This window comes from Narcine bancroftii, chromosome 8 (assembly GCF_036971445.1).
Source record: "Narcine bancroftii isolate sNarBan1 chromosome 8, sNarBan1.hap1, whole genome shotgun sequence".
In the NCBI taxonomy this organism is placed as follows: Eukaryota; Metazoa; Chordata; class Chondrichthyes; order Torpediniformes; family Narcinidae; genus Narcine; species Narcine bancroftii.
Genome location: NC_091476.1, coordinates 23965016 through 24253373, shown reverse-complemented (window position 1 = coordinate 24253373; position 288358 = coordinate 23965016). Strand labels below are relative to the sequence as shown.

Genomic DNA, 288358 nt, shown 5'->3' with positions numbered 1-288358 from the left:
ATAATTCTTTTGATAGGCTGAAATGGGACTGAATGGGTATTATTCTATGATATCTCATTTCATTCAACTGAATGAACTTTAAATACAAGTTCATAATGTTCTTTCAACTAAGTTGATCAAAAGCAGTTTAGAAAAACTACAAATGATCATTTTCAGTTCTGGTGAAGGATTTTTGAACTGAATCATTAACTCTGTTTCACTTTCTATAGATGTCACCTGGCCTGCTAAATATTTCCAGCATTTTGTTTTTATTTCAGTTTTTATTTTCAGTTAAGAAATGTTTTACAGGCAACCTAAATTCAAACAAGCATGATCCTAAGGAATTTGTTAAGTTTTAAGTATTTTATATGAGGATGACTTGCTTTTAGTATGGGTTCTGAGGTAGCTAAAGCATTCTATGTGGCTGTGAGATTCACAGTCCCTGCCATGGGTATGTTAGGCAGTACTTAATGCAGGTTGATGGATGATTAGCGATGTTGTGCATTCCTTCTACCCTTTTTCTGACAGGCTGCATGCTCCCAATAAAGGGACACAATTTTCTCAATGCATCCCAGATATTCTCATAATTCAATGAGGCGTTCTCTCAAGGGGACTTTGAACAATTCTTTTGATTGTTTTTTCCACCTCTGAGCAAACTGTGACAACGTTTGCTGTGACAACGTCTGTGGCTTTGGGGACCCAGTATTAAAAATGCATGCAATTTAGTTTGCCTACCAGAACAGAAGAAGAATAATTTAAGCCCCGATTCTGGGGACATTGGCCAAAAAAAGAATGTTAGTGTTGACTTGCCTGTCCAATCAGTTGATTTGCAGGGTTTTGTAGAGATGGCACAGTTATACATCTTTAGTGCACTCTGGTGTCAGCTGTAGGTAGTCCAGGTCTATGTAAAACAGGTGTTGTCCCATAAACAATAAGTTTTTGCCAGGTTTGAGATCTTGACCTTTGACCACTTTTTCATCAGATAATCCTTGTGATGCAGAATGTGTTACACATGTTCTGTAGTCTTACTATAGACTTCTGTGGGGATGAAATGAATTAGAGTTATGCAGTTGGATGCAATGGGGAGTGACGTCTGTTTGATGGAAGTTAGGGCCAATCTTCTCACAGCCTTCAGTGAACTCAGACTGCAGATACAAGCTTCATCTGCATGCAGCTGCTCAATAACTAAATTTGGTGTGATCGTTGGTACTGGAGAGGAGGTGATGTTTCCCTTCAGGGCAGCTTTATGCCAGAGCAAAGTTTGTTGGAGGTGAGTGCAAAGGTGCAAAATTTTGGGTCAGGAACAAAAGAAGATTGTTCAGGGAAACTCAGGGTCTGTACTTGTGGACACAATCATTTGTGAAACCCCTTTTCTGTCATTCAATGTATTCAAAGCATAATCAGTTTTATCAAAATCTTTTATTGTAATTACAGTGCATTCTTTTCTTTGGCTTGGCTTCACGGACAAAGATTTATGGAGGGGGTAAAAGTCCACGTCAGCTGCAGGCTCATTTGTGGCTGACAAGTCCGATGCGGGACAGGCAGACACGGTTGCAGCGGCTGCAGGGGAAAATTGGTTGGTTGGGGTTGGGTGTTGGGTTTTTCCTCCTTTGCCTTTTGTCAGTGAGGTGGGCTCTGCGGTCTTCTTCAAAGGAGGTTGCTGCCCGCCAAACTGTGAGGCGCCAAGATGCACAGTTTGAGGCGATATCAGCCCACTGGCGGTGGTCAATGTGGCAGGCACCAAGAGATTTCTTTAGGCAGTCCTTGTACCTTTTCTTTGGTGCACCTCTGTCACGGTGGCCAGTGGAGAGCTCGCCATATAACACGATCTTGGGAAGGCGATGGTCTTCCATTCTGGAGACGTGACCCACCCAGCGCAGCTGGATCTTCAGCAGCGTGGACTCGATGCTGTCGACCTCTGCCATCTCGAGTACTTCAACGTTAGGGATGAAAGCGCTCCAATGGATGTTGAGGATGGAGCGGAGACAACGCTGGTGGAAGCGTTCTAGGAGCCGTAGGTGATGCCGGTAGAGGACCCATGATTCGGAGCCGAACAGGAGTGTGGGTATGACAACTGCTCTGTATACGCTTATCTTTGTGAGGTTTTTCAGTTTGGTTGTTTTTCCAGACTCTTTTGTGTAGTCTTCCAAAGGCGCTATTTGCCTTGGCGAGTTTGTTGTCTATCTCATTGTCAATCCTTGCATCTGATGAAATGGTGCAGCCGAGATAGGTAAACTGGTTGACCGTTTTGAGTTTTGTGTGCCCGATGGAGATGTGGGGGGGCTGGTAGTCATGGTGGGGAGCTGGCTGATGGAGAACCTCAGTTTTCTTCAGGCTGACTTCCAGGCCAAACATTTTGGCAGTTTCCGCAAAGCAGGACGTCAAGCGCTGAAGAGCTGGCTCTGAATGGGCAACTAAAGCGGCATCCCTCGAGTTGTTGTTGGCTAGAACCATACTGTAAGCAACAAGTGGTGTGCGTGTTATTACTAAGGCATGCAACAGCTTCCTCAAAGGCCACGTGCATTGTTTATTATATTGCTGAATTAATTCAATGAGCAGTCACTGACAAATGCCAGGGCTATAGACTGTGTGGTGCCTTGATGGTGACTTATTACATGCAGCTCTTGCCCCATCTGAAATCTATGAAGCAAGGGCTAATAATTGTATGGCATTTTGAAGCCACATGGGCAAACTTTAGGTGAGAAATTTAAAAAAAAACTACAAGAGTTAGAAATAGAGAATGAAAACAAAAAATCCTGGAAACATTTGGTAGGCCAGGCTTCATCTGTGGTGAGAGAGATAGAGCTATTGTTTCAGGTTGATGAGCCTTTCTCATACTGGGAAAATTTATAAGATATGCATGTTTAAATCATTTAATTTAGACATGGAGCACGGTAACAGATCCTTCCAGCCCACCAGCCTGTGTCCCTCCCAAATACCTCAATTAACCTATGACCTTGGTATGTTTTTGAATGATGGTAAGAATCCAGAGCACTCAGAGGAAACCCACACAGACATGGGGAGAACGTAAAACTCCTTACAGAAAGCGCCAGATTCGCAACCGCATCATTGATGTTGTAACAGCACGGAGCTAACTGCCAAGCTAAACGTGCCTCCCATGAGGAGAAGGAGGAAGGATGGAGAGGACCAAATATATGTGATAAGGGAGACCAAGAAATGATAGATGATACACATCAATGTCCACAGGAGACTGATGAATGGTTGTTAGTACGAAGTAAGCTATTGGAAACCTTTTTAAAAATTTAGCCATACAGCATGGTAACAGGCCATTTCAGCCCACGAGTCCGTGCTGCCCAATTAACCTACAAACCCAGTACTTTTTGAAAGGTGGGTAGAAACTGGAGCCCTCAGAGAAAACCTATGCAGACATGGGGAAAACGTACAGTTCCTTACAGTCTGCAGGATTCAAACCTCATTCTCAATCGTTGGCGCTGTAATGGCGTGGCACTAACCGCTATGCTAACAGTGCTCCCCCTCAAAAAATCTTTTGCTATGGCTGGGAGACGAACCTGGGTCAACTGCTTGGAAGGTGGCTATGCTCACAACTATACCACCATCCCGCTAATCTGTTTGATAGTGAACAGTTCGGTGATTCAGTCATTCAAATTACGTTGGTTCCTTAGGTGAAGGAATGATTTAATTTTAATCCTTGACATCTTGGTGATTTCATGGTTGTCAAAACACAAATGGAATCTCAAATTTTCACTGTGTTTTAACTAGAGCGTGATTTTTTTTTGTTCAGTTCTGGTGGTGATTTCCTCCCCCCCTCCCCCCCCACACATTTTAATCAAGTTCATCAAAGTTGGTTAATTCCAGTTATTGAAAATTTCTCTTATTGAAAGATAAGAAAGATGCACTAACTTAAAAAATCTATAAGTGGAACAAATTGAAGTATCACAAAAACAATCAGATTCATATGAAGTTATTAAATTATGTTTAATTTATTGTTTGTGCTTTGGCACCATTGACAAAAAAAGTTTAAACCTTTCTGTGGTTAGAATCAGAAACCTAACTCAACTGCCAATATGCCATCCATGTGGCCCTTACAAAATCCACCAAAATATAAGCAAACCAGGCCTACACCTGTGTATTGAGCTCAGTTACATGCAGCTGCCTACATTAGTAGGCCACAGTATTCACATGTCTGAAACCAAAACTGCAAAACAGACATTCAATTCTTGAGTTCTATCATGGGAAGAGATTAGAACCATAGAACATTACAGAGTCACTTTATTGTCATTTTCATACTCCAGAGCATAAAAACGAAACTGTGTTTCTTCGAACAATGCCCATAAACGTAAGACAAGGCCCAAACCATAAACAATCTGACAAACAAGACTAACCAAGACAGCCCATGCATGCCACTTGGTCAAGCACAGAAGCCGCTGTGAATCTACATGCTGCCATCATGAGCAAGCAAAACTCATGAACACCAGACAAAATATATAACCAAGTCTTAACCACTTTATCCAACCAAGAACCCTCTGTAGATCTACACGCAGCTATCTTGAGCACGCTTACAGTAAGGGCACACTAAACACCCAAAATTCACAAGGGAGCCCAATTAGCAAATAAACCCCCCCCCCTTCGTCGTTACTGCAGAGTGACAAATACAACAATCACTAGGACCAGATGACAGGGTTGATACCGCAACATAGTAATAAGCAAGATCTTAAATGTCCACTACTTCCAGTATAGACCTGCCATCCAGTCAATATCCTCAGATATCTGCAGAGTTCACAGCACAGATACAGGCCCTTTGGCCCTTCTAGCCTGCACCCAGTACTTAGCCCTCCATACCCCTCTCATCATGTACCTGTCCAAATTCTTGAATGTTAAAATTGAGCCCAAGTTCACCATTTCACCTGGCAGCTCATCCCATGCTCCCACCACTCTGTGAAGGAATTCCCTCCAATGTTCCCCCTCAACTTTTCCCCTTTCACCCTGAACCTGTCCTTTGAGTTATATCTCACCTAATCTCAGTGGATTGTAAGGTATATAGAGGAATAATTTCAAGGATGTGCCAAAGGTCTCTTCACATAAAGGCAACATCCTGATTAACTCCATAAATGCTCTAGTGGGGAGGTATTCCAAACTTTAAGGTCATGTATTGCCAGTACACAGATACCCTGGATAGAAAGATGGAGCACCTGACACACTTACCCAACTGTTCATTCCATCAACCATATATAGAAGTCTGTGCTTGGCCTGATCACCCATTGCAGGACACACAAAATTGTAGATGAGGTAACATCCTTGATCCCAGGAGATGGCTTAAGATGGAGGTGGAAGGATTGTAGTACTTTGCTCATAAAATAAAAAGATCCAGTCTCGACTTTGACAATTCAACGTATTGAGTCTGTACTGGGTCTTTGTGGATCAAATCATTCCGCTCTTTCTCAAAAGCACTGAAATTTTTTTTATCTTTAACTATTTATTGAATTTGTTTTTGAAATCTAGACTTTAGGGGAGTGCGTTCCAAATAGTAATTACCATCTGTATAAACATTTATTTTTGTTATGTGAAGATTGGATCTTTTTCCAATCACTTTAAAACTATGCTATCAGGACCTTCGCCCAGCCAGCTGTCCCTAGCCAGTTTCTCTATTTATTTTCTCAGATCACAATGTTCTTCCAGAATCTTGGTTTCGTTGCCACTGGTAAACTGATACCAAAGTAGCTGGTGCTTGTTAAAATGGCAGAGATAATATACTCAGTAGAGGGGTTCAAACAGCCAAATGGTGGTTTCTGATGCCTTACATTAAAAAAAAAACCCTGTAATTAAAGGCAGCATGACTCAGAGAAATTTGAGTTAATTAGTGAGAACTAAACATGGAATTGAATGCAAATTACTGACCTGGTAAGGCGGAAGCAGACAGAGAATCAGGATAATGGGCATGTATGCTATGGTTGGAAGCTGTTTGCCAGAAGGATCAATGGGCATGAACAAGGGATGAAGTGTGACTTAAGTAGCATGACAGAGAGCTATTTACTCAGATATTCCAATGCCATGCAGATTGTTGATACAGATAGATGCATAAAAGTACAAGATTTTGATAAGAGTAAAAGAATGGCCAAAAATTATGGCAGATGTATTTCAGATTTATTGTCAGGGTACATATAGGACATCACATACAACCCTGGGATTCTTTTTCCTGCAGGTGAGGCAGAATTACCATTTATTGGTATGCAAAAAAAACTGTACACAGCATACACATGTAAACAAATAAAGAACTGTAAACGGATAATGAATGTAAACAAACTGACTGTGCAATAGAGAGAATTTTAAAAAATCAATAAAGTGCACAAGTAAGTGTCCTTAAATGAGACTGAGATTGAGTCTGTTGTTGAGGAGTCTGATGGTGGAGGGGTAGCAGCTGTTCCTGAACCTGGTGGTGCAAGTTTTGTGGCACCCATACTTCTTTCCTGATGGCAGCAGCGATAACAGAGTGTGTGCTTGGTGGTGTGGATCCTATATGATTACTTCTGCTCTCCGATGGCAGCGTTCCCTGTAGATGTTCTCGATGGTGGGAGGGTGTTTCAGGGCAGATTTATATAATCTAGAACCCAGCTAAGGAGAGGTGACTTAAATGTTAAAAACCTAGAAAGATTGAACACCAAAAGAGATTTAAATAGATCATTAAAATTTAATAGTTATGTACAACAATATAATCAAAAAGTTGAATTAATATAAGCCTTTAGAAATAAAGAAGTTGTCTATTTGAGAGAGGATGTTTAATTTCAGCAATACAAATTCCTAATTAGTCTATTCCTGTGTGCATTTTTATTACTGAGTGCAGTTTTTGACGCAACACCCTAGCATATTCTATGGGGTGTCTCTTTGGCTTGGCTTCGCGGACGAAGATTTATGGAGGGGGTAAAAGTCCACGTCTGCTGCAGGCTCGTTTGTGGCTGACAAGTCCGATGTGGGACAGGCAGACACGGTTGCAGCGGCTGCAGGGGAAAATTGGTTGGTTGGGGTTGGGTGTTGGGTTTTTCCTCCTTTGCCTTTTGTCAGTGAGGTGGGCTCTGCGGTCTTCTTCAAAGGAGGTTGCTGCCCGCCAAACTGTGAGGCGCCAAGATGCACGGTTTGAGGCGATATCAGCCCATTGGCGGTGGTCAATGGGGCAGGCACCAAGAGATTTCTTTAGGCAGTCCTTGTACCTTTTCTTTGGTGCACCTCTGTCACGGTGGCCAGTGGAGAGCTCGCCATATAACACGATCTTGGGAAGGCGACGGTCCTACATTCTGGAGACGTGACCCACCCAGCGCAGCTGGATCTTCAGCAGCGTGGACTCGATGCTGTCGACCTCTGCCATCTCGAGTACTTCGACGTTAGGGATGAAAGCGCTCCAATGGATGTTGAGGATGGAGCGGAGACAACGCTGGTGGAAGCGTTCTAGGAGCCGTAGGTGATGCCGGTAGAGGACCCACGACTCGGAGCCGAACAGGAGTGTGGGTATGACAACGGCTCTGTATACGCTTATCTTTGTGAGGTTTTTCAGTTGGTTGCTATTACACCACCAGCCACTCTGTTTTGAATCATGCGCTGTCTGTAAGGAGTTTGTACATCCTCCCCTAAGCTGTGTTATGTTACTCCAGGTGTACCAGTTTCCTCCCACCCTTTAAAAAAAAGGTACCTGGGATGTAAGTTAACTGGTGTATTGGGCGGGGGTGGGGTGGTACAGGCTCATAGGTTGGAAGGGCCTGTTACCGTGCTGTACATCTAAATTTAACCCTATTTCATCATTCAATAAATCCAGGAAAATCTGATCTATGGCTTCAACCCTATTTTTCTGCATAGTTCTCATTACTCTTGACACCCTTTGTGTGAAGAAGTGTTTCCTAAGCTCTCTCCTGAATGTTATTACTCAAATCTTAATTGTATGTCTGCCTCCCTATGACTCTCCCATCAGCAAGTTTTCCTCTACCTTTATACTTGATAAGGATAAGAGGAGATTGCATGATGGACAATGAATATTCAGCAAAGGTTAACAGGGTGAGGCAATTAGAAAAAATTGCAAAAAAATAGATGGTATTCCCATCATCTGGAAGGATAAAGCTGAGATTATTGTGGATTTTACAGCTTTTAAAGGAAAGGGTAAGAAAACCGTCTGGTGGGAGAGTCTAGGTAGGATAAGGATATGTATTAAGATATGAGTCATGAAGTAGCATTTCCTAACTTCATAAGTTAGGAAATGCTACTTCATAAAAAGGCTAATAAACTGAAACTCTCTCCCATAAACATCAGTGGAGCTTTAGCTAGTTTTAAATCTGAGATTTATAATTCTTTGCTTTGATACAAACTGTGCATCTCAGACTCAAATATAAGATTTAAGGGTATAACAGGATCTGGAACCAAGCCAGATAGCTGGAGTTTAATCAGTCAAAACGTTGTATAATAATAAACTAAACTCAAAATGTTCAATGTCCTACTCTAGTATCTATGTTCGTTAAGTGAATTATGTGCATAAGTGTTTGCAGAACTGTAAATAATAATGTAAATGCCAACAAACTCCTAGAGCTATTTGAGTTTTATTGGTAAATCTGACCATCCTAAGTGCCTGAGGTCATGCAGCGCCTGAATTCAATGATAAATTGCATTGACTATTACAGATAATATGCATTGAGATAATTCATTCATGTTACCTCTCTATTCTTTTTAAGATAAAAAAAACACATTCAAAAATCCAAAGTAAAATATCTGTTCTAACCAATGCCAGATTGAAAGAAACAAGTTGGCAAATCTAACTAAAAATATTGCAATCACCTGCATAACCACATTGATAGAATCACAGGAACTTCATGCCAGTTTATAGTGAGTGAAAAAATGCAATGCCTATATGCTAAACGGATTCCAATTTAAGCACAAAACATAATCAGAATGATTGCCCAACACGTGAATCAAGAATGACTGAAACAGACCCAAGTTATGCTGAGTTTCTGCTTTCTCTTTGCTGTCAAGTTCATAAAAATGTCAGGTATCTCTGTGGTTTTGTCTGTTTCTGGAAACTGCTCCAAAGTATCTGTGTTCCATGATTTCTGGCCACCTAATTACTTCAGATTTCATTGATTCACCATTTGCAATGATGTCTTCCACTGCCAGAGTCTGGAATTCTCAATCTGATGTTCCTCATCTTTGTTTTGTTAAAGATGTAAGTTTTTTTAAAATTAAAAAAAATAATTCCAAGGAGAAACAAAGAAAGAATTGCTGAAGGAACACAAACAGCAGTAAAACACGAAAGTCTGAAGATACTGTGGTTAAAGTAAAAACTCAATGCTGGATAAACACAGCAGGTCAGTGTACTTTATAGAGCAAAGATAAAGATATATAACCAACATTTTGGGATTAAGCCTTTCATCAAGGTAACTCGGACAGCATCCATGGTAGAAATGGTCAGTCAATATTTCTAGTCTGTACTCTTTATCAAGGCTTTTTATCAAGAGTCTTGATAAAGGATTCAGATCAAAAAGTTGAATGACTGACCTTTTTCTCATCTTTAACAAAACTTTTGGTTGTCTGCCCCGAAGGCTCCAGATCTGGTCAAGCGACAAATTCTGCTTGATAACATTCATGACTTCAAGAGGAAATCATGAACCAGTCCTCATCGAGGGGTTAACAGTGGAGAGGGTCAAGAACTTCAAATTCTTGGGTGTTAACATCTCTGAGGATCTGTCCTTGAGCCTCCATGTTGATGCAATCTCAAAGATTTGCGAGTAGATATACTTTGTGAGGAGTTGGAAGAGATTCGGTATGTCTCCAAAGACTCTCAAAAACTTCTACAGGTGTACTGTCTTGTTGCATCATTGTCTGATCTGGAGGTGCCAATACGCAGGACAGGAAAAATTTCCAGAGGGTTACTAACTCAACCTGCAACATCCAGTCTTCACTCTATTGAGGACATCTACAATGTCTTAACATCTACAACCTCTATCCTCGAGGACCCCCTCCATCCAGGCTATGCCTTCTTCACTCTGTTACCATTGGGAAAATGATATAGGAGCCTGAAGTTGAGCACTCAGCTGCACAAGGACAGCTTTGTCCCCTCTGCCATCAGCTTTCGGAATGAACAATGAACCACAGATACTGTCTTTGTCTTTTTCTTGCACAATATTTAATTATTTTGTGGTTGATGTAGATGTGTACACTGTGAGGCAGTGACAATTTCCTGACATGTTCATGAAGATAAATTCTGATTGAGGGTGTTCGACTAGATCTCAGGTCCCAGTCGAATTGGTGGAACTGTCTCTGCCTCTGGGCCTTCACGGGAGACACCTGAAAGTAATGGAGCGATTTCACCGGGGCTGGCTACAAAATGCTCCAAATTCACTAGTAGGTGAAGTGAATCATTGTTAACTTCCTCTTCCCTGCTTACAATTCCAGTGTGAGGTCCTAATTACACCATAGAAGAGAGACGACCTCCTCCACATGCTCCACGCAACAGGCACTCTATTCCAAACTCTACCATGGGGTGGGACCACTTCACTCCAGAACCAAGGTGACCCCAAACCTCACAGGGGAAGAACCTGATAGGAGTTCATGGAAACGTGTGGTTAAATTGGGATGATCATTGGAGTGGTGTAAAAGGGAGGGTGGGGGATTGTTGGGTCGAAGGGCTTGAATGACTCGACATAGTTGGGTTGGAGGGAGCGGTCGTGAAACCTCGCGTCGGAACTCCCAAACCTGAAACTTGTCGGGGAAGGGGCCTATTGCAATATCTGCAAACGCATCGCGCTGAAGGCAGGAACAGCCTGGGTCTATTGGAATTCTTGGTGTCGACATGCAAAACGATCGGTTTAAATGGGAAGGAAACAAAAGTCGTTTGATAAACCTGACCCCCAAGCTTTCCGTTTGCATGGATTCTTTAAATGGTTGAGACAGCCCCTGGCCAAAAAAAAGGCATCGCCGCTGCAGTGTTCAGGCGAATGGGATTCCCAAGGCGAAGGCGGCGGGTTGAAATGCCTAGCTTGACCATGGGGTTTCATGGCGTAGCGGGCTCCACCTGCACAGCGATCCCCGGGGTGGTTCCGCGATCCATTCACCCGCCGCTCCTTCTCCAAATCCTAAAAGTTAACAGCGAAACCACTGTGAACAAAGGCGTTGCCACCACCATCCCACCTTCCCCCCCCCATGCACCCCCCATCCCACCTCCCCCCCCATGCACCCCCCATCCCACCTCCCCCCCCATGCACCCCCCATCCCACCTCCCCCCCATGCACCCCCCATCCCACCTCCCCCCCCATCCCACCTCCCCCCCCCATGCACCCCCCATCCCGCCTCCCCCCCCATGCACCCCCCATCCCGCCTCCCCCCCCATGCACCCCCATCCCGCCAATCCCATCGGATACCGGTGCACCCTTCGGGCTCGCTGCCCGGAGTTTCGTCGGGGTCCTGGTTTGCATTGCTATCGAGTGACCCCTGCTGGAACGTGTCTGCACAGGGCGCTCGGTGGACGTGCCTCTTCGCGGCTGCTATCCCATTTTAGGAAAAGATTCCATTTTCCTCACCAGATGACCAGTTTGGTTAAATTACTGTTGGTCTCCTGATGCAGGTGGAAGCAGAAGTAAATAAGCAGGAAAACAATGAACCAATGTTCTCAAAATTCAACCCTGACATTGAATATATTACAAATCTTACTTTCCAAAGGAGTTACTAAGACAGCTGCTTCCACTGGAGGAGCGAGCATGTATTCTTGGCGAGCAGTACAATACTGGAAGGAGGGGATGGTGGAAGGTTGAGGGGCCGTCTTTCATCAATGACTGAGACCCTGGCTGTTTTTATAGCTGCATCCGAGAGATTCCATAGCACGACCAATACAAAGAGAAGCAGGGCAGTTCTCCCAGGCCAGGAAGTTCCTCAATGTCTCTTCCACTTTATTGCTTTGACCCTGTTTATTTCTGAGCCGGCGTTAACAGTAAAGTTACAGCAGTGAAAGAGGAACTGCTCTGAGGAAATCTCCCCCCAGGTCATTGCGTCCTAGCCTGTATTTATGTCACAATCATTCTGATTTCATGGTTTATGAGACCTTATAATGTTCAAATAGGCTTTGGACATTTCACTTTGTTACATTATTTTGAAGTATTTTCAGATGTTGCAAAATATGTTGTACACATTCTGTATTTTTTTTCACCCTATATGAGAAGATATTTTTATTTGACTCTTTTAACTGGGCTTGTTTCACATCTGTTAATGTCATCTTGTTCTGGATTTTCACACTAAAAAGGAAAATCCATTGGCTCTTAAGTAAGGGAAGAGGGAGAGGGGTTAATGTTTTACTGCTACTCATTGAATAGTAAAGGCAGTGTTACAAGAACATTTTTAAAAAAATTTTATTGTATCTCTAAGCTCTTCAGCTTGAGAGCCCCAGCAAAGGAACAGGAGGTCAACCCTGGAAATTCATTGCTTAGTTACTTTCTACATTTTAAAAAAAATGACCAGTGTTGGTAGAACCAGACATTTGGCACTGGGTTTATTTTGGTAAAAGAGAATGTCCTTGAGTCAAATTAAAAATGAGACTTAGTTATGTCTCATTGTAATAATGAAAATGGCACAATATTACTTTATCTTTTAATTGGGAATCTGCAGAGTAGATTGTTGTTGGTTTACCTCTGGCCCAGGTTTCCTGTCGCTATGTCTCTCCACTGAAAACTCAATAATGGCTCTGATTTAAGTTTTCTCCGCAAGATTTCACTCTCCCTCTCGATAGTGTACTGTTTTTCTTCCATTCTGCCTTTCCTACAAACAATGATTCACACTGCACTATGATACTGTGGGCATTGCCAGCTGCCAATACCTTACTTAATCCACAACTCTCCATCTGTGCCTGAGACAGGAAGTGCTCGTTAACTCTCGTACCACATAAAATTCAATCCAATTCTGTCCTTGCTATATCTAACAAAAATAGTAAATGCACACAATTGCATGCTACAACTGCTGGTGACCATGGATTAAACAGATTTCTAAAGCACCCAACGTGCCTATCAATTCCTCTTTTGATTTTTTTCTACTTTATCACATCAAGATAACTTACATTATCCATTTGAACTACCAGCATATCTGGTTGTGGAAGTAAATGAGAGCACCCAGCAGAAACCCTCTCCACATCAGCCCGTTGCGATCTGCTTGTCCTTCGTACCATTATAAATGAACAATGAATGATGAAACAGTAGAGTGATTGGAGGAATGAATGTCTAACCATGATCGTGAACCTTTCAAGGGAAAGGATAAACCATTGACAAACTAGTCATTTTATGCCTGCATGTTTGAATGCACAGCTTGTGACTTTTTACATTCAATAAGCAACAAAAATAAAAGTTAGATGTCGGTACCTACCTCTGTGTCCATGGGGCTTTGATCCCTATAGAGAGGAAATCTGGGGATTTCATGGCATCAATTAATTGTGTATAATTGTTTGCCAGCTGCTCACCTCTGTAAACTACTCAGCTACATTTAAGAAATAAGATAATGAAGGGAGCACACCGTTGTGTTTTATATAAGAGAACAGATGGCCAAAGAAATATACAAATGTATAATGTCATTTAGTTCAGGACTACATTCACAATTCTATTGCATCCTTTGCCATCTGTTAAATAACTGAGATTAAAAATCCAAAGAGTTGACACTCAAATGTCAAAAATTATAATGCAAATTATAAACAATCTAAAATAATAAGTGTTCATTTGTACAGTGTTTTTTTTTTGCAGAGATATATTAGGCCAACAGATTTTTATCAATTGATGACAATTCTAATTCTTGTACAAACAAGTTACATTTTGCAGATATATAGACAGGCCTATCCAATCACCCAAGAATAAATGGGATAGAGGGAACAACCCTGACTGAAAATGTTTCAGAAGTTCACACCTGCACAGAGAAATCGGCAAAGGAAAATTTGAGAACATCCAGGTATGGCAGAAGAGAATTAAGCATGGGATTTTTATCAATGAAATAATACCTATGAGAAACATGACTTTATTAATAAATATTCTCCATGTGACAGATCAGGAAACAGTAACTAAAATATATGAAAAATAGGGGTGATACAGTATGTTGTTTTAGAAGTTCCCAACAACATTAATATAGATAAATTAATTGGTTTCACCATAAACGCCTGTAGATGTCTTAAGAATGCATATTCATGTGAACTTGAGATTGGGCAATACCAAGAGAGTTTATGGTTGAGCCTATCATTTTCACCAGTGATCATAGAAACAAAAGAAGACTGAAGCGTTAAGTATTAAATGCTAACTGCTGAGCTTTTGGGATAAGCATAAGGCAAGTGAAAATGTTTACGTGCACCATGGAGGAGAAAAGGAGAAACCGCTTATTGAACAAAATTACACATCTAACGTCCCCAAGAGGCCACACTAACTAATTCTCTCATGATATTGTAATGCCAGCTGTCAGGCAGCAGGCAAAAACCAATTGATATTCCACCGCAGGTGAATATGAGGTATTGCAGACTTATCAGCCACACCAGACTTACACGAAACGTTGAAGTAACCAATGTTTTTGAAACTGGCATACTATAATGAAAGGACTTCAAAATGTTGATAAGGTCAATTTTTGTCATTTATGATTATGAAAAGAATTTCAAATGCCCAAAATTATACACGCAATATGGATAACCAATGGATTCAAAACAAATCAAGCTGTCCGTTTAGAACACAGATGTGTGATATTGAGGGGGTATTAATAAAAGCAGAATGTAGAAGCAAAGTGGGGTCTCCTCTCTTCCATCCAGATACTTCCAGTCAGGGCACTACCCTCCCTTACCTTTGGGCACGTCAAGGCTTCTGCTCACATTTTTGAAAGTGGATTATCCATTTGGCAGATTGCTGGATGCTTGGGGAAAAAAATGCTCCTCATGCCATATCACCTTATCATACTTCAAACATTAAGATTCCTAGCTTTATGCAGAAATTGGAATCTATTAATCAAAATCACAACCCAAGCCTGAGGACACGTAATGAATGTCATCATGTCCTTGTTAAACCATCATCACTTGCCAAGTGTAATTTTAGACTGCAAAGTGTAATATCTAAGTTACATAATCTCAAAGGAAGAGCCATCTCTGTGAGACGGAACCAGAAGATTGAAACCTGCAGCTCAGTGCCCTGTCACAGTAGTCAATGTGTTGCAGCCTCACCTGAACATTTGGGAAACAGGACTGGTAGGCATTTTAGACATTGCTTCCGTAGCATTGATATTCATGAAGACCATCTCCTTTTCCAAACTCAACGAGGCAATGTTATATCTGGTCCAAACAAAACTATCAAGAAAATTGAAGATTCTGGTTGTAGACCTTAAAATTTTAATGCATTTGGAATAATTCAAGAGTAATTTGAACCTGTCCTTATGTTGAACAAAAAAAAGTCGTTGGATACACCGTGTAATTAATGAGCTTCAGTCAGATTTCATAGTTTCATGATGAATTCTACGAAGTTCTATTCCCCAAAATTGTAAGGTTTATTGCACGCTATACAAAAGTCCTCAAGACACACTCATGATAATGATATAAATGACTAAGAATGACGTAGAATTAAATTAAAAGAGACAATAATTACATAAGATAAATAGATAATAAATATTCGTAGTAATCCGCAGTGCAAAGAAAAAGTGACTGGCAATAGTGTAGAGACAGTTCTTCAGTGCTGTCGGACTAGTCCATGATTAATGTATCAACGGGAGGTTCAGCTGTTGAAAATCAACTATTTTTCCACCTGGAGGTGCTGGTTTTCAGGCTTCTGAACCTTCTACAGTGAGGAGAGCTTGTGACCAGGCTGATCAGGTGACTGATACAGTTATACCCAAAATAGCTCTAAGTCCCATCTCACTGGTATTCAAGGCAAAGACACTTATTTAACTAATGTAACAAATTGGAAATCAAGGTCCCACTTGCCAGATGAAGCATCATAGTTCTAGTCAGGCCAAACAGGTCTCATCAAGTGTGCTTCCTGCTAGGATTTAACATTGTCCACCAATACAAACTCCAGCCTCCTGCACTCAGTAATGTTGGGAAGACATTCAATTAACAGAACTGGGTGTACCTATTTTCTCTCCCTGAGAACGGCACTTTATAAGGGATTATAAAATTGGATCATGCCCTTCTGTTCACACTCCATTTTCCTGATATACATTGAAAGCAACACCTCACTGGATTTTGCCTCTGAGCTGAGTTGCATCTTTTTTATAACGGTATTGCCTTTAGATGGAGGATATGGAATTTTAGAAAATATTTCTCATTAATAATGAATACAAGACCATCTCACTGCCAAGGACTTTGAGCTTTTAAAAGCTTAATTACACCATACAGTATATATACGGATCGCATTCAGAAATCTATACCCTTTGCATGGCTAGATGTAGGGTTCATTGTTCTGGGTATAGAAGTAGCCTTTGACTTAATGAAAAAATATAAAGTTTTGCAATCTAATACAGACAATGAAATAAAGTTCCTGTTACTTCTGGGTTGAGGAAATGCTTGAAAATGAGCTTTCCCTGGCTCATCTAACAATATCTTTTTCGGCAGTCCCTCAGAGTCAAGGATGACCTATTCCAATTTTAGTTCTGTGTGTTCTGAGCTGATTAATTATGCCAATGTGGGTGGCGCAATGTCTGCCACAGCTCGGTCAGGTGAAGCTTGATTAGCTGATGGCTTGTGATGTGGTGAACTCTGTCCATTGCTTTGCACAGGGACTGAAGCTCTTGCTGCTGCTTCCACAGGGCCAAAGACATATTCTTGGTGCATGGCTTTGATGTGATAGTCATAGAGTTGTAAAAATACAAAAATCCCCCTCAGTCTATCGAGTCCCTGCCAACCTATTTACATTGATTTTATATTAATTCACGGCTCTGTATACGCTAATCTTTGTGAGGTTTTTCAGTTGGTTGTTTTTCCAGACTCTTTTGTGTAGTCTTCCAAAGGCGCTATTTGCCTAGGCGAGTCTGTTGTCTATCTCGTTGTCGATCTTTGCATCCGATGAAATGGTGCAGCCGAGGTAGGTAAACTGGTTGATCGTTTTGAGTTTTGTGTGCCCGATGGAGATGTGGGGGGGCTGGTGGTCATGGTGGGGAGCTTGCTGATGGAGGACTTCAGTTTTCTTCAGGCTGACTTCCAGGCCAAACATTTTGGCAGTTTCCGCAAAACAGGACATCAAGTGCTGAAGAGCTGGCTCTGAATGGGCAACTAAAGCGGCATCGTCTGCAAAGAGTAGTTCACGGACAAGTTGCTCTTGTGTCTTGGTGTGAGCTTGCAGGCGCCTCAGATTGAAGAGACTGCCATCCGTGCGGTACCGGATGTAAACACCGTCTTCATTGTATACAGAGCCATTATCATACCCACATTCCTGTTCGGCTCCGAATCATGGGTCCTCTACCGGCATCACCTATGGCTCCTAGAACGCTTCCACCAGCATTGTCTCCGCTCCATCCTCAACATTCATTGGAGCTACTTCATCACCAACATCGAAGTACTCGAGATGGCAGAGGCCGACAGCATCGAATCCACGCTGCTGAAGATCCAACTGCGCTGGGTAGGTCATGTCTCCAGAATGGAGGACCATCGCCTTCCCAAGATCGTGTTATATGGTGAGCTCTCCACTGGCCACCGAGACAGAGGTGCACCAAAGAAGAGGTACAAGGACTGTCTAAAGAAATCTCTTGGTGCTTGCCACATTGACCACCGCCAGTGGGCTGATATCACCTCAAACCACGCATCTTGGCGCCTCACAGTTTGGCGAGCAGCAACCTCCTTTGAAGAAGACCGCAGAGCCCACCTCACTGACAAAAGACAAAGGAGGAAAAACCCAACACCCAACCCCAACCCACCAATTTTCCCTTGCAACCGCTGCAACCGTGTCTGCCTGTCCCGCATCGGACTTGTCAGCCACAAACGAGCCTGCAGTTGACGTGGACATTACCCCTCCATAAATCTTCGTCCGCGAAGCCAAGCCAAAGAGAAATATTAATTCAATTTTTATTCTCCCTTTACAAGAGTCAAAAAAGTTTGATATCAGTTGGAGTGAATTGCAACAGGTCTATTTCAGTGCTGCATATGACCAGTCTTGATTTCTGTTGTGATACCTGCTTAAAAATGCACACGTGGGAACATCAAGTTAAGAGTAGGTTGGGCTCACACGTATAAGATACTTACAATTGTTACAAAGCCTATTGTTTAGGTGTGTTTTAAAGTTGGCTGCTTAATTGAGGAAAGCTGCCAGCCTTCATGGAACTGTTTCCCGACTGAAGCCATTTAGTATAGGGAAAAAAAAACCAATGAGATTCAGAAGAATAAAAGAGGAAACTGTCTTCCTGAAAAAAAGAGATGAACAGCAGATTCTATATCTTATGAACTTGTTCAGGTGGTAATATTCATCTCCTTCACTGGAAAAGAGCAACATGTTTATTATTCCAAATACACACATACAGTCAATTAAACATCAACTTAAAAACATACTACCATCCATGGTCACACTGACCAGAAATTTAAAAAAAAATCAATTTAAACGGTAACAGGCCATTTCAGTCCACGAGCCCATGCCACCCAAATAACCCACAATCTACTTTCTGAATGGTGGGAAGAAAGAAAGTCCCCGGGAAAATCTATGCAGACACAGGGAGTATATACCAACTCCTTACTGATAGTGTAGGATTTGAACCCTGGTCCCAGTTGCTGGCACTATGACGGCATTACGCTAACTGCTTTGCCAACCGTACTGCCCCAATCTGATGGGTTGATAAATGTCACCCAGGAGCTGATTGTTGACTTCAGGAAGGATAAACCAAAGGTATATGATCATTGGGGGAGAGGATGAGCAAATCTAGATTCTTGGGAGTCACTATCTTGGAGGATCTTTCCTGGACCCAACACTTTAATGGCAGTGTGAAGAAAACATGTCAGGGCCTCTACTTCCTCAGGAGTTTGCAGAGGTTTGGTATGACATTGGAAACACTAGCAAATTTCTACAGATGTGTGGTGGAAAGAATGCTGCATCATGGTCTGGTATGGGGACACCAATATCCCTGAGCTGAAAGCCCAGCAAAAGATAATGGATGCAGCCCAGGACATTATAGGCAAAACCCTCCTCACCATCGAGAACATCTACAGGGAACACTGCTGTCAGAGAGCAGCAGCAATTATCAAGGATCCACATCACCCAGCACATGTTCCATTCTCACTGCTACCATCTGAAAAGAGGCATAGATGCCACAAGTCTCTCACCACCAGGTTCAGGAACAGCTGCTACCCTCCACTATCAGACTCTTACTTTTGCATTTTATTGCTTTTTTTCCTGTCTGTAATGCACAGTCAGTTTGTTTACTTTTCTTTATTGGTTTGCATGTATATGTTTCTTCTTAGTACAGTTTTTTTTTGCACTACCAATAAGTGGTATTTCTGCCTCATCTTTACTTGTGAGGCTTGGAATGCCATTACTCTTTCTCTTGATCCAACAAAATGATTCCTCGTACGCCAGGCTGCTGGTCATTGACTTCAGCTTGGTGTTTAATACAATCATCCCCTAGAGGCTGGTGGAGAAGCTGTCTTGCTGGGACACAACACCCCTCTCCGTAATTGGATGCTGGACTTCCTAATGGAAAGACCACAGTCTGTCCGGGTCGGTAGCAGTATATCAAGCACCGTCACACTGAAAACTGGCGCACCTCAGGGCTGTGTGCTCAGCCCACTCCTGTTCATGCTACTGACCCACGACTGTATTGCTAGATCCAGCTCCAACTGTGTCATCAGGTTTGCAGATGGCACAGCAGTAGTTGGCCTCATCAGCAACAATGATGAGTCGCACTACAGAGAAAAAGTGGAAAATCTCATGAAATGGTGCGAGAGTAAAAACCTGAATCTAAGCCTGGACAAGATGAAGGAGGTGATTGTGGACTTCAGGAAAACCAGGAATGACCACCTTCCATTACACATAAACAAATCTGTAGTGGAGATGGTGGAGAGCACCAAGTTCCTTACAGGTCATCAGTAAACCAAGAGGGATCACTGTGATTGAGGTCAGTTTCTTTTCTTTCAAATGCTGTTTTTTTAATTGAATTTCTAATTTGCCTTGGTGATATTAGAATCATGATTTTGGATCAATAGTTTGGAACTCAAGTTGCTCAACTAGTAACTTTGGCCCTACAGAAGTGTGTTGTAAATCATTTGGAGCACTGACTTTATCTAATTCCAAATCCCACATTCAAAACTGCTTCAAAGTAAAGAATGGTTTACACTGCCATTCTCTGCATTTTAATGGGGCAGGGGTTCCAGGAAAGGAGAATACAGCCATTTATTCAAGGACAGAAGCCCATCACACGAGAACCACTGTGCACGAACCTCTGTGGAATATAAGCTATTCAATGTTAACTAGGAAGATGGCAAAATGGATATTGTGCTGTGAACCTTCATTGAGCATCCTGACTCTTGAGGTTTGAATTGTCTCAATGCACAGGGTCTGGTGCAAGACTGATGTATGGGGTCCCAATAAATGCAAATGACAATGGAGTTATCAGTTGAACAGCATTGCAGAATTGAAGATCAGAGGTGTGATTCCTCAGGGCACTAGTGATGATTAACATTAGTTGTAATGAATTTTTTGCATCCTATTGATTAACTCCAAGAGAGATCCCTAAGACTCAACAGGACATTGACAGCGAACTTTAGCACACCCACTCAATTGTCCATTGTCATTTTTACTGGCATGTTCAAATTTAATAAGATGAATATTATCCCGTCTACCCCAGTGTGCTTACTTTATTCAAATTAAAATTAATGAATTAATTAATGGTTTGAGTACAATGTACAGATGCAATGAAAGTTTTGCTTGCTTCTGTTACAGAAAACAAAATATTCAGCAATTAAAAAAATGTATTGCTTTAAAAAAAAACTCCACTTTATTGAAAAAAAGAGGTGGGATTGGAATTGTTGTATTTCTTTTGCGTGTTTTTCAATGGTTTTATGTCAGAATTTTTTTTATATGCAAGGAAACTACCAATGTGGAATTATTAATCAAAGGGTGTGTAAATTTGCAACATTTCTTGTAGTATTCATTTAGAATTTTTATGCCATCTTTGATTATTTTTAATGATCATGTACATATTGCATCATGCAGGACTTGATGGCCAGATGCTCTGAGTTCTGCTTGTTGTTGAGAAATTGGTTATAATTGTCAGCTGACCACCTGCCTCTTGTGTTCCTTGTTGCAGGCCAGCACTCTGCTACTTGTTGCATTGAAGTTTTTTTTAGTTTTTTTTGTGTGGGGAGGAGAATCTGAAGATAGTAAAGCATTTGACAGAGTTTCTACACTTAGGTTTTGATTTATATTATTCTTCCTGAAACTTGAAGTACAACTATAAATTGGGCAAATTTACAGAACTCTGACAGGCTGAATTTAAAAAAAAATTAGACATACAGCACTGTAACAGGCCAATTCTGTGCTGCCCAATTTATACCCCATTAACCTACACCCCAGTTCACTTTTGAAGGGTGGGAGGAAACCAGAGCCCCTGGAGAAAACTCACGCAGATACAGGGAAAACATACAAACTCATTATAGACCGTGCAGGATTCGAACACTGGCCTGGTCCCCATCACTGGCACTGTAAATGCATCGCACTAACCACTGTGTCAAACATGCTTTCATTCATTCCACTTGCCAAATTTAGTTCCTCTTCTTGTCTCACCGTACCTTAGTAAATATGAGCTCCCTATTTCTGGGATTCTGGTTACATGGGATCATGTGGGATGAAAGTAGAAAAGAACAGCTATCAATGGATAATTGCGTGTGGCCTTCATGTTTTGCTCGACACTCCTGAATTTAACAGGCACAGAAATGACATGATAAAATACTGTGCAGCAAGGACAGCAATAAAACTACCGGATTCCATATTGCACTCACACAATAAAATGTTGACAAAAAGTATACCCTGCATTATTTAGCTCCTTGTCTTTCTTGTTGCAGGCCCTAGTCCAAGGTCACTTTAGGACAGTGGTTTTCAAACTTTTTTCTCTCTCCACTCACATAACACCTTAAGTAATTTGCTGAAGAGAAAGTCCTTCAGACACTTTCCCAAGTCATTAAGGTGTGCACTGCATTCAGTTAAAACATGATTTTGTGGAGAAAGCTGAATGAAGTAGTGATTGCAATTTTACCTCTATTTTTATTATGGATCAACCTTGAAGATTGGCAAATTCTTGTCAATGATGTAAAAAAAATCAATAAAGGTCTCAGTGGTTTTCAAACTTTTTCTTTCCACTCACAAGCATCCTTAAGTAATCCCTATGCCATGGGTGCTCTGTGATTAGTCAGGAGTTACTTAAGGTGGTATGTGGGTGGAGTAAAGCACTTAATGCAACAACAGGTTTACAAGTTACTGAGGGGCAATGCAAATGCTGAAATTCTGATATATTTTCAATTTCCTCTCTAAAAACATTACTTTAGACACTTTCAAGGAGAATTTTCTAGCATTTTTGAGCCAACTATTCCTGTCAAATCAAAAACAGGATGGCCTGGTACTGTTAGATATAATACGAAAATAAAGTTGAAGGGGACTTTGCTGAAGGGGATATTGGTGAAAATCAAACTCAATACACCATGTTTTATAAAGTACATCTCTGATCATTGACCAGCTGAAATGCAACCACAGTAGGGCAAAATGGTTCATTAATCAAAAGCAGATCATGATCTTGTCACCATGACAACTAGAGGTAATGGCTGGAGTTGCACAAGGAGAAGGTATGTGGATTTAACTCGTTTAAAAAGATTAACTTTGATTGTAGGTATCTTCCAGAAGAATAATGGTAGTTGATAGCATTCAAAATGTATTGATTGAAGTTGCACTCAATAATTAACCTCTCTTCTTTGAATGGTGACCATGCTGTGGTATATTTCAACCACATGAAACTATAAATTATTGGTGTGATCAAATAAACGTTCTTTGAATAGACCTCTGTCTTTTGTTTCAATGGAAGTATTAGAAAACACTGTTCATTAATTAAGTGCTCACTGTGAAGTGCACCAATGATCATTTGCAATTTATAAATTTACTTTGACCATGTCAAACAGTTTTACTGCACAGAAATGGTCCTTTTATGTTCATGCTGAGCAAGTTGTCAACTTGGTCCCATTTGCCGGAGTCTCGCCACTATTCCTTTACCTTTTCGATCCATATACCAAGTGTCTTTTTAATGTGGATGTATCTACCCCTAATTTTTCCTCTGGCAGCTGGTTTCCATCTATCTACCACCTACTGTGTGAAAAAGTGACCCTCAAGTCCCCTTTACATCTTTCTCCTCTCTGTGCCATTAAATCTATGCCACTTACTTTTAGACTCCCCTATACTAGGGGATAAAAGACTATGACCATTCACCTGATCTATGCATTTTATGATTTTATATACTTCTACCAGATTCTCTGTGTATTCTTAGGTGGAGCATACCAGATGTATTGTGTATAGCAATGAATTTCAAACTTTTTCTTTCTACTTACATACCACATTGAGTAATCCTAATGCCCTAGGTGCTCTGTGATTAGTAAGGGATTGCTTAAGGTGGTTTGTGAGTGGAAAGAAAAAGTTTGAAAACCACTGTTTTAATTGTACATTATCATCTCGTTATGTGCATGGTTTCATAACTCCAAAGTAAATGGGCCAATGACAATTTTTATCAAGCAAAATATTTCAGTAACAATTGGGTCTAGAGTAGTGGTTCTCAACCTGTTTTTCCCCCTCTTAGATACCACCTTAAGTAATCCCTTACTAATCACAGAGCACCTATGACATAGGGATTATTTAAGGTGGTATGTGAGTGGAAAGAAAAAGGTTGAAAACCACTGGTGTATAAGGTTGCAATGTCTTATTAAAATTGATTTCCCAATTGATCTGACTGTTGTATTAAAGATGACATGGGTCCCCAATTATTGGTCAGAAATACGAGAAATAAGATAGGAGTTTATTGTCATACTAGCAGGATACCCGGCGTTGCCTGGGAAATAAAACACTCAGTTGTTGATTACAAGATTGAAACAAAATGCCCAAAAACCTTTGTCCTTGGACTATAAATGTTGGCATGAAGCCCCCTTCTGTGATGATGTTGGCTCCAAAAGATATCATCCGAAATACTGAGTTGTAGGCTCTGAGCATCTTTAGGAAATGTTTGGACTCTGCTGTGGTGATGAGCAGCAGCATTTTCAATGGCTGTGAAGGCTCGGCCAGTAGAGGTATGCTAAGTTTTCCATAGGAACAACGTATCGATGGTGTTTCACCTTTCCACTTCTTTGGTCCACAATGTTGGCATACCTCTGACATGGAGCCAATTACAACTGCATAAATGGAAGAAAACTCAATGCCAACTGAGTAATTGAATGCAGCATTTAACAAGTTGGCTGTAGTAAATGGTACTGCCCTTCGGCTGGTGGCTTTTGTTCACATTGCCTGGAGTCTTGCTTGTTCTTCCTCAGCAGACTCTTGTTGTCTACTCATGGAATGCCTGGTGGCATCAGCACTGAGGAACACTTGGTGTTGTTCCTCAGTTTCCTGCTGTCTGATCCTTGTCTGTCTGGAGGCCTGAGCACTGAAGCCTGGTGTTGCGTGTCCCTTGTCTGTTTGGAGGCCTGAGCATTGAGATGGATGTATCACTGCTGTTCTGTTTCCTGCTGCCTGCTCCTTGCATGTCTGGAGGCCTGAGCACTGAAGCCTGGTGTTGCGTGTCCCTTGTCTGTTTGGAGGCCTGAGCATTGAGATGGATGTATCACTGCTGTTCTGTTTCCTGCTGCCTGCTCCTTGCATGTCTGGAGGCCTGAGCACTGAAGCCTGGTGTTGCGTGTCCCTTGTCTGTTTGGAGGCCTGAGCATTGAGATGGATGTATCACTGCTGTTCTGTTTCCTGCTGCCTGCTCCTTGCATGTCTGGAAGCATCAACAGTGAGGGGCAAGACTGGTGTTCCTCTGCTGTCTCTTGCTCTCTCCTTTGTCTAACTCTATGGGGATGTGAAAAGCTTCTGTCAATGTCACTGCTTTTTTGGGCCCATATTGAACTGGGTTTGGCCACTCGCTTTTATTCTGAATGTACATTGATGCATAGAACTGCAACTAATCAAAGTGTCACTGGATACAAGTTCATTTTTTAAAACTTTTGAACTTCATATGGCCTTAAAGGTTAAGTTCAATGTGGTCATGACATACAACATCAAATGTTACCCCTACTGAACCCCCTTGCATATTTCTAGAGTGCTCCATATTGATTTGTATGGAGAGTGGACAAACAGACAAACAAACAGACATACATGCACAAATATATATCAGATACGGTATACAAGGTAAATATGCACCAAAATTCTTGCTGTAGCTGAATCAGTACTTCGTTAAAAAAACAAAAACAACTACAATAGTGTACTTAATTGAATTAAAAAAGGGTCTTGGTGCTACTGAGAGCAAGATTGTTCCTCTAGCACTACCCATGCAGATTCTCAATCTCCATCCTGTATTGACTCATCATTTCCAATTATTTGGCCAACAATGGTGATATTGTCACCAAATTTATAGATTGAGTTGGAGCCAAACTTAGCAATGCAATCATGAGTGTATAGGGAGTAGAGTGGGGGACTAAACAGGCAGACTTGTGGAACCCAAAGGCTGATGGTCACAATGGAGTAGACGATGTTGCCAATTTGCATTGAATGGAGTCTACTGATGAGTCCGCAGATCCAGTTTCAGAGTGATGAATAGTCCCAGATCCTTTAGCTTCGTCATAAGTTTTGCTAGTATGATGGGTTTTGAACATCAAGCTGTAGTCAACACACCTGACATTGGTGTTCTTATGGTCTTCATGATCAAACACAGAGTGGAAGGCCAATGAGATGGAATCTACCGTTGATCTGCTGTGATGAATTGAAGTAGGTTGAGGTCCTTCATGAGATAGGAGTTGATGTGCTCCATAACCAATCTCCCAAAGCACATCATCACTGTGACTTCAATGCCATTGACATGACACCTTGTTCTTCTTGGGCAATGGAATAAAGGAAGTCCCTTTGAAGCTCTGACCATTGTACAATATACAGCTTGAAAACTTGTGCCATATACTCCTGTAACTGCAAATGAAGGATACACATTGGTCGGACTCATGTCACAATGCCACACAGTGGCAAATGCAAAATATGGAAATATCAGTCTCATTTTAAACCCTGCTCTGCTTTCCTTGATATTCCAAATTAGCTCCAGAAATTTTTAAATAGAAACAGTTGTCTTATTAGAATTAAGGCGCTAGCTAAGTAAATTTAAAAAAAAACTGTTTAAAACCATGCTTGAAGAAAGTAAATATTTTACAACATTATCAGGTCATTGTCCAGAAGGTCCACTAACAAGTTTATATTTGCTGTATAAGCTACTTAGAAAGCAAACACTATATGAGCTCAGGAGGCAAATGCACTTTAAATCTTGACTGTGAGCTTAGAATGTCTTTTACACCATGAAATACATATCATTCTTAACTCTCCTGACCCACTTTCTCCTCACCTTCCCCCCCCCCCCCCCCCACCTTCCCCCTCCCCTTCGGCCCTGTTGCTGCGGTATGTGCCCAACTTTCATTTGTAAACTAAAAATACCAGTGTCTACTTTCCCATTTTTCGTCAGGGAATCTTGATGAGCTCTTCTGCTATCCATGTGGACGCCTGTGAACCCCCAGGTTCATGCTGAGAACCTCTTTCCATGGCACTTTCAAACAGTAGACATAGGAAAACAATCAGCAGTGGAAATTTGGCTGATTTTATATTTCCTTAATGTAAAGGTGCTGAAGTTAATTGTAATGGCCTTCTACAGCCACAGTAAGACCAGTTAATCGACCACAGACCTGAGAGCAGAGCTGAGGCTTTCCTGTTCTGTGTGGCCTGCTGGAGAGTGTGTTAACCTACTGATCCATGAGGGTGCACACAAGATAATTACAGTACATTAAAAGGGAACTGTCATTCACATAAAGATGGAATTTTAGTTAACACTATTTTGATTACGATGGAAACACAGCAATCACGTTTGTACCATGGCAATAGTTCAGCAATGAAATAATGTGGATTACATTTTCACATTGTATACAGAATTATTTTCTTAGGTGGAAACAGTCCTAAAATCTTCATATTGTGCTAATATGAGAATTCAGGAAATGTCCATCCTCGCTGATCATTAAACCTTCACTTTGAAATTTCCTCCACTTATTTTGAATCTTTCAGTTTATAAGCAAATAAGTTATTTCTTACTCCTGTTTAAAAGTGGTTGCTCAATAATTTAAATCCTTTCTCCTGGCCATATGCCCAAGTCATGGTAGTTCAGTTGGTGGCCTATTCACCCTCAGGTTAGGAGGATATGGATTGAAGCATCAATCTGGGAAAACAGGATCCCAGGTTATTCTTTAGTCCCATATTGGTGGACAAGTGTCAAAGATGGGATATGAAATTGAGGACTGTCCCAGAAGGACATGAAAGACCCCGAGATACTTTCTTCAAGAAAAAACGTGCAGTTCACCCTGCTTCCTGGCCTTAACCCATATCTCAAATATCCACTGGAGCAAAAAGCCAGAACATTTGAAAATATGAAACCAAAGCAAAATGCTGTAAGTTCTCAGCAGATCAAATAGCTTCAGTGGAGAGAGAAACAGGCTCAAGTCCCTTATCTCGAAATGAGAAGATAAATGTGTTTTAAATTAAGGAAAGGGGGAGTGGTGAAGAGTGCAAAGAGAATGTCTGTGTAAGGGATGAAGATCAATGTTGTCAAGGTTACATTTACTTTAAAAACTGATAGTTGGAGTTAGATGAGAAAAATGAAATGAGCTTAACCAGAAAGATACAGCCACTGAGAACAAAACAAATCTGAATCAAAATAGTTAAGTTCATTATTTGGTCCCTGAGGTGTAAAATACCCAGAAAAAGATGAACTCAAACTTACACTGGGCATCAGAGGAGCACCATAGAAGGTAAACTGAAAGTTGCATGAGAAATAAAATGACAGGCAACCAAACCAAGTGCACATTTGCTCTTACACTTCCTCCCCCACCACCATCCTGTAAGAAGATTCACACACATCTCCTCTAATTTCATCCAAGGTATTCTACACACCCAATGTCGCCTCCTTTACATGGGTGGGAACAAATGCAGACTTGAGGACTGATTTGCAGAGCAACTTTGTTCCATCTGTAATGACTATACTGAGCTCCCAGTTGCATGCCATTTCAATTCCCATTTTCATGCTTTCAGTCTTTCCTGGGCCTATTCCACTGCCAGAGTGTAAAGTGGAGAATTAACATCTCATATTGGGCACCAAATGATATAAATGTAAAACTTTCTAATTTCAGGTAATGAGTCCCTACTCTCTTTTACTATACCAGTTCTGCTCCTCCCCTCCCCCTCCTCTTTTTTGTCCAATTTCCCACCCCCTCCCACCCATTCTCATTCCCCTTCTCTTCTTTCAATACCAGCCTACTGCCATCTCCTCACTGGATTCTTCTGCTCTCCCCCTCCCCAGCCCACCCCACCTTGGTTCCATCTGGTCTCTCTTTAAACCATTGTTGTGTGGCGGACTGAGCGGCCACACAGCTGGACAGGCAGAATCGCTGCCCCGATCAGCCAGCACAGAATGGTGCAGCTCCCCTTCTTTGCCCAGGAGAAGCCCGCATTTGCAAACCCACGTGGGTTTATGGAACGCGTTGCTTCCCTGCTGGCACGTTGCCAGAGAGACAATGACTCTGCAGTGTGCTAACTACACTCCCCTTTGTGAGGCACGCGCTGACATCTCTCCCCTTTGTGAGGCGCGCGATTATTTAAAATAAAAAACAGTTGGTAGTTGGCTCTTCTCTGGTAGCTGTTGTTTCTTGAGCTCTGCAGTTAGTCCCACTAAATTGGTAACCCCGACGGGTGCCCAACGTCTTTTGAAACATAACACTGAAACATAGTGAGAAAGCCTTCAGAATGGATGCCGCTAATATGCTGCATGCAGTGGCTGTGAAACTGCCCACATCCGTGGTTCCAGCAGACTGAGGCCCAGTTCCATATTAGGAACAGAACAAATGAAGCCACCAAATTCTGGCATGTAGTCACCTCATTAGATGAAGATTCTACTGCCAAGGTAGATGATTATATCAACAACCCGCCCGAGGAGGATCAATACCGTACTTTTAAGGCACACCTCCTCATGATTTTCGGCATGTCTGACTTGGAAAGAGGCACATGCTTACTCCATCTCGACGATTTGAAGGACAGAAGGCCATCAGAACTGATGAATGAAATGCTTGCATTAGCATACGGCCATTTCAACTGCTTAATGTTCAAGGCAGCCTTCTTGGAACTGCTCCCTCGTGACATCACCCTGCCGTTCTCTTCTGCTGACTTCTCCAAACCAAGGTAAGTGGCGAGGGAGGCAGGCAGACTTCACAGGGTACTGCAGCCTCCCGTGGCAAAGTTTCAGCAGGTCACCTTGAACAGTCAAATCAATGCAGCTGCCAGTACTACCGCCCTCCACAAGCTACCAAGGAAGAAAAAGCCAATGGAGAACGTTGAGTGGTGTTTCTACCACAGAAAGAGGGGCAGGAATGCATGCCACTGTGTGCCATCGTGCAGTTACATAGTTGACTCCCAGGGAAACGACAACGCCAACTGCTATTGATGGCCTCAGCAGTTGGCGACCAGACTGGCCTGTTATATGCCACTGATCAGTGCACAGGATGTAAACTGCAAGTTGACACCAGGGTTCAGTTCAGTATCTTCTCGTCATCCTCTTACAAGCGGGAATCTCAAGTGCTTCAAGCCAACTTGTGTGCCACCAATTGCACTACAATTAGCAGTTATGGTACCAAGCCAATACAACTGATATTAGGCGACACACCTTAACGCTGGACTTTCATGCTAGCAGCCATAGGACAGCCCACTTTGGGAGCAGACTTCCTGAGGGCACATGACTTGTTTGTAGACATGAAAGGGCGCTGATTGGTCCACACCAACACCACATTCCACACATGCCCACTTTCTTCAGGTCATCGGCTGGCAAAACTGCTACATGTGCAAACACTCATCACCAATAATTTTACGAACTTATTAGCAGAGTTTCCTGAATTACTTAAACCAGATTTCCATTTAGTCTCTGCACATCATGGAGTTCAGCACTACTTAACCACCACCGGCCCTTCCCTACATTCCAAGATACGCAGACATCCTCCTGACCGGCTACTACAGGCCAAAAAAGAGTTAAAAACTGTGGAGGAAAAAACAGTTGGTAGCTGACTCTTCTCTGATAAGCTGTGTTTCTTGAGCTCAGCTGTTAGTACCACTAAAATTGTCACTTTCTCTACTTTTCAGATTCCAGCACTGATGTCCTTTGTCTTCTAATCACCCACCCACCCAGACTGGCTTTTCTTCCTCCACCTGATACCTTTTTTTCCCCCTTGCCTATCTGTCTGGCATCTATCAATTTATTGTATTACCTCTGGCCATCATGTTTCATCTTTACTTGGTACACCAATACCAGTGGGTCCCATGCCACCCCTTCCACTTTGACCTCTGCACACTAGATTCTCTTCTCCATATTGCTAATCTCATTTTTTGCCTGAAACGTTGACCCACTGAGTTCCTCCAGTACATTGTATTCCTCCATTGCTGAGGAGACCATATTGAGAGCACTGAATATAGCACACTAAATGCAATAAAGTGCAAATGAAATGTGCTTCTTCTTGAAGGACTGTTTGGTTTTCTTGGATGATGGATAATGACAGATAACAGAGTCAATGTTGTATCACTTGTGATAGTATGGGGAAGTATCATGAGAAGGAGAATGGACAGCAGAGTTAGCTTAGTGGTTAGCACAACGCTATTTTAGCACCAGTGACCCAGGTTCACTGTGGATGAAATAAAAACACAAGCTGGAGTAACTCAGCAGGTCAAGCAGTGGCCTTTATATAGCAAAGGTAAAAACACATAACCGATGTTTTGGGCTAGAGCCCTTCATCAAGGTATAGAAAAATGCCAGCAGGTGTCTGAACAAAGGAGTGGGAGGGAGGAGTGGTTGCAATGGCAGGAAGTGATAGGTGAAGAAGGGAGGGAGGGGACAGCAGAGATCAAGGGGAGGAGGGATGATGACATGAAGGGAGGGGGAAGAGAGGAAGGAGAAATGGAAAGAGGAAGGGAATGGAGAGGGGAAAGAGGAGAGCAGGTTTGCAGAAACTGGAGAAGTAGATGTTTATGCCTAGACAGAAAATCAGGTGTTGTTGCTCCCATTAGCATGTGGTCTTGGTGGGACAGTACATTAGGCCACACTTAAAGTATTGTGAGTGTGGGTGTGTGACACAGAACTGAAATGTTTAGCTACTGGGAGGTCTCTGTCACTGGTGTAGATGGAGTGAAAGTGCTCAGACCTTATCCATCCCCCTTCCCTTTTTTCTCATTCTTCTATGCTCTAAAGAGAACAGTCCCAGCTCTGCTAACCTTTCCTCATAAGACTTGTTTCCTAATCCAGACAACATCCTGGTAAATCTCCTTTGCACTTTCTCCATAGCTTCCACATCCTTCCTTTAATGAGGTGACCAGAACAGAACACAATACTTTAAGTGTGGTCTCACCAGAGATTTGTAGAGTTGCAACATGACTTCTCTACTCCTGAATTCAATCCCCCTATTATTGAAGCCCAGCATCCCAAAGCCCAGCCTTCTTAACTATCCTATTGACCTGTGCAGTGACCTTGAGGGATGTATGGATTTGAATCCCAAGGTCCCTCTATTCATCCACACTCTTAAGTAACCAACTACTAACCCTGTACTCAGCCTTCTGGTTTATCCTTCCAAAATGCATCACCCCACATTTATCCAGATTGAACTCCATCTGCCACTTATCTGCCCAACTCTGCATCCTGTCTATATCCTCTTGTACCTTTGACAATTTTGTTTTTTAAAGTAATTGTGATCATAATCATTTTGGTCTGTAGCTCATCATAAATATTCCTGCTGACCTCTTAATTCCTGCCCCTTTCCTTCACTTAATACACTCGTCTTCCTATTTTTCCAAGGGTCCGGGACCTAAAACATTGAGTCCTCTCTGATGTTGCTTGACCTACTGAATTCTTGCAGCATTTTCTGTTTTTGTTAAAAAAAAGCAGATAATCTGGTTGTTATCACATGTTTACTTATGGGTCTTGCCCTGTGCTTTACATCAGTCTCTGCACTTCACTTCACCAATTACTATATTGACTGTGAGAAGCTTTGGGTCACTCGTGGCCATGAAGCAAAATTCTCAACTTAAGATCTCTTTCTTTTAGCAACTTAACAGATTATAAGTATAATACACATAGGCATTGAAAATTTAATATTGATTTAGTCACAGCATCATCAAGCTCTATTTCTTAAAAATGTTAAGTGGCCAATGTTCAATCTTAAAGAAAATGAAACCCCATATTTAAAAAGTATTTTTCATCAATCTCCAAAACAGATTATACAATAATTTTTTTTTATCATCTGTAGCTAAAACATGACAGAGACAGATTTAAATGAAAACAAATGCTCCTGGCATCAACTTCATTACAGTTTTCTGGTTCAATAGGAGGGCACCTGCTTTGCATGATTAGTGGATACGTGCCATCACTGAACCATCTTGAGACCCATTTACTACTGAAGTTATTTACCTTGCTGAAAACTCCACCTAAATAACTGGTGTGGAGGTCCACTACTCCTGTTCCACCACTAACATTCCATGGAAACCCATTTCCCCCAGCCACCTCCTGCCAAAGACTTCCTGAATTCCTGATTTTATGGATTTAAAATTCCTGCCTTCATTTTCCTGATCGAGTCAACAACCAACCTTTTTCTAGACTAATCCCTTTCATCTCACACCAGCCTTCAAAGTTAAAGCAAGAATTTTAATGGGCTGAGGTTCTTTCACACAGATGTCCATGCAAGGCATTATCGGTTGCTCTGAAGTAAGAAGAAATGCCAGGTACAAATTCCCAGCATCTTGTCCAGAATAGTATGTTCCTTCCTTTTCCTCAAAGAATTCCATCAGCCCACCACAGAGCAGTGTATAAGACTAGCCAAGGTAATGACACACTGGAAAATGTAATTGACATTTCTTTTTAATGGTTTTCAAATGACTCATTCTATGAACTAACTTTTAAAAAAAATATTGAGTCTAATATTTTGAAGATTAACCAGATAAATCCTGAATGTGATTGCAATTTGCTTACTCTTTTCAATATAATTGATTTTAACAAGAAAGTTCAGAGGCTAATTCTTTTAAATATCATGAACTTAAAGAATTATCACAATTCAATGTACTGCATTTCATTGTGGGTTAGCCGTCCGCCTTTGCATTCACTATGTTTCATTGACTGGTTATGTTGTTGACAGAAGAGATTCTAGTATACTCATACAAGGTGTCATAATTTCTGATAACAGTCATCGATGATGGAATTACAACAGCAAAACATATTTAATCATGGGCTTCGAGTCTAACCTTCTTTATTCCTGCTGAGTGAGTTAAGGATTCGTGTATTTGTGCAAATGGCACTGTTTTTATTTAATTAGCCCCTCCTCTGAGGGCACTCATAGGAATATTGCACTAGTACCCACACTCTGATATCTCGTTTATCTAATTGCAGTAAGGAAGATTTTGTCTTTGCTCGATGTACCAAATCATAAACAAGCCAATAATTTCCTTACTCATTTCAAAGTGGAAATGCAACTATTTATAGCGCAGTTGATATGTGCTATCTCACTAAAGAGTGCAGAAAGGACTGGGATGTGTTAGTCCATGCATGAACCCACTATGAACATTTTATTGACTCACTGAGTTATCAGGTAAATGGATTGTGGGTGGTTGCATTAACCTGACAATTAGTCCATAATTATTTGCTTGTACTTCACATTAAAAAGAAACATCTTGCTGTATACCATCCAATCCAATCAAAGGACAGGACTAAAGACTGAGTAGATCGAAGTGCCTGTAACATTGGACTAGAAGTTATCAGAATTAGTCAAGGACAGAAAAGAGGCATATTTATTTCAAGTTTATGCACACAGAGTTTAATAGCCAAAAATGCTAATACTAAACATTCTTTCTTCTCGAAGCATGTGAGAGACTGCTTTCAAAATTGATTGCATGTTTTTCTTTCAAATGAGGCAGAATTTCATGGATTACAAATTTCATGAGAATATCCTGCAATTGTATTCTCAATGATAACAACTCAGGATGCGCTTAATCATTTCCTTGAGCCCTTTTCCGAATGTTCTTGAATCTGCATCTTATGATTACCAACAACGTGGAATCATTTTTTGCTCAGAGTGGAGAGAGAAGGTGCCAGGAGTCAATGAATGGTGGATGGGGAGGAATGTTCTAGATTTCAACATTTATGGATTTTTTTTGTGAGCCTATATTTAGCTTAACCCCCTGCTCCAGCAAAGACAATTGCAGTTTTTCCAGTTCCTTTTTTTTACAATGTCCTGTACCCTCAAATTAATTCTGCTAAATACCTTCGACCTATCCAAGCCTTGGTAGTTTTCCCAAGATACAGTGCCCACAATTGTACATTGAACTCCAGCATATGCTAAACAGATGATTTTTTTTTGCTTACGCTTTTCTACTTCATCCATATTCAAAGGCAAGATTCTTCATAGTACTGTTAGTAACTTGTCATTTCATGAATTTGTGCACATGTGTCACAAGTTCTCTTTCCCTGCATTACATCTGAAATTGCCCCATTTGTATGGTCTCTCAAAATGGAGCATCATGGTGGAAATGCATTAATGCTTTATTTAGGCAGTTCTGCCATTATTTGTGGAATTGCCTGGGTCTGAAAAATGCACCAGGGACTAACAGTGGAATTCTCTTTATTTATTTATTGTTTTAAAATTAGTTACAAGTCTCCAAAATTAAATAATGAGGTCACTGGTCTGAAACATTAACTATTTCTCTTTCTGTAAATGACAAAGTTGCTGAATATTTTGAATAATTTCATTTCACAATTACACCGTCCAGAGTAATATGTTTTTGAATAGGATTCCTTTATTTGCTGCCTTCTACTATCCTCTGTGCAAAGCACATCATAGGCTTTTAGGTGGGAGCCAAGTAACTTTGAAAGCTTGTGGATGAGTGCTAAAAGAGTGTTTGGTGTGGACAACATCCATAAGAAATGGTCAGATGTGAGATTCCGTATTATTTACTGAGGGAAAATTAAATGGCAGCTCCTAGATAGAAGAGAGTCAGGTCAACTGACTACACAAAATCTAATTCCTCAAACTGTTCAAAATGGAGGCTATAAAACAGCAAGTGAGATCCTGTCCCATCATTGGAGAGTAATTAGTGGGAAGGGACGAGTGCACAAGGGAGTCCTGGAGGACGTAGTCCCAGCGGAGAGGAGAGGGTAGGGGAAGATGTGGCTGGTGGTAGGATCATGTATTAAATGGCAGAAATTGAGGAGGTTATTGTATATTTCAACATATAAGTCGACCAGCAGATAGGTCGACCACCCTTTTTTAGCCTCATTTTAATGGTTTTACGGTATTTCCGGCATATGTCGACCCCCATTTTTTGGGCTGTCCTGGCTTCCCAGGAACAACCCAAAATTTTTTAAAACACCCCAATTGCAAGTAACAAAGCTGTAAATTAAGTAAGTAAAAAATAACCTCATTCTACCAGGCAGGAGCGGCGATGGCCCACAGAGCTGGAGCAGCAACATCATGCTCCCGGCAGGAGCAGGAACCTTGGCCTCCCAGATAGGAGCGGCGATGGTGACGTCAGCATCCCAGGTAGGAGCAGTTATGGCGACGTCCAGCGGTGGGGTGTTGGGGAGCAGCGGCGCCAGTGATGGGGAGGTGCTTCCAACATCAACGTACACCAAATCAGCATCAATCTGGCTTTATCGGGGAAGTTAAGGTCACAAAAGACTATCTGGCATATAAGTCGACCCCCATTTTTTGAGTGATTTTTGAGGGTTTTATGACTTGACATACGTCGAAATATATGTTTGATGCAGAGGCTCGTGAGGTGGTAGGTGAGGACAAAATGAATCCTATCCTTGTGGCGTCTCAGGCTGGAGGGAGCCAGGGCAGATGTGCGAGAAACAGAGGAGATGTAGGTTAGGGGTGAGATGATGGCCGTTGCGGGAAAGCTATGTATTTTGAAGAAGGACATTTTGGAGTTCTGGAATGGAAGACCTTATCTTGGAAGTAGACGTGATGGGGGCAGAAGGTTTAAGAGAAAAGAATAGTATCCTTACAAGGGACAGTGTGTGAAGAGGGTGGGGGACAAGGACTTTGGGCTACCTCTTTCAAGAAGCAACCTATTTCATTCGCTGCTTATCATCCCTAATATTTATCTTGTGGCGGCCCTTCGCAGCTCCCCCACGGGGCCTCACAAAATGAAAGGCGAACATGACAATCCAGCAGGCTGCCCAAGGCCCACAGTGCTGCCCTCCAACTTGCCACAACCAGAAGAGCTTAACTGGCCCATCAGGGAAAGCAGATCACAAACACATCAATCAGTGCTGAGAGGGTTTTGACCACGTCCCTCAGCTCGAGAATAAAAGTAGGGCTGTGAGCCCAATAAAGCTCAGTGTTAACTACACTCAACTGGCATTTCGTATTGTTCTTTCTGGGAACAGCGTGTTCTTTCTGAGCTAACCTGCATGCAGCTATAACCTCTCCTGCACATAGAGCCATAGTTTGTAGCAGCTAGCTACAATCTCATTCATGTTTTTATACAATTCCTTTGTGATGACCATTATATAATCAGCTTCTACCATGTTGTCAGATCATGAATTTATAATCCTAATAACAACAATTGCATGAGGACTTTTTCCCATGTGTTCCCTCTGGTTCTTTTCATTATATCTTATATCTGCTCATTGTATTTTTTGACCTTTCGATCAAGGTTTCTCTTCATAAATCCTTTTTAATTTTAGTCCCCTTTTAAAATCTTCTCTCTGTGCTTCTCAAATCAAACCACTGTAAACGTAACTACTAATCCCTGCAAACATTTTGGCAACTTTGATAAAGTTTCTTAGGCTTCAGAAAGTCTGGTACCCAGAGCAGAACTCCAGTGTTGAATTTGTATTTGAAATAAGCTTTGGCCCCTGGATACATTATTGAAGAGGCCCAACACTTATCTTAGGAAGGTGTCATCATTAAGTAAGAATCACAATCTGAGATGGAGGCTCTAAAATAATACGTGAGATCCTGCCCCATCATTTGGCGAGTTATTCATTTGTTTGATAAAATAATATAAAAAAGTTCTGTCTATCCAATTAATATTTTGCACTATTTGGAAAGTAATTTTGACTTGGTAAAGTCTCTGGAACATTGGCCTTATTCAATGAGTGGTGATAAATTCAGCTGCTAATTTGTTTTGAACTCTGTAATGTTTCTCTCTCGATTGTCACAATTCTAAAAGACATCCAACTTCTTCCTCTGCTGTGAAAGCAAAATGCTTCTGATTCTAAGTGTGTGAAACACAAAAGTCTGTAGACGCTGTGATTGTAGAAAACACACCGAAGTGCTGGAGGAACTCAGTCGGTCTTTTCAGTGTCTGTAGGAGACAAAAATATATTGCTGGCAGTTCGGGCCTGAGCCCTTCTTCAAGGAATAAACAGACTGAACCAGAAGCAGATCTCAGAAAGTTTCAGAATTCAGGCAATGCTGGCTGGGGGAGGAATTCAGACCAACAAGAGGTGTTAATTAGATATGATAAGGGAGGAGGCAAAAATTTATCCTGTTTGTGTGAAAGAAGATGTAAGGAGAGACAGGGCTGAGGAAAGGCGACAGGGAAAAGGTGAGGGCGGGGGGGGGATAGTTTAATGAAAGCCAGAGAAACCAATATTAACACCATCCAGTTTGAGAGTGCCCAGTCAGAAGATGAGGTGTTGTTGCTCCAAATTGCAGATGGTCTCACTCTTGCTGTGCATGAGACCATGGACAAATATGTCAGCAAGAAAATGGAATGGGAAATTGAAATCGGTGGCTACTGGGGGATACACGCTATTGCAGCAGAGATGAGGTGCACAACAAAGGGACCTCCCAGTCTGTGTCCAGTCTCTCTGACGTAGAGGAGACCACAACGGGAGCACCGGATGCAGTATAGATGACCCCTGCTGATTCACACGTGAAATGTTGCTTTAGTTGGAAGGACTGTTTGGGGCCCCGAATGGTGGTGAGGGTGGAAGTGTGGGCACAAGTGTAGCATCTCCTGAGGTCACAGAGTAGGTCCCAATGGGACGATTGATGTGAGGTAGGAGAGGACAAGGGAGTCACAGAAGGAGCGATATCTGCAGAAGGCGACAGGGGGACATGAGGAGAATATCTGTGTAGTAGTGGGATCAGGTAGTAGGAGGTGGAAATGGTGAAGGAGGATGTGCTGGTTGTGGAGGCTGGAGGGATGATAGGTAAGGACAAGAGAAATCTTGTCCTTGTTGAGTGAGGGGCAGAGGGGGCCAGGATAGATGTGCGGCTATAGAGGATATGTGGGTAAGCGATGGTGATGGAGGTAAAACCATGTTGTTTAAAGAAGGAGGACATCTCTGATGATCTGGTATGAAATTCCTCATCCTGGGTGCAGATGTGATAGAGATGGAGAAATTGACAGAGTGGAATGGATTCCTTACAGAGGACAGGGTAGGAAGAGATGTAGTCAAGTAAATACACAAAGCTGGAGAAACTCAGCAGGAAGTTGTCGTCAAGGTAGCTGTGGGAGTTAATAGGTTTGTAGAAGATGTCTATCGAGAGATTGACTCCTGAGATGGAGACAGAGAGATCGAGGAAAGGGAAAGTATTTCTAGAGAAGAACCAAGTGAATTTGAGGTTGGGGTGGAAGTTGGCAGCAAAGTGGATGAAGTCAACGTAGTCATTGATGTAATGGAGGAAGAGTTTTGGGGCCTTGCCTGTGTAGGCTTGTAGCTCCATGTAGCCAAAAAAAAAGGCAAGCAGAGCTGGGGCCCATTCAAGTACCCATGGCTATCCTTTAACCTGGAGAAAGTGGGATGAGTCAAAAGAGAAATTATTGAGGGTGAGGACAAGTTCTGCCAGCCAGAGGGTGGTAGTGGTGGAGGGGAACAAGTTGGGTCCATTGTCGAGAAAGAAACTAAGGGCTTTGAGGCCTTCAATATGGGAGATGGAAGTGTACAGGGTTTGGATGTCCATGGTAAATATGAGGCAATTGAGTTTAGGGACCTGGAAGTTGTTGAAATGATGGAGTGTGTGTGAAATGTCCTGGACATAGGTGGGGAGAGACTGGACCAGGGGGACAAAGCAGAGTTGAAGGAAACAGAGACCAATTCAGTGGGGCACGAGCACATGGACACAATGGGTCTGCTGGGACAATTGGGTTTTGTGGATTTTGGGTAGGAGGTAGAAACGGGTAGTGCAGGGTTGGAAAACAATAAGGTTGGAGTCTGTGCCAAAAAGGTTACCAGAGTTCAGAGATGGTGTGTGATACAGTGATTTGATGAATTTTGGTGGGGTCCTGATGGAGGGGTAAGTAAGAGGAGGTGTCTGAGAGTTGTTGCCTGGCTTCAGCCAGATAGAAGACAGTGCACCAGACCACAACAGCGTCATCCTTGTCTGTGAGTTTGATGGTGAGGTTTGGGGTGGTGCAGAGAGAGTGGAGGGCCAGGTGTTCTGAGGGGGTGAGATTGGTGAGGGGGGGGGGTAGTGAAGTTGATACAGTTGATGTCATGGTGGCAGTTGGAATATAAAAGTCCAGATCAGGCAGAAGACTGGAACGGGGTGTCCGTGAGGAGGAAGAGGGTTTAAAGCAGGAGGTGGGATCTGTAGGTGTGGGGGTGGAAATCATAGTTGTGGAAGTAAGAATGGAGATGAAGCTGATGGAAGAAGAGTTCAGCATTATGGAACTTGTTGAGGTACAGCAAAGAGGGATGAAGATGAGGCCTCTACTGAGGACAAGCATTCATTCTCTGAGAGAAGGTCAGAGGGGATTCGAGAAGTGTGAACTGACAAAAAGAAAAATCTAGAAATATTTGGTGAGGGTACTGTCCAAATAATTTTTTCAATCCAATCTTTAAATATTTCAGAAGGACCTGTTTCTATGCTGACCCTCTCTATGATTCTGATTCTAAATCTTTAAGGAACTCAATTTCTGCCAACTCTTTGTAAAGATCTGGTGAAGTTAGTAATGGGTGGCAATCACAAATAAAACCCTCCCCACCATTGAGAACATCTACGGGGAACTTTGTCATTGGAGAGCAGCACCAATCATCATGAATCCACATCACCCAGCACATGCTCTGTTTTTACGGCTGCCATCAAGAAAGAGGTAGAGGTGGCACAAGACTAACACCACCAGGTTCAGGAACAGCTGCTACCCCTCCACCATCTGACTCCTCAACAACAAACTCAATCAGGGACCCATTTTAGAACTCTTACTTTTGCACTTTATTGTTTGTATTTACATGTGTACATCGAGTAAATTTTATTTTTGCAGTGGTAATTTGGACTCGCTCGAAGGAAAAAAAATCTTAGGATTTTATGTGATGTATGTACTGACCATAAATCGAAATCTGAATAATCTATCATCATTCATTGTCCGATCATAGTACAACATAATGTAACTATCTTGTCAGCTTTAGGTGTCACTTTGAATGTGCCAGCCTATTGAGATATTTTAACTGGAGTGCCGTTTTTTGGTTGCTTCCCTAATCTCTTTTCCATTTGACATTTTAGTTAATACAGAATAGTTAAGGTTTATAATGTATGGGCTTGGGATCAGAAATGGAAGTGCCCTTAAAGGTTCCATTCTACGTGTGAAATAACATTTCCAAGTGAGAATTCACGGCAGCTGCTTGGATATCTAAAAATATCACTCCAGTTCATCTTTAGAATATTTCACCAATCCTTGCCTAGTAATGTCATTCTGTGTGGTTAACTGTTAATTATTTCAGTCATTAATCATTATTAGACATGATGCGTTTACTTGACTTCTCATTGCCCCTTCTATTAAACAAGATCGTTGATGTTCTTAAAACAGTGAAGTCTGTGCAATATGGAATCGAATTCTGTTTTAAAATTTATTTCCCTTCTTGGATCCTCTTTAAATAAATTAATTAATAGTCTGGTGGTTGAACATACAATTTAGAAAACATTTTGGAGATTTTTTTAAGATCCCAATTACATAATTTCCTAAGAGGAAAGATAAGAATTTAATTGATGCAATTTTTAATTTACAACCTTTTTATAACAGTTCAATATCTAACATAAGAGAGGCTCCCTCAGATAAAATTTAAAAAAAGCCTGGCAGCAGGACCGACAGCTTTTAACTTCTGAAGAGTGTTATTCTTATGAAGAAGTTCATAATTGATATCATTGTAATGTGTACCCCAAAGATAATGCATTTTTTTTCCAAGTTGAAGCTGTTTTGAATTAGTTACAACTTACTGTGCTAAAGTCAAAGTTGAAAAGAAGTGAATATGTGACATAGTCTGATTTTTTTTTCTTTTAATATTGTTCAGTATCACCTATTTTATACAGATATAGCTTGTAATACTCTACCAGCTGCTTTAAACCAGAAGTGAAATGAAGATCAACAGAAAGCAGACAGGTGGAAAGAGCGAATCCTTATCCAAGATAAAGACAATGAATAATCACATAGGGTGTCTCAAAATATTCAATGTGTGGTGTCACATCTTGGATGATGATCAAGAGAAGGCATCCCACATGAAAATGAATAGAATTCGACAGAGATACCCAAAAAAGGTGATAGCCATAATTTTTGGTGCATGATTTCACCTGATAACTTTTGGCAGATCTTTCACTTATTTCCAGATAGTTCATTTCTGTGAGCTACAGTTCCAAACACAGCAGCTTTCAGAAACCAGCAATGTGAATTTGCCATCCCTGTGCAACTACACAGTTATTGGTCTTCCAAACAAACGTGGTTCCAAGTTACTAAATACTGATTCTGATACAGATCGTAAGAATTTTTACCTGACAATTTGTGAATGAAGTCTTTCCAGGAATAGCTATGGAAATCACTAAAGCACAGGGAAACTCCTGTTTGAACTGTATCTGTGAATACGTTCTCATAGGTTCACATGAAAATTCTTGCCACTCATTCAGGTATGGATATCAATTAAGTGCTAGCATGTGCAGTCTGTCAGAGTGCAGATCAAGTCCACCAAAGATAAACGAGGAGATAGCCACGCAATCATTACAGAGAGTCCACATTGGTGTTTGGAGGAAAGCCAATGCCAGCTTTTTAGTCCTTTTCAAAACATTGACGTTTGGCATGTTGAAACATGCAGAATCTATGAGCAAGCAACTGGAATTGACTTTTGCAACTTATCTGAAGAATTATTGTCAGACAATTGGCATGAATTCAAATTATATTTGTTTGCATTTTTATGTTGAGGAACGGTTATCATGAAAATATCAGTTGCTCTGGAAAAATCAGACTCTAACAGAGTAACAGAATACAATAGTAGTTAATACTACTTCACAAGTCAAGAGCCCTAGATTAAATCCTGCCCTCATCTGCTATTAGTGGGGAGTTTGCATGTTATCTTTACATCTGTGTGCATTTCTGCTGGATTCCCTGATTTTCTGTCATGTCTCAAAAACATGCAGGTTGGATAATTGGTAGAGTGGGGTGCGAAGTAAATGATCCTTTACTGTGGCTAAGTGGCAAAAGAGCAAAGGGAAGAGGGAAGGGAACATGTGAGAGTGTGAAAAAAAGATCGAACTACAGTAAAATAAGAAGATCCTAATGGCTGATGTCATTACTTGTAGTCAGCATACAAATCTACAGGCAGTGGACCAGTTCACTTACCTTGGCACCATCCTCTCCCAAACATTGACTATTGATACAGAAGTTAACTGCAGAATAGTAAAGGCAAGTTCTGCTTTTGGAAGGCACTGAATAGGGACGTTAAGGAATCAGTTCAGCAACAAAACTGAAGGTCTACAAAGTTGTGGTATCCACCATCCTCCTGTATGCCTGTGAAATGTGGACTGTGTATCGAAGGCATGCAAGACAGCGCAACCATTTTCATATGACTTGTCTTCGCAGAATATTAGGTATCAGATAGCAAGACAAAGTACCAGACACTGAGGTTCTCTCTCAAGCAAGTCGACCATCAGTCCACACACTGCTGATGAGATCACAGACCGGGTGGGCAGGTCACATCATCTGAATGCCAGATGCGCACATACGGAAGCAATTCCCTTTTGGGGAACTCTCTGCTGGTAGACGCTCGCATAGAGGGCAGAAGAAATGTTACAAAGATACACTTAAAGGCGTCCCTGAAGTCAATTGACATAGTCATGACCACCTGGGACCAGTGGCACAAAATTGCCCTTCCTGGCATGGCCTTATCCACACGGGCTGTCAAGCTTACGAAGGAAGGCCCACTGCTGAAGCATAACATAAGAATGAGCTGCACAAGTCCAGAGCCATCAGCACAACAACTGCAGGGCCTACAAACATCTGCCCGACATGTGCCAGGACATTCCATGCCAGAATTGGCTAGATCAGTCATCTTTGGACACACCGCCTCCTGTCTTAAAGTGACTAATAGTGTTGTGTCGACAACGATGGATGAATGAACAGGAAACATGCTAATGCTATCAAAATGTATGCACGTATGCAGGGACAACTTTTCCAAGTTTTTTTGAGTCGAACCTGAATAATTATTCCAGTATATTCCAATTGACTATCAGTCAATGTAATATTTTGCAACAGGATTCACCTCCGTGGACTTGCTTTTATGTCACAAGTTTTCACTTATGCTCACACAGTTAAGCCCAATGTGGAGGAGAGAGGAAGGCTAGCAGATGAAAGGTAAGAAAAATCAAGATTCATGTCAGAGAGTAAAATTTAAATTTATAGACGTACAATGCGGTAACAGGCCATTTCGACCTAAGAGCCAGTGCTGCCCAATTACACCCAATTAACCTACACCCCCTGTACATTTTGAATGGTGGGAGGAAACCAGAGGTCCTGGAGAAAACTTACACAGTCCCACAGGGAGAACAAACAAACTCCTTACAGACAGCACAAAATTCGAACCCCAGCCCCGATTGCTGGCCCTGTAAAAGCATCGCGCTAACCACCACACCAACCACGCCACCCCTCTTTTGGAAGAGGCAAAGTTAGGCTATTCAGAAAAATTGGAGAAATTGAGAGACCATCGCTAACAAGTACTGTATGACTTGAAGAAGTAGGATATGAGTGAGATAACACATGTCTGCACATCAACCAAAAAAATGGCATTGGGAGACAGACCACAACATATCTGAGAAAAATGAAGCAATGAATTTCAGGAAGTCACAATGACTGATATTCTACAGATTAAGAAATACCTGCAGTTCCCAGTATCTAAACAGTTAAGAAGGTCCACATGTCTTAAGAAAATTAATCCATAGACTGAAATTGTTACTGTGCATACATGAAATGTTCTTTCAAAGAGAGAAAGCAGTCTGGTGTAATTATATGCATATATGTAAATAACTCACGTGTGCATGTGGCATGATGCAATAAAAATGTGTGTAATATCAGCATGTTAGTCTTCCATAGTGAGTTACCAATATTCTGAAGTGTCAGGTATCTTCTAGAGAATATTTAATGCTGTAGTAACCATCTGTACAATAGTGGCTAACGGACCACCCCCCAACACTCACAGTGATCACACTGCATGAATCACAGGCTTGTTCTCAGTGCATGTGTTGACCACACAATCAATTGCATTCTTGGCAAGGCTATTAGTGCAATCTGTTGTCTGCCCATCACACAGTGAATAGGAGCTTGTTACTACTACATTGCAGCTACTATAAAACTCATAACTATTAATGGAATTCTTTGATTAATTTTTCATACACCAATCATTACAATCCCTATATTTTTTCCCCATCTGACATTCTTAACTTAATTCCTAGCAGTGCTGACTTAACAATCTGTGCCCATCCTCCAATCTGAATGCAAGTTGACTCAGGAACATGCCAGTTAAACCTTGATACTTCAGAATCAGAATCTAATGTCATGAACAAGTCATGAAATTTGGAGTTTTGCGGCAGCGTAACAGTGTAAACATTCATATTATAACCATCTTACAACACTAATATAAAAATAAATAAAAATAATGGTGCATGAAAAGTAAGAGTGTGCCTTTGCTTCATTGATTATTCAGGAATCTGATGGCAGTGGGGAAGAAGCTGACCTTGAGCCACTGAGTGTTTGTCTTTAGGCTCCTGTAACTTTTTCTTGACGATAGCAAAGTGAAGAGGGCATGGCCTGGGTGGTGAGGGTCCTTGAGGATAGAGGCTGCTTTTCTTGGATGTCCTCGATGGAGTGGAGTCTGGTTCCTGTGATGTCACGGGCCGAGTTAACAACCCTCTGGAGTTTTTCCTTGTCCTGACATTTGATGCCTTCATGTCCGTCAGAATACTCTCCATGGTACACCTGTAGAAGTTTTCAAGAGTCTTTGGTGACATATCAAATCTCCTCAAACACCTCACAAAGTATAGCTGCTGACGAGCTTTCTTCATGATTGCATCAACATGGAGGCTCCAGGACAGATCCTCGGAGATGTTGGATCCAAGGAATTTGAAGTTCTTGGCCCTCTCCCCTACTGAGCCCTCGATAAGGTCTGGGTCCTGTTCCCCGACTCCCTTCTGAAGTCCACAATCATCTCCTTGGTTTTGATAATGTTGAGCACAAGGTTGTTGTGACACCACTCAAAGAGCTGATCTATCTCCCTCCTGGACACTTCCTCATTGTTGTTTGTGATTTTGCCAACAATTATGGTGTCATCGGCAAACTTGTAAATAGCATTGGAATTGTGCCTGGCCCCACAGTTATGGGTGTATAATGAGTGGTACTTTTTCAATAATAGCCACTAGATGCAAATAAGAAAAAAGAATTACAAGGTATTTCCCTCTATCACTAGCATGGTAGAAATCTTATTATCCATAAAATTATAATAGGAAAAATATCAATGAATATGACTAAGCCAATTGATTGCACTGGAAAAATTATTTCCTCCACTGATACCAGCAGAACTTTAGGCAAATGTAGCAAGTCTTCACTTTGTGCCTATGTGCATGCATGAGCGTTGACATTCTGTATTCCAAGCAAATATGCTCTAGTTATGACATTGTCTCCTGTTATTAAATCAATGCATGTTTATGTGAGTTAACTGTCATGAATAGCAAGATTCAAGAGTGTAAATCGACAATTCTAAGATATCCTTTCACCACACTGTATATTCACTAGTCCTCATCACACTTTAGCTTCTGGAAGATTCTTCTTGTGGCCTCCATCGGTCGTGGTCAACCATGTGTACTGCACCTCTGGTAGTCACTGATTTGTTAAGCAGCAGTGCCTGTGGCTATTGATGTCAATCCTAGAACAGCAGGCTCTGCCACAGTTGCTGCATGAAGCGAAGCTGGAGTGGCCTCTCCAGGGCGCAAGCCAGGGCAGAGTAGATATGGAGATCCATCTGTTGCCCATGCAGTGGGACGCCCCTCTCCATGCAAATGACAGGTCCAAAGGAACGACGAAAGTCAATGCAGTTTGGTGCCAGCAGCATCACAGGAGTTGCCGCGCCAGTGCCTGGTACAGCAGTCAGCTGCCTTCGGGACTCCGACTTTGGATTTTTCCTCGGTGTTTACTCCGAAAGCCTTTCCCATGAGTGGGTAAAGCCACAAGCAGCAGAGGTTTGAAATCAAAGTTTTCACTCTCCCAGATGAGTCACCATTGATGGTTAATGAGCCCCATCTGCCAGGAGCAACTGGTTTCAAGGCGCCAGTGACCCACCTTTGCCCTTTCTCCTGTCAGAACAGCTCCGCCGGGCATAAGAACTATGCCACATGTGAAGGCCAGGAGCTGGACTTGGTTGTCAGAAGCTGTTTGAGACACACACCGTGAAGAGCATTTATGTGGCAGTGGAAGTTCATCCCCACTACCATCCTTCGGCTATGACAACCTTTGGAGTCTGCAAGATTGAGGCTACCAGTGGCTGTTGCAAAGAGTTTTGAGACATCTTGAGCTCTTAATATATAAATGCAATTACTTAATTGTGTTTAACTGAATAATTCTTGGATCTAAAAAAAAGTCTATGTCTGTGTCAAATGGCAATTTGATGCACAAACATTCATTTCACAAGCTCAAGATTATGCATTGATAGAAATGTGCAATGCAGGACTCTTGATATCCATGGGACCTGATTTGATCTCTGTTTTGTGGTGCGCATTACATACTGCTCAGGGAAGTGCTATCTTAAGGTTGATGCATTGCCGTCACTTCAGATTGTTATGTGTTGTATCATTCTTTGTACTGGGGTTACAGATCAGTTCAAGAATGACTTCAACAATAAACACATGCTCCGTGTCCAATTGAGTGACTGAGTGACAGCGATAACTCTGCCCAGCAAAACCCAGATTCTACAAGTCTTTAACACTGGATAACGAAGATTTTACCTCCTGAACACTTTTGGGTGTATTTTATGGATTTTGGGCTGCTGATCACAGAAATCACCTTAAATATTTCTTGTCACATACATTTTTTTTAGATATAACCTATGTTTATAATTTCCTTACATATTTTAAGTCTACTTCAAGCATACAAAACCATGATGTGCAACATGTCATTGAAAATTCATTTTCTTCATTCGCACTTAGATTTCTTCCCTGGTGATCTCGGTGCAGTCAGTGACGAATATGATCAAAGGTTTAATCAGGACATTGCGACCATTGAAAAGCAGTATCAGGGCAACTGGGATCCATCACTGCTGGCCAACTATTGTTGGACACTGACACGAGAGGCATCAGATGTGGAGTACGAAAGAAAATTAGCGGCAAAACATTTTTCAGTCAGCAATATGTCAGAATCATTATGTGACTAATCATGCTAAATTCAATAAAAGTTAATGTTTATCCAACTTCCTACACGATTCAGCGAATCTGAACTTATTTTTGTGTCCAGCTTGAAGTTGATCCTCCCGTAATCACCCATTTTTTTTCAGGAAACAAACCTTTTGAAAAACATTTTTGTCCAGTGTAATCAGAGAGAAGTAACACAACAGAGGCTTCTGTTCCAACAAAATCCAGGAGAACCAAGTGGATTCTTGACACTGAATTTGATGGATCACTCTGGCACCAAGCTCCTGATTGTTTTTGTCCCTGACCTCAAGCTAAAATAACCTCTCCCAAAATTCCTGAAGAAGACACTCATCTCCTCTTCGCCCCCTCTCCCCGAACAAGATGCTGACCTCTGGCCACCAAGCCCTTCTTCCTAGGTTTTGATCATCTGATAAATGCATTCCACCTTCTCATCTGACAGGACCTGACAGTTGACAATTCCCCCACCCAATAACTTCAGTCCCAGCACCAGTTTTGCATAGTAGATATTGCTTCAAGTACTTTGCAAGGCATGGAGAAAATACTCTAATACAGTAAAACCCCCATTATCCAGAATTTAACCAATCAGCATCCTCAAGCACCTGGCAAAAAAATTGCAGAAAATAAATAGTTAAAAAATACAAACATTTAAAATTGGTGCTCCCTAGTGATTAGTTCACCAGCCATGCAGCACGCAATCTCAAGCAACTGGCAAATTCAATTATCCGGCATCTACCAATCCCTATAGGCACTGAATTGATTTATCCTCCCCTGTCTTGGGTGTGATTGAAGTTTTCAAAGGTAGAGGGACAACTAACCCCATAGGATGGTTTTTACATCAATTTCTTGGCTCATCTATATGGAAACTGATGGGTACTTTGTCTTGGTATGGTGCACAGATTGGATTTGTGAGCTATTGTGAACAACTCTGAAGTAAAGTCGTTTTTCAATTAATAGCAAGTCCTGTCTCATCCAAGTGTTTCCTTGGTCGATATTTTGGGGATACTGAAGAAATACATGAGCAAGAGAGATGAAATGCCAAGTTAGTTTTGTGATAAGTAGTATTCTAATGCTATTAAGTAAATAGAAATGAGAATTATGCAAAGCTTCAGAAAAATATGACAAATTATGAATGTGATTGGTGTTACTGAACATAAGATATTCAAGCAGAACTAAATTTAAATCTGATAACATTATAAGCAAAGTTCCCAAGATCATATGAAGTTAGAATTTTCCCACATTGCTGCTGAGGTGTTGGTGAGAAGCATAAAATCAACCACATGCTCTCCCACCCCACTGAATATCCCTCAGGGGGAAAATGGGAAAAATTCTTACTTCCTTACTTTGGAATTCTCCTCCGATTTTACTCTTCCCGTGTTTGCAGATTTGATCAATTTGCCGAGTTACTGAATTTGTTATTTTTGTAAATTAGATACAATGATCCTTACAAGGCTAACCACGCCACCTTATGATATGGCCCAGAGGAATGGAAAATTGCAAATGTCACCCCATTATTCAAAAAGGGAGGAAATTATAGACAAGTTAGCCTGACATTAGTGGTTGGGAAGATGTTGGAGTCGATTGGCAAGGATGAGGCTATGAAGTACTTGGAAGCACATTCAAAGATAGGCCAAATCCAGCAAGGTTTCCTTTTGGGCAAATCTTGCTTGACAAACTTAATAGAATTCTTTGAACTGGTTTCCTACCTCTCTCCCAAAAACGAAGGGGTTTGGTAGGTTAATTGGATGTAATTGGGGTAGCACAGGTTTCATGGATCAGAAGGGACTCTACTGTGCTGTATAATTTTCTTAGATTGGACTCAAGCCCAAAACTTTGACTGCCATTTACATTCTATGGATGCTGTGTGACCTGCTGAGTTTCTCCAGCATTAAACCCCAGCAGTTTTTACTTTAAGTGATAGCAAGACAGAACCTTCAGAACTTGATGTCAGATCTTGGAGTAAACACACTTTCTGCTGAAGGTACATTTGAAAAGATGTTCACTTACCATTAAAAAAATTTGTATTTTGCAATAAACTGTATTTGTTTCTGTTGAGACCACTGCCTGGTCTCTCCCACGGTCTGCTGTCCTCTGTCCTGGTGGTCCACTGCCTGGTCTCTCCCGCGGCCCGCAGTCCCACTCTGCCCTGGTCTCTGTGCTTACTCCCAGCTATTACCCTCCACGTAGAAATGACCAAGAGATATTTTCTCAGATTCACATTGGTTAGGACAGACTGAATGACCAATTCATGAATATAGAACCACTCACAACATTCAGTTATTTTTTAAAAGATGTAAAGAATATTTTAAAACACCGATATCCTTTTTTGTGTCTTTAAGCTGCTAGACTAGCATTTTCTATTACAATGCCTGTTCCTGTTCTCTGTGTATTCATTGTATTTTCACAACAACATTTCACCAATTTACTAATAATCAAAACAGATCAATGGGCTTGCGCGACCATTTTTCAACAAAAATACTAAGGACTCTAATGTGTGCCTGTACAACAACTGGGTAATTTAAATTTCTTTGTTCTGGGCCTCTCTTTCTCAATTGCTTGCAGTGAGTGGCCTGCAGTCCCGCTCTGCCCTCGTGGCCGCTGGCTGGTCTCTCCCGCGGCCCGCAGTCCCACTCTGCCCTGGTGGCCGCTGGCTGGTCTCTCCCGCGGCCCGCAGTCCCGCTCTGCCCTGGTGGTACACTGCCTGGTCTCTCCCGCGGCCCACAGTCCCGCTCTGCCCCGGTGGTCCACTGCCTGGTCTCTCCGGTGGCTCACTCTGTCCTGCTCTGCTCCAGCGGTCCACTGCCTGCAACAGAAGTTGCTGTGGGCCACTAAGCCCTACCCGAACCCTACCCTGAAACCCCACACCTAACCCTAACCCTGAACCGCACGCCTAACCCTTAACCTGAACCCAACACCTAACACTATCCCATATCTGGCATCTAACCCTAACCTTAAGGTCACCCACCATGCAGACCTCCCAAAATGCACGAGCACTGGAGAGGAAATAAGGCACGGATCCCATGAAGAGCGAGAAACACCCACAGAATGAGTGTTAGCTTAGAGCAGGGGTGTCAAACTCAAATTCACGGAGGGCCAAAATTAAAAACTTGGACTAAGTCGAGGGCCGAACTAAATATTTATTGAAAATTTTCAACAACATCTGCATGTTTTCTCTTCTTTCAACATATGTAATGTTAAACTTTTTCTTATTAAAATAAATGTTTAATAATAGTTTTGGATAAACTCTTTCCAGAAGCATTAACAAATGAGAAATAAAATATTCAATAAATAATATTTCTCTATAGAGGATTTGTCAAATGTTGCTAGTGTGCTGTCGAATAGTAAAATCTGAGGGCTATTGAGAATGTGGGAGAATAACATGATTCCTGAAACAATCAAATGGGTGACTGATTGTGGGCATGAACTCTAGCAGGGTTATTTGCCATGCCCTTTTTCCATTGGTACAGATATACTTTGATTTACACACTTTTCAAGTTTTATGTCTAATGAGCTTGTATCCAGGTGCAGGACCATTTTTAACCAGGAATATATTTATCACTGTGACATGAAACTATTGGAAGATCGTTTTATCCTGAGATTAAAGTTCATAATCCTTACTCAGGCCTGTGTGCGGGAGGGCGGGGTTTGCGGGCGATCGGGTTGGACAACGACAGTGCGGGGGCATCGGCTCTCGCTGCAGGGCGGCATCTCGGCGGATCAGCGGCCCCTTCACCGTGAGTCGCGGGTCGGCCTGCGGCAGGGAGGGGGAGTGGGCAACGGTCCTGGCGAGGTCAGGCCCAAGGCCTCCGGTTCCGGGCGCTGGGAAGCGGTCTTGGCTTCCCCTGACACCGGCCAGGCCCCAAAACCAGAGTCCACGGTGAGACCCTGCAACGTAAACAGAGGAGGTGGGGGCGATTAGCGGGCTGATGCCAATGCATTCTGGGATTTATAGTATTAGCTGTGCATGCGCTATACTGGCGCGGCGGCCAGCGGGCCACCTCTAATACATTTTTGAAATGATCTTGCGGGCCAAACATAATTATATCGCGGGCCAGAGTTTGACATGTGTGGTCTAGAGTGACACAGAACCTCTGAGAGAGGACACCAGAGAACACAAGGGGGATGATTATCCTGCTGCTGCCCCCAACCCCAGATTGTGAGCAGGCAGGGCTGTCCTCAGCTTGAAGCCCACCGTCCCGCACCCAGTCTCTCCGACGGAGGGGAGAGCAGCGCAGTGCAATGACTGGACTGGGGGCTCGGATGAAGCTGACGAGCCCCGCGGGCTGGCCGAATTGCGCTTGCGCTGGGCTGAAGAGATGGCACCGATAGAGCCTTCGGCCACGGTTCCATAGTGTAGTGGTTATCACGTCTGCTTTACACGCAGAAGGTCCTGGGTTCGAGCCCCAGTGGAACCAGACGCTCTTTTGCGCCATGAAAATGGAACAATACGGTCAGAATAAGGTGAAGCCCGTCGAAGTATTTTAAACTTTGCCGGATTCTTTTCCTGGGCCAAGCAACACCCATTTTTATGCCACCCCCGACACACACAGACACACAATACAGGAATGGGAGATTCTGAATTTCGGGTCTGAAATGTTGCCCTCGGATCTGATCACATTTCCCAGGCTCGCAACTCATCACTCGGTGCGGGTCAACTCCGCATTTTGCTCCGCGCACCAAGATCGCTGAGATCATCGCCTGTTCCCCTGCCCCTCCTCCTCCACCTCCTCCCCTTCCATGCTCCCCACCCCCTCTTCTCCCCCTTTCCCCTGCCCCCTCCACCCCCTTCCACGCTCCTCTCCCCTCCCATCCCCTGCCCCCTCTATTTTCCCCTGCCCCCTCTATTTTCCCCTGCCCCCTCTATTTTCCCCTGCCCCTCTATTTTCCCCTGCCCCTCTATTTTCCCCTGCCCCTCTATTTTCCCCTGCCCCTCTATTTTCCCCTGTCCCCTCTATTTTCCCCTGCCCCCTCTATTTTCCCCTGCCCCCTCTATTTTCCCCTGCCCCTCTATTTTCCCCTGCCCCTCTATTTTCCCCTGTCCCCTCTATTTTCCCCTGCCCCTCTATTTTCCCCTGTCCCCTCTATTTTCCCCTGCCCCTCTATTTTCCCCTGCCCCTCTATTTTCCCCTGCCCCTCTATTTTCCCCTGTCCCCTCTATTTTCCCCTGCCCCTCTATTTTCCCCTGCCCCCTCTATTTTCCCCTGCCCCCTCTATTTTCCCCTGCCCCTCTATTTTCCCCTGCCCCTCTATTTTCCCCTGTCCCCTCTATTTTCCCCTGCCCCTCTATTTTCCCCTGTCCCCTCTATTTTCCCCTGCCCCTCTATTTTCCCCTGCCCCTCTATTTTCCCCTGCCCCTCTATTTTCCCCTGTCCCCTCTATTTTCCCCTGCCCCTCTATTTTCCCCTGCCCCCTCTATTTTCCCCTGTCCCCTCTATTTTCCCCTGCCCCTCTATTTTCCCCTGCCCCTCTATTTTCCCCTGCCCCTCTATTTTCCCCTGTCCCCTCTATTTTCCCCTGCCCCTCTATTTTCCCCTGCCCCTCTATTTTCCCCTGCCCCCTCTATTTTCCCCTCCCCCCTCCTCCCATGCTCCTCTCCCCTTTCCCCTCAGGTCCTGGCGACCCACCAGCTTGACCCCAAATATTTACAGGGCGGGGCTTCTTCCCTTGACCCCCTCCCTCCTCCCTCGCCCGGGGCCGTCCGTGTCGGGAAGGAGATGCAGGGCAGGGCCGGGCCGCCCGCCCTCAGTGACGGGTGGGGGGGGTGTTGTGATACGAGGCGGCCCCTCCCTGTCGAGGGAGCGGCTCCGCAACCTCACTGATACCCCTCAGGGGAGTGGCCTCCAGCCCAGTGCCGAGCCAAATCAACTCCTTCCTCAATATGGAGGGGGGGGGGGGGAAGTGGGTGGGTTTCCACGGAGGTCCAGCGACCCTCTCCGGGAGGGGGTACACAGCCCCCTCCCCCTAACCCCGTGTGCGTCTGGGGTGGTGGAGGCGTCCCACCCCGTGTGTGTGGCTGTGGGGGGTACAGGTCCGTCTCTGCCCCCTGCCTGTCAGCCGGCGCTCCACCGCCTCCCGCTGTTGGCACCGTGTAGTGCAGCCTGGCCCCTCACTGATGGTTTCATCCTCGCAATCTTTTTACTAGTTTATTTACTGCCCTGAAAGTTTTGCACCAAGAATTAACAAGGAAAGCTGACACTGCCCAAATGCCCTCTCTCTGGAACGCAGGAACGAATCCGAAGAAGTTTGAGTAGCACCTGAATCAGTGCAGAATGCTGGCACCTTCCCGTCCCTCGAGGTGTTTTTATTTAAGGTGGCAGTTAAATTTTGCAACTGCATGAATTTATTAGAATGAGAAGTTATTGCTTTAGTCATTGGGAATGGCATTCTGCTCCCTGGAAGTGGTGGCTGTGCAACTAACATGATTGGTGCAGATCCATGTCTTTTTTTCTTTGGCTTGGCTTCGCGGACGAAGATTTATGGAGGGGGTAAAAAGTCCACGTCAGCTGCAGGCTCGTTTGTGGCTGACCAGTCCGATGCGGGACAGGCAGACACGATTGCAGCGGTTGCAAGGGAAAATTGGTTGGTTGGGGTTGGGTGTTGGGTTTTTCCTCCTTTGCCTTTTGTCAGTGAGGTGGGCTCTGCGGTCTTCTTCAAAGGAGGCTGCTGCCCGCCAAACTGTGAGGCGCCAAGATGCACGGTTTGAGGCGTTATCAGCCCACTGGCGGTGGTCAATGTGGCAGGCACCAAGAGATTTCTTTAGGCAGTCCTTGTACCTTTTCTTTGGTGCACCTCTGTCACGGTGGCCAGTGGAGAGCTCGCCATATAATACGATCTTGGGAAGGCGATGGTCCTCCATTCTGGAGACGTGACCCATCCAGCGCAGCTGGATCTTCAGCAGCGTGGACTCGATGCTGTCGACCTCTGCCATCTCGAGTACCTCGACGTTAGGGGTGTGAGCGCTCCAATGGATGTTGAGGATGGAGCGGAGACAACGCTGGTGGAAGCGTTCTAGGAGCCGTAGGTGGTGCCGGTAGAGGACCCATGATTCGGAGCCGAACAGGAGTGTGGGTATGACAACGGCTCTGTATACGCTTATCTTTGTGAGGTTTTTCAGTTGGTTGTTTTTCCAGACTCTTTTGTGTAGTCTTCCAAAGGCGCTATTTGCCTTGGCGAGTCTGTTGTCTATCTCATTGTCGATCCTTGCATCTGATGAAATGGTGCAGCCGAGATAGGTAAACTGGTTGACCGTTTTGAGTTTTGTGTGCCCGATGGAGATGTGGGGGGGCTGGTAGTCATGGTGGGGAGCTGGCTGATGGAGGACCTCAGTTTTCTTCAGGCTGACTTCCAGGCCAAACATTTTGGCAGTTTCCGCAAAGCAGGACGTCAAGCGCTGAAGAGCTGGCTCTGAATGGGCAACTAAAGCGGCATCATCTGCAAAGAGTAGTTCACGGACAAATTTCTCTTGTGTCTTGGTGTGAGCTTGCAGGCGCCTCAGATTGAAGAGACTGCCATCCGTGCGGTACCGGATGTAAACAGCGTCTTCATTGTTGGGGTCCTTCATGGCTTGGTTCAGCATCATGCTGAAGAAGATTGAAAAGAGGGTTGGTGCGAGAACACAGCCTTGCTTCACGCCATTGTTAATGGAGAAGGGTTCAGAGAGCTCATTGCTGTATCTGACCCGACCTTGTTGGTTTTCGTGCAGTTGGATAATCATGTTGAGGAACTTTAGGGGACATCTGATGCGCTCTAGTATTTGCCAAAGCCCTTTCCTGCTCACGGTGTCGAAGGCTTTGTGAGGTCAACAAAGGTGATGTAGAGTCCTTTGTTTTGTTCTCTGCACCGATCCGGGCAGGAAGTGGGAGGCGGCGGCCCCAGTCCAGGCACAGGGAGAGCAGCAGCGGCCCCGGCCCTGGTCCGGGCGAAGGGTAGACGGCGGCGGCCCCGATACGGGCAGGAGCAAGGGGGAGACGGCGGCCCCGGCCTCGGTCGAGTGAGGCAGGCGGAGGCCCCGGTCCGGGCAGGGAGTGGGAGGCGGTGGCCCCAGTCCAGGCACAGGGTGAACTGCGGCGGCCTCGGCCCCGGTCCGGGCAGTATGGACCGACCTAGGAGGGGAGGCAGGCCCCTCCAGCCCGGGTAAGAAACCTGCATAGGAGAAGGCCACTCCGAAATAAAACCTACGACCCAAGGACCTCGCTGCCACGTCCCAGCTTGCTTGGCCACGGCAGATCCATGTAACTCCTCGACAAAGCAACAACTAGACAATCAGTCCAATTTGAATGTCCTCCTCGACGCCAGGGACTGTTACCCATTTGGACGCCCCAGTGGCTTGACTTTATTTTCCCATGAAGCACAATCACCCTCATTTCTTTTCTCTCTCTGCGTATTTATCAAGTTTCGCCTCGGTCTACTTGTCTCAACTATTTTAAAAGCTGAAATTCTAGCCGCTCTGTGGATAAAAACATTTCTTCAGAGTTCTTTTCAAAGTAGCTGAGTTTTCAGGTGCCGGCCCATAACATATACGTTGTACTGTTTTCGAAATGATTCCTCAGTCAAACCAAATCTGGGAAGTGGAGTATTGTCTGTTCAAGTGATCAAGAGTAGATACCTTGTCTTTTTTTTAAAGGGTTGAGAGAAATAACCATGTCAGACTTTGCCCTTAAAAGGAGTTACATAGAAACATAGAAGATAGGAGCAGGAGTAGGTCATTCAGCCCTTCGAGCCTGCTCCGCCATTCAATGAGATCATGGCTGATCTTAAAGTTCAGTACCCCATCCCCGCCTTCTCTCCGTAACCCCTAATTCCCTTATACTGAAGAAATATATGTTGTGTCAGAAAAAAAAAGATAGCTGGTTTCTCAGCATTTTAGGAGTGAATGATTGGCCAATCGCAGCAGTAAATCTGGGATGAATCAAAAACCTTTCTAAACAAGTTTTTCAAGCTTCCCATGGCTAGACCTGATGAAAAAGAGCAACTCATGAGGTGTTGGTGCTGGTGAGCAATTAGAATTCAAAGTAAAACATTGTGTGTTTGTCCCACAGAAGATAAGCTTTAAATCGTGAGAGACTAATAGGGTGAGAATGTGCACAAAAAAGTTTTTGATTGTTTATGCGACCAGAACAAGTGACCATAAACCTAATATAGAGAAAATAAATGGAAAAACAAAATAAATCCATACAAAGAGTGGAACTCAGGACTTGATCAGTACAATTAGCAAAATGCAGAGCTAAAAGGATTTAAAAAATATATAAACAAGTTATAACTAGGGTCAACTGGACACAAACATGAATGAGCCCATATCTCTTTTAAACATCCAATTGATGATCACATGCCAATTGTTAGCTTCAGGATTCAATTTATTGTCCTTGTTATAAAGTTGTCATATTACATGAAATTGCTTTTGCCTCCTGTAAGGCAGTCCGATTCGCCAACAGCAGAAATTGCCTGAAGCACCTTAGTCAGAGAAAGAGAAGCAAACGAGAGACCTCCTAGAGTCACTGACCTCCATAGATACACCTCCAGCATTGCCGCAGTTTCCACAGCCACACAGAGTCCAGTCCAAACCGTTGGCAACCCAAGTTCTAGATCTGAACCTCTGACACAGTCAGGAACCCTTCAGCCCCTTTGGCACCCCCTTGCATCCCGGTTCCAATACCTGGTATCCCTTCAGCCAGTTTCAAGCTAGTTTCCAGCAGTCCACCGTCCAGCACAATTCTCCAGCAGCCCCCACCCTCCGTGGGTTCCTCGCCTCAAGTCACTAACAGCCTACCGTATGCATTGGTCTTTCAGCTGCAGAGTCCCCTCACTGGTCTGCTGCACCAGTTCTCCGTTTCCAAAGATTCTGCACCCCATGTGGCTGCTGCCAATCACTGACACTGCCATCTTGGGCACAGACACCGCGGTTGCGGGATTTTAAATAAAACAACCATCACCTCCTGTAACGGGCCATTCAAAGCCTGTGCTGAGCTGACACCAGCTGACTGGGCGGTTGGACCCTGTGCGAGCACTGTATCTCTCTCCGCTCCTTGTTCCCTGCAGGTCCACCCCAGTGGCAGCGCCGCCATTTTTCCATCGGGTCCAGAATGGACACAACCTCAGTGCCAAACATTACTGCTCTCGCACTTTCCGTTAACAAGCTTTTTTTTGGAGTGTTGCTAATCTGCAGGATAAATTCAGAACTCTTCAACTTACATCACCCCTACTCTAAACAAGATCACCTAACTAGCACTGATCTGCACCACACATGGTGCCTAGGTATGTTCATGTTCAGAGACTGAGCTGCAAAGCATCACTGACTTGCTCATTGAAGTATTTACAAGAATGGGCCCTAATAAATGCAACTCAACTACCAAACTCACCCTTCTTAAAGCCCTAGCCATAAAAAATGCAGAAAAGTGGAGATTTCCCTTAGGTCAGTAGTCAGCTTTGTGCAAACAAAGAAATTGATGAAGAAATTCACAATGGCATTCAGTACTCCAGAGGCAATTCACAGTTGTAAAACAAGACCTCAACCGCAACATAGAGTTCATGGTATAGCCAGCAACTTTTCCTTTTATGTGCTTTGGAGGTATGAACTATGTCAAAATATTGAAGAAACATGATTAGCTCAGTTCCTGCATAACCCTCCAAATCCACTAGTAGATGAACTGAGCCAGTGTCCTCTCTTGGCCCAATAATCAATCCCACCATTCAGTGAATTCTGTTGGGTAACCCATCTCATTTAACAGACTCCTGTAATAGACGTTCTATCCTGAACTCTGTCATGGCAATTACCAGATGCACAGGGTTTGAATGGCCAGATGGAAAGTGGAAAAATGTCAAAGATGTTGTCAATGAATCCTTGAAAAAAATGTAAACCCCTCCTCCCATGAGTGGAAATCTCTGGCCCAAAGCTGTTCTAAATGGAGAAGGATCATTTGGGTGCCAATGAAGATCCTCAAATCTGTCAGGAGCACATTAGAGCCCATAAATTGTGGAAGGTGTGCTGTATTTCCCAAATTACCCACCCATAAAACATTGCTTACCTCTCCTGTGACAGAGTCTATGGGCCCAACATTAGCGTCATCAACATCTCAGAGAACTGGAGTGGACAAAAGTCATCCTCCATCGAAATGGATCACCTGAGAAGAAAGAGTGATGTGCCTTTGTCAGGTTGCCTTTATTGCTGACCATATTGGGCTGTGACATCCTTCATGGTAGAATATGATTTAATTCACACTTAATGAATAACAGCTTGCTGAATGACTGAAAGACTGATGGCATTTATTAAATTACAAGGTATATTAAGAGCAAAAAGATAGTACGTGACAACATTGGTCCTCTTGAAGATCAGAGGTCAGCTACTGGGGAGCCAGAAGAGATGTGGGAGATCTTGTATGTTTTTTTCCTCTGTATTTACTTGGGTAACTAGCACAGAGTCTTGCAAAGCAAGCAAAATAAGCAGTGAGATCATGAAACCAATACATATTAAAGAGAAGGAAGTGCTTGCTGTCTTAAAGTAAGTAAGGTGGAATAATCCCCAGGGGTGGGCGTTATTCCTTCAGACTTTGAGAGATCCTAGTGTAGAAACTGCAGTGGCCCTGGCAGATATGTCCTTAGCCACAGGTGAGACACCGGAGTATCAGTGGGTAAGTCATGTTGTTCCATTGTTTAAAAAAAGGCTCCAAAAATAACCCAGAAAATTATAGGCCGGTGAGCCTAATGTGATCTTAGTGCAGTCCGTGACAAACATTAGGAAAGATTTCACCAGGAAAAGCGGTATCAGGGCAACTAGAATCCATGAATGCTGGCTGACTACTATTGGATACAGACACTAAAGGCATCAGTTGCTGACTACAAACGAAAATCAATGGCAATACATCGTTTGGTCAGTTAAATTATTGCAATGAATCAGAATCATTATGAGATTAAACGTGCTAAATTCAATAAATGTTAATGTTTCTGCAACTTTTAAATTTAAAATTGGTTTAAACCCAGGGAACAGATGCTACACATATACAGGTACATATGCCTTTGCTACGGTGCCTCTGTGTTTCCACAGGATTCCCTCTTCTTGAAACATATAGCGATAGAAATCAGAGCTACTCTCATTCTGGTCTGAGGGATTAGAATTATCTGTTGGGATACCAAGTATTACTTGAAATGCAGCCTGGTTTCCAACCTCCCTAATAATAAAGTCGGGAGGGGGTGGGGTGGGGGCTACTGTAAATACATCTGAGGGAAAATCTGGTGGCTAAAGATACTCCATTATTCTTCAGATTTCTTTCAGAAGTTCAAAAACATTCAGTTTTACAAAGAAATAGCAAGACTGCAAACAGTAATTGTTTTTCATTTATAATCATTAATCCAAGGGGTAAAAGATAATGGGAGTGAAACTCGATCTGAAGTTTCTTTTACCCCAAACAGATTTTCTTTGCTGATCTCTGTCAACTATTGATTGTGGGTTTTGAGATATTTTGGGGCCTGTCATTTCTTAATGTTGCTTTTTTAGTGGTATTACTCAAAACCAATAATTTCCCTATTTCTTATTTGTGTATTTCTCAGAAATTATAGCAAGATGTTGGTCTAACCTTGCAAATAGTTTTTGTTTAAAACTCAGTTTCACGTATAACTCCATCAACAATTAAATTGAGATTTATTGTTAGAAAACTTTGGACGCGATTTGATGTTACCTGGTCAAACTAAATTCGAGATATTAATTGCTGATAAAGGAAAGAAACGGTTTATTTTTGAAATGTATGCCTTATTACAGGAAAAGATAACTAAGGTTCATGTATATAAAATGAAGGACAAATGGGAGAAGGATTTATCTATCACATTATCCTCGGAGGAATGGTCGAATATGTGTGTTGATAGTGTTACAAAATTAATTAATGTGAGATATAGTTTGGCTAATTATAACTTTTTACATTAGTTGTATTTAACTCCTGAGAAGTTGAAAAAATATGGTTTTAGTTCTTCGGATTTGTGCTTTCGATGCGAGGAACAGACGGGAACTTTCTTACATTCAGTATGGGCATGTACAAAAGTTAGACCTTTTTGGTAAAAAAATTAAGTTTTTGAAAATTTATTTAAGATGGATTTGCAACTTGATCCGTTTTTAGGTTTAATGGGTTACACTAATACATTAACGACAGGTTTACGATTGGATAAATCTCAAATTGCATTTATATGTTTAGGGCTGGCAGTAGCTAGAAAATGTATAGCTGTTACGTGGAAGAATGATGTTGAATTGAATATACAAAGATGGTACAATTACAATGTGTCTCTATTCAGAGAAGATTACTTTCAATTTGCGAAATAATTATTTTTTTTGTTAAAATGTAGACTTTATATTTGAAATGTATGGGTTTGGATATAAAGTTAATGGTTTGTTTTAGATGTAAAGGGTTGGCACACAAAGCAGCAACTGTTCAATACCCGACATATGTTTATTTTGCTCTGTCAGGGAGGGGGGGTGAGTTGTAGGGGATGGGGTAGGTGGAGGGTGGGGGGAGGATGGGATGTAGGGATTTGTGTTTTTTTTTGTAGGTTGTTTTGTATGTATTTTGCAAAACCTATAAATAAAATTTAAAAAAATCAATTACAATTAAATTCATGCACACGTCCTAATATTGAGGGCACCACAGTTAGTGTAGTGATTAGCACGACGCTATTACGGCACCAGCGACCTGGGTTTGAATCTGGCGACGTCTGTAAGGAGTTTGAATCTTCACCCACAATGGAATGGGATGTATGGAATCCCAATTCTAGCTTTCCCACTATTGATATCAGAGCCTTCAGTCTCATTCAGGAATCTTCCTCAAACCCTTGAAGAATCTTCTCTGAATTATTTATTTTTTACCCTTTCTTTTAAAAAAGTTTTAGAGTCTTGCTCCCTTATTTATTTTTCAGTTACTATGGGATATTCTCTCTGTTAAAGGGAGTGGATGATGCATTTTGTGATTAATAACAATTAGGATCAGAAACTCCACATTGAATTTCTCTCTTCATTAAAATACTGAGAGAAAATATAATTAAAAAAAACCTTGGCTAAAATGGGAATGGAAGGTAACCGTTGCAATTTAGTATCACAAATCATTAACCTTTGATGTATTCTATCCATCTTGTTAGAAAAAAACTATCATGCTCTTATGTTGTGCAGAACACGTAAACTTTCACAATATTTCTGGAACAGGAAGCTGCATTCCGCGGTCTTGGAGCAGGAAGCTGCATTCCGCGGTCTTGGTGCAGGAAGCTGCATTCCGCGGTCTTGGTGCAGGAAGCTGCATTCCGCGGTCTTGGTGCAGGAAGCTGCATTCCGCGGTCTTGGTGCAGGAAGCTGCATTCCGCGGTCTTGGTGCAGGAAGCTGCATTCCGCGGTCTTGGTGCAGTAAAAGTCCAATTATCTGAAATCTGATGCTTCGAAATCCTTTTATCCTAAATTTTTTCAGAGCCGAACTGACCTCATAGTTTGAAAAAAAATTCACTCAACGTGAAATTAGAATGACGATTGTCCTCGTTTCAGGTAACTCTCTTTCTATTTCTTCTTTACCTTCCCCTATTGACTTTTCTCTCCAACTCTCCCTCTCAAACGGAGTGTCACTGTCTCCCAGCTGCAAGCGGTCAGAAGAATCCCTGGTCCTGGCATCAAGGAGAGCAGCCTCCTGGGCAGGAGTGGGATCTTGGTCTCAGTGGTGTTCCCTCCCCTCCCCCCTTTCTCCCTTCCTCCTCAGCACACTGGAGCTCCTGACACCAACTCTGAACCCTCGCCTTGGCCTACAACCGCACAAGCACACCAGACTCACTGGTGTGTGTGTGTGTGTGGTAGGCCCAGAGGAGGATTCAGGCATCAGGAGCTCCGGTGACTGGGGAGACAGGAGCCTGCCGACTTGCCAGGGACTGTACCACTGGCCCAGGAAGCCTCCCTGGGGATCGTCGGCAGTGGTTGGGAGGTCTTGGTGATCTGCAGTGTTGCAGCCAGCTTTTTTTTGGTGAGAATTAAACGTTATTCCCTTGTTAAACTTCCCTTGTTTGTTGTTTAAACATCAATATAAGTGATTTGCTCTTGCTACTAGGGTGTTTTTTTAAAGAAAAGTCCAGTAATCCAAAAAAAACATTTATCCAACATAGGCCTGGTTCTAACCATTTTGGATAATCGGAGTTGTAACGATGCTTTTCCTGTGACAGACATCTGACCTTGTTTACATACCATCTCTAAGACCAGCAAGCCCGATAACTAGCTGACACTGCCCCCACCTAAGATTTACTTCACCACTGAGGTTCAATAATTGCTTTCTTAATTTCCTCAACCTCTGTCTTTATTGAGGACCTCCTTAAAGTTTATCTTTGTTCATTTGCTCTAAAGTATGTCTATTTGGTGTTTGTAACACTTCTGCCAAGTTCCCAGTTTTGTTCTACCACACAAAGAATTTAAAATACCTTCATTTGTAAACATTATTACTGGAAGATGAGTGAGTAGCAGGGGGTATGGCTTGGTAGTAGCACAACAACCAAGGATGCCAAGATTTATTGTAACATTGGTTACATGACAAATCAATCAACTATAGACCAAGGATTAAATTTGGAATTTACTTAGCATGACCTTAGCAAGGTCAGGACATATAAAATATGCTTGAAACTCCAGTCTAAGCCATAGCCCTAAGATCAAGAGACCAGAATCAGAAAAGAAAGTTCAGGAGTGCTGCCACTCCGAGGAATTAGGTTAATAAACGACATGAATGAATAGTTTCAATAGATGCAGCTGATAAGTCTCTAAATTTCAGTTGAACTTTACAGAATCAAGAAATGTGTACATTTCAGGGCTGTAAATAAATGGAACCTCCTCTTTTTAATCTGACCACAAACTTGTCAATACCCAGAGCTATTCAAATGTCACATTAGAAAAAAAATATTTAAATTGTGCAAGTATGGTGATGATGGGCAGATCTTAGAAAATCTTATGAAAGATCCTCGACCTATACTCAGTTTTCTCTCGACAGATGCTCCTGAACATTCCAAGGATTTTCATTCTTTTTTAATTCATATTTCTAGCAACTTTTGTATCCCATGGTTCCACTAAATATCCCCCCTCCCAGCTTCTGATCTCATTCATCTTTCGGACAGATCAACAGTGATCAACAAACCTTCATGCTGCTTTCAAAGCTGGCCCAACCATCATTTGTATTGCTCAATCTCTCTTGGTCACCCTATCACAAATATTCCCTTTGTTCTCTCCACGTCTATGACTTAAACTGTATTTAATGTTTTAATTTTCCTAGTTGTGTTGGTCAATGAACTTAAATTTTAACTGTTCCTTTCTCCACAGATGCTGCCAGAACAGATCTCTAGCCTTTTCTAGTGTTATTATCACCCTGCAGGGGGAGCTGCTGCCCAAAAGAAAAATGACCAATTCCAAAAAACATTTCCACATCAATTTATTTACAACCTAATGAACTGGAATACAATAAGAATGATTTGCCTTACCCCTCCAACTCTCCTCCTGCAGGGTCCCACTCTTACCAATGTACAGATCCACTGGTACTAAAAATCTTCAATTGCTTTCTCCCAATGTGCATTTCTCTGCATGCAAGCACAAAATATAGGGATTGGCAGATACTTAAAAAGGTTTCTCATTTATTAAAAACATATGTGGCTATTCAGCCCTTCTCTGCTGGTTTTCTGTTTTCATTCCCCATCCCCCACAATTTCTAATTCTCTCACATGCATTTCCACTTCACTGATTTTCCTGCCACCCACATATATTGGGGACAAGTTACAATGCCCAATCAACTTTCTCATGCAACTTGGAATGTGGGAAGAAACTGGAGCACCTGGAGAAATCCCAGTCATGGCGAGGAGGGTGGATCAATGCCTTTATAGTGCCAACGATCAGGCCTTAAATCCCACGCTGTCCGTAAGGAGTTTGTTCATTCTCCCTGTATCTGCATGGGATTTTCCCAGGGGCTCGTTTCTTCCCACCTTTCGAAACATACTGGGGGCGTAGGTTAAATGGGTGTAAATTGGGCAGCATGGACTTGTGGGACAAAATTAAATTTAAATTAAAAAATACCTATGAACTCTCCATAGATCAAACCCAGGTCAGAAGTGGAGCATTAAACGGCAACCTCTTATGCTATCCTGGTTGCAAATTCCCACTGAAGATCAAGGTGGGTGAAAGGATTAGGTTTGATCATAGCTGAAAATCCTGCCGGTGCAAATTCACCAGATTAAGTCTTGAAATTAAGAGGTTATCTTGTGAGCAGAGATCTAATAGTCTGGAGTTTAGAAGGATTGGTGTGTGTGGGGGTGGGGGTAGTTTGACAGAAATGTATGAAACTATGAAAGGAATTTGTAAGATAGAAGCAGATGTAGGATGTTTCCACTGGGAACTGAGATGGGAACGAAGGGACATAGACTCAAGATTCAGGGGAGTACATTTAGACACAGATAAGAAGGAACAGCTTCTCCTAGAATGAAGTGAATCTGTGGAATTCTTTGCCCAGTAGAGGTCACCTCATTGAAGGTATTTAAAACAGACTAATTTTTGAATAGTGTGGGAATTAACTGTCTTAATGTAGTTCTATCCATTTATTTTTGAACTTGTATATGAGATGACTTATGTGTTTTCCTTATAATTATATATGCAAGTTTATATGTTAAACTCAATAAAATTTTAAAAGAGAATAGTTTTGGAATTAAAGGAGATGAGGAACAGGCGTAAGTGAAGCTGAGTCCATGGCCAGATTAACCACGATCTAATTGAATGGATGAGCAGGGCCGAGAGCCTACTCCTGCTCCTATTTATGTTCTTCTCCACATATCAATAAAAATTACAAATGAACTCCATCATCTGTGGAATGATTGGAGTTCTAGGCTTGGCACTGTCTAGTCATCTGAGAACCTGTAAGTAAATCTGTGACAGGGATTACTCTTAGCTAACAAGTCACTGATTATGACCACAAGAAAGACAATTATTTGAGAAAACAGACAAACATCTTTATTTACACACTATAGTGACCACACACTATTACTGCTCCTTTTACAATCCAAGTTCCCAAATCTGTCAGAGAGCAACTAGACTTGTCAGGATCTTCACCTGTAATGATATGAGGGACTAATGTAAATGTGGCGAGAATTTTCTCATGACTTCCATGCATAAACTCAGCAAAATTGAATGATGTGTTGAAATTTTGTCCAACAAAATGTGAAGAGCTAGGCACAGAGCAAATTAGCACTTAATCTCATGGTTAAGAATGACACTCTTGGACAGATTTAATGCGGCAACAAACTGGGACTACAGTATATTTAGTTAGCATGTCAAAAGGACAACCTTAGATAACCAGATCAATGGGTTGCTGGGTATTGAAGAAGTTAATAGTTCTGTGGTGTAAGCAATTATCCTTTTTAACTTCGTCGATGAGATGAGTTCTTATGCCATCGTTTTCTGCTTCTGTGAGGATTTTGTTCCTCATTTGTTTTCAAAGACTTTTTCTTATCCTGAAACACATCCTCTCCAGAGATTGGCTGAATTATTGCACCCAACTTTGTCACAATGTTTGGTAAATGTAATTTTTGTATTGCCTTCTCAGTATTCCACGTTTTCCCGAGGGGAGCACAGATACTCTTCTCAAATTGATTCCGATTGGCAAATGGGAAAGGTAGTTCATTTACCTGAAGCAAAACAAATAAATCAATATTTATTGCCCAAACAATTCATAACAGTTGTAATCAGCTGATATTGTAAATATTTGCGTGTCAATTAGTTAGAAAGGTCTTATGTTCAACCTCCAATAAATGTACTTTGTAATATGATGGAAGGAAGACCCCACTTGAAGTTGAAATTACTTCTCGAGGCTGTTGAAAATTAAAAATACAGCATTTCTGCTTCAACGTCAACGTTGGATAAATTCCTTTGAATGTGAGGATCTCAAACATTCATAGACTCAGGTATTGTATGGAGAATGATCATTTGGGTGAGATACTCAGTAAGATCTGTAATGAACAATCTCAACGACTATTACTTAAATATTATTTACTATTATTTCAGAACAGCAAGTCTTCATGAGAAGCAGAGGGAAGAGAGACTTATGTATAGACATTCAATACATTTAGTTAAAAAAAACTTCAAGGTTAGGGAAAATATAATAGTTGCTTAAACCACTCACAACCTTCGTCACAAACATTGAGACGGTACACAGAGAATCATTGCTGACTTTGAGAACAGTGCAGTAAACAGTCATGACAAGGATTTTATAATGCGACCTCATTTCATTTTATATTAAGAGTAATTTTATTTTCTGTAATACTTTAAAATATCATGGTCTGGTATGTGGATACCAATACCCTTGAGAGAAAAGCCCTACAAAATGTCATGGAAACAGTCCAGGACATCCTAGGTAAAACCCTCCCCATCATCGAGAACAGAGAGGGAACACTGATGTTGGAGAGCAGCAACAATCATCAAGGACCCAAACCACCCAGAACATGGTTTGTTATCACTGCTACCATCAGGGAAGAGGTACAGGTGCCACAAGTCTCACACCACCAGGTTTAGGAACAGCTGTTACCTCTCCACCATCAGACTCCTCAATGACAAACTCAATCAGGGACTCATTCTTGTGCACTTTATTGATTTTTTTTTTCTCTCTCTGTATTGCAGTTTGTTTACATTTCTTTCTTGGTTTACACCTGTTGAAAGTTTTTCTTTTGCACGGTGGTAATTCTGCCCAGCCTGCAGGAAAAATCTCAGGGTTGTAGGTGATGTCATGTATGTACTCTTACAATAAATCTGAATCTTAACTGTCTGGGTAGGAATGGATTCCTAAAAAAAATCTCCAGTAAAGCCACTGAATTAAAATTGTGGCATTTCACACCACTCAGTCCATCACGATGCTATCACATTAAGGACTATCCACTCCTATCTGAACTGCACTTTCCCCTCACACTCATATTTCAATTATTTACTGGGTCCTCTTTTGAACACTTTTACAGATTCAGTTTCTGCTATTGTTTTTGTGAGAGCAGTCCATGATGATGGAACATTCATTGTCTTAAATTTATAGCTTCCTGTTGTGTATGCATCAACCAGTGAAATCATCATCTCAATGTACTGGCAACTTTAAAGACCTTTTAGATACCATCTTAAACCTTTTGTTCATATGTAATTCACCCCACTCTTCTGCTATCCACCTGTTTCAGATCTGGTGTACTGGGTAAACTTTAGAATACAGCAACAAAAATATAAACAATAATGTTTTTATATAATCCATTTAACACTGACCCAACCTTTCCTTCAAGGAGATTTCAGTTGTCAATGTATCCTTTGCAATGGGCTACATTGGAAGGTCCTGCTGTGATTATTTGTATTTTCATGTATTCATTAAAACAAATTGATAAATTTAAATCGTCCTTTTCAAAATCCACTCTCCTAGAATGGATGGGATTTGAAACTTGGAGCTTGATGATGTGGAAAGAGTCTCACCTGATGCGCTGCAATTTCAACGTCTCGTTTCTCATTGATTATAACATTAGGCAAATTCTGATCTTTCCTTGGCAGCGCTGGAGGAGGTTTAATATAGAACCTACGAGGTCAGAAACAAAGAATAATTAAGGGCAACTAAATAATATTAGTTGGAGACATTATAAATAAACTCCAAAATATAAAATCTGTCTGTGGTACTAACTCTCGCAACCAGGATTGTGCAAGTGAACAACTATTATACACAGATTTAGAATTGAACCATGTAGTTGACTGACTATCCCGAATATTGCAGCTGAACTTGAAGATGATAAAACTGCAGCCACCTCACCATTACATCCGATACTCTAAAGCGGTTCAAAATATCCTTGTATTTAACCTAATGCTATTGTTTTACAGACATAGAATCTTATAGTACAGAAATAAGTCCTCAGGCCCAGCATCCTGCTTTCACGCCACTTGCCTACATTAGACCCATACCCCTCCCATCTATTGTATATCGTTACCCAAATGTTCTTTAAAGGAACCCAATATATCTACCTCTACCACTTTGTCTGGAAACTCGTTCCATATGCCCACCATCTTCTGAGTGAAGGATTGTCCCTTCACGTCCTTTCTAACTCCCACCATATAACTATTCATTCATCTTGCATCTCCTATTTTATTCACCTCTATATGCAGCTCATGATCTTATGATCTCAAAAAGATCTCCTCTATGCTCTCAGTCTCTCAATTTACCTAATCCTGGCAACAGCCGTGTAAACCTCTTCTGCGCACTTTATAATATTCTTCCTATAGCTGGGAAACCAAAATTGCACACAATATTCCAAGCGTGGTCTCACCAACATCTTGTATAACTTCACCATGATGTCCCAACCCATCAATGCCCCAAATGATGAGGGCAAGCATCCTGAATGCTCTCCACTACTCTATCTACCTGTGTTGTCATCTTTAAAGAGCTATATACCTGCATCCCTAGGTCCCTCTGTTCCAGAACACTCTTTAGGGCACTGCCATTAACAGAGCAAGTCCAGCTGTGATTCAATTTACCCAAATGTAGCACTTCGCATTTGTCCCAGTTGAATTGCAATTGGCCAGTTCCCCATGTGATCTAGATCCTGGTGGAAACACAGGTAACCACCTTCATTGTCCACTGTAGAACATATTTTTGAGTTATCAGAAAATCACCTTTCCATAAAAATCCTTGCACAAATAGTTTATGCATACCAAACCCTGGCCAGCCACTGGTCAAGGTTCTCCAGTCTGAAAACCAATCTCTGACTCCTACCACTAAGCCAATTTTTTAATCCAGTAGGCTTCCTATCCCGTGTACCCTAACCTTCCATACCAACCTATCATGTGGAACCTTATCAAATGCTTTTCTAAAATCCATACAAATAACATAATCTGCAATCAACCCTATTTATCACCTCTTCAAAAAAAAATTATATCGTTCATGATTTCTCACGCATAAACCCATGCAGACTCTCCTTCATTTTCCGTGGCTATCCAAATGTTAATAGATTCCACTTGTCAGAATCCTCTACAGCAGTTTGCCTACCACAGATGTCAGACTAACATGTTTGTAGTTAAATGGATTGTCCTTACAGCCAATTTTGAACAATGGCTCCACATTTACCACCCTCCAGTCTTCTGCAACTTCTCCTGCTTTAAGTGATTAATTAAAAACATCTGTCAAGGCCCCTATAATTTCCTTTCTGCTTTCACATAATGTTCTGGGATGCACCTAGTGTTCTCCCAAAGAATTACCCACCTTGATACGAGCCAAGGCTGCCAACAGCCCTTCGCTATTGATACAGACATGTCCTAGGCTAATTTTAGTTACCTCCCTCACCTCCATTCCTGCATGGACTCTCTATTTTTGATTGCAATGTGCATCTGTTGAAAATTAATGTTTATTTCTAAGTCTACCATTGCCTATCTAAACTTGTATTTCTTAATAATTCCCCAATCTTCCTTAACCAACTTACCTTTCATTCCTTTATAACTGTGCTACAGGTTAAATTGAGCTCCAGGCCCCACTACTACAGCCATCTAGTGAAGCAGCTCTTTGGTAAATCAAATCTATTTAACTTGTATTACTAATTTATCCACCCCGGAATGATAAGCAATGAATTTGTCCTTGCCATTCTTGCCCATAGATAGTGAAATGATGGTACAATTATAAAATACAAAGTGATAGATGGTAAAACCATCTACCACTTTGCTTCTTAGAATATTCTACAATAGTAGTCCGATATAAACTTGAATGTTACGTTCCAATGTTTGCGCTACTTCCCAACTCTCACATGTTTAACAGACCAACTGCTCTTCAGCAGTACTCAGCCCTTTTTCTTGGAAGCTCTTTTATAAAAATAATTAACAATAATAATCATCTGTCCTAAGAGGGGAGAACAATGGACAGAAAGATTGGGAGATCTATTGTCCTAGTTTAACAGATTGCAGCATTAATGTGTTGGAAACTCAGATCTCAGAGACGTACCTCCTTCTCTTTTTTGCACTTGGGCGCAGACCCTGACCTCCCCATTCACCCCACCCTGGCAACGTCAAGTCAATGCCTTTTGGCTTGCTTTCGTTAATCTGCCTCTTCTTTTCTTTCTTGAAATCGTTAATAACATCATCTGATGCAAAGGCCTCCTTAATGATCATACGCTGATCCTCTTGATCGTCATTCTAAAATGGAAGATTAAATTGAATGTTATTTCAAGAACACAGGTCCATTTAAAATTTTAAATATGGTTTTAAACATATAACAATTTTTTTTGCCATGTGTTTCAATGTCACTTGGAACATGCATTCTAAATAATGATTAAAGGGTTTGTCGGAATACATGGTATTATTCTGTATCAGTGTTACTCAGTGTGATCTTACTCAGGGCCACAATCTCAAATAATAGCTTGTTGAAAAACTGCTCTGAGAAATGATACAATTGTACGACTATAATAGTGCCATGCGAAGGCAATTCCAACGAAGAACAGCTATAACTTCATGCACTTTCTGAATGGAAAAGATAAACCTTACGGAACAAGCGTTTATTACATCATTCTATTAAAAGGTCCGTCAAAGGTGGTAGTATACTATAACAACCTTGATCGAGTATTGCAACTTTTGTTAGCTTTTCTACTAAAAAGCCAAAATATTTTGCATGTCCAGAATGAAGGTCTAAAGGTTGAGAAGCTTGAGAAGAAAGGATGGGGGTAATGAGAAGGTAGCAGTTTTCAGATGCCCAGCAGTAAAATAAGTAGAGGTACAGTAAAACCCCTGGTATCCGACACCTATAGGGATTGGTAGATGCCAGGTAAATGAGATTGCGTGTTGCATGATTGGTGAACTGACTGCTGGGGGCAATTTAAAACTTTTGAATTTTTTATCCATTTATTTTCTGCAAGCCTGTTGCTTGAATTCTGGATAATGGGAATTTTACTGTATTATTGAACAATGGAATCACTGCGGCACAGGAGACAATGGGCTTTCTCACAGAATAATGCAGTTAGTCCCATTCTTCTAGCATAGCCCTGCAATTTTTTAACCTTCAAATACAAATCCAATTCTCTTGTGGAAGCCACAGTTGAATCATTACTGTGTAAAAAAAAAGTTTTTCCTCAAACCACTTTAAAGTATGGGAACAAATTCTGTCAGTTTACCCTACTCTCTGTATATCTCTCAATCTAGTAGAGTCAAAACAAAGCAATTGGTCCTAGCTTCTCTAGTCTATTCTTATAAATTAAACCCATTACTGCAACATTCTAATAAATCTTTTCAGCAGCTTCGTGGATGCTTTACATGGTTCCTAATGTTTAATTGTAAGAATCGGATGTAATATCCCTGTGACAAACTCACCAGGAATTTCCAAAGATTCAACACCATGTTTATTTATGAAGCCTCCAAGCTTCATCACTTTGTCAATCGTCAAAGATTTCTGCATTTACATTTATCCACATTTCTATTCTAGTAGTGGGGTAGGGAAGTCCAGTCATCATTAACTTAAACTATGGTATACCCTAGAATTCATTTGCAATTTTATTAATTTTAACTAAAAATAATGAGAGCTGGAGCATTTAGTAGGATGCAATTAAGTTTGGACTGTTATAATATTGGAACACAATACCAGAGGAGAAAATTGTATATCAGAATTAGATTTTCTTTGGCCAATTTCTTTCATCAACTATAAATTCCCAATCCCCTTTTCTGCACCATACTACTTTCACATCACACTGTGTTCTGGCCTAGGAGCAGCAAGTAAGATGTTATTACACACATAATTCAATAGTGCTTTTTTTAAAAAAAAAGTGATGAATGAAGGGCTTCATACAAAAAAAAACCTTTTAAAATGTTAGTAAAACTTGTACATAAAACTGCTCATAATTCCATATTCTTACGTGGAGAATTCTCTTCCAAATGATTCCAGGCAGGAAATGATTGGCTAATCAAGCTTCACTGACTGGTTCACAACTCTGATGGATGCAAATTATTTTTAAAGAAGCAACTTTTTATTGAATGCTTTATTCAATGCTATATTTAAACCACACATTATAAAAGCAAGCAGGAGACCACAATATTGAGTACTTTATCAGTTGAGTGTGTAAATAGTGTTCATCATATTCCTATTGGAATTTTACCAAAGTCTAATGGAGTGAAATAACAGGCTGAGAACTGAAATCCAGCTGAAGTTATGAAATGATTGTCAAAAGCAAGTATTCCAAGACGGTTTAGCTTCAAGCAAATTTAGATACGGTAGCCCCTTACACCTGTTAATATAATTGGAAAATAATACGCCCTCCAAAATTTATTCTACTTTTTCCAAACAACACAGGGGCCTGCATCTTCAGAATTGTATAGAATTCTTCAATTGTGCTTCAGGATAATTTTCATTATTAGGAAAATCTTTAAGATGGCAAAGAGGATAAATATTGTCTTTGTGAGCATTTACTCTATAATTTTGTTAGGATTATCTTGATTGATTGATAGGCAGGAGTTCCTGTGTTACCTCTCAGATTAGCTGGCAAATAAAAATTTGAAACTGATCAATATGCTTCTAAAGAATATAAACAGCAGTAACAGATCCTATTTACCTGTACCAATAGTGAATTATAAACAATAAAAGCAGCTACTAATTCATTTACCTCGTCCTCGATTGCTGTTGGAACCAGAGGCACTTCAATGGTTTTGGATGCAAGCATCAATACATTTTTTGGATTGATGATATGATCACTTTTTACTTCAGTTTTAGTATCTGATTTACTTTCTGAATCTACAACACTGTCACTGATTCGTGGTGTATTTAAAGCTGATGCTTCATCAAGTTCATGTCCTTCATCCCAACCCAAAGCCTCCAATTCTTCAATTGTCTTTTTGCGCTCCAACCGTTCATTTAATATTGGTTCATCTTTCTCTTCTTGGATCTGAATGTCCTCCTTCTGCTCAGTTTTTACTTTCTTATTTTTCTTCAGAATTTTCTTAGATCTGCTTTGCAAAGGCTCTGGTTTATTCTTAACCAAGGTCTGAAAAAGTCGATTAAACTCACAGACATCATCTTCCAGATGCTCCTCTTTCTCTTCTTGGCCAATGGGCACAGTGCTTTTCTTTTCTACATTTTCGTTATTATTATTGACACGCTTTGTCTCATCCACTTTAACAGACTGAACACCCTCACGTTCTTTCCGAATTCTCCGCCGCTCTTCAAACTCCTGCAACAACATCTCATCTTCTGATAGTTTCTCACCTTCATCAGATTCTTCACTGCCATCCAACTTTTCAGCAACCACGGTCCCCACTTTTTCAGGTTCAACATTTTTTGGATTCGTGCTCAATTTTCCCAACATCCAAGGGTTGGCTGCAGTGTTTATCTGAACATCATTCACAAAATCTGGAACAATCTCATCCTTATCTGCCTCAGCTTCATCCTCGCTCTCTGAAGGAGGGACCACTTTCTTTGTTAGCAATTTATTCTTTTCCAATTGTTGCTGGATTGCATTACGAGCCTAAAGAGAAGATAATATTAAACATCAGCAGATCAGGTTAAATAAACAATATTTCTGCAGATCATTTACAAACTTAAGACTCAGAGACGTGATGCTTTCTCATCCTTTACTTCTATTTGACTAACATGCAATATATATGGAAGGGTGACATCATGATGCGTCATGGTGCCCAGCAGAGGGTGGGCTTATACCCACAGGCTAATTAGATTATTAAATTCTAATTATCTATTTATTTACCACCAATTTAATTCAGAAGCAAGGTTTATTTCCTTTATGATGTAATATTAAAAATAAAAAAATAGAATAAAATGAGTCAACCACTACTAAGCCTAACAATTTTCACTCTTTCCATTTTCAGTGTCAATACATGCCCTAAAATTTTAGCATTATTAATTTGAAAAAATTATTGTTCAATTATGGATAACTGGATTTCATTGTGTGCCATATATTAGAAAATGTTGAACATTAGGGGAAAGATATCACGGACATATGCAACACTGTCTCTTGCAAAAAAAAGTTTAAAAATTGTACCAGTAGAAAATCAATGATGTAAATAAAAACAAACACATTTCAGGCTTTCAGTCAAAATGCTTTCAATGGAAAGGCAGGACCTTTAGCATTCAGACAGTAAGAGTATTTCAGAGAAGCATAAACATTGCAGGTGCTGGAACCTTGTGCAGATGTGTTTGGACCCAAAACATTGACTGTGGATGCTGTCTGACCTGCTGAGTTCCTCCAGCAATTTTTGGTTGACAGCTAGAGTACTTTCCTGGAGTGAAACACATCATACTGGACTCAGTAGAATAGTATCAATCTTCCACTTCCTTTAAATGCCATGAAGGTTTCCAAATAAAATTTGTACTTCTCAATAATCAAAGACCAAAGTCTCCAATGGCTGGAATCAACACTGCCTCAAAACACCAGTGCACAGTATCCCAGGCTGAAACATCTCCATCTGATTCATCAACATCCTTTTTATCTATCATAAAGGACAGTAGTGGGGATGCTCACGTGTTCAGTTTCTTCACAGTTGCACTGATTAGGAAGCAGTCCACCTCTAAATATAATGTCCCAAACAACACCCAGCCATGTGCTACTGAATGGATAGCTGCTTTTGATTGCATCTTCATCAAGGGAGCCTATCCCTTCCACCTGTGGAATCGCAGCAACATTCTTTCCTCCCCACTCTGTGGGTCACCAATGATCCTCAGTCTGCAGGAAATGACTCAACTGAATTCCTGGATCTTTCCACCTTCTACAAGGTGTGAGATGGAACACCCTACATCTATCTGATTGAGCGCAGTTCGAACACAAGAAATTTGAAACCGTCCTGGCAATAGGGCACACATGATTGAAACCCAACCCTCCATGTTAAACATTTACTCTCCCCATCACAAACAGTACAATCTCAAAGTAGAGAATTAACTTAATTTTTTTTAAATATTCACTTCCAAAACTTGAGATATTATCTTACACCTTGCAGGTCTTGCCTATTTACCACATCTTATACTTTATAGATTAATGCCCTGCAAACTCCTTTCTCCTGCTATCGTGAGTAGTCATCTCAATGAAACGGCTCCTTTTTCCCTTGTCATGTTGCCTCTGCCCATAAATTGTAACCTATTTCACACCTGCCAATTTCTGAGCCAAATTCAACTCTGATCTTACTGATACTTCTTAGATCATGGAATAATACTTTTGTGGGGTTTATTTCACTGCTAGCTGCTCTCATTTCTTCAGTTGAACCTCCTTCTTTGGCCATGAATTCTCACTTCAATTATTTCTCCTCCAAAATATCTCTTCCTCTAACATTAATATTTCCTTTTCACTCCTCCAACTGAAAGAGTGGTACTGACCACCATGCTGTGGTCAATTTGCTCAACCTCCTTGCAGCTTTCATCCATAAAGGCTACAAGAATTCTGTCCCTGTTGGACAACTGCAAAAGATGAAGATCCTCAAATACTATCTTCCGGATGCCCACAACTGCTAAATTCTTTTATACCATTGAACTGACTAAATCTAAAGAGTGCAAATCCTTTCTGAAGTATGAATGTATCTGAAGCTGAGACCAGGATATCAACTCAAAGCTGAAATTTCTCAAGCTGAAGATACTTACTGAAAAAGTGTGCACAATGAATCACAGTGGTTTTCATTAGCTCCCATATACTGTAGCAGTAACACATCACCTACAACATTCCCCCAGATTTTGTTTCTTTAACAGGATACAGGTTCTGATCAATTAAGACCATGACATTCAAATGGGTAAAGTTTTCTATATTAGGTCTCTTCATTGTGTTAATGCAAGGATAAAATCTCTGCACATAAGAGCTGATAAGACCATACAAAATAAATGACATTGTTTTATACTGTAGACGCCTTGTACAAATACACATTTTAACCTTAAATTTTTAGTAGAATACATGCAAATGTACAAATTGAATTGAAGTGTTACAAAACCACGTCACAACTTAAAACAAATTTTCTCCAGTTATTTCAGTTGCAATGCGGAAGAAAATAGCCTTAAGCTTAGAAAACCATGAATGCAAATAAAAACAGTGCTGAATAAACCGTTGTGGACTTGTACTTAAAGAATTTGCTGCAGGGCCAAAATTGAGCAGATTTAGTCACAATTCAAGCAGCAAAACTCTATGAAGTAGTTATCAATTCCAAAAGTAAATCTCACCTCTGTATCATATTTTGCCATGATAACTTTAGATTTGGCCCACTTTCCACTGTTTTGGTGGCGGAGTGACATTCTTTCCTAACAATGAGAAAAAAAGTTCCCTCATCAGCAACTCAATTTGCAAAGTACAAATGTCATTCATTTTCCATCACTTAATACAGGTGGAAATTCCCACTCGTCAAAATTCTGTCAAAACTCCAGTGACAAGTTAAATATTTATAAGATCCAAGAACATGCTACATAATCTCCAACCTCAACAGTAAAAAAATACAAATCATCTTCAACCTCAGATCGCAAATCCTAATTTTCCTCATTTGTGTCACACTGACAGATTATGTTAATGAAACTAAAGTCTTCATTGGCAGGTCAATGGACATCACTACTGGCCTGTTTTGCCCAGTTTAAATAATTTTTAAAGTAAAAAAAAAACAACTACTGCATCAATAACAATAAGCATCACCGAATAAATGTTGTCCAGAAGGCAAGCAGAAGCAAACACACATCAACACATTGTTAAAACTACACAAGACAATGAGCAAGTGGTGTCTATACTGTACAAGCAAGTGATCTACTGGCTTGTGAATGATAGGCCATGTCAGAGACTTGCACTCATTATCTGTTCTCTTCCGTGCAGTTATTTGTTAAATACACTGAAAGTGGGAGCGCGACACTTATTAGACCAGCAAATTTGCCATCATGAAATTCCCACTGAAAGAACTCCAGGAGATTAAGTCCAGATTAAGTCCAAAGTTTACTTGGTAAGGCATAATTGAACAGAACATAAATTCTGGCAAATGGCTCATCAAAATATAATAACTGTTGAAACATAGTCTGCCAGGATAGAACAATGAAGCAGATGAAACCAACAGTGGTGATGCCCAGGTGGATTGACAGTTCAAAATGTGGATAGTAAATCGTTGACAGTGTAATAAGGAAGAGAAAATGTCAAAATACTGGATCATTATGGAATTTTGAAGACCTGACATGGAATAGGAAGGAGAATTGATGAAGAAAAATACACCAACCACTGTCTCATTGGATCTGGGGATTTGGTAAATAGCTCACTGAAAATGACCACATAAGTAAATGCAGCCTTCTGGATTTCAGGAGGCTAAGGGGTGACCTGATAGAGAGGCACTGAGAGGGTGGACAGTCAGAATTAATTCCCCAGGATAAAAACATCACATTCCAGACGACATATGTTTAAGGTGAGGGAGAGGGAAATGTGCAGAGAAAATCCATCTTTCAATTAATTACACCGAGAGTGATGGTTCCCTGGAACGGGCCGCCAGGAGTAGTGGTGGAAGCAGATGCAATCATAGTATGCAAGAGGATTCTAGATAAACACATGAATACAAAGGGGTGGAGGGATAACTTTCAAGAGTAAGCAGCAGAATTTTAGTTTGAATTGGGCATTGTTTTCTGCACAGAAATGTTCTGTTTATGACCGATTATTGTTGAATCAATGTCATAGCAGCGAAAAACCTTAAAAAATTAGCAGATAATGTGGCATTAAAGGCATGGTGGTTACATTGGAGAAACACAAGCATTGCAGATACTGGAATCTTGAGTGAACAATGAAAAGCTGTAAGGACTCGTCAGGTAAGCTTCCATGGGGCGAAATGTTCAATGTTTCAGGTTGAAATCCGTTTTTGAGACTTGGTTAATCCAGACTTTAAAAAAATAACATAACAATTACAGCACGGAAACAGGCCATTAGGCCCTTCTAGTCCGCACCGAACCAAACACCCCTTTCTAGTCCCACCTCCCTGCACAATGCCCATAACCCTCCATCTTCTTCTCATCCATATACCTGTCCAACCTTTTCTTAAATAATACAATTGACTCCGCCGCCACTATTTCTCCCGGAAGATCATTCCACACGAGGCAAGAGTTCAAATTCCATAGGAACAAGATACATTGAAATCGGTGAATTAAGTAATCTGGAATAAAGTGACCATAAAGCCAGTGAAAGGTTATTTAAGAAAAAAAATGTGGTTCGGTAATATTCTTCATGAAAGGAAACCCACTGCCTTTACCTGGCTTTGCCTAGAGCCGACTCAAATGCAAAACAATACGATTTACCCTCAAGTGTTTACTGAAATGACTCAACATGCCCCTATTTCAAGAGCAACTAAGGATTGCCAATTAAAAAAGGTACTTAATTCTTAAAACAGCTAGCACTTTGGACATCATAAACAAATAATGGCCTTATGGCAAGTGTGTAGATTGGATATACAAGAGAGTAAAATCAGATGTGATTTTCCACCTCCATTCGCATTTGCTCCATTTTATTCAGTTCTTCAAGAGCTGCTTCAGGATTAGTCTTCCTTAGTTCGTCAAACTTTTTCAAAATATCCCTGTGCTTAACCTTCTTCATTATTTTATGGTACCTGAAAATGCAAATATTCACCATTTATTAAATGGTCTACAAGCAGTCAGATTAATTAGGCTTTCAAAATCTTATCTTGCACAAAATCACAGTGAACATATGAATTGGTCAGATATGGACATAAACCTTCATTCAAATTTCTTTATCTAAAATGTTAACTGTGTCACATGCTTAATCTTGGTATATATCTGGTTTTGTTTCAATATCTGGATGACTGAATTTTCTCAACTGACATTTGCTATTCACTTAATCTTTTTTCATCTTATTTTATTTCAGTAGAAATCTAGACACCTGAACCATCACAGATTATTCCAGCTGAACTTGCCTTGTTCTCATTAAATATTCATATGTTGTCATATTCTTGGGAAAGTATGGATATCAGGTGCCATACAGACCAGAATCAAATGCTGAAATTTGTGAACAAAGATGGCATGCAAGCAGTGCGTATAAATAATGCATAATACAGCCCAAAAGATTAAGAGATGCACAAGAAGAGACAAATCTTCAGAACCTATTTTGTTATTTACATTCTGTTATGTCAAATGACATTTTCTAGTTAGGCTTGATGTTCGGCCCATCAAACTCACCATAACAGTTTGGTAATCAGCTCTCTAAGAACTCTTTTTAACTCAATAATATCAATGATTGGAAATCTATCTCTGTCCCACCAGCTTAAAGGTTTAAACTACAGAGTCTCATTCATTCAGGTCATAAAATAATTAACATTGTTATTCTATGCTTTCAGAGTTTATTGAGTAAAGGTCCAGAGGTGATGGGTGTACAAAAATGAAAGCATGAATGCAATAAGATCAGGCTGATTAGCAACAAGGAAAGAGATTTTCTCAATTAATAAACTGCAACTCTCACTTTTTGCTCTTGATTTTCTTTGCTCTTTTTGTTCTGGCCTCATAGTATGACTGAAGCGCTCTTGCTTTCTGCAGCTCAGCTCGACGCTCTTTTGCCTAAAGTAAAACAAGAAAGCACACCTAGAATTGAAGTCCAGTTTTCCTGTGGGCCCAATCATTCAAATACAGGAAGTCCCCATGTTACAATAGGGTTCTGTTCCTGAGAACCATGTGACTTGAACTGTTCATGTCAGAAATTAATTTTAAAAAGTGTTAGAAACACAAATATCATCCTTTATAGCAACCATATCTCATAGTATTGTAATATGAATAAGGCACATAGGATTTAAGGTGTCCTGGCAATGTTAAAAAATTGGATTCAGAATGGTGAAATGAGGCAGACGGTATTAGTCAAAGAGGGATGTTTACCTGACTGGAAGTCTATATAATGTAGAGATTGGGGCTGGTACCCTTGCTTAGTACATTTGCTGAGGACACAAAAATTGGTGTAGTAGTTGATATCAAAGAGTATTGTGAAAGGAAACAGAGGGATGTAGATCAGTTTAAAAATTAAGCCAAGCAGTGGCAAATGGAATTTAATCCGTGAAAGGTAAAGATTTTGGGAGCTAAACACTAACAAGCCACGTACATTAAATGGCAGGGAGCTCAGAAGTGTTGTGCCACTTCACAGCTCCCTGAAAACAGGGACACAGATGGGTAGGAATCTAGCATGCTTGACTTCATTGCCTGAGGCCGAGTAAAAATTAGGTTGTGATATTGCAGCTGTATATCCTGGAACACAATGACTAGAATGGCCAGCTTTAGTAATAAGGAAAGACTGGATACGAGAGGAGGTGGCGTGGTGACCTTAAAGGTGTAGAGATAGAGTAGATAAAGTCATTCTTCTGGGGTGGAGGAGTCTAAAACTAGAGGGCACAGGTTTAAGGTTATCGGAGAAATTTAGAGATTAAGGGACAAATTTTTGCACAGAGGTTGGTGATTACACAGAACTGCCAGATGAAGTGGTAGAGGAAGATACAATGTCTCAAAGCTATTTGCATGGCAAATGGGATTAGATAGTCATCATAATGAGCATGGACATGGTAGACCAAAGAGTGAGTTTCTGTGTTAGACAACTGCATCATCAATACCATGGCAAGATTTGAAATTGGATGGTTAGGAGAAGAGACACTGTGTTGGGATGTGGTGTGGCAGCTGTAGAGTTAGGATAGGATTTAAACTGGCTTGGCAGGGGTTAGAGGTTCAGAAGACTTAGAAATTACCAAGCTTAAAATTAATAACCAAGTTCAGGAGGCAGAGAAAACCAAAACCAAACTGGCTGCTTTAAAGCTATATGCTTCAATGCAAGGAATTTAGTGAACAAGGCAGATGAGCTGAGGGCACAAATAGATAGGAAGGCAGAATGACCATTCAGCATATGTTTTAGAGAAAACATTTAAGGGAATTAAAATGGGAATTGAATAGCAACAGCAATTTAAGAAAGTCAGGGTTCATTGGGAATAATGATCATCAAATAAAGCCATCTTGTCCAAAGAACAATCACACTGCTGGAGAGTGTGCCAAGGAATCTCAAGACTGCCAGAGAGAGGCAGAACAACAAATATGTAAGCAAATTTCTGACAAGTCCAAAAATAAAACAGTACATGAGATTTTCACAATTTGCTTTTCCATTTTAGTTCTCTTCCCTGAAAGGTTGTAACCAGGAATGTTGTGTTACATCAACTAGTAAATGGAATACAATCAGCATGAAAAGTATAGAAGGGATAGAATGGTTAAAAATTAATTTGGCACTTATTTAATTTGTACGTAATAAACTCAACAAGAGGGTCAATTCTAAACTGTTTTGGAGGATGGAGTTGGGCAGGTTGAAGATTCAAAGAAGAGCATCTTGCTGATTACTAATCGTAGCAGTTATGGAAAAGGGCAGAGATAAACCAGAAGTAAAAGCTTTCAGCTGCAGCGAGGCCAATTTATCAATCTTGAGATGCAATTTACAGATTTCCCGGTATTTAAAAATAACATCTGCAACAGTTGTGGACCTGCTGTACCAGAAACCTATCATGAATCACTGCCCTCCCTTTGCTGCTGATGCCTGGCTAGAAGCTTTGCTGCACAAAGCCTGTTGGCAAAGTCTGGTAATAGGTGGATGAGGTGAATGGTGTAGCTGAGATGTTGGCCCCCAGGGCTGCACACTAGGCTCACGGTGAACACTTTATGGGCACTGACAGCATCTACTCTATGTGCTGCCACATCATCAGTATCTAGTCTCTCTCGTCATTGCCTGTTGAATGCGATTGAAGCTGTTGTTTTCATCTCTCTCTGTTTAGATGTACAGCTCTCCCACGCCCAGAGAATTTTCTTTTGTTACGAGCTCAAACTCTGTGGATAGCAGCTCTGAGCACCATGCACTAGCACGAAGCAGTCACACAGATTATCCAGATTTCCCCAAACAGCAGGCTCTCCTTTCTGAGCCATTGATCATTCATTGCTCAAGAGAACAAGTGTAAAAAATTACTTTTCTATACCATTATTCAATCAAAAGATATTGGTTTCAAGGATTTATAACTAACATAACATTATCATATTTATGTTCAATACATAGTATTATGTTCAATACAAAGTCCATCCACTCTACTTCAAACTCAAACAATCACACCCCAGGATTATTTTCCAAACTCAAATCTTCAACCCTTTACTCTTGCTTCATGATATTGTTAATTTGGTGCTGCACTCCAGCCCTACAATATTGGGAATTGAATAGGGAATGGACTAAGTGATTTCAAGTAGGACCATCATAGCGGCAGAACCTTTTGACCACTGCCAAGTTTCCACTACTCTTGCCCAAAGACCAATCTGAATCATCTAGTGATGCAAAATCAGTACGCAAGAGGTAGAGCTTCTAGAAAACAAGCATACATATTAAAATATGAAACATACCTCCTCCAGGCACATAGCTCGCAGGGAAGCCCGTTCTCGAGGAGTCACAACAGGCATCATTACTGGCTGCTTGTTTTTGTGAAGCAAGTTAAAAACTTCCTCTTCCAAAGGTGTCTGTGCCTAGAACAGACAATAAAATTAAGCATCAATCATTTTAAGATGTTTATAAAATAATTCTCCACTCTCTTAGCGACTCATATTCATGTTGCAACACAAGCTTAAGGACAGAAAGAAAAGCATGGAAGCACATTAGAAAAAATATAGTGAGTAGTGACCCAAAGCCCAACATGCGCCTTAATCATTAAATACCTAACTGCTTCAGATGTAGGAATTATGGGAATATTAAAGGAGCCGAGGGAAAATGGGGGAAAAAAATGGTGCTGCTGTAATGGCAGTGATCAGATGGTGCAGTCCCAGGAGAGCGGAGACACAGTGCTGCTCTGAAGGGTTCAATCGCCAGGTCCTAATGCTGGCAGCTCTGTACAGACTTTAAATGGCCCGTTAAAGGAGCCAACAGTAGTTGTAAGTAAAATCCTGCAACCGCAGAAATCTGTGCCCACGATGGCAGCACCTGTACAAGGGGAGCAGTGGGGAGATGACCTACAGGACGATGAGGGTGATTTAACAGTTGGGGGACTCACATGAGCTGTGGGATGCTGGAGACTGGTTTCGAGAGGGTGCAGAGGGCTCCCGAAGGGTCTTGGGTGCTGTCGGCTTCCTGAGTGAGTCAGAGATTTCGATCTGAAGTTAGGGTTGATGATGAATCGAACAGGAGTCAAACGCGGTTTCAGATGTGGGTGTGCTGGAGGTGCATCGACGGACACTTAGTGACTGAAGGGATTTACTTATGCTTCTCTGTCATTTACTGTAAGAGATGCTAGGTGACACTAACGGGAACTCTTTGCCTTAGGGCAGACAGAAAGTAATTTTGTGACATATTACACGTTCTGCACAATTACATGAGAATAAAGGAATCTTGAATCTTATTGAAATTTAGAGATACCACGTGGGTACGTCACAAATCACGACGTGGATTATGAAAAACTACAGGACCTTTGTGAGGTTTGGGCTTTTCTCCAACTACAATATCTTCAAAATAATTATTGTGATCAGGTAAACAATGATAGTTGATTCAGTAATACAGCATAGAATTAATTTAAAATCATAACATGAATTGGGTGAAATGTATTTACAAAGATAATGATTAGAAATGCTAATTACTTGCCAGACTGTGTGGAAAGATTTAAAAGAATTGTCAATTGCAGATGATGCTTAACCAGTCTCCAAGACAACTATGAGTCAGCCAGCTGCATTCTTAAAAGAGCATAGTGTCAAATTACTGTGGGGAGTTTATAAGTGAACAATTTTTGAAGACTGGTTGCCATTTGAATTAACTGTTACCCCTATTGTATAACTCCTGAAGATGTCTGCATTTCTGAAACTAAATTTTCTAAGTCAGGTCTTCCGTAACCTGGGGAGCTCTTGCATCTTCCATGTACCATGTTTTATACTTCTTTCGTGGCTGTTAATAAAGCACACCCTGACCGTAAGTATCAATGCAACTCCACAAAATAGGGAATCAAGACAAATGCAATTCTCTGGTTATGCAACCTTTACAAAAGGAGGAGTGAATGAGATCGCAATAACTAAACATTGACTTTTTCCTCTTTTGCCCAACCCATAAAAACCAGCTGCAGCATTCTCCTTGCTTGCAAGATCAACTGAATCCAACCCACATCAGGTAGCAAAGTGAATGTGGGAAATTTCCCTCTTGGCCGACTGATGCAATATATGCAGCAGCGTTCAAAGTATCCTCTTAGTATCATGAGCCACGTTATATACCTTCCAGCCTTTTATTACTTCCTCCATTGGTTTGACAGCAAGTGGTTCCTCATTCAATGGAAAGGTGAGCTGTTCTGCTTTCCGATTCTTACGAACAATTGGATCCCATTTTGTAATCTCTTTTCCTGTTTTCTCATATGCCAAAATCCTTTGAATCTTTCAAGAGGAACATACAAATATTATTTAAAGAGTGCTGAAATTATGTCCGATTAATGGCCATTGACCATCAAACTTCATGCACTCAGTATACATATCTATTGCAGAAGTAATGGATTAAGGTTTTCTACATCTGGTTACAGCCAATCTCATTACCAACAAAGTCCAAGGAAAGCCTTCAACCTGAAACATTCAAATTACACACCACAGAAGGAGGCTGTTTCTCCCATCAAACCCATGTCAAGTGTTTGGGAGAACAATCTAAATATTTCCATTTGGAGGCTATTTTTCCCACGGTGTCATTTTTCCTTCATGAATTTACCAAATTTATTTTTGAAAGATTACATTTACTTGGAGCATGTAAATTTTTAAAATTTAGACATACAGCACGGTAACAGGCCCTTTTGGCCCATGCTCCCCAATTACACGCAATTAACCCACAACCTCCGGAACATCTTGAAGGGTGGGAGGAAATCGGAGCCCCCGTGGAAAATCCACACAGACACAGGGAGTACGTACAAACTCTTTACAGACGGTGCAGGATTTGAACCGCAGTCCTGATCGCTGGCGCTGTAACTGTGTTGTGCTAACCACTACACCAACTATTCCACCCATCCTCATCCTATCTTTGGCCTCAATAAAATTAATCTTAAAGGTGTTCTTTATTTCTATTAATTTAAACAGTTTTGCTGTGCTCAGTCCACAGTCCCTTCATGATTTTGAACACTTATACCAAATATCTCAACTTTTCTGTTCGAAGGAAAACATACCCAGGGTGTCCATGTAGCTGATGACCCTGAATACAGTCTAATATTTTGGATACAGTACTTAAACTATGTTCATAACAATAACCTTCTTTTCTACACCTTGCCTCTTATAAAGCCCAAGATCCTGTATATCTTTTAAGCTTGAATTTACTCTGTTCGACTTCAAACATTTGTGCAAACATGCCCTTAGTTCACTTTAGAATTGTACTCTTTGTATTTAATTCTTTGTTCTTCCTCCCAACAGTATCAATGTTCTTCTATATTAAATTTCTCTTTCTGCATATCCTGCCTGATCTTTTGCGTACTTCTAAAACTTTGATTTTATTTCAGATTTCTAGCATCCATTGTATTTTGCATTCAATTGGTTTTGTCGACAAATTTTTGATTCCAACCTTCTATGGCCAAACTGGTTTTCAATCCATTGAAATAGACCCTCCTTCATGGCCAAATAAATGCATTTTATTTTATTCTGGTTTGCACAGTGTACCTTTTCCATGGATAATCTAATTTATGATCACTATTTCTCTACTGACATTTGTTCCACTTGATGCAAACTAAACTCATGGCATTTCAGAAGGCAACATTTATTTGCACCTTTCCCATACAGCATTTGAACACTAAATTAATTCACCTTTTCACTTTGCAGCTTGTTCAGGGGCAAGTCCAGTGGTTTGTTTGTTTTCTCAAATTTTGTGAGCTGTTTTTTCACAATTTTTAAGGAAGGAGAAGATGACCTGATGCTTCCCACTAAATCGGATATATCAATCTTCTCATCAGTACCTAGAAAGAGCAGGGAAGTGATTAAAAAATCAGTCATAGAAGCTTAAACAGGAAAATGATTAACCAACATAACTTACAACATAGCCACCAAGAAGGATTATAATATTGCAATGCATTTAATTGAAAGATTTACATTCTCATCAGATGCCATCCTACTTGTACTGGCAAACCAATTAAGACCACAGGAGGGACCAGTAGCCCTTCAAGCCAGCTCCACCATTTAATAGTAATGGATAATCTGCATTCTTGTCTGCCTATGGTAACTTTTAACCTCTTCTCTTATTCTATATTAAAATTTTCAAAGGCTCTGCTTCCACAGCCCTGTCAGAAAGAGTTGCAAACTTACTGCGCTCAAGCTTGTCTTAAATGGCTGACCTAAATAACTGTTAGATATTCCATAAGAGAAAATATCAGAATCAATGCACAATGCTTCTACTTTCTTGGGTGGAGAATGTGCGATTGAAAATAAGCCATTAAGTGCTGACATGCAAACATTATTCACGTCAGGATTACACAGCTAAAGTTTCACTTTTTAGTCAATGAAATTATTATTTTTTTTTACAGCAGGCTCAACTGGGCTAACTTAGCAAATGAGAATTTCCAGTGGCTTAGCTACTGAAAGCATTGTGAGAAGTTTTGAGTGTAGAAGCTTGGAGGTCTCACTGCAGTTGTATTGGGTCTTGGTGAAGCCAAAACTTGAATATTTTTGCATTTTTGATTTCCTAATCTGTGACATTCTTGCTATCCTGGATACATAATAACACCCCCTCACTTGTCAGGAAGGCGAAACAGCAACCAAATTTCTTTCGAAGGCCGAGGCAGTCAAAGCTACTGGTCACCGTTCTGTTAACTTCCATTTGAGAGCATTCTGGTCAGCTGCACCAGTGTGGTATGGTTGCTGTAGAGCATCGGATCCAAAAGGACCATAAAAGCAGCAAAGAAGATCACTGGGGTTACCCCCTCCCACCCACCCACACCAATTGATGGGGTTTACTGGGATCATTCTTTAAAGAGGGCTCCCAAAAATAATTGAGGACCCTATCATCCCACACACAGCATCTTCCAGCTACTCCTGTCAGAAAAAAGATGCAGAAGTATCAGAGCCAGAACCACCATGCTGAAGAACAACTTCTCACAGTCAGTGAGACTGCTGAATAACATCTTAAAAAAACTCTCTGTGACTCTGCTATATATTAAAATAAATATTCTTAATAAATGTATTGTGTCTATGTCTCATTTGTCTGTATGTGTGTTGTGTATGTACGATGATTTGAACAGTTCTGCACCATGGACTGGATAACGCCGTTTCATCAGGTTGCACTGGTACAATCGGATGACAAGTAAACCCAAGGGAGAGTATTGAAAGCTCACCAGACTAATTCCAGGGCTAGCATGACTGATGTATGAAGAAAGACTGAATAGACTAGGGATTATATCCATTGGAACTTAGAAAAATGAGGGAAATCTTAGAGACATACAAAGTTCTAACAGGACAAGACAGGTAAGATACTGGAAGAGTGTTCCTGATGTTGGGAAAGTCCAGAACAAGGATGAAGGATAAACCTCTGCACTCAGAATTGTGAACTTGTAGAATTCCCTCCCACAGAAAGTTGTTGAGGCCAGTTCATTAGATATATTCAGAAGGGAGTTAATGTGGCCATTGTGGCTAAAGGGATTAAGACACATGAAAAGAAAGCAGGAATATGGTACTGAGTTGCATGATCAACCATGATCATGTTGGATGGTAACTTAAAGTTACTATTTTCAAGACCTGGCAACAAATAGAGGAAAGAAGATTTAAATGAATTTTAAATATTGTTACCGGTGAAAGCAAATAAAGAACTACTGGGAAACCATACCCATTGTGGAACTCAAGATGAACACAAACAAGGAATGAATTTGAAAAAGTAGACAAAAGAAATCAATGAAGACAAAATAAAATAAAAACTCAGTGCATAACATGTTGATATCTGTCTTGGAGTAGACTGGGCACAAAATTTCAAGAGTGCTGTACCTTCTGAGTTGACAGTAAACTCGGAAACCTGCAAACTAGCCTCTGTTCTCTCGGTCTTCTTCCTGGTTCAGAAATGAGAATGAAGATCATGGTGTAATTGTCGATTATGGCAAGAAGCTGTCATCTCAGTTTGCTCAGAAGTTTTACTTAGATAATTGAATTATATTAATAACACAAACAAATGCATATTATAGAATATATATTCTCAATTTTTAATGTTAGAAAATAATATTACAAAAGTACAATGGACATTTCTTTACCTACAGTGTTTCAATCACTTTATTGTGGAACAATTTAGAATGCTTAATGCAATGAATTAATAATTTTATTTTAGATTCTTTCACAAATGTGTCACATAAGCAATTGATCACTAGTTGCCTGTCAACTCCCTTTACTGTTTAGTAGTGTTAAAAACACTGTTCCATGTGTTACATCAAGGTCGTGTCAGTGTGTACTGTCATTTACAGTACATGTTAGATTTTCTTACCTTTTTTTGTCACTGAGGGAGCTAATCGCTTCCAGCAGCTTTTGGTGCTTTCTCTCATCGTCACTGCCATCCTGAAAAGAAATAGTAAATGAGTTGGTGATTCCACAAAGAGAAGATTCTATCATCAGCGTCAAAAGTCAACCTTGTACGCATTGATGTACATTTTGCAGCCACTTTTAAGTCTAGATGATTTTGCCACAGGAAAAGTGACCACTATTGCAAAATTTGAGTCATATTACACTTCAGGTAATTATTTTCTGGATAAATAAGTAAGGCAATGAATAGTGGGGCAGTGGATGTATACAGGTACATACTTTTTTATCCTAAATTCTGAAAACCAAACATTTTTTTCCATGGATGCTGTCTGCACCCCAAAGCTCGCATTTGGCACCAAACATGACCTGACGCAACCCACTCCCATCCAGCACCATGACTTTGTGCTCCTACCAGTCAGACGTGCCGGGAGCCCAAGGTCCCTGCTCCTGCCTGTGAGCTTGAGGCGACTTCTTCAATGCAGATGGCCACCAGTCACCTACACTACCCCCACCCACCGGTCCTCCACACTCCACAACCACCTCCACCACTATCCAGAGATCCTTCTAGTGCCTTTGTTTTGCATGAATCTGAAATCAAAGCAATTAATTAACGTACTGCTGTTGCTATTATTCGATTACCAAAAACTTCCGAAGTGTCTGGTCCCAAGCATTTCAGATAAAAGATTATGTACTTGATCTAAACATTTGGTGGGTTTGGGGTCTCAAGTTCTTAATGATTCAAAAATTCCACTCATCACAGATTCCTGATTTGATTTTTTTTTCTTTGCTGTTGATAACTTAGTGCCCTGTTCTATGGACCTATTTTCACCACTAGTCATAAAATAAGTCTGCAGCAAATACCTGCCAGGGAACTAGAGGCCACTGAGCCCAATGTCAGTCGTGGGAAGTTGAGAGGGGATCCTAAAGGACAGGATTCCTCAGCATTTGGATAGGCAGGGACTGATTAGAGGATGTCAGCATAGTTTTGTGTATGGGAGATCATGTCTCATGGATCTGATTTGAATTTTTTGACATGGTGATCAAGAGGATTAATGAAGTCAGGGATTATAAATATGGACATTAGCAAGGGCTTTCATAAGGTCCCTTACAGCAGGTTAATTTGGAAGGATAGATTATACAGCATCCAAGGTAAGCTGGCCAATTGGATTGAAATCTGGTTGGAAGCTAGTACCAGAGGTAACAATGTTATACACATTACAGTGTTTTCTGACTGGAGGCTTGTGACAAGTGGTGTGCCACTGGGTCCATTGTTGTTTGTTATCTATATTCACCACTTGGGCAGCAATGTAGTTAACATGATGAACAAATGTGCAGTTGACATCAAAATTGGAGGTGCGGTGGACAGGGAGAAGCATATAAAAGTTTAAACAGGATCTAGGTCAGATGGGAAGGGGAACGAAGAAATGGCAAAAGGAATTTAACTCTAACAAGTGTAAGGTGTTGCAGATGGACAAATCAAATCAGGGAAAGGCTCACAGTAAATGGCAAAGCCCTGAGCAGTCTTGTGGAACAGAGACCTATGGATACGGCTGCATGGTTCCATGAGTGGCAACTCAAATGGACAGGGTGGTGAAAAGGACATTTTGTAGCGATCGGTGGCATTACGATCCGCTTCCTGGGATCAGTTGTTTACTGCTATCCGGGGAGCAGCCAATCAGTGAGCCCCTCTCATCCCCAGGTGTGGCTGCTTCCCTAGCTCCACTTGATTGGCTGCCACCTGAGTAGGGCGCTGCAGCCGCGTGCTGCTGAGTCAGGCACCAACTTCGAAGAGCGCAGCCCATCTCGGCTGGCTGTGTGGGCTGTGAGCTTCCAGTGTTGGATCACCACTTCAGGCATGGTGTGTTTGGCGGCCCGCTACAATTTCATGGGCAAAAGAGGGACCTCATGACCAAACTGTACATGGCATTGGCGGAACCTCATTTGGAGTACTGGCTTCAGTACTGTTTGTTCAGCTATAAGAGGGACACCAATAATTTGGAAGAGGTAAAAAGGTTCACCCAGATGTTGCTGGGCTTTATTCCCTAGAGTAGAGCAGGTAGTGATGTGACCGTAGGTCTTTATTCCCTAGATCAGAGGAGGTAGTGATGTGACCGTGGGTCCTTAATCCCTAGAGCAGAGAAGATGGTGATCTGACCGTGGGTCCTTATTCCCTAGAGCAGAGAAGGTAGTGATGCGAATTTGGGTCTTAATCCCCTAGAGCATAGGAAGTAGTGATGTGACCTTGGAGAGTATTACAAAATCATGAAGGGCACAGAAAAAGCAAATGTCCGTCTTTTTGCTAGGGTTGACACATCTAGAACTAAAAGGGGATATATATTTAGTGCATGATGAAAGAGATTTAAGAGAAACTTAAATATCTTTTTTTATTCAGAGTGTGGTCTGTATCTAGAAAAAGCTACCAGAGGAAACTATAGAAGCAGGTATAATTTCAATTTTCAAATAGCATTTTGATAGCTAAATGGATATCAAGGATTTAGAAGGAATGTGAAGCAAATCCAGCAAATGGAACTAGGCCAAAACATCAACTTGAATGGAATTGGCCAGTTGGGCCAAAGGGCCTGTTCCGTGCTGTAAGACTCTATGACTTCCATTAATTTGCATAATCAGGTGACATTCTAGTTTTTTGGCTTCCTGCTTGTGGAGGCAACAGGAATGAACAGAGCTCTCACTCGATCAGAAATTTCATTAAATACACCAAATAAGAAAGCACAAAAAACAAATCTGTTACATCAACTGTAAAATCCAGTTTTCCAAATTTTGAAGGATGGATAGAATACATCAGGCACAGTTTGTTTATCTCTGTGTTAAAGAAACAAAAGTGATGATTAAATAAAAAAAAACTTCCTTGAAACACAGAACTTATTACCTCATCTTCACTGGCGGTCAAGTGATGTTCAGTCTTAAACAAATCCTCCTCTTCCACACCAAGGAAAAGTAAGTCCCTGAAAAGAAAGTTTCATGGTTATTCACAGTTCATCCATACTAATTCTGAAAAAAAAATTCTATGTAAAAGCCATATAATGTTGACTTATCTCAGCAATATTAATGATTGCTTCTGAAATTATGGAAGTCAGCAGAATATTTGAATGAAATTAAGCTAAGACTAACAGATACCCTTTCCTGATTTCACCTTAGAAACAATTTAGAATGTTTCCAGAGGACAAAGGACATTATTTCAAATATCAAAATAGGGAATGTGGGCAGCAATTTAACTTAAATGTTCACTTTAAACCCACTAAGTTCTGTTGTAGTATGAATTAATAATCTTGAGTAGTTAAATTATCAAAGTACAGTTTAAGGCAAATCAAGTTTTATATTTATTTGTCACAAAATAGTTCTATCTAACATTCATACAGCTGTGTAAAGAGCACAATTTACAGATTTTATGATTATCAGATGACGTGAGACAATTTATTTTCTCTTGATCATCTTGTGAATCAGCTCCTTTACCAAGTGGCATCAGTCTCTTGTCCCTGGGGACCTTGTAGTAATCATAAAGCAATCCTAAGGCAGCAGCACTGTCCTCATCACCATTAATGCTCATCATGGCTTTTATAGCAGCTGTCAAAGGGTATTCAAGATAGGACTTCCAGGCCTCATCTTCACTGGTGTAGGCACGTCTGGGATGGAAATTCGAATCATTCTGCAGTACTACCACCAGGCGCTTGTTGTCCATCTCCTGTGTCATGTTCCTCCAGCTCTCCCCGGTGTCTCTTTTTGCGGAACTGGACTTTCAAGTCGGCGCGGTGTGGTCGAACTGCAGAACCTGGACTACAGGTAATTCCTCTTCTCTGTTGCAGAACCGGTGGGATGAGAACAACCCCTTCGATTCACCTGGACCACATGAAATTGACGGGGGCTGCCCAGTGGGGAGGGAGACACAATAATCAAGGGGATTGGAGTATAGGAACAGAGACGCCCTTCTGCAGTTGTACAGGGCCCTGGTGAGACCCCACCTGGAGTATTGCGTCCAGTTCTGGTCTCCAATTTTGAGGAAGGACATACTAGCTATAGAGGGTGTGCAGCGCAGATTTACAAGTTAGTTCCAGGGATGGCGGGGTTGACATATGCTGAAAGGCTAGAAAAACTGGACTTGTATCCGATGGAGTTTAGAAGGATGAGGGGGGACATGATTGAGGTATACAAAATTATCAGGGGGATAGACAGGGGGAAGTCGGATTACTTGTTCCCAATGATGGGGGAGACGAGGACTAGAGGGCATAGTTTAAGAATACAGGGTAGGCCCTTTAGGACGGAGATGAGAAAATATTTTTTTACCCAGAGAAGTGTGAATCTGTGGAATGCTCTGCCAGAGGGTGGTAGAGGCAGATTCGCTGATTATGTTCAAAAGAGAGTTAGATAAGACTCTAGTGGGCAAAGGAGTTAAGGGTTACGGGGATAAGGCTGGAAAGGGGTACTGATGGTAGTGATCAGCCATGATCTGTAAAATGGCGGTGCTGGCTCGACGGGCCGAAGGGCCTACTCCAGCTCCTATTGTCTATTATGATTGCAATGAAAAGAAATATCATTAGCTTTGCACCAAGCAAAGCTATTAGCAGCAGAGAAGAATGTATGTGCAATGTAAATGGCATAAGTGTATAGCTCAGATTTTACTATTGATCAAGGAAAATCAGGCCAAATAGTGCAGGTGAGCAAAATATAATCATACAAAAAAGCTCTTGCCAGAGGATGGCAATATGAATAATTATTCATTTGATGATACATAATCAAAGGAACTCTGCCAGGCTACATACATGAAGTCGGAGTATTTAGTACAATCTTCATATCTGTCATTGTATTCCATACTAACAATAAGCAGTCCATTTTGGCACATGATCTTGAAATTGAGTTGACAAATTTTACTAACACAAATAAACATTGCAGCAAAAAATACATGCAAAGAGCACAGAGCAGATGGCATTGCATTTACTCCTTAGTGAAACTGGCTCAAGACTAGATGAAGGGGAAGGGGTACCAGGTTTTGCAAAATGAATGCGAGAGAGTGTTGATGGGCTGAAGGTTTCCGGATTGTTTCTGAAGTTCAGATCTGGAGCTCAGGTTGCCAATGGTTTGGACTGGACTCTGTGTGGCTGTGGCAGTGCTGGAGACAAATCCACAAACACTCAGGGCCTCTATTTTGCTTATCTTTTTTTTTAAACTGTAAGAAGCACTTCAGGCAATTTCTGCCTTACGGCAGATGAAAGCTAATTCCGTGTAATACTCCACTGTCTTTATTACATGACAATAAAGGAATATAGATCTGCTTGTGGTTGGATATGTTTTGGTGGAATGTTTCTCTCTTTACATCTGGAGAACATTATTAGCAAATTGATGCCTTGTGAGCTGCCACATACAAGTTTCAAAAAGCTACAAACACATCAACAATGCTGCCACAATTTCTGTTTAAATAAAACCCTTAAATATTTTTACTAAATCATCTATTCTGCTGATACAAATATCTTTACTAAATCATCTATTCTGGTGATACATGTTCTGTTGAGCAGGTGACAATTTGTTACCCATCACCAGTCACTTTCAAGACAGCTGTTGAGAAGAGACCCAGGATATTCACTCAATGCCAATGAAGGAACTTGTTCAGGTCAAGATAGCTTAAGACATTGGGGTAGCCCTGTCTCAATATATCCAATGTTCCTGTCCTCCCAATAGTGGAGGTCGTGGATTTTATTTGGTTGAAGAATGTAAGTGGTTATTGAAGACTCAAGAAGTAGAATTTTGTTTATTAGGATAGATTCCAGTACAGATGCACTTATCTTGTAGGAGTGAGGGAATGTAGTGGTGGACTGGTGAATGTCAAGGACTGCTTTGCTCCATATTGTGTTGATGTAGGCTACTATTACTCCAGCATTAATATACTTGGATCTTTTCTTTTCTTTGGCTTGGCTTCACAGACGAAGATTTATGGAGGGGTAATGTCCACGTCAGCTGCAGGCTCGTTTGTGGCTGACAAGTCCGATGCAGGACAGGTTGCAGCGATTGCAAGGGAAAATTGGTTGGTTGGGGTTGGGTGTTGGGTTTTTCCTCCTTTGTCTTTTGTCATCTAGAGACAACATATATACATTAAAAATTATCAAATTCAATGATCAAAAATGTAGATTTGAAAAGGGTAGAAGGATTTTGAAGAGTTTAGTTGAAGAGAGAATAGATTCTGGCAGAAATTTTAAATGTAGAAAAAGCTGCATTATGCTCAAGCCACTGCATTTACTACTGGAATGACAGCTGTTAGAACAGAGGTCGTCTCGTTAAATTGATCAATTCATCATCCTAGAATTTGAAAAATTGTTACTACTGAAAAACTATTGAGCGATGCAAGAGCCAATACGAAAATGTTCTGTAACACTATGGTGACAAACGTGATGCAAAAAAAAAATCATCAGACACATTATATTTACCTTTAAAAGAATTGTCTACTCAGTTGACATCCAAGGTTATATTTTCCAACCTCCGACCAACTTTATTTTAAAACAGCAGCAGGCTGGTCAACGTGCAGTCTCCCACCCGCCCCAGCAACACTTAGCAAACGTTTCTGCTCGCTTTGAAGAGACCAACCATCAGTAATTTCTCTAACTGCCAAACCAACTACTCATCTGATAGGGGAAATCGGAGCCGGATCCGAGGGCTGCTTCCATCACTTCGGCTTTGACTCTCTACCTTTTAATTTTTACGGTCGACCTGCAGCACGGTAACAGGCCCACGAGGCCGAGCCGCCCAATTAACCGGCACGCACTCGTTGGTCCACATGACAGGTTGGCCACCCCTTCTCGACCATCTCTGCGTCGAACAGGATCTGAATACCGATATCTTCCCGTTTCCGTACATCTGGGGCACGACTTACAGCCCGGAAAACAAATCGTCCCGTATATCGGGACCACTTTCTCACCTGGTTGAAGTCTTCGCCGCCTGCACGGCCGTCGCCGCCATTTTGCAGCCGCAGCACGTGGGCCCGTGACGCGACCCGCTGCCGTCAAGCGGAGCCCTTCCCTGGCACTGTCGCAAAACCGAGCGGCGCGCCGGAAGCGCGCATGGAGCAGCTGGAGGAGGAGGGGGCGGGCGCCAGCGCTGGGTTGGGGGTTCTGCTGCAGGACTGAGAGTGTAGAGGGAGGAGAGCCGCTCTAGAGAGGGAAGAAGAACCCCAGGTGGGTGATGGTGGAAGGGGGTCTCGTTAAACATGTTCGCCTGGGCCACCGCAGCGAGCCCTGACCTCCGAGGACAGCCAGTGAAACACAGAGGCCTACGGACACCGTGGATGAAGTAAAGACACAATGCTGGGGAAACTCCGCAGGTCAAACCATAACTACTGATGCAATACACAGTTTATCCAAGACTATGGAGCAGATTTACACAAATAGGAGTTAAATGTTAAGTCATAAAACAATATTAATCCATGTTAAAGATACATAACCAATGTTTCGGGCTTGAGCCCTTCATCAATGTCAGAAATAAAACTTCTCACACATGAGTCTCTTTAAAACTGATGACACGACAAGCTTTATTTACAAGTCTGCAGAGTTGGACTCAACTGGTTTCTCACCAGTTAAGCCCCGATACATACAGTGCATTGATTTTTATACCTTTATTATTTGCCCTTCCCCTTCTTATTAATACTGTCTTAATTGGTTAGTATTACAAAAACATTCTAAGTATAACTGCATTATTAATTATCACGTTCGTTACGTACGCTGTGAACTCTACATTCACTGAATTCTGTTTCTCACACTTCTTATCAATCCTTTGTCTCCTGCATGTCTCTCACTATGACCATGAAAAGATAGGTTTAAAAAAACATATTCAGCAGCTCCTTCTGTCCTTGACTGCTAGTAAACTCTCTGTCCGTTCTGGCTTCCCTGTTTATGATTAATCATCACATTTTAACTTAAGTCTTTTTAACCTAAATTCTCTATATCACAATCCACCCCTTTCTCTCTTTAAAATGTGTTGAATATATGTATAGATATGAATGGGGATTCTAAGCTAGGGAAGAGAAATGTTTTATGATACATTAATCTCACGCTGAAATAAAAGTCTTACAGGGTCTCCCATCCCCCCTGGTTGCATAGCTTGTTCGACCATGGAAATCACCAGGCTGCGTAGACAGGGAATAATACAGGGCAAAATAAGTAGGAGGAATAAAATACCTCCGATGACCCACAAGAAGGTACGCCACCAGGTTCCTCCAAACCATTTGTCCATCCAATTAAATTGTGGGAAAGGATGCCAGGTTTGAACCGGTACATGGGACAATGTACGAATATTATCAGCGATTTTACGAACGGCTTTTCCATTATCATCAATCTGTAAGCAGCAGTTAGTCAAATTAAGTTTGCCACATACACCTCCTTCCGTGGCTAGGAGATAGTCTAGGGCTAGACGGTTCTGATATATAGCAGAGCGCATTTGACCTTGCTGGGATGCAAGTAATTGCAGGGCTATAGCTGTTTGATTTGTAACAATTTCAAGCACTGCTTGTAAGCGAATTATGCGATTTAACATATATATAGGAGTACGATAACCCCAAGATCCATCTTGAGCCCATGTAGCGGGACCATAATATTGAATTATGCGCTCTGGAGGCCATTCATCTCTCCATTCTCCCAAATGTACCGTGGTAGAGCGGGGTTCACGATGTAATGTATCAAAGACCTTCACGCCTAATTTATGACCGTGATCGTGGGGTAGAAGGAAAAATTCTGGGCGGATTATTCCTAGGAAACAAGGTCCACTCCACTGTGAGGGAAGACGAGTATAAGCTTTATTACCACATACCCAGAATAATCCATTTGGGGATACTCCATATCCCCTTTCCCAAACTCTTTTAAGAACAGGATTTGATTGGTATGGTCCAGTGATGGTGGAAGTGGTACAATTCCAAAACTGAATACTGCTATTAGACAGGGGTAGGCAATTAGTTTGAAAAACAGTAGATAAGAACCAAGTCTGAGGTTTAGGAAACCTTACATTATCATCTTACATTTCACACCTGATAAAGACATAGGCAAACTAAGAAAAATCAAAGAACATAACAATAACATTGTGAATTAAGTCTTCTTGCGAAATCGTAAGGTAAGAGGTTTTTCTCCAGGAATACAAGTCCAATCTGAGTTCGTATCAGGGTCCTGTGGCGCCTCTACAGGTCCCTTAAATCTGGATGCGTGTGTCCACCCCTTCTCTCTTGTTCGTGCTGCAGCTTCTGTAGTTAAGAGAACTTGGTATGGACCTTCCCACTGGGGCCGGAGTTTTTCAGTCTTCCAGGTCTTGATAAGAATCCAGTCTCCTGGTTCCACTTTGTGTAAAGAAAAGTCTAGAGGCGGTGTTTGTGCCAATAGTCCTCTCTTTCGTAAATCTGTAAGAGAGCGTGACAGTGCCTGTAAATAGTTCCTAACAAATATATCCCCTTCCCCCAAGGTGGGACACCCCTCAACTGTACTCCAGAAGGGAAGCCCAAACATCATTTCATAAGGGGACAGCCCTACATCTTTTCGTGGGGCAGTACGAATTCTCAATAAGGCTAGGGGCAGACATTTTATCCAAGGCATTTTAGTTTCCACCATTAACTTTGTCAATTGGATTTTTAGTGTTCCATTCATACGCTCGACCTTCCCTGAGCTTTGTGGATGCCAAGGGGTATGTAATTTCCAAGAGACCTGTAATGCATCACAAATCAATTGCTGGATTTTTGAAGAAAAATGTGGACCCCTGTCTGAGTCTATAGAATCCATTATACCATATCTGGGGATTATCTGCTCTAGGAGGAGGCGAGCTACTGTAGAGGCTGTAGTATTTATTGTTGGGAAGGCTTCTACCCATCGGGTAAAGTGATCTATTATCACCAACAGATATTTCCATCTTTGAACTTGAGGTAACTCTGTGAAGTCGATCTGGATACGTTGAAAAGGGCGTATGGCTAATGGTTGACCTCCCATGGTCCCTGTCCTCATTATCTTCTTATTAATTTTTGTGCATAGGTAACAATTTTGCACCTCTTGTTGGGCCAAGGTGTAGATTCCCTTACACACATATTCTCGAAGCACTGTGTCACATAAGGCTTGGGTGCCCCAGTGGCTCTGTTGATGCAGGTGTTTTAAAATATTGCGAGTTATTTCTTTATTTAGAACAATTCTTCCATCTGGTGTTTTCCATGTTCCATCAGGTAACTGGCTTGCGCCCAGCTGATCCATGTTCTTTTCTTCTTTAGCAGTGAAAATGGGAGCTGTCTTTATGCCTTGCCTTATTGGGATTAAAGTCAGCAAACGGACTTCTTGTTGCATGGCTGCTCTTTTGGCTTCTTCATCAGCCAGTCTGTTTCCAATTGCTGTCGGGTTATCTCCCCTTTGATGGCTTGGTATGTAGACCACTGCTATTTCTTGGGGTAATGTTAAGGCTTCTAGAGTCAGAGTAATCATCTGTTCGTGTGCCAATTCCTTTCCTCTTGATGTAATTAGACCACGCTCCTTCCAGATCTTACCAAAGGTATGCACTACCCCGTATGCGTATTTGGAATCTGTGTAAATTGTTCCAATTTTCTTTGCCAGTATTCTGAGGGCTCTCTGCAAGGCATATAGTTCACAGGATTGTGCTGACCAGCTTCCGGGTAGTCTCGTGGATTCTACTACTTTCCAAGTATTTCCTTCTATTATAGCATACCCATTTCTTCTCATTCCGTCAACACATCTGGCGGAGCCGTCAATGTAGAATTCATATCCTTCTCCCAGCGGAGTATCGCAAAGGTCTTCTCGGGTCTTGGTCTGAAGATCTGTCAATTCGACACAGTCATGCTCCACCTCTTTCTCTGTTTCACTGCCGTATAAAAATTGAGCTGGGTTGCAGCTATTAATTTTTGCAAACTGTAAATCTTCTCCAACCATTAAAATGGTTTCATACTTTAATATGCGAGAATCAGTCAGCCATCGATGGGCAGTTTGTGTTAATAAAACACTCACAGAATGGGAGGTGTACACAGTCATCTTTCCTCCAAAAGTAAGTTTACGTGCTTCCTCTACCAACAGAGCAGCAGCCGCTACTCCCTGGATACACGTCGGCCATCCGCGAGACACTGGGTCCATCATTTTGGAAAGGAAAGCTACTGGGTGTCGCTGACCGCCTTTTTCTTGTGTTAAAACTCCCACAGCTGTTCCTTGGTTATGAGTGACAAATAGCTAGAAGGGCTGTTTTAAAGAGGGCAGAGTGAGCACTGGGGCTCGTGTTAGGCGATGTTTCAAGTCCTCGAAACATCCCTCCTCCTCCTGGGTCCATTTCAATGGATAGTCATTTTCATTTGTCAGTTTATCATACATAAACTTCACCAAAACTGAGTAGTCCTCTATCCATAACCTACAGTATCCTAAGAGTCCCAGGAATTGTCTTATTTCCTTCTTATTACGGGGTAAAGGCATTCTAGTGATTCCCGCAATTCGTTCAGGGGTAATCCGTTTCTGTCCTTTACTTATCTGGTGTCCCAGATATATCACAGTTTTCTCAACAAACTGTAACTTGTTTCTGGACACTCGTAGACCCTTTTTCCCCAGATAATTCAAGAGTCTAATGGTCTCTCTCCTCATTTCTTGTTCCTTGGGTCCTGATAATAGTAAATCATCCACATACTGCATTAGTTGGGAATCATCAGATTGTGGATAGTCCATCAGGATTTGTTCTAGCATTTGTCCAAACAGGTTTGGAGATTCAGTGAACCCTTGGGGCAATACAGTCCACCGAAACTGTCTCCGTCTACCTGTCCATGGATTTTCCCATTCAAACGCAAACATATCTCTACTTTCCTCTTCTAACGGACAAGTCCAGAAGGCATCCTTTAAGTCGATAACACTAAACCACTCATGGTCTGGGGGAATCCGACTCATAATAGTATAGGGATTAGGCACCACTGGGTGGCGGGTCTGAACAATAGCATTCAAACTTCTTAGATCCTGAACTAGGCGATAGGATCCATCTGACTTTTTTACTGGGAGTATAGGGGTGTTATAAGGTGACATGCATTCTTCTAATAGTCCGTCTCGTATTAAAGTCTCAATTACCGGCTGTAGCCCTTTTCTCCCTTCCAAAGAAATAGGATACTGACGTTTCCTTACCGGCTGATGACCTGGTATTAATGTGACATGTAAAGGTGGGATGTCCAGACCTCCTCGATTTCCCTCCTTATACCAGACTCTCTCGTCAATCTGTCGTTCATCCTCTTCCTTTAAAGCGCAGAGGTGGACTCGCACTTCTCCGTCCACAGGGAGAGCACCCAAACCTAGGAGAGCCTGTAAGTCCCTTCCTAGGAGGTTAAATCCAGCCGAAGGTAATAACAAGAGGTCTTGTACCCCTTCTCTTTCTTCCAGTTTCACTGTTACTTGGGGAATTATTGATACCATTCTGGGAGCTCCTTCTATCCCAGAAATTGTGAAATTACTTTTTATAGGCTCAGTTCCGATTGGCACAGTTATTACACTACTTCGTTCCGCTCCTGTGTCCACCATAAACACCACCTCTTCTCCCTTGGGACCAATTTTTAGTTTTACCAGGGGTTCCCTCTTATATTTGGTCCCTAACATTTGGAACCCCTGACACCCCTAATCTTCTTCCATAAGTTCGAGGGCACGCAATTCCCTCTTGTATCGGGGGCATTCCCTCTTAAAGTGTCCTTCCTCATTGCAGTAATAGCACTTAACGAATCTCCGGGGTCTTCCCTCTCTTGGATATTTTGGATTGTTTAGAGGAAGGTTTTGTTTTCTTTCCCCTCTGGATTCAGCATTCATCTGTCGGATAGTCTGTACCATAACCTTTGTCGCCTTCTTTTGATCTTCTTCTTCTCTCTGCACATATACTTTTTGTGCCTTTTTTAACAGTTCACTTAGGGGTTTTTCACTCCAGTCCTCCTCCTTTTCTAGTTTCTTTCTAATGTCTTGCCATGATTTGGAAACAAATTCAATTCGAATAAGCTGTTCACCCATTGGCGTACTAGGGTCCACACCAGCATACTGTTGGACATTCTTTCTCACCCTCTCCAAAAAATCAGTAGGGGACTCGTCTTTCCCCTGGTGGTTCCCAAATGCCTTGGTAAAATTGTGACCCTTTGGCACAGCCTCCCGTATCCCTTTAATTGTCCACTCTCTATATTGTCTCATACTTGCCAATCCCTCGGGTGTTCGTTTGTCCCACCTGGGTTCATTTAGGGGATATTTTTGTTCATGGGGTCTAGGGTCCCCAGGTTGTTCATATTCCCACATGAGGAGGGCAGCCCGTCGAATCATCTGCCTCTCCTGGGGTGAAAATAATGTTCCCATTATTGCCTGCATCTCTTCCCACGTATATGTGTTTGGTCCCAAGAATTGGTCAAGCTGTTCAGCCAGTCCTATAGGATCTTCCAATAACTTTTTCATTTCTTTCTTAAATCCCCGCACCTCTGTACTAGTTAGGGGAACATTCACATATCCCGTTCCCCCTCCCGGTCCTCCCATAGGAACTTCTCTCAGGGGATTTAGGTTTATTGAAAACTTTGATGGTCCTGGACCAGTCTGGGATCTTGTCCAGGGTCGGTTTACCGGTGGAAGTTTAGGGTCCGACTCCCTTAATTCATCCTTTTTATCCCGGCCCCCTTCGGGGCAATCAGATTCATCACCTTTCCCCTCCGGTAATAAGCTTTCCTCGGGCGCAGTAGGCACCGGGGGAATATAAGGAGGGGGAAGGTTGTCCAGAGGTTCCCATTTCTGTTCTCCTGCCACTCTCAATTTAAAACATTCTGTTAAGGATCCTGGCCAGGGAACCCAACAAAATGCATATGCTGACTCTTCTTGATTCACCTTTGGTCTCGAATTTACATATATGTTTAATGCTTGTCTAACCCAATCCTCATCAGATCCAAATTTCGGCCACCAGACCGAGGAACCTTTAATAGGTTGTTTTGACCAAAGGAGACAATATTGGACCATCTTTTTCTTGTTTTTGTCCCGATATCTTTTACTATCCCAATTTTCAAACATTCTCCCCAAAGGGCTGTCAAGGGGTACTCCCAGGAATTGTCCTGAATTTTCAGACGAGCCCTTAGATTTTGATCCTCCCATTTTCCCACCTAGATCTGTTTATCGTTGCTGAGGACCCTCTCGCTCTGGACCCTACTCCCTTCCTCTCAGACGCCTCGTCGGAGGTGCTGTCCCTCCTTCGGTTACCGCTGAGGTTTTCCTGGGGTTGACCCCTCTCTTCTCGGCACTTCGTCGGAGGTGCTGTCCCTCCTTCGGTTACCGCCGAGGTTTCCCTGGGGTCTATCCTAGAGTCCCGCGACAGGGTCCTCACACAACGACAAAAGATCTATACTTAATCTATTCCGTTAGGTTTTTATCCAAACAGGTGTATCCCGTTACACCTGTTACCCAATCCCCACACCACAATCGTAAGTCGTCACTTACCGGTGTCTTCCCGGGGATTGAACCGTCACCCTTCTCCTCTCCGTCTTGTCGTGTCACCCTGTCCGGATACCACTCGCTCAAGCCGCCCGAAGCGACGAGCAAGGGACTAGGAGCCGCTGAACTCAGCGGGGTGCACCGCCTCCGATGTCCCTCTTCTCGCCTCCCCTCACGGCCGGAGTGTAGATCCCGGACGAGCCCCCATTTGTCAGAAATAAAACTTCTCACACATGAGTCTCTTTAAAACTGATGACACGACAAGCTTTATTTACAAGTCTGCAGAGTTGGACTCAACTGGTTTCTCACCAGTTAAGCCCCGATACATACAGTGCATTGATTTTTATACCTTTATTATTTGCCCTTCCCCTTCTTATTAATACTGTCTTAATTGGTTAGTATTACAAAAACATTCTAAGTATAACTGCATTATTAATTATCACGTTCGTTACGTACGCTGTGAACTCTACATTCACTGAATTCTGTTTCTCACACTTCTTATCAATCCTTTGTCTCCTGCATGTCTCTCACTATGACCACGAAAAGATAGGTTTAAAAAAACATATTCAGCAGCTCCTTCTGTCCTTGACTGCTAGTAAACTCTCTGTCCGTTCTGGCTTCCCTGTTTATGATTAATCATCACATTTTAACTTAAGTCTTTTTAACCTAAATTCTCTATATCACAATCAAGGTACGGTAAATGTCGGCAGGCGCCTGAACAAAAGGGTGCAGGGGTGGAGCACGGTCCCAAAGGCAGGAGGTAATGGATGGATGAGGAAGGGCACACCAGCACGCAGGGGGAGGAGGGATGGCTGTGTGAATGGAGAGGGAAGGGGGTGGAGAGCTGGAGGAAACAAAGACAAGAGGGAAGGGGGAGAGAGCAGAAACCGGAGAAGTTGATGTTCATGCCATCTGGTTGGAGAGTACCCAGGTGGAAAATCAAGTGTTGTTCCTTCAATTTACGGGTGGTCTTGGTGGGATAGTGCACCAGATCATGGATAGACACATGAGCATGGGAGTGGGATGCAGAAGTGAAGTTGTTGGCCACTGGGAGATCTCTGTCACTGATGTGGACAGAAGGAAGGTGCTCAGTGAAATGATCTCCCAGCCTGCATCTGGTCTTTCTGATGTAGGGAAGGACACAAAGGGAGCAGTGGATGCAGTAGATAACTCCTGTGAATACATGTTATGATTCTTTATCTTTGCTTCATGAAGTACACTGTCTTACCAGCTGAGTGTCTCCAGCATTTACTGGAAGTACAACCAGTTGGCTCCATCACAACATGAGAGATATAAAAGCATCAATGTATAAACTTAGCACAGATGGCACAAATATTATGAAGGCCTCAAAAAATTTTTTTAAATGACTTGTTAATGTGTACCGAAATATTAAACGTGATGAGTGACCACAACTTTGTTTTTGGAGTCATGTAGTCCAGGATATAGGCTATTTGCTCCACTAAGATCATTCATCAATTTACAATGAGTTCAGGAGAAAATCTATGGAAGTAGCTACATCCATTAGTCTCATTTTATTCTCCCCACATTCCAGAAAAAACCTTCCCTACCCCAGATTTTACCATTCATCTCCCGCAATCGGGAAAATTATTAACATCGGCCAATCATCCTACCAACTTTTTATTACCAATATGGAACAATCCATGCTACAAGCCTACACAAGCAAGCAGCACTTCCACTGCTACATTGATGACTACACTGGGGCTGCCTCATGCACCTATTTTGAACTTGTCAACTTTATCCACTTTGCTGCGAACTTTCACCTCAATCTCAAATTGATTTGGTCCATCTCTGGCAACCTCTCGCCTTTCTTGATCTCTCTGTCTCTATCTTGGGAGATTAACTTTTTCCCGCATTTTCCTTGATTATACCTTTTCACACGCTGTCTCCCGTAAGGATTCTATTCCTTTCACTCGAATCCTCCATCTGTGGTGCTTCTGCACCCAGGATGAGGTCTTCCATTCCAGATCATCTGAGATTTCCTTAAAAAATATGGTGTTCCCTCTTCTGCCATCAACTCATCTGTTGTCCCTAGCTCCTCAATTTCCCATGTATCTACCCCTAGACGCAACAAGCATAGGTTCCCCTTGTCCTCACTAGTCTCCACATCCGACATATCCTCTGTAATTTCCACCACCTGCTATGTGACACATCTTCCCCTCTCTGTCTTCCATAGGGACTGCTCCTGTGACTCTCTCGTCCACTCGTCCCTTTCCACTAATAGCCCCTTCAGTAAATACCCTTGTGACTGCATTAAATACTACACTTGTGTCCTTACCTCCTCCCTCATCATTGTTTTGGACCCCAAACTGTCCTTTAAATGAAGCAGACCTTCACTTATGATCCTGCTGGAGTCATTACTGCATCCAATGTTGTTGTCTCCTCTACATTGGAGAGACTGGATACAAATTGAAGATCATTCCATTGAGCATTTTCACTCTGTCAGCTCTAACAGCCAACAATTTCATTTCTGCGTCCCTTTCCCATACTGATATGTGTCAAAGGCCTCACGCACTGCCAATCTGAGGTCACATGCAAATTGGAGGAACAACACCTACACCTAATATTCCATCTGGGCATTGTCCAACTGGGTGGAATTAGCATTCACTTCTCTGTTTCTTGTTAGGCCCCTATCCTGTCCCTCTATCTCTTTTTCCATATCCCTCTGTCTCCAGCTCTGCACCCCTTTCCCTCTTCATTCAGAGAGCTAATCCTCCCCCTTTTCTCAGTTTTTTTTCTCTTTTGCCCTCCCATCCTGAACCCCCTATGACCTCCTGCCTGTTAGCCTGTGCTCCTTTCGTACCCCTTTTTCCCCCCTCCTCTTTTTAAGTCAGGCATCTGTTCGTATTTTTCTGAGACAAACGGCACAAGTCTGAATTGTTGGTTATATATCTTTGCTTTCTATGAATGCTGCATGACCAGCTAATTTTTTTCAGCATTTTTGTGTATTAAACCACATCATAACGTGTGCAGACTTTCTTGTTTAAATGCACCAACTTGCTTAGTTTTGGGATGTGGGAGGAGACCAGAGCACCCAGGGAAATCCACACAGTCACAGGGAGCGAAGGCAAACTCAACATAGAGCACCAGAGACTAGGATTGAACTGGGTCACTGGAGTTATGACGCAGCAGCTCTACTTGTCATCATACATGCAAGTTAACATTCCAACACATGTCTGCTTATGCATTTGTACAATGTACCCTCATGTTAAAGAAGTTTGGGTAACAGAAATTTACCCTTATGTGATTCATAAATCACTCCCAAAAATATTGCGATATGGAATGAGAAATCATTTTTAAAAATAAACAAATTATGGAGAAAAAAACAAATTGTCTTTTTTTGAGAAATTCAACTTGCATTTCTTGATGTATGCACTGATGTGGCAATTAGCTTGAATAGCATGCAGGTTCAGTTAACTTTTGCTGTCTCGTAGATGTTTTCCAAGAATTTTCTATAATATTTATCTTGAAGATGTCTGCAAAAAAAAGGCAGGCAAGTTTGAATGCATGTCGTAAACCTAAATGACCACTTAAAGGAATTTAACTTGATGTAAAACACGATATCTTACAAAGGTTTGATGCTGGAGAAAGCTGAGTGGAGTCACTAAAACCTTTGTGCTTGCTACATATTCAGTGGAAACAATAGTTCAAAGTTCAGATTTATTGTCAAAGAGTACATACAGTACATGATATTACACACAACCCTAAGATTCTTTTTCCTGCAGCAAGGCAGAATTTCTACTTATCGGTTGTGCAAAAAAACTATTCAAGATTCATATTAAAAACAAAAGAAATGTAAACAAAGAAAGAAGTGCTAACAACTGTGCAATACAGAAAATAAATAATCAATAATAAATAATGTGTGAAGTAAGAGTCCTTAAAAGAGTATCTGATCGAGTCTGTTGTTGAGGAGTCTGATGGTGGAGGGGTAGCAGCTGTTGCTGAACTTGGCGGTGCGAGCCTTGTGGCACCTAGACCTCTTTCCTGATGGTAGCAGCGTGAACAGAACATGAGCTGGTGGTGTGGATGCTTGATAGTTGATGTGGCTCTCCGACGGCAGCCTTCTGTAGATTTTCTTGAAGATGGAAAAGTTCTGCCTGTGATATACTGGGCTGCGTCCACTCCCTTTTGCAGGGCTTTCTGCTCAGAGATATTGGTTCCCCCGTACCAGTCTATGATGCAGCCATTCAGCACATTTTCCACTGCACATCTGTCAAAGTTTACGATGTCATACCAAACCTTCGCAAACCCCTGAGGAAATAGAGGAGCTGATGGGCTTTCTTCACAATGACATTCATATATTGGGTCCAGGAAAGGTCCTCCGAGAGAGTGACTTCCAGGAATTTAAATTTGCTCACTCTCTCCACAGTGATCACTGGATTGTACACATCTGGTTTTCCCCTCTTAATGTCTACAATTGGCTCACTATTTGGTACATTATTCAACCAAGTTTTCAATCTCCCTCCTGTATGCAGACTCATCATGAATAATAGACACCAGAGACAAAATTAAAGGCAAGTGGTCAAGTTGTAACACCATTAAGTGCTCGAACACTCTATTTTCATCATAGTGAAGTGATCCTTAATATGTAAGGACTCATTGTGTGGATAAAGACCAGATGCAACATGGTGTAACATTAAACACTCTGGTTATTCAAACTTAGGCTAAGGGTTTATATGATACTAAAGGAAGAAGAAAGTAGTGTGCAAGAAAAAACATTTTCTGTCAAATAAATGTTGATTTCACACATTTTGGAAGTGATTTAACTTTGCATAATATTAAAGTAAGACGTGAAACTGAGATGAATTATCCTCGTGAATTGCAGAAGACCCTTGATGATAGTGACAGAACAGATATTTAATGTAGATGAGATAGATCTTTTTTTTGGAAATGCATGCCTAACAGGTCATTTATTTAAAAAAACAGATGACCAGGTTTTTACACTTCCAAAGATTGTCTGAAATCACTTGTGTAAGACATTGCAGCTGGTTTAAGTTAAATCCCATAGAAGCGTACATCTTTGAAAAAACTGGAGCTCTTAAAAGTTCAAGTTTATTTTGTTATGTACCAAGGTCAGTGAGAAAGTTTTGTATGACCAGCACTTTAGTTCGACATCCCATATATGATACAGGCAAATAAAACACAGCACAGAAGTGCACAGTTACAGAGAGAGTGACCAATAGCAACTAATATTTTCTGAGTGTGAAGGTTCATTCAGGAGTCTGATATGGTGGGGAGAAAACTGTCCTTGAATCTGGTGATGCATAATCTCACAATCATGAGTCTTCCTGATGGAAGAAGGGAAAAGAGAGTACAGTGGGAGTAAGAATATCTTGGCTGTTTTTCCAAGGCAGCAGGAAATACAGATGGAGTTGATGGAGTGGAGGAGGCTTTGTGATGGACTGAGGTGCATTCACAAACCTCTGCAATTTTTTGCAGTCTTGGGTGGAATAGTTCTTGCACCCTCTTAATAATGCATCTGTAAATGCTGTTAAAGGATGGAGTGACATGCCAAATTTTCTCATTCTGAGGAAGTAGAGGCGCCGCCGGTGTGCCTACTTGGCCATTGCATCGATGTGGCTAGACCAGGACAGATCACTGGAAATGTATATTCCTGGGAACTTTCAGTTATTATTTGCACCTGTTAATGCAAGAGGAGTCAGCTCCATCTCCAAACATATAAATGGTTATGCAAACCCTAACTCACCTGGGATTTGGTGCTCAAATAGGAAAGCTTGAGTGACTGATTTTCTTTGTAACTGGTTTATCAACTACTTCTGTCCTACTGTGGAAAAGTTCTGTGTCAAATGTAATATTTTTAACAAAACATTGGTCATTCTAGGTCACTTGGTCACCCATTGAATTTGAATAATCCTTCCAATAATGTGAGGGTTGAGTGTTTGCCCAAAAACACAGCAGGTTTTTTACAACAAATATATCAAGGTGTTATCTCAAATTTCAAGAGGTATTTTTTAATAAAAACTTTTAACCAATTTGTTAATGCAAATGATGGAGAAGATAAACTAACATTTTGAGAATTTTGGAAATGCTTTAACATTATGAATAACATAGCTGTGTCATGAGATGAAATTAATATTTTTATAGTGAATGGTGTTTGGAAGAGCATTTGGCCAGAATGCATTAACAACTTTACAGGCTTTCCACCAGCAGAACTTGCAGAGAAAGGTACCAGGGACATTGTGGCACAAGCAAACAAGGCTGGGTTGAAGAACCACAGTCTAGAGTCCTTCTGTTAGAGAGATCATTGAGAGGTTGAGACTGAGATTAAGTTCCTCAAACAATGGGGGTGGGGTGGGGGGGGGGGGGGTGGATAACTACAAGATGCCACAGTACTGCTAATGGTGCTAAATAGAGAATGAAGATTACAATGATAGAAATGTGTGGATATGACACTGAGGATGTACAGGAATTTGAATGGGTTTGTTTTGTAAATAATTTATTGTGAATAAAGTTTACTTTGGGGGAAAATCAATGAAAATGTGATTCAGCTGCTTGCTGGATTTGCATAAAGATTTGTCAATTGACAATCTCATGTTGTTGGATCAAGAGTGAACATCACCTCAACCCACTTTAACTAATGACATTATCACCTGTTGGATGTCTTATGATGTTGGTCAGGTTGCGCATATCCTTAGTTGTAATGTCCAAACCAAGAATGTAGTCTAAAGGTTGGAGGATGAATGCATTATGACATGAGCTATTAAGAAGAAATGTATAAGGAGAAGATGTATTGCAAACACAAGCAATGTACAATTCTTATGAAAATTATCGTTTATTCAAAGTAGGAATGTTGGGAGTGCTAGGACAATGAAATTTTATTGGAATACAGTCATGTTGTGGGAATGATGCAGTTTTTTACTTTAATTTTTCTTTTGCTGAGACACACTACCTGATGCTGTTATTCAGAAACTAGGCTACTTGTAGGTTTTTGTGGTTTCTAATATATAAAGTTTGTATTTTCCCTTTGGAAAAAATAGTCATTTCAAAATGCAGCAATGCTTCACAGACTTTCCAACCTGTCAAACAACACAATTAGCAATGACAGCTTGCTAATCAAGTTTAAATGAAACCCAAACATCAATTAAAACAAGTATTCTTCTGTTGTGGAACAGTGGCAACAGTCTATTTACTGTATCTTTCTTTTTCAACATTCCTTCAGGATAGAGGATAATTTGCCTCCACTCCAACTGTGTGGGATCTGCAGTGACGGATGTGCCAAATGTGAGAACTGCAGATTCTTCCACAGATCGGCAAAGAGGTGGGTGGTGCATAGTTTGTGAGTTGTCCACTCTTGGTACTCCCTTATTGATTGAAGAAATTGGTTTAGCTGGTGGAAAAAGCTTCTTCAATTCTGCCCTCTCTGTAGACATCAGCATAATTAAGAAAACATTAACTTAAAATTAATAATAAAAGTATAAAGATCAAAACATGTTGGAGTATGGAAAGAAAACCACAAATGACTATCAGAACCAATTATTTATGGGTTACAGTCAGATCAATCTCATTCTCAAACATAAATCAAACTCCATTATAGCCAAGGATAAAAACACAAGACATAGGAGTAGGCTGTTGAGCCTTTTGTGCCAGCTCTGCCATTCTCTTGTCTGAGAGCCACTGTTCTCTACAAATACAATTGATTATCTCAACAGTTAAAAATTGATTAAATATATGAAATGATTGAGCCTCCACATTCCTTGTGGGGCTGTGAACACCAAAGATTCCCTACTCTTTAGGTTGATACCTTATCCTACATGGCCAACTTCTTCTTTTAAGACTGTGACTGCTAGTTCTGGACAAGCCAGAAAGGGGTCATCATCAACTCTACCAACTATGTCGTACTGTCATAACCCTGAAGGTTTCCATGAGATATGCAAAAATACTGGATGTGATCTGGGGCAGGTTGATTTTTTTTCTGCCTAATTCACAATTCTGTACATTTCTAGAAGTTTATCTCATTTAAATAGGATTGCATGGAATTTCATTGACGGAATTGTTGCCAACAAGTCTTTCCATTCTCCTTTGAGGATTCTGATCATTTCTAACTTGCTTTCGATACTTCCATCTCCACAGCGAACCCAGCAGGACTGTTCACAATATACATAAATGATTTGGAAGGGCAGACCAAGTGTAGTGTTTCTAAGTTTGCTAATGACACTAAATTAAGGGTTAAAGTAAATTGAGTAGAGGACATAGAGATATAAAATGGCAATGTAAGAGGACCCGAGTTTGGCAGATGGAGTATAACATTGGTAAATGCGAGGCCATCCACTATGAAAGGAAAAATGGTAGATTAAGTTATTATTTAAATAGTAAAAGATTACAGCATGCTATTGTGCAGGGAGACTTCAAGTCAAGTCTATTGTCATCCAATTGTAAAGGTACAACCCAATGAAACAGTGTTCTTTCGTCCTCAGTGGAAAACATGCAGACATACAACCAGACATAATATCTGCAGACAATACATATGCAGGACAAGAATTTCATTGATACAAATAAATAAATAACTATTGTTTCATAAATATGAAAGTCTCAGATTTTTAGTGTGAACAGTTCCTTTGGTCATTCAGCATTCTCACTGCCTGTGGGAAGAAGTGGTTCCTTAGCCTGGTGCTGAAAGATACTGTGTGCAATGTGGAAGGGGACCTCAATGATCCTGGTTAATCGCATTAATGCAGGGAAAGAAGACTCCATTGATCCTCTCTGCTACTCTTATGGCCTGTGGATTGACCTCTGATCCATTTCTCTGCAGCAACCATACCATACTGTGATGCAGCCGGCCAGGATGCTCTCGATAGAGCTCCTAGAGAAGGTTGATATAATGGTAGCTGGTAGACTTCAGTCTTTTCAGAAAGTGTGATTGCTTTTGTGTCTTCCTGACAGGTGAGGAGATGTGTGACCATGATAGGTCACTAGTTAAGTGAACTCCAAGGAACTTAGTGTGTTCAAGTGTCTCCACTACAGAGTTGATGTATAGTGGAGTGTGATCATTCCTGGTCCTTCTGCAGACCACAATCATCTCCTTTGACTTGTCCACATTGAGAATGAAGTTGTTATTCTCATGCCATTTCACAAGAATTTCCACATCTTCTCATAGTTGTTGCTGATGAGGCCAACTTGTGTCATCTGCAAACTTGATGACACTTTGAGCTGGATCTGGGGATGCAGTTGTGGGTCAGTGACCAGTGTGACATTGCTCGCCATTTTGCTACTGATCTGTACAGACTAGTCTCTGTTAGGAAGTCCAGAATCCATTTACGGAGAGGAGTGTTGAGTTCCATCAAGGACAGGTTTTCCACCAGCCTCTGGGGAATGATTGCATTAAACGCCAAGGTTATCCAGGTGGGTGAGGATGGAGTAAAGGAACATAGGATCATCTGTTGAACAGTTTCTTCTATAACTTTGCGAGTGCTTGTGGATGAATCACAGAAGGTTAGTTTGGAGATAGAACAAGAAATCAAGAAGGCAAATGAGAAGTTGGCCTTCCTTGCTCAATCGATTGAATTTAAAGACAAGGATATTCTGCAGGGCACTGGTGAAGCTGCACCTGGAGCAATGTGTGTAATTTTGGTCTTCTTACTTGTGAAAAGATATACTGGCTTAGGGGGCAGTGCAGAGGAGGGTCACCAGGTTGATTCTGGAGATGAGAGGATTTGCTGATGAGAGAGTAAGTTGCCTGGGACTTCACTCACTAGAATTTAGAAGAATGAGAGTGGATTTTATAGAATGTGAAAGATAGAAACAACAAAGTTGTTTCCAATGATAGGTGAGACTAGAATTAGGTGACACACCCTGATTCAGAGCCGTTGATTTAAGGCAGAGATGAGGAGCAATAGCTTTTCCCAGAGTAGTGAATCTGTGGAATTCTCTGCGCAAAGTTGCCTCCTTAAATATATTTGTAAAAGATATTTAGATTTTTGCATAGTAGAGAAATTAAGGATTATGGGGAAGAGGCAGGTAGGTGGAGTAGAACAGGCATGGTTGAATGGTAGAGCAGGCTTGATGGGCCAGATGGTCAACTCCTCCTGTTTCATATGTACTAATACCACCACTGAATACCAACAGCGAAGCAGTAACAACTGAGGAAAATGCAAATGATCTGAAGTCATATTAGCAACATGAATGTCTCTCTCCAGTTGCTGCTAATATCCTTCAAAATCCTTTGCAGCTCACTGCATGCCATGTTTGAGACATGCTTTAAATAGCACAGTTGCAGAGGATTTGGTGCTATGAATCTGTGTGGTGAAAAAGATTTGGATGATGGTCGAATCATCTGTGCATGCTCTGTGTGCCAAATATTGAGGCGTTTTACATGCTTGCGTGTATCACATGAAAATGTCTGGTATAATTTAGTCTGCTGTATTGTGAAGTTTCATAAATTTGATGCAACTTAAATACCAAAACCAACATAATAAGAAATTCCTCTCCTGTATTCCTGTTGTGATCATAACATTCATTTTACTTTATATGGTATAATTGGAGGCCAATCTTGCAGTTTTGGTTGCAGAATCATAAGGAAGCAATGTTTACCCTGACAACATGATTGGAATACTTTAGGCTCTGCATAAACTTATTTTTCTAACTCTCTTTTCTATTGACTTGCATATGACATATAGCACTCTGGTGAATTAATTTTTGCTTTTGAAAGAACACCAGCCTTTGTTGTAAATTCTAATAATTATGAATAATGTTTTTTTAAAACATACTGAAAACAAACAGAAAGAAGACATGCATGGGCTAATTCAGGAATTTAACATCAGCAATGACCAAATGTTTGGGCCAAAGTGCATGTTTCAAAGGACAACTTAAGAGTTCAAGTGTTTAAAAAATGGAGGGGAAATTTAACAGCATCATTATTCTGGTTAGAATTTAAATGAAATGTTTTGTTCACCCAAAGCTTTAATATTAATTAATACTGCTTGCTATAACTGTATGAATAGTACTTTGAAGGGGATAAATGCAATATAAAGTACTCAGTTAAGAAGTGATTGATGGTTCCTGGACTGTGATTTTTGTTGAAATATTATTACATATCTAAATGGAGGGCCATCGCCTTCCCAAGATCGTGTTCTATGGCGAGCTCCCCACTGGCCACCGAGACAGAGGTGCACCAAAGAAGAGGTACAAGGACTGCTTAAAGAAATCACTTGGTGCCTGCCACATTGACCACTCGCCTCCAACCATGCAGCTTGGCGCCTCACAGTTCGGCGGGCAGCAACCTCCTTGGAAGAAGACCGCAGAGCCCACCTCACTGACAAAAGACAAAGGAGGAAAAACCCAACACCCAACCCCAACCCACCAATTTTCCCTTGCAACCGCTGCCACCGTGCCTGCCTATCCCGCATCGGACTTGTCAGTCACCAACGAGCCTGCAGCAGACGTAGGCATACCCCTCCATAAATCTTCGTCCGTGAAGCCAAGCCAAAGAATTACTTATCTCAGATAGCATTAGTTCAGTGCCAAATTAAGAACATACAGTGAAAGAGAATGGTTGGATTACGAGCAAGAATAAAAGCTGCTTGAGTTGAGAATTTTGGAATCCTGCTGTTAAGGAGATAAACTGTTAATTCCACGCAGGTTTCTGACATCTGGTTTCCCTGGCTGCGTGTTTTTTTTTTAGCTAACACTACATGAACTACAAAGGCAAAATATTATCAAGTTTAAATCATCAAAATCTTTTCAAAGCAGATGCCGTGAAATTCATTACAGTATATTATTACTTCATATTTCAATGCCAGAGGATTAAATGGTCATTGTTAAAAATAAGTAATAAATGGTTTCAAAATATGAAACACATCATTTCAAACACACTCTTAATGTTACATTTATATCATATATACTGTGCAAATTTAGATTTAGACATACTACATGGTAACAGGCCATTTCGGCCTCATGAGTCAATGCCACCCAATTTATACCCAATTGATCTGCATCCCCTGTATGTTTTGAACAGTGGAAGGAAACCGGAGCCCCTGGGGAAAACCCATGCAGACATGGGGAGAACGTATAAACACCTTACAAACAGCATGGGATTTGAACCCCAGTCCCATTCGCTTGCACTGTAAAGGAGTTGCGGTAACTGCTATGCCAACCGTTCATAGTGTTCAGCGATGTACTCATTTGAAATATTGTAAAACAAGAAAGTCTGCTGGTACTGTGATAAACTCAGCAGGTCATGCAATGTCCTTAGGAAGCAAAGATGAATATATTTTTCCAAAAATAGATTTTATTCACAAAAAATTATTTACCAAAAGGAAAACCGTTCAGTCTTTTCACATCCTTCATGTCATATCCATGCATTTCTATCAATGTACATTGTTACATTTGTTCTCTAATTACACCACTGCCACCACTGTGGCATCTTATCATTACTTCCACCTCTGGTTGTCAAAAGACCAAAGGTTTTGGGCAGGCCAAAGAGCATCTTTTACCGTGTTGATGGTCTTCCAGCAGTTCTGGATGTCTGACCGTGTGTGTCCACTTCCTCTGCCTTCATTGAATGCTTGTGGTGGCCTCAACCTCAGACGTCTAGAGGTTAATCAACGTTTGGGGCCTCAGACCTTTGTTAAGGTAAGAGCAAAAAACGGGCAAATGCCTGAATAAAAGATGGGAGAGGAGGGCAGAACAGAGGGGGAGGAGTACAGCAAGCGGTCATAGGTTGATAAGGGTAGCACGTCAGAAGAGAAAAAAGCTGGGAAGTGATGGGGGAGGGGATATCTCTGAATAGAGAGCGAAGGGGGTGTGGATATCTCTGAATAGAGAGAGAAGGGGGTGTGGAGCTGAAGGAAATGAGACAGATGGATAACAAAACCAGAGAAATTGATGTTGATGCTATCTGGTTGGAGAGTGCGCAGATGGAATTAGGTGTTTCTCCAATTTGCAGTTGGCAGTGCCTGAGGCCAAGGACAGACATGTTGATGTGGAATTGAAATGGTTGGACACTGGGAGATGCCCGTTATTGCAGAGCAAAGGTGCTTAATGAAACAATCTCCCAGTCTCTCTAAGTAAAGGAGACCACAATGGAAGCACCAAATACAGTAGATGACTCCTGCAGATTCACAAATTAAGAGTTGCTTTATTTGGAAGGAGTGTTTGGGGTGCTGAATGATGGTGAGGGAGGAGGTGTGTTTGTAAATAAGGCATTTCCTGTGGTAACAGGAGTAGGAACCAAGGGGGCGATTAGTGAGAAGGGATGGGTTGACAGAGTCACAGTGAGGAGTAATCCCTGTGGATAGTGGAAAAGGGGAGAGGGGAAGGAAGATGTGTCATTGGAGGTGGTGAAAATTCCAGAGGATAACATGTTGGATGTAGAGGCTGGTGGGGTGATAGGTGGGGTCAAGGTGAATCTTGTTGTGTCCAAAGGGCAGATGTATGGGAAATAGAGGAGGTGCAGGTAAAGGCTTAGTTGACAGCAGTAGAGGGGAAGCCACATTATTTGAAGAAGGATAATACTTTGGATGATCTGGAATAGAAGACCTCATGCTGAGAGCAGATGTGTCAGAGACAGAGGAATTGAGAGAATTGAATGAAATCCTTACAGGGGATAGGGTGTGAAGAGGTGTAGACAAGGTAGCTGTGTGAATTGGTGGGTTTGTAGAAAATGTCTGTAGAAATGTCCGTAGAGACATCTCCAGAGATGGAGATAGTGCAATCGAGAAATGGGAGAAACATGGATCAAGTGAATTTGAGGTTGGGATGAAAGTTTGCAGCAAAGTGGATAAAGTTGACAAGCTCATCATGGGTACATGAGGCAGCACCAATATAATAGGAAGATAAGGAGCCTTGCCTGTGTAGGCTTGTAGCATGATTAACAAAAAGCACTTTTAGGAAATTTCAGGAGAAATTCTGCTCTGGTTGCAACGTAAAAATGTTGGGTTTGTGGCAGTTCACCCACGCAACAGGCAAACCGGCTCAAGGAGTCGCGGGCAAGTCCGTGACAGACCTGACTGAGAGCTCCAGGTGCAGAGCAAGTCCACAGCCGAGTAGTTGATGTCATAAAGGTTCCAGGAGTCACAAACACCATCGGGTTCTGAGAGATTTAAACATGTGTGATAGTTCTATTAAAGTCATTTGGTTCAACTCACTTTCAACTCTCTGGTTCTTTTGCTCGCTACGTGCCTAGTGCAACTACAGGATGGAATTTTTTAAGCAAATTCCATCCCATCATTTTTCCACTCATCCCTCTACTCGTTTTTTACCAAACAGCTGCAGTGTATATTGACTACAGCCACTCCATAAGGAACAGCCTAATAAACATGATATTCCCCCTCCGACAAACTCTGTAACATAGGAAGGCTGTGTAAAAGTGCCCTTGTATAAACGACCACATCAGGACATACTGGAGGTAAGGATGCTTTTTTTTGGTAATAATTCTGAAGTTTCTGTGTAAAAATGCCAATAAAGGCAGGCATAGCTGGGACCCATCAGGGTACCTGTGGCTACCCCTTTGACTTGGTCAAAGCGGAATGAGTTGATGGATAAGTTACTGAGGGAGAGAATAAGTTCTGCCAGGCAGAGGAGGGAGGTGGTGGAGGGGGACTGGTTGGGCTTATTGATGAGAAAGAAACAAAGAGCTTTGAGACTTTTGGTATGGGGGATGGAGGTGTTTAGAGATTGGACTTTAATGGTGAAAATGAAAATGTGGAGTTCAGGCAACTGGAATTTGTTGAAGTGATGAGGGTATCTGGTAGGTGGGGAGGGTCTGGGGTGGGGAGGGTCTGGGTTTGGGGGGGGGGGGGGGAAGAGAGAAATGGAGTCAAGGTAAGATGATACCAGTTCTGTGAGGCAGGAGCACATGGAAACAACAGGTCCATCAGGACAATTGGGTTTGTGGACAGTTTGAATAGGTTAGAGGGTGTGGGAGGGAGATGACTGGAAGTGATGAGGTCAGAGATGGAATATTGTGACCTTTATGAAGCTAACCACTACATGGAGGAACTCAAATCACCTAAATTCTCATGTTTTTATTCCCTGAAACTTAATTTGCTGTCATTTGCGTGATTTGTTATTGACGGCGCTGTTTTTAATGCAATTGCATTGATTCTGTCTTGTGACAATCCCGTCCAAGTGGCCTTGATTTTAGGGTTATAATATCTTAAAATTAATAGTTCACATCATTGCACTCCCCTGCCGTGTTTCCACCCTCTCGACAAACGGCCTGACTCCCGCATTCACGACGCCTGGGCAAAAAGGCATGAATGGGCTGCGCCCCGAAAAGCTGGAAGACGCGTGCGCGCTCACGCCGGGGCGAAGCCACCCGAGTGCCTGCCGGCGGCTCGGCAGCAGCTCGCACGGCACAGCGCCGAACAGGGGTGGGAAAGGGCGTGGACGGCGGGCGGACTGGGTCCGGCCGAGCTTTCCACGAGTGGCCGTCTTGCCCAGAGATGGAGTAGGGCAGACGGAGAAAGAGAAGAGGAGGCGGGCGAGCTGGCACTGACCAGTCCAGTGGCTGGCAGGGCTCGGGACGCCGAAAGCAAACGGCATATCGGTGGACAAAGACACCTACCTTGCAAGGTGGATTGCAGCCAGCGACATCCATTGCACGTTGGCAGCAGGATCTGCGACTTTCCCATATTAATTTTGAAAAGATTTTTTTTCAGTAGCTCTTTCATCAAGCATTATGATCGAAGGAATACATCCGATGAAGGGGGAGAAGAAGCCGACGCGGAAATGGCAGAAACTGCCCGGCAGGAACACGTTCTGTTGCGATGGCAGGATCATGATGGCCCGGCAGAAAGGAGTTTTCTACCTCACCGTCTTCCTCATCGTGGGAACCAGTGCGTTGTTCTTCGGCTTTGAGTAAGTCAAATCCCATTTAGTGTTTCAAGGGGGGGGGGGGGGGGGGGGGGGGCAGGAGAAGGATTTAGACGTTTGAAAGTTGCAAGACTCGTTTTATCTTGGCGCCCTGAAACCTTTTGTACTTGACATTTGTATGGAGAGAACCAGCTTGAATCTAGATGAAAGTCACTCCTCTCCAACCACTTCGTCTGATCTCCGTGAATGTTACAGCATCCTACGTGTCTTTAGAACCTGTCAAATCTCAGGAGCTATTAATTTTATAGTAAACAACAGATCTATAAAAAAACATAATAAATAAGTTGTTAATATTTCAAATGTTATTTCTCTTTAAATAAAGAGTGACTGCTTAAAGCCGTGACCTTGCCAGCTATGGAGTCTCTGCGCGGCTTTAAAACACGGACACATCCTGATAAAACAGGTTTGCCAAAGTGTCATTTTAGTTTAACCAAGTCATCCCGCCGAGAGGACTGGGAATGGAGAGCAGCGGGAGAGCTGAAGTAATTTTAATCGGGCGACGTGTTTTAATTTGATTTCTTTCGTGCTGGCGCATTTGATACATGCAGATAAAATGGCTCGTCGAATCCTTCAATTGGGAATACTGTATTTAATTCAAAGGAGTGGCCTCGCAGTAGTTGGTTATACCACAAGAATTTGTTACATTTTGAAGGTATTTCAAAACTTTTAACCCCCTTTTCTTGGAGCTTGAATCGTTTCTTGGTGCATCCCGACAGCTGGCCTCTTGTTTCTTTGGTTGGGGGAGCCGGGTTCTGGATGTATCCGTGTGGGGCGATCTTGTCACGCCCTCTCGCCGCCCACCCCAACCCGGGAGCAGTGCAGTCCTCTCAGTACAGGAGGGTTACAACCCGGGAGCAGTGCAGTCCTCTCAGTACAGGAGGGTTACAACCCGGGAGCAGTGCAGTCCTCTCAGTACAGGAGGGTTACAACCCGGGAGCAGAGCAGTCCTCTCAGTACAGTAGTGTTACAACCCGGGAGCAGAGCAGTCCTCTAAATACAGTAGGGTCACAACCTGGGAGCTGTGCAGTCCTCTCAGTACAGTAGGGTTACAACCCGGGAGCAGTGCAGTCCTCTCAGTACAGGAGGGTTACAACTGGGAGCAGTGCAGTCCTCTCAGTACAGTAGGGTTACAACCCAGGAGCTGTGCAGTCCTCTCAGTACAGTAGGGTTACAACCCGGGAGCAGTGCAATCCTCTCAGTACAGGAGGGTTACAACTGGGAGCAGTGCAGTCCTCTCAGTACAGGAGGGTTACAACTGGGAGCAGTGCAGTCCTCTCAGTACAGTAGGGTTACAACCCAGGAGCTGTGCAGTCCTCTCAGTACAGGAGGGTTACAACTGGGAGCAGTGCAGTCCTCTCAGTACAGTAGGGTTACAACCCAGGAGCTGTGCAGTCCTCTCAGTACAGTAGGGTTACAACCCGGGAGCAGTGCAGTCCTCTCAGTACAGGAGGGTTACAACCTGGGAGCAGTGCAGTCCTCTCAGTACAGGAGGGTTACAACCCGGGAGCAGTGCAGTCCTGTCCTCTCAGTACAGTAGGGTTACAACCGGGAGCAGTGCAGTCCTCTCAGTGCAGTAGGGTTAGGGTTACAGTAGGGTTTCCCTGAAATGCATTGATCACAAAGACTGCGAACGTTTTACGCCCTTGTCGGTGGAATTCTATAAAATACTTTAATCGTGGAAGAAAAATAGAGAAGACCTATCTTGAAATTCATTTTCGAAAAACTCAACAGGTGCAGGTGGGACTTGTGAATTCTTTTGCTCGTTTTGCCAAGAACCCATCTAATTTAATCAGGGCAGGAGGCAGAATTGTATAAAGGTGAGGTGCTTAATGTTTGATTATCACTCAAAGCATAAAGTGTGGATTTTTGTTTTGGATTAAACGTATAGAGTTTTAGACTAGGCTGTGTGACTCTGTCTAGTCCTAGTTTTCAATGAAGTGAACAAGATTATTATCATCTATTTTCCTATATGGATCTTGAGACTCTTGCCTTTGTCTTAATTTATTGATTCTCAGTTTGGATAAGCCATAAAATGTGTAAGTTAGCAAATAAATTTAAGGACAAGCTCTGAAATGAACAGTAGAAATGAAAAATTGCCGCCTTTGGGACTGTTAGTAGTGTACCCTAAAAAGTTCACATTTTGTACTGTAGTGTACTTAATTTGTGGGGAAGTTAACTTGGAAATGCACCTGTTTTGTCTCTCTTTGTCATAAGTGTGCTTCCTTATCTGTTCAAATAGTTAAACACACAAGCGGGGGAGCGTAATGAATACTTTATTCCTACCTACAGTATATTTGCAGAGTAAAGAAAGGAACCAATTTGAATTTAATTTCTGAGTTGCTAGGAATAAGATTGATCACACGAGTCTCTAATTTGAGAAATATTTTTAATATGCTAGAACCATAGTAGGATTTATGAATAATAACTAAGTAGGTTTTTATGCTTTGATTAACTTTTTATATCTAGAATTTCATTCATTTCCTTGGCTCCAATGCTATTGTGTGCAATGCATTTCTTTGAAGGTAGGCCATTACCTTAAATTCTCTTTAAGACTTTACCCATTTATCTGCTCATTCTTTCCAATAAAATTTATCAGCTCTCATTTCGTTTCCTGGATATCATCTGCCAGGTGTCTATCTAATCTACCAACCTGTTAAAATCCTCAAAAGAATATTTCTACACTTCTAAATTCAATTTCTCTGCAGATTTAAAATTGTTCCCTGCACCTGCAATTCATCTTGTGCACCCAAAAAAAGTAATGGTCTCAGTAGTGAACCTTGGAGAACTCCCATTTTATACCTTTCTCCAGCTTTGAAAACTGGCTATACATCACAGCTTTCTCCTTTTCCTTAGTGAGTTGTTTCCTTTCCTATCTGCGACATCATCTATTTGTGTTAATTACACCAATGTGTGGTTCTTAATCTCCATTGTTTTCACTTTCATTCTCCATCATTATCATCCTTGCAAACAGGTTAAAAAAATCTGTTTTGGCTTTCCTATATTATTTCCTGCTTGACCAAATGCCTGTTAATTTTTCACTGAATTATCATGCTTACAAATATTAAATGGATTTAAGTTCTTGATTATTAAGCTTGCCTTTTGCCGCTAACAAAAGATCATCTTTTAGTCCTTAAGTGACAACTGCTCATGACCCTTTTTACCATTAATGTGCTTGAGAAGACATTTAGATTCCTTTATGTGTTAGCATCCTGATTCCTCTGCTTGCCATACTGTATTGCATTTGGTGTAGTTATCCTTTTTTTTCAAATGTCAGGAATGTTTTCTAGTATGTTTTTCAGGCTATTTTTGAGATATTTGTTTTCGTTGAACTGTTTCTTGTTCATTTTCAATAATGATGTACAAATGTACTGGAATAAAAAAAAAATTAAGGTTTAAGTTTGACAATTTTGTAATTAAACATCCAGTTTAACTAGATTTCAGTTGCTGGTTCCAATGGTTGTACTCGAACAAAGACTATGTGGCTGATTGAATCCTTCATTTTGGAGGTCTAACTGTGCAACAGCCAAGAGTTTAGAGCTATTAGCTGTTTTATGTGAGGTTAATTTATTTACTGTTATTGCCTTTTATTTTGTCTCTTGCATTGTACATAAAATTAAGGTTTCCAAGAAATTGCTGGTATTTTCATAAGCTCTAACGTGCTTGTTGACAAAGCCATTGACACTTGATGGCAGCTTACCAGCTTCATTAATAATTACCCAATGAACAGTACATATTGGAAGCTTTTGAGGTTATGGTGTTCCTTGTAAACAGGCTGCAACAATTACCAGTAGTGTGTAATATAATGTTTTAAATAAACATACTTCTTGAGGTTATTGCACTTTTAGAGTAGTGAGTAGATCAGGGTTTCCCAACCAGGGGTGCTAGATAACATTTCATTTTTTTTAAAATAAATCCATACTCCTTCAATTTGGATAATATGTCAGATGATGAAGAGCTGAAGGAAGATCTTATTGAACTGCACACAAATCGTGTTTTTGAAATGCAGTTTGAAAGCAAAACTTTGGAACAATATTGGTGTTTGTTCGGCAATGGACATGTTTCCAAGACTTTGTGAAAAAGCACTAACTGTGCTCATCCCATTCGCAACGACATACTTATGCGAGTCTGGATTTAGTGCCCTTTTGTCAATCAAGACAAAATCTAGAAATCGCTTGAGTGCACAGGCAGACATGCGGATTGCCATCAGCAACAAAGTGCCACGTTTTGAAAAACTCTTAAGCAATAAACAGGAACAAAAGAGTCATTAAATTTAAATTGGCTTATGAACATTTGAACATTAGTTCTTTAATTTTTTTTTAAAGAAATTTCATGCATGGATGAAAATTTAATTTTTTTTGTAGGGTTTATGCAACTTTTAATTTGTTGTAATATTTTTTCTTTTCCATATGTTTCATTTTTTGTTTATATATTATTAAAAATTGATTATACAAATTTTTTTTGGTCACCTTCACCTTTATTCTTAAATAAATTATTACTTGAAGGGGTGCGAGAACATATTAAAATTTTTTAGGGGTGCGGGGCATAAAAAAGGTTGGGAACCACTGGAGTAGATGGTTAAGAAAATTGTTTTACTTTTTGTTTAAAAATTGGAAAATATTTGGGGGTGGGGGGGTGCAGTCGGGAGAAGAAACACGTAATCAGTTTTGGCAGAATCTCTCAGCAAAATGTTAGACTATTTTTCTACAAGTGAGCAAAGCAGAGGAGAGAATGGATAGGGCAAGAAATGAAATTGCACCTAAGATTTTGTTTGTGTTTAGGCTGGAGAGACCAGTATGGAAGGGGGGAGAGGCATTGCATGCCATGCATTCCTAATTTGAATCCCGAAGACACTAAGATTTATACGTTTGGAATTTGGGGGAATGCGAATGATTGTATGAAGTTTTATAAGACTTTTTTTCCACAAATTCTGAAGGGCAACAGTGAATTATTCTTTGGGTGAAAGGCCATTGCAAAATGGACAGGGATGGGAAGCCATTTAATTGCTCAGTCACTGATCTGAAACTATTGATTTCCTGAATGTATAGAATCTGAATTCTGCTAAAAATATGTTGGTCAGAAAATGTTTAATAACTCGGGGGGGGGGAGGGGGATATCACCTCTTTTGAAAATCTGTTATTTAGCTGATTCAGCCCTTCATTCACCTTATCCACACCCATTCACTAACATTGCTGTCGACTATTATAAATATTTTTTATGTCAAATGTACCCTCAGCTTGATGAAAATTATTCTTCAATCGTGTTGATTGTTTGACCATTGGTAGATGGGTTTTCATCAACAGGTGTTGAAACTTTTCACTCTTTCCTTGGTAAGATATTTTTTTGCCTATCTTTTCATGCCTATATATAAATGTAAATTATTGCAAGAAATTTGACAAAATTAAAAAATAAACTTTTCAAGCATGGACTGCATTAAGTCCATCATGTTTGAAAGGAGCCGAGTTTTATATGGGGGATATTTTCACCTCACTTTCGGACCAGATGTCAGAAATTATGAGAGAACAGAAAGATAAACCTTAAACTGTAAAACCGCAGGTACTAGAAATATGAAGTAAAGATAGTAAATATTGGGTATATTCAGCAATGTCCTTGGAAAAATTAACAGTCAATGTTTCAAGTTAGACACAGGTTGCATTCAGGATGGGAAGAGGTTGGTGGGTGTGTGTTCTCTGATTAAAAGTTAATAAATGGGTGCAGACAGAAATGAGAAAGCATCATGTATTATAAATAGCATGGATATGTGACTTGTCCAGCAGGTCAAACTGTGCTGATGGAGAGAGAAATCTAAATCAAGATGGATGAGGAGAGTAGAAATTGCCAGTTATGATACAGACATTTAAAATTTAGTCAGCTAAAGTTGGATAATTTGAAATGAATCTTGAAGACCTCATTGTGTCAAAGTGGAAGACGAGGTACTTAAGTTGGGTCTTGTTATTAGCAATGCAGGAAATCACAGTTCAGGTAGGTTAGAGTGGGAGCAGGAAGCAAATTGAACACAACAGGCTCTCTAAAGTAGTTACCTAACCTGCAATGGAGCAGACTTGAAATGGGAATGAAGAGCAAGAGGACAGGTGATGCATCTTCTGTCGCTGCATGGAAAAAAATGTCATGAGACTTGATATGATTGGTGGTGAAAATCACAAGAATAGATGTAGATAATTTTAAAGGAACAATCCCTTTGCAATGCTGAGAGGGAATGAGAAGTCTGGTGATGGAATTTGTTAGAGCTGGCTGGCACTGCAAAGAATGATCTGCTGATTATGATGGAAGATAAGGACCAGGGGAACTCTGCCCTTGCTCTGTCCAAGAAAACTGGCAGTGTAGGAATTCAGTGAGATATGCACAAGGTTTCTGTCCACTATTGAAGAGGAAGCAGCAGTATAGAAGAAGGAAGACCTTTAACAGGCACCTATTTTGAAAGTCTTATCACCTGCAAATAATTGGGGACATTGAGTAGAGTCTTTACAGGAGGAGGATGAGAGGAAGTATTGTCAAGTTGGCTATGGGAATTTGTAGGCTTTTAATTGACGTGGTTATCCTATCCCTTGAGATGTTGATGGACTGGTTCAGAAAGGTGGAGAAGAAATCTATCAAGTGAAGATGAGAGCAGGGTGGAAATTGTTAGCAAAATCAATGAAATTTTTATAAATGCAGAAAGCAGTATAAATACCTTTGTTGATGTATTATTAGCAAAATGATTTGAGGGGGGAGGCCTGAGCAATACTGACAAAGACAGATGTAGCTTAGGCTTGTATGTTGCTGTATAGCATTAATCCAGGGAAAGTCAGTAGAGTTGAAGGAGTTGTTCAATGTGAGTTCAAGTTCAGCCAGGTGAATGGTCTGTTGGTGGAAGGGAATGAGTTGAACTTCCCTTTAAAGGAAGAAGTGAAAGGCCCTCAGATCCTCCCTGAAATGGTAAATGTTTTTGTTCATTCTTCAGCTAAATATAACATTTCTTAATCTTTCACTCTTCCAAATTATATATCAAATTAAATGCCAACTTTTGCTTTGCTATGAAGCTGTTCCTGAATGCTATTGCAGCAAATGCACCTGTGGCTATTTTTTCTTTTGTTAATGTGTTTGCTTAACCTGGATTTGAAATGAAATGGTTTCCAGGATTCAGAGCACAGTACTTTGGGACTGGGTCTTCATACAGTTCCTATTGTTTTGCACCTCATATTTACAACACTTGTCAGTGATGTGAACTACATTCATCCTTTTTTTTTCCTTTTATGAAGCTGAGATGGGGAAATTTTAAAGGAGATGTGCAGGACAAACATTTGCACAGAGAGTGGAATGGACTGAAGGGTTACAGGGGGAAGCAGATACGATGGCAACATTTGAGATTTTAAGGTGCCAGGAGGAGGGGTATGGACTATTTGCTTGCAGAGGAGATTTAGTTTAATTTGGGATTGTATTTGGCAAAAATGCCTTGGGTTGAAGACCCTGTTTCTATCTATTAAAGTATGAATAAAGATCAATGCAATACATAACATTGACCATCATAACATGTCCCATCCCATCATACGTTTAAAATTAAAGTACTGAATATTGTTTATTAATTAGGAGTTACAACTATAACATTGAAATTACCTACTTTTAAAAGACTTTTTTGTCGATTAATGATTTATATGTTCAAGGATGGCTTTTACAATTAAGTTGCAAAGTTCACTGTGATCTAAAGTTGAAGATTGGAAAGTAGTCATCAAGAATTTTCTAGAGCAGTCGATGATGACACGAAAGAGAGATTGAAGAATTTTTACGACACCAGTTTGTCAATACCTTCAAATGCAACAAATTGCTCTTGGTTTTGTTGGAGAAATTTGCAAAGAGCACAGGTTCCTTCGGGTAGCTGAATCACTGGCATTACACTGTGCAGGATAGAAATTCTCAAGGTGATTAGTTTCATCACACCTCCAAATTTCAGCCACAATAATTACTAATGCAGAAACTGGTCATGAGGTTACTAGTCATATTGAATTTTGTTCGAGATTGCATATAAATTAAGAGCATGGATAGGCCATTCAGTCCCTTGAAGCTCCTCCACTATTCAATAAGTTAATGGCTTATCTGTTTGTAAACTTAACTCTGCATTCCTGTCTTCCTGTGATAGCTTTTTCACATCTTGCCTATCACAAACATACTTATCAGTACAGTAACAATATTCAAAGACCTTGCTTCCACCAGCTGTTGAGGAAGGATTTCAAAAATTCATGAGCTTCTGACAGAAAAAAAATGTGTGTGGTGGCTCACCACGAGGCAGGCAAACTGGCCCCGATTGTAAGCCACGCAGTGGGGCAGCCGGCCAAAATGACGCCGTCGGGGGTTTCCCTTCTTTCCAGCACAGGGCTCAGAAACCTGCGCTGGTGACCACGTGACACCCGGGTGACATCAGTGCCCTTCAGCGTGGTTCTCAGCCAGGTCTGGGCTGGGAGTATAAGTGCAGCCCAGCAGCCTGCAATAAACCAGTCTGCTCACTGAGCTCAACCTGTCTGGTTGTGTGTGTGTTATTGCAGGAGCAGTGTAGTTGCCGCTACAATTGGTGACCTTGACTGGTTCAAACATCTTTTAACCCATCATGAGCGAGCCTGGGATCAGTGCTATAACCATGAAACTGCCTGAATTCTGGGTTCAGGAGCCGGAGACCTGGTTCGGCCACGCAGAGGCTCAGTTTCACCTCCACCACATTTCATCTGACACGACCAAATTCTACCATGTGGTCGCTGCCCTGGACCAGGCCACTGCCAAACGTGTGCTGCACCTTGTTCACCACCACCCGCCGAGGACAAATATGAGACCATCAAGTGAGTGCTTACCGGGTTCCTCAGACTATCCAGACACCAGCATGCCACTTGGATGCTGCACCTCGACGCCCTGGGTGACAGGTCCCCAATGGAGCTGATGGACGAGATGCTCGCGCTTATGAGTGAGTACACCAACTGCCCACTTTTCGAGCGCATCTTCCTCGACCATATGCCCGGGGACATCCGTCCACTGCTTGTCCAGGAGAGCTTCACTGACCTGTGGAAGGTCGCCTAGAAGGCCCAAGAGCTATGACTCGCACAATTCCCAGAGGGCTCAGTGGTCCAATAGGTCATGAGGCATGGGCACGACCACGCTAAGCACGCCCCTAGTGCTGTGGTAGAGCACCTGGCCCCTGCAGGTGCCCCCAACAGCATAACCAAGGCCACAGCATCTGCTCCAGGCCTCTGCTTCTACCACCAACATCGGGAGTCAAGGCTCGGAAGTGTCATCAGCCCTGCTCATTCCAGGAAAACAACCAGGCCAGCTGCTGTTAACGGCTGCGGAGGCTGGCCAACAACACAGCCTCTTCTACCTGCGGGACTCAGTCAGCGGAACCGCGTTGACACTGGAGCCCTGATCAGCATCATCCCAGCCACGGCCGTCGAGTCCAGGAACCGACCTCGTGGACCTCCCCTCCGTGCAGCCTACGCAATGGTAATCCGGACGTATGGAGACAAGACAGTCCACTTCCAGATCAGCCAACGGTATTTCTCGTGGAGGTTCACCGTCTCATCCCTCTCAACTGCCATCCTGGGTGCAGACTTCCTTCTTGCACACGGGCTTCTGATGGACATTCAAGGTAGGCACCAGGTGGATGCCCATACCTTCCAGGCCGTTCGCCTCGACGGCTCCCGCTCGGAGCAACCACAGATGGCCATGATCAGCACACCCAGAAACGAGTTCCAGCGAATCCTGGTTGAGTTCCCGACACTCCTCAAGCCACAATTCTCCACTGCCTTGCAGCACCACATTCCCACCCAGGGCCCACCCGTTCGTGCCAAAGCACGCTGGCTCCCGTCAGACAAACTCCAGGTAGCAAAGAAGGAGTTTTCACACCTGTTGGAGCTGGGGATCATTTGGCGGTCTGACAGCCCATGGGCCTCATTGCTCCACCTGGTCCCGAAAGCTTCCGGTGGCTGGCGTCCCTGCGGAGACTATCGATGGCTCAATGAGGCAACCATTCCTGACCGTTACCCCGTCCCTCCCATCCAAGACTTTACGGCCATACCATCATGGTCGAAGGAGCCATGCCTGCCGCTGCGAAGGTCAGTGCTATCAGGGAGTTCCCACGCCCGGACTGCCTCAAGGGGCTGCAGGAGTTCGCGGGTATGGTCAACTTTTACAACCGTTTCACCTCGGGAGTTGCGCGCATCATGCAGCCACTATTCGCCATCATTACAGCCAAACACAAGATGCTCGCTTGAAACCCAGAAGTCTGCACCGCATTCGAGGACACCAAGGATGCCCTCGTGAAGGCCTCCATGCTCGCCTACCCGCACACCGACCTGCATATGGCACTCTCTGTCGATACCTCTGCCACAGCCATCGGTGCCATCCTGGAGCAACAGGTGAATGGACATTGGAAGCCACTGGCATTCTTCAGCCGCCTGTTCCGCCTACCGGAATGCAAGTATAGTGCCTTCAATTGCGAGTTACTGAGCATGTACCTAGCATTTCCGCTATTTTTTCGGGGGGGGGGGGGGAGGATTTTTACCATCTTCACCAACCACAAGCTCCTCACCCAGGCACTCGCGATGGCAAAGGATCCCTGGTTGACCCGCTAGCAGCATCACCTCTCCTTCATGTCGGAGTTTACCACCAACCTTCGGCCCAAGGCGGGGAAGGACAATATGGTTGCCGATGCAATCTCGTGACCGGCCATCTGCGCGCTGATGCCCGACCTCGACTTCGACCAGCACGCCCAGGATCAGGAATCTGATGAGGAGACGAAGGCCTTCAAGACTGCTATCATGGGCCTCCGGTTCCAAGACCTCCCGACTCTGAGTGGCAAAGACACCATCCTGTGCGATATCTCCTTGGGCACCCCATGGCCAATGGTTCCCCAGCAGTGGTGCAGGCAGGTCTTCTGTCACATCTATGACCTTTCACATCTGTCCATCAGGTCCACGGTCCGGATGGTAGCAGAATGTTTTGTATGGCATGGGATGCAGAAGCAGATCGCAGACTGGGCCAGAACATGCACCCATTGCCAGACATCCAAGGTGCACAGGCACACCAGGGCACCCGTACAGGAGTTCGAGCACATCCAGGAATGGTTCAGCCACATTCATGTGCACATTGTCGGGCCCTTACCTGTTTCCTGGGCAAGCAATACCTGTTTACAGTGGTGGACCGCAGCACTCGCTGGCCCAAGGCGATCCCGATGCCAGACGTCTCCACCGACTCCTGCTCCTGAGTACTGTTGCATGGTTGGGTCGCCCGGTTCGGCGTCCCGGGTCACCTCACCAGCGATTGGGGCACCCAGTTCACATCTGGGCTCTGGGCACAGTTCACCAACAGGTTGGGGATCCAGCTACACCACACCATGGCCTACCACCCGCAGGCCAATGGACTGGTCGAACGTCTGCACCGTCACCTTAAGTTGGTGCTCATGGCCCGCCTCACCGGTTCCGATTGGGCAGACGAACTTCCGTGGGTGCTCTTGGTCATCCTCTCCACTCCCAAGGAAGATCTGCAGGCGTCATCAGCTGAGCTGGTCTATGGTGCACCGCTGGCACTACCTGGTGAGTTCATTAACGCACCTCACAATCCCCAGCGGTTGCCGCATGAACTACTTCCTCACCTCAAGGGACGCTTGGACTTGTTTGCCATGCCACCCAGGCATGGAATCCGCCCGTCTCACATTCCCAGTGAACTGCTTTCTGCGGAGTACATTTTCGTCCGGCGAGGCCCGACCGCGGCACCGCTGCAGCGACCATACGAGGGGCCGTACAGCCTTCTGGCTCAACGTTCATGCTGGACACTGGCGGCAGGCGGGAGCTGTTTACCATGGACAGGCTGAAGCCAGTGCACCTCGATCCCACCGAGCCCGTGGTCATTGCCCAGTCCAAGAAGCGAGACCGCCCGGTGAAAAAGGACATTGGCGCCGGTTCTGGGGGGGGCTGTGTGGCGGATCACCATGAGGCAGGCGAACCAGCCCCGCTTGTAAGCCAAGTGGCGGGGCAGCCGGCCAAAATGGCGCCATCGGGGGTTTCCCTTCCTTCCAGCATGGGGGTCAGAAACCCACGCTGGGGACCACATGACGCCCGGGTGATGTCAGCGCCCTCCAGCGTGGTTCTCAGCCAGGTCCGAGCTGGGGATATAAGTGCAGCCCAGCAGCCTGTAATAAACCTGTCTGCTAAATGAGCTCAACCCGTCTGGTTGTGTGTGTGTGTTATTGTAGGAGTAGCTACGTATGGCTGATTTCTGTCTTCAAAGAGTAACAATTTGTCATCAAACAGTGACCTCTAGTTCTAGATTCTACCACAAAATGAAACCCTCTCCTCACATCCATGCTGTTGAGGCTTCTTGAGATCTTGTATTTTTTTCAGTTGTCATTTTTTCACTCATCCAAACATCCAGCTTATCCAACCTTATAAGACAACCATCCGTTTGAGACCTTCTCTAAACTGCTTATTGTGCTTTCATATTCCTTTTTAAAATAACACTAGTAATGTCCATGATACTTCAACTATAATTTCACCAGTGCCCTATATAATGGAAGCATAACCTCTCTACTTTTGTAATCAATTCCAGTTGCAATAAATGATACCATCGTGTTAGCTTTCCTGATAACTTGTTGCATCAGCATTCTCGGTTTTGTAGAATCCTTTTTTATATCAGAACTATGCAATCTCTTGATATCTAGCCCTTGCTCAATATTTAAAGTGAGTTAATTGTCATGTGTGCAAGTACGTATAGATGCACAGAAATTATTTCTTGCTGCAGCCAAACAGAAACATAAGATACCAACTACAACAGTAAAAAAAAATAATTAACACAAATGCAAGAGAGTAAAATAGATACAAGATATCAAAGGGTTGATAAATAAATATTTGTAGTTAGTACAAGGGAGAAAGAAAGGTGCTGCTTCACTAGTACAGCCAGATGTTTTGGTGGTCCTGAGGCAGTTTATGGTTAAGATTAGAATAGTATGGGAAGTTTCAGGAACCTGATTGCTGAGATTAAAAACTGTTCTTGAACCTGGAGGGGCTGGACTTCAGGCTTCTGTAGCTTCTTCCTGAATGGAGCAAAAGAAGAGATTGTGACCAAGGTGATGGTGGTCCTTAAATGATGTTAGCATCCCTCTTGAGGCAGTGCCTCACATAGACGTTTTGGTGCCTGTGAACCCACACCTTTTCCAAGGCAGTGGGAGTTGTAAGTAGATGGAGTCAATGGAAAGAAGATGGGTACATGTGATGGTCTGGGTTGTGTTCATAACCCTTTGTATTTTCTTGTGGAGCAATTCCCATCCTGTACTTTCCTCCCTGGAGTGTAGAAGGCTAGGGGGACCTATCCGAGGTTTTTAAAGTCATAGTGTTACGGAGTCCAGAGGATCCCACAAACCAGCAGCAATAGATATGCACCACAACACAGGGTTATTTAAACAAAAGTAGTTTTTAATTATAATTGAACAAGAAACCAGAATTAAACTTTAACTTATTACTTAACCTACCTAACCTAACTAATACTAAGCGCAGGTGTGTGTAATGTATATTTAAGATTAGAAAAGTTCTTTGGATTAGAGTCCAATCTCACAGGTTGCAGGCAATTCTTGTACTGTTCACAGAAGTGAGCATTAACAAAGTTCGCCAGTCTTTGGTGCTTATCAGGCAAATGGTTACCACTTAGGAGGGTTCTTGTTGGTCTTCAGAGAGAGATTCCTTTTCCAGGACATCCACAACTGATTCCTTCTTAATCAGTCTTGCTGACAAAACGTGTCCCCTTTAAGGTTCTCCAGATGATCCTCTTTCTTTCAGATCACCATTCAGACAGCCAGCCTTCTCCTTTGACCAGACAATCTTCCAAAAGTTTGCCAGTTTTGTCCTTCTGGAACTGAGTTCTGTCTCTCCTCTCTCTGTTCTCCCTGCCTGCAAAAATCACATGCCCTCCCAGGCAAGTTCTATGCTGATACTTTGTTGCTCTCTTTGCAAAAAGCATTCTGCAAAAGTCCTGCAAATATTCTGTGTTTTAAAATGTGTGCATGCAAACTGCTCTAGCAATTCCTCCCAAACCATTTCTAAATACTCTGTCACAATAGATAATGATGATTGATAATGCCCTTTTTTCTGGAGTAAATGTATCTAAAACTAGAGGCCTAAGTTTGTGAGACTTAAAGGAGCCTGAGGTGAACTTTCACACAGAGAATATTGGATATAGGGAATGAGGTGCCAAATAAAGTGACAGAAGTGGGGACAATTGTAAAGTTTGAAAGGTATGTAGATAGGAAAGGTTTCAGGGGACACGAGCCAAATGCAGGCTTCAAAGTGAAATTTTGAGAGTAGATAGTTTGTTTGTATGTATTCTTGTCAGGATTAAAGGCAAGGTTGGCAGGCATAGGGAACCTTGATTTTCGAGGGAAATTGGGGATCAAGTTTGGAAGGAGAGGGAGTGGTGTATAGCAGGTATAGTCAACATGGAGCAAATGAGGTACTTGAGGAATGTTAAAAAATGCAAGAAAAACTCAAGAAAGAAGCAAGGAAGCCTAAAAAATGACATGATGTTGCATTGGAAGACAATGAGACAGAAAATCCCAAGCTTTCTACAGGTAAGAGGCAAAATTGGATCCCCAAAGATCAGTGATCAGGTTTATATGGAACCATAAGAGATGGGGGAGATGTTAAATTGTTTTATTCATCAGTATTCACTCAGGAAATGGGCACAGAGTCATGGGAAGTAAGGAAAACAAACAGAGTTCAAGGAACCTATACAGTTTAAAGGGGAGGAAGTGCTTGCTGTCTTAAAGCAAATAAGGGTGGATAAATCCCCAGAACCTAATAAGATATTCCCTCGAACCTTGAGGGAGGCTAGAGTAGAAATTGCATGGGCTCTGGCAGAAATATTAAAACTATCCTTAGACATGGGTGTGTTGCCAGAGAATTGGAGGGTGGCTCACTTTGTTCAATAAAGGTTCCAAAAGTAATGCTGGAAATTATAGGCCAGTGAACCTGACACCAGTAGTGGGTAAATTATTGGGAGGTGTTCTAAGAGATCGGATATACAATTATTTGGATAGCCAGAAAGTGATTTGGGATAGTCAACATGACTTTGTGCAAAGTAGGTTGTATTTAACCAATCTTATAGAGTTTTTCAAGGAAGTTACCAGGAAAGTTGATGAAGGAAAGGCTATGGATGTTGTCTACATGGACTTCAGTAAGGCCTTTAACAAGGTTAAAGGTTCAGACACTTGGTATTCATGGTGAAGTAGTGAACTGGATTTGACAATGGCTGGATGTTTGAATCCAGAGAGGAGTAATGAATGATTGCTTCTCAGACTGGAGACCTGTGACTAGTGGTGTGCCTCAGATATTGGTGCTGAGACCATTGCTGTTTGTCATCTATAGCAATGATCTAAATGATAATGTGGGCTCTGTGAGGTGGGCCCACCTCACTGACAAAAGGCAAAGGAGGAAAAACCCAACCCCAACCAACCAATTTTCCCCTGCAGCCGCTGCAACCATGTCTGCCTGTCCCGCATCGGACTTGTCAGCCACAAACGAGCCTGCAGCTGACGTGGACTTTTACCCCCTCCATAAATCTTCGTCCGCGAAGCCAAGCCAAAGAAAGAAGAAATGATAATGTGGTAAATTGAATAAGAAAGTTTGCAGATGACACCAAGATTAGAGGCATTGTGGACAGTGAAGGAGGTTTTGAAAGCTTGCAGATGATACTGGTTCAGATGGAAAAATGGACTGAAAAATAGCAGATGGAATTTCATGCAGACAAGTGCAAGGTGTTGAATTTTGGAAGGAGAAATCAAGAAGAAACATAGACAGTAAATGGTAGGGCACTGAGGAGTGTGGTAGAACAGAGGGATTTGGGAATACAGATACACAATTCCCTGAAATTGGTATCACAGGTAGATAGGGTTGTAAAGAGAGCTTTTGGCATTTTGGCCTTCATAAATCAAAGCATTGAGTATAGGAGTTGGGATGTTATGGTAAAGTTGTCTAAGACATTGATTAGGCCAAATTTGTGCAGTTTTGGTCACCTAACTACAAAAAAAATCAATAAGATTGTAAGAGTGCAGGTAAGATTTATTAGGATGTTGCCCAGAGTTTAGGAACTGAGATACAGGGAAAGGTTAAACAGGTTAGGACTTTATTCCCTGGAGCATAGAAGCATGAGGGGAAATTTGATAGAGCTATTTAAAATTATGAGGGGGATAGACAGAGTAAATACAGATAGGCTTTTTCCACTGTGGGTAGGTGAGATACAAACCAGAGGGCATAGGTTAAGAGTGAAAGGGGAACACTGAGAGTGGACAGAGTGTGGAATGAGCTGCCAGCTCAAGTGGTGAATGTGGGCTCAATTGTAACATTTAAAAAGAATTTGGATGGGTATATGGATGGGAGAGATATGAAGAGCTATGGTTTGAATGCAGCTCATGGGAAACTAGGCAAAAAAAATTTCAGCACAGACTAGAAGGGCCGAAGGGGCTTGTTTTTAAGCTGTAATGTTCTATGGATTGTCTCATCTTTACGATGGTTAACCAATTCCCTTATATCTCCATCCCCCATTCAGAAGGTCTTAAAGCACTTCACTTCTTTCTGGGCCAAAGACTAGGCAAAAAAAATGGTTCGGCAAAGATTAGAAGGGCTGAAGGGGCCTTTTTTCTGTGCTGTAATGTTCAATGGTTCTATGGTTCTAAATCGGAGTAGCTTGGTCAGCATGGACAAAGTGAACCAAAGGTCTTAATTACATAAATATGCTGCATTTTGTGTAATATTTACTATGAAGATTAAATTATGAAATTACTCATTATTAGTGATGGCTTTAACACAGCCTCTTTTGCATGCTACTTTGCTTTGTTTGCAAAATGTTTGGAAACCTTGTTAGAAGTTGATTTCCTGAGTGTTATCTTTAAAAAGAATTGAAGCTGAATACCATAATGACATGAAGACTTGAGCAGTTTTACTGCAGTCACCTGACTGGCCTGAGGCTGCTTGCAAATAAACCACAGGCGAGTGGTTGGCCAACGAGTCTGTAGTTGCTGACACTGTCTGCTCAAGGCCCAAGCATGAACAGCTGGGATTTGGAAAGCTTATCTTACTAGCCTTGAGCATCTTGATCCCAGCAATGTGGCCTGGTTGTCAGCAAGACAACCAATAGTGAAGCAAAGATGCCTCATTCCAAACATTTTTCTAAAACTTTTGACAGCTTTGCAGGTTGTGTTAAAAGTGTGAAGTTTTTTACAGACATCTCTGATATCCAAAAGAACTTAAAAATAATTTTGCAAATATTAGATGTTCACTAAAGCGCTTGAGTGCGGCACGGTTGGTGTAGCGGTTAATGCAGTGGCATTAGAGCGCCAGCGATCGGGACTGCGGTTCAAATCCATGCTGTCTGCAATGAATTTGTATGTTCACCTCATGTCTGCATGGGTTTTCCCCATGGCTCTGGTTTCCTCCCACTGTTCAAAATGTACTGGGGTGTAGATTAATTGGGTGTAAATTAGGTGGCATGGACTTGTGGGCCTAAATGGCCTGTTACAATGCTGTATGTCTAATTTTTTTTTAATTGGTACTTTTAATGATACAAAGTCAACGTAAAATTTAGAAAATGGTCTTCTTTGCTTTCTTCTCTGCAGTTGTACAATTACCATAAAGTCACTGAGATTGGAAGTACAGCACAGATCAATGTGTGTCTGAAGAGATGGTTCAAGATCTGGAAGCACTTCTGTGGGAGAAGGGACAGATTACACTTCGTGCAAGGCTTGCTTGTGCTGTGGGGAGATTTACACATTTGATGGGGGAACGGGAGAGGGTTGGTTAGGAATAAGAAGATGGTGCTGACAAAAGAATAGTTAGCTCAAAGAGATTTAGAGAAATAAATGACAATTGAAGAAAAAAATAGCAATACTGAACCAAGCTAAGAGAGAATGTGAGAATATCTAAGATATGTACTATAAGCCAAAGGAGTGTGTTAAACAAAGTTAATACACTACAGATGCAATTAATTGTATTTTTGATGTGGCAGTGATGTCGACCTTAAAGCCAGAAATTGCTTATACAGTACAACTCCGATTATCCGATATGGTCAGATAACTGGTTATTTTTTAAAAACAGCCCAGTAGCAACAGCAAATCACCTGTATCAATGTTTAAACAATAATAAACAACAAGGGAAGGCTTTTTAAGCATTAAAATAATGTTTAATTCTCACCAAAAAATGCTGGCTGCCGCCGATCACTGATAGTTCCTCACCGAGGTCCCTGCTGCTGCTGGGACCCCGACATTCCCACTGCTGCCGGGATGCCGCTCTTCTTGATGACGCCGAGAGAAGGGATTCTTTCAACCACTTGTGGCTGGGAGACAGCAACACACAGTTTGAGAGGAAGACTTGGAGAGAAGGTAAAGAAGAAGTGAAAGGAGAGAGGGGAGGGAGTTATCTGAAATGAGGACAATTGTAGTTCTAACTTTGTCGGGTAATTTTTTTTCAACCTGTGAGGACAGTTTGGCTTCAAAAAAAATTTAAGTAAATGAGGATTTGGGAGAATCTGATTTTGGATGATCAGAGATGTACTGTAAATATTCTCGAATATAGCCATAGAAAAGCTATGTTTTCCTGGAAAACATTCTGTTTAGTGAAATTTTGTAAATTAAAGCTGGTGAAATGCATCAGGGAGCACACTATTTGTTGTTGTGAGAAGTTGATTTGTAAATCAAAAATGCATTCAAGATTCAAGGTTCCTTTGTCACAAACATCATTGCCACCTGCAATCTCAGAACCTCCTGTCATTCCAGCGCTGTACTCGAGCTTGAGGCATTCAAGTCACCTTGCTTGGCCCCTGGTTCAAAACACTCCATGTGATTAAGAAGCTGTCAGTATCCGGGGTCCTTCGGGAACCCTGCTTGGTATTGGCGTATAAAAATTTGGTGTTTTCATGAAAATTTGTAAATTGATCTTTTGTAAATTTGATGCATACCTGTGCAAGGAAAAATAGGAATGGAAAGTAGAGGAATGGAAAAATATATGATGGTGAGACAGGGGACATCCTGGAATGATCAAGGACAAAATCCAACTGTGAGCAACCTGCGATTACACTACTGTAACTAATCTGTAAGCCACCAACTCATGGAAAGAATATTGTGGAGCACATTTGCAGAGAAATGAGAGATGTACAAACGGCAAAGATTGGTGTTAATAAGAGCCTAAAATGTTCAAAAGGAAGCAGGGTAACAATTTGCCTGAAGGAGAAGATTTTGAAATGTGTTCCTGAAAAATGTCTTGATTATTATGTTTTTGGCATTACTGGATGTGTCCTGGCTCATTTCCCAGAAACTACTGGGGATCCATGTAGGAAATAGCAATCATAAGGCTTAGAATAGCAATGGAAATGAAACCAACCTCAAGAAGGTAAAATAATCAATTGGAGAAGGAGTAATTGTAATTGGATGCAAACAGATCTGGCCTGGTGAGAAAAATAAGAGTAAAACATGAAATTCTGCAGACACTGTGATTAAAATAAAAACACAATGCTGAAGAAACTCAGCAGGTCAAACAGTGGACTGAACATATCAAAGATAAAGATACATAACCAACGTTTCAGGCTTGAGCCCTTGATCAAGGGGGCATGTTCTGGAAATGGTTGATGATATATCAACGATGATCAATAAGGTTTATAAACTTCCAAAAGCATTGGATTAAAGTTCCACGTCATCAAAGTTGAACCCTTAGAATAAAATGGACTGTAGAAGCATGGATAAAGTATTGGCTAAGTAATAGAAAATGGTAAGTGGTAATGAAAGGAAGTGCATTGTGTGTTTCTTAGCATTGGCATGAGGATCACTGCTCTTGGTATTTATTAATAACTTGGATTTCTGTGCACCAGACACACTTTCAAAATTTGCAAATGATACAAAACTGTGAACTGTGAGGAGAATGATATTAAATCATGGAAAAATATAGAATGGCTAGTGGAATGGGTAGAGAAGTTCCAAATGAGTTTAAAGCTGAGGAATGCAAACTATTGCATCATGGTTGGAAGAATGAGGAAGTAATATAAAGGGCACAATTCAAAAAGGGGTATGTTAAAGCAGTACATGTGTGTACAGATTGTAGAAAATAGCAAGATGAACATATGGGGCTTCTTAAGTAGAGGCATTGAGCACAATTGTGAGAGCCTTTATTAAAAACCAGGTTTGGCCACAAATCAAGTAGTGTATTGAAGTAATTTGAGTAGTGCATTCTCTCTGGACACCAAGAAAAATGAATACACAAAAATCCTGGTGAAATGCAGCAGGTCTTGCAGTGAGCAAATGAGGCGAAGATATATTTCAGGCCTGAGTTTTTGGAATGGGTGCAGAACTTCTCTGCAGTTGTACAATTACCATTAAAATCATTGAGTATTGGAATGGAAGCACAGGACAGATAAATGTGTGTCACAAGAGATGGTGCAAGATCAGGTGCAGAAGAAAATTACCACAAAAATTTCAGAGTTGAATGCCTTTAGTTGCGTGGAAAAATTGGGAATGTTTGTCATGAAAGAGAAGAGGAAGAAAGAAAGGAGAAAGATCTGATAAAAGTATTTAAAATTATGAATCTTCTAGGCAGTGAACAAAGAGAAGGGTTGGGAACCAAGGGACATGGAATGACAATGAATGACGAAAACAAGCTTACTATGTGAATAAACCTTTGCATGCAGCCAATGGTTTAAGGTCAGCGATGAATGGAGGGAGTCCTGGAAATAGATTTAATTGTAATTTTCAAGAGGGATCTGGGTTAGTACCCAAAGGGGTCAATATTACAGGGCTCTGAGGAGAGGTTAGGGGAGTGGGTTAAACTGGATAATTTCTGTATGTAACCACTACTGACTGGCCAGGTGGAAAGTTAAAGGTTCCATTATTCTCACGTAATACTACCTTTAGAATGTAACCTACATGAAATTCTTTAATTTTGTCTACTGTAAGGAAGACAGAGAGTCACCACTTTGTCCAGTGCCCCTCACAGAAATTAGCCCCAACGAGGAACCCTGGACCACTGAGCTATCGGAGTTTCCTTCTGAAATTCTGTGATGGTCTCTGCAGGATGCAGGTTGTGAGCATTGATTTGTTTTCTATATCCACCCCACAGGGTGGCTAAGGAATTCTGAAAGATTCCCACCAGATTCATTGACAATTATGACATTGAATATCATTCAGTAAGTTGAAAGTCTGCATTCAATTACACACGTGCAAAGTTCAAGCAGTAATTTGAATGTGTAAATTGTGGAGATTTCCTTTGTAGCTGCTGTCATCTACCAACAAATAATCTTTTTGGTATTTTTGACTGATCTGCTTACCCAATGCCACATTGTAAGTAAAATCTTTTAAGGAACAGTAATCAGCTTTATCTTGGTACATTTGGCATAAAGGAGGTGTTTTGCAATCATTTCTGTTTTGCTGTTACTTGAATTGTAAATAATGACAAACATCCTAATTTTCAACCTGTTAACTGATTTGTGATGAAGTTTCAGGCTTTAATCATCCAGTGAAATTCTGATTAACTTTGTTGTTTTACTGAGCAATTTAATAAAGCTCATAACTTGGCGATTATTGGTATACTCAGGCCAAGTCCATTGGATTGTTGGTCTTGAAAACTGAAATTAATGTATTTATCCAAGTAGAACAATGTTTTCAAATTAAGGTAGAGATTATTATTTGGATGGAAGGGATTGGAAGAACAACACCATATTGGGCACCCTCCAACTGGATGGCATCAACTGCTCTGGTTTCCGTTCAAACACCCTGTTCCCCACCCCCATCTTCCCACTGATGTCTTTTGCCCAGCTCTGTGTGTCTACCTTCCTGTCTCCCTCTTCCCTTTTTCCTCTGTGTCCCTGTCTCTTTTCACAGAACTAAAATCAATTCTCACCTCTCCTCTGATCATATCCATTTAACACACTTTGTTTGTTGGCCTGGCCTCTTCTCCCTGCCAGCCTTTATTTCTGACACCTTCCTGTTCTTTGCTGCGAGACCACCTGAGTTCCTCCAGAATTTCAGAGTGCTTTTATTATTTGGGTGGTACAGAGAGTCTTTACTTCTTGTCCTATAGTAGCAATCCCAAAGTGCCTGGTCCAAATAAGTATACATCTTTTGAAAACACTAATAATTATTTCTATTGGAATAAAAAGGAAAAGGTAGACAAAGAAGTGTTTATAAAGCAGAAGGATTTATTTAACATCAAAGATTTGTTTAACACCAATTAAAAAATTGAGGCCTGAATTATAAAAGGATGCTGAGATTATGTTGGGTTGTAACTACCATTTAATGATCGAAAGGTAGGTTGGGCACTATCTTTACTCTCTCTCCTGCTTAACATGGTAACTTAAGCAATCAATGCCAATTGTCCTTTCATCAGCTGGAGAGTCTCAAGTTGTAACTTCAGAGCACCACTTGAAGCTAGCCAACATCTAATTTAAAAGGTACTGTGGCTAGAGCAGGCATTGGGAGTACCGAAGGAAGTAAATTTGACCCAGGAGAAAATAATGGAACTCTATGTGAGAAATTGGGTTCCAAGGATTTTGATTGCTACACTGAAGGTTTTTGAGAGGTGCAAAGAGAAAGTCTTGTTACCCAAAGGTTTGTTAATTTTTTTTCTTAACAATTTGAATATGCCTACCCTCCTACTGAGGGCCTTAATTCCTCCTCCTCCCCGCTGCTCTGCATTCATTCCTCCTCCCCGCTGCTCTGCATTCATTCCTCCTCCCCGCTGCTCTGCATTCATTCCTCCTCCCCGCTGCTCTGCATTCATTCCTCCTCCCCGCTGCTCTGCATTCATTCCTCCTCCCCGCTGCTCTGCATTCATTCCTCCTCCCCGCTGCTCTGCATTCATTCCTCCTCCCCGCTGCTCTGCATTCATTCCTCCTCCCCGCTGCTCTGCATTCATTCCTCCTCCCCGCTGCTCTGCATTCATTCCTCCTCCCCGCTGCTCTGCATTCATTCCTCCTCCCCGCTGCTCTGCATTCATTCCTCCTCCCCGCTGCTCTGCATTCATTCCTCCTCCCCGCTGCTCTGCATTCATTCCTCCTCCCCGCTGCTCTGCATTCATTCCTCCTCCCCGCTGCTCTGCATTCATTCCTCCTCCCCGCTGCTCTGCATTCATTCCTCCTCCCCGCTGCTCTGCATTCATTCCTCCTCCCCGCTGCTCTGCATTCATTCCTCCTCCCCGCTGCTCTGCATTCATTCCTCCTCCCCGCTGCTCTGCATTCATTCCTCCTCCCCGCTGCTCTGCATTCATTCCTCCTCCCCGCTGCTCTGCATTCATTCCTCCTCCCCGCTGCTCTGCATTCATTCCTCCTCCCCGCTGCTCTGCATTCATTCCTCCTCCCCGCTGCTCTGCATTCATTCCTCCTCCCCGCTGCTCTGCATTCATTCCTCCTCCCCGCTGCTCTGCATTCATTCCTCCTCCCCGCTGCTCTGCATTCATTCCTCCTCCCCGCTGCTCTGCATTCATTCCTCCTCCCCGCTGCTCTGCATTCATTCCTCCTCCCAGTTATACTTCCTTCCAGGTGGAAAGAAAAAGTTTGGAAACCACTGTTTTAATCGTCTGTAATTGACTCGTTATGTGCACAGTTTCATAACTCCAAAGGAAATGGACCAATGACAATTTCTCTCAAGCAAAATATTTCAATAACAACTGGGTCTAGAGCAGTGATTTTCAACCTTCCCTTCCCACTCACATACAATCCCTTACTAATCACAGAGCATCGATGGCATAGGGATTGCTTAAAGTGGTATGTGAATGGGAAGAAACAGGTTGAGAACCACTGGGCAAGATAGAGTGGATGTGGAGAAAATGATTCCTGAAGAGAGAATCCAGGTCCAGAGGGTACAGCCTCAGAATTAAACGATGTCTCTTTTCAACTGATGAGGAGAAATTTCTTCAGTCAGGGGTGTGAACTGTGGAATTCATTGTTGCAGTTGGCTGTGGAGGCCAAGTATTTAAAGCAAAGGTTGATAAATTCTTGCTTAGTAAGGGCTTCAAAGCTTATGGAGAGGAGACATTACCATGGGTTTGAAAGGAAAAATGCATCAGTCATGATTTGAATGGCTGAGCCATCTCGGGCTGAATAGTCTGTCGCTTCTCTTATGGCATTTTGGAGCAGCTGGTTTAGACTAAAGACTTGAAGCTAACTCAAAAGGTGTTCAGCATCTGCCACCCCATTCTCTGAAGATTGCTATGAAAAGCACCAAACGTTATGGAAATATACTCAGCTGTAGTTATCAACTGGTAACCAATCAATACAATTATAGTCATACAGCATGGAAACAGGCCATACACTCCAATCTCTCCATGTTGACCAAAATGTCTCATGCACACCTGCCTCATAATCCTTTGACAGGGCATTGGTGGGATTGATTCTAGCTATTTAGCAAGATTCCAGCTGTACAGGATAGGGAGCATTTTGGTGGAAAATGGCATAATTGGCATTAGATCAACATAATATGCTGATTAATGTCTTAACTTGCAGATCAAATTTGCTTCAAGTATATGTTATATGTGAAAGAACTAAAGCCTTCATTAGGAAGAGGATGGCATCTGAGGTAAGTTTCCAAATAGTACCTCTGCTCTGTGGTCAATGTGTTTTCCTTTGTATTTGTGTAGCACCATACCATATGTGATCCCAAAAACCTCAACTAATTCGTTAATGTATGGAAATATACAGCTGAATTTTGTGTATTTTAGTTTCCATGCAGAAAATTTTTAAAAATTCAAATTGCTTCAAATCACATATTATCATGGAAATGTCTGCATCAGGATTCACCCACCCATCTTCATTGATGCCTATGCTATATCCAGACTCTGCTTCAATGGGGCATTTTGATCAACTTGCTTCAGCTTTTTACAATGTTAGATTTCACTTTTAAATTCCTTCAGCCAGGCTTTTGAAGAGAGGAAATAAAACAAAGAGTGTCATTGAACCAATTTTGCAAATGCACGACTTAAACAGTAAAAATGGCCTGTTCTGACGTCCACAGAGGAAGCCATTCTTTGGAAATTGAAGAATTATATATTGTGTTCAAAAGGCTGCAACACATCCAGATAGAATATGTGGAACTGTTCCTGGAGCTTATGCTGAAACTTGTTGGAATGGAGTGTATCAGAATCAGAATTTGTCAGGAAATTCGGGGAAGAAGCTGTCCTTGTGCTGTTGGGTGTGGGAAGTAAAGCACAAAAGTCTGCAGACACCGAGGTTGAAGTAAAAACACAATGCTGGAGAAACTCAGCAGGTCAAACAGTGTCCTTTATATAACAAAGATAGAGTACATAACCCACACTTCGGGCTTGAGCCCTTCGTAGTCAGCAGGCACCCGAATAAAAAGGTAAGGTGGGAGGTGTTGGGGGAGGAGTATGGTTGCAAAGGAGGTAATAAGTGGAGAAGGGAGGGAGGGCACAGCAGCAAGGAAGGGGAGAAGGGATGGCTAGGTGAAAAGAGAGTGAAGATTCAAGATACATAAACCCAACCATCTGGGTAGACCCATTGTTTCTGCATGCTCTTGCCTCAAAAAACTAGTTTTTCCCTTATCTTGACTCAATATTTTCTGTCCTGGTCCAATCCCTCCCAACCTACATTTGTGATACATCACATGCCCGCCATCTCTTCAATGATTTTAGAATCCCTGAACTGGATGATTGCTTCTTGGACTGGAGGCCTGTGCCTCAAGGATTGGTGCTAGGACTATTGTTGTTTGTCATCTATATCAATTATTGGATGGTAATATGATAAATTGGATCAGCAAGTTTACAGGAGGTGTTGTGGACAGCGAAGAAGGTTTTGAAAGCTTGCAGAGGGATCTGGACCAGGTGGAAAAATGGGCTGAAAAATCCCAGATGGAATTTAATGCAGTCAGGTATGAGATGTTGCATTTTGGAAGGACAAATCAAGAAGAGATATACACTGGTAGGGCACTGAGGAGTGTGGTAGAAAAGAGGGATTTGGAAAAACGGATACTTAATTCCCTGAAATTGGTATCACAAGTAGATAGGGTTGCAAAGAGAGCTTTTGGCATTTTGGCCTTCATAAATCAAAGCATTGAGTATAGGAGTTGGGTTGTTATGGTAAAGTTGTATAAGACATTAATGTGGCCAAATTTGGAGTATTATATGCAGGTTTGGGCACTTAATTACAGGAAAAATATCAATAAGATTGAAAGAGTGCTGAGAAGATTTACTGGGATGTTGCCCAGAGTTTAGGAACTGATTATAGGGAAAAGTCAAATAAGTTAGGACTTTATTCCCTGCAACATAGAAACACGAGGGAAGATTTGATAGAGGTTTTTAAAGTTATGAGGGGGTATAGACAAGAGTAAATATTGGTAGGCTTTTTCCACTGAGGGTAGATGAGATACAAACCAGAGGACATGGATTAAGAGTGAAAGGGGAACAGTTTAAGGTAAACATGAGGGGAAACATTTAGAGTGGTGGGAGTGTGGAACAAGTGGTCAGCTCAAGTGGTGAATGTGGGCTCAATTGTAACATTTAAGAAGAATTTGGACAATTACATAGATGGTAGAGATATGGAGGGCTACGATTTGGATGCACTCATGGGACTAGGCAAAATAAATTGTTTGGCAGAGATTAGAAGTGCCAAAGGGTCTTGTTTCTAGGCTATAATGTTCTATGGATTGTCTCATCTTTACGATGGATATCCAATCCCTTTATACTTCCATCCCCCATACAGAAGGTCTTGAAGCACTTTGCTTCTTTCTGGGCCAGAGACCTGTCCAGTCACCCCTTACCACCACCCTCTTCTGCCTGGCAGAATTTGTCCTCACTCTAAACAACTTCTCCTTAACTCATCTCACTTCCTCCAAATTTATGACTCCACCACCCTCCTCCGCTATCCTTTGGAATTTCCAGAACTTACAAGATCTCACTACCAGACACATCTTCCCCTCTCATCCTCTCTCTGCCTTCCATGGGGAAAGCTCCATTTGTGACTCTATCATGCACTCATCCCTCCCCATCAATAATTGCCCACCTCCACCTCAGCCCCCCCGGTACCTTCTCCTGTGGCCACAGAAGGTGCCACACTTGCACCCACTCCTCCTTCGCACCCACTCCTCCTTCCTCCCCACGGTCTGGGATCCCAACTAGGTCTTTCAAGTGAAGCAACACTTCAGTCGTGTATCTGCAGGATTGATTTACTGCATCCTGTGCTCCCTTTGAGACCTTCTCTACATCAGAGAGACTGGGTGCAGCCTGCGAGATCACTTCGCTGAGCACTTTCAGTCTGTCCACACCATTGACAGAGACCTCCCAGTAGCCAACCATTTCAGTTCTGCATCACACTCCCATGTCTTTTCATGGCCTCATGTATTATCTCACTTGTAAATTGGAGGAACAACACCTGATTTTCTGTCTGGACACTCTCCAGGTGGATGGCATTAACATTAACTTTTCCTGTTTCTGCTAACCTGCTCTCCTTTCCCCCTCCCTTCCCTTCCTCCTGTCTTCTTTCCCTCAGCTCTCCACCCCTTCCCTCTCCATTCATCTAGCCATCCTTCCTCCCCTTGCTTATTGCTGTGCCCTCCCTCCCTTATCCACCTATTGCCTCCAATCTTTGCAACAATGCTTCTGCTTTGCTGTGTAAAGGATGCTGTTAGACCTGCTATTTCATGATAGATTTCACCTGTTTCTGCAATCCTTTTCTTGTATTTGTAATGATGTACAGGGAGGCTATTCAGATCATTGAAGCCATGCCAGCTCCCATGGGGAACAATCCTATTCATCCCACTTTTATTCTAGATCTCGTGCTACCCTGCAATCTATTCCTTTCACGCATGCCATAATTTCCCCTTTAATTCTTTTGCCATTAGCCATCTCTAAGTATCACTTACAATGGATAATTAACCTACCATGTAACCTTTATGATGTTGAGCAACAAATAGCCACCAGATGGTCAGTGTGCAAACTCTAAATAGGCAGCACTTGAAACCTGAATTGAACCCTGGATCTTGGTAATGTGACTCTCATGTTAGATGAAATCACTTCGGGGAAAAATTTAGGAGGGGAAGTGTATTTATTGTGAGCTGAAGTACTTGAACCTTGCTGGTTGAATTAAGAAGGTAGCGTACGTGTTAAATGTGAAATTTATGGACACATCCAATCTGTGGTCATGGGCAGCACATGCATTGTTTCTGGTTGTGGCAAAGCTTTCCTGCTTTAATCCAGATAACTACATGATTTGTAAACAACGATGTCATATTTAATTTTATATGATGACTTCAAGAACAATAATTTTGTGCCATCTTACCGTATAGTGCAGTTGATGACATCAAGTGTTCAAGGCATGTAGAATTTGAAGCATCTTAAGATGAATGAATGTAGAATATAGAAAATAGAAATTATTTCTTGAGAAAATTAACATTTCTTATTCTATAACACAATGTTCATTTTATCATAATGTGACAACGTTGATAGTGACTGAAGAAACAACTTTCCCACAAAATCCCCACTCCTTCATTTGCTGCAGCTGTGCCTGTCAAGGCCTGTGGTTCAGCACTGATACCTCCTTCCCCACAAGCTTTTCTTTCAAAATATTGTCACAGATTCCTGCAGCACATCAATACCACCAGGTGTTGGCAGGTTTCAGCTGCCCAGTTCACCCTGGGATATGGACAATCAAGATGTAAGGAGCCATGTGATGCAAGCAGTGTCTCAGAATGAATTACCACCCTCTACTATCTACTAGCAAAACTGCAATCCATCAGAAAAATGGTTTGAGAGGTACTGCTTCAAGCCATGTTCCATTAATAACCAAAACATCAAAGGTCTATCTCTGTTAGCAAGTGATGTCTCAAAGTTTCATTCAAGACAGAAAGTCATGAATTTCATCTTCCACCTTTAGTTTCTTCATTTGGGAAGCCACCACATTGTTGTGTGACTCTTTCTTTGAAGGAAGGGACAAATGTTCACGCTTGTATAAGTAACCCAAAAATAATCATTGAACAGCCACGACAAAACAGGCCTGAAACATTTGTTCACTTAAATGCACTTGAAACTTTGCAGAATTTTGGTCCAAGTAGACATTGTCTTTTTGGAAGAGACTTTATGTGCAGCAAGGTGAAGGGGGAATCAGTCAAAAAAGTAAATGATTGCATAGAGTTTTTTTTGTGGTACCTGTATCTTTTTGGCAGTATGGTATGCAGAAGTAGAGACTGACTGATCTCAGAGGAATGAAGAAGATCATTCTAGCAGTAAACAATCAAACTGGAAATATTCTTTCTTTTCTTTTCTTTGGCTTGGCTTCGCGGACGAAGATTTATGGAGGGGGTAAAAAAGTCCACGTCAGCTGCAGGCTCGTTTGTGGCTGACCAGTCCGATGCGGGACAGGCAGACACGATTGCAGCGGTTGCAAGGGAAAATTGGTTGGTTGGGGTTGGGTGTTGGGTTTTTCCTCCTTTGCCTTTTGTCAGTGAGGTGGGCTCTGCGGTCTTCTTCAAAGGAGGCTGCTGCCCGCCAAACTGTGAGGCGCCAAGATGCACGGTTTGAGGCGTTATCAGCCCACTGGCGGTGGTCAATGTGGCAGGCACCAAGAGATTTCTTTAGGCAGTCCTTGTACCTTTTCTTTGGTGCACCTCTGTCACGGTGGCCAGTGGAGAGCTCGCCATATAATACGATCTTGGGAAGGCGATGGTCCTCCATTCTGGAGACGTGACCCATCCAGCGCAGCTGGATCTTCAGCAGCGTGGACTCGATGCTGTCGACCTCTGCAACTTTACAAAATGTTATTTTCACCCTGAAACTTACTGATAGATTTCCAAATTACAAAATGTTGATTTTCATTTATGGGAATGCCAAATCCATGATTGCTTCAGATGGCAGTCCAACTCATTGCTTACATAACCTGAAAATCAACATTTTGTTTATGTATGGAACATGATTTAATGGTTAATACAGTACTTCCTTCTCTCATCTCTCATTTACTTAATTAACGCCTCAGGGAGTTGAGTCCTTTAACATCAAGGAATCAAGTTTCAGAAACTGAGTGAAGGATGTATCTGATACTATTATTAGAGAAGCAATGCAGAACCAGTTTTCACCTCCGTAGTAAACATGGGTGTAGTTACAGTGGGAAGTTATTCATATCAGAAATGCAGAAGTACAAGAAAAATGATTAGATGAAAAGTCATATAAACCATTGGATCACAGTGCTTCAAAATACAGTTACTAAACCATCATATATCGATCTAATAAACTTCCTTGTTCCAAAATAATGGACACCTATTCAAGAAAAGGTGGTGGGGAAAACTTAGATCAGTTAACCAGACATCAGGAAATTGCTGGAATCTATTATAAAAGACTTTTGGAAAGATGTAATGATATTAAAGAAATATTGTGTTTGATAAAACTATTAGGGTAGGTAAAGAGAACAGGTAGATGTGGCATATCTGGATTTTCAAAAGGCATTTGATAAGCTGTTGGAATTTTCACAATGTGAAGGCACATTATCATTTGAGATTGAGACAAGATTAATTAAAGGGCTGAAAATTAGTCATTTTTGGTTGTTTCCACATTTCTGAAGAGAAGTTAAGAAGTGTTTAAAAAGTACATTGATCTTATATTGGAGGGGAAAGGTGGAAAGAGGGAGAAAGAAGTAAACACAAAAGTTTGCATACACCATGGTTGAAGTAAAAACATAATGCTGGAGAAACTCAGTGGGTCAAACAGTGTATTTAATGTAGCAATGATAAAGCTACATAACCAACGCTTTTGGCTTGAGCCCTTCATCAAAGTATGAAAAAATGTTGGCAGGCTTCTGAACAAAATGGTAGGGGAGAGGGTTAGGGGAATGATCACAGTCCCAAAGATAGGAAGTATTATGTGGATAAGGAAGGGAGGGCATAGCTACAAGCAGGCAGAGGAGGGATGGCTCTGTGAATAGAGAGGGAAGGGAGTGGAGAGCTCGTGATAGAAGACAAAGGGAAAGGGAAGGGAGGAAGAATTGTGAGTAGGTCAGCAGAAACCAGAGAAGTTGATGTTAATCATCCAGCTGGAGAGTGTCCGGATGGAAACTCAAGTGTTGTCCTTCCAATTTATGAGTGGTCTTGGTGGCTACATGAGGCCACAGAGAGACGTGCAAAACTGGGAGTGGAAGCCAGAATTGAAATGGTTGGCCACTGGGAGATCCCTGTCACTGATGCGGTCAGAGGGAAAGTACTCAGCAAAGCGATCTTCCAGTCTGTCCATTGTAGAGAAGGCCACAAAGGGAGCATTGGGTGCAATGGATCACTGAAGTGAAGTGTTGCTTCACTTGAACGACCTATTTGGGGCCCTGAACTGTGGTGAGGGTAAAGGTGTGGGCGCAAGTGTGGCATTTCCTGCAGCCATAGGGGAAGGTGCCGAGGGGTGGGGGGAAATCGGTGGGAAGGGCTCAGTGCATGAGGGAATCACAGGGGGAGCGGAGAAAGAGGTGATAATGCATTTTAAAGTTTTGAAAGTGAAACCAGATTTTATAAATAATTACAAGGTTGACCTGCATAGAAAATTAAATGGGGAATTATATTGTGCAGCTTTTGAATTTGAATGTGCAAGCACCTTACAGAACTTTCAGTAACATAGCTTAGGCCCACACCTTCCTTACGGTTTACCCTCTGCAATGTCATCATTTTAAAAAAAATTAAAAGCAAGCATACTCTCTAAATGCAGTTTTGATACTGGAAAACACTAGTAAGTCTTGAAGTTCAATAATAATTTGGATATTGCTGGAGAGCCAGTATCAATTTGAAATTTCTTTTAGTAAGAACCACTTGTGATAGTACAGATCTATCACCAGTGTATATAGTTACAGTATCTAGACTGTGCTTACAGCGATTGGCTGAGAGCTAAGCCACGCCTACTGTTTGGGCCTTTAAAGGGTTGTGTCCCTAGCCAAGTCGGATCATTCCGGACTGGTCGGCCACCTGTGAAGAGCTCCTGTCTTTTGCTAATAAAAGCTTTGGTTTGGATCAACAAGTCTTTGATTCTTTCGACGAGCTCTACACCACTTAATTATAAAGGTTGTTAAATGTGCAACCTTGTTCTTCATTAATGGAATTAGAACATACTCTTAGACCTTATGGTAAGAAGATCCCAGTAACCATCTAGTTATTCTGTTGCTTCCTTACGAAAAACCACAATTCTGTAACCAATAATTAGATGGTGCTATTTAACCGTCTTGGTATTAAACATGACTTGCTTCCACTTTGGTTTGGTGGGTTCTGAGATGGCTACTGAAATAAATGTGGGAACTGAAGATGGGAAAAACATTGGGTCAGATGGGTATTGTGCACACATCTTTGTAGCCTAAGCATGGCACCAAGTTTCTGAATGTAATCCTGAATACACTTTTTCCACATTGAGTAGCTTGAGATTCCCAGAAGTCAATGGGAATGTTGCCTTTCTTCAAGGAGAGTTTGAGCCCCTGCTTGGATTTTTCGTTTGTCCATATGGAAATTTGTTACAGTGACTTGGCTCAGTATGGAGTTTCTGCTTTAGGAGTCTGGTATCAGACATGTAAAGAATGTAACCAGCCCAAAGTAACAGAATAACTATAACGAGGGAGCTCAATATTGGGGAAGTTGGCCTGAGGAAGCAAACTGATGTTGGTTCGCTTGTTCTTCCAGTGAATTGAAAGATTTTGTGGAAACAGCATCAGTATCTCCCAGTACTTGATAGAGGTAAGATGGGTTTCAGAAATTTGTAGGAGAGCAAGTAGACCATTACTTTTGTGGCAGGCCCTCAAATACACTTTTCCTCAATTAACCAATTTTCTCATCAATGCTATAATGACTGTTCTTAAATAGCAAAGTTCACCCCATTAAGGTTGATTGTCAGCCTTTGATAAGAACTTTGATCTTAACTGTAGGGAAAGAATGTATCAACTGGCCTTTATACCTTCCAAAAAGGCAGAAGTGAATGGGAAACTCTCACTCCTGATTATTCTAAGTGAATAGAACATCTGGATGGTGGTGAAGAAGAGGACTGGGCTTGTACTGTGCCAACACTTGTGCGGTTTGCAGGTATTTACATGACAAATTGCCAAATGATGCCCAACACCCATGCATGTTCAGAAATAGTATTTAGTAAACAGGATAAAGGGAGAAGTAAAATCCAAAAAATTGATTTATATTAAACTATTTCAAGATCAAGATGCCTTTACTGTCATGTGTGTAAATACATTAATATTATCAATACATGAATAATAATTCATGGTTCAAAGGCATACGGAGTGCTGGTCAAGTCTAGGGATTGAGTTCAAGAGTCATGAAGTAATGTGCAACTCTGATCACACTTGCTTTCAACTCTGGTGGCCTCTTTACAAAAAGGATGTAGATGCTTCAGAGTGGGTGCAGAGGAGACTTACCAGGATGTTGCTTGGTTTGGAGGACATAACTTATGAATCAAGATTGACAGAGCTAGAGCTTTTCTCTTCAGAGGCACAAAGGATGGGAGGTTAATTAATTGTGGTACTTATGAGATAATAAAATGGAGAAACAGCACCATTTTCTCAGAGTGATAATAGCAAATACAAGAGGATATCTGTTTACAGTGAGAGGAGAAAAGTTTGGGGGTGATGTCAGAGGTAAGTTTTTTTTTATACAGGGAGATGGGTAACTGGAATGCATTGCTAGGGGTGGTGTGGGAGACTGGTACAACAGGAATATTTAAAAGACATTTAGATAAGCAAATGGATGAAAGAAAGGTAAAGGATTATTGGTGTGAGGTAGGGAAGACTTAGGTTGATGTGGAGTAGGTTTACATAAGTTGGCACAGCATCGAGAGCAGAAGGGCCTGTACTGTGCTGTAATGCTCTATGTTCTATAAAATTTGTTTACTTTTGTTTGCTGTAAAGGTACACTGTGCTGCCACTTGCCTGGTACCCCTACTATTAAGAGAAAGAAAGCAAAAGAATGTCCCTTCAGAGAGTCCTTTCTGCATCTTGACAAATGTTACAGATGGGACACTTATGTGCAGCTTTTAAACTAAAAGTTGCACTGTCTAGGTTAAAATAATAATTTATTTGGTACCCAGTTTTAAATGAACCTCAAGAGATTTTACTCTACATTCCCATGGTATAGCCATCAAGCTTGTTCTGAACGACCATAACATAATATGGATGTATATGCTTACACCTGAATATATTCGAATATATTAGCATTTTAGCATTAATGGATGCCTTTACTTAAATACCCAGAATCTGACTATAAGAAGCTGATATTGCTCTTAGTGGCTGGAAGTCTATCATATGACCTAATGGGTTTTGTAAAGCTGACTTTGCAATTTGGTGAACATATAAATTTAACATTGAAGGTGAGTGATTTTAAAAAAAAAAAAGTTTTCTGTCCAAAGAAATCTTACTTCAACTAAATTTAGTCAAAGGGATCCAGTTGAAGAAAACTAGATAAAATGTTTTACTGATACATAAAAATAATCACCTGGCACAATCCTGACAGAAGGCAACCTTGGACACCATTCTTATCCTGCAGACTGCGAGAGGCAAAAATATTGGCTGTCAATTAAGTGCTCAAGGAATGAAGATCAGCCATTTTGAATAATAAAAGAACATTTATTTAGAGTCTCAAAACAAAAAAAAACCCTTGAATTCAACCCCCAGAATGCCATCTGAATGTCATGTAGGAATAATGGAATTTGAATGATTTGAATCGCCACATAGCAATGAATGTGATCATTTGTTATGCATTACACAAAAACCATTGCACAATATTTCTGAGAGAATAAAAATAGCATATCATTTGTCTCCAATTATTTTTTTAAAGGATAAATGATACTGAGGGAAGTTCTGTATCACAAAAATGCATGAATTTACTTGGATATGCCAAAAGCCTTCAGGTTAAAGTACAAATCTGTGTGAGGAACAGATGGATTTAGTGTAGCTCTTCATTTGGGCTGTTTATATAGGCAGAGGAAGAAATACATGACCTCCTTGTGAAACCACGAGGCAGAAGATAATAATTTGCTGGGCAAATTCAACATTACAATGTTTCCTCAGCTCTAAAATTGGCTATCACCTGGATATCACAAACCACTGTACTGATTCTATTGTCAAAACAATCTTTTTTAATGATAGTGGAATGCAACCCTCTCACCCTATTAAGCAGTTCCTACCATATCTAAAGCAAAATCTGCAGCTCCTTCATTGGACACTCCAGCCATCTTGGAAACCACAGACCTGGAGAGAGAGCAAAATATTCTCACCCTTGGTTACTGTTCAAAATGGCCACATCATAGAATTAACCTTTTAGCTGAAGTGCTTTGCAATTTTTTGTGATTCTGAAACTTAAACAATGACAGATGTATGATGTAAAATACTGAAAATTCTTAAAGTAGCTTTTCTTCTATATCCAAGGACTAATTCAGGTACCACATTTATGATTAAATTTGTTCATTGTGTCAGTAGAGGATTGTGTAGTCTCTGATTCTTGTTTTCTGTGGAGCATATTAGATGCTATGTTTTATTTTATTACAGTAGAAACCCCAGTATCCAACACCTATGGTGCTTGGTAGATGCCGGATAAGTGAATTTGCCGGTTGCTTGAGTTTGTGTGTTGTTTGGATTGGTGAACTGACTGCTGGGGGGGCAGCAATTTTAAACTTTCATATTTTTTACCTATTTAATTTTGTGATATTTTTGCCAGTTGCTTGAGGCTGCCGGTTACTTGAGTTCTGCAAACGGGGATTTTACTGTATTATGCTGGTTTATAAATTCCCTTGCTTAGCTTTCCATGTCAAATTTTCTTTTCAAGTCTATAAGAGCTCATAAAGAAGGTTGACTTAATGGTGGCCAGTAGCCTTGCCCACTTCAGTCTTATCAGGAAGTGCAGTCGCTGTTGAGCTTTCCTGACAAGTGAAGAGATGCTGAATGTCCACAATAGGTCACTAGTTAAGTGAACTCCAAGGAACTTGGTGCTCTCCACTCCCTACTACAGAGTTGTTGATGTGTAGTGGAGGATGGTTGTCCCTGGTCCTCCTGAAGTTCATTATCTTCTCCTTCATCTTGTCCAGGATGAGATTCAGGTTGTTTCTCTCACACCATTTCACGAGATTTTCCACCTCTTGTCTGTAGTGTGATTTGTCATTGTTGCTGAAGACGTCAACTATGGTGGTATCATCTGCAAATTTGATGACACTGTTGGAGCTGGATCTGATGATGCAGTCGTGGGTCAGTCGCGTGAACAAGAGTGGGCTGAGCACCAGTGCTTAGCGTGATGGTGCTCAATATTCTTCTATCGACCTGGACAGACTGTTTTTTCGTTAGGAAGTCCAGGATCCAATTTCAGAGAGGGATATTGAGTCCCAGTGAGGACAACATCTTCACCAGCCTCTGGGGAATGATCGTATTAAATGCGGAGCTGAAATCAATGAACAGCAGCCTGGTGTATGAAGCATCATTCTCTAGGTGGGCCAGGACAGAATGAAGTGACAAGGCTATAGCATCGTCTGTGGAGTGGTTTCTTTTATAGGCGAATTGAAATGGATCCAGTGACTCTGGGAGGTGTGCTTTGATGTGTTCTATCATCAGATTTTTGAAGCATTTTATAATGGTGGAGGTAAGTGCCACAGGGTGGTAGTAATTGAGGCCTGTTATTGTCACACTCTTGATGATGGTACATAAAAGTTCAAAAAGTACATAAAATATAGGGAATTATTTGAAGATCTAATGTTATTTCTGCCCTTTGGGACTGCTTTGAGAGCACTGACTGGCACATTTAAGGAGGTAGCAACAGACAAGGATCGCATCAAATTAGAGGAGTACACAGCGTCAGTGATCAGCTATATTAGCAACTACACTGATGACATCACCATGCCCAAGTCCATCACTATTCGCTCCACCCAGAAGCCATGGATGACTGCAGAGGTGCATATGCTGTTGCAGAACTGCAACTTTGCCTTGAGAGTGGTGACAAGGCAGTCTTGGCCAATACAAGAGCCCAGCTGTCCAAGGCTATAATGGAGGTAAAGAGGGCTCATGCCTGGAAGATTCAGAGTTACTTCCAGGACAGCGGCAACACACATACCAATGCTATCACCACACCAGCTGCCTGTGCTGGGGATTCCTCCACCCCGGACGCTTTGAATGACTTCTATGTGAAAAATGACATGGAGGTGAGGAAGTCCATACTTCCTTCATACAAGCAGGCACTGTGTTCACGAAGGCCGAAGTGAGAAGAATGCTGCTCAAAATCAACCCGTGTAAGGCTGAGGGACAAGATAACAAGGTAATCAGAGAATGTGTGGATCAACCAGCTGACGTCCTCACAGACATCTTCAACATCTCCCTAAGCTGCACCATCATACCAACGTGCTTCAAGGTTACCACTATCATTCCTGTGCCAAATTAGTCCTCAGTGTCCTGTCGCACTCACATGCACCATCATGAAGTGCTTCAAGAGGCTAGTACATCAAGACTCAGCTGCCCCCCCCCTCATTGACCCTCTACAGTTTGCGTACCATCCCAACCAATCTACAGAAGATGCCATTGCCACCACGCTCCACCTAGCCCTCACCCACCTAGAAAATAAAGACTTGTATGTTCAAATGCTGTTCGTAGACATCAGCTTATCATTCAACACAATCATCCCGCAGCACCTGACTATGAAGTTAAACTTGTTGGGCCTAACCACCTTCCTCTGTAACTGGACCCTCGTTGTCCTGATTGGAAGATCTCAGTCAGCATGGGAACAGCATGTCCAACACCATCACTGAGCATGGACACTTTCCCCCCCCCTCCCCCCCCCCCCCCCCCCCCGGGCTCCATGCTCAGCCCAATGCTGTTTATCCTGCTGACTCATGACTATGCAGTGAGACACTGTTCTACCACATCATCAAGTTTGCTGATGACATGACCAGGGTAGGGCTCATCAGCAAGAACGATGAGTCAACTTACAGAAAGGAGGTGAAATCACTAACGGACTGCTGCAGAGACAACAGCCTATACCTGAACGTCAACAAAACAAAGGAGATAGTTATTGACCAGGAGAACCTGGGGGGAATCATTCTCCACTGACCATCGATGGCTCCACTGTCAAAGTAGTCAAGAACACCAAATTCTTTGGAGTACACCTGACAGAGAATCTCTTGTTCCCCAATACCAGATCTATTGCCAAGAAAGCCCAATATGCCTTTACTTCCTACAGAGGCTGAGGAAAGTTCAGCTTCCACTCTCACTACATTCTACAGGGGATGCATTGAGAGCATCCTATATAACCGCTTCACTGTCTGGTTTGGGAACCGTACCATCTCAGAACGCAAGTCCCTGCACCGGATAGTAAGGACTGCTGAGGGGATCATTGGGGTCTCTCTCCTTGCCACGATGGACATTTATAACGGTCGTTGTTTATGGAAAGCTATAAACATTGTGAAGGACTCCACACGCCCTTCCTGCAATCTATTCTCCCTCTTGCTATCCGGGAAGAGGTTCCAAAGCGTTCTGGCCTTCATGACCAGATTGCGAAATAGCTTTCTCTCTCAAGCCGTGAGGCTTCAAAACTCCAGGGGTACACAGGGCTAGCATATGTAATATGATATTTATAAGTGCTATGTTATTTATAAAAAAAGCTTCTGATGTAATTTATCCATGTAAGTAACCAGCTCCATGTTCCAGAGAAACGCTCTCTCATTTTTCACTCTACAATGCAATGTTTAAGGGATGAATGACAAATAAACACAACTTGATTTGAAATAGCTCTGCTAATTGTGAGGGTAGTTTTAACAGTGTAGAAAAATTCTGTGTGAGGTATAAAACTATTTCAGCATTGGAGTGAGACCAGCTACCATGCATAAGGAAGAACAAATATTCATTGAGCTTACAGAGTCATAAAAAGGTGAGGCAATAATAGAGCCTTAAAATATTTAATACAGACTTAGACATCAATTCTGATGAAGGGTTTCATCCTTTTGTCCTCCATGGATTATGCCTGACCCACTCAGTTCCTCCAATATCTCATGCGTTACTCCAGTTTTCAAGGACGTACCGATGGTTTTAATTTTTAATTATGATTTAATTTTTAATTTTGATTTGGTGATGTAGCATGGCAACAGGTCCACAAGCCTATGTCATTCAAATGCACCAATTAACCTACAAGCCCCATATGTAAGTAAAGGACTTCCAAAAGGGTGGATGAATGGCCACGTAATAAGAGTGTAATCAAGGCATAAAAGTGGTAGTAACCGCATGGATTTTTTAAAAATTGGTCAAATGACAGGAAAATGACTAGCATCCAACAGTATACAGTAAAACCCCCAGTATCCGGCACCCATTGAGATTGGTAGATGCCGGATATGCAAATTTTCTGGTTGCTTTTTAAAAAAAATATTTTATTTTGATTTTCATAGGCTTACAAAATTCAAACAAACAGTATAATTTTTCAACATTCATACAATATACAGAGTCTGTGTTTATCCCTCCCACCCCCCTGCCACCCCACCCCCCCTTACCCTCCTGAAAAATGTCAATTAAATTGTACAGATATGAATTCTGGTGATGTCATAGACCCCTACAGAAACCATGGGAAAAAAACTTAACACTAAACTGAAAAAATTTCTGGTTACTTGAGACTCACTTTTACGATGCCTAACTAATGCACCAGCATTAAGGATAGACATTTTAAAAGGTAGAAGACAGTGCAAAATGTAATTTGAAAAAAAAATTCAGTACTGTAGTTTTTAATTATATGAAGTTTACTTTAATCAGTTAATTCCTGTAACTTACAAAATTTAAATTCAAACCCTTGTTGCTGGGGCTATAATGGTGTTGCAATTGTAATTACAACCCCCTCCCCCCCACACCCAAGTTTACAGGTAAAGCCTTACTAATATACTTAATAATATACTAGCAAAGATGCTTACTAAGCAGGCAGCCAATGGCAATTGGCATCAACCAGCTCTTTCTGGTGACGCTATTTGATTCAAACACAACTTTATTCAAACAGCTGCTATGAGCAAAGCACGACTAAGGGACTCCACTGCCTGAATATTTCCTTCCATCTTCACCAAAGGTTTACTTTTAAAATTTAAACATTTTTATTTATTCCTGTTTATTGTATTTTTTTAAAAATATGTATTTACCTTTTTTGTTGGTTGCTTGAATTTGTGATAATGGGGATTTTACTGTATTTTCATATTGATGAGAAGTGTTCAAAGATGTTCCAGAGAATTAGAATTAGGTCCACTGCTTTTTTTTAATAGGCATTGATGACTTGGACTTGGGTGTAACTCCCAATTCTATAAAGGACAATGAATTGTGAAGCGATTGGGAAGAGTCTACAAGTTGTAGGAATAAATGGACAGGTTCATAGAATGGAATTTTTGATAATTGTCTTTGATTTTAAGATGCTTACCAGTCATTAAATATTGAAAAACAGTGAGCTTGTTCATACTGATCTTTAGCCAGTTTTTCTCTAGGGAAATGCTGGTTTTCTTTATCTTGTGGATTGGCTTGTTCCTTCTTTCCTTGCCTGGATATTGCATATCAGATGTTTGCACATCAACTAGTGGAACTTACTGAGATGAAGGCTGGAACACAAATCTTCTTAACTGGGGGGCCAGACGCACTTTGCTCACAAAATTCAAACAAGCAGTATAATTTACGTTCATTGGGAAGGATCAATAACCTTATTGAGAAGGTAAATATAAATATAGAAGGGAATAGCACAGGAACTGATGCCAATTTAAACCGCACATCTCTCTGAGTAAGGTTTATACTCCTCCATTCTCTGCTGTTCATTTGTCTTTTTGGTGTATCTTAAACTTTGCTGTGGTATCTGCTAATACAATTTCTCCTGGGAGTATATTCCATGCATTTTTTTTTGTTTAAAACTTGCCTCGTAAACCTCTTTTGAACTTTTTTCCTCTCACATTCAATCCATTTCCTCAAGACATTTTCCTCCTGGAGGGAAAGTCTTCGACTATTCTAACCTATCTGTAACTCTCATAATTCTATATATTTCTATCAGGTTGCCCCTCTGCCTCCAGAGAAAGTAATGCAGGTTAATCCAACCTCTCCTTGGACCTAATACTTTTTTAATCCAAGAACTTCCTACTGAACCTCTTCTGCACTATCTCTAAAGCCTCCACATCCCTCCTGTAATATGGCAACCAGAATTGCACACAATAAACCAAATGGAGCCTAATCAATATTTTAATTATCCGCAACATGATTTGCCAACTTTTATATTCAGCACTTTGACTGTCAATGGCAAGTATACTGTATGTTTCAGGGAGCTATGAATTTGGATCCCAAGATCCCTTTGTACACAATTGGTCCTCAGGTTGTTTGCATTTGACCTCTCGAATACAAAACCTTGCACTTGTCCAAATTAAACTCCATCTGCCATTTCTTTGTCCATATTTCCATCAAGTCTGCATTCTGCTGAATCCATGGAAAAACTTCCTCCCTATCCTTATCAACATCATCTTTGTCACCTCTTTTTAAAAAAACTCAATCAAGTTTGCAAGGCAAGGCCTCTGTTCCTTCTCCCCATCCATATAGAGCCACATTGATTGTCCCTGATAAGAACATTCTTTTCCACGTGCAAATAGATCTTAAAAATCTTGTCCAATAATTTTCCTACCATTGATATAAGTCTAATCAGTCTGTAATTTGCTGGTTTGTTCCTATTGCCCTTCTTAAACAGAATAACAACATGGACTACTCTTCAGTCCTCCAGAACTTCACCTGTAGTTATGGAGGTTGCAAAGATTTTTGCCAAGCCTCAGCAAACTCTTCTCTTGTGTCTCTCAGCCTACCTTGATGAAAGGCTCAAGTCAGAAACATTTGTTATGTATCACTATCTTTGCTGCATAAAGGACACTGTTTGACCTGCTGAGTTTCTCCAGCATTGTGTTTTTACTTTAACCATGGTGTCTAGATATTTTCATGTTTTACTACTGAAATCTGGGATAGATTCCAACAGGCCCTTGGCACTTATCCACCTTAATCTGTTTAAAAAGATCCAACGCCAATGCTTACTTAAAATTAATGGGCATTATAATATTAGCATACCCCTCCCTAATCTTGTTATCCTTCTTTAGAGAATACTGATATGAAGAACTTGTTTACTACCATGGTCACTTCCTCTGGCACCAGGAATACATTTCCTACTTTGTTTTTGAGTAGTCTTATCCACTCCTGAGCTACTCTCTTCTTCCTAGTACAAGTATGAAATGCCTTGAAATTCTCTTTAATCCTACTTGACAAAATAATTTCCTGACCCTTTTCAGTACTCTGATTCCATCTTTAAGTCTGCTTCCTGCTTAATTCCTGGTTCCTTAATATTTCCTGAGGGCTCTGAGTGATTTCATTTTCCTAAACTTAACATGCGCTTCCTTTTCCTTTCTGACTAAATTTACAATGTATTTGGCATCCAAGTTTCTTGATCCTTGTCTGACTTCCTCGTAGGAGCATTTTAGTTCTCACTTCTGACCAGCTGACCTTTAAACAACTCTCGCGTGTCGCATATGAACTTGGTTAATAACAACTGCTTCCACTCAACTCTCCCCAGCTCCTGCCTAATACTGTTGGAATTATCCTTTCTCCAAGGTCCTGTCTTATCCATATCCCTAACTATCTAAAAATGTATAGACTTATGATCACTTTTCCCAAAATGTTTTCCCACTGAAACTCCAATCATCTGCCAGGCTAATTTCCCAGTACAATTTCTAATATTGTCCCTTCCATGCACCAAACAAATTCTAAATTCTACCCCATTTAAGTCTCAGGCACTCAAGGTGACCCAGTCAGTACTGGAGAATAAAGTCACCCCTGCAACAACTCTGTGGCTTTCACATTTTTTCCATTGTCTGCCTACGTATTTGTTCTGTCTCCTGCTGAGAGGCCTGTAGTATGACCCCATCATAGTGATTGCACCAGTCTGTCCAGGTTGGAAGTAGAACATCGAGCACCGTCACACTGAACACTGGTGCTCCTCAGGGCTGTGTGCTCAGCCCACTCCTGTTCACTCTACTGACCCATGACTGCATCACCAGATCCAGCTCCAACAGTGTCATCGTTTGCAGATGACACAGCAGTGGTTGGTCTCTTCAGCAACTGAAGTGCCAGCTGATGAAGTGGACAAAGACAATGTGGTCAAACAATAATCATGGCTTTTATTAGCAGAAACTCATGGCACAATAACGAAAGAAAATAGCTGCATATTCAGTTATATCCAAGGGGAGTGTCCTTAACAGTAGAGATAATAGACAGCCAATGTTAGTACAGCAAGGCTCGCCAGAGGGGAGAGACAGGCAGCTTGACAGACATTCACCACAGTCTCCCCCCGGCAGAAGAAGGGTTAAAATTGTCGGACTCTGGCTTTACCCTACCCTCAATTTGGTCTATGTGTCATCTGAGTCCAGTGTGCTCGTTGAATGAAGTGATAGAAGAAGGTATTCGGTTTCACGATCAGTTTATTACATAGTACAAGAATAAAGCTTAACAGAGCTCTGGTTCAGTCGTTAGTTCATAGGTCACCTGCTCAGTGAGCTATTCCCCAAGACTGACTCCTACTGTCCAGTCTCTTCTGTTTATATAGATCAACATTGTTACATTGACCACGAGTTGGCTTTCTTTGATAAACTCCTTGCATAAAATTTATCTGAAGCAATTTCCTGCTCTGCACTTATCAATGGTGTAGACCTCCAATCTTAATCCCCAAGGCCAGAACATTCTCTTGTTTTGATCAGAAGTCAATTCATACCCCAGATATTTCTAATTATTTCTTTGTTCTCATCTGGCCATAGTCTTCTGTTCAAATCAACACCTCCCGTGTATTCTTATGACTTAATTATTTCTACTAAATTGGTTTATCCATTTTGTTTGTCTCTGACATTCTCAGTCATGGTACTCTTATCACTTATCCTTGCAATCCACTTATCTTCCTGTCACTGGCCTGTTTCAGAATAAATTACTGTCCCTATGGTTCTTCCAACCTCATCCTGTCTAACTTCACCTATCTGCTATCCTGTTACTCCCATGTGTGCTTTACAATTAGCAGTGTAACCTTGGGGATGAAAGTATTTTCTCTCTTTGTATTTGGAGGCAACAAATTCTACACATACTATAATCAGCCAACTTTTCTACATACTGTGGCTGTTACTTAATTGCATTAATATTTCCCTTAAACAGTATAATTGAACTAAATTGTTACATAGTAATCGATTAATGAATACATAATGAATAGTACATAGGCATATGTTCCATGATTACTTAACCCTTTGGTTCCAACAAAATCAAAAGGACAGCTGCGAGGAAAGACTGAAGCAAGCGATACATGGATACCATGTTTGGCCTTGAGATACTCTAACAGCCAAAATATACCAATATGTAGCAAGCAATCGAAATATAATGAGATGTTTTATGAATATGTCAGCCTATCAGGTTGTTTATGAATTCTGGTGCTTCGTCTCAAAACAGCTGGCTCCTTTGCATCCTTGGGAACTGGTACAGGTCCTGGGTCAGTAGTGTGGGAAGGACTGACTTCTGGACCCGCTCCAGAATCACCAGCGTGAGGCAGTGGAGCCTCAGCATGGCCATTTGAAAGCTGACTAGGGGTCACAGGCTGGGGGGGGTGGGGGGTGAATCCAACCTCTCAGGCTCACTCTGAGTAGGGGTGCGAGGAAGGGGCGAACTAGGCAAGGCCAGATCTCTTAGGTGTACAGTGTCAGTACTCCCATCTGGAAATCTAACATGAGTGTACTTGGGGTTAGTATGCAGTAGCTGAACTAGTTGGACTAGGGGGTCTGTTTTACGCACCCGAGCATAAACAGGCTGGCCTGTCCATCACAGTTCCTGTTTTCCTAGGAAAGGCAAATATACATTCATGAAGTGTTTGATTTGTTGCAGTACACAACTAAAGAACTCAACCCGCAGGGCCAGAGAAAAAGAAGCTGTTCGCTACTGGAGACACTTTATAGTTGGCAGAAAATTTACTCTTGTCACTGATCAGAAATCTGTAGCCTACATGTTCAGTACTAAACACAAAAGTAAAATCAAGAATGATAACGTGGCACGCTGGGAAATAGAACTCTCAACTTATAATTATGAGATCCAGAACAGACTGGGCAGGTTAAAAGATCCCTCTGACACATTGTCAAGATCTGCTGTTGATGCTCAGCTGGAGGGGCTAAAAGAGATCCATAGCAGACTGTGCCACCAAGGAGTCACAAGATTCTTCTACTACATATGGGCTAACAACCTTCCTTACTCTTTGGAAGGAGTCAAGAAACTGACTAAGAGCTGTCCTGTTTGCGCAGAATGCAAACCGCAATACTTCAGTGCTTCGGAGGCGACTCTCGTCAAGGCAACCCGACCTTTTGAGAGGATTAGCTTAGATTTTAAAGGGCCGTTACCTTCCAACAACAAAAATGTATATTTCCTTACTGTAATTGACGAATATTCCAGGTTTCCCTTTGCGATGCCCTGATGTCTCATCAGCGTCTGTCATTAAGTCACTTGACAGAATTTTCATAATTTTTGGTTTTTCCAATTACATTCATACCGATAGAGACTCAGCATTCATGAGCACTGAACTGCGGCGAGCCCTGCTACAAAAAGGGATTGCCACCAACCGTACCATGAGCTACAACGTGCAGGGCAATGGGCAGGTTGAAAGGGCTAATGCTACAGTCTGGAAGACTGTTAATCTTGCTTTAAAAACACATGGTTACCCTGTAACCCAGTGGCAGGAGGTGCTGCCTGAGGCACTACATGCTATTTGGTTTCTAGCATTTCACTGGACCGCATGGCACTTCTCAGTGTTTTGGCTAGAGTGACTGCCCGGTCGTAGGTTAAGGGCTCCATCTCCAGCAGCCTCTGTCAGATGTAACTGGAGTCGATCCCATTGACTAAAGCATCCAACTTCAAGGCATTGCGGTGTTGTTGCACATTGACTGCCCTGACATCACATTCATTTGCCAGTGAGTCGAGAGCCAGTGCATAGGCAGCATCACTTTCCCCGGGTTTATGGGGTCTAGTCAGCAACTGGTGTCGAGCAAGCACCACATTCCGTGGCGCTACATAGTAAGCAGTCAGACGTTCCCAGGCTATAGCCAGAGTGGTAGCTCCTTGCGTTACGGCGAAAGGGACCTCACCCCGCAGAGAGTTCAGGTGGCCCCACTGTATCGCCTCATCGACCATGTTGTTTTGAGCCATGTAGTAATCGAAACAAGCAATCCCGTGGTTGAAAATTTCTCTAGCCCTCGGGGCAGACTGGTCGATTATCAGCCGCTCTGGCTTGAGGGCTGCCTCCATGTCTGCTAATAAAGTTGAAGTGCCAGTTGATGAAGTAGACAAAGATGATGTGGTCAAACAATAATCATGGCTTTTATTAGCAGAAACTCATGGTACAATAATGAAAAACAATAGATGCATATACAGTTATATTCAAGGGGAGTGTCCTTAACAGTAGAGATAATGCACAGCCAATGTTAGTACAGCAAGGCTCGTCAGAAAGGGGAGACAGGCAACTCGGCAGACATTCACCGCAGCAACAACGATGAATCGCACTACAGAGAAATGGAAAATCTTGTGAAATGGTGCGAGAGAAACAACCTGAATCTCATCATGGGCAAGATGAAAGAGATGATCATGAACTTCAGGAGGACCAGGAATGACCATCCTCCACCACACATCAACAACTCTGTAGTAGAGAGAGTGGAGAGCACCAAGTTCCTTGGAGTTCACTTAACTAGTGACCTATCGTGGACACCCAACATCTCCTTACTTCTCAGGAAGTACTTGCTGAGAAAACTGAAGCCGGCAAGGCTACTGGCCATCATTATGCCAACCTTCTATAGAAGCTGTATTGAAACTGTCCTGACTGGCTGCATCACAGTGTGGTATGGTTGCTGCAGAGAAATAGATTGGAGGTCAATCCACAGGACCATAAGAGTGGCAAAGAGGATCACTCGCCCCCTTCAACATGATCCATTGGGATGGTCGTCTGAAGAGGGTGTGCAAAATCATTGAGGACCCCTTCCACCATGCACACAGCATCTTTTCGCTGCTCCCATCGGGGAAGAGATGCAGGAGGTTCAGAGGCAGCTCCACCAAGTTGAGGAACAGCTTCTTCCCATGAGCAGTGAGAATGCTGAATGACCAAATGAACTGTTCACTCTAACCATTTGAGTCTCTCATATTTACCGAGCAATATTTATTTATTTGTATGTATAAAAACTGCATATGTACTGTTTGTCTGTACGTGAGTTGTGTCTGGTTGTATATCTGTGTATTTTTGCACTGAAGACACTCTTTCGTTGAGTTGTACTTGTACAATTAGATGATAATAGACTTATTCCTGAGCTTTACCTATTTTGTTGCATTGGACGAATGATCCAGGCTATCCACTTTAAGTGTGCTGTGACATTCTCCCTGATCAGCAACTCTCCCATCTCTTAAACATTCCTCTCTATTGCATATGCTACTATTTATTACATCTGCAACAACATTATTTATTGCCTTTAAAAAGTTGAGATGTCTCCTTGAACATTGCTGTCCTTCTAATAAATATAATCCCAAGATAATTTTGGGGAGGAAGTTTTGGAATTCAGGCCTTTGGATGATCACACTGAGCATGGGGGACCCCAGGGCTGTGTGCTGAGTCCACTGCTGTTCATTCTGCTGATCCATGATTGTGCAGCTAAACACAGCTCGAACCACATAATCAAGTTTGCTGACGACACCACGTGGTGGGCCTGATCAGTAAGAATGACAAGTCAGCGTACAGAGCTGATGTGCAGTCACTAATGGACTGTGTACAGCCAACAACCTGTACCTGGACATCAAAAAACCAAAAGAGATGGTTGTTGACTTGAAAATGGCCCAGGGAACCACGCTCCGCTGACCATTGATGGCTCCACCATTGAAGTCATCAAGAGAATCAAGTTCATTGGAGTGGACTTATTGGAGAATCTCACCTGTTCCCTTAACACAAGCTCCAAAGCCAAGAAAGCCCAGCAGTGCTTCTTTGTTTTTATTGTCGCTGCTTTTGTCACATTTTCTGATGTTTTAGCCACAATATTATGGTAATTAGTATTTGTGATCCTATATCAATAACATTTTTTGGAATGAAGTTGTATGATACTATAATTTAAAGATGTAATTTTAATTTTGCTAGTTGTTTATCTAACTACTATTGCCATTACATTCAGTGATAAACTTGAATTATGATTTCTGAGTTACATAGATCAAAAAAAATATGACTAAGGATTCTGTATGGACTGGTACGGGAGGAGGTCCATGGGGTGGGGTGGGGGGGGGAGGGTTAAGTTACTGCACCCAGCATTCAATTTCCAAATCAGAGATACATGACTTGGTGATGGCAGAGTCATGGGTCAAGGAGGTGCTATTGGATTCCCTTGGGCAAGTAAACGTAATGTATTTGGAAGATAGCACTGCAAGAGAGTGCCAGTAATGGAGGGAAAAAAGTGTTAAAGATGGTGGATTGAATGATTTTGTGTCGGTTGCCCTGTGATGGTATCAAGTTGCTGGATTACTGCAGCATGTTACTGATTTTAGATATACAGGCCTTTCCAGGCCACTAGTCCATGCCACCTAATTGACCTACAACTCCTGTATGTTTTGAAGGGTGGGTGGAAACCAGAGCACCTGGAGCTAACCCACACAGACACGGGGAGAATGTACAAACACCTTACAGATAGCGCTGGATTTGAACCCTGATCAGTAGCGCTGTAACAACGTTGTGCTAACCACTACGCCAACTGTGCCACCCAGCATAAGGTGAAAGGACTTTGGGTTGCCCGTAAGTGAGTCACTTGCCACAGGATAACAAGCCTTTGACCTGCTGTTAAAGCCACTCTACGTCCAGTTGAATTTCTGATTAATGGAAAACCTCTGGAACATTTGTAGTGGGGTACTTGGTGATGGCAAAGCTATTGAATATTCAAAGGAAGTTGTTAGACTTCCTCTTGGAGCAGATAGTCATTGTCTGGCATTGGTAGAGCATAGATGTTACCAGCTAATAGCCCTGAGCTGAATATTGTCTGGATCTGGCTGCATGAAGATATAAATAATTTATTTGCTCTGAAGTTGGGTGGTGTTAAACAGCGAACATGTCCACTTTTTACAATTTACTCAGATATATAAACAGAAAAATATGCTGATCACCAATCATATAAAAATAACTTTGAACATATTGCACAAAAGTGTTAATGTTTTTGAAGTGTGAAGAACAGTCTACCAGTTATTAATCACCCCAAGACCCCAACCAACTGATGACAGTCGTGTTGTACTGATAATCCACAATGCTAGGTGGCCTGCACTTTATAAATTGGGATATTCTTACCCATGCTAGTTATTGATACGTGGAGTAAAATTATATCAGTTAAGGACTGATTGTAGTGAAGGTTGGAATCTGAGAATGAGGCCAAGATTGATCATCTAGTTGACACTTGATAATGACGATTACAGTGCTTGGCCCATCTTCACCACTTGTAACACCATCATTATCTATGTGTTAGCTATACTTTTTGTACATCCATTTCAGGATCTGGGCATTACAGGAAACACTAACGTTCCTTGCCCATCCCAAATTGCCTTTGAGAAGGTAGGAGTGAGCCCCTGTCTTGAATTGTAGCAGTCCTGATTAAGACGCTCTTACAATGGTGGTTAGCAAGGAATGCCAGGATTGAGGAGTACTTCCAGGTCAGGATGTGACTTGGATGGGAGCCCTGCAGTCGATGATGTCCCATCCATCATGATGATGTTAGAGATGTGATTGTGAGGTGCTGTTGAAATCGGTTGGACAAATAACAACTGTAGATTTGTCAACTCCACTTGATATATATTGGTTTTAATGGTGAAAGAGTAAGTGAGATTATGATGTTCAGTGCTAATGCTGGCCTGCAGTGTCTGTCGATGGTTGTGTTTTTACCTATTTGTCCCCTTTTGATGCAGTGGATTGTGAATTCTTATGAGCTGATTTCCAAACCGGTGTTGAACTGTCAACCATTTATTTAATCACTGCATTTGTGCTGATCCATCTTTGGGGGAACTGCAAGCATGTACAAACAATGTAACATGATAAAATCAGTCTATTAATATAGTAGCTACCCACAAATCTATGGTAACAGTCCCTTTAGTAGCTAACAGACCATGACTATGTGACAGAGTATTTAGAAGTGGTTTGGGAGGAATCCGGAACAACTATAAAACATGGTAATAAATTGTTTAAAAAGTTCTTAATTCTACAGCGCTTGCAGGAATCCTGTTTTTCAGGTTTGTTGTGAAAACACAATGCTCGAGAAACTCACAGGTCAAACAGTGTACATTATGCAACAAAGATAAAGATACATGTGATGCGCTGCTGCAGCAGTAAGTAGACACGAAACTCGAGAAAGACCGTACAATAGGCTTTATTCAGTTAAAAGTCTCTGTACCGGTGGCTCCCGAGTGACTGGTTCAGAAGAGGCTGGCTCAGGATTATATCCCAGGCAACTGATTGACAGCCGGCCGGGTGGAGTTAGGTCTATTCAGGTCAGCTGATTGACAGCTGGCCAGGTGTGGTCTGTCCTCTGGTGATCTTCCTGCAGGTCCAGAGATTGCCCCCTGCAGTAGGCTAGTGGTGTATCACCACAATACTTAACCAATGTTTCGGGCTTGATCATACCTTCATCAAGGTATGAAAAAAAGTTAGCAGGTGTCTGAACACGATGTTGAAGGTGTGGGGGGGGGCAGGGGGAGGAGCACAGTTCCAAGGCAGGTGCAGGAGGAAAGCTGAAGGAAAGGAGAATGGAGAGTTGGCAAGCAGAAATTCACAGAGCCTTCCCTCCTCCTATATTATCTCTCTTCTTTTATCCAGTTATTTTGTCTTCAATCCTTGTGGCATTTTCACATAATTAGTAGCTTCAATTTCCATATACTTTCCGAGTGTTGATGGGTTATGGATTTATTGATTCAGAATCCATTATTGAGTGTGCTTTTTATGTGAAACATTGATCAAAGAATTAGCTTGAAGATTTATTTTTTTAATAAACTGTATGCTGAATTATACCAGAGTGAAACATGCAGATGTTGTGATTGTAGGAAAAATACAGTAATTATGCAGGAAGTGAATTATACTAATCTAATCTGATCTCTTCTTAAGTCAGAGGCTTCTTATCAATATCCCAAAGTCACTGCAGTGCAGTATGAAATCTTTGTTGGCAATCAACGTACCTATTATTGCATTGGTATTGAAATTAGCACAGGCATCTTTTATTTTTATTTAAAATTTATAATGTGCATCAAATAATGTCTATACTATTTTTGAAACAATTTATTTGTGAGTGGGCATTTGGTTATTTGGATCAGGTTCAAGGTAACGAAGAAGCAAAGTCACTATTGATTCTTTACAATGCCTGTGCCATCTGTTGGTTAATATTTAGTAACCACTCTAATTCTTTTCCTTCATATTTATTTTCCAAAGGTGTCCATACTTGGCAATTCATCTTTCCCCTGTGATTCCCGTGTTTGCAATTATCCTCTTCATCTTTGTGATGGCCATGCTATTGCGTACCAGTTTCAGCGACCCTGGAGTGCTTCCACGCGCTGAACCAGATGAGGCTGCATTTGTGGAGATGGAAATAGGTAAGAAAGAGCAACCTTTTCTTTTTAATTTTATTATACTTGAACATAAATTTGATGCTTTAAAGGAATTAGAGTTAACCAATTGTTTGTCAGATGAGAGTAACATATTTCAATGTTGCCCAATTTCTGATTAAAAAAAAATATGTTGGAGTAATCGAAGTGGAAGATAAAAAAAAGTTTGGACAGCTTCAGCTCAGTAGCAAACAGAAATGCAAACACAGCCCATTTCAAACTGGACTTTAGCACTGTTGATGACTAATTGTTATGCAAAAGCTTTTTAGTGTGGGAAGGAGATGATAGGTATTATTAGAAAATGATAAAAGACTAGAATGCTATTGCAGCCTCAGGGTTTAAAAATACATGAACCCTCATACTGATACATGCTTGAAATGATTTGAGTTGCATCTTTCATGCTATGTAATTTTAAAAAAATATTTTCATATATTAATTTTGTTTTTTAGTTAATGTTTGTACGACTTTGTGTATGCTGAATACAATGTATATAAAATTTTTTAGGAACTAAGTTGCAGAAGATTTCACATGGAAATGTCTATCTAGTTGGGCAGATATCAATTTCATTCAAATATTTGTGAATATTGCTGTCAGGGATTAATTTCCTTTGTGTGGGATAGATAGGCTCTAAATTTAAATGTAGACGTACAGCACGGTAACAGGCCATTTTGGCCCACGAGCCCAATTTATACCCCATTAACCTACGTTTTGAATGGAGGGAGGAAACCAGAGCCCCCGGAGAAAACCCTCACAGTCATGGGAAGAACGTACAGACAGCATGGGATTTGAACCCCAGTCCTGATCGCTGGCGCTGTAAAGGCGTTGCGCTAACCACGACGCCAACCGTGCCACCCAGCATGTTGTAAAAAAATCAGATGTAAGCGTTTGATGTGTCTATTTAATTTGTCTTGCACCTGCAGTTTTATTTTTAATTACATTTAACAAGTCTCCAGCAATTTAAATTACGATTTCATAAACCAATGAATGTAAAAGTGTAAAGTCTATTTGAAAGATATCATAGTTGTGAGAACTCCAAAATTAAATTGGCTGAATAATTTAAAGCACAGCACAATGTAATGGCGAGACGAACAAATAAGCGAATACAAACTTATATTGGAAAATTTAACATTGTTTCTATATTTGTGCTGAATAGATTATTGCTTGGCTGGAAGTTTCTCACTGTTATTGTCCCTAAACTTTGCCCTTGTGGTTATTGTATAAAGTAGGAGAAGTTAATTAGAGTTTTTATGACTGATCATAGTTTTGTTCTTGACTAAGTAGGGTAGATTTAAGTGAACATAGAAATTAAATTTTGCTCTTCTATCTTATGTTTGCAAAAATTAAAGCAAAATTACAAATGGCAATACTGTATGTATCACGAACATTCACTAAGAGGGCGAAGGAATTGCTTTTTTGCATCTGATTATTTGATGGGTTCGAACTCCATTCTGAATCTACTGTAAGCCAAGATGTCTAATCTCTGAGGAGAAGAAACTGCAAATGCTGGAAATCTTAAATAAAAATAGAAAATTTTGGGAACACTCAGGAGGTTCAGCAGCATCTGTGGGAAAAATAAGTGGGTTAATGTTTCAGCACAAAGCTGCAAAGTGAAAAACATCTAGTTTTCTCTCTCTTGTGGTCTTGATACAGGACCTTTTACCAGATATTTAACTCTATTTCTCTTTCCACAAGTGCGGTCTGACTTTCAGGAAGTTTTCAGCATTTTTAAAATATGATCTCAGAGCTATCATATATTGTTTCCCGAGCATCTGGTGTGGGCACTTGTCCTAAGCTCATATTAGTGCACAGAAAAATAAGCAGAGAAGCTTATGCTAAATGTATGTAGTTGGGAGAAAGAAGCATTAAGGTACAATACAGCATGGAAACACTTGCAAGGCTCTAGTTGACCAATTTCAGTTGGCATCCTACAAATGTAAAACAAAAGGGTACGAATACTGCTGACACCCAAAAAATCCAAAGTTGTTGTTGGGCAATGAGCCCAGTGCGTACGTATTAGATTATTTATTCCTCATTTTGTAAACTGGCCGGGTGTGCCATGTGTACATTTTGGAAGGTCACGAAAATTCTCTTCAGTTGACTTTCAGACTCTTCCTCGTTATGTTGCCGCACAACTTTTGTTTTTTGAAATGTCACAGCAATCAAGAAACAATTGAATGTGAAGGTCAGACATTGGCTACACCTGTGAGCCCTGATAGTTATTTTTTTTAAAATTTAGACATACTGCATGGTAAGAGGCCATTTGGCCCACAGTACATTTTGAGCAGTGGGAGGAAACTGGAGCCTCCAAGGAAAACCCACACAGACACAGGGAGAACGTACAAAGTCCTTACAGACAGCGTGGGATTTGATCCCTGGAGTCCGTCATTGGCGCTCTCAAGGCTTTGCGCTAATGGCTACGCCAACTGTGCCGCCTCGGTTGGTGACGCAGATTCTGAATGGACTTCTTGGAGATCAAGACACAGCTTGATAAGTGCCATAATATCCAGTGTACAGAATGCACCAATGGATGTGTTACTTCTTTGGGGGTTTTGATATTAAACATTGGTCCTGGGTTCAATCTACACAAGCTGTTTTAAGGTTTACATCAATAATACAAAAAAAGTCAAATTTTGAAATCCTTTGATTCACTAATTTACTGTCATGTTTTCATGTAAAGTTTAGAAAACTATGAGTGGACAAATCTGGATATACAGACATCAAGCAACATTCTGAGAACTAAATGTTGAATTTTAATAAGCTGTATTTCATTAGCACCAATGTACTTGTTGCACCCTTTGTAACCCCTTCTAAAAAAATACCCAGAAAATTGCTATTTTTTTTTAAAGTAATTTAATGCTAAATGATTCAGAATGGCTGTGTGCATAGTGCAGGCACGGCCTCGTCCAGCAGGCTGCTGAGTTCAGACAAAGTCTCTCTATGACTCATTGGTCTGCTCTTCAACCCCCTTTGCCACTTCCTGCTGTAATTACAAAAAGTGGAAGACCTATCGTTGCATCTCCCCTTTCATCTCAATCCATGACCATAAAGAGATCTTCCAGATGAGGCAGAGTTTTGCACACACCTCTTCCAGCCTAATCTGCTGCATTTAGTCTACTTGATGTGAACTCCTCTACATTGATGTGATCAAACATAAATAGATGAAGAGACTCACTCTCCCTGCAAGCAATTACGAATTTCAAAAAATGCAATTGCCAACGGGAAGCAAATTTTCTTTAGACTTTACACATATGTGCAATATTGGGTGAGAAAGGTGGGGTATTTAGTTCCCCAAGCATTTATATAATTGCATTCTATTTGTATTTAGTACTTCCTTATCGAAATATCGGGGTTTAGTCTTCAGTTGTGAACATTTCCAGGTCAAATCGGACAAGTCTGGAAATCCAGCTAGGCACTTCATGTCCTGATTTGCATTTATACTATTCCTTTGTTTTCTATAACAAAGCCAATTATCTTGCAACATCTTTGCTTGGGAAATTAATCCTTGTTGTTCGGAGGGTCACATGTCATTGTGCAATCTCCAAACAAGAATTTAATGGTACTGCTTGATCTGGTGCTCTCTTTCTGCAGTTTGTTCCTAATCCCTCCAGCTGTAACTCTTTTAACTCCTTCCACTCACCCTCCCCAGGCTCTCCAATGGAAACCCAGAACTGTTGAACTGCTTGGGCATCTGCTTGCCAACTCTCCATTCTCCCTCCTTTCCCTTTCCTTCTGTCTTCTTTCCTCCAACTCATTTTCACACAATAACAGGGCCCTTCCAGTCCATGAGCCTGTGCCACCCGATTGACCAACAACCCCCGTACATTTTAAATGGCGGGAGGAAATTGGAGCACCCAGAGGAAAGTCACGCGGACATGAGAGGAGCATACAAACTCCTTACAGACGGTTCCGGATGACAAATAGATTTTTTGTTGTACCTCACAACATGACTAATAGAATTAGTGTACCTCAAAACAATGAATTAATGTGTTTCAGTGGCCACTCATGAACTCCTTGGTCACCTAAGGAAATTGGGTTGGGAAGGCATCCTAATTCGGACAATGTGAAGCACTGCATATTTTATTTCAAGTAAATTAACTACGCTCTCATTGCATGACACAATAGCACTGAGTTCAATGAGAATCATTCCAATCTCTGAGCCTACTAGGTCACATTTGGCTTAGATTAACATTTTAGATTTGTATCTTTTTCTTAAAAATATGACTTGGAACCAGAAAACACTGCAGCACAAAACAGGCCACTTGGCCCATCTCAACTGTGCCAAACTATCCTTCTACTTCATCCAATTGCTCTGTGTATGAACCATAGCTCTCCATACCCCGCCCATTAATGTACCTATCCAATTTCTCTTGCATATCAAAATTTAACCCATAACCATCCATTCTGCTGGCATTCTCATTGGCCTCTGAGTGAAGAAGCTCCCCTATTGATCCGCTTAAACATTTCACTTTTCACCCTTAATCCTCATCTTCTTGTTCTTACCTCACTCAACCTTACATTTACCATATCTTCATAATTTTGTATATCTTTATCAAATCTTCTCTCATTTTCCCATGCTCCAGGGAATAAAGTCCTAACCTATTCAACATTTCCTTATAATTCTACTTATAGACCCAATCCACCCAGCACATGCTTTGTTCTCGCGTCTTACTTATGCATTTTATTGATTTTCTTTTGTTCTCTCTGTATTGCACAGTCAATTTGCTTACATTCATTATCTGTTTACAGTTCTTTTATTTGTTTGCATGTTTATGTTGTGTACAGTTTTTTTCCACTACCAATTAGTGGTAATTCTGCCACGCCTGCAGGAAAATGGAATCTCAAGGTTGTATATAATTTCATGTATGTATTCTGACAATAAATCTGAAATAATCTGAAATCAAGTCCCAAAAACATCCTTGTAAATTCTCTTTGCACTGTTTCAATCTTATTGATATCTTTCCTGTAGCTAGAGGACCAAAATTGTAAACAAAACTCCAAATTTGACCTCACTGATGCCTTATACAATGTCAACATGGCATCCCAGCCTCTGTACTCAATACTGTACTTTGATTCATGAAGGCCAATGTGTCAGAAATTCTCTTAATGAACCTACCTATCTGCCACTTTCAAGGAATTTTGTATCTCTATTCCCAGATCCTTCTGTTCTACCTTATTTTCCTGTGCCCTGCTGTTACCATGCAACTCCTACCCTGGTTTGTGCCCCCAAAGTGTAACACCTCTCATCTGTCCTCATTAAATTCCACCTGCCATTTTGCAGGCCATTTTTCCACCTGGTCCTGATCTCACTGTAAGCTTTTATAGCTGCCTTCACATTCACTGAACTCTCAAATTTGCTGACCCAGTTCACCACATTATGATCCAGATCATTGATATAAATGGCAAATACCAGTGCACCCAACACTGATCCCTGAGGCGTCACAGGCCTTCAGTCCATGAGGCAATAATTTGCTACTGCTTCTGCAGAGCCAACGTCCCATCCAGTTTACTACCATATCCTGAACTACCGTGTGACTGAACCTTCTTGACCAATCTCCATGGGGGACCTTCTCAAAGGTCATGTTGAATTCCATGTAGACAACACTCACTGCCTTTCCTTCATCGACTTTCCTGGTAACCTTCTCATTAAGTATGACCTACCATGCTCAAAACTATGTTAACTATCCCTAATTAGTCGCTGTCTATTCAAATACTGATATATCCAAGCTCTTAGAATACCTTCCAATCACTGGATCACTGTTAGGCTCACCAGCCAATAATTTCCTGGATTATTCCTGGACTCTTTTTTTGAATAATTGAACAACATTAGCTCTCCTCCAATCCTCTGACACCTCACCTGTGGCTAAAGATTTTTAAAATGCTTCTCCTGGGGCCCCTGTAATTTCTCCACTACCCTGCTCAAGGTCTGAGGGAATATCTTGTCAAGCCTTGGGAATTTATCCATCTTTATTTTCCTCAAGACAGCAAGTGCCTCCTCCTGTTATATGTTTCAGGTCCATGACCATACTGCTGTATTGCTTCACCTCTATAGACTCTGTGTCAGTCTCCCAAGTAAGTACAGATGCAAAAAAAAAAATGCATCAGATTTGTTTTAGTTGAAATCTTTTCTTATCCAAGTAATATGCAGTTTATGATTTAGTTGGAGAAAATCAAGAGCTGATGAAATGTTTCTCTGATTAGAGGTGACTCTCTCCCAAACAAATTATTGAAATTGACATCTGTCATCTCAGGCAAGTTAAGAACCTGAAACAAGTAGATTGCTAGCATACTTGCTGATTTGGATTTGTTTTTATGCCATTCTGTGAAGTGATAAACAGAGTATGTGCACTTTACAACCTCTACACATTTTTTTAAAAAGTCCAAAGTTCCCATGGGAATAATCATTTTTTTCTTTTTATTTCATATTTTGCCAAATCGCCTTTGACCATTCCTGTTAATTTGTTCATCTGTTGAGTGAAATATATTACTAGTTTCTTGGTGACAATCTAGTGAACTAGATTGCCTATTTGTTTTTAAAAAATAAAATCAGACTAATTTTTGTAAGTATTTCAGTCAAATATTTGTTTTGTTGATATTTTGTGTATGTTTTAAAATTTACTTAATTTCTTACACTAAAATATATGGCATTAGGTAAATTGAGAGTGAATCTCGTTGACATCAAAGCACCATTTGTATTGAAATAAAACATGAAAGTCTGTAGACTCTGGTTGAAGTAAAAACACAATGCTAGAGAAACTCAGCTGGTCAAACTGTACTTTATGTAGCAAAGTTAAAGATAGATCACCAACATTTCAGGCTTGAGACCTTCATCAAGGCACCATGATGAAGGGGTCAAGCCCAGAACGTTGGTTATGTATCTTTACCTTTGCTACATAAAGTACACTGTTTAACCCGCTGTGTTTCTCCAGCATTGTGTTTTTAACATTTGCTTTGAGGAGGGTCAGTAAACCTAAAGTTGAAAGGTGTTGTAGTTAGCACAAAGGCTGATGTGATTGTGTTATATCAATCAACTTAAGGTGTTCTTGCTGGGATTCCTCGGGGCAATATTCCATGCCCAAACATCTTTAGCCACTTCATTAATGACCTTTCCTCCATTAAAAGATCAGATGTAGTGCTCAGTTCCATTTTTAGCACTTGACCTAAAGAAACAATCTTTGCCAGCATGCAGTAAGGCAGAGACAAAGTTCAGTCATTGCTTGACAAGTAGCAAGTAAAATTTATTCTCTGCAAGTGTCAGTCAATGAGTACTCCCAGAAGACCGTTGAATTATCAATGATTTATAATTAACTATTTGACAATTGCTGAGTGCTTTACAGTCAAAATCCTGGATCTTGCTTTGAATCAAAAGTTGAATGGGATCAGTCACAAGATAATCTGGATCCAGTAACTTGCCTCCTGATTCCTCAAAGCCACATGGCTATCTTCAAGATTCTGTTCAGGGATGTGATGCAGTAGGCTCCGCATGGATGCATAAGTATTGTTCCCTGAAGCTTGACACTTGACACCCAATTCTCTATCCTATGGCAAAAAACAAACTGCTGGGGGAACTCAGCAGGTCAAGCAACATCTGTGGAGTTAGAGGAATGGTTGACATTTCAGGTAGAGACCCTGCATCAGGACTGAGAGAGTTAAGGGGAGATGGACTGAGTAAAGAAAGTCTCTACCCTTTTGTCCTCTATACTGCTGTATATAGCATCTACTAAATCAGAAAGGCAACTTGCCATAACTATTTCAGCAGTATCTCTGAATCCCATCACCTCCACCACCAAGAAAGACATGGGGTCTTCTGTAAATTTACTTCCTTATTCTCACTTGAAGATAAGTCATCAGCCCTTGAATATTGCTGAATCTGAATTATGGAGCTCTGTATGAAATAGAACTGCAAGAGTACTTTCACCAAAAGGATTGCTGCACGTCAGGAAGATGTCTCTTAACCAATTAGCATCATTGTAGTAAATGCTTGCCTTGCAAGTCATGCTCACATCCTGATAATGAATTTAAAAGATAAATTGGTTTTGGAATTAATTACGAGTATTGTAATGTTAGCTTTAACATTTTTTTGAGGTAATGTGAATTTACAGTGAATGATTTTTCTGCGTTGATCCTCCTTTTTGACCTGCTTTTCAAAATACTTCATACAAGAAACCAGCAACTCCCACTCTGAGAGAATACCATATGACGCAGAAATGATGCAGTTAATTATAGATGGCCTGGCTTTTTTAAGCATCGTGTTGTTTAATTGCCTATGTTGCAAATCCTACACTGGCTCTAAAAGTGTACCCTTCTGTTAAAGTTGCACAGAACATTACAGCACAGTACAGACCCATCTACCTCACACCCATTACCTATTTTTCTCATATCCATATGCCTATTTTAAATGTCCATTTTGTACCACCTCCTTGGCAATGCATTTCAGGCACCCACCATTCTCTGAGTAAAAAAAATAAACGTGCTTCTGACATCTCCCCTAAACTTTTCTCCACTCACCTTGAACAGAGGCCCTCTGGTGCTGGCTATCTACGCTATCTGTGTTGCTTATAGTATATACTGTACTTTTCAATCGCTCTTAGGCTTTGTTGCTCCAAAGAGAATAGACTTAGCTCTGTCAACCTTGCTTCATAATTTGTGTTCTCCAATTCAGGGAATATCCTAGTAAATCTTTGCACTCTCTCTCTAAAGCTTCTATATCCTTCCTGTAATGAGGTGACCAGGACAAAACTCAATACTCCAAGTGTGGTCTAACCCGAGTTTTAGAGCTGGAGCATAACCTCACTTCCTTTGAACTCAATCCCCTGAATAATGAAGGCCAGCAAACCATATACCTTCCTAACCATCTTATTAACTTGTGTGGCAACCTTGACTCCAAGATCCCTATATTCCTCTACGCTGTTAAGAATCCTACCAATGTTGTTACTTATGTAATAAATACAAATTTGTACGATCAGTAAAGGAATAATTCACAAACATAAGAGGGCATCAGTGAAAGAATAATTCACAATTGTAAAAGAGAGCATCAGGACAGACATATATTTTATAGAATGATGTAAATTTGTCTTCCATTAACTCCTTGTTTCAGCAAGTTTTGGGGAATTAGAGATGATTTTGGAGCTCACCCAGTGGGTTGTGCACAGTTAAGACTTGGGAGGGGGGGGGGGGGTACAATAATATTCACCAACTGAGTTGCTCTAAGAAAGTCAATTAATCGCTGAAGCATTTTCTTGAACAAAATTTTCCTTCTAATCTCCCCATATCTTTTATTTTAAAAACTAATCCCCACCCCACTGTTCATTCTTTCCATGAAAGAGGAAGAGACCAAAGACTCTTACAGAATGAAGAGTAGGGTAGTTATAATATGAGTACAGTAAGTAGTTGGGCCAAAGAAAGGCTGCTAGTTTCTTTCTTTGGCTTGGCTTCGCGGACGAAGATTTATGGAGGGGGTAAAAAGTCCACGTCAGCTGCAGGCTCGTTTGTGGCTGACAAGTCCGATGCGGGACAGGCAGACACGATTGCAGCGGTTGCAGGGGAAAATTGGTGGGTTGGGGTTGGGTGTTGGGTTTTTCCTCCTTTGCCTTTTGTCAGTGAGGTAGGCTCTGCGGTCTTCTTCAAAGGAGGTTGCTGCCCGCCAAACTGTGAGGCGCCAAGATGCACGGTTTGAGGCGATATCAGCCCACTGGCAGTGGTCAATGTGGCAGGCACCAAGAGATTTCTTTAGGCAGTCCTTGTACCTTTTCTTTGGTGCACCTCTGTCACGGTGGCCAGTGGAGAGCTCGCCATATAACACGATCTTGGGAAGGCGATGGTCCTCCATTCTGGAGACGTGACCCATCCAGCGCAGCTGGATCTTCAGCAGCGTGGACTCGATGCTGTCGACCTCTGCCATCTCGAGTACTTCGACGTTAGGGATGTAAGCGCTCCAATGGATGTTGAGGATGGAGCGGAGACAACGCTGGTGGAAGCGTTCTAGGAGCCGTAGGTGGTGCCGGTAGAGGACCCATGATTCGGAGCCGAACAGGAGTGTGGGTATGACAACGGCTCTGTATACGCTTATCTTTGTGAGGTTTTTCAGTTGGTTGTTTTTCCAGACTCTTTTGTGTAGTCTTCCAAAGGCGCTATTTGCCTTGGCGAGTCTGTTGTCTATCTCATTGTCGATCCTTGCATCTGATGAAATGGTGCAGCCGAGATAGGTAAACTGGTTGACCGTTTTGAGTTTTGTGTGCCCGATGGAGATGTGGGGGGGCTGGTAATCATGGTGGGGAGCTGGCTGATGGAGGACCTCAGTTTTCTTCAGGCTGACTTCCAGGCCAAACATTTTGGCAGTTTCCGCAAAGCAGGACGTCAAGCGCTGAAGAGCTGGCTCTGAATGGGCAACTAAAGCGGCATCATCTGCAAAGAGTAGTTCACGGACAAGTTTCTCTTGTGTCTTGGTGTGAGCTTGCAGGCGCCTCAGATTGAAGAGACTGCCATCCGTGCGGTACCGGATGTAAACAGCGTCTTCATTGTTGGGGTCTTTCATGGCTTGGTTCAGCATCATGCTGAAGAAGATTGAAAAGAGGGTTGGTGCCAGAACACAGCCTTGCTTCACGCCATTGTTAATGGAGAAGCGTTCAGAGAGCTCATTGCTGTATCTGACCCGACCTTGTTGGTTTTCGTGCAGTTGGATAATCATGTTGAGGAACTTTGGGGGACATCCGATGCGCTCTAGTATTTGCCAAAGCCCTTTCCTGCTCACGGTGTCGAAGGCTTTGGTGAGGTCAACAAAGGTGATGTAGAGTCCTTTGTTTTGTTCTCTGCATTTTTCTTGGAGCTGTCTGAGGGCAAAGACCATGTCAGTAGTTCCCCTGTTTGCGCGAAAGCCGCACTGTGATTCTGGGAGAATATTCTCGGCGACACTAGGTATTATTCTATTTAGTAGAATCCTAGCGAAGATTTTGCCTGCAATGGAGAGCAACGTGATTCCCCTGTAGTTTGAGCAGTCTGATTTCTCGCCTTTGTTTTTGTACAGGGTGATGATGGTGGCATCACGAAGATCCTGAGGCAGTTTACCTTGGTCCCAACAAAGCTTGAAAAACTCATGCAGTTTGGCATGCAGAGTTTTGCCGCCAGCCTTCCAGACTTCTGGGGGGATTCCATCCATACCTGCTGCTTTGCCACTTTTCAGTTGTTCGATTGCCTTATATGTCTCATCCAGGGTGGGAACCTCATCCAGCTCTAGCCTTAGGGGCTGTTGAGGGAGCTGGAGCAGGGCGGAATCTTGGACTGAGCTAGTTTACCAAGGGAAGAAAGCTCATGGGTGCCTTGTTGAATTGGATTGAACATAGGAAATAGGAGCAGGGATGGGCCATCTGGCCCGTCAAGCCTGCTCTGCCATTCAATTAAATCATGGAAGATATGATGACAGGCTCATCTCCACTTACCTGCCTTTTCCCTATATCCTTCAATTTCCCCTACTATGTAAAAATCTATCCAACTTTGTGTTAAGTATATTTACTGAGTGTGCCTCCACTGCTTCAATGGGAAAAGCAGTTCCTTCTTAACTCCTTCCTAAGTCTACGAGCCTGAATCTTGAGGCTATGTCCCCTAGTTCTGGTCTCCCTCACCAATGGAAACAACTTGCCTACATCTAACTCATCTATGCCTTTCATAGTTTTATATCTTTATAAGATCCCCTCTCTTTCTCCTAAATTCCAGTGAGTATCATCCTAGATGATTAGGGTGAGAATAGGAGGGGTTACAATGTATTGGGAAGATGAGCGGAAGAGACATGACTCTGAACTGTGTACAGGTTTAGTGGAATGACATAATCTCTTGAGGAACAAGGGTATGAGTGAGTGAAGTCTTTTGAATTTGGGAGCAGTGGGATCAGAAGATGGTAATGTAATAAATGATTTAATGTTTTATTTGGCAGTGGTGCAAAAGACTGATCAGATAGTTACCATTTGTGAATTGTGATGGTGTTTAAGATTAACCACAATGGATCACTGAATATGAATGTTAAAAACAAATCTGCAATTCAAGTCCTTCACCTCCTGTAAATAATCAAAAGTACAGAAAGATGGGAGCTGATTGCACTTGAAAGAAGAGGCAATATTTTAAATTGATGCGTTTGCATGCTTGGAAAACTCGTGGCCTGGTTTGAATTTGGCAAATTTTTTTGAGCAAAAACTTAAAGATCAAGTGCTGCTTCTGAGAAAAGGTTTCAAGAATAGAGAAAAGTTGTAAATTTTAAGCTTCAAAGATGAATTGTTTTTCAGTAAAATTTAACAAATAAATATACTGTAAAAACCCCTGATATCCAGCACCTATGTGCATTGGTAGATGCCAAATAAATGAATTTGCTGATTGCTTGAAGTTGCATGATTGGCGAACTGACCGCGAGGATGCCAATTTTAAACATTGGTATTTTTTTTTCCTTTTTATTTTCCACAATTATTTAGTTGGTTGCTTGAGGCTGTCAGTTTGAATTCCAGATAATGGAGATTTTACTGTTTTGTGTTTTTGATGAAAAGATTGCATTTGACTCATTGTACAATATAGTTCCCATTATCCAAAAACACTTAACTGAAAATTTCAGTTATTCCAAATTTTTTTAAGTTGATTAAAAACAGATCTTTTCATAAATTTATGCATTTATCCCATTTTGTAAGCAGAGATCACATTGTTTTTTTAGTAAGAATTAAACATTATTTCATTCTTGAGAAACCTTCCATTGTTTTTCCTTGTTGTTTAACTGCTGATATAAGTATTCTTGCTGATGCTACTGGACTCAGTTATCCGAAAAGTTCAGGTAACCGAAAAACGTCCGGTCCCCAGCATTTCAGATAATTGGAAACGTACTGTATTTGACTCTTAGAAATGGTGTGAAAATATGTTTACAGGAACTCTGGAGTTCAAGAAGGCAATGCCTTGGAACTCTGTTCTCCATTCTCTCCGCCCCCCCACCCCATGCCAACAATAGAAATGGAATTTTACAACTCCGAGGTTTTTTTTACATATTCATCCTTTCTGTTCTAATTTTCCTCTTGCTTTATAACTGACTCTGTTGTTTGTATCCAATTGGATTTTGTGGTTTTGTGGACAAAATGAAAATAGTCACTGTTTTGAGTGGTTAGAGTTTTGCATGGTGGGTAAGGACTTTTGTAGTTTGCCATTTACGGAGACCTCAGAGGGCCTACTTTTACTCAGCCTCAAACCTTGAGCTTTCATCAATGTTTGATTAGCCCTGCTAACAGCTGAACATAAATTGAAGGCTTTTACAACTTACTAATGCTCATTTCCTCTTGAGGTACATTTGCCATTTCATGCTTTTGTACATGCGCAGAATGTGATTGAGATGCAAGAAATGTGCGATAATTAGAAGGGTACATCTTCAGTTTGTATTTTTGCATAGTCCATGAGTCTTTGAAACTCTCAGTGGAGAGAGTTAGGCATCTAGTGGAATATACATTTACCTTTACAATCACTAAAATCAGAGATGCTCCGCTGGTGAGGTCTGTCCTGATCTAGGATCCTAGCACCTCAGAGACTCCAAGCTCTTCACTTGAGTGGCCCCCACCATCCTGGGTTGCCCTGCATGGGTAAGATGGCATCGACCTCATGGCGCACAAGATGGCTGCCCTCCTTCTTCCTCCGATGATGACGGTGCTGAATTTGAATTCGGGTCGTGCCAAGGTGGCCGCCGAGCCTTTTTGCGTCATTTCCGAGGGTGCCGTGTTGCACAGCAAACGGTTCAGGTAATGCTGGCTCTTTCTGCAAAAGAAGCACTCTTTGGCCCATTAGGGCAGAGGTAGCAGTAGCATGAGCAGCCGGCCCTTGGAAGGGGTCACCTGGGTGGGCAAGCTCGCTGACTTCAAGATCATCATTCTTGAGCTTGGCCTGTTCCAGAGATTTGGCCAGTTCGACGTGGTTAGCCAGGTCCTTCTTACCCAACTCAAGTAGTCGCTGCCTCATGTACCTCGAGCGGACCCCTGTGACTAGAGTGTCCTGGATCTGTTCTTCTTCACAAACGCGGCCCATAGCTGCTTCACACCTGCACTTCTTGGCAAGCGTCCACAGATTCAGCATGTAGTCGTTGATGGTCTCTCCTGGCCGTTGATGACGTAGAGCAAGTTGGTGCCTCGCTAGGATCTCATTCTCTGTGACTTCAGGTCCCTAGCCTTCAAAGCCTCTATCAGCATTGTACATAGAGCGGTCCCTGATGACTGCATACCCTTTCGTTCCTACCCTGGAAACGAGCGCCAACCTCCTGAGCGCGTCGGAGTGGAAGACATCCCTGGTCACGTTCGGGTAGGCCTGGAAGCAGTCTAGCCAGTATGTGAACTCCTCAGCTGCGTCGGAGGACAGAGGGTCTATCAGTAGCATACCGGGCTTGAGTAGCACTTCCATCATTAGGGAATGAGCTAATAAAATTGTAGCGTGAATAAAAACTCTCACGACTGAAACAAGAACAAATGCTTTTATTAGCTCATAACTAAGGGTAGGGTTCAACAGTAGTCTTCAGAAGGGTTCTGGGTTGAGGTGGGACACCAGAGTTAAATGGGGGAAGAGCCAGGAGGCAGGGCTAGCCATCAACACAACACCCTACCAGTGAATCCCAGTTCACTCGTAATGTTTAACTTGTAATTTTTCTTTTAAAAATTATTTCTGTTATAACATTCCAATTTCTGCTTCAACGTTGTTTACTTCCCTTAAGATCACCAAGTAATGAAGCTGAAAATAATATCTTTTATTTCTATCTCCACAGATGCTGCTATTTCCAGGATTTTATTTAAAATCTTGTTTCGAAGTCCAGAATTCTCAGTATTTTCTGGTTGTCATGTGCTTTGTTTTCCTGCTTTCCTAGTGTCTTCCCTCCTTTCACTTCATCAAGGTTTTAGACCAGATCATATTCCTCTTCTGTTGAAATTCTTTTGGGAAGTGGAAGCTAATTGCAGTGTGGGTGGCTTGTTTGGGACATTGCAGCTCAGGAAATGTGAACAGGTTGGATGGTGGATGTTGATGCTCCATTACTGAGTCCTGGCGTAGCGAACAGTTATTCTGAGATGAAGGAATAGTTGTACCATCAGAGGTCATCAAGATGGGTTGAGCTGGCCTCTCAATTCCCAACCTGCCTCCTAAATGCTGCAAAATGGACTGTTTTGCTTTGTAGAGGTGTGGTCATAGCTGCAAGGCTTTCAGTGCAGTCATGCATACTGATCTTTATAAAGAAAATGTGATAATGGTAATTCTGTGGAGGAGGTGTTGATCAAGGGGGTGGAGGAACTAATTTTGTGAAGCTGATAATTTATTCAAAGCAAGAATTTTTACAATAAATAAGAAATCATTTAATAAAACAGAATTGTATGTTACTTAAAATATTTTGTGCATTGCTTATACTTCATCTGTGTGTATATTCAACAATTCTGTCATGTTATTTATTCACAGTAAAGCCAACTTACAGTTTAGCTCTCAGTAGTGGTCTACGTCATTCTTCAATTGATCCTTAAAGTAAAAGCAAAATAAGTTTTCTACTGATGACTACCAGTAATGTTATTCTCTTATTCAAAAAGGAAGGTGGGGACAAGCCAGAAAGCTGCAGAATGTTGAGCTTTAAAATCAATCATGGAGAAATTATGGGAAAAAAAATTTAAGGGACAGGATTTGTGTTCACTTGGAAGGCCAGGGACTGATTAGGAGGGTCAAAGCAGTTTACTGGAGGGAAAATTCTGTCTCACAAATCTGAGTTTTTTTTGAAAAGATAATTAAGAAAGTTGATGAAGGCAGAGTGGTAGATGTGTTTTTGACAAAGCCATTTGACAAAGCCAGATATGATAGGCTAAAACAGTAAGAATATATGGGATTCAAGGTGTGTTAGCAAACTGGATCTAAAATTTGCTTGGAGCGAGAAAGCAGAGCATAGTGGTCAAGAGGAGTTTCTCTGTGTAATAGTACAGATTCTATCACCAATGTGTATATGTACATATGTAGAGATGGTAGTGTAGGATGACTGTGATTGGCTGAGAGTGTAGCCACACCTACTGGCAGGTCTGAAAGGATTGCTCCTAGCCAGACCAGGTCATTCTGGACTGGTCGACCTACTTGTGATATGCTCCAGTCTTTTAGTTAATAAAAGCCTTGGTTTGGATCAACAAGTCTTTGGTTCTTTCGAAGCGCATTACACTCTGGAATTTTGGAAATCGTGAAGCACCATAAGGATAGTTACTGGGACCAATTTTTATATACATATAAATATCTAACTGCCTGGAATGGACAGCAATAATTATCAGGAGATATCAGATAGGCTGAGTTCATTCTCACTGGTGTGACGGTATACGGGGTAATAAAATTATTTGGTGCATAGATTGAGTAGATAGACTTTTACTAAGGGTGGGGTAAGACTAAAACTGGAGGGTATCAGCTTAAGGCAAGAGAAGGAAGAAATGTGAAAGGGGCAAGTTTTTCAATGTAGAAGGTGGTGGTTATATGGACAATCTGTGCCAGAGAAGTAGAAAAGGCAGATACATTACAGTATTTACAAAAGGATCTGAACAATTACCTAGATATGAAAGGAGTAGGCTAGAGGAATGTAGATCTAATGGAGGAAAATGGGACTAAAGTACATAGACAAGATCATATCCACAAGGTATAGGAGCAGAAGTAGGCCAATTGGCCTATTGAGTCTGCTCCACCTTCTGTCATGAGCTCATCCATCCTCCCACTCTGCTCTGTAACCCTTGATGCCCTGACTAACCAAATACCTGTCAATCTCTGCTTTAAATGTTCCCATTGATCTCGATTCCACAGCCGCTTGTGGCAGCAAGTTCCACAAACTCGCAACCCTCTGGCTAAAGAAAAAAATTATTCATCTCTGTTTTAAATTTACCTATTCTGAAATTGTGCCCTTTTGTTCTAGACTCCCCAACTGTGGGAAACAATCTTGCCACATCTGCTCTGTCCTTTTCAGCATTTGAAATGTCTCTATGAGGTCACCCTCATCCTTCTGTATTCCAACAAGTACAGTCCAGGAGCCAAAAAATGTCCTCAAAAACTAACCTTTTAATTCCTAGTATAATTTGAGTAAACCTCTGAACCCTCTCCAATGCCAGAATGTCCCTTTTCAAATAGGGCGCTCAAAACTTTACACGGTACTCCAAGTGAGGACTCATCAGTGCTTTATAGAGTCTCAACATCTCTGCTCTTGCATGTAATTCCTCTAGAAATTAATGCCAACCTTACATTCACCTTCTTGCATCCTGCATGAGGACTCCCAAGCCCCTTTGCATCTCTGAATTTCAAATTTTCTCCCCATCTTAATAATAGTCTTCCCGTCTATTTCTTCTACCAAAGTGCATGACCGTCCACTTTCCAACATTGTATTTCATCTGCCACCACTTTGCCCATTCTCCTCATCTATCCAAGTCTCTCTGCAGCCTTTCCGTATTCTCATACCACCTAAAATACCACCTATTTTGGTATCATCTGAAAGCTTAGGTACAAATTCATCTATTCCATAATCCAAATCATTTAGATACAACATAAAAAGAAGTGGTACCAACACCGACCCCTGTGGCCAGTAGCGAAACAGAATAGGATTCCTTTATTCCCACTCTCTTTTCTGCTACTATCCTTCCTGTAATTCCTTGGGCTTTCATCTTGCTTAGCAGCCTCATTTGTGGCTTAAAATGCACAACACCCTCTGCATCTCTCCTGTCTCTCCTACTTGTGATCTCTTAAAAAAATTGCAATAGGTTTGTCAGGTATGATTTTCCTTTAAGGAAACCATGCTAATTTCGGCCTATCTTGTCATGTGTCTCAAGGTACTTCACGACCTCATCCTTGACAATCGACTCTAACAGCTTCCCAGCCACTAAAGTCAGGGTAATTTCCTTTCTTAAACAGTGGAGAGACATTCGTGATCCTCCAGTCTACCGGAATCATACCAGGATCCATTGGTTCCTGCAAGATCATTGCCAATGCCTCCACAATCTCTACAGCTGCCTCCTTCAGAACCTGAGGGTGCATTCTATCCGGTCTGGGCTGCTTATCTACCTTAAGACCATTTAGCTTCCCAAGTACCTTCTCATGATGAATGAGTTGTGCATATGACTGTATGAAATGTTTAGTGTTATCTGATATGTATTTGTCCATATAACCATTTACAGCACGGAAACAGGCCATGTCGGCCCTTCAAGTCCATACCGGTTCACTTGAACAACTCCACTAGCTCCTCCGCAAACTCCTGAGGAAGTAGAGGCTTTCTTCATGATGCCATTGGTGTGTTTAAGCAAGAATGTTTAATATTTAACAAGATTCTTCTTTGGCTTGGCTTCGCGGACGAAGATTAATGGAGGGGTAATGTCCACGTCAGCTGCAGGCTCGTTTGTGGCTGACAAGTCCGATGCGGAACAGGCAGACACGGTTGCAGCGGTTGCAAGGGAAAATTGGTTGGTTGGGGTTGGGTGTTGGGTTTTTCCTCCTTTGTCTTTTGTCAGTGAGGTGGGCTCTGCGGTCTTCTTCAAAGGAGGTTGCTGCCCGCCGAACTGTGAGGCACCAAGATGCAGGGTTTGAGGTGATATCAGCCCACTGGCGGTGGTCAATGTGGCAGGCACCAAGAGCTTTCTTTAGGCAGTCCTTGTACCTCTTCTTTGGTCCACCTCTGTCTCGGTGGCCAGTGGAGAGCTCGCCATATAACATGATCTTGGGAAGGCGATGGTCCTCCATTCTGGAGACGTGACCTACCCAGCGCAGTTGTTTAAGCAAGAATGTTTAATATTTAACAAGATAATAGACAATGAATTTACCCTTGTTTATTATAATTTCCAGAGGCAGCCAATGGCAACGTCCCAGCAGGTCAGCGACCACCACCAAGAATTAAAGATATTCAGATCAACAATCAAATTATCAAACTGAAATATTGCTATACATGCAAGATATTCCGTCCACCCCGAGCATCGCATTGTAGTGTCTGTGATAACTGTGTAGGTAAGTAAGGTGTTCATTGTTTTGAAGTGTGCTTGAAGTAATCTGGTGAGACTGACTTGAAGTGGACATACAGTACACTAAGCTGATGAATTCCCTCTTTGAAAATCTGCTCCTCTTTTGACCCACCAGAAATGCTCAAAAGCTAACACAATGGAGATGATTGTTATATGTCCATTTTGTGTCCAAGTTCATTAATTGGAATTTAAAATTTGCATTAGTGGTTAGCTTTTCCCTGTCTTACATTTTGAAAGTTTCCAAAATGAAGCCTGCATATAACAGATGAATTGGGTCTGTTTGCAACAACCTCTTGACATTCAGACAGATGGATAAGCAAGTTTTCAAGAATTTTTATTCTGGCATCATCATGTCTTTTGATTCAAGTCAGCAATTGTAGGTTCTCCAAAATTTTGATCCATTGAAGACTGAAGAGAATGCTATTGCAACATGGTGAAAACGGGCAAATTTTTAAGCAGATTAGAAGGTTTTTTAAAAAATTTTTAACACCTTGTTTGAAATTCATTTTTGCATTTTATTTCAATGGAGAAAATGCCCCAAGGGTTGAGCAGCAAATTTATGCTGAGGCAAATTCCCAATGTGGCTACACTGATCTGAATGGCACCATCCATCTGTACCATACATTTCTATAATCCTTTCACATGTGGTATGGAATGTCAATTATACCATTCTGATCCCTATCAAGCTATTTCATCCCTTGCTTCCTGTAAAAATTCTCTCTTCTTTCAGTGCCCTTTCTCCAAAGCACTGTATGGTATGTGTAATGCAGTGATCCATCTGCAAAAATGCACATTTCCTTTTTTTTAAAAGAAAAAGGCACATTCAATCTTAATGTTATCGAAATTTGGAAGTGAGCTAAAACCAAATCCAGAAATGTCTGAACATGCTGTGTATGATGGGGCCTGATTGATTTTGTTTTACCATGCATTTTTGCCTTTTAGTTGTTATCAAGAGAGCATAATTTGATCTAGAAAATTTGAGCATAATTTGATCTAGAAAATTTGACCATAATTTGAGCATAATTTGATCTAGAAAATTTGAGCAAAATTTGAGCATAATTTGATCTAGAAAATTTGAGCATAATTTGATCTAGAAAAGTTTGAAAAAGTTTTCAGAAGCTTAATTTCCTGTGTTCATTTCTTCACAGAGCGTTTCGATCATCATTGTCCTTGGGTTGGAAATTGTGTGGGAAAGAGGAATTACCGTTTCTTTTACCTCTTCACCATCTCGTTGTCATTCCTTACTGTCTACATCTTTGCTTTTGATATTGTTCACGTGGCATTGCGTAAGTAGCCAGGGGAAATAAATTGCCTTGTAATCTGCTCTTTGGTTTCAATTCAGCTTTTTGTTTTGCCTGATACCCATAACCCTTATAGCCCAGAAACCCAGCCTTGATTGAATTTAATGATTCAGTACCCACTTCTCTCTGGGGAAGATTCATAAAACTCACTTCATTCATCTTAAATGGGTGATCTGTTATCTTGAAACTGTCCCTTCCTTCTAGATGTCCCCATCAGGAGCAATATCCTCTCTCACTTTCATAAGACAATGAAGCCGTTTCCCCTCCAAATCTTGTATGTATCAATAAGATCACTAACTCGTTCTTCAAATTGGCTCAGTCTTTTCAGATAACCTCTCTATCCCACAACTGCCTCCAAGGCAAGAATATCCCTCTGAGTTTTATAATTGGATATAGTAATTTCCTGCAGTTTAAACAAAAGATTATCTAGTATTCTCACACAGGCTACAATGGTTGGACATAGTAGACAGAAAGATGCATATTTTAGAACAGGTGAAAATGCATTGTTACAGACAGCATGAATTAGGGATACCAATGTGTCAGGTTTGGTGACAGTCATAACTGGCATAATATTGTGTTGGGCTGACTTGTTTTTTAAACAGCTGTTTGTAGCTGCAGTGGATTGCTTGAAACTTTCAGCATCTGATTTTAGGTTCTGGCCAGGAATCTGTATCTCTCTCCTGCATTTGCCATGTTAGCAACCTTTCTGTCTGATTTATTCTTGTTCAGTGATTCACAAGTAGGGCTGTCAATAATGCTGTCATTCTTATCTTTCTTCTTTCTACCTTTCCTCATCAGGGAACCACTTCATTTCATGCGTCATTCTAATGAGTCTATACTTCCTGATTCTAAGATGAATAGATACACCTTTAGCTGTTGGATGTAAAATTGTAGTTTTCAGAGTGTGATCTCTCCAAAGTGCAGTAGAATTTTAGTAAGACTTCCGATGAAGAGCAAAATAATATTTGCACTTCAAATTGCTTAACCATATTTAGTGTCTCTTAAGGCAAGACACTAAAATTCCTGTGTTCAACAGCATTTATTACTTGACATTTTTTAAAAATGTGACTTTTTCCCTTTTTACAATACATAACCTCTCATTTGTTTCTTCATCCTCCCACCACCCAATTTACTCTCTATTGCCATTTCACAGCCTTCATATCCTCCCACCGTTCGTATTATTCACAAAAACTTGGATGTGCTGCACATCTTTTAAAATCTCAATCATTCATATAATAGTGAATAACTCCGGGCAAGGCATGATCCTTTAAACATCTTTCTGATTGCAATCTGACATCTTTAAGAAACTCTCTTTATTGCTATTGTTTTTTTAAAAAGACATACAGCATGATAACAGCCCATGTGCGATAGCCGCCCAATTACACCTAATTAACCTACAAGCCCCGTATATTTTGAAGGCTGGGAGGAAACCGGAGCACCTGGAGGAAACTCACGTAGACATGGGGAGAATGTACAAACTCCTTACAAAGAGCACTGGATTTGCTGCCCCAGTCATAGAGTTGCGCTAACCGTGCTGCCCTTTGTACATTTTTTGGGGAAAATTTTATTTAATTTCACCTATGCATTAAAAAACATACATAAAATTCTTATTTGAAAATAATGAGAAATTAATACATAGTGTTTTTTAAAAAAAATTCCCTCTCCTATCCTCCCCACCCTTCCCCCAACAACCCAATAGAAAAGAAGGAAACAAAAGAAAGAAAACATCTAGATAGTTTTATAAAAACTTACGAAAACTATCAAATAAAATCTAACTTATTTTAATTTTCTTGTTTTTAGAAGGCAGAAGGTTCAGGTTGAGCAATTACAACTTAATTCCTACAATTTGTAAATATGATTCCCAAACTTTTGCAAAAATTTCAAATTTGTTATGTAAATTACATGTAATCTTTTCAAGTGGTATACAACTACCTATTTCAGAATGCCATCTGCCCATTCCCAAATCTGATTTCCAAGTTACTGCCACACATTTTCTAGTGACAGCTAAGGCTATTTTAACAAATTCTTTTTGATATTTTTCCCCTTGTCCTTGAACCAATTCTTTATTTACATTAATATTTTACCCATAAACTCTGGACTTTCATTTGCTACTTCTCAGAATGCAAGCATTAAAGCTTGAGCCACTCAGATCTAGATGAATTATTTTTGATATACATGCGTAGAATACAATGCTTAAAGCCAACAATAAATTTAATGGGATAGATTTAATAATGAAAGGCAAATGAATGTTTATTATACTTTCAGTGATCTTTTAAGGAGCAGGTTAGGGTTTCTTCTCAAGGAATTTTCATCTTAAACTAGGTAAACAAGCTGTGTGTTTTTCTAACCAATGAGATTGGTGGATCGTTGCTGAGAAATTCTGTTTCTGAAGCAGAAAGCCTAACAGAACATTCAATCAGAGTTCATATAGAAAGACAAAGAATTAATAGGAGATATGGGATGATGAGAAAGGAATACATATTTATCCTTTTCACTGTATTGATCTCTGATGTTTTTATATCAGCGGGGCTGAAATACGCATGGATAATAAAGTTTCACATTTAGTACAGGTGTTAGAGGATAACTTACCATCCCCAAAGTTTGTAAATCTCCTTCAATCATTAAATTCTGAAGAGATGAAACTCTTTATATTTAAATTTTGGTTTTCATATGAGGGAGATTATATGGCATTGCATTGGGCCCTGCCTACCTTTACCCACCTCCCCCAACCCTCTTGTGTGCTAATTCCTTGAAAGAGTCTTATTCCTCTGGTCCAAGCCCTCTCAGCACTTTTTTTTTAAAAAGACATCCCTTTGGGCTGCATACCATTGTTCCAGAGGCGTGATGTGAACTCCAGCTCTCTGGTGTTCCTGCAACAAGGAATCACTTGGTGTGGGGAAACTGCTGTGAGGGCCATTGCTGGACGGGCAGGTTGGACTGAGCAGAGCTGCTCCCTGGCTGGCCTCTCAGACATGATGCAAGTGCTGCCTTCTCCCTCTCTCTTTTTGCCTGAACTGCTCTTTCCAGTCCACTGATTTCTTCATGGCAAAAATGTTCTCTGCACGGCAGCATGCAACAGCGGGAAAGGCATGGGTTCACACCAGGTTGCCTGCACTAGGGAGAGCAGGGTTTGTGTTGGTAAACCCCTATTAGTAAAGCATATCATGGTCCCTTTTGATGCTGATTTCACTCAGACTCTTATTTCTGAGAACACATCCTGAGCACTGCAGTATCAGTGCAATTAAAACTATCCCATGTTAAAGCAAGGATGACAAACTACAGCCCGCGGGCCAACTGCAGCCAAATGCCCATTTTTAAGTGGCCCATTGGAGCATTGTCTCAAGCAGTAAATTGCACTGCATTTACAAGGCACTTGTTAGTTTCAACACTAGATGCCGCTGCCATTTTCAACTATTAAAAAGTTTTCTTAGTATAGATTTCAGTTAAATTTAAGAATAGTAGATACAGGAATGCCTACTGTAATATGTGAGGACATCAATAGACAACTGTAATATCAACAGTTAAACTGTTCAGTAGTGTTGATAGTTATTTTGATGGAAAATGAATTTACATTTGAACAGGGGTTTTCTAGTCTAAAAACACCATTTTTAACTGGTTGAAAACTGCTGGGCTTAATTTTGTTTGGCCCATGGCTCCCTATATTTTTCTGAATCTGGCCCACAACCAAAAAAGTGTGGCCACACCTGTGTTAAAGATTAATCCACACCTGAGCACCTGAATACACACATGATTACTTGTTCTGGTGCATTTAAGTGGGAAAGCACCACAGCATCTTGCTTCTTATTTTTAAACCTGTATCTTTGAAGTAGAGAAGGTTAAATCAGAAAACAACTGTGGGTTTCCACTTTTGTGCACGAGTGCCAGAAGTTGCTCTTCAGGTTCACTCGAGAATACACTGTACTTTGATAGCTCATCACTCAACTTGGACTCATTTGAAGTTGGGAAATATTTTAAAAGCTCTGCTTAAAAAGAAAACACTGTACAAATATTAAAGGTAGTACTGCATAAAGTTGGGAGATTTTTTCTAATAAAATAATTTTCATTGATGTACCGATTTCAATTTTGTTTCTGGACTTTGCAAAAAATAAATGGTAGTTTCACAAACGATTGTTATTGAATGGCAGTTGTGATCTAAATTCTGTCACAGAATAATTGCCATGTAATCAATAAATTGTTTGCATCAAGAAATTGAACTGTTCCTTTGGATTGATAATCTGATCCTTTAGTGCAAGTGTAGCTTAATTCCTAAGCCTTCAGACCTCTGACACTTTACCCCTTCAGACTTACTCAGACCTTAATTTCACCTGGACTTTGAATATTTTTTGTTGCTTTCCTCAAAAAAATTCTACCAATGTGATTTCCAAATGCTAGTTGCTACTATTTGAATGCTGCTCATGTGTTTGAAAATGCTGCAAATATGCATTTTTGTGTGTACATCTGTTTGCTGTTATTCTCTTATTGATACGCTGCACTTCCCTAATGCTCCTTCATCACATTTCTCTGATTTGTTTCTTCAACATATTTTCTTTTTTTTAAAATAGGCTCAGTGGACAATGGCTTTTTAAATACGCTGAAGGACACACCAGGAACATATCCTTTGAAAAACATCTATGAAAGTATTAATAGACATACACTCAAGAGTCACACTGCATGGTAAAAGGCCCAAAGCTAGAGCATCAATGCCAACCATCAAATTCTATCCATGCTCATTCATTTTCCAGCACTCTGTAACTTTCTATGCCATAGTATTTGGTGCCGATCTATATATCTGGAATACGAATACATCGAATGATAGAAAATTGCGCCTACAAGTTTATCTGTCCTAGGTCATGATGGCGTTTGCTAGTGAGGTAGAGATCATTTCTATCATTGCAGTTCATAGGATCCATGTAGTTATTAATTTAGCTAATAACTGCACTGCATTAAGTATGAGTTATTCAGGCATGAGCTAATAAGTGCGAAATAATCTATAAAATTATATGTATTAGGTAATTATGTCGCCAATAAGAAGGGGTTTGATTACCTTTTCTTGGCATTCAATTGCTTTGTACAATAATATATTTAATGAGTTCTTCAACTTCAACAGGTCCAGATCTTTTTCATTAAAAACTTAAGTGGAGGTGCCACAGGTTTTCTGTGAACAAAAGAACTTTGCTACCATCTTCAAAATACTCATCGGAAACATGATGGAATATTCTCCCCAAGTTTGGAAGAGAGCAGCTCCAACACACAAGAGACTCAATACTATCCAGTTGAAACCATCTATTTGGGTTAGGTGACACCACTTCCTCTACTAGGGTACAGTGACAGAATGTGGAAAACAGAATGCAAAAGCAGAATGCAGTGCATCAACCTGCCAAGGCTACTTCTGCACCACTTCTGAAATCCAAGTCAGCAGGCACACCGGGACAACGAAGGCTCACCTCCAAGATGCACGCTATCCTGACTCCATCATATTTCTTTCATCATAGCTGAGCCTAAAGAATCTGTGTCCAACTTTACTGTGTAGGTTCATCACACAAACCACATTGGTTCAATAAGCTAGATCACTACCATTTCTTAAGGATTCTTGAAACAATATTAATCTCATTGGCTTGTTTAGAGTTAATCCTCAACTCTAAAATCAAATTTTCTTCTGCAAAGACAATATCATGTAGATTTGGACCACAGTAGAATCAAGATTTGAGAGCATCAAACAAGAAAAAGTAACTGCTGCCAATAGTCAGATCAGTTATTGTCCCTTTGCCTGACCCATCAGACAGGAGGGGCCATATGTTGTATTATTGCTTATATCTGTATTTAATGGTGAATCCAGAAATCTAATTTCCATTTGTTCCAATGAATTGCAATGATATAAATGATCAAATAATCTACTTTAGTGATTAATTTTGTGTCAAAATTCTATACTTCTATGCTTTAGGTGCAGATATAAATGAGTTTGCAACTTGGGAATGAGAGTTTGTAGCAGCTTATTAAGTATTATTTTATTTTTATGCACCATATAACTACATTTCATTTGTGTTCTCAAGTTTAACAATTATCATAGGACACAATTATAAAGTTAGGTTAAGGTCTTGGTAAAACATCAAAGCTGTCAGATATTTATTATCAACTCATATAATAATTTCTAGCCTTTTAATATGAACTAGAAGAACTTCTGGATTCTTACTGAGCATTACATTTATTCCACAATATTAAAACTGGAGAAAATTTATCCTTGAAAGAATAGAAATTAGTTTGCAGAATGCATTTTCCCAAAGTATGCTGCGTACAATGTGGAGAAGACAATCCTCACATAATGCAGTGATGTTGGCACATTGGTCTGCACCATGAGCTGTACAGAAGTAGTTTCACTTACATACAGAAAAAGAAGGGGTAACAGAAGAGAAAATTCTATTGATTTAACACTTAAAGATTTATACCATATCCTGCATGTTTGTGGTGAAGTACTTTGCAGTTGACCTTGATAAGGTCAGCTGAACTACAAATTGGTTTAGATTTCTGTTCATCATTCATGCAAGACTATTTTATTTTTAAAAGGTTCCCAGATGTCCTGATGTTCTACTACTTTCCCCTATGTCTCTCCCAGATTTGGGTATCTGAGTTGTTTCACAATTTTTCCATGCATCCAGTGGCTTATTGCAGAGGTTGCAATTGAGTTTTACCTCTTTTGAGATGCTAAACCATGGTGTCATACTTCATTTTTGTGATTTTTATGTCTGGTTAATGTAAGTGACAGTAGGAAAGATGGTCATTCTTGCTGCTTGTATGAACAGCGAGGTCCAAAGAAACCTTTCCCCACCATAGCATATGCCCCACCTCTGCCATAAGTGCTCTGTGATTAGACAGGGGTTACTTAAGGTGCTATGGGCCAATGACAATTTTTCTCAAGCAAAATATTTCAGTAGCATTGGGTCTAGAGCAGAGATTCTCAACCATCCCTTCCCATTCACATACCACCTTAAGCAATCCCTGACTAATCACAGAGCACTAATGGTATAGGGATGAGTTAAAGTAGAATGTGAGCCTGCTGTATTACCATTATCTTCCAAAAAACTGTCAAATGTCTTGCTGAAGCTCTGTAAAACTGAAATATTTTGCATAATTTTAAGTAAAAGTTGAAGGCTCGATAATGCTATGTATCGGTCCAGTGCATTTATATTACTCTTTCAAGAAACAGCATCAAAATATTTCCTCATCATTCATTTTTTTTTACCATTTTTGAGGCATTTATGATGTCAAATGGCCATGGTGTTTGGCTGAATAATCTACTGCACTGACTGACACATGAAGGACTTTAATTATTCCAACAATGCAAGGGTGCTGTATAAATGATAGCACTCCAAATTTAGCTGTGAGTTAAGCTCTTGAAATTTACATTAATGGGTTATCATATAATTTTTTTTTTAATTTTATGTTCAAAATATCTGGGCATTGCTGGCAATGTTTGCATTTCTTATCCCCTGAACTTAAGAGCCAAGAAAGAATCAACCACATTATAGCCTGGAGTCGTAAGTCAGTCAATCCTGATATGGATGACAGATTCACTTATGTGAAGGGCATCAGTAACTAGGTGAGCTTGTACAAGAGTCCTGTAATAATGTTGCTGACTTAACTTTCTTCAAAAAATCTAATTCCACGGAGAAATAATTCATTGAGTACCCCACCTGTCATGATGGGACAAATGTGTAAGTTAGAATCAATGAATCATGTCTCTAGTAGCTAGTTCAATAACCCAGTGTTCTGAGATTAACTGTATTTTTTTTTCAAAAGGTGCATAAATGATTGTATTTACAAGAGATTGACATGACATGTTTAAACAAAAAGAAAATCTCAGGAAATATTCGTGTCTTCAAGATGCTTTGAGTTGATTTCAAAATGTTGAAAAGTAGGCAAAGTCAAGCCTGAGTGCTTGTCAAGAATGTTTTACTGTGTATGGACTGATTACATATGTGGAAAATTGGTGTTGATAATAAGATGTAACACTGCTAATGTTTGGAAAATATTAAATATATTTACACTAAATACAAGTTCTCTTATTAATAGATGAACTTAGTTCTTGAGTTTCTATCTCTGTTCAAAATCCAGCTTTTTATTTCACCATCAAATTTGCCCTTCTGATCCTGAAGTTCTCATCTGGGAACCTTAAAATATCTGACATCAAATTTATGTACTACAAAAATAAGCAATACATTTTGGCCCTCTGAAACCCAATAACAGTTTTAAATTAATGCTGGGGTCATTGGAGTTGAAATGCTTTATTAAAGGTAACAAGTAGTAATTTGCTTGATTTTTTTTTTCTGACAATTTGATGTTGGAAAGGGCAGCATGAATACAAATATGTAATAACTGCATGAAATGGTATTTATACAATATGATGTTCTTTAACTCTTTCTTCACTGTGGTAGAAGTGGTTATCTGCTTCTTCACATTATGGTCTGTGATTGGTCTATCTGGATTTCACACCTATCTTATTGCACTCAACCAGACCACGAATGAAGATGTAAGTAAAATATATAAATCAGAATGGTTATCTAAACCTGGTTTTGGGGATGTGAACTTAACTAAGCAACCCCAAAAAATGCATTTGATAAAAATTATACCTTGTACTGTATGGACCTATTTTTTTTCCTCCAATTGATAGAGATGAATTGGGAAAGTGGGCCAAGAAATGACAGATGGAATTTAACTCCAAGAATTGCTAAATGTTGTACTTTTGGAGATTAAACCAGGGTAGGGCCATGGAGAGTTTTGTAGAACAAGGAGTCTTGTGATACAGATACATAGTTCCATGAAAGCATTGAAGGAGGTGCTTGGCACACTTGTCGTCATCAGTCAAGTCATTGATGACGAGTAGAGCTGTCACCTTACAAATCAACAAGAGGTTGGTGAGACCGTAGTGGAGAATTGTGGGGAGTTTTGGTCACTCAACAATACAAAATATATCAATAGGCTGAAAAGGGCGGAGAAAATATTCATGGAAATGTGATTTTGACCTATAGTCTTGAATTATATGGGGAAGCCAACTAAGCTGTGACTTTTCTTCCAGGCTAAGGGGAGACCTTTTATAAAGGTTTATAAAATAAGCAGCATAAATAACCTTTTACCTAGTGTAGGTGAGTCTAAAACTAGAAGGTTTAGATTTAAATTGAGAAGGGAAAGGTTCAAAAGGGAATTGAGGGTTGTGGGTATATGGAGCAAGCTTCTGGAAGAAGTGCTAGAAGAGGGGACAGTTGTAATAATCAAACATCATTTAGACCAGTATGTGAATAGGAAAGATTTAGAGGGACCTCGGCTGAATGCAGGCAAATAGGACTAGTTGGGTGTGCAGGGATAAGTTGGATAAAAGGCTTCTTTCCGTGCTGTAGAACTATGTTAATAAGGGTGGAGATTGAATTTGGGAAGCAAATTGGTGACTTCTAATCTCAAAGTAATTGCCACTTAATAGAGTTCTATTTCAGTTGCATTGCAAGTACAATAACCTTATAATTTACTTGTTTTTTTTCATGTTAGTAATCTGTGACCATACTCCCATTTCTTGAAGCTGCAAGTTTATTTATCATCCAATTCTACCAGTACAACTTGTCGAAACAGTGTTCCCTGGTCCATGCTGCAAAACGCACATACAGACAAATGATACATATACACAATACATAAATGCCTATTAAAATAAATATTATTAATAAATAGTAGTCTAAGAGAGTTGTTTTAGCATTCAAAAGTCGGAAGCCATCTCCAATCCAATAGATTCAGTTACATTCTACTGTACAGAATGATCTTAAAAGCTGCATGTAAACTAATTTTTTAATACAATGCAAGCCAGATTCAAAACATTTTAATGAATATTTGGTATGATTCGTATGCCAATTTTTTTTTTCTTCAGCATAAAAAATCATTAAAATCACCTTTACTAGTTTTCATTTGTAGTCTGTCATTTTAATAACTTGGTGATGGTGAATCATGTAGCTGTGAGATTTATGTTTAATAAGTATGAGATGTAAATTTAAAACCTGAGATGTATGATAATTGTCAAGATATGAGCCATAATCCCTCTTTCCCAAACACTAGTTTTGACTAAATTGCAACCCTTATCTAACTATTCAGTTTAAGTGAACAGTGATATACTGGTGAACCTGCATTTAATATTATGTCCGGGCCTCAATGCAGCAGTAATAATCGGATTGATTTATTTCCTATAGGGGCCACTGGCTTTAACTGTAAATAGGTGAAGAATGACATGTGATGCCTCGACACTTGTGTTAGCTGAGTGTATCATATGCCTTAATTGTAAGGGAAGTTAGTACTTACCCATATGAAAAATTTATTCTGTTTTTTTTTAAAATTTCTTTTGCGCAGATTAAAGGCTCTTGGTCAGGAAAAAATGGAATTCATAACCCTTACAGCCATGATGGTGTAATAAAAAATTGTTGTGAGATTCTTTGTGGGCCAGTGCCACCAAGGTAAGGAATTTATTTGCAAAGTTAAAGATAAACAGACTAATAGTGATGTACATGATGGAATCACAGAAGGTGATTTCAAGTCTTGGCCAACATTCACTTAATCCTCAACCACCAGCATTTAAAATGTTACTTGTTCAATTATTTCCTGACTGAAGGTTTATGAAAATGAACTGCTGAGTTTGTACATAATAACAAACATTACTTTATTTGGAAGAATGTTTGCATTTTGTTGTTGATGTAAGAACAGATCAATAAAATGATTTTGCATTGCTTATTTTATAGCTGTATGTTTATCTGTAAATTTTGCTGAAATTATACATACATAGATATATATATATATATATATATATATATATAAAAATATATATATACTTTGCAAAATATTTGATTCTGGGTTCATTTCTTTCATTTTTATTTCCAGAGTTAAACTTGGCAACTAACTTGAGTGAGTTACGATTAGTCAAGTGGTTTTCAAAAACCCCAATGCAATCATGTTTTTGTGAGCGTTCAAATAAACAAAGGTTTATTGCTGTATTCTGACCACACTTTTAAAAATTATAGCAAAAATAAGCACTTTAACCTGTCATTTTGATGTTCTGGTTACTACAGGCTTATGTTCAGTCTCTGTGCTAGAACCTTTGGCTCTGAGGTAAAGAAATACAAATAGAACAGGGGCATTTAAGAGACTCTTCAACAGGCACATGGAAGTAAGAAAAATAGAGGGTTATGAGGTAGGGAATGCTTGGTTTTTTTGGTAGGTATATATAGGGTGGTGTAGTTAGAGCAACGCCTTTACAGAAATTGGGACTGGCGTTAAAATCCCGCGCTGTCTGTAAGGAGTTTGTACGTTCTCCCTGTGACTGCATGGGTTTTCTCCGGGGGCTTCGGTTTCCTCCCACTGTTCAAAATGTACCGGGGTTGTAGGTTAATTGGGTGTAAATTGGGCATCACGGACTCATGGGCCAGAAGGGCCTATTACCATGCTGTATGTCTAGATTTAAAACATTGTGGGCTGATGGGCCCGCCGTACTGTGCTGTAATGTTCAGTGTTCTAAATGTTGTAACATCAATTTTAGGCAATTTCCAAGAATGGAGGATTTACCAATTCCAAAGCCTTCTGAAGAAATTATATGAGCTTTTTGATGAGTGTATTATTGTGCTAAAGGTGGTTGAAGATTATAGAATGTGAGGCCTGTAATATGACATAAGTTTATTGTGTTCCTTGTATCAGATGTTTGAAGACTTGTTTTTGTTTAATTTCCTGTCACTTTTTCTCCTACTCACAACTGGTCTCACAAAAGGGAATATCCATGCATGTCAGCGCATAAGACGAGACAAACTTAAAACTGTTACCCCAAAAACAGGGGTTGTCTTGTACACCATATAAAATCCAAACCTTGACAGTGAAGTCTCAGTGCTCTCCCGCGGGGTCCATCCACCCAGTCAATCTGTCGTGGCTCTGTACAGGATTTAAATGACTTGTTAAAGGAGATGGTTTATTTTAAAATATGCAAATAAAATTTAAACTTTTACTGACTAATTTGCTTTAAAATAGTGTGTCAGCATCACTCTACTGGCCAGTGGTAAGTACCAGACTTCGGGGTTGTCTTATACAGCAAATATAGCTCAAAATTGTAAGTGAAAATTTTGGGGTTGTCTTGTACACCGACATATATGGTAAATGCCAAATGCATTTTTTTTAGTGTTCTGGACAGAAGAGGGGTCATTAAAGATGAAGCTGGTGTTTCAGTCAAGACCAATGGAGTTGCAAATACAGTGCCACAGACGATGGTAAGATCTATGCATTAGTTCTGTAGCTGAGGTGTCCACGATTTAATGAAAATTCATTTTCATTAGTATCACTAAGTTATTGGGGAAAGTCATGAAGGAGGCTGGATCTTATAACCTGTTTCTAAATCTAAAACTTGTATCTCTTCTGTCCCTTTTCCAAAGCCTCCATATCCTTCCTGTAATTAGATGACCAGAAGTGCGCACTCCCAGCAGGGTCTTTTTATCCTTACAGTTTCTTAATTCTACCCACAGGGATTCTATATCCTGCTCTAATGTCTCATTTCTCCAAAGATTAAATTCCATTTTTAACCAGCAGAACCCCTTCTTGTCCTGCCCTGCCAAACATTGTGTATCCATGGATATTTAGTTCCCAGGTGTGGTCAACTTCCAGTGATAGCGACAATGTCATACCTGCCAACTTCCAGCTGTGCTACAAGACCATCAGCCTTATTTCTTACACTGTGGGCATTTAAATACAAGACCTGAGGTGTCATTATCCATCACCTTTCCAATTTTGTGTATCCTTCCTCAGATTCTCACTATGGAGTGTATCTACTCGTGTATCTTCTGCTATATTGTCTGCCCTCTCATTCTGGTTTCCATTGACCCCCAAACTAGTATAAACCTTCCCCAACAGCTCTCGCAAACCTGCTCACCAGGATATTAGGCCCCCTCCTTTTCAGGTGCAATCCATCCTTTTTGTACAGGTCCCAATTTCCATTCCTTTTTTATTGAGTTCCCTCAGTTTCAATGTCTGCTTTGAATTAATTATTTTCGGTGAAAGATCTATTGCATAAATTCGTGCAGAATAGCCTGAAGGTGAACTTGCAGGTTGAGTCGGTGATGAAGGCGGCACATGCAATGTTGGCCTTCATTTTAAGAGGAATAAAATACAAGAGCAGGGATGTGAGTTGGAGGCTTTATAAGATACTGGTGGGATCTCTCTTGGAGTATTGTGAGCAGTTTTAGGCCCCTCATTTAAGAAAGGGTGTGCTGACATTGGAGAGAGTTCAGAGGTGGGTTCCCAAGGATGATTGTGGGAATGAAAGGGTTATTATATGAGGAGCATTTGACAGCTCTTGGCCTGTACATTAGAATTTAGGAAAATGAGGGGGTGGGGGGAACTCATTGAAAATTTTTGAATATTAAAAGGCATGGAGAAACGAGATGGAGAAAGGTTGTTTCCAATGGTGGTAGTCTAGGTCAAGAGGGAACAACTTCAGGATTGAAGGACATCCACTGAGAACTGAGATTTAGAGGAATTTCTTTATCAGAGGGTGGGAAATTTGTTAAATTTGTTGTCACAGGTTGTTGTGAAGGTCAAGTCAATGGGTAAATTTAAGGGAGAGATTGATTTCTTGATAGCCAGGGCATCAAAATTATGGGGAGAAATCAGTGCAGTGGGGCTGAATGGGAAAATGGATCGACGCTAATTGAATGGCGCGGTAGACTCAATGGGCTGAATAGCCTATTTCTGCTCCTGTGTCATGGTCTTACAATTATGTAATAAATCTGCAATATGGCGGACAAAGATTTTCCATTAGCATTGCCCAGCGCTTCTTATGGTCAGAGAAAGAGAAGAAAAGGAAAGACCCCTTATCGACACAGTGTTTGCCTTCAACTTTCCCACAGTCTCTGCCACTGCACAAACTGCAGTCCAGTTCAAACCTTCCGCAACCTGAGCTCCAGATCCAAACCTCCAACCCGATGAGGATCCTTCAGCGCCCATGGCCCTTCGGGAGCCCTTCTTGCCCTCAGCAAGAATCAGTGCTTCTCGTGCATAGAAATGTTGACATGGATCACTTCTGTGTTCTCTTCAGTCCCATCATTGCTAGATTTCCAAATCATAAACTGCTTTACATTTGACAACAAATTTGAATTAACGAGGTTGCATTGTTTCTGTTTAGACCAGTGAATTGGAGAGGTAACATCTGAATACAGTAGGTGCACAAGAAATCTAGTGTATTATCATTATTTTTTCTCCTTTGTTACAGCAAATTCTGTTATTTACAATTATTCCTTTTTTTATCTTTGCAATAAGAAATGCAATTTAGTCAGGAATATAGTTTGCTGTATAGAAAATGGAAAGTACAGAACTTAGTTCCTTGATATTGACTCTTTAGGTGGGGACACTGGGCAACATATTTTTTTCAACCGGTTTGCTCCCTGAAAAAATATTGGGGATTATGATAGACAACTTCATAGGTAATCCAAAAATTGCAGTAATGGGATGTGGTTGTAAATCAATATTCAAAACAGTAGATATAATGGAAAAAATTTCCTTCCAATAATTCTGTAAAGAGGGACAGGACCAAAACATATGTGTAAGGGAAGCTATTTCCAATTGACATTTATCACATATAGGATCGATATGAGAATAAAAGCGATGGAGTTTATCTTTAGACATATGAGCTCTATGAACAACTTTAAACTGTATTAGTGAATGTTTTGCACATAGAGAAGAAGAGTTTACCAGTCGCAGAATTTTATTCCAATTTTCATTAGAAATATGAAAGTTGATTTGACTTATTTATCTCTTCCTGCGGATCGTATGATTGCTTTTCTTACACTAATGGCTAGAAGATCTATACTATTAAATTGGAAAGAGGTAAATCCTCCCACTGTTTTCCAATGGTTTACCCAAACCATACTATGTTTAAATTTAGAGAAAATTAGAAACTCTGTCTATGAATCCCCTTCTAAGTTTGAGTTAACCTGGTGACCATTTATTCAATATTTTCATTTGTGGTGAGTTGATCTGGCTCTGTTTTCTTTCTATGATTATGTATGATAATTGGGCTGTAAGATGAGATCGGAGTGATCGGCGTGGTTTAGCTATATCTGTAGGTTTTTTTTTAAGTTTTTTTTAAATTCAGATTTGTTTTTTCTTTTTTGGGTTTTTTTTTTCTCTTTTTTCATATATTGTTATTAATTATATCTTTTTTTTAGAGATAGTTCACACCCTAAACTGATCAAAAATAATTTTTTTATGATATATTTTTATTCTGTAATATTATTGTTTAATATCTCTGTATTAATTCATTACTTACTATGTATTTTTTTTATATCTCTTTGAACTGTATGTGTTTATAAATTATAATAATAATAAAAAGATTGAAAAAAAGAAAGAAAGAAAGATAGACAACTTCAAGCTGAACACAAAGATAATTTCAGATTTGTTGTATCACATAGGAAATGGGTGAAATATTAAATTAACTTTTATTTAATTTAGCAAGTTTAAGTGCATAATGATGTTGACACTTTGCATTAGTTCAACTGACCTAAAAATGTTTTGCCGCTGATTTTCATATGTACTAAGTATCTGAAGTCTCTCGTGTCAGTGCCCAACAATAGTTGGCCAGCATTGATGGGTCCCAGTTGCCCTGATACTGCTTTTTCGTGTCCTGATGAAACCTTTGACCTTGTTCTTCACTCTGCACCAGGATCAGCAGGGAAGAAGGTCCAAGTGTGAATGCAGAAAATGAATTTTCAATGACATTTCACACTTCATGGTTTTGTATGTTTGAAGTAGACTTAAAATATGACAGGAAATCACAAAAATAGGTTACATCTATAAAAAAAGGTACTCGATAGGAAAATTTTAAGGCCACTTTCATGATCAGCAGCCCAAAATCCATAAAGTACATCCATAAGTGTTCAGGAAGAAAAATCTTCATTGTGCAATGAAATTAGGTGAAACTATGCATTTAATACATTTATTTAAAAACATTACGCCACTTTATATCATGATCTTTTTTAACCCTTGATCTCATTACAAGAAATATAGGTGACTTGGATGACTTAATATAGTAGATATTAATAATATAGTAATACTTGTAATTAATGTTTCTTTTCTATCAGGCAAGTAGAGCTCCATTGATATCCAATGAGCAGGCATCCATAAAAGTAAGTCCTTTTGTGCCTGGGCAAACGGAACCAGATGCACGAGAAACCCCACCTAAACCTAATAAAGACATGACTCTTCCTTCTCCACCAACAATGGACTTGAATATACAGTCTGGTACCACGGTCCTGCGAAGAGATGCAGTTGCAAAAGGAACATATCGAGGACATGCCCTTTAGAAGATTTGTTTTTGGAGGGAGTTCAAACAGAAGAAGTTGCACAAATGTTGGAAGATGTTTCTTCTTGCTAAGTTAAGGTGCAAATTGAATTGACACTGCAATTTCCATCTGATCAGTATTGTGTGTTTTATATGAAGGTGTTTTGGAAGTTGAATATACTGTGACATAATATCAGACTAAGAATGTTAAAGAAAAGGTCAAATTGCTCAGAGACTTTTCAGGGCCAATTTGCTTATTCATAGCCAAATTTGTTCATTCACACATTAGCATTTGTTATTTTACAAAAAATGCCGTATGACACATGAATCTTCCAGAAACCAGTGACTGCTATGTTCTTTAATTTGCAACGCATATTGTAACTACATGAAAATAACCGGCAGGACACGTATATTATGAGTACCTCAGATACTGATATGCTGAGTTTCATTTGGGTGCTATGCAAGATATTGAGATGTTTGAATTCACGAGGGTAATTTCATAATGTCACTAAATTACAGGCATGATATGAATGAAATGCAATCTATACAAGGGTAGTTATGAGAGAGCTGTTTTGGGGTGTGTGTGTGTGTGTGTGTGTGTGTGTGTGTGTGTGTGTGTGTGTGTGTGTGTGTGTGTGTGTGTGTGTGTGTGTGTGTGTGTGAGAGAGCAAGGGAGAATAGGCCTCTTCAACTACATGAATATGATGTTGATTAAGTGATTTTGAACTGAAACGTAAGACTTTTTTTTCTTTTACAAATTTATGAATGAGCTGATGCCTCTATTGGCTGTCGTTTTCATGAATTTACATTTTTCCAAATATTATGCTATTGGTTTATTACTCAATTTTTGAACCAAGTCAATCATACTATGAAAGTATGTGAAATAGCCTGCAGCTTAAAATAATGACCAATGAGAAAAATGAAGTTTCACCATCCCTTTAAGATACTAAAATGAAAGTGGAATTCCACTGCTTTGTATATTAAGGACATTGCAAACTTGATGGCAAAATATAGAACTGAGAGGAAGGAAACAAAAAGAATCTGTTGATGGGAATATGTTTCACAAACATAAATGTCTATTACTTGCTGGAAGGGATGGAAATTCAATTAAAAGCAAAGAGGATTTGATGCCATTTATAATTTAATAAAATCAAAGGCTTTTTCGGTAGCAATAAAGTTATGCAACAAATTGTTTTCCCTTGTAACTAATTGGTCAGTGTTTTGAGTTGTCCAAAGGCTAATTTTGCAGTTTCTCAAGACTACCTTTTAGCAAAGATCCAAGAACATACACTGGCCTTAGCTAAAAGGCTGAAGTCCCTAAATTTTGAGCTGAAGTGGAAGACTGGTTTGAAATTTCAAAGTTCATAAATGATTCAAGATCAAGTTTCCCAACTCCTTTATTGTCATATAATATAAAGAATATGTAATGAGATACAAATTCTAAAGTTATAAGACTGAAAAAACATGTGTTGTGTTCCTAATTCCTTCTGAGGAGACTTCAGTATCTTTGATGATACTGAACCAAACCATTTTGAAATTAGTAATATCCTTCAGATTGAGATGGTGATAATAATGTTATTGAAGTTGGTGCTTAAAGAATGAAATGGTGATAGTAATGAAGATGGCTCATTTAATTGTTTTGTGCAAATTATGTTGGTCTCCACATTATTGTACATCCCTGTACCATTAACAGAACCTGTTTCATAGTTTGAATAAAGTGACCATGTTTGTTATCTAACATACTGTATATTCAAATACCAATAGTTCTGAAGTTGCACTAACCCAAAATATCAGTTGATTATACATGTTTTTATAACACTCCAAATATAAACAAGATTCTGGGAAGAAGAATATAGTTTCTTCTGATTTTGAACCATTCAAAATTAGAATGATGCTAATTGGTACATCAGGAAATCTGGGTCTGTAGTGCTATTAAGCATTTATAAACCTTTAGAATATCATCTTGTACCATAGATATAGTGGTTCTCAACCTTTTTCTTTCCACTCACATACCACTTTAAGTATTCCCTATGACATAGGTGCTCTCTGATTAGTCAGGTGGTATATGTGTGGAAAGAAAAAGTTTGAAAACTACTGTTTTAATCGAACCTAATTGGCTCATTATATGCACGATTTCATAACTCCAAAGGAAATGGGCCAATGACAATTTTTCTCAAGCAAAATATTTCAGTAACAACTGGGTCTAGAGCAGTGATTCTCAATCTTCCCTTCCCACTCACATACCACCTTAAGCAATTCCTTAATAATCACAGAGCACCGATGGCATCGTGGTATGTGAGTGGGAAGAGGAAGGTTGAGAACCATTGGTGTAGAAGGTCATTTTATGTGCATTAAGATTTGGCACTGAAATTACATTTTGCATTGTACCTTTCTTTAAGAAACTTATTATTATGAAATTTACGACCCCAAGCAAAGATTAGATAATAATTACTCAATTTCTAGTCACAGAAACATAGAGCATGGAACAGGCCCTTCCCACCCAACTTGTCCATGCCAATTAAGCATTCAGTCCCATTTATCTGCTTTTGGTCTATTTCCTTCTAAGCTCTTCCAATCCATATATTTGTCAAAATGCCATTTGAATGTTGTAATTAGATCTATTTCTATAGTTTACTCCGGCAGCTCGTTCCAGATACAGACTACCCTCTGAGTGAACAAGTTGCTCCTTAGGTCACTCTTAAATCTCTTCTCTCACAACTTAAATCTTTGCTGCCTTCTTTTCAAATTGTCTTTGTTGGGAAATGGACTCTTTGACAACTCTCTTTATGTTTGCTGCTCACGATATTATAAACCACAATGGTCTTCCAAACCTATCCATTCTCTCCAGTAATTCAAGCCCTCCAGTCCTGGAAACGTCCTGGTGAATATCTCCTCTACTCCTTTCAACTTACTGATATCTGCCCTCTGCCTGGATGCCTAGAACTCCAACAATACTCCAAGTATAGTCTCACTAATACATTGTATGGCTGAATACAAGATCCCAACTTATGTACTGAACAACTCATCAATAAAGTGAGCATGGTAAATATCTGTAAATTTCATTCTCCGAGCCTCTTCAGTATTTAGGATACTAGCTATTTTGATCTTGAAAACATGAAAAGAGTTTGAAACATTTTCCAAAAAATGTTAACATTTGACTCATTGATTTAGCACATTTCAATACTTTGCAGTAATGAGTCAAATGTTAATCTTTACAGGTCTTAATTTTATTAAAATTCTGGTACATTTTGTGATTTAAAAAAAAAAATGATACTTTTCTCTTTTTAAGTTGTAACTGATACTATAATACTGAGAGGATATTTTTAAGCAAAGAATTCAAAGCAAGCTAAATTGAGGATGATACAACAAAATTATGTACACTCCTTCAAAGGGTGCCTCATGGTATAATCTGAATGTATTTTTCTCTTTCATAACTTTAAGAATAATTTCTTTCCTCTTCACAATAGGATCCTCTTTTCTATCCCTGTCATTTGCATTGCCAGTGCAGAGATGCCTCTCAATCCTCATTTTTTATCCCCTCTTCTGGACATTATGCACCAGATTACTACCTTCTCCCCTAACAAACCATCCAACTCAAATTCCTTTCCTGTTGCAACTTATCAATTTATGCTGGGCCTCCACGTCCTATTGCTTTTGCCACCCTTCCCCATTCTCCTTTTGAGGTCAACAGACATTACCTATGCTGAGGTGGTATTTGCAGTTTCTCAAATCCATATGTCTAGTTTTGTCATTTTTAAAAATCTTTCTGCTTTTCTTTCACCACATTGTAATTTTGCATTTTGCTGTAAAAGAATAATCTCATTTAAAGTGTTTTGAGGTGCTGAATTGCTCAAAGCAAGAAGTGATGCGTCATTGACGGGGTTAATTTGAGGAAGGGTACTGGTTTACAACATTAAATGGAATCTGCAAATGTGTATTCTATCTGTGAGTGTAGAAGTAGCTTTTATTTTGCCTGGAATTGTTTTATGTTAGCCCTCAACTGAATTCTTGTAATAATCAAGAAAAATTAAAAAGACAAATTTCCATTTCACAGTCTTTATATCAACTGATTGGAATCAAAGTCTGTTTAGAAGTTAATTTCTTTAAAGGTGAAGGGAAGCTGCTTTTCTTGCAACAAACTCCAATTTTTAAAAAATTCACTTTGTGAGAATATCATGCCAAGTCTTCAGAGTTCTTACTTCCTACTATTTTTAAGTGAGCTCAAATTAGAATATTTAACTTTAAATCTGACAATGTCATGTACATTTTGGCAAGATACAGTGAAGCTTGATGGAGGGAAGCAACTAGTTTGTCTCAGTTTTAATTATTATTTTTGGTGCTGTTAAATTGTCTCCAAGTTTTCTCATTCTGTTTGCTCTGAGATTCACCAAATGATCCTGAGGTTCAGTATAATTTTATAGATTTTTTTCCTGTGGGTCAGAACGTTGTTGAACATATTTGGACAAAGTGTATGATTTTAAACATTAAAAACATTTGCACCCTCCCAAATACATCACCTTGCACTGCTCCAGATTAAAATTCCGTTTCCCTTTTTTTGGACAACTGACAAGATCATCTGCATCTTCCTGAATGCTAAAGCTTTCCACCTAACTATCAATAACACAGCGAATGTTTGTAGTTTTGCAAGATGCTTTCTGAAGGCCCTTACATTTAAGTATAAGTTATTAATGTATATTGTAAAGACTCATGGATTAAGTACTTAGCCCTGTGAATTCCCACTCTTAGCAACCTTCCATTTACAAAGAGGCCAATCATTATTCTTTGCTTTTTTATCACCAAGTCAGTTTTGGATCCAATTTGCCACTCTCCCTTGCATCCAATTAAGCTTTTATTTTTCTGATTAGTCCGCCATATGGGCCTGTTTAAAAAAAAAAAAAACAACCTTCATCAAAATCATCAAATCTCTTTGTTTTCTCCTCAAATAATTCACTCAGAAATGACCTTACAATAAGATATGTAAGTTGACTGTCCCAAATAATTCTGTGCCTTTCTAAATGAAAGTTTTTGAAATAAAGTTTTTAATAAACCTTGGAATGAGTTCCAATAATTTGCACACCACCAAAGATGCTTCAAAGAAACCATCACTGGCTTGCAATGACACTCTTTGCTTTCCAAAATTCCTTTTTAATTTCCCTCCATATTCTTGGCTCATTCAGGTCTATTAAGCTCTTGGTATTTGATATCTGTTTTATATATTTTATATAAAATATATATTTTATATATTTTTGTTTGTGGGGAAAAAAAACCAGAAATGCTGGGGGAACTCAGCAGGCTTCGCAGCATCCATAGCAGGTAAAGATATATTACTGACTTTTTGGGCCTGAACCCTTCCCCTGCGAGACCTGCTGAGTTCCTCCAGCATTTCTGTGTTTATGCTCCAATCAGAGTGTCTGCAGACTTTCATGTTTCACTTCTTTGTCATTAACTGATCTACTCTCCTTTGCAATTTGTCAGATGGCTGTAGATCTGACATCACCATTCTTTTTTGTTTGCTGGTATCCCTTGTTCAAAGGCTGGTTTGCTTTGCAGTAACTGCCTCTTACAGTCTGGTAAAATTGGCTGACCACAAAAGTCTGTTGACAGAACTCTGCTGGATCTAACTGAATTATAACCCCTACAACAAAAATGCTCTCCCACAGATCCTCCTTTCACTGATACAGCCTCTTTCCAGAAACGAGATTCAGAATTGCAATCCTGCTGCCACTTTGTTAGATTTTCTGCCTACTGGTTCTAAAACTTCTTAATGCAGTTGAGGAATTTTGTCCCCTTAATACTTTTCACACTGTTCCACTAGCTTCCATTTAATATTATAACAGAATCCGCCCACTATTACTGTTCTTTTGTGCCTGACCGAAATTCACCTACCAGTATACTCTTTTATCACCCCCAGACTTTTGGGCAGTTCTCTAGAACACTCCCAATAACATGCTTTGCTCCTTTTTATTTCAACTGAAATGATGCTGTTTGACAATCCTTCTTGTACATTATTGCTTCTTACAGCTGTGATTGTTTCTTTAACCAAGATGATCACCACTCTATCTCCTCCTTCCATATTTATCCTATCTTCCATCTCATCTGGAAACCCTAACCAGTCATGTGCATAAAATTTGTTGGAGCATTTGCTGAAGATGTTCATTTAAAATTTCTAAAGCTTTGCAGAGAGATAAATATCAGATTTTATGACTTCAGGTATACCGTGTGCACTTCCCTCTATTTGTGTTTAGTTGAAAGAAATCATAATCAGCATAAAAATTGTGTGCTTAATGTGTCTGGAAATTCTGAGAAATACACTATTGCTTTTGATTTTTAAAGTATATTATTAGAAGAACAAAAGAAAACAAATTTATATTGCACCTTTGATCTGCTGTGAATTGTGGTCTGATTTGGTTACTAATGAATTGTTCAAGCCTCAGGTTTTCTTTAGATGCAGATAAGTATGATGTTAGTTTGTTGCATTCTTTCTGATAGGCAGTTATCCAAGCAAGTGTCGGCAGATAAAGCAATTCCCAAAACTCTATTTGGATTATACAAGGTGCCAAAAAGTAAAAATTGCTTATATGCAAATCATTCTATATTATGGGAATGCTTTTGTGCTGCTATTTCTTGCTCTTTCACTCTTTCTCATGCACCTGCACATAATTGCTTCCTCTCCATGTCTGCCTTCTGTCTTTTGTCGCCCCTAATCTGAGTTGCGTTGGAGCAGATTTTTAGTGATTCAAGATTATTTAAACTATTTGACTAATGAAATTGTTTTTAAATGTACAGAGAACAAAATATTGAGTTACGATCTTGAATGGAGGAGCAATTTTCCCCAAGGTTGAGGTTATAAATGTTGATGAGCATTTACAAAGCATGTTGCACCCATGCCTGGATGCATATGCAACTGTATTTAAACTTCATGCAGTAATCGCACATTCACTTTGTGGTAGGTTACAATGACACATTTTTGGCATCTAAATCTCTTACTAAATTTGTTTTTCAATTACATATTTTTAATGAACAAATGGAACAAAATACATGGACAATTTCTTTTTAAAGCAAAAGGGAGGTCAAATGGACAAAAGTAGAATAAGGCATTTTATTTTACTAATGTGATTCTTGGTTGTAATTTTTCTCTGCATATTTCTGTCAAATGGAATTGTAAATTGTTTAAAGATGATTTGAAGAGAATCGGTTACATTTCAGGACATCTTTCCAAAACACTTGAGCAAAGATGTTCTTCCATGCCTCAAAAGATATACGGATGACCAGAACCTGCTCTCAAACCAGCAATAGTCTGTTATTAATAATCCCATGTTAACCTGCAAAAGAGAACCCTGCTTATCTTTCCATAGTTTCTATTTCATCAGGATATAAATGATTGTGTTGGCGAGAGATCCAGTAGGAAAATCAAAACCATCCACAGCAAGTGCTAAGTACATTTTTACAAGAGGAACTCTCACACTCAGCTAAAAAGCTACAGGACAGGTAAACAGACCCCCTTGAATAGCAAGAAGCAGGCTTTTTGTTTTCTTGTTAATGTTTTCTTTGTGAATGTTGAGCAACTGGCATATGTTTAAGCAATGAATGTGCCCTATGCAGAGAGGACTGATGGCTATGTAAAGAATTTCTAGGCGATGATATGACTTGTATTTAACCAATATATTTTTTAATTTTCTTGGTGAAGAAGATGAAAGCATTCTAGGACAATATCCATTCATGTAAAATTTTCCTACTTTATTTCAATTACCAAATTTTTCAACCATTTAATAAATTGGCTGTCTATTTTTTTAAGTTTAAATTAGAGAATAAGCTTCCTAAGCAGCTGTTATTTTCTGCAACAGAACATCCTTTGCCAATCATATGGCATGATTTTTACAGAGAATTTTGGCTTTGCAGCTGTGCAGAATGTGACCAAAACTATTGATTCTTCATTTTATTCAATATGGCAAGTCATACTCAAGGTCTTTAATTGCTCCCTGTAATTAAACAGAGCCCTAATTTTCCCACTGAATAAGAGTTCGAGTATTATCCTTTCACTTGTATTGCTGAAACTAAACTAAGATGCATTTCCGATAAGCAAACATTAATCGACTAGATTTGGATACACGCAAGAATCTTGATACTTTAAAATAAAATTATCAAGTAAATATATTCTTGATTCCTAAATCGGTGCTGATATAGTATGTTAATGGGATCAAACAGAAGTTGAAAATTGTGGAAAGAGATGGGATAGGAAAATGTTGGAATTGCGTTCTGAGGCATTATTCCAAATGATTGAAGCTCAAGTTTGTGTCATGCATTTGCTGTGGTCAAATTATAACACCATAGTGAATAAGACACAAGCTTGATGGTTAACCTGCCCTATTTCTGTTCCCTACAATTACTCCCAATGATTATTGGTCATTTCCTCCCAAGCACATGAAATTATTTGGCAGTTACCAAACTACAGCCTACAGATGTTATTTGTACACCTGTTCTGGTCAGTTGGAGCATGTATGGATTTGCTTGGATAGCGATACTTATTCAAATCAGTGAACAGATTGGCTCATTGGGATGTTCACGAGCCCAAAATTTTTACTTGATTATCAATTTTGCAATGTGAAAATGACCCTCCTCCTCCCTTATCATTCCATTTGAATTTAAAAGCCTTTTACCTCAGGTTTAACATTTTTGTTCACTTAGTAATAATATGTGCTGCTGTCTGGATAAAATGTGTGAAACTAAATGCAAAAAAATCATTTTTGTATTCATTGTTTATAAAGAAATTAATGTTTTAGAAAATTGTACTATGCCTTTTCAATATTCTGATGGTGACTTAATTTATTTCGTTCATCATGTATTTCTTTTTAACCAAATTAATGTAACTAAATAACAATGTTGATAAATACAATTCTTGTGCATTATTTATTTCATATGTGTGATTTTCTTGTATTTTCTTAGCAGTTGTTATTTAAAATGGTTACCCACCATGAATTCCTTAAATTTTAGCATACTAGTATCTTCTGGCCCTCTGATCTGTGGGTCACGGATAGGTCCATGATGGTATAAACTTTATCACGTTAATGACCACTGAAACTCTTTTTTTGTGTGTGATTATGTTTACATTCTTTTTCTACTCCGGTGTTTTGTATCAATATTGAAATGTGATCAATTGTGCCACCCTTAAATAATATCTGAGTTATTGGGCTATCTCTCCTGTAAGCACACAACAACATAGCTTTGCTGCAGGATGATGTTGAGATTACATTGCACCAATCTTAGTGGTTGAAACATGTGTAAACACTGAGATTTAATTTATTTTGAAAAACATTTTGGATATTATTCTTTCTTTTTCAATCTTTTTATTGATTTTAATATGCAATAAACAATGGAGAGAATAAGGATACGTAATTTAAAAAGATTACAATATACAACAATCAGAACATAATAATAGAATCTTCATCTCCCCATTCTCAATCAAAGAGAAAATAGCAAAGACGGATATTATTAACTCATTTCCATCCCTTTCATTTGCCGAAAATGCCGGGAAGGAAATTATAGACGGACTTCCTTCTTGGCCTTGTATCTGGATACATGTGGTTACCCAGAGCAAGGAATGATGGCTTTATTTAAATCTGAGGTAAATGATGCCAGGAGCAAGTGGCTTTGAAATTATACAGAGAATGAATTATAATAGATAACCATAAACTTAGTATGGTGTGCTATCGTACAGAAAGCAGACACAAAATTTAAAGACTGTTCAACCGACTTTATTCCACTTAAAAGTCCCTGCTGCAGTTAGCTGTGGTTAGCTGTGCTGGCTCCGTATGACTGACCTCGAGGGGCTGGATGTGCCTCATATCCCGGCAGTTGATTGGCACCTGACTGGGTGGGGCTTGGTCCATTCAAGTTGGCTGATTGACAGCTGGCCAGGTGTTGTCTTGTCCTCCAGAGCTCTTACTGCAGATATACAGGTCACACCCTGCAGTCGGCTAGTGGTGTATCACCACATTTAGTTGTGAAACATTTTATCTTGAAATGTTAGTACACAAGAGGCCATTTGGCCCACTGCGTTCATTGATTCTCTACCAGAGCAACTCACTACCTGCAGCCCGACTTTTTGCCACAATGAAAATTGCATCCACCACGTCTGCAGGCAGTGGCTCCAGATTCCAAATGATCATTGGGTGCAAAAAAAATTATCCGTCATGTCATTCTTTATTCTCTTTATTTTATACCTGTGACCTCTAGTACTGGATCTGTCCACTAGTAGGAGAAGTCTCCTACTACCCACTCTGTCCAGACTTCTATTATTTTATATATTTCTCCCCTACCCTCATTCTTTCTGCAAGAAAATGGTTCTGGGTTAGCTAAACTTTCCATGTAATTGCAGACTTTAGTTACAGAATAACTTTCATAACATTTTTCTGAACCTAATGCCTTCACATCTTCCTATAATGAAGGAACCATCCTCCTACATAGAACACTACAGCTTAGTACAGGCACTTTGGCCCTCGATGTTGTGCTGACCATATAGCCCTAGTTCTAAACCCACGCTATCTCGTAACCCTCTATTTTTTCTTCATCCGTGTGCCTGTCTAAGTCTCTTAAATGCTCCCAATGTTTCAGCCTCCACCATTATCCTAGGCAAGGCATTCCAGGCACCCATAACTCTCTGTATTTAAAAAAAACCTTACTTTTTGTAATTCCTGCCTCAGGAAACAGGTGCTGGCTGTGCACCCTATCTATGCCTCTCATAATCTTGTAGACCTCTATTAAGTCTCTTCTCATCCTTCTAAGCTCCAAAGAGAAATGTTCCAGCTCTGCCAACCTTTCCAGTTCTGCCAACGTCCTGGTAAATCTCCTTTGCACCCTCTCCAAAGCTTCCACATCTTTCCTATAATGAGGTGACCAAAACTGAACATAATACTCCGTGTGGTTTCTCCAGAGATTTGTAGAGTTGCAAAATTACCTCTCTTGAACTCAGTCACCATTTTAACAAAGCCCAGCATCCCATAGGCCTTCTTAATTATCCCATTAATCTGTGCGGTGACCATGAGGGATGTATGGATTTGAACCCCAAGGTCCCTCTGTCCATTCACACTCTTAACTGACTGATCATTAACCCTGTACTCAGCCTTCTCATTTGTCCTTCCAAAATACATCACCTCACACTTATCTGGATTGAACTCCATCTGCCACTTTTCTGCCCAATTCTGCATCCTGTCTATATTCTCTTGTAACCTTTGGAAAACTTAAGCTCCATCCACAACTCCTCCAACCTTTGTGCCATTCGCAAACTTACTGACCCATCCTTCTAACTCTTCATCTAGGTCATTTATAAAAATCACAAAGAGCAGGAGTCCCTGAACAGATCCCTGTGGCACTCCACTAGTCACTGACCTCCAGGCAGAATACTTTCCTTCCACTACTACTCTCTTCCTGCAAGCCAATTTTTATCATCACAGCCAAGGTTCCCCTGATCTCATGACTTTCTGGATGAGTCTCTCATGGGGGACCTTGTCAAATGCCTTATTAAAATCCATGTAGACCACATCTACCCCCCAACCTCATCAATTTCTTTAGTTACCTCCTAAAAAAGCTCAATTAGTCTCATGAAGCAGGACCTTCCCTTCACAAAGCCATGCTGACTATACTTGAGTAGACTGTACTTCTCCAAATGCTCATAGATCTTATCCTTAAGGATCCTCTTGAATACTTTGCCTAGCATAGACGTTACACGTTAGTCTATAATTCTCAGGATTCTCCCTATTACCTTTTTTAAACAAGGGAACTACGTTCACCAATCCTCCAGCACATCCCCTGTGACCAAACTGGAATCAAAGATCATCACTACTGCCCCAGCTATCTCTTCTATCACTTCCCCCAGCAGCCTGGGATAAATCGCGTTCTGCCCCAGGGACATCAATCTTAATATTTCTAAGAAGATCCAACACTTCCTCTTCCTTAATTTTCACATTGTCCAGCACACAGGCCTGTTCTATTCTGATCTTGCTCTGGTCAAGGTCTTTTTCTTTTGTGAATGCTGAAGCAAAGTATTAATTTAGGACCTCCCCAACCTCCTCTGCCCCAGGCATATTTTCTCTCCTTGATCCTTTAGTGGCCCCACCCTCATTCTCATCATCCTTCTGTTTTTCACATATGCATAAAATACCATGGGGTTCTCCTTAGTCCTACATGCCCAAGCCTTCTCATGCCCCCTTTGAGCTCTCCTACATCCTTTCTTAAGCTGCTTCCTGGCAACCATATATTTCTCATGAGCCCTTTTTGTTTTCTGCTTCCTATATCTAACTAATGCTTCCGTCTTCCTCTGGACTAGTTGCCTCACCTGTTTTGTTAGTCATGGTTCCCTCTTCCTATCATAAACAACTTCTATGTGAATGACTGCCTCACTTCAGCGACTTCAGAAGAAGATACAATAGCTCTTCATCATGAGCTATGAGCGATTTGTTTCAAGGAAGGCTTTCTACTTACCAAGTGGATGTTACAGTTGTCATGTGTTGGTTGCCATACCTGAAACAGAGAGCAAAAGAAATGAAGAATTTCCTGCGGAGAGGGTGTTGAGTGTACAATGTTGTGTTCAGTCTGATGTTTTTAAGGTCAAAATCATCTTGAAGGACTGACCCCTCACAAGAAGGGGGATTCTTTCAACAGTCAGTTCAATATATGATCCCCTAGAAATATTGGGACCAGTAGTCCTGACTGCCAAGAGGAACCTGCAAGATTTGTGACAGAAAAGGATTGGTATGATTCCAGACTCCATTATACAGGAATGAATGTGTTGGATTCAGGATCTTCGTAAGCTGGAAGATGATTTAAACCCAAAAACTTTGGAATAGTGACAACTGCATCATTTTGCTGATGCACATGAAGATGGTTACAAAACTGTTATTTACCTGTTACTGCATAATAACCACGGTCAGAAAATGAGAAAAAGCAAGAAAAATTACCCAGATCCAATTCACAGTTAACACCTCTGGTGCAGCTGCATTGAGGTGGTACCTTATTAATGCAATGTTGTAAGAGCAGAATATTTACGGTTTAAAGAACAAGGAGTGAGACATGTTCTCAAGGATTTCTTCCTACCTTGGTACAATGAATACAGATTCCTTATTCAGAATATTCAGGGACTGCAGAAGGAAGAGCGTATTCAATTTCTTTTCAATGAAAGTACAGTTGAGGACAGTGACAGCATCATGGATAAATTCATGCTTTCATTTATATAATCCCTAATCCAATTTTTCAAATGGAAGCATACAGACTCTATCCTATGGTGCCCAGACAAGTCAAATTTGTGGATGTGCTCATGAACTGGTCTGTGCGAATGAATCGTAGCAGGTTAAAGGGTGAAAATGGTACTGGGAATTGTGAAAGAGCTTTGGAAATTTTGTTTGCTCTTTTATTCTACATGCTAACTGATAGCAAGTCATGAATTTCTGGACACAAGTTTCATTCATTGAATCTTGTATGTGGTTATTGAGGCAGCCAGCAGGGGGAGCACTCACTCACTCACTTCTGCAAATTTTCATTCAAAAGCATGGAGAAATTTTAAGAAGCCAGTGTAAATTTAAAACTGGGTCACAACTTTGCTAACCGCTGTACTGCAGTTAACGATTTGTCATTTTCCATCATAATAATAAGTAATTGCAAGGCGATATTTTATAGTTGGGGAAATGTGACAAATTTGATTATCTGCATGAAGACAGCAGATTGAAGGAAGAATTGTATTAGATTATAATTTAGCGAAACACATTAATGCCATAAATAATATTCTCCTTTTTGGAAAAAAAATGCTATCCTAACCAGTATTTAGAGTAATCCATACAATATAATTTACTGTTCTTAAGCTTTCCAGGTGAGGTGGCTTTGAAAATTCATTGTCCAAAGTCTAGTCTATCCAAAATAAATGCAATCTCCTAAATAAATTCAATTAAAGTTTAGAATATTTTTTCTGCTGCATGCTTAGTTTAACTTCCATAATTTGTATTAGAAAACAGCCATGGATAGTGGCATTCTAAAATAGCTAGGAATTTATGGTATGGGGGTTTGCAGTGGGTATTTTGTTTCCCTGCTGAATCCCATTTACAAATGGCTTGTGGAATTTTATGTTGCTATTCACGTGACAAACTGGGAAGAGCTATTGAAGGGAGGGAAAGAAAATATTGAGAGTAGATGTGGAAAATTCCACGATGAAATACAACAATAGAGAGGACGATGGGAAAATGTTCTTTGTTCCCTTTTGCCAGATTACAAAATCATTCACTCCTACCATATGAAGCTGCAGTTGAGAATCTGGCGTCAGATAGCTTCCACAAAGCAAAATTGTTCCATGTCTGAAAGGCATTACTTGATGATAAATCTTAAAATCTCTTTCCCTAATTTATTGTCACTGCCAAAATGCAGCGATAGAGGTTATTTTGGTGTCTTTAACTGGCACAGTGGGTGTGGCGGTGAGTGAAACGCTGTTATAGTGCCAGTGGCTGGGGTTCAAATCCCACGCTGTCTGTAAGGAGTTTGTATGTGCTCCCCCCTTTCGGTCCTCTTGTTTTCTACCACTCTTCAACTAACGTGCCGGGGTTGTAAGTCAATTAGATGTAATTAAGCGGCACATGCTCAAGGGCCAAAAGGACCTGATACTGTGCTGTATGTCTAAATTAAAATTAATATATTGCCCTTTGAGTGTTCTTGCCCTAAAGTATTGAAAATGTATTCAAAAGCCATGATGGATTGGATCAGAAGAAGCGCACTAGCCAAGAATATCAAAGATTCAATGGTTCCTTTTTATTGTCACATAGTAATACATTGAAATTGTAATATTCATGAAATTATTCAATGTTTGTTTGCCATTAGCACTGCCTGATTCCCCAAACAACAGGAAAAAGAGAAGCAGAAGAGAGTCCCTTAAGAGACGCTGAGTGTCCGTGGATTCGCCTCCAGCGCTCCTGCAGCCACACAAACTCCAGTTCAAACCATCGGTAACCTGAGCTCCAGATCGGAACCTCCAATATGATCAGGAAGATTTCAGTGCCTGAGGCCCTTTAGGGGCCCTTCTTGCCATCAGCATCCTCTTGAATCTTGGATCTGACACCTGGTTTCCACTGAGCCAGTCTCCAGCAGCCCACAGACTGTGTGGGTCATTCAGCCACTGGTCGTCACCTATGCTGCTTTTTCTCAATGGGGGGGCAGGTGAGGGAGTGGGGGGAGCAGGAGGGGTGAGGGAGTGGGTGAAGGGATGAGAGGGAAGAGGGTGTTCTCCATATTTCTAGTGCCTTGCACCCGTTCACTGCTCCTCGGATCAAAACCATTGCAGGATTTTTTTTTTAATGCTCTGTTGGTTCCTTTATCAGGCCTTTTAAAGCCTTTACGGAGCTGTGAGCATTAGGACCAGGCAGTAGGACCCCTCTTGTGTTTCTGCTCCCCACTCTCCTTGGTGCACAGCAGCGGCAGCAATGCAATTACAGCACCGCTGCCATTTTCTTTTAAAAGGGCAACCTCCTTGTGATAAAGTGAAGAAATTCATATATGTGCTTTAAAGAGCCCTGGGCAGTGGAATACTCCAGATTCATGCAGGGCCACAACAAAGTAGTTTTCATGAAAATTATGGTGCAATAACATAGTGCAATTCCTGGCATTTGATTAGAAAAATAACTCAAAATTATTTAAAAAGCCTGAGGAGGATGCAAATCTGTGGTTGTTTGGATTGAAATGCCAATGGATACCCCAATTCTCCAATCTATCTAAACCAATCTTATTGGGACTTACTAATGTTGACTTGTTGTCATTATTAATTACATAACCTGTCAGTATAGAGGTGCAGCTAATAGACCTTCTGTTCCACAGCTCCAGCCATCTGAGTTTGATTCTGACCTCTGTGGAGTTTTCACGATCTTCCAGTGATCAAGTAGGTTTCCTCTGGTTTCTTCCCATATTCCAATGATATGCAGCTTGGTAGTTAAATTGCCCTTTTAAATGTTCCAGTGCAGTGGTTTTCAAACTTTTTCTTTCCATTCACATACCATCTTCAGTAATCCCTATGCTATAGATGATTAAGTAAGGGATTACTTAAAGTGGTATGTGATTGGGGGAAAAAAGGCTGAGAATCATTGCTCTCGACCCAATTGTTACTGAAATATTTTGCTTGAGAAAAATTGTCATTAGCCCATTTCCTTTGGAGTTATGAAACCGCGCATATAATGAGTCAATTAGGTATGATTAAAACTGTGGTTTTCAAATTTTTTCTTTCTACTCACATACCACCTTAAGCAATCCCTTACTAAATCACAGAGCACCTATGGCATAGGGATTACTTAAGTGGTATGTGAATGGAAAGAGAATGTTTAAAAACCACTGCTCTCTCGTGTGCATGTGAGGGTTACAGTCGATGGGGAGAGAGGGAGAATGTGGGATTAGTGTAACTGGGTGTTTGATCAACAGAACAGTGGGCTGAAGGGCCTGGTTCCACGTTGGATATCTCTGATTCATTTATTCCGTGCCCATCTTTTTGAATGGAGTGGTTAGACTGATTGGATCTAGTGATGGCCATTCTGAATTATGATAAACAGACCGTTGGTGGGAATGTATCATTTAATCACTCAACTGATGAAAGTGAATATTTTGAGGATGAATTTCGCAAGATTTTTGAGAAGAGCCAGTGAACGTATTATATCTGGATTTACAGGAAGTGTTTGATATCGTCTGTAGAAAAGGTTTTCACAAAATGAGGGCTCATAGAATTGGGGATAATATATGAACATGGATCAAACTTTGGATTAAGGACAGAAACAACTTTGAACCATTTTTGTGAAATTAGCTACCCATTGTTAATGGAGTATCAGGAGGGATCAGCTGTGAATCACAACTATTTTCAAACTTGAATGTGTGAGATACCAAAACCATTACAGCTTAGGCATAATTCTGGAAAATCATTCCAAAGTTCACACTTAGACATCCACTGCCAAAATGTAGACTTTGAAACTGATACACAGACGTAATCACTAAGGATATAGGAAAGATTGAGTAACTGGACTGCCGAAAACTCATGAATCCTTCTCCAGTTTCTTCCAGAGAAATATCCTTTTATACAAACAGTTGTCACAACTCCCCTTTTCCTTGCACAGGGGAAACTAAATGCATGACTTCTGTGATGCTTCTAAAATCCAGGTATGGGTCAATTGAAATGACTATTACTTTGGTCACAATCTAATGCAGCAATTCTCCTTTCCCTGGCAGAGAGAATCAGCCTAATTGTCCATTATCACACAGAGTCATTCCTACTCCATGTTCGATGAGATGGCCGCTGGTCAATAAGTGCTGTTCCTTCAGTGTTCCACACACAGGACTCTCTCACCACTTATGTCCCTGGAAAAAAACAACAAATGTTCTTTTCTCCTCTCCAAAGTAGAGAATTTGGGTACAGCCTGTATTAACTGTTGCCATCCAGTCTCTCCAAAGCTGTGAATGGTTGCAGTCGCTATAGCCCCAATTGTGATACTCACTCTAAATGAAACGGGAGCTCTTAATAGCTGCTATACAAATTCTTGCTGAGAACAGGTCTGGAATATTTTGTGCAGTTTTGGTCTAGCTAAGGAGTTGGTTTAATGATGATTTGTAGAGAAAGGATTGATCCCGAGACGGAGCATAATTGGCCACACTTCAGGCTGTTTATTGGACAAGGATCATATTATAAAAGTTAATTTGTACAAATTAAAAGAAATGGGTGATGTCTTTGAAATCACTAAGATTTTGAAAGAGATGCTGTGATGAATCTTTTCAGGGTGAAGAGTTTACAACTTGGGGAAATAGCTACAACATAAGCAATCAACCTTTTAGCACTGAGCTGAGGAGGAATTGTAAATTTTTTGAATTATCTACATTAAAAAGTCATGAATGCTTACATATGAGGGTATGATTTGCTTTGATATTCAAGGGAATTGAAATTGGGCAGGAACATGGACAATATTAAAATGCAATGCTGGAGAAATTCAGCAGGTCAAACAGTGTATTTAATATCGTAAAGATACAGAACCAATGTTACAGGCTTGCGCCCTTCATCAAGGCTCAAGCCCATAATGTTGGTTCTGTATCTTTACGATATAAAATACTCTGTTTGACCTGCTGAGTTTCTCCAGCATTGTGTTTTCACTTCAATCACAGTGTCTGCAGACTTTTGTGTTTTACCCAAATAGGTTTCGCCATTTTCTCAATAAATGATGGAGCAGATTAGTCGCTTTCTTATTTTTCACCAGTTTAGACAAAAGAATAATAAATGAAAAAAAGTGTTTAAAATGTGATGCCTTAAAGCAAATATGTTTTATTAAAGTAAAATACACTCCAGTAGAAAAAATAAGCTGAAATGTATTTAAGAAAATGTCAAAGTCAGGCTTGCATCAGTACAACATTTTCATACAAAACAGAAATGAATTTCAAAATGATGAGAAATTCATTCCTGAACTAAATCATTGTTTTCACATGATTGCACCTATCACTGATAACCCGTTTGTCATGAATAGAATCATGTGTACATTGTGTCACTGTCATTTTTAGAAGAGTCTATAGAGAACCTCAAGTCAGATGTTCTGCTGTTTCATACAGTAGCTATGTAGAGTTGAAAAGAAAACATTGTTAGCATCTTGCCCATGATCATGCCCTATTGATAATGAACATTTTGAACTAAAAAATATCAGTGATCAAAAAACAAAAGAACAAATAAGTGCAGCCAAAGTGCTTCCTGGCAAAAAAAAAAAGCCTACTCTTCTGTCAGTCCTTTAGTCCCCAGAAAGTAGAATCATATTTGAATCCTGAAACGTGCTTTACATTTTTATTAAACAGATTCACACAAAACATTCCTTTTTCTAATTTTCTACTGTAGACTTTCATGCAGGACAATGTAGAATAAACACCAAAAAATGCTTTCCAGTTCACAGTATACTTCAATTATGATGTGGTATGTTGTTGCTTGATATGAAAGAGTATTGCAGTTTTCAAGTCACTATTTTTCATTCTTTAAGCCCCAAGATGTCATCCTTAGGAGTCCATTATACAACTGGTTGAATGATGTGGCTCAATTTTCAGCAGAAAGTTCTGGGATTTGCTCCTCAGTGATGCTTAATTCAGAATCTTCAAGTGTACTCTCCAAATTCTCTGAACTTTCGTAGCAGCCTGAGTCCCGTGGAATATCACACAGTGGAAGGGAGCTTGAGAGTTGTGCGTCAGTGTTCTCTTCCTGCTCTGCCTCGATTCCTGCTGTAAAGAACATATCGATTTTATATGAGCATGGTATAGTAATGAAGTAGATATTCTAGGTTGTTTGCCAAAGCCATTAAGGTTTGTAATTTTAATAGTGCAAATGCATTTATTGAGGAATCTTCTCATCAAAGCTTGTATAAAGATTTTCTACATTAGTGTCTTCTTTAAAGACCCTGAAGGTACTTTATGATGTTCTGTCTCATGTTTAAACAGTTGTTGGTCAGCTTTCACCCTCCATTGTTGTCCTTGATCAAAATGTAGCAGGGTCAGTAGGAATCAATTCACTTCATTAAATATCGGATAGAAAATGTCAATTATATTCATCACTAACGTGTATGTCACACATGTTTTAAATGAATTATTAGCATATAGATTAATAGATTTAAAAAAAGATGTTTTAAGATTTACACATGTTAAATATTAGATTAAAGTTTTAACAAAAATTTATAGATTTCTGAGTATCAAAATAGATCCTCCTACTTTTGTAATAAAACAATTTTCTGAGATGTATCTGTACATCCTTTATATCTGTAAATGTAGCAGGAACAATTCTAGGCTAAATATAGGGGCTGTACCAAATACGATAGATCTTTCAAGGAGTCGGCATGGAGACAAGGTTTGTTTCTATAGGTTCTATGTGCCTTCTATTCCTTGACTAGCCAGCACCTGGTTCCACAGGTCGAATGGAAAATGATAAACAATCTAATACTGGCTTTAATTTGCAATGAAAGCTGTCTGGACCTTTTCAATTGGATTCTTTACAGGAAGAAATGGATTTCATATGAACTCTGCAATAGAACTAAATGTAATGTCTGGTTTAATCCAAAACTAAACATGCATCTGCGTCAAATTCAGCTTGGATTAAAACCTATATTCCGTGGCTAATGATGTTAAGTGTTACAATGCTAGGACACAAATGGTTTCTTTTGTTTGTTTTAGATTCACTTTAGGATCTAAATGCAGAGTCAAAGATAACATTTCAAAGCTGCACTAAGGATTTGAACATTGATGCAAATGTACTGTACTATATTTATACAAGATGTTAAAATAAGGCTCTGATTGGCTAACCGAGTTTCCATAGTTATATTTAAAATCAGGAAGTATTTCAGTATTCTGGCCAAAACTCTGCTTCAATCAAAAGAAGTATAAAAATACCATTCAATTAATTTAGTTCCATTTATTTTTGTTTATGGTGACGGATTTTAATGTATGTGAAACATACTGCATCATTCTGAAACAAAATACTTTAGTGAAATTACAAACATTCAGCTGTCTACGGGGTGATGGAATAGTTGTTTGATTCTCCCTGTCAGGGGAATTATTGAACCCCACCATGGCCAAAAGAAAAGTCATTTCAACTGACCCATGCTGGAGGATTTGGAAGCATTTGGAGGAAACTCCCTATGCAAAGAAAAGGGGAGTTGTGACAACCATTTGCATGAGATGACATTTCTCAGCAAGAAACTCAACAAGAATTCGTGAGTTTTCAGGAGTCCAGTCACTCAGTCTCTCCCATCTTCTTCATAATTACTTCTGGGCAAGGAAACTCCCTATGCAAAGAAAAGGGGAGTTGTGATAACCATTTGCATGAGATGACATTTCTCAGCAAGAAACTCAACAAGAATTTGTGAGTTTTCAGGAGTCCAGTCACTCAGTCTCTCCCATCTTCTTCATAATTACTTCTGGGCATCAGTTTAAAAGCCTGAGTTTCAACACAGGATTTCCAAGATGGAACTGTGAACTGACTTTCCAGAATTGTGCATAAGCTGCAATGTTTTGGGTATTTTATATACACACACACACACACACACACACACACACACACACACACACACACACACACACACACACACACATAGAGTTTGAGGTTATGTTTAGATAAGTTAATTAAGGCGTTATATTATTAGTAAGTATTAATAGTTATATAATTTTTAAAAAACACTGTCTTGGTGAATTTCTATTGCTGAGACATAACACTATCGTAATAAGAACAGGTAATCAGATTAAAGATACCAGCTAGTTTTAATTTTTAATGTCTCATTTTTAAATGAAAAATGTTGATATGATTAGCGTATTCTAGCAATTTGGTTTATCTGTTTTGTAAAATAATCTATCCAATGCTAAAGGCTCTATAATTCACCAAGGTTGAGGTGTGGGAGGGGGTTGAAGTGGGGAGGAGCTCAATATTTTCTATCAGCTAATTGAGCTTGTTGGCACCAATGTTCTCTGCTTCTTGGCTTATTGATAGGCAAAGAAATCAACCTACTATCATAGTCCATGAGTAGTTCAGCAGCTGTGAGTAATTTGGCTCTCTGCTCAGGGTCCAAGATATTCAATTCATTCAGATGTGACTCTCTCAGCTCTTTAAAGTCATCCAGCGTCTGGTATCCATTTAACAGCAAAGTTGAAGTGAGCTCTTGCTGCAGAGAGAAAAAAAATGGTATTTTAATATTCCTTAATGCTGTGTAGAGCATCCAGACCATTTTTAACCAAACTGAAAATATATTATTAAACCAGAGAACACTACAGTACAGGAAAGGGCCCTTTGGCTCACCTAGACTATTATTCTCATTCATCCCAATGACCTACTCCCAGACCATAGCCCTCCTTGCACCTCCCATCCAGGTGTTGTCCAAAATCTTATTAAATGTCAAAATAGAGACCTATTCACGACTTTAGCAGCTTGGTCTGCACTTCACCACTCTCTGCATGAAGAATTTCCCCTAATGTTCCCTTTAAATATTTCTCCTTTCACCCTCAACCCATGTCCTCTAATTCTTACCTCACTTAACCTGTGGAAAAAGCCTGTTTGCATCTACTCTATCTATACCTCTCATCATTTTATATACCTCTATCAAATCTTTAAAAATGGCTAGTCTTCAAACCACATAGCTTGTTGAAATGTGCTATTTTACATTTTATTTAAAATATGCTGGTGACCAAAGAAAAGGTCACTTTAGTATGACAGGTGTCACAACTTGCACTACCCACACTCCAAAACCTAATCTACCTCATCTCCTGATAGCTGAGTCTGTCCTAAATGAAAGGCAAGAAGAATAGTCAATTTTGGGGTCCTCTTAATCTCCAAATGCCAGAAGCCACCAACAGATAATACTTCAACTATTATGACCAGAAATCCCCAGGTCATAGGGTAACTCCAGATAGAATCACAGGAAATGAAAAAGTTAAATGTTCCTAGATATGGAAGGACATGTATGTGATTGCTCAGCAAAATACCATATTGTGAAGGCTTCATTATTTAATAGACTTAAATAATGCTTATTACTTTGCCTGGAGAATTCTTGATGCTTGGTGGTAACTTGTCTTAGTTCTGCCTTCTCCATCATGGAAAGACAAACTGTTGATCACGTATGATGAATGAATATTTGAAATTGCTTTGCATTAGTATACTGAGAGATAACCACCATTTTAACTCCTCCTGGGAAGTTTCATGCATGGTAGAATAATATTAATGTTGATAATCTACCAGCATGGTGTCTTCTCTGCTTACAGGCAAATGCCTGGTAGATTCGGAATGAGTCTCAGCTGATGACCTTGAAATATCCGGAGGGAATATGTTGAAGTTGACTGTCTTTTCAAAGGTCACTATCGATGTATGACCATCTGATTGAACAGGGAGGCAGTGGTCTTCTGGGTGCTGCTGCTCTGGTACAGCTGATGTGACTACTTGAGTATTCAACAGCCTGCCGACAAGTCAGGCTGAATTATTTCCTGTGCAACACATTACACTAACTGTACCTCCTATGAGTTGATCCCTCTTCTTAGAGAAGCAGGTTTTTTAAAAAATCTTGATCTTGAGACTTAATTCCTCTGAGAAGCATCAATTGGCTTGAATTCTCATGGAAATCAGTTCCGTTGGAAGATAAGGAAGCAGCCGTTGCAGTGGGTATTTACACTTCTGTTTATTCATTAATGGAAGAAAATTGTGTTTGTTAAGACCAGCATTTATTCTACATTTCTACTTGGTGTTGAGAAGTTAGAAATGAAATAACTTAAATATTAAAATTTAGACGCACAGCACTGTAACAGGCCATTTTGGCCCACGAGTCTGGGCCACCCCACCATTGCAGTTCTCTGATGGAGATACCATCCCAGACTCATTGGAGCAGACCCAGCCTTGAGGATGAAGTGGAGATCTATTACCAGGTCAGAATGATGTGTGATTTGGAAAAGAGCTTGGTGTTCTCATACATCTGCTGGTCTTGTTCATGGTGGTAGGAACTGAGGGTTTATCAGTGCTGTCAGAATAGCTTGGACTTTCGTGGATTTTATCTGTGGTTCACGTCGTAGCAATACTTCACTAGGGAGTGAACATTGCATTTGTCATATGTAGTGCAAGTGTTAAGACTTTTATTACGCAGTTGTGGAGACACTGACAGTTAGTTGACCACTGACTGTCTTTATTAAAAGATGTCTATTTGGAAATTCTGTCTGTATTACCCATGGATATTGCAATGGTGATTATTGATGTTATATACCTGACTGAATGAATCTCCCATTGCCTTTCATTGTTCTCATCTTAATTTTAATGGCAAAATTCAGAAAACCTGCATTTGCTGCTAATTTTACACAAAATGGAATATGCTTTAGTAAACATGCAATTTGGCTCTTTAGAGGTGTCTTCTGGAGGGAATAATTTCTTGAATTTAGACCCTTCACACTTTCTCTAAGCAGTGTTATACTTTCACTAATGTTACCTATATAATGTAGCTCACCTGTAAATTTATTCTGTCCAATAGCTCTTGCAGATTCTTTGGTTTCGGCCTCTTGCTCTTGGAGAACAACCTTGATTTCCTTGGTTGTTCTACTTCATTAGGTAGGATATCCACATAAATAAATTTAAAGGATCCTACTTTGTTTTTCAGCATGCCACTCCATGTTCCTACTGGTGGCTTCTCAATGATGTCTATGATATCTCCTTTCTGTTAGTAATTTGGAAATAGATTAGACAAATGGAACAAGATTAAAAATCCCAAAATCTATTGGTAATGTTGCAAGAGAAAAATGGGTCTTAAGATTTTGTCATCCAAAGATAGTTTATTTTCCAAGCTATAATTTCTCCATCTATTCATATCTTCACACAAGGTTGCCTTGCTATATTACCTAAAAAAAAGCATTGTTATTCTGAGACAGGCAGGCTGTGATCTGCTCAGCGTTGCAAATCGCATCTGTGCTTAGCCTTACAGAAAATCTAACCTTAGAAACAATTGCAGATTGTTCTACTATCTAGAATTGTATTCATAAAAAAAAGAAGAAAAATACAGACTTCTAAAGATAAAGACCAAATACTTGGATCCAAAAGGAATAGGAATTAAAATTTAATGGATACAATTATAATTGAATAATGGAAGGCATTTAAAATATTTTTGGCTACATTCAAAGTATAATCCTATGAGGGAGGAACAGGACAGGGTAATTGAAGTCAGTGCTCCAAGGATAACCAAGAGAAGGAGTGTAAAATGGATCAGGAGAAAATAGCAAATGATAGATGCCAATTTATATGTTTTTAAAACAATTGAGATGGCATGTAAAAACGGACATTGAGAGAGCATGAGAAAAGACGGTTGGTAAACAAAAAGAAATCAAAGGGTATTTCATCAGCATGTGAACATTTGATAAGAACAGGGTGGTAAGAAGAGATTGGAGATCAAAGGAAATGCACACGTGGAAGCAGAATGCATAACTGAGTCTTCACGTGTGAAAATGGTGTTACTGGAAATTCAGCAAAAGAAAATAAATAGGCTAAAGGAGAGGCTGTAGAAAGGCTTAGGTGCATTTGAAGTGAACAAGCTACTGGCACCAAATGGGGTGCATCCAAGATTACTGAGGAAAGTAAAGGAGAAAGATTGCAGAGCTCTCCCATTATCTTTCAGTTGTCTGCATCAGAGGACTGGATCATATCAAGAATTACGCCTTCATTCAAATGAAACAGAATAGGAATGAACTCAGTAACTACAGATCAATCAAGGGGAAAATTCTTGGTGGAAGATGGAAGGTTTTGAGGGGATCTTCATTTAAATCAATAAGGGTTAACATAATAAAGAGTGAGAGAGAAAAAAATCTTTTGCATTGGCAATATGGTCAAGAACTAGGGGGCATTGAATTAAAGTGACCAGCAAAAGAAATTGGAAAGGTTCTAAATGAATACTTTGTTTCTGTATTCACCAGGGTAAAGGACATTGGACAAGGTAAGGTCAAAATAAAACAGGCTTGCGTGCTGGATGATAATGAGATTAGGGAAAAGGAAGTGCTGAATCTTCATAAAAACATTAAAATTGATAAATCCCTGTGGCCAGATGTGATACAATGCAGGTTGCTGGGGGAAGGGATATTGGTTATGATCTTTGGACTCTCAATGGTCACAGGGGATATGCCAGATGATTGGAGAATGCAAATGTGGTCTGCTTTTTTAAAAAAAGGTAATGGGGAGAATCCTGGAAATTATAGACTGGTGAGTCCTATGTCAGCGATGTGCAAACTATTCAGGAAGATTCTTCACAAGATCAGAAAATAAAGGAACAGAAGAAGACCATTCAACCCATTGAGTCTGCTCCGCCACTCCACCATGAGCTAAACCATTTTCCCATCTAGTTCCAATTTCCAGCCTTTTCCCCTGATACCCTGACTAATTAGATACCTATCAATCTCCTTCTTGGACAGGATTTATGAGCATTTGGAGAAGTGCAGTCTTCTCAGGGATAGTCAGAATAGCTTTATGAGGGGATGATTGTGTCTCATGAGCCTAATTGAGTTTTTTGAGGAGATTACAAAAGAAATCTATGAAAGTAGGGTGGTAGATGGGGTATATATAGATTTTGGTAAGGCATTTCACAAGGTTCCCCTATGAGAGAAAGTCGTGAGGCCTGGAATCCATGGAACCTTGACAATGTAGCTGAAAAATTAGCTTGCCTGTAAAATGCAGAGAGTAGTGGTGGACATAAAGTATTCTGCCTGGAGGTCAATGATTAGTGGAGTTTCGCAGGGACCGCTGCTCTTGGTGATTTTTATAAATGGTCCAGATGAAGAAGTGAAGTATGGGTCAGTAAGTTTGCAGATGATATGAAGGTTGGAGAAGTTGTGTTTAGTGCTGAATGCTGTTGAAGGTTACAAAAGAATATAAACAAAATTCAAAGTTAGGGGGGGTGGGGTGGGGAAGTATCAGATGGAGTTCAACCCCAATAAGTGTGGTAATGCATTTTGGAAGGTCAAACCAGAAGAGTGTGGAGGAATAGAGGGACCTTGGTGTCCAAATCCTTGCATCTCTCAAGGTTGCCATGCAGGTTGACAGGATAGTTAAGGCCTATGGGATGCTGGGCTTCATTAGTCGGGGATTGTGTTTAAGAGTCAAAAGGTCATGTTGCACTCTACAAATCTCTAGTAAAACCATATTTAGACTATTGCATTCAGTTCTGGTCACCTCATTACAGGAAAGATTTTTTTAAAATTATTTAGACATAAAGCATAGTATCAGGCCATTTTGGCCTATGAATCCATGCCACCCAATTTATGCCCTATTAACCTACACCCCTGGCTCATTTTTGAATGGTGGGAGGAAACCAGTGCCCCTGGGGAAAAAAAACCTAATGTGAACAAGGGGAGAATGTGCAATTTCTTTACAGAAAGCATGGGATTTGAACTCTGGTCCAGCCCTGATCATTGATGCTGTAAAGGCATTGTGCTAACCACTACACCAGCTGTGAATGTGAAAGCTATGGAGAGGGTGCAGAGGAGATTTACCAGGATGTTGCTGGATTGGAAAATAAGCCTCATGAGGAAATGTTAGAAGAGCTGGGACTTTTTGGAGTGAAGGATGAGACGTGACTTAATAGAGGTCTACAAGATTCTGAGAGGGATAGATAAGATAGACATTTTTCCCAGGGTGGGAGTAGCAAACAGAGGACATCTGTATAAAGTAAAGTTTAGGGGAGATATCAGGGGTAAGTTTTTTAACAAAGTTGTGGGTGCCTGGAATGGCTTGCCAGTGGTAGTTGTGAGGCATTTAGAAGACTCTTAGACGGGCACATGGATGGAAGAAAAATAGAGGTAGGGAGGGTTTAGTATTTTTTGGTAGGAATATATTGGTCAGCACAACATTGAGGGCTATAATGTTCTATGTTCTATGAATCAAAAGTGACATGAAACATGAGTAGGTGAGTCCTGAAATTCATTGTGGAGGCAAGTATCTGAAAGGAAGTAATTGCAGGCCTATGGAAGAAGGAAGGGGACTGTGACTGGTCTTACGCAAGGCAGAGATGGACTCAATAGGCCAAATGATCTTCTGTATTGCAATTATTCTGTGATTTTGTGAATTAAATCTCTAGCACCAGACATGAAAGATGTTTTTTTTCAGTGCACAAGCCAACTTATTCATGTAACTTTTCTCTACACCCTCTGATATTATATCAGATGCAATGTGAAGTACCATCCTTGAAAGACTCCTCTCTTAGCTTTGTCACCTCTGATGACAGAGGTTCTACTCATCAGTGCTCCTGATCAACCCACTGTTGCAGGGTCTTGGTGGAGTTTGCTATTTATCTGTCAGACCTGCTGGAGCTATCTATTGGAAAGGTTACAGTTGGGACCTGATGTGTGAAGCAAGTAGTACATGTGATATTAACACTCAATGGGAAAAAAAAGTAGAGATAGACACTTCCATGATCAATAACGAAGCTTTTCAGTTTATTTTTGGCTATGTTCTGCATTAGTTTTTTTTTAATATTATGAGATCAGACACTAACCAAAAGGGATCCTCCATTTTCATTTCAATTTTCTATTATCTAAAATAACCACGGATACATTATGATTTTAGTGAGTGAGCAATGTGCTCTTGAACGTCAAACATGAAGGAGCAAAAAACCAATATCTTACCTTAAGTTTCAAAGATTCAAAATCATACGGACTTGGGGTGAAATCTGTGTGGACCCTGGCACGGCCACAGAATGGCCCAAGATATGGAGGTGGAAGGTTATCTAACTGGACATCAGAATCTGGAGTAAATGGATCTCCACCTGGTGAAGAAATGTACACTTGAATACTATTTCAATACCCTTGTATAATTAAGATTTTATTTATAAAATATTAAAACTTGCTCTGTCCTATTTGGTGCAGATCATTAATGGACCGTTTGAGGAATCTCACTTTACATAATGTTTTCTTGCATTCCCTGTCTGCCTTCCGTTCGATCCTTTTTGAGTCATTTTTCTCCAAGGCCAAAAGGGTAGATGAATCAAGAAATTGATGTCAAACTGTGATGACTTACATCAACACTTTGACAGCTCTTTCAATCTCATCCTGGGACCAATAATTCATCATTTCTCTAACATTTATCTCCTCAGGGAATCTTGCCTCATCCTGTACTCTTAATCTTAAAGTGTCTGCTTTTAATTTCTTTACAAAATGGCCTGATAAAATTTCATTTCAACCCTTTACAGAAAATGTCGATTTTTCATTGACTGATTTTGCCTCCCTTGCCCAATCAACTTCCATGATTATTCTGAAACCCTCTGTTACTATAACAGTTTAGTGTCATAGGGAGTCACAGCATTGAAACAGGCCCTTCTGCCCATTGAATCTGTACTAAACACTCCCCCCCCCCCCCCACATATCTGCATCGTTTGTGGCACAACAGTGGCTGAATATGTTAATTATGCTTGTAATGTGCTCTAGGTGTTGAGATTTTAAAGTATAGAACACTTCACACAAATCTAACAGTTAGAATAATTTATAAGAAAGCTTCACATTAAAGTCTTCAAGTTGAAACATTAGCTTTGTTTCACTTTCACAGAGAAGGCCTGAGATGGTAAGTTTCTCCTGTTTTTTTTTGTTTGAATTGTATATTTCCTGCATCTGCAAATTTTTATGATTTTCAAAGCTACATAATGAGTTTTCTCATTATATTGCCTTATTGTGTGTGAGTAAGTTGTACTGATGGAATTAAATCTATCAGAGCCAAACTTTTGTCTGTATATTTAGTTCTTATGATGTAATATGCCTCTGTTATTCTTACTGTGTTCTCTCTCTCTCTCTCTCTCCTTGAAAGGATAAAACACGGGTATTTCTTTTGGAACACATCAGCAGACCAATCAATCCCTGGGTTATGCGCGAGAGACTGTAGATGCTGAAATCTGGAGCAAAAAAACCATCTACTGGAGGAAGTCACCAGGTCAAGCAGCATCAGTGGGAGAGAAAGAAAGGCCAATATTTTGGCCTGAAACCCTTCATCAAAACATTGAATTAGGTTGTCATAAGGATTGCTCGCTTTGAATCTTAGAAATTAATTTTGACAAAACCATATTCTTGTAATAAGCATAATCAAACAAATTGAGGCAGAACTGAGGGCTCATGCAATACTTCATCTCTATTGGTGCATAGCTTGCATCTTGTAAACATCCCTGGAACTGCTTCCATTCAGTAAGCAGAGGTAATGTTAAGTTAAGGAAATGTATGGATATTTGTCAGACATAAATAGAGAGGAAGAAAGTTCATTATAAACTTGCTTCACTCATCGGAAAGAAAAAACACTGCATTGAAAAGAGAGCACAGGCTTTCAATTAAATTCAAAGCAGTAATAATGCAAAGATAAACAAAGTTGACAAATAATATTCATTCTTTGATCCTTTGCTCTATTTATCCTTTGCATAAATATTTGTCATTATATATTTTCCATTTTATCCATTGGAAAATAAAGATTAGCGATATCAAGAACCCAAACTACAACAATGTCATTTCCAAAACATTTCAGTATGACTGACCTATTTGTTTGTAATCTCAACTAGAAGTTATTTTTGCATATTCCTGTGGATCTCACTTTATGCTCCAGACTGTGATACTTACTGCTTGAAGTCTGTCTGCTGAGTGGACTATTGGCATATTCTTCTGATTCACTGGGTGAGTATGAAGCCCTGTCCCCTAGTCTTAAGTACATGAGATCATCAGGTGTCATGGGAGACATGGGGCTTTCTTCACCAGTTTCATTCTGAAGGAGGAAGAAGTCGATATGAGCTACTATTTAAATTTCAATGGCCAATCTCGATCATTTACTATTGAATCTAACCCCTCATCTCTGCCTCTCACTGCCAATACATTTTCTGACCACTTTTCACTGAGATGTTGGTGACTCTTTGTAATGCAAAATCTTCTGGTTTGAACCAAAGCCCTCTTTCTGCTGTCAAACCTTACCTTGAAGTACAACTACTGCAATTCTGTTGATGATCTGTACAATGCTATAACTGTTTTGAGAATATTGTGTATGTTTGGAGAAAAGATGAAGACTATAAATAGTTGAATGTAAATTAATTTGGTTGATCGGAGTGGGGTTCTTCATTAAAGTAGCTTGAATATTTGTGATATTTCTGTGTTAATTTACAGGAGCCAGTCTTATGCCAAATATTATTCGTCTCCTTCAAAAGGTGTCCGTTAACTTGATTCTCCCATGTCTGTCTCGATGATTTGCGAGTCTGACGCTATGTTGACTGGGAGTCACCCTGATTCGAGACCCTTCATCTTAGTGATCACTTACCCTTTCTAATTGTCAATCCAACATCGATTGTCTCATTTTAGCCACCTTTTAACCTGTCCCAAACTTATCTTGCACCACTCCACTCATTCAGGACCAACTTGAACATTGTCTTTGCACCCATTGACAAAGGCGGTGTTACGGTTGTTTGTCAAACTGATCGCCAGACGCAGCATCAGGTCCTGCATGCATCCTTGTTCCAACTCCAACATTACTGTTAACACCAGGCCACCACCTCTCGGTCACTCTCTCTTCAGTTTACTGTAAACTGTATGACTTCATGACAAACCTGGCCTCACCCTGGCAGAGATAATGCCTATATCCTATCCATTTCCCATTCCCTTTCTGCATCTTAATCTAGTTTGTTTGTCCCAATTCTGAAAGAGTCTTGCATCTAAACAATTGTATTTCTCTTTCCACGGATACTACCTTAAGGGTTTCCATTGATTTCCTGTTTTATCCTACTAACCAGTTCCCCTTCTCACAGCACTTTCCCAAGCAATAGGAGATCACACACCTGCCCTTTTATCTTTCCCCTTCTCACTGTCCAGTACCCAAGCACCCCCTTTAGGTGAATCAGCAGTTTTTATTCTTCTGATTGAAGGTAATGCTTTACCATCAATTCCTGTCATCTACCTGCACAAGGGGCCATTTATAATAGCCATTTAACCAAGCAATGTGTCTATCTTTGGAAGGTGATAGGAAATTGGTGTCCTTAGTTGAAACACATGCAGTCAATGGGACGAACCTGCAGACAGCATTTGAAAGTCGGATTAAACCTAATCCCTGGAGATGTGACTTGGCTGCTCCACTTGCTGAGTCACTCTACCACCCCTAAATATATAAGGAATAGACTGCTAGCCACAATATAAGCAGGAATTAAGTATAAAGTCACAAGCTACCCTTTGAGTCACTTGCCCCAACCTATTTCTATTATTGAGATGGTTTGATAATTCCCCAAGTTGCCTTCCTGTGGATTAATTATTCACAAGACTCAGCTCCCAGAGTGATTGATTATTATCACTTGTTTGAAATGTTGTTGGCTAATATCTCTATTGCTTGACCATTATTCTTTAAAATAAATTAGACAACTTCTTTTCAAATAGCATCTTCAATAATCTTGTGTCTTATCTCAATGTGGAATTCTTTTAAGATGAAAATTACTTCCTTTTAAGCAACACACCTAAATCCAGAGTGTATGTCAAAATTTTTTCCTTCTCAGAGGTTCTAGAAATTTCTTTAATTTAATGTAAATTTATGGTATAAAAGCTTCACAATCCATAAGCGAGTGTTTGTGCTAACAAGGTGGAATGCTGAAGGGGCTCTTACTCTCTCTTCTGCTAAAGCTTTCACCATCATTCTGCCAGACTTTCTGTTCATAGTTCGTGAAATAACTGCTCGCCACTTCTTTCCCAGTTTGCTTCCAGATTTGATGGCCTCTTCTGAGCCAGCTTGCAGATTATCAGTCATCTCTTCCTGAAAGAAAAATAATGTCCAGTCAGCAGTTTGAAAATTTGTTGGATATAACAGGCAAATGTAATTCTGAAGCTGTGCCACATTCTTGTGCTCCAACTTGAACAAGGCATGAAATTGCTTATTTCAAAATTGGTTATTTTTTTTTAAATATAAAAAAATTTAGACATACAGCATGATGACAGTTCATTTCAACCACAAGCCCATGCTGCCCAATTGCACCTAATTGACTTACAGCCCCAGTACATTTTGAATGGTAGGATAAAACTGGAGCACCCAGAGGAAACCCACGCAGACAAGGAGAGAATGTACAAACTTCTCACGCCAGCGTGGGATTCGAAACCCAGTCCTAGTTGCTGGCTCTATAACAGCGTTGCACTAACCGCTACGCTAAACAAGTCTCCCCATCACCTTTTATAAAAGATTGGACAATGGCATTTCATCTGATAGTTCAAATTCATAATTAATATTCCACAAATATTAGTTGTGCTGTGAATGTACTGATATAGCATTGCTAAATGAACAAAAATATGCAAGTTCTTCCAAACACTGATGTGATAACGACATTATCTTTTTCAGTGACCTTGGTGGATAAATGTTGTCTTGGTCCACGGAATCAATCACTTGCTCCTTAACGTATTGCAGTGGGATCAGTTTCATCCCCTGATGAGGGCAAAAAGCTACAAGGTTTAATGAATCATCTTATTGTGCTTCCTTCAACTGTGCAGTCCGAGGTATCAATGAATTGTCAGTCTAATATAGTAATTAGACTCTAATTGTTTATGTTGAAGTCTGTGGAATGGAGCAGAGCCCACAATATTTTGGTTTGGATACTAAAGGCAGATACCTGATACAATTTATATCAGCCAATACTTCCATTGTAACATAGCTTAATTTGGCAATTGTACAGATACTAATTATGCTGTGTACCACAAAAAGTTATTGTTGAATGTTACACGGCTTATAAGTTTGGCTCATAACATTTCAGTATTTGATGATGGAAACGCTTTGATTTTTCTCCAGTTGATGCAATTGTAACTGACCACTGCCAGCTCTAAGTGAAAATCAGCAGATATCTGGGAGGGACAATGTCAGGTGAGTGACCGTTTTCCCATGAGAGGCATTAAAATATTTGAGGCTGTCATTTTTCCCACCACCAGTTGGGAATCCTGTGTTACCTGACTTCAGATTTATGGCATCATGCATTTGACCATTGCAGGGACGATTACAGCTGACCAACCAAATATTATTGAAGGTTTGTGATTAAAATTACCCTGGCTGCCCAATATAGCTTTCCAGCCTGCCCTCAAAGTCCCTCTTGGATCATTGGTTGTTCAATAATCTCCCTTAAATTCTGCGATGTTGATCCTCTTGCTTGAATAAAATATTTAAAATTGATTGAAATAATTTCCAACACAAATGCAACCCAGTTTTTGAGTAGTAATGCACAAATGCACTGGAGCGACGCAGCAGGCCACGCAGCAGCCACCGGAATTAAAAGGTAACGAATGCTTCGTGCATGAGCCCTTCATCAGGATTGAAGAAAAATCAGTAGATGTCTGAATAAAAAGGAGATTGAAAGGAGCGGGGGGAGGGGGGGAGGAAGGGGAGGAGGTGGGGGAATGGGGAAGGAGAGGAGAGGGAGGGAATATGGAAGGAGAAGAGAGAAGGGGAAGAAGAGGGGGAAAGGGGAGGAGAGGGGGAACATAGAACATTACAGCACAGTACAGGCCATTCGGCTCTCAATATTGTGCTGACCTAAATATTCCTACCAAAACAATATGTTCAAACCTTCTTGACTCAAAACCCTCTATTTTTCTTTCATGCATGTGTCTGTCTAAGAATCTCTTAAATGTCCCTAATGTTTCAGCCTCTACCACCACTCTGGCTAGGCATTCCAGACCCCCACAACTCTGTGTTAATAAAAACAAAACTTACCCCTGATGTCTCCCCTAAACTTTCCTCCCTTCACTTTGGACAAATGTCCTCTGGTGTTTGCTAATACTGCCCTGGGAAAATGGTGCTGGTTGCCCACCTTATCTATCTCTCTCATAATCTTATAGACTTCTATTGTCACCTCTCATTTTTCTTCACTCCAAAGAGAAAAGTCATAGCTCTGCTAACCTTCATAATACTTATTTTCCAATCCAGGAAACATCCTGACCAGAAATGAACACAATTCTCTAAGTGTGGTTTCATGGGAGATGTGTAGAGTTGCAGCATGACTTCCTACCAACCTGCACAGAAACCTTGCTATTTGGACCACAAAGGCCCTCTGTTCATCCATACTATTAAGTATCTGACCATTAACCCTGTACTCAGTATTTAAGTTTGAACTTCCAAAATGCATCACCTCATACTTATCGGGATTGAACTCCGTTTGCCACTTTTCTGCCCAGTTCTGTATCCTGTCTATATCCTTTTGTAATCTATGACAACCCTCAGCTCTATCCATATCTCCTCTAGGGGGAAGAGAGTGGGGAAGAGCACATGCAAACAGGTGGGAGAGTTGAAGAGAAAGACTCCAATGTTTGGGTAGGTATAATGATCTGCATAGCCTTTCAAAGAAAGTTTGGTGGAATGTTAAGTCCCACAGAAAATAGGCTAATTAAAAACAAGATGAAAAGATTATGCAAAAGAACCTCTCTTCAGTTAACAGTCTTTTCACTTATTCTACAGCAGAGTTATTCGTCAGACTTACATTTTCAGTTTTGTTGAGATCTTGCTCATTGACCAATGGTGATGATGGTGGTTTTGAGCGTTCAAAGTGCTTGAAGCTGCTTGACCTTTGCAAAGAGAGCTAACAAGAGAAATTGTAAACATTGATGTTAACTTTGTATGACTTAAGGCCATATATAATCCACTTTGACAGCTCACAATAATAGATGAACATCAGAATATTTGGAGAAATAGGCATATGCTGCAGTTATTCTTAATTTTCTTTATCCACCACCCCAAATCAGGCCATTTTCTTGTTTCATTTTCTTGAAATTCTCTTTGATATTATTGCTGAAATACTAATTCCCAGTTTTCCCTTTTCAATTGTAACATAACATCATTGAAGTTTTGCTCCCTGGACAGCAAAATAACATCCTCAGCTTCTCTAGATGTAGAGATTGAGACAAGAACCAGAAAGGCCTGCTTTGCCTTTGGTCAGTTGAAAGATTGGGTTTGGTCACAGAACATCAGGTTGGCCACCAAGTGCAAGATGTACAGGGCATTTGTCATATCAGCCTTGCTATATGGATGTGAAACATGGTGCCCTTATCAGAGCCACTTACGACAGCTTGATCAACTGCAGCAGCGTCACCCACCCTCTCTGATGAAGATCACCTGGTGAGACAAGGTCTCCAATATCGAGGTCCTTTCTCAAGCCAGAATACCAGCAGTTTCAACTTTAGTGATGTCAGCCCATCTGTGCTAGGCAGGATAGGTCAGAATGCCTGATGGAAGACTGCCCAAGGGAAATCAGTTGTGATCTCATTGAATGGTGGAACAGGCTTGATAGGCCAGATGGCATACTCCTGCTCCTGTTATGTTCTTGTATATTGTTAGAGAGCAGATAAAGGGAGACCGGGAGTAGTGCATTTCGGTTTCCAAGAGGAATCTAGTAAGTTGCTATTTAAGTTTACTGTGGAAGAGAAGAGCTAATGTGCTTGGAATGGGGTGGGAAGCTAACAGAAAACAATGACATGCTAAATCTGAAAATGGCAACATGCAAATCAGGGATCAATGCAAAGGTCTCAAATAACCTTTGTTAAATTCTTAGATAAAGATACTCATTGTTTTATGGTCAAATTTGCTAATGAGATGGGTAGGGAAAGGTAAAAGTTCCATTATTGCCACATAATACTACATTTAGAATGTAACATACATGAAATTCTTTAACTTTGTCTACTATAAGGAAGACAGAGAGTCGTCACTTTGTTCAGTGTCCCTTCCAGAAATGCGGCCCCAGCGAGGAACGAACTCGTGACCCCTGGTTTACGAGTGCTTTGTTTAAATGTATAAATTTCCTTATACAAATGAGATTGTATAAGGAAAATACTGTATGAACATTAATCACAAGCAATCAATAAGAAAGAAGGCAAATAAGTAGATCAGACTATATGGAATAGGAACAGGCCAATTGTCCCTTTGAACTTGCTCTGCCATTCAGCAAGCTCTTGTCTAATCATCCACCTTCACATTTTTTTCCTGCTCCATTCTCATCTCCTTTGCTTCCTCAAACATCCATAAATCTACGTGCAAATCTGAATGCAATCGCTGACTGAGCCCAAACAGTACTCTTTGAATTTAAAAAATCCTAATTTCATTACAAAATAACCTATACATTATCATAGGACAATTTACCCTTGCTCTTAACTCCTCAGCCAGGGGAAACATTCTCTCTTTTTACCCTATTAAGTCTTAACATTTTATAAGTTTCAATGAGGTCACTTCTTTCACTATTGCACTACTCCTGGTCTCCCTTTACCATTCTTCTAACCTCAGAGGAATACAGGGCCTGCCAAGACAATCTCATATTGACTATATTGCCACCAACACCATATGGTGAGTTTTTCATTGCATTCTATCTATAGAGAGTACAACCACCTTATCTCAAGAAGATGAAAATTGGATAAATATTCCAGATGTGGTCTCACCAATCTGAAATTATTCTTAGTTCCTCTGGAATTAATAGTTAAACTGCAATATCATATGGAATGTTGTTACTATTTTTGATCTCTCTACATGAAGAGTGTAACTCTAAGTTCCGATGCTATCTACAAGTTTTCTGATGACATCATATTTGTTGGCAGAATCACAATGACAGTGAGGGAGGGAGATAGATAAGCTTGTTAAATCTTGCACTCAACATTAGCAAAACCAAGGAGATGATTGTGGGCTTCAGGAGGAAGTCAGGGGAACATGACCCAGTCCTCATTGGGGGCTCAGTAGTGGAGAGGGTCAAGAACTACAAATTCCTGGGTGTCAACATCTCTGAGGATCTGTCCTGGAGCCTCCATGCTGATGCAATCATGAAGAAGGCTCATCAGCGGCTTTGTAAGATGTCTGAGGAGATTTGGTATGTCACTGAAAACTCTCAAAAACTCTACCATGGAGAGCATCGTGGCTGGTTGCATCATTGCCTGGTATGGAGGTGCCAACTCTCAGGACAAGAATAAATTCCAGAGAGTTGTTAACATCACAGGCAACAAACTTCACTCTATCAAGGACATCTACATGAGGCAGTGTCTTAAAAAAAAAACAGCCTTTATCCTCAAAGACCCCCACCACCCAAGCCATGCCATTTTCACTCTGCTACCATTGGGTAAAAAGTACAGGAGCCTAAAGATGAGCACTCAACGGCACAAGGAGAGATTATTTTCCACTGCCATCAGATTCCTGAACAATTAATGAACCAAAGACACTGACTTATTTTTTGTGCACTATTATTTTATTTTATTTATAGTAAAGTTGTAAGATGGTTATAATCTGAATGTTTACACTATGATGCTGCTCCAAAACACCAAATTTCATGACTTGTTCATAACAATAAATTCTGATTTTGCTTCAGAATTATTAGAGTCAGCTGAAACAAGGTTCACTGGATTGATTCTGGAGATGAAGGATTTACTTCATTGAGAACAATTGAGAAAGATGGCACCATATTCATTGATGTTTAGAAGAATAAGAGATGATCTCACTGAAACATAAGACTGGGGTGAGGGGTGGTTCCTGGAATGATGCTGAGGTAATTATAAATCTCATGGGGGTATCTAGAGCCAAGGTACTTTTTTTCAGAATAAAGAGCTCACCTATTTAAAATAGAGCCAATAAAGAATTTGTTCTTCAAAATATTTTCAATTCCCACCCCTCAGATGATCTCACCTTTCCTTGCCCCTGCAATTCTCCTCTGACCCATGCCTGCCACTCCTGTCCCTCTGACCTCTCCTGCCTGTCGCCTCCCCTGCTCTGGCTTCCTCAGCCCTTACCCCCTTCTGCCCTCCCCCAGTCCACCCAACACCCTTCTCGTGCCCTCCTTCCCTTATCGAGATATGACCTTGTACCTGTGGACCTGTGCTCCTCTCCCTGCCCTTCCCTCTGCCATTTTATTCAGGAACCTACCTACTTATTGATTATACCTTGATGAAGGGCTCAGGCATGAAACATCTTTATCTTTACCATATAGAGAACACTGTGTGACCTTCTGAGTTTCTCCAGCATTGTGGTATTGCTACAATCACAGTGGCCGAAGACTTGCAGTGAAACATGAATTGCTAATTGCTAATCACTCAGTGTGATTAAAATAAATTCTAACTGAAATTTCTCTTGAGTTTTGCCCTGAGGCTGAGTGTTTGTGTTATGGATTGATTGAAGATTTGGAAATGCAGCAATTTGCTTTGAGTTCTATCTTGCATCTTATCATGTTCAAACACTTATTAAAGATATTTACAAATGATTCCAGCTTTCATTCATTTATCTTTTTATTTTGCTATATTTCTATCCATTGCATGGCTTTGCTTTAGGTTTAGTTCCCTTGGTTTTGGTATCTCTGGGGCATTCTGCTCAGAAGGACGGTTTATATTTGAGATTGAACAATTGCTTACAATTTTACATTGCATATGCATTTACCCTGTTTACATCATATATCCACAGTTGGTGCTTTCCATCAGGAGTCACGGGTAGAGATCATTACAGGCCCAGACAAGTGTTTCTTTCCACCTAACACAGAACTGCTTACGACAGCAGGAGATCCCCAATTATTCCACAGCTGAGGCCAGCCTGCCAATTAACCCTGGGAATTTTTGGGTTTCTGTGGTTAAGTGAACATTGTATTTTGTAGTTATCTACCTCACTGACAAAAGGCAAAGGAGGAAAAACCCAACACCCAACCCCAACCAACCAATTTTCCGCTGCAACCGTGTCTGCCTGTCCCGCATCGGACTTGTCAGCCACAAACGAGCCTGCAGCTGACGTGGACTTTTTACCCCCTCCATAAATCTTCGTCCGCGAAGCCAAGCCAAAGATTAACATAATGCAAAGCTTCTGCAGAAAATAGATTACAAAGAGCTAATTTGAGTTTGAGAATAGCAACACTATTAACCATTGACGATCCCAATGATCATTATTATAAGCACAGGAGGCTTATTGTAAATAAAAACAATGCTTACTGAGCTAAGAAATATGTAAATTGTATTTTTATGCCTTAAAACAAAGTAGACGATACAATTCAGTTTTGTCCAAAATAACCACTGGTTAACGGGATACAAAAAGTCATACCATTAACTTCAGTGTTATGAAATTTGTTGTTTTATGTCAGCAATATTGTGCAGAATAAGGTGCAAAAATTATAATTTCATAAATGCAAGGTTTAAAAATAGTGAAAAAAAGAGAAAAAGTGAACAGTGTCTGTTCAGAAATCTGATGGCAGACAGGAAGAACCTGGTTTGTCATGTTTAGTGTGCATCTTCAGGCTCCTGAACCTCCTACCTGAGGGTAGCAGTGAGAAAAGGGCATGGCTTGAGTGGTTAGGGTCCTTGATAATAGAAATTGCTTTCTTGAGGCACCGTCTCTTAAAAATTTCATTACTGGAGTGAAGACTAATGCCTAAGTTGGCACTTGCCAAGTTTACCACCCTCTGTAGTCTGTGCCAGTGATGCAACAAGTCAGTGTGCTCTCCACGACACACCTGAAGAAATTTGCAACCTGTAGACATACCAAATCTCCTCAAACTTCTAATGAAGTATAGCCGCTGATGTGCCTTCTTCATGACTGCAGTGACATGATGGTCCCAGGATAGGTTTGCAGAGATGTTGAATAGCAGGAACCTGAAGTTCTTTTTACCTTCTTCACCGCCGATGCCCTCGATGAGAGCGGGTTTGTGTTCTTCTGTCTTCCCCTTCCTGAAGTTTACAATAATTTTTTAAATTTTTCTGATGTTGAGTGCAATGTTGTTGTTGTTCTCCTCTTGGTACACTTTCTTATTGTCATCTGTGATTCTGCAGACAACCGTGGTGTCATAGGGAAATTTGTAGATGCCATTTGAATTGTGCCAAGCCACACAGTCATGGATAGAGTTGAGCAGTGGGCTAAGCATGCATCCTTTTTTATTTGAAGATTTTATTTTGATTTTCATAGACTCACAAAATTCAAATAAACAGTATAATCTTTCAACATTCAGACAATACATCAGTGGTTCTCAACATTTTTCTTTCCACTCACATACCACTTTAAGTATTCCCTATGCCGTCAGTGCTCTGTGAATAGTAAGGGATTGTTTAAGACAGTATGTGAGTGGGAAGGGAAGGTTGAGAATCACTGCTCTAGACCTAATTGTTACTGAAATTTTTTTTGCTAAAGAAAAATTGTCATTGGCCCATTTCCTTTGGAGTTAGGAAACAGTGCACATAATGAGTCAATTATGTATGATTACAACAGAATTTTTCAAACTTTTTCTTTCCACCCACATACCACTCATTAAGTAATCCCTTACTAATCACAGAGCACCTATGTCATAGGGAATACTTAAAGTGCTATGTGAGTGGAAAGAAAAAGGTTGAGAACCACTGCAATAGACAAAGTCTGTGTTTATCCTCCCTCCACCCCCAAAAAAAAGCCAATTAAATTGTACAGATACAAATACCGGAGGGATTATAGACCCCGACAGAACCCTAAAAAAATAACCTAGTGAAAAAAAATTCCAGGATGGCTAAATAACAAAGGCTAAAGGAAAAAAATTAAAAGAAAAAAAACTCAAAACTAAACTGAAAAACACATCACCTGCACCATGTCCCATGTTCTTGGTCACTTTTGATTCTTTGCTAGGATAGACTGCTATCGTACCCCAATTTCAAAGGGGGATGAGGGGGCTAATCAATCTGTCCACCAATATATTTCAAGTGAGATTGCCACACTCTAATCAATGTATCGTGTTTCTTCTTTAGATTGTATGTGATTTTCTCCAGGAGAATGCAACTCTGCACTTCCATATTCCTTTGTGTGGCATTTAGTTGGGAATCGGACTGCCACGAAACCACTATACACTTCAAGGCTACCGCCAAGGTGACTTTCACGAACGGAATTTGATTGTTGGTCAATCTAAAACTCATGTCTTCGATATCTCCCAGAAGATATAACTCTGGATCCTGCGGAAAATCCACTTTTGTATTTTTTTCAGAATGCTCTAAGCATGCATTCTTGAGGTGTGCCTGTGATCATTGTCAATGAGGAGGAATTGTCGTCACTGACTGTGGTCTTCCAATGACAAAGTCATGGATCCAGTAGCAGATGGAGATGCAGAGGCCCAGGTTTTGAAACTTGTTGACCAGAACTCATGGATGATGGTGTTGAAAGCTGAGCAGTAATCGATGGAAAGCAGCCTAGTGTAGGCATTGCTGTTGTCCACGTGTTCCAGGGCTGAGTAGAAAGCCAATGAGATTACACTTGCTATGGAATGATTGTGGTGATGGGCAAATTGCATTGGGTCCTGGTCTTTGCTTTGAAATTGACCAAAGTAGAGGTTTGGTGGTAATGGTAGTGCTGAATGAGGTAGGAAGGTTTACTCAGCATCTCTTCATCTTTCACAATCTTTAAATGTAGCTTTGTCAGTTTTTTTTCTGAAATTAATAAAGATCATTATAGTATTCCACAGAAAATGGGAATTTTAAATTGTAAAATTACTTAGGATGCAACAATTTTAGATGAAATGGGAGAATTGGGCAGAAACCACAGAAAACAGGGTAGCTGGAAGGCTGAGAGAGGATAGAAGAGTGATAAAGGCATCCTTGTTCATTTAACATATTTACTAACAGGAGAAAGCTCCATTGGTTAAAGTCATGCTTCGTGAAGTCATGTAAAGGAAGTTCTTTGTGGTTCTTGGAAGTCAATTATCTCAATGCCCCTTCCACCAATCACTGCCAGAGTAAAATGTCCTTCTCAAACATCTGGAGGTAAATCAATAGCCTTCCCACCTCATCAGGAGAGATGTGCCATGTTTCTTTGATGTTACAGAGTAGTTATTGACATTATTAAACAAGATTGAGAAATATAATGTATTCTATGTGCACTGAAGCCTTTGCTTGAAATTTGATCCCTTTGGAGTCAATGGAATCAAATTTCAGGATCGAAGTTCAAAGTGCGTATGTTTGTATGTACTGGGAGGGGGATTCCTGAGAGAATCCTGTTCAGTTCTGTCTACAGATTCTGTTTCTCGGGCATAGCATCCCATGAGGAATAACATTCTGTTATTCACCTCTCAGTGACATCCTTCTCTGGGCCCAATTTTTAAATGGCATAAGCCAGAGGCAACACTACACTCTCCTCGATGTTAAAATTATAATGAAAGTTCCAACTACTATCCCTTTGTCAATTGTAGATGAGAAGAATGAAGTTGATTACTGGATATGCGGGTGAGCATTGTGTACATGCTTGTGTAGTGTGCACTGCTTGGAAATGGGCCAACAATTGTCGACAACATTGTCCAATTGGCAGCTCTGGAAGTCAGAATGGGAAAGGAACATCCTAAGATGCCAATTTTCTTTCAAAGGTTAATTCCATTAAAGGGATGCCCAAAACAAATGGTTGGCTAGTCATGAATCCATCAGAGATTTGAAGTCATGAGGAGTGTCAGCCTCCTCCAAACAAAGAGGGGAACTTTTGGCAGGATTCTTGTATCACCAATATAGGATTATCTTGTCCCCTAACAGTCAAATGGTCCTGAAACCACATTGTATTCTTCATCATGGTGGTCCTTGAACTTACATTTTGCCTTAATGGCTTGTCCCCATTAAGTCACAATCTCTTCTCACTGCTACCTTCATGCAGAAGGTAGAGAAGCCCTGAAAAGCAGCACCTGTAGTTTCTTTCCATCGTACTCTTGAACCTCCCCTTGCTACACTGATCACAAACTATCCACACGATTGCAAATCATCTCGTTGCGTGGGTTACCTTGAATATTTATTATCTATGTTGGGTATTGATGGTCATGTCTAATTTAATTCATTGTGCTTATTATTATAGTTTGTAAGTACCTGCTCGGCTGGAGCAAGTAAGAATTTTGGACATGTGTACATTGTTCAATGTGTATGACAATAAGCTCATTATTGTTGTCATTTCTGTTCCTCCATAAGAGGTGGCAGGTTTTTAAACAGGCTAGGCCACAGGCCTGTGGTTAAAACCATGTGATTTCACTATCTTTACCAACGCCAGATTGTTTTTTTTTAAAAAGGAAACACCTTGTGTTCTGCTGTCACATTTCCTCACAGCATTCTTATCTGCTTCTTTTTTAATGGGTATGCAAATTGACTTCATTTTGCAGTTAAGAATGCATTGGAAGATATTTGTGGGCATACAGAAAGAATATTAGTTAGCAGTTTAAATGTCAAATCGAATCCAGTTTTCTGCATCATTAATGGTCACATTAATTGGAAATATAGTATGAAAAAGATGGGATTATGTCTGGAAATTATAAAAGAAAGCTAAATCGTGAGAGATATTGGAGCTTTGTGATGCAAAGTGATCTGAGGACCCTAGTGCATGATTCATTGAGGGCTTAAATGCTGGTTCAGCAAGTAAGTAGGAAAGTAACCAGAATGTTCTAATTTGTTGCTGGGGAATAAACACAAGTATAGCATGATTATACTTCAGGTGCATTGTGCATTGTTGAGATAATATTTGGAGTACTGAATATAATATTGGTTTCCTCACAGAAAGAAGATGTCAATGCTTTGGAAGCAGTTGAAAGAATGCATACTCGACTATCTCACGCTCCCTGCAATGTAAACTAACTTGTTTTTCTTTTTCCTAGTCCTGACAAAAACATTAGCAGATGCTGCTTGACTTGTTGTGTGTTTCTGGTGTTTCCCCGTCTTCAATTCTTACTTGCTAAACTAACATGTCAAATGTAGGACAGGCAGATTTGTATCCATTGTAGTTCACAAAAGCAAGAGATGATTTTGTTAAAGTATACCAGATCCTGAGAAGTCATGGCAGGTCGGATGCAAAAAGGATAGTTTCCTTTTGGAGAGAAACTAGAACTAGTGGCCACTGCTTAAAAATAAGAAGTCACTGATTTAAAACAAAGATAAAAACATTTTTTTCCTTCAAAGGGTTGTGAGTCTTTGAAACAATCTTGCTTAAAGAGAAGTGGAAGCAAAGATTTTTGACTATTTTCAAAATATTCTTGATAAGTAAAGGTGGCAGGAGAAGGCTACTTTTGGCAGACAGGAATTTGGACTTCAACCACATCAATAGGTTTTAGGGCTAAAACTACTACTGTATTGAATGTTCTGATCTACATTTGTATATTTCATATCACTTTTGACATTTTGATTTATGGCAGGTATCAGAGTTCATGAAAATAACAACTAAGAAATTTATTTGCTTTAGGCCATCTTGCAATTATATAGCATCTTTCATATCTTTTTTTAGAACTAATTTGTTTTTATAGCAAATAAAAATGAGATTGCTTTTGTAATGTGGGAAATATTGCAGCCAATTCGTGCAAAGGAAGCTCCCAGGAACAATACATAGATAACAACCACATATTGTCTTTTTAGAAATACTGAATAGTGGATAGAACTGGCTTGGATATAGAGATATCTGAATCTTTTATGACTGATAACAGATAAAATGGGTTGTGAATGATTCATCTGAACAACAACTGACAGATATTCAAGAAAATGTTGGGATTGTATTTAGTAACATTTATTGACCAAAACTCCTGTGAAGTCCAGAGTACTCTCATTTGCACATAAATTAATTCAGAGCAAAGATTCATAGATTTCTGACCATTGAGGGAATTGAGGGATGTGGGCATAGAGCAGGAAAATGGTATTGAGGTAGAAGACTTATCTTGATCTTGATGAAAGGAGGACCAGGTTTGAAGGGCCAGGTAGCCTGCTTTTGTTCTCAAATCTAATGTTAAATATGATGGTCAAATGATACCTGGATTAGGAAGTGTATAGTCCATATTAGTGACTGACATGAATTCTGTTGGAAAGAGCACAGACACTTCATAATGAGTGAATTCTAATTCTATGTGTTCTTTATACATTGGGATGAACTGAAAATCCAATTTCCTGCCAAGTATTTGAGATTGTATACCCATTTGGGTCTCTACTGGTTTTGCCTGTGATATATTGAAAGGTTCATCTTTTACCATTTTGCCTTAATTTCTTAAACCCTGGGTTACCAAATAAGATGGAAGACAGGGCAGAGAAAATTGGAGAATCTTTTTTTGTGGTACAAGCGGAGGGAGCATTTTTCAACATTACATTTGATATTCTTTGTTTCCAGAGAGTCTAGCATTGAGTAACTCTTTAATGGGCTCCTGAAATTTTGAAGAACAAATGTAAACCATAGGATCCATCAGTGGTTGTATTTCTGGAGTTCTGGTAGAAAGAAGAAATGGGGTGGAATTGGCAGTGTAGCATAGTGAACCTAAAGGAAATACTTTTTCGTGATTCCTGGAAAGTAAATAATTAGGCCTCAGGCTTCCTATGAATTGACTTTGTCAATGCACTAGTGACAGCCTGGGCTGAGGACATGGATTCTGTGTAATGTGCGTCGAAAGAACCAAAGACTTGTTGATCGAAACCAAGGCTTTTATTAACTAAAAGACTGGAGCGTATCACAAGTAGGTCAACCAGTCCAGAATGACATGGTCTGGCTAGGAGCAATCCTTTAAGACCTGCCAGTAGGCGTGGCTACACTTTCAGCCAATCACAGTCATCCTACACTCTCTTCTTCTCTTTGGCTTGGCTTCGCGGACGAAGATTTATGGAGGGGGTAAATGTCCACGTCAGCTGCAGGCTCGTTTGTGGCTGACAAGTCCGATGCGGGACAGGCAGACACTGTTGCAGCGGTTGCAGGGGAAACTTGGTTGGTTGGGGTTGGGTGTTGGGTTTTTCCTCCTTTGTCTTTTGTCAGTGAGGTGGGCTCTGCGGTCTTCTTCAAAGGAGGTTGCTGCCCGCCAAACTGTGAGGCGCCAAGATGCACGGTTTGAGGCGATATCAGCCCACTGGCGGTGGTCAATGTGGCAGGCACCAAGAGATTTCTTTAGGCAGTCCTTGTACCTCTTCTTTGGTGCACCTCTGTCACGGTGGCCAGTGGAGAGCTCGCCATATAACACGATCTTGGGAAGGCGATGGTCCTCCATTCTGGAGACGTGACCCACCCAGCGCAGCTGGATCTTCAGCAGCGTGGACTCAATGCTGTCGACTTCTGCCATCTCGAGTACTTCGACGTTAGGGATGAAAGCGCTCCAATGAATGTTGAGGATGGAGCGGAGACAACGCTGGTGGAAGCGTTCTAGGAGCCGTAGGTGTACTATCACATTCTGTAATTTTTTTTCACCTGCAAAGTTACATCAATGACCCCTATCTCAGCTCAGCAATGGAAGGAATCGATATTCCTTTTGTAAGATAGACTCCAGATGAATAATCTCCATTAGATTCCAAGCTGAAGTATTTTTTTTCTTCCAAAGGAGCCATTTAGCTTTGAGATGTAGTGTTTTTTTGGGGGGGGATTGATGAACTTAATCTAGTCAAAGTTTCTCATATTTTGGAGGCCTCAAAGGAATTCCTACTAGCTCAGCTGGTATGTGTCTTGCTGAAAACTTGCAAGAATGAAATTTGCAGATTTTATCAGTGAAGCTTTTTTTGAGGAAGGGGATGTAGATGAAACCTCTGATTTTAACCTTCTCTATTTCATAATTCTGAAACTTGAGAAAAAAGTTTTTTTAATTCTATTCTGCCTCAAATTCTATCTGCATCCAACACAGATACCAAACATTTTGCCTTCTATAAATTTAGGGAGCTTCTTTTATCCATTTTAACTGTACACCTAAATATACAAATATTGAAATTTGGTTAAATTGAGAAGGACACAATCAACACATTTTATCTCTATTCTTTGTTCTCTTTTCTCCCCTGAGTCAGCAACTCTCCAACATAGAAAGCACGCCCAGTTACTAATGGTTCTGATCATTATGAAGGAAAAAAAATCTACTGTAATGGGATGGCAGGACTGATGTGTGAAGAAAGACTCGATAGATTAGGGTTATACTTATTGGAATTGAGAAGAATGTGAGGAATCTCATTGAGACACATGAAATCCTGACAAGACGAGATGGGTTAGATACAGCAAGAATGTTCCTGATATTGATGAACACCAGGTCATGGTCTAAGGACAGGAAAAGCCATTTAAGGCTGAGATGAGGAGCAACTTTTTCACTCAGAGTTGTGAATTTGGAGAACTCTCTACCACACAAGATTGTTGAGGCCGGTTCATTTAAAATGTTCATAAGGGAGTTGAATGTGGCTTTTATGGCTAAAATGTTCAAGGGGTACAGAGAGAAAACAGGTGCAGGCACAGAACTCATATGATCAGCTATTTTCTATGTTTAAATTCAATTACCTCGCAGGTGTTGAATTAGTGTACTTAATGCTTCTACCAATAACTTTGTTCGGCTTAATAAATAATCCAAGCTCTCGCTTTTAAACGTAATTCAATTCAAGATGTGATTGGATCTATATTCATTCTCGCTTTTCTACTTTTTAAATATTTTTTTTCTACTCAGCAAAACACAAAACATCTCTCTATGATTTAAGAAAACAAATTCAACCTTGGAATTAATAATTGGATTGATAGGAGTACATTCCTGTTTAGACTCTTGAGAGGCATTTTGTTTGTATGTTTGCTCATCTTTCTGTTAGCATTTAGTTTGGGGAGATCAGGCAACAGCATGTCCAGTGAATAGGTTAACCACTTCCTGTCAGACGCCCTATTTTCAATGTTCACAGAAACTGCTTCACCATTTCTTTTACTTGCAAAGATGCACATTTGATTAAAAAAAAGGCAATGTATTTGTATATTTGGAAGGTTGCTTTGGAGCAATGGTTTTCAAACTGCTCCCCCTAAACTCACATTCCATCTTAAGCAATCCCTATGCCTTAAGTCCTCTATGAATAGAAAGCGATTGCTTAAGGTGGTATGTGTGTGGAGGCAAATGACAATTTTTGTCAAGCAAAATATTTCTGTAACAATTTGGTCTAGAGCAGTGGTTCTCAAACTTCCCGTCCCACTCACATACCACCTTAAGCAATCCCTTACTAATTACAGAACACTTATGGCATAGGGATTACTTAAGGTTGGGGGGGATGTTTGAAAGACCACTGATTTAGAGACCTCATAATACTCGTTCATTTTCTTTTCATTTATTTGACTATCATTGACTTGAAATATGATAAATTATTGTCGATCATGAAACATACGGCTAAATACAGAATAATGGAACTGTCTACAAATTATGATCTGACTTAGGAACATAGAAACATAGGAAGTAGGAACAGAAGTAGGCCCAAAATGGCCGATCGAGCCCGCTCCGCCATTCAATGAGATCATGGCTGACCTAATTTATGACCTCACTCCACCTTCCTGCCTTCTCCCCATGTCCCCTAATTCCTCTTGTAAGTAGAGTGTTGTTTCTTCTTTCTTTGGCTTGGCTTCGCGAACGAAGATTCATGGAGGGGGTAAAAAGTCCACGTCAGCTGCAGTTGTTTACTCATAATAGTACTACACATTGCTTCGTGCAAGAATTTCCATTTCATCATGAGCAGGATGGTTATTGTTTCTTGGGATTTTAGAAACAGGTAACTTCTTTTAAAATGAGAGGTCTATTGGGGCATAGAAAAAAGTTTAAGAGCTTCCAAGTAGAATACCCAAGGAATATCTTATATTCAACAGAGTGGAAACAGATTAAAAGTGAACGACGATTATTCAGAGAGAAACCATTGCAGGTAGAGAACTCCGTACTGAAATGCTGATTTTTTTCCCCTCTAGCACGGTCACTTGATTATTAGTTCGAACAATCTTTATTTCCCTTCGAGCTTTGATGGCAAGTAATTTAATGATATAAAACACAAAAATGCTGGAGGAACTCAATGTCCCTAGGAGATAAAGATATGTAACCAACATTTCGGGTGAGACCTGTGGACACTGCGAGACTATAATTACAGTCTGCGGACGTTCATGTTTTCCTTCATTTGAGAAAACTTGGTTGCTTTGAAAGTTTGTGCCCTAACCCAATATATGTACACACACACAGTTCTAACAGGTTGCTTCCTTGTCATAAGTATTAGGAAACCAATTCCGAGATGGGGCTCCACCAATATGCAAAGTAGCAAGAAGATAGTCAGTCTAGACAGCCTTTTGGTGCAGGTGGACGATGAGTTGATGGTTATTTCTGTGTGCGTCAACAGGAAGATTGGACCTCAGAATCATGGTTCTTAGTTTTTTAATGCATGGGGAAAGTCTATGGTGTCTTGAATCTATGCCTGCACTCGGAGAAATCCTGTTGATCCCACTTATCTCACCATATAGTCTCTCACACATGCCAATCAATTCCATCTTGAAATTTTATTGAATGACATACATCAGCAGTAATCTACAACAGCTAATTCCATATCAACTAACATGTCTCCAAGGTATGGGTAGAAACCAGAGCAAATGGGAAACCCACGTAGTCAAGTCAAGTCACTGTTAGTTATCATTCATACCATGCTCTCACAGTAGAGATGAGATAGCGTTTCTTCAGGACCACGCAGCATATTTACATAAATATAAGTTAGAATATAAGGCAAACAGATTAAAATGTTAAGATATATAGAGTAAAAATCCATGGTACTTACACTTTTGTTTTGGAAATTCAGGAGCCTGATGGCTTGTGAAAAAAAAACTGTTGCCCAATCTGAACGTAAGGGCTATGGTACCTCCTACCAGATGGCAGAAGGGAGAACAGTTTACATGAGGGTTATGTGGAATCCTTCACAATGCTTATTGCCTTTTGCCTGCATCGAGTCCTTCATGGTAGGAAGTGAGCCCCCAAGGATCTTTTCGTTGAACCTAAAAACTCCACACGCTGCTTCCAAGGTAGGTTTGAACCTTAAGTCACTGGAGCTGTGAGACAGCAGCTCTATTAGTGGTGCAGTTGTGCTGATTTTACCCAAATATTGAATCAATATGGGTAATATAGCTGGCATAAACATTAGCTGAGAATTCCATTGGACAGCAGAATACTTTGTGTTACATGATAGAATTTTATTGTTCATGAGCATTTCCAAATTGGTTCCTGGTCCTCCATGCTACTGTACAGAGGGAGTTGGATATACTTATCGATGTCCACATTGGGACACTACGGCAAAGCTTGAAGAGGATTAATCTAAGCCAGGCAAAATTGACTGGATCTTTGCAATGGTAGCTCCCCTTTAAGTTAACTACTTAACTCTTCTCTCACATCCTACAACACCATGAATCTCTGTGGTGTCCATTACTAACTGGCATCCTGCTCTAAGGTGGACCCACCGTGCAAATCTACTCCCTCCCAACTCCAGGCCATTAGAATAGCGCACACCTCCAACACCTTGATCCATCTCTTGATAAACCACTTCTCCCTGACTTGTTCAAAACTTCCCTCCTATTTCCACTATCCCTCCCCAACCAGGAACCTTCTCTAAAGAACATTCTCTTTCTCACTGGAAATTGGCTGAGTTTTGTAGCATAATAACATTGTGTATCAATACATTAAGTCATCCTTTATTGACATTCAATAGTTATTTATAATATCTGCAAATGATGTACAACCTGATAGTATGGCCAACATAACTGGTCTTTGGCAGTAGGGCAGATTGAACCATGGTCAATTGTTAATGATGTTTTAAATCTGTTTAATTCTTTATTCCATTACCTACCCAAAAAAGGTGTGAACATTGTAAGCAGGAGTGGAAACTTGGGGAGAAGGACCAGTAAAAAGGCTGATTAATAACAAAGTAACACTCAGTGATGAGTGTTGGGTCAGTTACGGTTCAAGAGACATGTTTCCAACCATAAACTCAAGATTAATTAAATTTATCCAAAAAAATGAACATACAACATGGAACATTAAAGCACAATATAGGCCCTTCAGGCCTTCAGCTCAATAATATTGTGCCTACCTAGGTAAACCTATTCCATCTAATCCTCCCTCCCTCACATCCATAACCCTCTTTATTATTACACAGTGTTCCTATATAAGATTCTTCTAAATGTCCCTTTTGCACCAGCCTTCACCACCACCCCTGGTAATGCCTTGCAGGCACCCACTACTCAATGAGAAAAGAAAAACAAAATGGTTGACTAGTTTAACAGTAAAGTGGGAAAGAAGAATTGACCTTTATGAATTGTTCCAAGGTAAATGTAAATAGACGGAGACAACTTCCAGTGTATTTCCTTCCTTCTACACTGCATTGCACAAGGCTGATATCCACATGAAGTAGAGAAAGTTCTCTACTCACCAAGAGCAAGCCTTCATTGTGGTCTTGCCCATTTATAGCATCTGTCACCAGGTGAAATGTATTTCTTTTGGCATTTGTCAAATGTAACTGCCCAGTTAGACTCATTTTTTTTCAAAAACAAATTTGAGTCCCTCAAGACCCTTCCACCATTCAATCACAGTTGATTGCTTGGCCCCAATTCCATTTACCTGCCTTTCATCCACAGTCACACAACAAAATTCTCTCAGTCATAACCCTGAAATTATAAAATGGCCCAGTGTCCATAGCCATTTGGGGAGAAAAATCCAGATTTGTAAGGAATAAAATGTTTCTTGATTTTAGAGTCATTGATACATTGGATTATTCCAATCAGTGGTTTATGTGAGCCATTCCCTTTGTCTAACGACAATGCACATAAGAATTATTTGAAGTGGTATTTTAAAACAAACAATTGGGGATTTCCTGCTGATTCTAAATGGCTTGAGTTAGACTCCTAAAAGAAAAGATTATATCAAGTATTTCAAGAACAAAGTCGATCAATCCCTTCTGATGTTTATTTCTCAATTCCTTAGTTAAAACAGATTTAAAAAAAGCTTGAGAATACTCAAGTATAAGAAAGCTTCTTTTAAAACCAATCACATTTTGGAAGTTAATATTTTCTGACCAAAGATTCAGCTTCGGAGGCACGTATTGCAATCAATATGACATGCATTGCATTGCAAATGAGTTATCTTGCAACTTTACAAGGTGGTGTTAGAACAACTTAAAACCACAGACTAAGATCTATGGCACTAAGCAAGTTGAATATGTGTTAAACTGTGAAATTTTCAGTCATATATTATTTCTTTTCCACTGAAGAAGCCATCATGCTGACAATGAATTTCACTGCCATTTAACAGAGCTGGAAACATTTTATTTCTCTGGTGTTATTTCTTTTCTTTCTTTTGCAACATCAAGCTCACATCCTTGCATTTCTGTGTGCTTTGAAAATCAGTGTCAATAATTGTAGAATCTTTGCTCTGGCATTGTAATACTCGTCCTTTACAAGAAACTCCGTTGTCTATTCATTTGGTAGTAAAATTAAACATTATGTTGCATGTTGTCTGACAGAATATAGGAATTCATAAGTAGACCTTTCATTTTTGGGGGATTATATGCAGACAAATGTGATTGTTGACATTGCATTGATAACTGATGTTATGGAACTGAATATTTTGCTTTAATATTCTAGTAGTTTGATAGAGAATCAAACACCCTCAGTCCATTTTCTAACAAGTAAGATTTTATTTCTTTCTATAACCATTTTTGGAATGCTTATTATTTGTTTTGTTTTAATATAATTTGAATTTTAGTCACAGTTTTAGTGTCATTTTGTACCAAAACTGAAATCATTTAATAGATTTGACTTATGTTAATGAGATTAGGAGTCTTTGGCATTTTTAAATATAAATATTTTTTCCGTTTAGCTGATGTAAATGTAATAAAACCTGGTTTCACATCCCATCTTTAATAAAAAGAATAGCAAAAGGGAAGCAGTAATTAATAAAGAAATAGAATGTTGAATCAGAACATTTCATATTGAAACTGAATAATATTCTGTACAAATGGTGCAACAGAAGCAATCTCCACTTTTAGCCATTGGTTTCCGTAGAGAAATGCACAAAATTACTAATTGCCATGAGCTTGACCCCCAGTTTTGAAGGACTGCATTCCGAAATAAAAGAGAAACTTGGACTTTTTGAACATAAAGAAAACAAATTTTTCATGTGCATTAACATGGGCAGCATGCATTTCCATCACTAATTGTCCTTCAGATGGGGTCAGTGACCTGCCATTTTTTTTATGACTTGCAGTCTTTCTAATGAAGCAAATGGGGGGAGTTCCAGGGTTTCACTATTAGTGATGCTGAAGGACTGAATGCTGTCACAAGATGTAAGAGCTTAAGTGGGCACATTGGCCCATCAAGTCTTCTCCACCATTCCAGTCATGAGCTGGCCCATCCTCCCACTCAGCCCCACTCCCTGGCTTTCTCCCAGTTACCCTTGAAACCCTGACGAATACCTGTCAATCCGTGCCTTAAATACACCCAATGAACCACACCAGCCCACGACAACAAGTTCCACAGACTTACGACCCTCTGACTAAAGAAATATTTCTGCATCTTTGTTTTAAATTGATGCCCTTTTATCCAGAAGTTGTGTCTTAGAATCTCCTACCATGGGAAACATCCTTGCCACTTCTACTTTGTCTAGGCCTTTCAGCATTCAAAATGCCTCTATGAAGTTGTCTAAGTTCTGCTGCATGCAGACATGAGCTGCTTTATTTGCTGAGGAATTGTGCATGGGATTGATCATTGTACAACCCCCAGTAAACATTCCTAATTCTCACTATAATTGATAAACCAGCTGAAAACAGTGGGGCCTAGGATGTTTTCCTGAGGAACTTCTGCATTGATGTTCTGAGGAGAGATGATTGACTCTCAATGATCAGTTTTCTTGTGTATGAGTTATAACTCCCACCATTGAATTTTATTCCCTCTCAAGCCCATTAATTTCAGTTCGACCAGAGCTCGTAGAGCCCCAATATAAAATGCTGTGACCAGCTTGTTAAGGAAAATCGCTCTTACTTCATCTTAGGATTTCAGTTCTTGGATTCAAGTTTTGAACAAAACTGTGATGGGATTGGAAACTGAGCATCCTAGTGAAACCCAAATCGAGTATTGGTGAGAAGGTTATTGTTTGGTATGTGATGTAATTAGAAGGGTGTTAAGTTGGGTTAGTTACATTGACAGAGATAAGTTAAAGGTTGATTCTGTTTTCAAGTTTAAAGATAATTAAAAACAACTTTTGTTTAAGTAACTATGAGTCTTGGTGAATGTCTGTTGCTGCTGGGTTTTGGGGTTCTTTGGGGTCGTTACAGGGCAAGTGTCACTTTATTAAACTGTACATAATTTATTTCATTATTTTGAGATGAATGATTGGCCAGAAATAGCCAGAATGAACATGTTGTGCTTTTCTGAAACAGAACATAATAGGACATTTATGACATTATTGAGTAAATGCCAGTGTTGAGCTGCACCTGTGAAGAAACATAGTCAATTATATCGAAGGGACAAATCCAGTAAAGCTCATTTATATTAGTAAAAGATGTTGCAGAAACTTCCAACCACACTCAACACTGATCCAGCTACCTGCACTGTTACAATGAGGTACAATTCAAACTTGAGGAAAACCACCTCAACTTCCATCTAGGCACATTTATCCCTAATGATCCACACACTCACTCACTATTACAATCTGTATCAGAACTGGCGTTTCTTCCAATCATCATTTTGGCTCAGTTTTTCATCTTTTTAGACTTCTCAAAGACTGGAGATGCTGGAATCTGGAGGAAAACCAGTCTGCTGGTTGAATTCAGTGGGTTGAGCAGCATTGCGACAGGACCCCTCTTGATGAAGGATTCTAATTTGAAACATTGACCATTCTTTCCCCCACCCCCCTAGTGATATTGCTTGATCCACTAAGTTCCTCCAGTGGAATTTTTTTCTTTTTTTTTAATTAGTTTGGTCTGGTCTACATTTCTCACTGATCTATGACATAACACAGACACAGACACATAACATTAGCACATAACACAGACAACAAAGTGTTATGTGCATTTAAATGCCACTTTAAATCATTTGTTTTTATCACTTATTCCATCCCAGGCTCCCTGAAGTTACCTGCTACTGAAAAATCTATCTGTTTTCTCTCTTTCCCAGATCTGACAAAGTGTTTTGGACCGTAAATGTTAATAGTTTTGTTCCTCTGATGTTGCAGGATCAGTTGAGTGTTTCTAGCATTTTCTGTATTTATTACAGAAACTCAAAGTGCAGAATCCAGGACAGACAGATGTTGATGCAAGATATAGTTAACGAATAGAATAAACTTCCAGTTTACTTGGGACAAAGTCCTTGGAATCTCTTATGAAACAGTTACATGCTATAATGAAATAACAGTTGATTAATGGAATGAATTAAATTGACTAGTTAAGGCTTCATCTGAAACTTAATTTGTGCCCAGAAAAAAGATCATGTTTTTATTTGTTATTATTTTTTAAAAATAAATGTATTTTTAAAATTTAAAATTTTTAAATTTATATCTATTAATCAGCAATCATGATTTTTCTTTCAACTGATAAATAGTTGGACTATAAATCAGAAAACAATGAAAAGGGAAAACCCCTAATCTAGTTAGATTATTATTCAGAAAGCTCGTTTTCTGATCTCTCTGAATACAATTCCTAATCTAATCCACAATGACCTTGAATTAGGAATTAAGTAAAATATACAGTTATTCTCTTTCTGATGAATGTGAGTCCAAATAGGTCCCAATAATTGTCCACTGTTGAACATGAATTCTCTATGTTTTGCTCTAAGTAAAACACAGAGAGACAGATTCCATGGAATTATAGTCTGAGCTGAAATCTTTCAGCATGTGGAGCCCACAAGGAAAGTGGGAAGTTTCCTTGTGGATTTTAAAATTTAGCATGTATTATTAATTTACAAAAACAGTTCTTGAGCTTTTTGTAAAATTGTCACTTTTTGTAATTCCACTATTTTAATGGTTTTATGGTTCTATATCCAAGTTGAGATGGCTGATTGTTCAACTGGTACATGTAGCTGAAAATTTAAATATGACATCAAATCAATTTTCCTGTGAACTGATCCAGGGAACATCAACATCTGATGATGATGCAAACCTAAATTCACGGATATTGACTAACTTTTTAACGTACTTTATAAAATTATGAGATTTTGGAAACCAAACACAAACCAACTTGAATTGAGAATTATTTCTTCATCTTGAAAACAGAGGAGGAGGTGGTTTAGTTAAAATGTAGCAGTTCTAAATCCCACACCATTCCTGGCTATAGATGAGACCGATGCCAAATATTGACAGGAACTGTATTAATAAATGCAAATTTGGGCCAAATGCCATACTCTGGAATCAATTAGAACCTTCTCCAGTTAGTAACACTTAGGTAAGTTGTGCGCTTACCACTTACCCTTGACATTCAATGGCATTGCTGTCACCGAACTCTCCCCAACCCCTACACTTCACTATTAATTAATATCCTGGGGATTACCATTGGTCAGAAATTTAACTGGATTGACCACAAAGATACCTTAACCACAAGAACAGATCAGAGGCTGATTGACTCACTCTTTGACACATAAAACTTTTCCTCAATCTACAAGTTACAAGTCAAGACTGTAATGGGATACCTAGCTGAGTGCACCTGCCACAATACTCAAGATGCTTGATTCCATCTTGGACCAGTAGTCTGCTAGCATCTTTTCCCTTCACTCATGGTGAACAGTAGTTCCAGTGTGTCTTTCTTTGGCTTGGCTTCGCGGACGAAGATTTATGGAGGGGGTAAAAAGTCCACGTCAGCTGCAGGCTCGTTTGTGGCTGACAAGTCCGATGCGGGACAGGCAGACACGATTGCAGCGGTTGCAAGGGAAAATTTGTTGGTTGGGTGTTGGGTTTTTCCTCCTTTGCCTTTTGTCAGTGAGGTGGGCTCTGCGGTCTTCTTCAAAGGAGGTTGCTGCCCGCCAAACTGTGAGGCGCCAAGATGCACGGTTTGAGGCGTTATCAGCCCACTGGCGGTGGTCAATGTGGCAGGCACCAAGAGATTTCTTTAGGCAGTCCTTGTACCTTTTCTTTGGTGCACCTCTGTCACGGTGGCCAGTGGAGAGCTCGCCATATAACACGATCTTGGGAAGGCGATGGTCCTCCATTCTGGAGACGTGACCCATCCAGCGCAGCTGGATCTTCAGCAGCGTGGACTCGATGCTGTCGACCTCTGCCATCTCGAGTACTTCGATGTTAGGGGTGTAAGCGCTCCAATGGATGTTGAGGATGGAGCGGAGACAACGCTGGTGGAAGCGTTCTAGGAGCCGTAGGTGGTGCCGGTAGAGGACCCATGATTCGGAGCCGAACAGGAGTGTGGGTATGACAACGGCTCTGTATACGCTTATCTTTGTGAGGTTTTTCAGTTGGTTGTTATTCCAGACTCTTTTGTGTAGTCTTCCAAAGGCGCTATTTGCCTTGGTGAGTCTGTTGTCTATCTCATTGTCGATCCTTGCATCTGATGAAATGGTGCAGCCGAGATAGGTAAACTGGTTGACCGTTTTGAGTTTTGTGTGCCCGATGGAGATGTGGGGGGGCTGGTAGTCATGGTGGGGAGCTGGCTGATGGAGGACCTTAGTTTTCTTCCAGGCCAAACATTTTGGCAGTTTCCGCAAAGCAGGACGTCAAGCGCTGAAGAGCTGGCTCTGAATGGGCAACTAAAGCGGCATCATCTGCAAAGAGTAGTTCACGGACAAGTTTCTCTTGTGTCTTGGTGTGAGCTTGCAGGCGTCTCAGATTGAAGAGACTACCATCCGTGCGGTACCGGATGTAAACAGCGTCTTCATTGTTGGGGTCTTTCATGTGTACCATCTATAAAAAGCACTCAGATACTCACCTAGGTTACCTTGGTTCCATCCATAAACTCTATTACCATGAAGCATAATGGTTTCAGGTAGATTATAACACCATCAGCTGTAGATTCTCTTCTAAATTGAAAACCACTCAGCCAAGGAAATATATCACCATTGTCACTGGGTCTAAATCTTAGAACTCCCTCAAAAGCAGCTTTTGTGGATGTACCTTCATCAGCAGGGCTGGAAGGCTCGCCACCACACACCTGTGGGCTTTTCAGACAGACAATAACTGCTCGCCTTGTCAGTGATCCCTAGAACCCCAAAAATGAATACATAAAAGTTGTCCAGACCCAGTTCTTTGGAAGGAAAATCACTTCTCTCCATTTTTCCCAGAGGAGCAAAAGATTTTCTTCAGGTCCTACAAGGAAATTCTCTGTAAATTCTTACAACCTTGTCACCAGGGCCACCACCTGCATCACCTACTTCAGCCACCCCATATGTGAACTTGAACAACAGTGTATTTCAGTACTCATCTTGCTTCAGGAAGCCTTAGTATCAATAAAAGGCCTGTCTTCAGTTTCTTTCATCTAACCTTTTTACTTCCCTTTTTAACAATGCTGTTATAAATAGATCATTTCCCTGCTACATATTCTCTTTCACCCAGCATTCTCTAAGTGTGGTAACAACAACCAAAAATTTAGAGTGCAGATTTTTAAGGGAAAGCCGTCCTGATCATGGAAATCTATGGAAATATTTTGGCTACATTATTTCTTCACGAATCCTGCAGTGGTTGAAAGAGAACCCTCTTAGAGAAACTCACCCTCACATTAGACAGTGTTGTTCTCTAGAACAGTGGTGACACACCTTATAAAACTACCAATCAATAGCTGCAGTGACCTTGGTTTTCGATGCTGCCTGGGTGGATTTTTCAGATTCTTTCTTTGATTGCACGGCTTTCTTCTGAATAGTCCAGTTTCTTACAACATCTCAAACACATTTGGGTTGATAGGTGAATTGGACTCTGTAAATTGCCCTGAGTAAGTAACTGAGTGGGGAGGATTGTGGTGATACACCACTGGCTGACTGCAGGGGGCGACCTGTGTACCAGCAGGAAGAGCACTGGAGGACAGGACAACACCTTGCTGGCTGTCAATCAGCTGACCTGAAGGGACCAAGCCCCACCTGGTCAGCTGCGAATCATCTGCCGGGTTATAAGCCACATCCAGCCCCTCGAGGTCAGTCACTCGGAGTTACTGCCAACTGCAGCAGGGGCCTTAAGTGGAATAAAGCCCATTGATCAGTCTTTAAGTTTTGTGTCTGCTTTTCTGTACGACGGCACACCACAGGGATGTTGATGGAAATGTGGGAAAAATAATTGGGATGTGTACAACTGGGTGCTTGAGTTGAAGGATAGGAGGATTGAGGCTTTTTGTGGGGATCAGATGAACATTTTTGTCTACAAATAAAGCTAAATTTTAAATGTTTTTTTTGTTTCTGAGCTTTTCAAGTTCAAATCCCCTTCATTTCAGGCTTAACCTGGAAGAGGTTACTCATCAATAGGGTCTCTAAGATAGCATAATTCTGTGAATTTTACTAGAATCTCAGAGCTCACCACACTTGGCTGCTCCAAAGAATAAGATAACATTTGAACCTAATGATAAAGCAGGGGAATGATCCCTCATTTTAGAAGCATCCCCCTTTTTGGTTCCTATCAAACAAACAATGTTAAGACCAACGTATAAGATCACAGATAAATTATGGCAACATAGAGAAAACAATCATCTTGGAACTATATCAACATCCCCACCAAAACCACCAAGTAAAATTCCCTGTCTTCAGCAATCAATTGACAAAAAAAATCTCACGTGAATCAAAATATTTCAATAAAATCCTATATTTAAGGTTATTTATTAGGATTGAGGAAGAATTTACAGAATGAATTTGAAAGCATATTATTAAATATCTGAAGTTTGTAGTTTCCATTTGACATCACGTCAATTGATTTTTTTTAAGTGTTCTGTTAAAAATTTAATTTATTTTCAGGAATATTAAATGTTTTTGAAATTATTGATGTTTTGAAAGATTCTCCCCTTCATATATTTTTCTTGCAAGTGCCTGTTTAGCTCAAGGGTAACAACAGCTTCTCTGACTTAGAAGAAAAGAAAGCCCAACATTTCCGTGAAGCCACCCATTGCAAGTTGTGGTTTCAATCTCCAAGCCAGTAACATAAGCATCTAATCTCTGTTGGCTGTGGTAAATAGGACTAGCTCAGGTAAGCAATTTGATCAGCATGGATGAGTTTGGCCAGAGGGCCTGTTTCTGTCCAGTAAAACTCTCTTGATCACTTAAACCCTTTTTGGTTTAAGCTGCTTGGCGTAAGATTTGAAAGGCAGAATTCAACCTTGAATTTTGATACTGTCGTGAGAACTCAAAATAGAAATCATTTCAATTCTATATCCTAAATACATTTGTTACTGTGATCTGCATAAAATATATGTTAAAAACAATGCTTTGACAACATTGGTTTAACGCAAATGAGAAGGTATCCAATGTAGAGGAATGTTCATGAATTATTTAAATCAACTTTTATCAGCACTTATTTCAGGTACTATGAAACAAATGCATAGTACGGATCTCAACAACAAAGAAATAGACACCCGTTAGAATTAATCATTTCAACTAATCAGAATTTGTTACAGGAGTATTCAGAACTGTGATGTACAGATACTGAACAACAGCCAATCTTGCACAACTATATAATCAATTCACAAACCGTAAAAATGTTTTCAATTGACCACTATTTAGCAACATTGATCTATAAATTCTGTACCTTTGGTTTTCGATTTGGCTCCTTTTCTGATGCATTGGATGGCTTTCTTCGCAGCATTTTTTGGGAACTAGAAAAAACGATGTGTATAAATTAGCACGGTTCTGCTTATCTGAAGGAATCTGAGTCACAGGAAAAAAAGTCACGTGGTAGATATTTACTGCAACAACATGGTGTGGACGAGAACTTTAACGTAAATCTTTAGTATCCAACCAGGAAGCAGCAAGTCTTCCTGAGTTCTCTGCCCGTTTCTGCAGCAACATGACCAAGGTGTTTAAAATAACAAGAGGTAACATTAATATTTAAGCTTCACGATTGTTAAAGTTTCATTTGTAAATTTCAATACTTGTAATTAAATATAATGTGAGGTAATAATAAACCATATGTTTAGCTGGATTCTTCACGCATATACTTGGGTAATTTTGAGTGTAGATCATGATTGTGTCAGAGCCAGGTTGGGTTAATAATATTATAAATGGAAAGTTGTCTGACATTTTTGATTTCACAAATACAAAATATTTTAATGCATTTTACTGCACAAAATGCATAGGCTTATTTAAGTTATGTTCTATTTACCAGCGATTAATTTAATGAAATGACATGATATTGCCCAATAAGCAGCTAAATTTTAAATGTTTTTTTTGTTTCTGAGCTTTTCAAGCTAAGTCAGAGAAGCTGTTGTTACCCTTGAGCTAAACAGGCACTTGCAAGAAAAATATATGAAGGGGAGAATCTTTCAAAACATCAATAATTTCAAAAACATTTAATATTCTTGAAAATAAATTAAATTTTTAACAGAACACTTAAAAAAAATCAATTGACGTGATGTCAAATGGAAACTACAAAATCCAGACGTTTAATAAAGATACAAAAGGCTGCAGATGCTGGAGTCTGTGGCAAAACAGAACTGCTGGAACTTGGTGCAATTTTTGCTCAGAGACAAAATTTAATGGAAAAGAAAGTTCCTAATTAAATATCTGTTTGAAAAATGTCACAGGAAGCAGGCAGGCAACATTGTGGTATGAGAAGAAGGTACAAATGAACTAGAACTAAATGAAGAATCATTTAAAGTTCAAAACAACAGGGAACATTTATTTTTAAATTAAACCAAAATCTGGTTTGGATCGCATTATCTGGAGATCTGCTTTAAAAATTAAAATGTATAGAACATTAATCCTTTTGTGCTTGATGAACAAAGCAGAGAGGAAAAGATCTCTTACCACAAGTCCAAAGCCTGTATAATATAGCAATTATTCTTTCTTTTAGTTTAGTATACTATATTATATTTGCTCTTCAAAATGCCATCTTCTCCACATTGAGGAGACAATGGGCAGATTAGGTCATCACACGGTAAAGAAACTTTGTACATTTCACACGTATGTCCCAGAGTTTCAACTAGGGTGACCAGTTCAAACTTACCGAAGTGGAAGACATAAAGAATCAGCATCAGAAACACTCCCCCCCGGTGGGGGTAGGGTGGGATGAGACCTACCTGCTATGCACCATGCGTCACTCTTCCCCCTCATCGCACATGCATAAGCTTGCGCATGTACATGAGAAGAAACATGGCTGCGCACACCAAAATTAAAAGGTAAGTGCCCTTTAAGCCTCTTAATTTGTCCTACACCCCCAAATGGAGGGCAAATTAACGTCTGGCTTGAGGTGCTCAAAAACAGAGGGCTCAAAAACTGGACTGTCCGACCTAAAATCAGACCTCTGGCCACCCTAGTTTCAGCACACATCTCTGAAACCACCATCCTCAACACCAAAGAGGCTTATGGAACAGCATTACTGGCTAGAAATGTCAGTGTACCTGAATGGGTGCATAAAATGACTGTTGATCAATTTGCAAATGACATTTCCTGTCATGGCCCCACTATTGTCAGCTTCATAAAGACCTGAGCTGGAGATAGAGCTCATGTCCTCCAGAAGGATTTGCCTTGAGAATCAATATGACAGAAGATTCAGGAAGTCATTGAGTTGTCGGCTTTCGGGAATCAAAGGGTTGGGATGAGATCAATGAGTGAGGAGTGACCAAACATCGGCCAGTAGGTGGGAGGAACCCTGGCTTGGATATGACCGAGGCAATTGAAGGGTTGGGAGGGGTGGGGTGAAATTGTGAATAGTTTTGAGTATCCGATGCTGGAAAGATAAGCATGGCAATTATCTTAATACTGCGAAGTCCTGGATTGACTGGCATGTTCAATAGTGGTTGGTCCCTCAGAAAAACTGTTCTAATCACCCTACAATGCTCCAAAACTAGAATTTGTATGGGAATTGCTGAAATTAGCAGCACGCACAACTTAAGCTGAAAATATGTTGAATTGGATTTCTGAGTGACATAAAATGACCTGGAAATGATAGTATCTGCAATTCACTCTGTTAAGTAGCTTTTCAATCGTGCTCCACCAAAATAAAGTGTTACATGATTTAATTTTCAGTACCTTGCCTTTTCATTAGGAATCTTATGTCTCTATACCCAGTTCAATGATTCCAGATAATAAACACCATTTATTCAGACAGCTGCTACTTCCTTGTATCTGCCAGGAGCAGTTGCTGGTGATCATTTTCCATTTACTCCTCTGTCAGGGACATCTTTTGTTTGTTATGTACCATTTCTAACACTTCTTTCGTTCCACTCTCATCCCTTTTACCGTTTATCATCCTCATTTTGCAACTTACCACTTCTGTCACCCTCCCAACTGGTGTCTCCTTCTGGATTTGCTTAAGAACCTGGTACCTTTCTATAAACAAGATCAGTCATCCAAGATTTCATCGCATGATGGGAAACGAGGAAAAACTGATATTGGAGGACAGGATCAGTTTGATGGGGGACATCATATTGAAGGTAAAATGATCTTCTGAGGGTGAAGGCAGGCAGGGTTTAAGATGGAGACAAGGTGTTTCACAACATCTATTGTGATTCTGGGATGGATGTGAAAGGAGGAGGACCAACATATGAATAGCTACAGGGACATAGTGAAGGGTCCTGCCAACTGCTGTATACAAAAAGGTGGCAATGTCTGATGAAGTAAATGGAGAAACCCAAACAGTTCCCATAAACTTCTTCAGCATGCAAGAATAAAATAGGACTTCCTGTACCAAAAGCTCAGTGAAAAATAAGTTGTCTTTTTATTTTGTGACAAGGGCACACTCTAAATGTAACCACATCGATCCGAAGAATGGAAATAGTCAACAGTACGATGTTCATTAAGACACACAAGGCACCAAATAATCACCAGTACAAAGTAGCAGTCACAAATTTGATGAAAACCGTGCTGATTTCACTTTGGTTGACAGCTGAGACAAATCTGCTCCAGGGTCAGGAGACTACTGGAATTGAGACTGCACCAAATTTAGTTGCATGAATATTTGTATAATAGCTTATCAAAAGATGATACAGTTTATGTTTGTTTATATTTGTGTCATGTTATTAAGTATGGGATTATCATGTTCACACAGTTAGCTTCTGCATCTGAGTCACAATGTAAAAATGCAGAGAAAACAAAGATAACTTCACAGTGTTCGTCAATAATATTAATGGAAAATTCCGGGGATAGTCAGAGACCAGGCAGCAACCAGATCTGATGAAAAGTGCTAGACCTCAGTCATGAACTCTGCAGTTTTCTCCACAGATGGTACCTTCAGCATTTTCTCTATTTGGTTCAGGTCTCCAGCACCTGCATTTTTTTGTTGAAGGCAGAATTCCCTCAGCAATCACAAAATAGTTCTTCTTTGCTGTTGGAAATTTCATGCAGTCCTGTGGAGGACAAATTTCTGCAGATTTCCTAGCACATAAGCTTACCACTGGTGTGGGTGCAGTAAATGCATGGGTTCCAGTCAGCAGAATGTTTGTGGACAGAAATATAAGTGTAAGGTCATATCCTTTCTCAGTTTAATTGAGCTGATTTAACTGTGTTTTATTAGCTCTTTAGTTCCTTTATATTTTAATCCTGTATTTTTTTTTAATTAGAAACATTTTTTTTTTCTTTAAGTTTGAATGGATTTGAATCCTTGTGAATGACAGGAACATTCACAATGTTGAATTACATTTGACAGTTTTGACAACTGGTAACCAGTTCTCAAAATAAACCAGAGTGCAGGACCGGCAGTTTTGATTAGAAAGGTTCTGCGCTATGCCCTGTGGCCGTGCTGTGAACCAGTTTCACTTGTGTCATAATTACCCACCTACATCCCCTTGCTGTTAAATCTTTATTGCCTGCTTCCTTTCATTTTTTCCTTCTCATCTTCCTTTCCTTCCCCTCGTATGCCAGTGGAAAGCCATCTCCAGGGCGAAGTGGAGTTTCCAGACGAAAATGGAAACCATGAGCGATACCCGACAGCTAGGGCAGGGCCTCAAAGACATAACCTGCTATAAAACAAAATCCGGTGTGGCGTGATATTGCCTTCTGTGCCAGATTCGACCACAAGAACAAGAAAGAACCACACATTGCCTGATGATCCTCTCCTGTCCATATCCGAGGATGAAGTGTGGGCTACATTCAGGAGAATGAATCTGAGGAAAGCATCTGGTCCAGATGGAGTATCCAGTCGAGTATTAAAACTCTGTGTGGACCAACTTAACATCATTATCACAGCTATTTTCAACATCTCTCTCCGGCAGGGTGTTGTACCCACCTGTTTTAAACAGGCATTAATTGCACCGGTGCCAAAGAAGAGTGTGGTAAGCTGACTAAATAACTCTCGACCAGTGGCGATCACATGAACAACGATGAAGTGTTAAAGCATATCAGCTCTTGTGAGTGGCAATATAGATCCGTTCCAATTCTCCTATCATAGCAACAAGTCTACAGTGGATGCCGTCTCACCGGCTCTTTACAAAGTACTGGAGCATCTGTACAATAAAGACACATTCATCGGGATGCTCTTTATTGACTAAAATTCAGCATTCCATGTCATCACCCCCTCAAAACTGATCAGCAAACTCCAAGACCTGGGACTTAACACCCCACTGTGTAATTGTATCATGGATTTCCTCACCTCCAGACTACAATCAGTGAGGATTGTTAAGAACATCTCCTCCACAATCTCTAACAGTACTGGAGCACCACAGGCTGTGTTCTTAGCCCCCTGCTCTACTCACTTTACACCTATGACTGTGTGGCTCAGTACAACAACAATACCATCTACAAATTTGCTGACAATACCACAGTAGTGGGTTATATAAAAAGAGGCGATGAGTCAGAATACTGGAGGGAGATTGAAAACTTGGACCAACCATTCCCTTGCACTCAATGTCACCAAAACCAAGAAACTGATTGTTGACTTCAGGAAGGGGAAACCAGAGGTATGCGACCCAGTGATTAATGGGTGATCAAAGGTGGAGAGGGTGAGCAAGTTTAAGTTCTTCGGAGTCACTATCTCAGAGGATCTTTCCTCAAGCCCCATACAAATGGCATCGTGAAGAAAGCACAATAGCACCTCTACATTCTCAGGAGTTTGTGGAGGTTTGGTATAACATCAGAAACCCTGGTAAATTTCTACAGATGTGTGGTAGAAAGTGTGCTGACTGGCTACATCACAGTCAGGTATGGGGACACCAATACTCCTGAGCACAAAGCCCTGCAAAAGTTAGTGGACACAGCTCAGGACATCTCAGACAAACCCATCAAGAACGTCTATAGTGAATGGTGTCATCGGAGAGCAGCAGTCATCAAGCATCCACACCACCTCGTACTTGTTCTGTTCTCGCTGCTGCCATCAGGAAAGAGGTATAGATCCCACAAGACTCGCACCACCAGGTTCAGGAACAGCTGCTACCCCTCCACCATCAGACCCCTCAATGGCAAACTCAATCAGGGACTCATTTAAGGACTCTTACTTGTGCACTTCATTGTTTGTTTTTCTCCACTCTGTATTGCACATTCACATGCTACTGTGTTGGGATTGCATCAGGTTCAGTGGGTTCATAAAGGAATGAATCCAGACATAAGTTTCACAACCAAGGGTAACTTCTTGAACACAGAAGGGAATTAAACAGGAGAAGACACCAAATGACACACAATGCTCAAACTACTAATGCAACTGGATAGGAATTCATATCGGACCCAGTGGACTCTGATACCAGTGTCTGCCTATTCTCTGCACAATACGAAGCTTAATCACTTTAACAGTGTAAGCAGGCACATCGAGTATGGTGATCCCTGGCACCAGTGGCTGCTTACCCCTACCAGTCTCTCCCTCACACACACACACACACACACACACACACACACACACACACACACACACACACACACACACACACACACACACACACACACACACACACACTCCTCATTCTCCGTATCAACATGGTACTGCAAGTATTGTTCTAACAGAATATTACGGCCCATAGTGTACATCTTACCCACGACTATTCCAATGATGCCCACAGCTGCAAACTGGCGCGGAGCAGTGTAGGATCAAAAGGTAAAAGAGAGCGAACTATTCCACCTGTTATGAGCTGGGTATCTGGCCAATAATGATGCTGAGTTATTCAGATGAGCCATTGGGAAGATGTTCACTACTGGGTGGGCAGCATCCAACCTTGATTGCGACTTCTGACTAGGTTCCAGAAAGGGAAGTCACATGACCCTCCGCAATCCACATATAACATTGTGTATAGTTATTTTAACACTACCAATTCTGCCTGGCCTGCAGGAAAAGGAATCTCAGGGTTGCATGTGATGTCATGTATGTACTCTGACAATAAATCTGAAGTTGTATATGCATAAAAGTTCTGTAGTGTTTCTTCACCTTAAAAATTAACTCTCTCCATAAATGCTGCTTGGTCGAATGATCCTTTTGGACATTTTCTGTTTTAATCCCAATTTCCCTAGTCTCCACACAGCAAAAGTTCCTTTAGATATTTTTTAACCTTATTCCCAAAGATTTGTCAAGCATGATACCCTGAGTTAGAAACAATCCTTTAGCTTTATAAAGGTTTAACACACTCATTGCTGAATAGTGTAGCTCAGTTAGCATGGTGAAAAGTTCCAAGGAGGCATTTGGCCTTGTAAAAAAAAATGTTTGTCCTTATTTTTTTATCTATAAAATAATATACTATGTCAAAGGTTATACAGTACACCGATGTATCTTAAAACTCTATGTAAGCATTGCCTTGATGTTGCATCTAGACTGAATACAAGGCACACAGCTCACCCGGCCCCATTTAAACTTGGCAAATGCTGCCTTGCCTTGTCACCATGTTGTTCCATTAAATTTCAATATAATAGAACACTTTTATGAGTGTTATTTTACCTTCAGATCCAGTAATGGAGGCAATGTTCGGATACAGAATTACAAGAACTGTGAAAGTACTGACATGTTTCGTAAAAATCTATTTAGCAGCAAAGTGATTTTTCATTTCCTTCTAAATGGCTACAACATATGTGAGAAATGACGTTTATCATATTTTTAACAAGAGGAACAGCTGTGTGTACTTCCTATTAAAATTCAGTGGGATTGAATTCAATTTAAAACAGTAGTATCTCCTCTTGATATCCTTTTATTTTTATCTAAGCAATTGAAGGAATTTGAAGGCAATCCTCTCTATTTATAGACCGGGGGATTTTTCACATTGTGAAATGAGCATGTGTGGTGCGCTGTTAGCCAGAATCAGACACATACAAGGTAAAAACTGTACAACAGGCTTGAATCCACAAAGACTTCCACAGAGCCAGGCTGCAGCAACTCTGAGTGAGGCCTCGGGAGGCCGACGCAGGCTTATATCCTGGAGGGTGATTGACACACGACCGGTGGGGCTTGATCCCTTCAGGCCGACTGATTGACAGCCGGCCAGGTGTTGTCCTGTCCCCGTACATTCCTGCAGGTACAGAGGTTGCCCCCTGCAGTAGGGCGGTGGTGTACCACCACAGGATGTGAACATTAATAATGCTGGCCACCACCAATGTGAACAAAGTAGAAAAGATAATGAGGTAAATCAAGAAGCAGTAGTTTAAAATGTCTGCAGAGAATGAAAAGGGGACGCTAAAGGAGCTAAGAAATTTTAGGACACCCCAATATGATACTGAAATCAGTCCCCATTCCAAATTCACTGCTGTTGTAACACCTTAGGTTGAAGATCCCCTTCACTGATTATTTATAGAAGTAAATGATGCTGACAAACTATTTCAAGGATTTTGAGAACCACAGGGGTGTGTTTGGCAGTTGATATCAGAAATGGCAACAGCAAAAATGTCAATCCTTTGTGACCAGAATCCTAGAATTAGAGGAAATCAGAGCTATGTGAAGGTTTGGCGTGAATTGTCATCAAATGTATTGAGAATAAGTAGAGAAAGCATCCCCTTTCCTGATGAAATTGGTGTGTTACTAGCCCAGAGGACCCATAAACCCAGCAGCAATAGATATTCACCAAGACAAATGGGTACTTCAACAAAAGTTGCTTTTACTTATCTTTAAACATGAAAACAGAATCAAACTTTAACTTATCACTATTGACTTACTTAACCCAACATAACCCCCTTCTAATTCTAAGCACACGTGTATGTAATGTATGTGTAAGTTCAGAAAAGTTATTTGGTTCACAGTCCAATCTCACTTCTCATTCCTCCAAGTTCACTGGTTGCAGGCAATTCTTATATTGTGCACAGAATTTAACATTTATAAAGTTCACCAGGCTTTGGTGCTTGAAAGGTAAATGGTTACTGCTCAGGAAAGTTCTTGTAGGTTTAAAGAGAGATTTGTTGTCCAAGACATCCACAACTGATTCCTTTTTAATCAGCCACTCCAGTGTCATGCTGATGAAACTTTACCCCTTCAGGGTTGTGGATGTCTTGGAACAACAAATCTCTCTTTAAACCTACAAGAACTTTCCTGAGCAGTAACCATTTACCTTTCAAGCACCAAAGCCTGGTGAACTTTATAAATGTTAAATTCTGTGCACAATATAAGAATTGCCTGCAACCAGTGAACTTGGAGGAATGAGAAGTGAGATTGGACTGTGAACCAAATAACTTTTCTGAACCTACACACACACACACACACACACACGTTACATACACTTGCGCTTAGAATTAGAAGGAGGTTAAGTTAGGTTAGTTAAGTTAAAGTTTGATTCTATTTTCATGTTTAAATATAATTAAAAGCAACTTTTGTTGAAGTACCCATTTGTCTTGGTGAATATCTATTGCTGCTGGGTTTATAGGTCGTCTGGGCTTGTAACACTTTCATTATGTTACCTGACCTGCTGAGCATTTTCAGACTTTGTTTTGGATTTCCCATGTTAGCAATATTTTGAATGTCATTTTTTTTTAGGATGTTTGAGATCTGTTGGTTCCACCTCAATTATACAATTTTGCCTCCAAAAATAAAATATTGTTGTGAAGTTTTTAAGTGTTAGATGCTGCAACTTGACACCTTTATTTCTCACAGCAGCTCTTTAATTTTAATCAAGGGTCTGTATGAAGTATTAATACTCAACTTATTCCCGGTACTGGATTGTGGATTCCCAGCTGCCTGCTGCTTACCAGCAGTGATCAAATTGATGCCCGAATTAAGTGTCTCTGAGGCAATGAGAGGCCACATTAATAATAAGATGCATTAGTTTAAAAAAAAACAAAAGGTGCAATTACTTCTTTGCTCTACCATCCAACCATGCTGGGTTATCTGATGACGTCCTACCTATTCCTAAAGAATTTGTGGACACCAAGTTTGCAATGTCATGTCAACAGGATGTTTCAGAAATGTTCTCCATTATTTTATGTAAATGCAAAATTATTTTCCTTTATTAAAATACTGTAGTAACTACACTATAATTGCTTCACGTGAAATGATTTGGGATATCCTGAAGTCACTATATGAAGTACAATTTGTTGACTTGTAAGAAATATTACTTTCTCTCCTTTCCCACTTACCAGGACCAACTTTTGCAGGGAACGGTTCCCCTTCAGCACCTCACTAACATTGATTTGTCTGACTCGTGTCAATGCAATATTCATGCGTTGATGTTTTACATTTGTGCACAATTGTGTTACTTTTCCAAACCTTGGTGGATGAACTCTAGCACAAGTTACTGGTTACCAATCCGAAGTTTGATATTTCTGCCTCTCTTGATTTAGTGCAGAGCTTTTGCCTGAGAAATAACCTTTGTTTTGCTGCCCTGACCATTATCCAGCAACTCTTCCTGATTTTTGTTATAAGAATGGTATGTTGGTCATATGTTACAAGTGTGTGGCACCATGCCAACTAGCCACCACCTGGGTGGGGTGGGGAGGGGGGAGGAGGAATGTGCTGCCGTTCGGGGAAAGGGATCATCATGGAAATATTCCAGGCCCCCTTTTGAGAGGCCAAGTATAAAAATTTGCACACATTACAATCTCACTTGTCCGTTCTAACTCTTGGTTTTACCAAGGCGGTTGCTTTCAACAAATCTGACTCAATTAATGTAATTATGCCGGGTAATGCTGCAATCTTTTTTTTTCATTCAGGCATATTTTCATCACAATGAGGGTGTAAGGGGTTGAAAATGTCAGTGACCCTTTTCTGTAGCTAACTCATTGATGCTAGTACCCGTTTAGTTTGCTATCCCTCTGTCTAACTTCAACATCTTCTGTAAACTTGGCCAATTTCAAATGGGCTTGGCCACTGAAATGCACCATTTCAATTTGATTGATGAAGCACAATTCATCTTCAATAGAATAGCTCACATCTTGCCAAAGCAAATAAACTATTTTACTCAGCCTCTGAATAAACTTTCATTGAATACTTTATTATAACTCAGGTTTCTTAGCTGCCAAGATGTTGAAATGATAATAAGACAAAACCCAGAAGCAGGCTCCTCAGCCGATTGCATTCACGTCAACTATCAACCACCCATTTCCACCAATCCTATATTAATTGAATCCTAAATTTTCTCCATATTCTCATCAACTTCTCCCACATTCTATAACTCACCAACACATTAGAAGCATTTTACAGCAACCAATGGATCTACAAATCTGCATGTATTTGCAAAGTGAGAGGAAACCGAAGCACCCAAAGGTAAATCCTGCAGTCACAGGGAGAATGTATAAATGCTACACAGACAGCATCCAAGTTCAGGATTGAAACTGGGTCTCTGACATTGTGGGGCTGGACCTTTACGAGCTTCACCACTGTGTTGCTCTTGATTACAGAATAAGAGCTTAAATTGTCCTTATTGAATTGCTAAAGCAAGGCCCTAATCTATATTTGTGATCCTTAGTCACGGTGGCATGACTTTAAACTGAAGTCTGAACTTCTGACATATACTGACTGTTTTTGTGGTCAAGAGTAAGCCACTGATCTGGGAAGTTCCTACTCACCTTTCTCACAACCTCCTGCACAAAGATGGTTCCAATATCATTGGTGCAGGAAGTTCCAAGTATAAATCCCATCATTTGATCCAATCGATATTCAGAAACATCAAAATGATTTTCAAATCTATTTCAAATTTTAAAACTGAAAAATTATTTAGAAAATTAAGAAAAAATGTAAAAACAGCTAAGTCACATTTACAATAAAATGAGAAATACAGTAAAACCCCTAGTATCTAGCATCTTTGGAATTGGTAGATGCCGGATGACTAAATTTTATGGTTACTTTAGATTACGTGCTAAGTGAATTGGTGGACTAACAGTGAGATATGCCAATTTTAAACTATCGAATTTTTCACCTATTTATTTTCTGAGATTTTTTTTCTGTTTGCTTGAATTCGGGATAATGGGTTTTACTGTGGTTAAAATAATTAAAATCAAGTTAAATGCAAATACAAAATGTTTACAAAAATCTGAGTTCTGGCAGCAATTCCCTATTTCAACAGATCGCACAGTGGAAATGCAGGTGTATTGCTATACTTCTGCTCGTGGTTGTAAGTTAAACATATACCAAAAGAGATACCAGACTTCTGCTTTCAAATACCATTCCATTGGGTCTACATGAGTGAAAGTATGGCAGCAAATTACTCTTTCTTCTAGTGAGACATCCATTCCACCCTACTCCAACCCAAGTGCGTTGGAATTGGGAATAAATTAAAGTGGAATATGAGGACCGCTCCATGAAAAGAGATCAAATAGAGTGGGCCTTTATTCTCTGAGCTTTAGAAGGCAGCAGGATCCTATGAAAAAAGTGGGGTTTTAATCCTAATATTCCCAGTACCCTCTTGTGAATGAGGGAAATAAAGGTGGCTCCTTCCAATTGATTGCACATGGTAGTTGATCTCTTAATGATTAAGGTAAACAAGGAGTCTACAGATGCTGAAGACATTGAGCAATACACAAAGTTCTGGAGGAACTCAGCAGGACATTCAGCAACCATGCAAAGCAATGCCACTCCCTATTTTGGCCAGAAGAGCTCAGGCCCAAAACATTTGACCGCCTATTGATTTCCAGGGGTGCTGCATGACCTGTTGAGTTCCTCCACAACTTTTGTGCATGGCTCCTAATGATGATATTGCATCTTATTTAATTTCTTCTTCTTCACAGTTGGATCCATAACAGGAGACAATTGTGATTAATGATCATGAGGGAATAAACAGTTTTTTTTCAGGATAAGGCATTGTTTGCCATTTGTAGGATTTTATATTCTTTTTCTGGTCTGGAAATCAGTATGATTTACAGAAATAGAGTTGATTTTCATTAATTTAGCCTTTGAGGTTGCATCAATTGCATTGTGCCAGCCCGATTGATATTTGGTACTTCAGATATCTTTAATCATTAAATTGAATCATAAATTGAATATGTAGAATTCACTATTCACTACAAGTAAAATCACAAAAGTATCATCCCTATTTGATGAAAATCCTGCTGGCTTCAGTCGATCAGAGAGAGAGGCCATTTATATAAAATTTGACACACTTAATAGTTTGCACATTAATGCCAAGAGCATCAGAATGGTTTTGCAGTTGCTTCTCTAAAATCATGTCCCATCAACTGTTCAGACATGGCTAAAGATACGGGTGAATTTTGCAGTTCCACAAACGATGAATGTAGTACATGAATGTTTGTAGTGGATCAAAGACATATTAACGATGTGTTCTAGAGCTCAAGTGATTCTTTTAACACTGTGAATGATCTTCACAGTACTAATCTTGATGAAGATAACCTAAGATGAAATTTTTATTTAATTTCACATATGCATTAAAAAACTTTCACGTAAATATCTTATTCAAAAATAAACATAAGATGAAATTGAGACAAAAGTTACATATTTTCTAAAGCATGTATTCTGTTGGAAGTCAGTAACTAGTGGAGTTTCACCAGGATCTATTCTGGGAGCCCTCCCCTTAGTGATTGATATAAATGATTTGCATGAAGAAGTTGTGGGGTGAATCAGTAAATTTTCAGATGATACCAAGGTTGGAGATGTTGTGGATAGTGTAGAAGATCGTCATAGGTTACAACAGGATATAGAGAGGATGCAGAGTTGGGCAGATGGAATTCAATCCAGATAAATGAGAAGTGATTCACTTTGGAAGGTTGAACTTGAAGGTGGAGTACATGGTTAATGGTCGGATTCTTAATAGTGTGGAAGAACAGGGGAGACCCTCAAGGTGGGCATGCAAGTTGATAATGTGGTGTGTTGGCCATCATTTTTCAGGTGAGAGCTCAGGAGCCGTGAGGTATTGTTGAAACTCGAAAATATTCTGGTTTAACTACACGGAGAATCACATTCAATTTTGGTCATCTAATTACAGGAAAGATGGTGAGAGGAGGAACTTTTAGGGGAGAGTTCAGAGTTAACTTTTTTTTACACAGAGAGAGGTGGGCGCATGGAATGTATTGCTAGAGGTGGTAGTGGAGATCAATACAATAAGGACATTTAAAAGACTCTTAAGTAGGCACATAGAAGTAAGAAAAAGTGATGGTTAGAGCATGAGGTAGAGAAAAATTAGATTACACTGGGGTAGGCTCAACATCATGAGCTGAAGGGCCTGTTCAGTTCTGTCATGTTCTGTGTTGTCTTAACTCTGATGAGCTGTAAACATAGCATTGGTCAAGCACCTGCTTGCTGCACTAATAACAATGTCGCAGAGCTCAGTATTCTGTTTATATACAGCAGGTAAGGCAAAAGGAAAAACAGGATGCCAGAGCTCATAAATGTAGATGATTTTGTCTTTGTATAAGAAGTATCACATGTTTTGTTATTTGTATAATTAATTGATTAAATTAGACCATTTGTCTAAATGATAATCACCTGCTGAAGTATTGTCACAACTGTGGCTTATTATAGAGCACAAGAATCAGCTCAAACTGGTGAGTAGATTGAATTTTAGTTTGTTGGACTCTTTTTGTCTGTATTTTATGTGTGACTTAATCCACATTGGGAAAGATGTCTGTTAATGTTTGGACTCTAAAACTCAAATGTGTGATTTTACTCAAATAAGATGACCATAATCTGGGTGAAAACACTTGTGTTCAATTTGCATCCAAAAACAGGCACTTGTGTATCTAATTCTAAATCTTTTCTGAATTGTTTGTGATTATACCTCAAAAGAAATGTATTGAACTATTTCATCAAACATGTGACTGTTAGCTTTTAAACTTTACTCTCATTTATGCTAATCTCAAAGTTAGTGAGGAAATGGTATGTATTTAGTTTGTTTTCCTGTATCCAATATGGAGCAAAATAGATGTTTCAAGAGCTGGAACACATCAACTTTTGAAGTATTTTCTCAATGAATTAAAATGTTCTATCTTCAAAGGGATTCGATCTCAAGGCAACTATTCCCCTCCCCTTCAAGCATTTCTCTGAGGCCATTCCTTTTCCTAACTGCCTGTTCTGTTCCCCCCCCACCCACCCACCCTCCTTCCAGCACTTTCCTGTGCAATTACAGGCAATGTCTCACTTTTCTCTTTGCCCTGCTTGTCCCTCCATCTAGTGACCGAAACAATCTTTCAATTGCACTTTTTCTGATTTATTCAGTTTTGACATTGGAGAAATAAACACTGATTGAGTGACTACTATGTAGAACACTAACAGTCAGTCTAGGTGGGTGACACTGGACTTCCTGTGGCCTCCCACTTTAATTCCCCTTCCTAATCTGACCCATGGGTCTATTGCCCCCTGTGCTGTAAGACGCAAAGCAAGTAGGGGTAACATTGTCTCATCTCCCAACTGGGGATGTTGCTGGATTCAGTATTGAATTCTACAACTTCAATCAACTTGATTTTTTTTTGGTCTGGATCAATCATCCATCTATACTATCGTTAAAGCTATGTCAATTTTCATCTGGGAATGGAGGGCCTGTCCTCCTGCTCTGCATTTCACAACTCCTACATTCTTTTGTTCATGTTCTTGCTCTCTAATTGCTGTCACTCATTAATTGACCTCAAGGTCACCCTAGTTTCACCCATCAGAGAAGTGCACCTTTCCTATTCCCTGCAGCTTTATAAACTTGCTTTGTCTCCTCTTCAATATTAATGAAGAGTCTCCAACATGAAATATTGAGTCTGTTTCTCTTCCCATTGATGTGGCTTGACCTGCTAAGTGTTACCATGAGGAAGTAGGATTTAATTTGTACTATATTTGACCATCTGGGCCAGGTTACTGCAGTAACCAGTGTTGACATTCCCTGTTGCATTCTATTTGTACCACTCTAAAATGGAGAAAAGGGTCAAAAACCCTGCTTCTAACAAGAACTGCTTTTAAATTTGCTGCTCACCTACATTTTTTTTGCTTTTCCAAAAATGCTATGATTAAAACCAAACCTAGAAAGATCAATATTTTCAAAATGTTTATAGAAATTGTACAAAACTAAATACAATGGAGGCCCATTTAGCTAAAAAAAATTAGCTACCTGTGAATTTCATGTTCATTAGGGCTTTTAGACTGCAGACATGAAACGACGCAATCAATGAAATTTGCCGTTACGTGGGCAGTCTAAAAATGAAAGTGGAGGAAGTTTTAGTCAATTCCAACACTGATTTATCCTGCAGAACCCCTACTATTCAGGGGAAGCCTGCAGTCTAAATTGCATTGCAAAACTTGCCTCATGAATTTGACATTCAGCTGATGACTCAGGCAATGTTGCTCCACGTAAAAGCAGATAAGAACTTGAGGCGTGCAATACAAATGACCACAAGGTGAGTAATTATGTTAATTTATGTTTAAATCTGACTTTGCTGTCCGGAAAAAAAACACAGCTCAGCAGGTATTTTTGTGGTAGTTCATTAACTGGGTGCTTTTATTTATGGTATGTTGTTAATGAACGCAATTCATTTCTTTGAACTTGTAAAGCAGTACTATTTGTTTGAAAGTAAAACATGCTTCACAGATATTAAAAATCTCTTTCAAATATCTTTCTGGTGCAAGAAAATGAAATTGCAGAAGCTCTGCTACATTTTTTTGATTTTTGGTGGCTACACAAGTCTGACATGGTGTAAATGCTAAGATTACTCCATTGTTGGGGGTGGGGGGGGGGAAATTGTGAATAATACTATTTGGTTTAAACCAGTCACTTTACCTTCAGTGTTTGACAAATTAATGTATATATTCTATAGACCTTCATTTTGAAAGGCACAGATTAATCAAAGGTGGTTACTTTGATAGGGAAAGGTTAGACATCCATCTGAACACTTTTCCAATGTACAAGAATTTCTGGAGCAGGCAGTCAGTTCCAGATACTTGCATTTAGTGATTTCCTCCCTCTCTCTTCGCCACCTCTTCCCTTACTTACCCTGGCTTATGAATCCTCTGGTAATGGAAATATCCTTCCTATTTGAACATCCCTTGTAATTTGCTAATTCTGCTTTATTGCACAAAACAAAGGACAACACTGTTGGCCTAGCAGTTAGTACAACACTATTACAGCACCAGCGATTGGGATTTTGGGGTTTGAATCCTGCACTGTCTGTTAGGAGTTTGTACATTTTCTGTGTCTGCGTGGAGGCTCCAGTTTGCTCCCATCTTTCAAAAACATTCAGGGGCTGTAGGTGAATTGGTGTAATTGGACGGCATAGGCTTGTGGGCCAAAAGGGCCTGCCACTGTTGTATGTTTAAATTTCATGCCTCACAATAAAGTTTCTCATCTTAAGATAACAACTCGCTTCTATCCAATTTTTAATTATCTCTACAATTTTCCAGTCCTGGTAGCATCCTTGTGCATCTCCTCTACAACCTGCCCAGAGCATTCCTATTTTTCCTAGAAAATGGCAACCAAAACTGTAGCTGATAATCCAGCAAAGATCTAATTACTGTTTATGAAATTTGAGCATGACCACCTTGTATATTTTGTCTAGGCTAATAATGGAAAGTATACCATGTGTCTCGTGTTTCAGTCACCTTTATTGACCTTCCTTGTTGCCTTCAAGGATCTGTGGACGTACACTCCAATGTCTATTTGTTTCTCCACACCACTCAAGATTAACCTATTTACAGTGCATTCCCTTGCCTTGTTACTCCTGCTCCAATCTATTACCTCACTTCTTTGGATGAAATTGTCATTTTTCTGCCCAACTGGCCAGACCATTTTTTCTTATTGCATTCTGTGACTTTCTCCTCACTGTCAACCATTTGACAAATACCTGCAATACTTCCTTATCCTCTTCACCCTCTCCTTGCGATTAAAAGCAAACCACTAATGTATGTAGCAGGAAGCCAAGGGACCAAGTACAAGTAAAGCACATACTTGAATTTGAGATTGAGCATTCTTGTTCTATTCTGCAAGATATTGCAACATTCAGGGTGGTAGGTCCATTCACCAAGGCAGCCAGGTAATATTGACTTTTGCATTAAAAATTGCATTGGTAGTGTATAAACAGAGCTACCATTTTCCTAAAAACATTTTTTCTGCATAGAGCGTGCACCTTCATATAAGCACTTTGAGTTTGCACATCAAATGTATTTTTTATATTAATATGGGAGGAAATATGCCAGAAAGATAAAAAATCAAGCTACCTGAGGTTGGAGTGATATGACTTAGCAAAGGTTTTGTGCTGCAAAAACCACACACCAAGCCTCTGTATTGTAGTTGTCTGTGAAGATTTTTAACCAGTAAAAAAAAACTGCAATTGCTGGTGCTCTTTGCATAAATATGGGTCACAGCTGCACAGTGTCGGTGCCACAACATTGTAGATCTAATATAACAGAAATGGTTGCACAAACATTTTTTATATAAACTGTAATTGTATAGCTTCTGTGGCATAATCTGCAGACCTCTGGGCCTATCCCTAGAAATTGTTGAGTGAAAGTATTGTATAATTAAATTCAAAACTATTGATCTGGCATTGTGTATTTTACTGAAGGGAAATAGGTCACTCATGACCTCGCCTGCTTGAGAGAGGTTGTGTAGGTGGGGAGTGACTGTAGTTTTAATCAGAACTGTTGAGGCTGTGTCGAAATGTGCAAATTGGTGATGGGATGACTCTTGGGGGGAGGGAATAGGACTTCATGATCAATATCAGAGTATGGGTTGATGACAAGTAGGTAGAGGACTGAGAGTAGGGAGCTTCAGTGATCAGATATGAGGCTCAGGATGGAGATCCAAGTGACTAACTCAGATGATTGGACAGATTATAAATTCAGCCCTTGTGGAAGGTTGGTGGGTGGATCATTTGGTTGGATGGAATGGTGGTTGAGGCATGAGGGGTTGTGGGTGGATCATTTGGTTGGATGGAATGGTGGTTGAGGCATGAGGGGTTGTGGGGAAGAGTTGTGGAAGGTGGGGACTGCCATAGTGGGGTTCCAGTCTGGGCACTGTGTTATGAAGGTGTAGGTGTGCTGGAAACATCCAATGATAATTGGTTACATAACAATGTGGACTTGATTCACTGGCAAAGCTCAAGAGCTTGTAGTAAGGGTCATGGTGTTGCTTCATTTGTGTCCAATGAGGAAATAACTTCAAATGTCAATCATGACTCATGTTGGCAGGTGCCCAGTCAATTTTCTGATGTGTGAAGTGATTCAAACAATTCCCATTAACTTTCAAACTTTGGTAAATACACTTTTTAATCAATCATGGCAATACATGGTGTTGCATGATCAAATCTATTGACTTATATAGCCTCAACAGCTCTCTCTGTTGTATGACTGCTGAATTTAATTCTGAAAAAACTTGGTTAATCACAACAAGTGTTAGATTGTTGCTGGAATGCAGTGCAAAGGCGAGCCAAGTGGGATATTCCTGCCAAAGTTGTATCTTTCAAAATATGACTGCATTCTTGTGAACGAAATGCTTTGGAGTTCTTGAGTGGAACTTGAGCTGTGATCCACTAATGTAGAATTCTTCAAATGAGTTAATGCAGTGATTAATTTATTGAGGAAATATAATGATTCAGACAGTGGATAAAAATTATTATAATGATGCAAACAAGTGATTTTTGCAGTAGAGTCGTATCACATTGAAATATTCTTTCCATTGTTATATATTGGCCTCGTTCTCAAAGTAATGAATATGGTAGCTGTTCTGTTTTTTTTATACACAATATATGGGTAAAACCCTAAGGCATTTCACGTGAAACAAAATCTGAGATATTAGATTGATGATCAAACAGTTATCCGAAAATCTGGACTTGAAGAAGTGGGAAGTTAAAAGGCCATAATTATATGAGCTCCAGCATCTCTGGAGGACTGTAAAATTGACGAAGATCGCAGAGAGTGTAGAAAGATATGGGGAAAGTTGCTTTAACAGCAAATAGTGTAATTCAGTGCTTTATGTCCAGAATCATAAGGTAATCCAGAAGTACCAGTATTTTTCTGGTTTAAGTGAATGGAGGAACGTTCAGCCAAGATGTCAAGTTTTTTTATA

The 288358-nt window shown here is 40.4% G+C and overlaps 3 protein-coding genes, 1 long non-coding RNA gene and 1 other non-coding gene across 12 annotated transcripts; 2 read left to right on the top strand and 3 right to left on the bottom strand.

The window, feature by feature from the left end:
- Nucleotides 1-52187: 52187 nt before the first annotated feature.
- On the top strand, nucleotides 52188-52260 carry trnav-uac (transfer RNA valine (anticodon UAC)). Its single transcript has one exon. It is a non-coding gene; the product is annotated as a tRNA-Val (tRNA).
- A 13533-nt stretch (nucleotides 52261-65793) lies between these two features.
- On the bottom strand, nucleotides 65794-96486 carry LOC138740495 (U3 small nucleolar RNA-associated protein 14 homolog A). Its single transcript, XM_069893230.1, has 14 exons — nucleotides 96182-96486; nucleotides 92150-92225; nucleotides 89228-89298; nucleotides 88741-88802; nucleotides 86578-86726; nucleotides 85024-85179; nucleotides 83182-83301; nucleotides 80246-80340; nucleotides 79256-79379; nucleotides 76987-77064; nucleotides 73445-74302; nucleotides 70804-70994; nucleotides 68304-68403; nucleotides 65794-66493 (listed from the first exon to the last, which is right to left on the bottom strand). The coding sequence occupies exons 1-14, from the start codon at nucleotides 96469-96471 to the stop codon at nucleotides 66227-66229; spliced, it is 2637 nt and encodes an 878-aa protein (XP_069749331.1). The 5' UTR covers nucleotides 96472-96486; the 3' UTR covers nucleotides 65794-66226.
- LOC138740496 (uncharacterized) lies at nucleotides 92577-96174 on the bottom strand. The gene is made up of 2 exons (XR_011342952.1): nucleotides 95953-96174; nucleotides 92577-95341 (listed from the first exon to the last, which is right to left on the bottom strand). It is a non-coding gene; the product is annotated as an uncharacterized lncRNA (long non-coding RNA).
- A 21326-nt stretch (nucleotides 96487-117812) lies between the features above and the next one.
- zdhhc9 (zinc finger DHHC-type palmitoyltransferase 9) lies at nucleotides 117813-209522 on the top strand. 6 transcript variants are annotated; one of them, XM_069893224.1, is made up of 10 exons: nucleotides 117813-118071; nucleotides 119327-119525; nucleotides 170989-171149; nucleotides 189978-190136; nucleotides 191299-191436; nucleotides 196014-196062; nucleotides 199873-199975; nucleotides 201829-201932; nucleotides 203636-203723; nucleotides 207585-209522. In XM_069893224.1, exons 2-10 carry the CDS (start codon nucleotides 119347-119349, stop codon nucleotides 207804-207806), a joined length of 1203 nt encoding a protein of 400 aa, XP_069749325.1. In that variant the 5' UTR covers nucleotides 117813-118071; nucleotides 119327-119346; the 3' UTR covers nucleotides 207807-209522. The 6 variants fall into 6 exon arrangements, with proteins under 6 accessions (XP_069749325.1, XP_069749329.1, XP_069749326.1 ...); XM_069893228.1 differs by lacking the exon at nucleotides 119327-119525 and having other exon boundaries at nucleotides 117814-118071; XM_069893225.1 differs by lacking the exons at nucleotides 117813-118071; nucleotides 119327-119525 and adding an exon at nucleotides 119928-120192.
- Nucleotides 209523-226090: 16568 nt separating this feature from the next.
- On the bottom strand, nucleotides 226091-268749 carry sash3 (SAM and SH3 domain containing 3). Of its 3 annotated transcripts, XM_069893222.1 has the most exons (9): nucleotides 268636-268716; nucleotides 248808-249643; nucleotides 242743-242841; nucleotides 239898-240044; nucleotides 237887-238028; nucleotides 235922-236061; nucleotides 231769-231975; nucleotides 229299-229452; nucleotides 226096-227029 (listed from the first exon to the last, which is right to left on the bottom strand). In XM_069893222.1, exons 2-9 carry the CDS (start codon nucleotides 248814-248816, stop codon nucleotides 226848-226850), a joined length of 1080 nt encoding a protein of 359 aa, XP_069749323.1. In that variant the 5' UTR covers nucleotides 248817-249643; nucleotides 268636-268716; the 3' UTR covers nucleotides 226096-226847. The 3 variants fall into 3 exon arrangements, with proteins under 3 accessions (XP_069749322.1, XP_069749323.1, XP_069749321.1); XM_069893221.1 differs by lacking the exon at nucleotides 248808-249643 and having other exon boundaries at nucleotides 226091-227026; nucleotides 268636-268749; XM_069893220.1 differs by lacking the exon at nucleotides 248808-249643 and having other exon boundaries at nucleotides 268636-268749.
- Nucleotides 268750-288358: the final 19609 nt, after the last annotated feature.

Excerpts from the sequence above, each read along its gene's own strand:
- zdhhc9 (XM_069893224.1), top strand. The coding sequence starts at position 119,347 with ATGATCGAAGGAATACATCCGATGAAGGGGGAGAAGAAGCCGACGCGG. Across the intron at positions 190,137-191,298 it reads TGTCTGTGATAACTGTGTAG|AGCGTTTCGATCATCATTGT; the intron begins GTAAGTAAGGTG and ends ATTTCTTCACAG. Across the intron at positions 199,976-201,828 it reads ACCAGACCACGAATGAAGAT|ATTAAAGGCTCTTGGTCAGG; the intron begins GTAAGTAAAATA and ends TCTTTTGCGCAG.
- sash3 (XM_069893220.1), bottom strand. The coding sequence starts at position 268,692 with ATGCTGCGAAGAAAGCCATCCAATGCATCAGAAAAGGAGCCAAATCGA. Across the intron at positions 229,453-231,768 it reads TGGACAGAATAAATTTACAG|CAAGAGCTCACTTCAACTTT; the intron begins GTGAGCTACATT and ends TTCTCTCTGCAG. Across the intron at positions 227,030-229,298 it reads ACTACTCATGGACTATGATA|CAGGAATCGAGGCAGAGCAG; the intron begins GTAGGTTGATTT and ends TGTTCTTTACAG.
- LOC138740495 (XM_069893230.1), bottom strand. The coding sequence starts at position 96,471 with ATGTTTAACGAGACCCCCTTCCACCATCACCCACCTGGGGTTCTTCTT. Across the intron at positions 70,995-73,444 it reads CAACAGCAATCGAGGACGAG|AATGACGATCAAGAGGATCA; the intron begins GTAAATGAATTA and ends CTTCCATTTTAG. Across the intron at positions 68,404-70,803 it reads AGTGCAAAAAAGAGAAGGAG|GTTCTATATTAAACCTCCTC; the intron begins GTACGTCTCTGA and ends CTGACCTCGTAG.